Source organism: Neodiprion pinetum, chromosome 1, assembly GCF_021155775.2.
Source record: "Neodiprion pinetum isolate iyNeoPine1 chromosome 1, iyNeoPine1.2, whole genome shotgun sequence".
NCBI classification, from domain to species: Eukaryota; Metazoa; Arthropoda; class Insecta; order Hymenoptera; family Diprionidae; genus Neodiprion; species Neodiprion pinetum.
Window position 1 is genome coordinate 28769784 of NC_060232.1, and position 280811 is coordinate 29050594.

General features: G+C 37.2%; 22 protein-coding genes and 4 long non-coding RNA genes across 76 annotated transcripts; 12 read left to right on the plus strand and 14 right to left on the minus strand.

Annotated features, from left to right (window-relative positions):
• Positions 1-15898: 15898 nt before the first annotated feature.
• RpI135 (RNA polymerase I subunit Rpl135) lies at positions 15899-23243 on the plus strand. Its single transcript, XM_046637231.1, has 16 exons — positions 15899-16056; positions 16126-16458; positions 16993-17232; positions 17412-17734; positions 17941-18200; positions 18304-18546; positions 18637-18914; positions 19388-19585; positions 19693-19800; positions 19926-20102; positions 20217-20431; positions 20580-20718; positions 21018-21174; positions 21358-21611; positions 22174-22338; positions 22440-23243. The coding sequence occupies exons 1-16, from the start codon at positions 15988-15990 to the stop codon at positions 22650-22652; spliced, it is 3372 nt and encodes a 1123-aa protein (XP_046493187.1). The 5' UTR covers positions 15899-15987; the 3' UTR covers positions 22653-23243.
• Positions 22943-29856, minus strand: VhaSFD (V-type proton ATPase subunit VhaSFD). Of its 2 annotated transcripts, XM_046637238.2 has the most exons (10): positions 29659-29856; positions 29376-29457; positions 28807-28996; positions 28465-28683; positions 27530-27631; positions 26094-26299; positions 25345-25429; positions 24527-24933; positions 23714-23827; positions 22943-23571 (listed from the first exon to the last, which is right to left on the minus strand). In XM_046637238.2, exons 1-10 carry the CDS (start codon positions 29714-29716, stop codon positions 23490-23492), a joined length of 1545 nt encoding a protein of 514 aa, XP_046493194.1. In that variant the 5' UTR covers positions 29717-29856; the 3' UTR covers positions 22943-23489. The 2 variants fall into 2 exon arrangements, with proteins under 2 accessions (XP_046493194.1, XP_046493195.1); XM_046637239.2 differs by lacking the exon at positions 27530-27631 and having other exon boundaries at positions 29659-29853.
• A 240-nt stretch (positions 29857-30096) lies between these two features.
• Positions 30097-35728, plus strand: vir (VIR_N domain-containing protein). 3 transcript variants are annotated; one of them, XM_046637229.2, is made up of 6 exons: positions 30097-30500; positions 30590-30702; positions 30788-31151; positions 31509-32622; positions 32785-35148; positions 35244-35728. In XM_046637229.2, the coding sequence occupies exons 1-6, from the start codon at positions 30447-30449 to the stop codon at positions 35540-35542; spliced, it is 4308 nt and encodes a 1435-aa protein (XP_046493185.1). In that variant the 5' UTR covers positions 30097-30446; the 3' UTR covers positions 35543-35728. The 3 variants fall into 3 exon arrangements, with proteins under 3 accessions (XP_046493185.1, XP_046493184.1, XP_046493186.1); XM_046637230.2 differs by having other exon boundaries at positions 30099-30500; positions 33034-35148; XM_046637228.2 differs by having other exon boundaries at positions 31509-35148.
• On the minus strand, positions 34641-38839 carry LOC124224940 (pentatricopeptide repeat-containing protein 1, mitochondrial). Its single transcript, XM_046637232.2, has 3 exons — positions 37175-38839; positions 36469-36774; positions 34641-35998 (listed from the first exon to the last, which is right to left on the minus strand). Exons 1-3 carry the CDS (start codon positions 38669-38671, stop codon positions 35861-35863), a joined length of 1941 nt encoding a protein of 646 aa, XP_046493188.1. The 5' UTR covers positions 38672-38839; the 3' UTR covers positions 34641-35860.
• Positions 38840-39211: 372 nt separating this feature from the next.
• kl-3 (dynein heavy chain 8, axonemal kl-3) lies at positions 39212-64955 on the minus strand. The gene is made up of 67 exons (XM_046637240.2): positions 64322-64955; positions 63784-64006; positions 63507-63658; positions 63110-63308; positions 62839-63002; positions 62218-62394; positions 61729-61950; positions 61465-61566; positions 61218-61364; positions 60679-60953; positions 60235-60574; positions 59927-60153; positions 59356-59843; positions 59094-59253; positions 58732-58961; positions 58445-58572; positions 58179-58359; positions 57647-57984; positions 57348-57511; positions 56911-57165; positions 56534-56774; positions 56155-56354; positions 55886-56057; positions 55517-55662; positions 55290-55428; positions 54877-55107; positions 54443-54648; positions 54126-54346; positions 53789-53937; positions 53509-53645; positions 53136-53274; positions 52833-53053; positions 52575-52758; positions 52246-52386; positions 51764-52111; positions 51394-51583; positions 51089-51238; positions 50796-50996; positions 50534-50652; positions 50118-50454; positions 49720-49990; positions 49384-49584; positions 49047-49292; positions 48628-48946; positions 48256-48482; positions 47886-48108; positions 47489-47665; positions 47189-47356; positions 46747-46962; positions 46464-46601; positions 46042-46338; positions 45618-45773; positions 45267-45422; positions 45019-45154; positions 43672-43823; positions 43347-43600; positions 42769-43197; positions 42413-42689; positions 41975-42161; positions 41630-41891; positions 41311-41550; positions 40884-41051; positions 40467-40608; positions 40126-40315; positions 39930-40051; positions 39696-39857; positions 39212-39464 (listed from the first exon to the last, which is right to left on the minus strand). The coding sequence occupies exons 1-67, from the start codon at positions 64454-64456 to the stop codon at positions 39339-39341; spliced, it is 13821 nt and encodes a 4606-aa protein (XP_046493196.1). The 5' UTR covers positions 64457-64955; the 3' UTR covers positions 39212-39338.
• Positions 64956-65085: 130 nt separating this feature from the next.
• On the minus strand, positions 65086-82242 carry qtc (quick-to-court). 4 transcript variants are annotated; one of them, XM_046637233.2, is made up of 8 exons: positions 82117-82240; positions 73948-74377; positions 70432-70698; positions 69841-70326; positions 69355-69591; positions 69162-69257; positions 68660-68761; positions 65086-67724 (listed from the first exon to the last, which is right to left on the minus strand). In XM_046637233.2, exons 2-8 carry the CDS (start codon positions 74365-74367, stop codon positions 67515-67517), a joined length of 1818 nt encoding a protein of 605 aa, XP_046493189.1. In that variant the 5' UTR covers positions 74368-74377; positions 82117-82240; the 3' UTR covers positions 65086-67514. The 4 variants fall into 4 exon arrangements, with proteins under 4 accessions (XP_046493189.1, XP_046493191.1, XP_046493193.1 ...); XM_046637234.2 differs by lacking the exon at positions 65086-67724 and adding an exon at positions 67737-68144 and having other exon boundaries at positions 82117-82242; XM_046637235.2 differs by lacking the exon at positions 68660-68761.
• A 1039-nt stretch (positions 82243-83281) lies between these two features.
• On the minus strand, positions 83282-97029 carry LOC124224703 (clavesin-1). Of its 9 annotated transcripts, none has more exons than XM_046636831.2 (7): positions 96803-97029; positions 95889-96009; positions 89871-90066; positions 88495-88699; positions 86913-87036; positions 86058-86270; positions 83282-85942 (listed from the first exon to the last, which is right to left on the minus strand). In XM_046636831.2, the coding sequence occupies exons 3-7, from the start codon at positions 90043-90045 to the stop codon at positions 85061-85063; spliced, it is 1599 nt and encodes a 532-aa protein (XP_046492787.1). In that variant the 5' UTR covers positions 90046-90066; positions 95889-96009; positions 96803-97029; the 3' UTR covers positions 83282-85060. The 9 variants fall into 9 exon arrangements, with proteins under 9 accessions (XP_046492787.1, XP_068994167.1, XP_068994166.1 ...); XM_069138066.1 differs by lacking the exon at positions 96803-97029 and adding an exon at positions 96378-96395; XM_069138065.1 differs by lacking the exon at positions 96803-97029 and adding an exon at positions 96312-96329.
• Positions 97030-97165: 136 nt separating this feature from the next.
• LOC124224705 (androgen-induced gene 1 protein) lies at positions 97166-111651 on the plus strand. 10 transcript variants are annotated; one of them, XM_046636845.2, is made up of 8 exons: positions 97166-97363; positions 98899-99087; positions 99164-99426; positions 101263-101430; positions 109822-109959; positions 110284-110501; positions 110580-110731; positions 111490-111651. In XM_046636845.2, exons 3-8 carry the CDS (start codon positions 99403-99405, stop codon positions 111540-111542), a joined length of 753 nt encoding a protein of 250 aa, XP_046492801.1. In that variant the 5' UTR covers positions 97166-97363; positions 98899-99087; positions 99164-99402; the 3' UTR covers positions 111543-111651. The 10 variants fall into 10 exon arrangements, with proteins under 10 accessions (XP_046492801.1, XP_046492808.1, XP_046492800.1 ...); XM_046636852.2 differs by having other exon boundaries at positions 97223-97363; positions 99164-99417; XM_046636844.1 differs by lacking the exons at positions 97166-97363; positions 98899-99087; positions 99164-99426 and adding an exon at positions 100056-100133.
• Position 111652: 1 nt separating this feature from the next.
• On the minus strand, positions 111653-118971 carry smo (smoothened, frizzled class receptor). Of its 2 annotated transcripts, XM_069138063.1 has the most exons (9): positions 118831-118971; positions 118397-118748; positions 117474-117785; positions 116651-117091; positions 116343-116515; positions 115374-115714; positions 114958-115159; positions 114631-114804; positions 111653-114431 (listed from the first exon to the last, which is right to left on the minus strand). In XM_069138063.1, exons 3-9 carry the CDS (start codon positions 117783-117785, stop codon positions 113144-113146), a joined length of 2931 nt encoding a protein of 976 aa, XP_068994164.1. In that variant the 5' UTR covers positions 118397-118748; positions 118831-118971; the 3' UTR covers positions 111653-113143. The 2 variants fall into 2 exon arrangements, with proteins under 2 accessions (XP_068994164.1, XP_046492782.1); XM_046636826.2 differs by lacking the exon at positions 118831-118971 and having other exon boundaries at positions 118397-118823.
• A 301-nt stretch (positions 118972-119272) lies between these two features.
• On the plus strand, positions 119273-125953 carry LOC124224702 (dyslexia-associated protein KIAA0319-like protein). 3 transcript variants are annotated; one of them, XM_046636828.2, is made up of 16 exons: positions 119319-119411; positions 119600-119808; positions 120199-120639; positions 120727-120899; positions 120981-121355; positions 121559-121784; positions 121913-122286; positions 122366-122477; positions 122678-122826; positions 123253-123443; positions 123693-123792; positions 123879-124199; positions 124393-124494; positions 124703-124888; positions 125193-125364; positions 125479-125953. In XM_046636828.2, the coding sequence occupies exons 3-15, from the start codon at positions 120209-120211 to the stop codon at positions 125342-125344; spliced, it is 2892 nt and encodes a 963-aa protein (XP_046492784.1). In that variant the 5' UTR covers positions 119319-119411; positions 119600-119808; positions 120199-120208; the 3' UTR covers positions 125345-125364; positions 125479-125953. The 3 variants fall into 3 exon arrangements, with proteins under 3 accessions (XP_046492783.1, XP_046492784.1, XP_046492785.1); XM_046636827.2 differs by lacking the exon at positions 119600-119808 and having other exon boundaries at positions 119273-119411; XM_046636829.2 differs by lacking the exons at positions 119319-119411; positions 119600-119808 and adding an exon at positions 119449-119540.
• A 413-nt stretch (positions 125954-126366) lies between these two features.
• On the minus strand, positions 126367-130128 carry LOC124224704 (uncharacterized). Of its 3 annotated transcripts, none has more exons than XM_069138068.1 (5): positions 128738-130128; positions 128605-128652; positions 128380-128517; positions 128002-128218; positions 126367-127846 (listed from the first exon to the last, which is right to left on the minus strand). In XM_069138068.1, exons 1-5 carry the CDS (start codon positions 129055-129057, stop codon positions 127127-127129), a joined length of 1443 nt encoding a protein of 480 aa, XP_068994169.1. In that variant the 5' UTR covers positions 129058-130128; the 3' UTR covers positions 126367-127126. The 3 variants fall into 3 exon arrangements, with proteins under 3 accessions (XP_068994169.1, XP_068994170.1, XP_046492795.2); XM_069138069.1 differs by having other exon boundaries at positions 126367-127849; positions 128380-128534; XM_046636839.2 differs by having other exon boundaries at positions 126367-127849; positions 128738-128980.
• Positions 130129-136691: 6563 nt separating this feature from the next.
• Positions 136692-141802, plus strand: LOC124224710 (no mitochondrial derivative). Its single transcript, XM_046636872.1, has 6 exons — positions 136692-137023; positions 137926-138162; positions 139192-139393; positions 139512-139708; positions 139795-139970; positions 140279-141802. Exons 1-6 carry the CDS (start codon positions 136871-136873, stop codon positions 140439-140441), a joined length of 1128 nt encoding a protein of 375 aa, XP_046492828.1. The 5' UTR covers positions 136692-136870; the 3' UTR covers positions 140442-141802.
• Positions 141803-142420: 618 nt separating this feature from the next.
• On the plus strand, positions 142421-165003 carry Pten (phosphatase and tensin-like protein). 12 transcript variants are annotated; one of them, XM_046636870.2, is made up of 9 exons: positions 142421-142523; positions 144914-145049; positions 146025-146310; positions 147121-147250; positions 147366-147644; positions 147833-147978; positions 148260-148420; positions 148820-149104; positions 149866-156468. In XM_046636870.2, the coding sequence occupies exons 3-9, from the start codon at positions 146205-146207 to the stop codon at positions 150256-150258; spliced, it is 1500 nt and encodes a 499-aa protein (XP_046492826.1). In that variant the 5' UTR covers positions 142421-142523; positions 144914-145049; positions 146025-146204; the 3' UTR covers positions 150259-156468. The 12 variants fall into 12 exon arrangements, with proteins under 12 accessions (XP_046492826.1, XP_046492825.1, XP_046492824.1 ...); XM_046636868.2 differs by lacking the exon at positions 142421-142523 and adding an exon at positions 149621-149685 and having other exon boundaries at positions 143585-145049; positions 149866-150007; XM_046636865.2 differs by lacking the exon at positions 142421-142523 and adding an exon at positions 156830-165003 and having other exon boundaries at positions 143588-145049; positions 149866-150046.
• A 367-nt stretch (positions 165004-165370) lies between these two features.
• Positions 165371-167432, minus strand: Mettl14 (methyltransferase like 14). Its single transcript, XM_046636871.2, has 5 exons — positions 167233-167432; positions 166948-167124; positions 166398-166715; positions 165935-166317; positions 165371-165832 (listed from the first exon to the last, which is right to left on the minus strand). Exons 1-5 carry the CDS (start codon positions 167287-167289, stop codon positions 165595-165597), a joined length of 1173 nt encoding a protein of 390 aa, XP_046492827.1. The 5' UTR covers positions 167290-167432; the 3' UTR covers positions 165371-165594.
• A 116-nt stretch (positions 167433-167548) lies between these two features.
• On the plus strand, positions 167549-212856 carry BicC (protein bicaudal C). 5 transcript variants are annotated; one of them, XM_046636855.2, is made up of 15 exons: positions 167549-167876; positions 173870-174116; positions 179251-179294; positions 191162-191231; positions 200065-200144; positions 204469-204684; positions 204771-205010; positions 205399-205617; positions 205709-206012; positions 206210-206629; positions 206720-206821; positions 206914-207158; positions 207315-207537; positions 208442-208561; positions 208875-212856. In XM_046636855.2, the coding sequence occupies exons 2-15, from the start codon at positions 173900-173902 to the stop codon at positions 208985-208987; spliced, it is 2613 nt and encodes an 870-aa protein (XP_046492811.1). In that variant the 5' UTR covers positions 167549-167876; positions 173870-173899; the 3' UTR covers positions 208988-212856. The 5 variants fall into 5 exon arrangements, with proteins under 5 accessions (XP_046492811.1, XP_046492812.1, XP_046492810.1 ...); XM_046636856.2 differs by lacking the exon at positions 167549-167876 and adding an exon at positions 168869-168950; XM_046636854.2 differs by lacking the exon at positions 167549-167876 and adding an exon at positions 171269-171729.
• Positions 212857-215211: 2355 nt separating this feature from the next.
• Positions 215212-221902, minus strand: LOC124224812 (sperm flagellar protein 2). Its single transcript, XM_046637016.2, has 4 exons — positions 216899-221902; positions 216418-216789; positions 215674-216280; positions 215212-215577 (listed from the first exon to the last, which is right to left on the minus strand). Exons 1-3 carry the CDS (start codon positions 221900-221902, stop codon positions 216002-216004), a joined length of 5655 nt encoding a protein of 1884 aa, XP_046492972.1. The 3' UTR covers positions 215212-215577; positions 215674-216001.
• A 789-nt stretch (positions 221903-222691) lies between these two features.
• Positions 222692-224273, plus strand: LOC124219485 (nucleoside diphosphate kinase 6). 2 transcript variants are annotated; one of them, XM_046627100.2, is made up of 3 exons: positions 222692-222960; positions 223267-223570; positions 223751-224273. In XM_046627100.2, the coding sequence occupies exons 1-3, from the start codon at positions 222883-222885 to the stop codon at positions 223840-223842; spliced, it is 474 nt and encodes a 157-aa protein (XP_046483056.1). In that variant the 5' UTR covers positions 222692-222882; the 3' UTR covers positions 223843-224273. The 2 variants fall into 2 exon arrangements, with proteins under 2 accessions (XP_046483056.1, XP_046483046.1); XM_046627090.2 differs by having other exon boundaries at positions 223767-224273.
• Positions 224274-224527: 254 nt separating this feature from the next.
• On the minus strand, positions 224528-227092 carry LOC124219471 (uncharacterized). Of its 3 annotated transcripts, none has more exons than XM_046627068.2 (5): positions 226746-227089; positions 225867-226425; positions 225487-225786; positions 225123-225262; positions 224528-224999 (listed from the first exon to the last, which is right to left on the minus strand). In XM_046627068.2, the coding sequence occupies exons 1-5, from the start codon at positions 226759-226761 to the stop codon at positions 224839-224841; spliced, it is 1176 nt and encodes a 391-aa protein (XP_046483024.1). In that variant the 5' UTR covers positions 226762-227089; the 3' UTR covers positions 224528-224838. The 3 variants fall into 3 exon arrangements, with proteins under 3 accessions (XP_046483024.1, XP_046483018.1, XP_046483033.1); XM_046627062.2 differs by having other exon boundaries at positions 226728-227088; XM_046627077.2 differs by having other exon boundaries at positions 224861-224999; positions 225473-225786; positions 226728-227092.
• A 5033-nt stretch (positions 227093-232125) lies between these two features.
• Positions 232126-233497, plus strand: LOC138190709 (uncharacterized). Its single transcript, XR_011176779.1, has 2 exons — positions 232126-233017; positions 233142-233497. It is a non-coding gene; the product is annotated as an uncharacterized lncRNA (long non-coding RNA).
• Positions 233498-234885: 1388 nt separating this feature from the next.
• LOC124212745 (WD repeat domain-containing protein 83) lies at positions 234886-236670 on the minus strand. The gene is made up of 4 exons (XM_046613127.2): positions 236400-236670; positions 235913-236156; positions 235580-235806; positions 234886-235456 (listed from the first exon to the last, which is right to left on the minus strand). The coding sequence occupies exons 1-4, from the start codon at positions 236464-236466 to the stop codon at positions 235077-235079; spliced, it is 918 nt and encodes a 305-aa protein (XP_046469083.1). The 5' UTR covers positions 236467-236670; the 3' UTR covers positions 234886-235076.
• A 52-nt stretch (positions 236671-236722) lies between these two features.
• On the plus strand, positions 236723-239559 carry LOC124212750 (uncharacterized). 4 transcript variants are annotated; one of them, XR_006881740.2, is made up of 5 exons: positions 236723-237152; positions 237743-237855; positions 238034-238246; positions 238356-238530; positions 238592-239559. It is a non-coding gene; the product is annotated as an uncharacterized lncRNA (long non-coding RNA). The 4 variants fall into 4 exon arrangements; XR_006881741.2 differs by having other exon boundaries at positions 236723-236956; XR_011176777.1 differs by lacking the exon at positions 237743-237855 and having other exon boundaries at positions 236728-236956.
• Positions 239560-248236: 8677 nt separating this feature from the next.
• On the minus strand, positions 248237-250362 carry LOC124212758 (uncharacterized). Its single transcript, XR_006881743.2, has 3 exons — positions 249951-250362; positions 249548-249683; positions 248237-249322 (listed from the first exon to the last, which is right to left on the minus strand). It is a non-coding gene; the product is annotated as an uncharacterized lncRNA (long non-coding RNA).
• A 1984-nt stretch (positions 250363-252346) lies between these two features.
• On the minus strand, positions 252347-263364 carry nkd (naked cuticle). Its single transcript, XM_046613116.2, has 5 exons — positions 262540-263364; positions 255036-255223; positions 254428-254808; positions 253918-254216; positions 252347-253805 (listed from the first exon to the last, which is right to left on the minus strand). Exons 1-5 carry the CDS (start codon positions 262601-262603, stop codon positions 253193-253195), a joined length of 1545 nt encoding a protein of 514 aa, XP_046469072.1. The 5' UTR covers positions 262604-263364; the 3' UTR covers positions 252347-253192.
• Positions 263365-267942: 4578 nt separating this feature from the next.
• Positions 267943-269367, plus strand: LOC124223028 (uncharacterized). 2 transcript variants are annotated; one of them, XR_006884197.2, is made up of 2 exons: positions 267943-268017; positions 268671-269367. It is a non-coding gene; the product is annotated as an uncharacterized lncRNA (long non-coding RNA). The 2 variants fall into 2 exon arrangements; XR_006884190.1 differs by lacking the exon at positions 267943-268017 and adding an exon at positions 268024-268571.
• Positions 269368-271061: 1694 nt separating this feature from the next.
• Positions 271062-273138, plus strand: Spf45 (splicing factor 45). Its single transcript, XM_046622571.2, has 4 exons — positions 271062-271321; positions 271522-271833; positions 272107-272550; positions 272784-273138. Exons 1-4 carry the CDS (start codon positions 271205-271207, stop codon positions 273069-273071), a joined length of 1161 nt encoding a protein of 386 aa, XP_046478527.1. The 5' UTR covers positions 271062-271204; the 3' UTR covers positions 273072-273138.
• Positions 273139-273555: 417 nt separating this feature from the next.
• On the minus strand, positions 273556-275221 carry LOC124217191 (gamma-interferon-inducible lysosomal thiol reductase). Its single transcript, XM_046622583.2, has 4 exons — positions 274860-275221; positions 274409-274624; positions 274006-274326; positions 273556-273855 (listed from the first exon to the last, which is right to left on the minus strand). The coding sequence occupies exons 1-4, from the start codon at positions 274971-274973 to the stop codon at positions 273769-273771; spliced, it is 738 nt and encodes a 245-aa protein (XP_046478539.1). The 5' UTR covers positions 274974-275221; the 3' UTR covers positions 273556-273768.
• Positions 275222-280811: the final 5590 nt, after the last annotated feature.

Here is a 280811-nt window from a genome sequence, read left to right on the forward strand (position 1 = left end):
AAAAAAAGTAAGGCTAACCCCTTTGTGTTTTTGGCGAAAATTTTTGCGATTTTGAAAAGTGCTGGAATCAATTCTTTGGCGCACTATATCGACGTAATTTCGCGAGAGAAATCGATTGGGTGCAGTCCCAATACGCTGCGATCAACGCATCAAAAGTTACAGCCAAAAAACGAGAACCAGTATTTTCGACATATTTCAGCAGGTGCTTTTTCCTTCGTCATTTCTCTTCTGTTGATCCCACGCTCTTTTCGCTGCGTTTTCTGAGGTCCTTGGGGTCCAATTGGTCGGGAAAGAGTCATAAGAATCATATTCTGAGACGAAAAATTTTTTGGTCAAAAAAAAGGAAGGTTGACCCCTTTGTGTTTTCGGCGAAAATTTTTGCGATTTTGAAAAGTGCTGGAATTAATTCTTTGGCGCACTATATCGACGTAATTTCGCGAGAGAAATCGATTGGGTGCAGTCCCAATACGCTGCGATCAACGCATCAAAAGTTAAAGCCAAAAAACCAGAACCCGAATTTTCGACAATTTTCAGCAGGTGCTTTTTCGCTCGCCGTTTCTCTCCTGTTGGTCCTACGCTCTTTTCGCTGCGATTTCTGAGTTCCTGAGGGTCCGATTGGTCAGATAAGGGCCATTTAAATCGAATCTGAGACCAAAAGTTTTTTGCTCAACAAAAAAGTAAGGCTAACCCCTTTGTGTTTTTGGCGAAAATTTTTGCGATTTTGAAAAGTGCTGGAATTAATTCTTTGGCGCACTTTATCGACGTAATTTCGCGAGAGAAATCGATTGGGCGCAGTCTCAACACGCTGCGATCAACGCATCAAAAGTTACAACCAAAAAACCAAAACCTGAATTTTCGACATTTTTCAGCAGGTGCTTTTTCGCTCGCCATTTCTCTTCTGTTGGTCCTACGCTCTTTTCGCTGCGATTTCTGAGTTCCTGAGGGTCCGATTGGTCAGATAAGGGCCACTTAAATCGAATCTGAGACCAAAAGTTTTTTGCCCATAAAAAAAGTAAGGCTAACCCCTTTGTGTTTTTGGCGAAAATTTTTGCGATTTTGAAAAGTGCTGGAATCAATTCTTTGGCGCACTATATCGACGTAATTTCGCGAGAGAAATCGATTGGGTGCAGTCCCAATACGCTGCGATCAACGCATCAAAAGTTACAGCCAAAAAACCAAAACCTGAATTTTCGACATTTTTCAGCAGGTGCTTTTTCGCTCGCCATTTCTCTTCTGTTGGTCCTACGCTCTTTTCGCTGCGATTTCTGAGTTGCCGAGGGTCCGATTGGTCAGATAAGGGCCATTTAAATCGAATCTGAGACCAAAAGTTTTTTGCCCATAAAAAAAGTAAGGCTAACCCCTTTGTGTTTTTGGCGAAAATTTTTGCGATTTTGAAAAGTGCTGGAATCAATTCTTTGGCGCACTATATCGACGTAATTTCGCGAGAGAAATCGATTGGGTGCAGTCCCAATACGCTGCGATCAACGCATCAAAAGTTACAGCCAAAAAACGAGAACCAGTATTTTCGACATATTTCAGCAGGTGCTTTTTCCTTCGTCATTTCTCTTCTGTTGATCCCACGCTCTTTTCGCTGCGTTTTCTGAGTTCCTTGGGGTCCAATTGGTCGGGAAAGAGTCATAAGAATCATATTCTGAGACGAAAAATTTTTTGGTCAAAAAAAAGGAAGGTTAACCCCTTTGTGTTTTCGGCGAAAATTTTTGCGATTTTGAAAAGTGCTGGAATTAATTCTTTGGCGCACTATATCGACGTAATTTCGCGAGAGAAATCGATTGGGTGCAGTCCCAATACGCTGCGATCAACGCATCAAAAGTTAAAGCCAAAAAACCAGAACCCGAATTTTCGACAATTTTCAGCAGGTGCTTTTTCGCTCGCCGTTTCTCTCCTGTTGGTCCTACGCTCTTTTCGCTGCGATTTCTGAGTTCCTGAGGGTCCGATTGGTCAGATAAGGGCCATTTAAATCGAATCTGAGACCAAAAGTTTTTTGCTCAACAAAAAAGTAAGGCTAACCCCTTTGTGTTTTTGGCGAAAATTTTTGCGATTTTGAAAAGTGCTGGAATTAATTCTTTGGCGCACTTTATCGACGTAATTTCGCGAGAGAAATCGATTGGGCGCAGTCTCAACACGCTGCGATCAACGCATCAAAAGTTACAGCCAAAAAACGAAAACCTGTGTTTTCGACATTTTTCAGCAGGTGCTTTTTCGCTCGCCATTTCTCTCCTGTTGGTCCTACGCTCTTTTCGCTGCGATTTCTGAGTTCCTGAGGGTCCGATTGGTCAGATAAGGGCCATTTAAATCGAATCTGAGACCAAAAGTTTTTTGCCCATAAAAAAAGTAAGGCTAACCCCTTTGTGTTTTTGGCGAAAATTTTTGCGATTTCGAAAAGTGCTGGAATCAATTCTTTGGCGCACTATATCGACGTAATTTTGCGAGAGAAATCGATTGGGCGCAGTCCCAATACGCTGCGATCAACGCATCAAAAGTTACAGCCAAAAAACCAAAACCTGAATTTTCGACATTTTTCAGCAGGTGCTTTTTCCTTCGTCATTTCTCTTCTGTTGATCCCACGCTCTTTTCGCTGCGTTTTCTGAGTTCCTTGGGGTCCAATTGGTCGGGAAAGAGTCATAAGAATCAATTCTGAGACGAAAAATTTTTTGGACGAAAAAAAAGGAAGGTTAACCCCTTTGTATTTTTGGCGAAAATTTTCGCGATTTTGGAAAAAGCTGGAATCAATTCTTTGGCGCACTATATCGACGTAATTTCGCGAGAGAAATCGATTGGGTGCAGACCCAATGCGCTGCGATCAACGCATCAAAAGTTGAAGCCAAAAAACCAAAACCTGAATTTTCGACATTTTTCAGCAGGTGCTTTTTCGCTCGCCATTTCTCTTCTGTTGGTCCTACGCTCTTTTCGCTGCGATTTCTGAGTTGCCGAGGGTCCGATTGGTCAGATAAGGGCCATTTAAATCGAATCTGAGACCAAAAGTTTTTTGCCCATAAAAAAAGTAAGGCTAACCCCTTTGTGTTTTTGGCGAAAATTTTTGCGATTTTGAAAAGTGCTGGAATCAATTCTTTGGCGCACTATATCGACGTAATTTCGCGAGAGAAATCGATTGGGTGCAGTCCCAATACGCTGCGATCAACGCATCAAAAGTTACAGCCAAAAAACGAGAACCTGTATTTTCGACATTTTTCAGCAGGTGCTTTTTCCTTCGTCATTTCTCTTCTGTTGATCCCACGCTCTTTTCGCTGCGTTTTCTGAGTTCCTTGGGGTCCAATTGGTCGGGAAAGAGTCATAAGAATCAATTCTGAGACGAAAAATTTTTTGGACGAAAAAAAAGGAAGGTTAACCCCTTTGTATTTTTGGCGAAAATTTTCGCGATTTTGGAAAAAGCTGGAATCAATTCGTTCAGGCACTATTCCGACGTAATTTTGCGAGAAAAATCGATTGGGCGCAGTCCCAGTACGGTGCGATCAACGCATCGAAAGTTACAGCCAAAAAACGAAAATCTGAAATTTCGACATTTTCCAGCAAGTGCTTTTTCTTTCGTCATTTCTCGTCTGTTGATCCAACGCTCTTTTCGCTGCGTTTTCTGAGTTCCTTGGGGTCCAATTGGTCGGGAAAGAGTCATAAGAATCGTATTCTGAGACGAGAAATTTTTTGGTCAAAAAAAAGGAAGGTTAACCCCTTTGTATTTTTGGCGAAAATTTTCGCGATTTTGAAAAGTGCTGGAATCAATTCTTTGGCGCACTATATCGACGTAATTTCGCGAGAGAAATCGATTGGGTGCAGACCCAATGCGCTGCGATCAACGCATCAAAAGTTGAAGCCAAAAAACCAAAACCTGAATTTTCGACATTTTTCAGCAGGTGCTTTTTCGCTCGCCATTTCTCTTCTGTTGGTCCTACGCTCTTTTCGCTGCGATTTCTGAGTTCCTGAGGGTCCGATTGGTCAGATAAGGGCCATTTAAATCGAATCTGAGACCAAAAGTTTTTTGCCCATAAAAAAAGTAAGGCTAACCCCTTTGTGTTTTTGGCGAAAATTTTTGCGATTTTTAAAAGTGCTGGAATTAATTCTTTGGCGCACTATATCGACGTAATTTCGCGAGAGAAATCGATCGGGCGCAGTCTCAACACGCTGCGATCAACGCATCAAAAGTTACAGCCAAAAAACGAAAACCTGTGTTTTCGACATTTTTCAGCAGGTGCTTTTTCGCTCGCCATTTCTCTCCTGTTGGTCCTACGCTCTTTTCGCTGCGATTTCTGAGTTCCTGAGGGTCCGATTGGTCAGATAAGGGCCATTTAAATCGAATCTGAGACCAAAAGTTTTTTGCCCATAAAAAAAGTAAGGCTAACCCCTTTGTGTTTTTGGCGAAAATTTTTGCGATTTTGAAAAGTGCTGGAATCAATTCTTTGGCGCACTATATCGACGTAATTTTGCGAGAGAAATCGATTGGGCGCAGTCCCAATACGCTGCGATCAACGCATCAAAAGTTACAGCCAAAAAACCAAAACCTGAATTTTCGACATTTTTCAGCAGGTGCTTTTCGCTCGCCATTCCTCTTCTGTTGGTCCTACGCTCTTTTCGCTGCGATTTCTGAGTTCCTGAGGGTCCGATTGGTCAGATAAGGGCCACTTAAATCGAATCTGAGACCAAAAGTTTTTTGCCCATAAAAAAAGTAAGGCTAACCCCTTTGTGTTTTTGGCGAAAATTTTTGCGATTTTGAAAAGTGCTGGAATCAATTCTTTGGCGCACTATATCGACGTAATTTCGCGAGAGAAATCGATTGGGTGCAGTCCCAATACGCTGCGATCAACGCATCAAAAGTTACAGCCAAAAAACCAAAACCTGAATTTTCGACATTTTTCAGCAGGTGCTTTTTCGCTCGCCATTTCTCTTCTGTTGGTCCTACGCTCTTTTCGCTGCGATTTCTGAGTTGCTGAGGGTCCGATTGGTCAGATAAGGGCCATTTAAATCGAATCTGAGACCAAAAGTTTTTTGCCCATAAAAAAAGTAAGGCTAACCCCTTTGTGTTTTTGGCGAAAATTTTTGCGATTTTGAAAAGTGCTGGAATCAATTCTTTGGCGCACTATATCGACGTAATTTCGCGAGAGAAATCGATTGGGTGCAGTCCCAATACGCTGCGATCAACGCATCAAAAGTTACAGCCAAAAAACGAGAACCAGTATTTTCGACATATTTCAGCAGGTGCTTTTTCCTTCGTCATTTCTCTTCTGTTGATCCCACGCTCTTTTCGCTGCGTTTTCTGAGGTCCTTGGGGTCCAATTGGTCGGGAAAGAGTCATAAGAATCATATTCTGAGACGAAAAATTTTTTGGTCAAAAAAAAGGAAGGTTGACCCCTTTGTGTTTTCGGCGAAAATTTTTGCGATTTTGAAAAGTGCTGGAATTAATTCTTTGGCGCACTATATCGACGTAATTTCGCGAGAGAAATCGATTGGGTGCAGTCCCAATACGCTGCGATCAACGCATCAAAAGTTAAAGCCAAAAAACCAGAACCCGAATTTTCGACAATTTTCAGCAGGTGCTTTTTCGCTCGCCGTTTCTCTCCTGTTGGTCCTACGCTCTTTTCGCTGCGATTTCTGAGTTCCTGAGGGTCCGATTGGTCAGATAAGGGCCATTTAAATCGAATCTGAGACCAAAAGTTTTTTGCTCAACAAAAAAGTAAGGCTAACCCCTTTGTGTTTTTGGCGAAAATTTTTGCGATTTTGAAAAGTGCTGGAATTAATTCTTTGGCGCACTTTATCGACGTAATTTCGCGAGAGAAATCGATTGGGCGCAGTCTCAACACGCTGCGATCAACGCATCAAAAGTTACAGCCAAAAAACGAAAACCTGTGTTTTCGACATTTTTCAGCAGGTGCTTTTTCGCTCGCCATTTCTCTCCTGTTGGTCCTACGCTCTTTTCGCTGCGATTTCTGAGTTCCTGAGGGTCCGATTGGTCAGATAAGGGCCATTTAAATCGAATCTGAGACCAAAAGTTTTTTGCCCATAAAAAAAGTAAGGCTAACCCCTTTGTGTTTTTGGCGAAAATTTTTGCGATTTCGAAAAGTGCTGGAATCAATTCTTTGGCGCACTATATCGACGTAATTTTGCGAGAGAAATCGATTGGGCGCAGTCCCAATACGCTGCGATCAACGCATCAAAAGTTACAGCCAAAAAACCAAAACCTGAATTTTCGACATTTTTCAGCAGGTGCTTTTTCCTTCGTCATTTCTCTTCTGTTGATCCCACGCTCTTTTCGCTGCGTTTTCTGAGTTCCTTGGGGTCCAATTGGTCGGGAAAGAGTCATAAGAATCAATTCTGAGACGAAAAATTTTTTGGACGAAAAAAAAGGAAGGTTAACCCCTTTGTATTTTTGGCGAAAATTTTCGCGATTTTGGAAAAAGCTGGAATCAATTCTTTGGCGCACTATATCGACGTAATTTCGCGAGAGAAATCGATTGGGTGCAGACCCAATGCGCTGCGATCAACGCATCAAAAGTTGAAGCCAAAAAACCAAAACCTGAATTTTCGACATTTTTCAGCAGGTGCTTTTTCGCTCGCCATTTCTCTTCTGTTGGTCCTACGCTCTTTTCGCTGCGATTTCTGAGTTCCTGAGGGACCGATTGGTCAGATAAGGGCCATTTAAATCGAATCTGAGACCAAAAGTTTTTTGCCCATAAAAAAAGTAAGGCTAACCCCTTTGTGTTTTTGGCGAAAATTTTTGCGATTTTGAAAAGTGCTGGAATCAATTCTTTGGCGCACTATATCGACGTAATTTCGCGAGAGAAATCGATTGGGTGCAGTCCCAATACGCTGCGATCAACGCATCAAAAGTTACAGCCAAAAAACGAGAACCTGTATTTTCGACATTTTTCAGCAGGTGCTTTTTCCTTCGTCATTTCTCTTCTGTTGATCCCACGCTCTTTTCGCTGCGTTTTCTGAGTTCCTTGGGGTCCAATTGGTCGGGAAAGAGTCATAAGAATCAATTCTGAGACGAAAAATTTTTTGGACGAAAAAAAAGGAAGGTTAACCCCTTTGTATTTTTGGCGAAAATTTTCGCGATTTTGGAAAAAGCTGGAATCAATTCTTTGGCGCACTATATCGACGTAATTTCGCGAGAGAAATCGATTGGGTGCAGACCCAATGCGCTGCGATCAACGCATCAAAAGTTGAAGCCAAAAAACCAAAACCTGAATTTTCGACATTTTTCAGCAGGTGCTTTTTCGCTCGCCATTTCTCTTCTGTTGGTCCTACGCTCTTTTCGCTGCGATTTCTGAGTTCCTGAGGGTCCGATTGGTCAGATAAGGGCCATTTAAATCGAATCTGAGACCAAAAGTTTTTTGCCCATAAAAAAAGTAAGGCTAACCCCTTTGTGTTTTTGGCGAAAATTTTTGCGATTTTTAAAAGTGCTGGAATTAATTCTTTGGCGCACTATATCGACGTAATTTCGCGAGAGAAATCGATCGGGCGCAGTCTCAACACGCTGCGATCAACGCATCAAAAGTTACAGCCAAAAAACGAAAACCTGTGTTTTCGACATTTTTCAGCAGGTGCTTTTTCGCTCGCCATTTCTCTCCTGTTGGTCCTACGCTCTTTTCGCTGCGATTTCTGAGTTCCTGAGGGTCCGATTGGTCAGATAAGGGCCATTTAAATCGAATCTGAGACCAAAAGTTTTTTGCCCATAAAAAAAGTAAGGCTAACCCCTTTGTGTTTTTGGCGAAAATTTTTGCGATTTTGAAAAGTGCTGGAATCAATTCTTTGGCGCACTATATCGACGTAATTTTGCGAGAGAAATCGATTGGGCGCAGTCCCAATACGCTGCGATCAACGCATCAAAAGTTACAGCCAAAAAACCAAAACCTGAATTTTCGACATTTTTCAGCAGGTGCTTTTCGCTCGCCATTCCTCTTCTGTTGGTCCTACGCTCTTTTCGCTGCGATTTCTGAGTTCCTGAGGGTCCGATTGGTCAGATAAGGGCCACTTAAATCGAATCTGAGACCAAAAGTTTTTTGCCCATAAAAAAAGTAAGGCTAACCCCTTTGTGTTTTTGGCGAAAATTTTTGCGATTTTGAAAAGTGCTGGAATCAATTCTTTGGCGCACTATATCGACGTAATTTCGCGAGAGAAATCGATTGGGTGCAGTCCCAATACGCTGCGATCAACGCATCAAAAGTTACAGCCAAAAAACCAAAACCTGAATTTTCGACATTTTTCAGCAGGTGCTTTTTCGCTCGCCATTTCTCTTCTGTTGGTCCTACGCTCTTTTCGCTGCGATTTCTGAGTTGCTGAGGGTCCGATTGGTCAGATAAGGGCCATTTAAATCGAATCTGAGACCAAAAGTTTTTTGCCCATAAAAAAAGTAAGGCTAACCCCTTTGTGTTTTTGGCGAAAATTTTTGCGATTTTGAAAAGTGCTGGAATCAATTCTTTGGCGCACTATATCGACGTAATTTCGCGAGAGAAATCGATTGGGTGCAGTCCCAATACGCTGCGATCAACGCATCAAAAGTTACAGCCAAAAAACGAGAACCAGTATTTTCGACATATTTCAGCAGGTGCTTTTTCCTTCGTCATTTCTCTTCTGTTGATCCCACGCTCTTTTCGCTGCGTTTTCTGAGGTCCTTGGGGTCCAATTGGTCGGGAAAGAGTCATAAGAATCATATTCTGAGACGAAAAATTTTTTGGTCAAAAAAAAGGAAGGTTGACCCCTTTGTGTTTTCGGCGAAAATTTTTGCGATTTTGAAAAGTGCTGGAATTAATTCTTTGGCGCACTATATCGACGTAATTTCGCGAGAGAAATCGATTGGGTGCAGTCCCAATACGCTGCGATCAACGCATCAAAAGTTAAAGCCAAAAAACCAGAACCCGAATTTTCGACAATTTTCAGCAGGTGCTTTTTCGCTCGCCGTTTCTCTCCTGTTGGTCCTACGCTCTTTTCGCTGCGATTTCTGAGTTCCTGAGGGTCCGATTGGTCAGATAAGGGCCATTTAAATCGAATCTGAGACCAAAAGTTTTTTGCTCAACAAAAAAGTAAGGCTAACCCCTTTGTGTTTTTGGCGAAAATTTTTGCGATTTTGAAAAGTGCTGGAATTAATTCTTTGGCGCACTTTATCGACGTAATTTCGCGAGAGAAATCGATTGGGCGCAGTCTCAACACGCTGCGATCAACGCATCAAAAGTTACAGCCAAAAAACGAAAACCTGTGTTTTCGACATTTTTCAGCAGGTGCTTTTTCGCTCGCCATTTCTCTCCTGTTGGTCCTACGCTCTTTTCGCTGCGATTTCTGAGTTCCTGAGGGTCCGATTGGTCAGATAAGGGCCATTTAAATCGAATCTGAGACCAAAAGTTTTTTGCCCATAAAAAAAGTAAGGCTAACCCCTTTGTGTTTTTGGCGAAAATTTTTGCGATTTCGAAAAGTGCTGGAATCAATTCTTTGGCGCACTATATCGACGTAATTTTGCGAGAGAAATCGATTGGGCGCAGTCCCAATACGCTGCGATCAACGCATCAAAAGTTACAGCCAAAAAACCAAAACCTGAATTTTCGACATTTTTCAGCAGGTGCTTTTTCCTTCGTCATTTCTCTTCTGTTGATCCCACGCTCTTTTCGCTGCGTTTTCTGAGTTCCTTGGGGTCCAATTGGTCGGGAAAGAGTCATAAGAATCAATTCTGAGACGAAAAATTTTTTGGACGAAAAAAAAGGAAGGTTAACCCCTTTGTATTTTTGGCGAAAATTTTCGCGATTTTGGAAAAAGCTGGAATCAATTCTTTGGCGCACTATATCGACGTAATTTCGCGAGAGAAATCGATTGGGTGCAGACCCAATGCGCTGCGATCAACGCATCAAAAGTTGAAGCCAAAAAACCAAAACCTGAATTTTCGACATTTTTCAGCAGGTGCTTTTTCGCTCGCCATTTCTCTTCTGTTGGTCCTACGCTCTTTTCGCTGCGATTTCTGAGTTCCTGAGGGACCGATTGGTCAGATAAGGGCCATTTAAATCGAATCTGAGACCAAAAGTTTTTTGCCCATAAAAAAAGTAAGGCTAACCCCTTTGTGTTTTTGGCGAAAATTTTTGCGATTTTGAAAAGTGCTGGAATCAATTCTTTGGCGCACTATATCGACGTAATTTCGCGAGAGAAATCGATTGGGTGCAGTCCCAATACGCTGCGATCAACGCATCAAAAGTTACAGCCAAAAAACGAGAACCTGTATTTTCGACATTTTTCAGCAGGTGCTTTTTCCTTCGTCATTTCTCTTCTGTTGATCCCACGCTCTTTTCGCTGCGTTTTCTGAGTTCCTCGGGGTCCAATTGGTCGGGAAAGAGTCATAAGAATCAATTCTGAGACGAAAAATTTTTTGGACGAAAAAAAAGGAAGGTTAACCCCTTTGTATTTTTGGCGAAAATTTTCGCGATTTTGGAAAAAGCTGGAATCAATTCTTTGGCGCACTATATCGACGTAATTTCGCGAGAGAAATCGATTGGGTGCAGACCCAATGCGCTGCGATCAACGCATCAAAAGTTGAAGCCAAAAAACCAAAACCTGAATTTTCGACATTTTTCAGCAGGTGCTTTTTCGCTCGCCATTTCTCTTCTGTTGGTCCTACGCTCTTTTCGCTGCGATTTCTGAGTTCCTGAGGGTCCGATTGGTCAGATAAGGGCCATTTAAATCGAATCTGAGACCAAAAGTTTTTTGCCCATAAAAAAAGTAAGGCTAACCCCTTTGTGTTTTTGGCGAAAATTTTTGCGATTTTTAAAAGTGCTGGAATTAATTCTTTGGCGCACTATATCGACGTAATTTCGCGAGAGAAATCGATCGGGCGCAGTCTCAACACGCTGCGATCAACGCATCAAAAGTTACAGCCAAAAAACGAAAACCTGTGTTTTCGACATTTTTCAGCAGGTGCTTTTTCGCTCGCCATTTCTCTCCTGTTGGTCCTACGCTCTTTTCGCTGCGATTTCTGAGTTCCTGAGGGTCCGATTGGTCAGATAAGGGCCATTTAAATCGAATCTGAGACCAAAAGTTTTTTGCCCATAAAAAAAGTAAGGCTAACCCCTTTGTGTTTTTGGCGAAAATTTTTGCGATTTTGAAAAGTGCTGGAATCAATTCTTTGGCGCACTATATCGACGTAATTTTGCGAGAGAAATCGATTGGGCGCAGTCCCAATACGCTGCGATCAACGCATCAAAAGTTACAGCCAAAAAACCAAAACCTGAATTTTCGACATTTTTCAGCAGGTGCTTTTCGCTCGCCATTCCTCTTCTGTTGGTCCTACGCTCTTTTCGCTGCGATTTCTGAGTTCCTGAGGGTCCGATTGGTCAGATAAGGGCCACTTCAATCGAATCTGAGACCAAAAGTTTTTTGCCCATAAAAAAAGTAAGGCTAACCCCTTTGTGTTTTTGGCGAAAATTTTTGCGATTTTGAAAAGTGCTGGAATCAATTCTTTGGCGCACTATATCGACGTAATTTCGCGAGAGAAATCGATTGGGTGCAGTCCCAATACGCTGCGATCAACGCATCAAAAGTTACAGCCAAAAAACCAAAACCTGAATTTTCGACATTTTTCAGCAGGTGCTTTTTCGCTCGCCATTTCTCTTCTGTTGGTCCTACGCTCTTTTCGCTGCGATTTCTGAGTTGCTGAGGGTCCGATTGGTCAGATAAGGGCCATTTAAATCGAATCTGAGACCAAAAGTTTTTTGCCCATAAAAAAAGTAAGGCTAACCCCTTTGTGTTTTTGGCGAAAATTTTTGCGATTTTGAAAAGTGCTGGAATCAATTCTTTGGCGCACTATATCGACGTAATTTCGCGAGAGAAATCGATTGGGTGCAGTCCCAATACGCTGCGATCAACGCATCAAAAGTTACAGCCAAAAAACGAGAACCAGTATTTTCGACATATTTCAGCAGGTGCTTTTTCCTTCGTCATTTCTCTTCTGTTGATCCCACGCTCTTTTCGCTGCGTTTTCTGAGGTCCTTGGGGTCCAATTGGTCGGGAAAGAGTCATAAGAATCATATTCTGAGACGAAAAATTTTTTGGTCAAAAAAAAGGAAGGTTGACCCCTTTGTGTTTTCGGCGAAAATTTTTGCGATTTTGAAAAGTGCTGGAATTAATTCTTTGGCGCACTATATCGACGTAATTTCGCGAGAGAAATCGATTGGGTGCAGTCCCAATACGCTGCGATCAACGCATCAAAAGTTAAAGCCAAAAAACCAGAACCCGAATTTTCGACAATTTTCAGCAGGTGCTTTTTCGCTCGCCGTTTCTCTCCTGTTGGTCCTACGCTCTTTTCGCTGCGATTTCTGAGTTCCTGAGGGTCCGATTGGTCAGATAAGGGCCATTTAAATCGAATCTGAGACCAAAAGTTTTTTGCTCAACAAAAAAGTAAGGCTAACCCCTTTGTGTTTTTGGCGAAAATTTTTGCGATTTTGAAAAGTGCTGGAATTAATTCTTTGGCGCACTTTATCGACGTAATTTCGCGAGAGAAATCGATTGGGCGCAGTCTCAACACGCTGCGATCAACGCATCAAAAGTTACAGCCAAAAAACGAAAACCTGTGTTTTCGACATTTTTCAGCAGGTGCTTTTTCGCTCGCCATTTCTCTCCTGTTGGTCCTACGCTCTTTTCGCTGCGATTTCTGAGTTCCTGAGGGTCCGATTGGTCAGATAAGGGCCATTTAAATCGAATCTGAGACCAAAAGTTTTTTGCCCATAAAAAAAGTAAGGCTAACCCCTTTGTGTTTTTGGCGAAAATTTTTGCGATTTCGAAAAGTGCTGGAATCAATTCTTTGGCGCACTATATCGACGTAATTTTGCGAGAGAAATCGATTGGGCGCAGTCCCAATACGCTGCGATCAACGCATCAAAAGTTACAGCCAAAAAACCAAAACCTGAATTTTCGACATTTTTCAGCAGGTGCTTTTTCCTTCGTCATTTCTCTTCTGTTGATCCCACGCTCTTTTCGCTGCGTTTTCTGAGTTCCTTGGGGTCCAATTGGTCGGGAAAGAGTCATAAGAATCAATTCTGAGACGAAAAATTTTTTGGACGAAAAAAAAGGAAGGTTAACCCCTTTGTATTTTTGGCGAAAATTTTCGCGATTTTGGAAAAAGCTGGAATCAATTCTTTGGCGCACTATATCGACGTAATTTCGCGAGAGAAATCGATTGGGTGCAGACCCAATGCGCTGCGATCAACGCATCAAAAGTTGAAGCCAAAAAACCAAAACCTGAATTTTCGACATTTTTCAGCAGGTGCTTTTTCGCTCGCCATTTCTCTTCTGTTGGTCCTACGCTCTTTTCGCTGCGATTTCTGAGTTCCTGAGGGACCGATTGGTCAGATAAGGGCCATTTAAATCGAATCTGAGACCAAAAGTTTTTTGCCCATAAAAAAAGTAAGGCTAACCCCTTTGTGTTTTTGGCGAAAATTTTTGCGATTTTGAAAAGTGCTGGAATCAATTCTTTGGCGCACTATATCGACGTAATTTCGCGAGAGAAATCGATTGGGTGCAGTCCCAATACGCTGCGATCAACGCATCAAAAGTTACAGCCAAAAAACGAGAACCTGTATTTTCGACATTTTTCAGCAGGTGCTTTTTCCTTCGTCATTTCTCTTCTGTTGATCCCACGCTCTTTTCGCTGCGTTTTCTGAGTTCCTTGGGGTCCAATTGGTCGGGAAAGAGTCATAAGAATCAATTCTGAGACGAAAAATTTTTTGGACGAAAAAAAAGGAAGGTTAACCCCTTTGTATTTTTGGCGAAAATTTTCGCGATTTTGGAAAAAGCTGGAATCAATTCGTTCAGGCACTATTCCGACGTAATTTTGCGAGAAAAATCGATTGGGCGCAGTCCCAGTACGGTGCGATCAACGCATCGAAAGTTACAGCCAAAAAACGAAAATCTGAAATTTCGACATTTTCCAGCAAGTGCTTTTTCTTTCGTCATTTCTCGTCTGTTGATCCAACGCTCTTTTCGCTGCGTTTTCTGAGTTCCTTGGGGTCCAATTGGTCGGGAAAGAGTCATAAGAATCGTATTCTGAGACGAGAAATTTTTTGGTCAAAAAAAAGGAAGGTTAACCCCTTTGTATTTTTGGCGAAAATTTTCGCGATTTTGAAAAGTGCTGGAATCAATTCTTTGGCGCACTATATCGACGTAATTTCGCGAGAGAAATCGATTGGGTGCAGACCCAATGCGCTGCGATCAACGCATCAAAAGTTGAAGCCAAAAAACCAAAACCTGAATTTTCGACATTTTTCAGCAGGTGCTTTTTCGCTCGCCATTTCTCTTCTGTTGGTCCTACGCTCTTTTCGCTGCGATTTCTGAGTTCCCGAGGGTCCGATTGGTCAGTTAAGGGCCATTTAAATCGAATCTGAGACCAAAAGTTTTTTGCCCAAAAAAAAATTAAGGCTAACCCCTTTGTGTTTTTAGCGAAAATTTTTGCGATTTTGAAAAGTGCTGGAATTAATTCTTTGGCGCACTATATCGACGTAATTTCGCGAGAGAAATCGATATGGTGCAATCCCAATACGCTGTGTTCAACGCATCAAAACTTACAGCCAAACAACGAGATCCTGTGTACTAGCGGTTTCAAGCCAACGATCGTTCATTGAATCAGAACATTTTTCCCTCATAAAATGCTGACGCACAATGAATTATTAAATTAACTCATTCCAGTAAAAACAATAGAAGAACAATTTGTTCATAGCAATTCCAAACTGCCTTGAGCCAGAGATACGACTCTAGAAGAGCAGAATTCAGCATCATACCCCGACAATTTCCGAAACCACGCTTATACTCACTACTTACATCTTACGATGTAGCCAGCCACCTAAACCTGTCAGACAAGATTGTCCTGTCTCGTCAAGCGTCCCATAATAATACTATCAGGCATTAGCAGAAAATGAGCTGGAAGACAACAACTATCTCATTATGCACCATGAGATAAATTTGCCTTAGTGAAAGTTGTATACAATCACATAACGTTTATATTAATACTCAGGCTATTTCATTTGCAGTATCTCGTCTTTTTCTTGGGCCATGCGCATAGCGATTTCACATTTTGTGGGCCGTGTTGACCGGGTTGCCGTACTCTGTGGGATCAGGCGTCACATTCTTATATGATGGAGAAATCGAGGACTCCCTAGTCCCTAGTGGCCAGTAGGGATGGAAACATGAGCTGAAGAATCGATTCTCGATTCCGATTCTTTTTTCCGAGATTTCGATTCTCAGAATCGATTAATCAATTTCAAGAATCGATTCTTTTAAAGAATCGATTCTGAGTAAGATTTTTCTTTTTTTCAATTCATTCGACGAATTAGGTAGTTCAATGTTATGAACTTTTTTTAAATGTTTAATTAGAGCCGACGTACTATTTTTATAAGTTAAATTTTTATTACATTCATTGCACTTTACGTTATTCCCCTTATCAATTTTTGTAAAATAAATCCATACCGGACTAGGCGCCATTTTACATATTACAACTAATTTGCATATATCTATCTTAATATAGAAGGCGCTATCTCCATGTGAAAATAAAAAGAAAATGAACTATATATGTCAAAAAAACATACATATTTGTAAGATGATTGGTTAAAAAAAAAAAAAAGAAAAAAAAATCAAGAGGGTCAGAAAACTATGCGAGCGCACAGAGAGCGCTAAATTTAAAATATTTTCATAATGATGTATACTTTGGACCATTTTTCATTCAATATTGATGCTATAGTGTCATTACTCCGGTTTTAAAATAAATTATAGAATCGATCGCTAAGAATCGATTCTAGATCAATTCTGATAACTGGGAATCGAATCTAAAGAATCGAGTTTTTTGACCACAGAATCGATTCTCGGGTAGAATCGGAATCGATTTTACCATCCCTAGTGGCCAGTGGGACAGCGCTGTATGGTCTGACACACGTGCGTCTTCTGGCAGTGACACAATATTACTTAATTTTTCACTTGGTATTATAGTTATTGAATAACATGTTGATCGAACCACAGTTAACGAATACGAGGCTAGATTTCGGCAAGCCTCCGACGAACCAAAATCCCGTAAGTTTTTCTTGAACAGCAGTTTAACAAAATTATCATAACCTTAATCAATTTTGTTTGAAACTTCAGATTTTGCAGTCCCTGGGGGCTCCGCACATCGATTCGTTCAATTACATGCTACAAGACGGCATTTTTGAAGCTGTTGAAAATCTTATTCCAGTACACTTACTCCTTGCCAACGGTGATAAAATTATCTTAACTATTGAAGATGTCTCTATTAGTCCTCCAAGCTTACCTACCGGATCAATTGGTGTTAAGACTCACCAAATATATCCATCTGAATGTCGTCAAAGGGGATCCTCTTATAAAGGAAAACTCACCGCCAGGATAGGATGGTCTGTTAATGGCGTACCTCAGGAAACCATTCTTAAAGACTTGGGAACAATTCCCATCATGATTAAGGCAAATATCTTCCATTACTAGATGACATACTATTTTCTCTTTAGGTTGTTACAGAACTATAATGATAAATTGAAACAGAATCTGATTGTGTCTAAACTTATGGCAGATATTCTAACGCAGGACATGTTCACTTAATCAATGGCACTATTAATTTCTTACTTGAATTTTAAATTCGAACAAGGTTCATAGTATCATTAAACTATCAAGTTAGTAAATCGCGTACCAATATTGTTACTTTCAAAAATTAGATAGTGTGTTTTGTATTACCTAAATAGCGCTATACCCTTTAAGTTATAAAACTAGTAGCTAACATTATCAGCCAAATGTGCCCACGTTGATTGTGGCTGTTTAACTATGGCAGATGGGAGTACAGTTTTATAATTATGATACTTTTGTATAATTATAGGTATAAAACTGTACAGCATAATCCCATTCAAAAGAAGCTTAATCTATCTGGCTACCACAATTGGATGCTACATTTAGCTTCATTCTAAGATTACTTTATTATTTTGATTATCATTATTTCTTTGACAGTCAAATTCTTGTAATCTGCACAAAATGAGTCCGTCAGAATTAGTAGCGCATGGAGAACATGAACAAGAATGGGGTGGTTACTTCCTGGTAAAGGGTCTTGAGAGAATTATCAGAATGTTGCTGATGACTCGAAGAAATTATCCTATTGCCATCAAAAGATCGGGATGGAAAGCTCGTGGAGCTCAATTTAGTGATCTTGGCCTCCTGTTGAGAAGTGTTAGAGACGATAACACAGCCACTGTAAGCGATCTTATTCATATTTAACACGTATAACAAGGTTTTTACAATAAATGATTTTATTATAGGTTCATCTAAAATTATTGAAAAAAACATGTGTTTTAAAAATGTATACATATATATTGAACAAAATTTCACATTCAGCAATTCATTTGATGGTGTATGTTCATCTTAAATTTCAGACTAACTCGTTGCATTATGTAACAGATGGGACTGCTAAGCTCATGTTCGCACATCGTAAAATTCTGTATTATGTTCCCTTAATCTTGATGCTGAAGTGTTTAGTTGATGTCTCTGACAAATATATATTCAGTCAGTTGACTACTGGCTATGAGGACAATCTTTATTTCACAGGTTGTGTGCTTAATATGTTGAGAACTATACATGAAGAGGGCTTGCACTCTCATGAACAGTGCAAAGCATATTTGGGAAAAATGTTCAGAATAAAGTTTTACGAGGTACCACAGGAATCCCCAGACTCTGAGATTAGTGATTTTATCATAAAGTATGTTTGTCGTTACATTTTCAAACTCTTTAATCATTAACAAAAGAATAATTATTCCTTCATATGTAACAGAGTTCTCAATAATCAGCTTTGTTATTTCTTCACTTTTATGCTGTATGCTAGTCATAAAATGAGTATTGAAGTATAAGATTTCACCGACGCATGTGATTTATAATTTCGAATTTTTTTAAACACTAAAATTGCAGACACTGTGTTGCTATTCACCTGGATAATCCTATGGACAAATTTAATTTATTGGTATTCATGACTCAAAAGCTTTTTAACCTTGCTGGTCAGAAATGTGCAGTTGAAGGTGCAGATGCTGTCATGATGCAAGAGTGCCTCCTTGGTGGTCACTTATACTTACAAGTTTTGAAGGAAAAATTACAAAATTGGCTTTCAGTGCTCAAGTTATGCATTATGAAGCGTCCTAATAGCACAAGTGATAAATATAAATTAACGTTACGTATGTATTGCATATCTGTAAGATGAATCTTATGGTCATATTTTACAAACATTCATAATTTTTTCCTTTGAAAACTGACCAAATATATTACGCGTTTACACAGAGGAGATGCTGGCAGCATTAAAATTCAGTGGTACCTTTGAATCACAGATGGAAAATTTCATATCAACTGGAAATATAAAATCATCTACAGGACTGGGATTAATGCAGGATACAGGTCTCACCATAATAGCGGAGAATATTAATAGAATGCGTTACATGAGTCATTTTAGAGCCATTCACAGGGGTGCATTTTTCCAAGAAATGAGAACTACTGAAGCTAGGCAGCTGCTTCCTGATGCTTGGGGTAAATGCTCTTGATTTTGCGGAATTTCTTTGCTATTAATTTACTTCAAATTTTGGGCAGAATTGAGATCATTACTATATTCTTCTGCAGGTTTCATTTGTCCTGTCCATACGCCTGATGGTGCTCCTTGTGGTTTGCTTAACCACTTGACAATGAACTGTATTGTGACAAAACATGCAGATAAGAAGCTGCAAGCTAATATACCATCTGTGCTTCTTGACCTAGGGATGAGCCCATTAGCTACCTCCGAAAATATTAGAAATTCGTATATTGTGATGCTTGATGGAAAAGTGATTGGCAGGCTGCAAGCTAACATAATAGAAAAAGTGGTCAATAAACTTCGCATTTTGAAAATTGATGGAAATAAGGTAAACCGTTATTTCATTGTACATTTGTTCAAACAAAAAAATCTCGATTTATAATTGTTAAATTAATAGCAATTTACCATTCTTCAAAATCTACAGCTTTTTGGCAAAGTGTTTGAGATTAACTTTGAAATTTTTACTTAACACGTTGACTGTCACGTTATATTATTAAAAACTTTACTTTTTTTTTTTTTTAAACATGTTAGAATTTATCTCGTAGTTGGCTTATGTAACAGAAACCTCTTCGCGAAAGCCAACTACGAGACAACTCGTAGTAGGCGTCCTGAGCAAGTAAACAACCTATAACATATCTCGTAGTTCACAGTGAACGTGTTAAATTATTTTATACAAGATTGTTCTTTTAATCGATATAACTCATGTGTAAAAGTTATGTGTGATATTGTTAAAGATATTTATTGTCACTAATCTGTTCACATTCCGCTGTAGACTATTTAAGTATTTACGTGTACTTCTAGGTGCCTCCAACAATGGAGATTGTTGCAGTGCTGAAGAAGGATGGGCCATCCCAATATCCAGGGTTATTTTTGTTCACTGGTCCAGCTCGCATGATGAGACCTGTGATGAACTTACTTGTTAAGAAAATTGAGCTTATCGGCACGTTTGAACAGGTCTACATGAATATTTGTATCACAACCGAAGAAGCATACCCAGGGGTATTGAATAACATATGTGTATATTATTGGTGAATGGAGATTAAAACATCTCGCCATTGAAGTTTTTGCAAATTTTGTATAAGTGTAAAGATGAAATTGATTTTCAGTTAACAACTCACCAGGAACTATCAAAAACCAGTTTCCTCAGCAATTTGGCATGTCTCATTCCAATGCCGGACTGTAACCAGAGTCCCAGAAACATGTATCAGTGCCAGGTAAATATTCTTGCCTTCTTAAATTTTCACGTAAATCACACGCTTGGTTGGCCGTGTCTAATATCTTATAACTTTCATTGCAACAAATTTTGTTCACAAGACATTGCATTCGATAATTCTTATAGATGGGAAAACAGACTATGGGTACTCCATGTCACACGTGGCAACTTCAAACAGAAACGAAATTATACAGGTTACAAACACCAGCAACACCGTTATTCAGACCAGTGCATCACGATAATATCAACTTGGATGATTTTGCTATGGGAACTAATGCAATAGTAGCAGTTATATCATACACAGTACGTGTATATTGTTAGTAATTCCTCGTTTTTGACTGTGATACCAAAAATTGTAGTGCAGAACTTTGTTTATGTAATTTTGAAATGTATTGAGTTATTTTATGACAATTATAGGGCTATGACATGGAAGATGCCATGATAATAAACAAATCTGCCTATGAACGTGGTTTTGCGCATGGAATGATTTACAAATCTGAATTTATCGACTTGAAAGATCCAAAAAGCTATTTTGGCCGGGATCCCGATAATTCGAAACTTACAGATAAATTAGATCCTGATGGTTTGCCATTTTCTGGGTCCACTATTAGAGAAGGAGATCCTTATTACAGGTAACTCGATTGGAATAGTAGAAAAGTGTTTTTCCTGCATTTGGTTCATTGACATAGTATTTCTATTCAGCTTCACATTTCATAGACATACAAATAAAATGAAAAAATCAAGCCCGAATCTATTCATAATCAAAATTTTTTTTTCCAGCTACTATGACGTAGACAAATCTCGTTATATGATTGGTACATATACTGGTAAAGAATTTGTCTATATCGACAATGTAAAATTATGTGGTACTTTAAACACCAAGACTCCACGAAGAGCTTGCATCACTTTCCGTGTACCTGTAGGTATATTTCTGATTTCTAAGCAATTTAAGACCAAACCATTTAGTGACAAACTTCGCAAAGTATGTTAGCGCTGTTCTTTTAATAGATGCTTCGTTATATGATGTTAGTTCCCACTATTAAATACAACTTGACTCGGAGATGTTAATATTAGCTATTACAGTTTAAAAAACTACCTAGATGGTATCAGTATTTTTATTTTTCGAACAAGTCACCTGAAACAACTTGATGTATCTTTAGAACATGTTAATAATATTGTTATCAGTGAGTAAGTTTTTATCATGAAACGAAATTCCAGCGTAATCCAAGTGTGGGGGATAAGTTTGCTTCGCGAGCAGGGCAGAAAGGTATTTGCTCACAAAAGTGGCCTGCAGAAGATTTGCCATTTACTGAGACAGGATTAATTCCAGACATTGTATTCAACCCACATGGTTTCCCTAGCCGTATGACTATTGGTAAGGTTTCATGTTATCTATCTAATTATTTTTGGTTTGTTTAAAAATGGCTTATTTTTTCCATCAAATGATGGTTATGATCTACTTAAAATATTATGAAAATATTTAAATCCACAGAAACTAAGAACATTTTCTCAGTATGTCAGTGTATTAAACAATTTTAATGGCATTTTCTTAATCCAGCTATGATGATTGAAGTCATGGCTGGAAAGTCAGCAGCTGTGCACGGCTTTGTCCATGATGCGACACCATTCAGGTTTACAGAGGAGGATACAGCTGTAGATTACTTTGGAAAACTGTTAGAAGCTGGTGGTTATAATTATTATGGTACTGAACGAATGTACTCTGGCATCGATGGGCGAGAAATGACGGCTGACATTTTTTTTGGAGTAGTACATTACCAAAGGCTTCGGCACATGGTGTCTGACAAGTGGCAGGTTCGTATCCCAACAGTTACTCTAAAGGAATATGTCTTAGGACTATTGTATCTTCATCATTTTTCAGACAGAAAATTAACTTATTGTTATGATAAAATTTAGGCTTACTTGGTATACAATATATTATAGAAGTAAACTTTCTGTCACAATTTCAATTATATCTCAACGTCGTAGCTATGCCAAGAATGCAAGGTCTGATGAGAAACTATAAATGTTAGATGAATGAGACATAACAATTTCAATCTACATATGCTAGCTGTACTTGGTGCATATTGATCTTTTTCCAATGCTATTCACTGCAGTTAGTGTATCCCCGAACTGGATTGTAAGAAGAATGGATTAAGTTGCAAATGAGAGATAAAGTATAAGTCAGTATGGGAGTATAATCGAGTGCGAAAATATGTATGAGCAGCGATAATATATATACAACATGCAGCTTTCTCATCTTATCAGTCTTTTTATTGCGTAAAAACTATGATTTCACTCGATTTTGCTTTGAGATTATTGCGGCAGGCTCTTTAAACATATTCAGTGGGTGTCACCATTACTGTTGTTACCTTAGGTGAGAAGTACTGGACCAGTTGATGTAGTGACCCGACAACCAATAAAAGGACGTAGAAGAGGAGGTGGTGTGAGATTTGGGGAAATGGAACGAGATTCTCTCATCTCTCACGGATGCTCCTTCTTACTTCAAGATCGGCTATTTCATTGTTCTGATAAGATCACTGTAAGTGAATCACTTATTATTGTGTCAAGTATTGTCTAGTACGGCTAGTTTTCTGAAACCGCAAGATTGAAAAGTATTTTTAATATTTGTACTTATTGTAGACACTGGTGTGTCAGAAATGCGGGACTTTGCTTGGTCCTGTAACAGAGTTGGTATTGAACAAGATGGGAATGGGTGATCAAAGGACGAGGTGTCGCTTGTGCAAAGATGATGGGGCAGTAGGTGAAGTGGAAATACCCTACATATTTCGATATTTAGTCACACAATTAACTTCATGTAACATAAATATCAAACTTGCGATTAGTGAAAAGTGATGTATAAAGTGATTAATAAATTGTCAGACAATCTGCCTGTTATGACTCTATGAAAAAAAAAGTCTGTCTTTATATTCATGTTTTTGGTAATTATGTAATAAATTAAAATGCATTTATAATCATCTGGAATACCAATTAATTTTCAACAATAACAAATAATAAGGTTAAGAAAGGTCGTCATCTCAAACCATCAATTCATTTGTTAACTTAATAATTTGAAAGTCAGTACTACTTGTTCTTGGCGGTAATCGCAATTTTCAATTCATATGGCTAATAATATTTAATTCAAATTCGACTACTATTTTACAATTTATTTTTTACTGCTACTTATAAGAGTAGGTATAATTATTATATTATACAATCACCACTCATATCATAAGGCTATGATGATATAGATATTTATAATATTCATATGTACATAAGAATTTAATACTTTTTGACCCGCGATGAAACCATCTAGTATAGCTTATTATGCACAGTAAAAGTAAGAAATAACGAGTGATGTAATGCAATTACCGATTAGTAAACGACCCTTCATAGCACAAAGGGTCATTCTTCTCGTATTCAACAGAAGAAAAACTTTGATTGTGTTTATTTTTGCAAAAATTTAACAAGTTATTGCTTGAAGTCTTTGCCGCGAAAACAAGTGTGGAATGTTGCTAATAATTTAGATTGATGTTACTTAGATTGCCTGATAAATTTTGATTTATGAAAAACACAATTGTTTCGAAGATAAACAGTGAAACTATATGATTCCCAAAATGTGGACCATCATCGTTTTACAGGACGTGTCGGAAAAACTAAATAGTACAGAAGGTAAAATGGGATAGAAAGCGTTTAGGCTTTAGCAGGAACTTGAGCGCCTCCTGATCCTGGCATACCAGTTTGTTCCTTCTCCAATTGCTTGCCAAGATACTCCCTATGAAAAGAAATGGTTCTTTGAACTTACTATTTAACACTAGACAATTTTTCAAATTGTCAGTTTATGCACTTAGGTTATTCATCATGTAATCAACAAATTTAAAAATCTCAGAAATTGTGACAAAATATTGAATACACACCAATTGTGTACCATCAGCTTTTGAACTGCAAGGAGAGCTTCGTAGCGAACATTAGGATCTTCATGTCCAAGCAACTGCATTACACGTTGTTTGCCACCCAACTGTTCAATAACACTGTAAAATAAATTAGCTCATGTTAAACAGTATAATAATAAAAATTGACTAAGTTTTATATACAATTCATAACAAAAAACATTTAATCTTCATTTAAATTAACATTACAATGCAATGACTGTACATCAATATCAAGGTAGCTTCTTTAAGCGGGTTCATAACCTTTGTGCTTGAACATAGAAAGGGAACCGCGCTCAGAAATACTTGAACCTTCCCCACTAGAAACACTACGCTCCGTAGTTCACTGTAACTCGCGTTATTGCTTATACATCTGTTTATCAGTCATCAAGGTTGCTAATAAAGTATTCAAGTTTCTCTGGTTAAAAATCCGAAATATGAAGACGTAAAATGTGATAGCTTTATAGTAAAGTCTCACGGTTTCAATTATTCATTTTATATAATAATTATTATGATTCGTCATGATCTTCCATAAAAACTTATGGATTAATGATCAATGTGGAAGTTCCGTCTCCCATAAATCATTCACACAAAGACTTCAAAGTTCAAAAGAAAACCGACAACTTGACATACTATGGTTCTATTTATTTCCAGGCATTCTTAATATATTCGATAAACATCGAAATCCTTTTGAAACAGATAGCTTGTCACTCACAATTCTATAAATCATATTCAGAAAAATTTATGCTAGTCTTGCGTTTCATTGTCGAAATTTGAAGAAAGTAACGTATTTTCACTCACTGTTTTCCACGAGGATAGTGGCGCACATACTCTCCAACATCAAAACTGGCAACACTGAGAACAAGTGGGTCTTTGCTAGTCTCCAATAGATGAACCAGTATGCGTAACAGTTCATAATTTTTCTCATTAAGACGACTAGCATTTTCCCTCCAAAATTTAGCTGACTTGTGCACTGGTGACCACTCAAGACGACCAGATTTGACTTCAGTTGCATATTCGTCAAACGAACTCAAGTCTTGAACAGACGCCTGTAGTCTGTCGTTCAAATATTCAATGTCTTCGGTTATGTCTTCATCGTCAAATTTGCGTTGCTCTAGGATGGAGAGTTGCTTCAATACTTTGCACTGAACCATAGCAATGCAGTGCTCTTTTGCTACCTGGCCATCTTCAACTTTCTCAATGAGGTTCTATCAATAAAATAGTAAGTTATTAGACCTAAATCAGACACATGACAAGAGTCTTATTAAAGCTTAGAATAGATTAGTGATTGTAATTCAGTTAGAAATTCCATAAGAGAAATCGTATAACTGCCAATGAAGAAAAGACAATTTTTTACTAAACAAGGGATATGTTTCAAAGCAGGCGCCTGTATGATGTGGTAACTGCTCTTGGACAGCCCCATCCCTGAGTGTGAGTGCTCCATGTCATGAAATATTCCGTGTATAATGGAAAAAATAATGGTTAAATGTGATAATGGAGTAAGGGAAGAAATTCTTGTAAACTGGATGAAGAATAATAATGTAGACACAAGAATTTGAAACGAGACAGAAGGGGAAATTAAGATGGAATTTATAATTATGATTGTTTTTCTTACTTACCCTGAACACTGCCAGAATGATGCGAGTCACCTTTTCCTTGACAGAGTCACTGAGAATATCAGCAAGAATGGGAATAACATTGAACCTAGTAAAACGAAAGAAAAATCGTTGTATTTCATCACTGGATTGAGTATATTATCTTTGAACAACTCTAATACAGAGAAATAGAGTCAAAGAACAAGAAAATATCATTTGTTATCGACTATCATGGAAAAAGGAGGAGATAAAATGAAGTCAGGGAGAAAAGTGGTGCCTGATAAGAGGAACAATGTCAAGAAACAGGGAAGGTAAATAAAACACCTGGAAGATAAAATAAAGGCACTCACAGGGAAACGTAGAAATCAAAGGAGGGAGAAGAGTCGTAGTAGCAATAAATTGCAAAAAGAGAAAATAGGAAGAAATGAAAATGGATAGCATGTGAGGGAAAGGAGGAAGGGAGGGGAGGGAGTATAAAAAAATATAAAACAGTACTTTTGTTATACATGTAGCGAGGAGGAAAGTTTATGTTTGAGATATAATATGTGTAATGTGTATGTATCTATAAAATTGTATTTGTGTTATATCAGAAAGAAAAAGGATTATTTTTCTACATTATAAGTGAATGTGGAATATTGAATTTGTAGAGGTTCCTATTATAGAAATGAAGTATGTAGAAGGGTAAAGATAAGATATAACCCTTAATTATAAATCCATAATGGTGCACAAGGAAATAAACTACTACTATTATTGACTATGGAAAAATGTCTTACTTGTTCATCTTCTCAGCAAGAAGAGGATTGAATGTCAAAACCCACAAACAGAATATCAGTTGATATTGGACTTGAAAGTTGACCCTTCCAGACAAAACGCTCAAGAGTGTGGAAATTCCATCGACAGAAACAAAGGCGAAGCGGTATTCATCAATTCGCAACATCATTTGGAGACAACGGGCAACAGATTGAATATATTCGTTATTCTACAGGAAAAATTAAAAAATTGTTGATTACACATGGTTCATTCGACTCTAAACTACAGTTCTGTCCATCTTGTGATTTTATAGTTTCTATTGATTGAATTTAAGTTTATAATAGAAAATATTCTTGTGATATATGTCATATCTCTCCAAGTTCCTCCTAAAATGTAGCAAAAACATGTTATTATTGATATACGTATTTGATTCTAAGGAGAAATTAAATTTTTGGCAATAGATTTCTGTGAGGTAATAATATCAGATTGATACACAGTTATTCTGAATTTACTGTTATTAAAATACCTCAACCGCTGAAAAATTTGATATATCTTAGAATATAACAAGAGTCAGAATGCTTTTTAAATTCCCACTAAAAGTATGTACATGAATTTTGGCAACCAAATGAAATTTAACGTGTTGTGTCGCTATTTTATATTTTAAAGTTCGTTCATAGAATTAAATTGGCTTTCAATGATTGTTTGAAATTCTCCTGTACATTTGTATTAATACTTGGCCGACCAGTATTCGCTTAATGTTCGTATAAAGGAATATTCTACTAAATTAGAATGATTTCTACCAAAAATATCGTAGTTCGGGAAAACGCGCAATTAGAGTTCTAAATTACTTCTAATGACCTAAAATTATATTAGCTGTACGTAAATGCAAACGGGTAGTGCAAGTGTAATACGAACAAAATCGTGCAAGTGTTATTGTTGTGTATTCACCAATGATGTGCTACTTAAAGTTTAAAAACTAAGAACTTTTTTTTTCCACGGTGAAATGATGAATATCATGCAACTGAAGTTATATAAAATAAAAGTGATAAAGTGAATAATAAAATAAAATATAATTAAAAGAAAAGTACCAAAAATAGAAAATAGTACGCCAAACTTTCCATTCTAGCATCAATTACAAATAAAGAGTATAGGTATAACATGCAGTATGAAATGAAAAATATTTGAATGAATTTTTATGCAATAACAGTTGTATGCGGATTGCAAAAAAATTTGTTTCCATTTGCTACACAGAGGCCTTTTCACGTACTAAGATACTTGATAGATGTTTGATCAAATAGATTCAAAAGCGACTGTTTTAATACTATAAATCACTAAAGGATTGAGTAGAAGTATAGTTTTGAACAGTGATCAGAAAGGCCAGCCCATCCTAGATATATAATGAACTATCAGAAAAATCTAATTGCGAAGATCTGATATGATGAGTTGTTATGAAACCAACCGGGTTCTGCAATTCATGCAGTTCATTGGAATCTCCAGCCTCATTGGGTGTGATGTCCTGTACTATCTCTGCATGCAAGCTTGCCTCCTGAAGGGCTTCAAACTAAAAACCCATTCGATTTATCCTCCATCCAAGTTCTATATATTTGTGAAAAATCCCACAACCACACATGAAAAGCAACATTGATACGCCCTCCTTTGGCACTAAGTACTAAAATACTGAGCACGTCTATTAAAACTGTTAATAATTAATTTCAATAATTATGTTATATTTTTATAACAATCGATATAAAAATGAATATCGTGATAATGAAATATGAGGTGTAAATTTGATACCTGACTCAAATCAGGTTGCATGAAACTGCTAAAGATATTATTACTTTCTGTATCCTAAGCTATATGAATACGAAACTTATAACCCATCAATTGAAACAGAATTCGAGAATAATAAAATTAAAACGTATATCGAGAACTATGGTATGGTCATGACAAACTCTAAAAACACAGGTTCGTAGTATCTCCGACAATTACGTTACGCGTCACAAAAGTAATTTTATTATTCCTAAATGTTTTTGCCAGAAGCTAGTGTGTGTTAATTGTGCGAGCTAAAGCCAAGCAAGGAAGCATGCATCTAAGCAAGTAATGGCCCGACTAGACTATGTCCAATTCTACCACAGTTGAATGCATATAAGTAGTATTTTATACAACTAAAAATCCTGAAACAAACAATACATTAGTAATGGATATTTACGTGTAATTTACACATAACTTCCCTTCAAATTGAGAAACGCAACTTCGATTCACAGTAAAACTAAATTGTGAAAATACAAGACTTATCATTGGCTTCTTTAACTGATGTCATAAATATTGTCGTCATCAAACATTTGTATTTCAATTTATATTAAATCAGAGTTCATCTACCGCACCAAAACTCACGTTAAGTTTAAGTTGATCCTTTAGCCAAGTGAGGTAGAAGTGGAGATCGGTTTTTTCCATAATTTCATGGCTCCAGCAAGCTATCTTAGCGATAATACGGGATGTCATATTCATGATGAATCCATCTGGTCTATTAAGTAGATTCAAAAAAGGTCCCCAAACAGATTCTCGCTTGCGGGACGAATGTTCACGGAATATTTCAACACGATTACGATCCTCCTATATTACAAGTTTTTTAATTACAGAATCTTATACTTATAAAATAATATCTGTATAATATAAATCTGTAACGGTTTTTGCACTGGTTGCTTGATTATCAAAAGTACAGAATTATAGCCCTACCTGTAACATGTCATCGATCATAATGAGAATATACTGGATAGTTTGATCCTTAGAAACGTGACCCAGTAGATTTAGGAAAGTTTTAGCTGCTTGGCTTGGATTTTCTTTTAGTTTTGCTTCACGTGCTGCCGCATCGCTGGTATCAAAGGCAACCACAAAATCATAGTCCTCCTTTGAAATCATCTGAGACCTATTTTTTAACAGCGAGAAACAGTTATTCTCCAAGTCATGCACGTGAAGAACAAAGGTAAAGTCCTTATTTTGTTACGCTGGACCTTTTGTTCACCGAACAGTTTCAAAGACTATGTGACTTAATAAAATTAAACAGATAGCTATTAAATGTAAAAAAAGAAGTAAGCCCAAAAAGCAATAGATATATGGGCTTAAATCTATTTAATTCAATTGTCCTATACAGTAGCTTTTAAAAAAACGATGTAATTATGAATGGAAAGTTTATATCGATTCACACTCAAAAAAGCAAGATAAGCTATATGTCCGACAATCACATTTCTTGGATTATACATTTAAAATTATTTGAAACAGATGTGTAGAAAATAGATTGAACTTACTGGAGATACGATTGCCAGTTGATGCGTTGGTTCCTTATGTCCGTAGCCTGCTGCTGCAGGACACTCGTTGCGGCGAGCATGTCTGTAAATGAACGCAATAGAAACTAATTGACCAGTTTATGACAAGGCATTGAAATTTACACAATATTAGATTAGTCACCATTCTAAAAATAATGACTATATACAACAAAATACAATTGCATATCATTGCCTTAAGTGCAAGATAGATTTGTTAAAGTGGGAGGGGCACTGTTGGGTTGGAAGAGGTCTGCGTTATACGCACCGATTTTCTCGTCGGGAAGAGCGGGAATGATGTCCCTGATGGCTGATCTGTCTGCCATAACTCTTAATTTTCACTGACTACTAGGTTTTTGTCAAAAATCCGCCTTAAACAGGCGTTTTCCGCTTATTACAGAAAATATTCAGCCAAGCTCGAACTTGTACTGATCGCTCTTTTATCGGCACTCAGCTGCTGATCACAAGACTACGATAACCAGGCTAACCAACCAGATAGAAAGTCCTACGTGTCAGTAGCCGACCGCGAAAGCCGGTCGGAAAAACACGCAGATATAATCAATTAATTACAATTATAATTCTTATCTGATGGTCCACGTTCACCAGAGTTCCAGACTCCTTTTATTCAGACTGTTACCGAGTGTTCATGCGATGTTGTGTCGTGATATAGATATTTCATTTCTGCATGTTTGACACACGTTTCAAATACGATGTCACATCATGCGCAAGTGCGTGGTGGGATTCTACCTTCATATGGTAGTGTCAGCGTTCGAAAGTTATTTCAAACATTTTTACCCATAGATTTTTACATGAATGATAGTTATTTTTACGTCTTATTTATTTTCACATATTTCAAGATCACTAACTTACCCAGGCCTGTCATATTTTTTCAACCGCAACCGACCGTAAATTCCAATCGTTCCGTCAAATTATCAATTTGAAATGTCCAGTGCTCCAGTTATTGAATTTAATTATTTTTGAATCACAATCTGCAATTATATCATCGCAATTCGTACGCTATGAAACTAGCACGCGTACATTTTTAATACAGTAAAAATGGAAAACGTAGAATTATTATTTTTCGACACATTTTCGCACGATATCTCCGAGGTACGTTTTTAGAGGTTATGTGTATACTTCATAAATAATATGTGTATTTTGCCGACTAGCTAATGAGAATTTTTTTCCTTTCGTCTCAGGAACTTAACTTAGACCTTGTACAATTTCCTAAGCCCGTGTTCATTAGTGAGGTTCGGATAATACCTCTGGGTGCACGCGTTCAGGCAGACTTTCCAGGGGGCGTCCGGCTAGGGTAAGAGGATATCACTCTTAATTATTGTTTCTGGCAACTTGCTGCAAAGTGACAAAAAATTTGACGATTTTTATTTATTTTTCAGAGCAACTAATCCATCCCAGTTTGAGATAGAATTTTTTGTAAACGATTTGAGCAAACCTGGAGCTTCAACCTTCGAATCACTGGGAGGCTTGGAATACAAACAAAACATTCACATTCAACTGGAATGCGAACGCAAACAAATACCCACCGATGGACTTGTTTTACGCGGGTGGTATACAACCATTACTTTGGCGGTCTACGGTACTCTCACAAAAAGCTTAAGTAATCCCCCAGAAGTACCTACTCCAGCTGCCAACTCAACAGTATGCGTTAGCGGATCAGAAGAAACTCCAGAATGTACAGCTCAGATACCTGAACAGTCAGCTGAATGGTATTATGAAAACCCACAGCCTGCAAATTCCACGGTTCGTAGTTTGCTTCTATTATTGTCGGTTAGAAGTAAATTCCTTGGTTCCCTCATCAACTTAGAGAGACTCCAAGCAGCCCAAGACAGTGACTTTCAAGTAATAGTTTTCAGCCACCACAGAGTTTGTTTTCAAAGCAATATCTTTCATTTGATTGGGCTGGACAACACCTAATCACTTCAAATTTACAAATCAAATGCAACGTGGCTTGAGAGATTTGTCAACTAATTGGAAAGAAAACCTTTGAGTCAGGAACCCCCACTGCTCAGAAATTTGGCGTCAACTTTCTATACTAATAATACATTTTCAATTCAGTAATAACGCATAAAGTTAAATATAGTAAATTTTTGTTGCCAGGAAACCTGTGTCGCAGCCACGCCATCCCCACCTGTACAGCCAATACAAACAGTTGATCCTTCAAGGAATGTAGTTCCAGAACCTGTGGCAACTGTTCCAACAGAACAGTGGGAAGAACATCCTGGAAATGCCTTAATAAAAATGGGCAAACGGCCTTCTTCGCCTCCTACAGAATCTTTAGTTTCACTAAGTCCAGAATCAATTTCTGCAGAGGAAGAAGACGGAGATAGAGATGGAATCGAAATAGGAACTGTAGAGCCCTTTGAACCAATCCTCAGTGATGAAGATATTATGGCTGACGATGCCCCACCAAGTGTAGATTATGAATGTGACGTTACGCAAGTACTTAATCAGTATTCTCTAATACCTCCAGATCTACTGGATCTAAACAAGCCTGTGCTACCTACAGGTAAAAAGTCTGATGACGGTGCTGGCCATGATCGGCATCAGAAAATGTTATGTGCCATCACAAAATCTGTTTTAAATTTCATCAATGCTTCTGGACAAGAGAAAGAGACATTCGTCCACAATTGTGAAACAATGTGTTTAATGTTAAACAATATGGATTTGAGCAAGGATGATTTCAAGGATTTCACAAAAGTTGTTGATGCAGGACTTGACATGGATTTAGCTCGCAGCCATCCTCAACCTGCCTATAAGGTACGCCATATAAAAGTTGGCGTTCGATTAGCTGAAGCATTATGCAAAATTCCTCACGGACCAGCAGTATTGTTGGATGTAAAAGCTCCATCTCGATTACTATATCTTTGTATGCAAGAGAATGTTGCACTTCCTGTGAAATTGTCAGCACTAAGAGCGCTGGATGCAGCCTTAATAAGCCCTGAAATAGTTGCGCAATTTTCAACTCCAAATAGCAACTTGTACAAGCTTGCATTGGAAATGCTAGACGCAGCAAAGCTAGCCCGGCTAAAGTATGCTCTGAGCTCATTATTGAGGAAAATACATGTCTACGAGTTACTCGCTGAAACAACAGAACTCACAGAATCAGTTGTGTCCGAATTAACAAATGCATATATGTTTGCTCCAACACTTATGTCTCAACCAAAGCGGCAATTGCCGGCAAGTGCACGTATAGAATTTGAACGCGAGCCGGGTACGCATAGCCATTTAATAGCGTATTTCTCACATCACAAACTTATGCATCGAGTTCTTTTGGCCCTTATTTCTTCGAAATCCAATGTTTGTCTCATAAAAGCTATTCGCCACTTTCTCTTATGTCTCGCTGAAACCACTGAAGGTCTATTGTATCTTTTAGATATCCCTGAAATTACAAAAATGATTTTGAGAGCTTTACACTACGATCGTCCTGGGCTTGGTTGTCTTCTTGCTTGGCGACTTCAGGTTGTGCAGTGCTTGATTTCTCTGCAAAGTAGTGACTGGACATATTTAAAAAAATTACATTCATTCTTGGCTTATCCTGAAGGTCTGCGTGCAATAATTGCAGTTGTACCTATGGACAAATTCATAGAAATTCTGTTGCCTTACTTGTCTGATGTTACTCTAGGAGAATTTGCGGCAGAAATAATCTCAATGATTGTACGCTACTCAGATCACGTTGAGATCTTTCAAAACCGTGCTACTGATATCTTGGAAAAATCAAGGAATCACCCAGTCTTAAGAGAAGTTACATCCTATCTAACAATAGCAATGCAGCGCACTAGTTGGGATTACAGTGATGTGTCATCTTTAGTAATTGTTATCCGTAAGCATTCGAATAGAGCCCCTTCATTGCCTGGGGAATTGGTCACTGCTTGTAGAATACTTGTCTATTTAATCTTCCCATCAAAAAACGACTCTGATCCAATGGAACCATATGTTGAGCTGAAGCACTGTAATGCTTTGACACAATTATTTGCTGCTGGAGGCCTTCCTGCTCTCCTTACAGTTATGACAAATATTGCTGAATTTTACGAACAACCGTACTTACATCGAGCTGCTTTGACTGGTAGAAGAGGTTTGGCTTTGGCAGCTCTGCTCTTACCCTGTGTTAAACTAATAGGTGCTATGTTGGATCGACTAGTTAAATGTATGGGTACAGATTTCAAGGATTTGACAGCAGTAGTCCCTCTTCTTGGTGTCTATTCTTTAGTAGAAGCCATGCCAAGTACACGATTTGTCCATAATCTTTCAAATGAAATTGTTGAAACACTATTAATATTTACAAGAGCGGTTGACGCTGATGGCTCAGGAAATGTTGCTAAATCTTTATGGACACAAATGTTGGGGGAAGTATTGAAAATGGTTGCTTTGAGTCCATGCAATTTCGTGCCTGGCATAAAACTTTTGGAGCGATTGCTTCCTCCAATTTTGAACTTTAAAGAAATTGCTCCTGAAGATGTCCCACGTATGTTGGGACAAAGAAAACTTTGGTCTGCACATTTACAAGCCCAAGCCACTAACTTGACTGAAACATTACGTTTGCTCTGCAACAGCTGGAATATTGATTTGTTGACGTTATTGTCTAGCGTTTGTAAGCAGCTAAGCGACCTCGCTGCACCAACTGCTCTATTAGTTGGAAGATGCTTGCTAGATAGTGTACTGGCTGCAACTCCGTTGGAAAAAAATATACCGATATTAGTATTGCTTGGAGATCTCGTAAGACATGCTCCATTAAAAGCAACGCTACTAACTTTAACTAGCCCTGCAGCTAGAGCACAAGTTAAATCTGATCAACGCTACCCACCTGTGATTGAATTGTTATGCTCTACTTTGAAAACTACTTCAGACAATTTCGTGCAACGCGAAATCTTGGATATTCTTGTAACTCTGTGTGATTCAACTTTGAGTTTGATAGACTTGGATGCAAGTGAAACGTTTGAAAAGCGATTGACCCATTCAGTGCCTAGCAAAGAACCACTCCTTGCCATTATTACAACACTCATTGAAATTTTAGCAAATGCACCTAAATATCAACTCGATATCTTGAAGCATACATTGAATGCATTAATATCTTTAACAGCTCACAATTATGGACTTTATCATGTCAAAAGCTGTCTAGAAAGTCATCCTGCAGCATTATTTGAATTGTTGGAACATGTGTCAAATTTGGATGACGGCGACGAGAATAAAAAATGTGTCTCAGGATTAACCGTCACTTTTTTGGAGTCACTAATTTCCTGCAAATTGCCAACAAGAACTTTATTTTTACGTGTACAACAGCTGGCATCTGTAATTTCGTGGGGTAAAACCAATCATCCGTTAGAAAAATATGAAGACACGAAAGACTTAGTAGAAGCTCTGAAGAACGTTGAGCAAAAAGAAGAGAAGGAATCAATACCTGAAATGTTGGAGCCCCTACTTCCAACTCCTGAGGCATTGCTAAATCAATTTTCACAGAGATCTTTTGGCCTCATCACCCGTCCAATAAAACGATCAGAAAAGTTAATGTTTGGACCAAATCACCAGCCACTGCATGAAATTGCAGTTGATCTTTTAACTTTGGCCACTGAGCTGTTACCAGCTGATTTTAACTTACTATCTGAAACACAACGTTTGTGTACCAAGGCACCACCTAATGACACGAATCAATCTGTACAACCAAAAGCTCAAATAGACAATCAAGATAATCGAGATCCGCAAAAATCCAGCACTTCCACTGCTAAAACAAAGCAGCCATTTGGTAAGACAATTTTTGTTTTACAATATGCATCTAAAAAAAGTTATTGTTTAATAATAATTAATAATAAATGCGTGAAATTTTCTTACTTCGTTTAGTGACACCAATGCGAGGAAGAGCTCAATTTACAAATTCTATGAGAGGAGGGCCGGCAGCTGGTGGGGTTGGACGTGGTGCAGATCCGTTCCGTTCAAGACCACCCAATACTTCAAGACCACCTTCTCTCCACGTAGATGATTTTGTTGCCTTAGAGACTTGTGGAGCGCAGCCCACAGGACCTACAGGCTACAACAAAATTAGTATTCGTGGTCCATGTCCTTCTAGAGGTGTTATGATTGGGTCAGGAGGCAGAGGCAGACCGTGGTTACCTGAGACCCGGCCGCCATACCTTCGCTAATTATTTTCAGACTTGCTATTGTCATACTAGAGACATTGCAGAAAAACGTCAATCTATTTTTCTATGGCATAATGAATGCTTTGGCTGTCATATCGCCAAAATAATGATGTAATCTTGTGGATCACCGACTTGTAATATTTCGCTCATATTATCTAAATACAGTTCATCGGTAATTGTTACTTTTAACCCTAGTGCTCTATCTGACCAATTTATTTCTAAGTATTGTAAAAACAAATATGCAGTATATTCCTCTCATCTTATTCATTAGATTTGTAAGTAAATATGTACATATTATTTCCATCACATTTGTTTTACTGTTTAATGAGAAGTAAAATCGAACACTTTCTTTTTTCTATCCGATGAAGCAACCTTCATTTCCTTGAGCCATTGAGGATATACACGTTTAAAGTTCTGATATCCATACTTCAATGATTTGTTCACATTATTGTCATCATCCTGTAACATGGAATTCAAAATTGAACAAATTTCACTATGGTAAAGAATATTTTTATATAAATTGTATAAGTGCATAAGAAGTGTGAGGAATGATCAAAAGAGGGAATGAGAGATGACTCAACTCAAGTGAAAAGTAACGTCTACTTATTTGTCGCATCTGAAAATCTTAAATGATGTGAAAAAAGTTGTATTATCAAAACTAACGAATTTGTTTTTTTCAAGTTTCAGTTCTTTGCAAAGAACATGAATTTATGATGCTTAAAATAGCGAGTTGACGATTCACAAAAGCTTCATACATGTAGTAATTTTCATGGAAAAACTGCTCAAATCAATGATGTTTCAACATTTCTAATACTTATCTGCTAATTCAAATGATTTGATCATAAAAAACAATGTGTATACAATCTTTCAGTGAATTGGCAGCTAGTTTCAGCCCAAAACTTTTATCATTGTCAATCAGTAATACATACCTTAGCTCTGAACATTTTAGCTGCTTTCTTGTTGAGTAAATCTAATATCTCATATATTTTGGGACTGGGGATTATTTTCTCAGACTGCATCTTTTGCATAAGTTCTATGATCAAACTAAATTGTAGGCGTTGAGCTGCCTGCCTGAGAATAGCCCCTATAATTTGTGCATTCAACCTGTGCCCGCTTAATTCCATACCCTCAAATAATTCTCTGGCTTGTGAAGGAGTGGTGCAAGTCAACGCCAGTACGCCCCATGTCATTATATTTGGTTCAAGATTGTCCTGTTCCAGCATTGATAAGACTTTCTGTTGACACAAGATTGAAATTGAATATTGGGCTATTTTTAATGCTAAACGAAATCGCGTATTTTGATAAAACTTGATTTTCATTTTGGAAAACTATTCTTATTTGTAAACAAAAATCATATTACTTCATCCATACAGTTTTATCTAGACTGCATAGTTTATTGTTAAATGGTTCGGTTCAAAGAAAACTATGATAAAGATTGCAAAAAGCATCCTGTTCTACAAACCAACAAACATACTATTATTCAAATTAATTAAATACCTATACTTCATGCTAACTCAACATATATCTTAATTAATTTTGCTTTGTGTGGTGGAAAAAGGTGTAACACATACTTGTAGTCTCTGATCGGCTGATCAGAAACCATTAATATAGTGCATTACTTCATACGATTCTTACCAGGGCATTTTGATAGTCGAATCGGAAACTTCTTTTTCTGATCAGTAAATTGTAAAAGTCAACATCCAATTCTACTCCAGCAGATTTTGCATAATTGATGACAGTCTTCTCGGCTAACTCGCTGCCAGGAACGAGCTCCATGAGATATGTTGTAGTTTTTATGTCTGGTTTGACTTTGTCATTTTCCATTTGACTTATAAAATTTGCAATACCACCCAGTAGAAGGAAATTCATTTGAGAAGAAGAACTTTGTATATTAGCCAATGGTAGCGGATCACTTGTTTTTGAAATGGCTGATTTAGATGTGAATTTAGTTTCACTATCAGCAACTAAGTCAGTATTGTTTGAGGTATCAATAAGGGGCAATTGCTGACCAACTTGGGGTGGATGAGCCAATAAATTTGTCCTATCCGCATAGGTAATCATTGCTGCCTCATTTTTCTTAATCTCTGGAAATGCGACCAAATCTTCAGCTTTTAAGTTTCCAAGTTTGCAGTCCCTAGCTGATCTGAGTAGAAGATTGTACGTATATATATCTGGTTTTAATTTACGATGACGCACAAGATGCCAAACAATAAGAGCATGTCGAAAACCGGCTTCTTTGTCTGAAATAGAAGCTTGTAACAGAAAATTACATGTGCTGATACCAATTGTCATTTTTTTATCACACATTTCATCGACTAGTTGAAATGCTTCGAGAAGCTTTCCATGACGACCATAGGCCTTTAGCATTGCATTATAGTGCACTGGATTTATTTCAATTCCTTTTTCAATCATTATTTGCCTCAAATGAATCAATTTCTCCAAGGCCAGTTCACTATTCATGCAATTGGCACATGAATTCAGCAAGCTGACATAGGTGGCTAGAGTTGGTTTCAACTCCTGTTTTTTCATGTTATTATACAGACTGAAACATTTTTTTACATTTCCTCGCATAGCAAATGCCCGTATTAATAAATTATACATGTAATTCGTAGGCTTGTTACGGTCATCCTTCACTTGGTCCAAAACGTTCGCAGCACTATCCAAATCCCGTAAAGCGATATGCTGCTTTATCAAATCTGCATATTTTCCGGGAGTCAAAACTGAACGAGGTGGTGGTTTTGCTTCATTCTGTATGAATTCTTCCTCCTTTTTGTCACCCCTGTCCAATTCAACTTTTTCATACCTTCTATCGCCTAAGTCTCCAAAAATGTCAGCATTTTCTTGCAAATTTTCCGAAGCGAATGTTCTTGATACTACCCGGTGCAACAAAGCTTGCCCAGCTTCACTAGTGCCGGATAAATTATTCGGAGTCGTACCCGAGGTATACTTACTCAAAGATTCACCGAATCTCTTATTGGAAATGAATTGTGAATTATGAATGAACGTTTGACTGACACAAGAATAAGATTTTTTTTCCAATAGGTTAAGATTCAATTTACCGGCAAGGATGCTCAAACGTGCGTTATTGACCGTACCCGTCGAAAATGCTAGGTTCAATTTTGTGGTCAGCATTTTCTCCGGTATTAAGTGTACAGATTCATTTAGGCAAAATTTGCTATTTGTTATTACTTTACTTCATGTAATCGCATGGCTGATATAAATTCTAATTATCCGGCTATAGCTCAGATTTAACCTAACAAAATCTCTCCAAAACATACTGCTTCTCGAGCTTCCTGAGTTTTCTCGCAACTCGTAAGCGCCATCACCCTAGCCGCGATTTTGTTAACTAATTTTAATATCATGACTGATTCGCGGGAATTACAACCCGTTATGAATGTATCGATTGAAGATAAATATAGGTATGTGCAGTCAAGAATGAATGCAATAGTTTTATCCAGCTCCTCGAATCGCACATCACTTTTGTTTTCAAAAGTTAATTTTACAAAATAAGGCATAATGATGAACTCCCGAAATGATTGTCAATCCAAGCATCATCAAAGTTCTTACAAACCTTTACCAGTATCCGGTATGCTTTAGAATAGTATATGTATTGTACATATTCGCGATAGGATTTAAATTTTGTCAGAGACATTGCGGCACACCTTATTCATCGTTAAATAAACTTTTATTGCTGCACTCTCAAAAATTAGTTAGTCAATATAAGTATGTGATATAAGAGCAGTCTTACGAATCTCTTACTCATTGCAATACGCCATTAAATGCCTAAGATATCGTTGAATTATTTGACGTCACACAGCAAAGCAGTTCCTCGCATTACCCAGAAGTCTGGTGGCCTAGATGTTTGAAGCCAAAGAGGAGTAACCAATAAAATATATGTTCGCATTGGTTTCTTGTACACAGGACACTGTGAATATATGAAATATCACATGATAATTATCTTAAAAGGTCTAATATAGTTCTTCAAGGTTCATTTGTTTTCAATCAATAAAAAATATAATGACAGCCATTCAATATCTCGTTTTGATTTTCTACATTTATTAGTAGCAGGTAAATATTTAAATTGATAATGAATCATTGCTTGAGAAAAAAAGGAAAATACTTCATTGATTGATTTTCGTACTTAATATACACCCACCTGATACAATTTTGGACTTTTGTCTGGTGTATTATATAATGCAAAAATGTGTATAACTGGCATGAGTACACACAATACTTTATTTGCAGCTTCGCACAATTTGTTATTTCTTTTGTCCCATCCAGCTCCTTCCAAGTAAAGCCCATAGACATAAACTCCTTCCTGTTCATCATAATGCAAGTTGAATAATAATATGCTGCAGAATAGTAATTATTTTCATACAAAGCTACATACAAGAGGAGGAACTCGTGTTTCTTCACGGGTATGTCGTGTGACTTCGTTGTGCAAAGTGACATTATCTAAAGCCCACCCAGGATGAGCTCGGGTCACTTCTTGCTTCATTGCAGTCAAAAAACCTAGGAATTAAATTTTTAATCCAATGAAAAATACATATTTGCACATTGTAGAAATGAAAACGTGTTAAACATACCTTGTGGATTGAAAAATCCTGTCATCCAAAACTGGCAAGGCCGACCAGTGAAGATCCAAGTCGAAAATTGCTGATTTCGTTCTAGTAATTCTGTAAACCAAAATCCTATTGTAGAGGATTCCCAAGATTTGTCTTTCCACAGTTTGGGGACTCGGGCATCAAATATATTATCCAGAGCATCCCTTAGCATCTATAAAGTTTGTACATTAGTTAATTTATCACAGAATTAGAAGCAAGAATATTTTACATATTTGCCTTTAATAACCATTCTTTTCAAACATCATGTGCGAAAAACTCAGTTCAAATTTACTCAACAATGATTTAAAAAAAGAAAATCATACCTCATTCATAATTATAATACCCTCTAGAGCCAGGACTAGATCTTTTAACATTACTCGGACTAATTTAATAACTTTTTGCATGCGATCTATCTCTTGTTTCAGGAAAATATTCATGGAGGCAGTATGACCCATCATTTTTAGTCTGGAATGGAACATATTCTATTAGTTGTTTAACCATTCATATCTTTAAAACTGTACTATTTCATTGCCAGTAAGAATAAAAGATTTAATTAAAACAATGGGCAAAAGCGTTAATGTATCATTGAATTAATTATTGAATAGAACTTCGGCCTCGTTGATATTTTTAATTAAAAACTTAAGCCTGTGATATACATTTCAGAAGCAAGCAACGTTTACATATAAACTTTCAATGTAGCAACAGAAGGTAGAAGAAGTTAAATAAAAATTATAATGAACCTTTCTTTCACTTGAAACGGATCATAGTCAGGAGGTAATTTATCCAACATTTCTTTAGCCAGCTTCATCACCACAGATTCTCTAGACTCACCACCTCCACCACCAGATTCTTTGGGCTGTACCGAAGTGATGGTATCCAACACATCTTGAGTAGCACTACTCTGGTGACTAAAAAAGTGAATCGGAAAAAGTCACATTAAAAAGAGGTATGTAGTTGATGACTTATTACGTTCGTTAATCATCTGAAATCTAATTAAATAATTGAATAATAACAGCTAATATATCGTAATGTTACACATATGTATCAGGACTAGCAAGTTTATGATGCTATGATATGTGCGACTAATAAAGTAGATATTCATTCATATAATATGCCTACTATTAAAAAAATACTTTTGAATTGTGATTTAAACTAACGACAACATACGTGATATCAGCATTTGAATGTAGACCGTATGCTTGCGGTGGATCTATTGGTGCCATGGCCTCAATGGCTTTCAAATATTCAGAAACTAATTTGTACCAAAGAATTGGATAGCCTTTATGGAAAACGAATCCCTCGTTAAACATTCCTTCAAAAAACCATACCTTCGCAAACGTATTCAGAAGTCTTTTATCATAATCGTCTGTGACCCGACCACCGTATTGAACTTCCCCGATCATGTACCTGTTTTGCAATTTAAATGTAAAGTAAAAGTAATCTGTTATGCAATAAATATAACTGATGAAATAAAGTAAAAAATTACCGGACAGTAGACCAGCTTATACCACGTTTGGTATCATAATCGTTGAAATGATTGTTCATGAACATACAAGATGCTAGCCAATCGGCAGAATTAAATTCATATGGTATATTCCAACCAAGAGGTCCAAATTTCCGACGTTCTTGAACAACAGTATGTAGAAACGAGACTGCGTAAATTAACGGTATATATTGTGCAACATCACACTGATCCAACATGTCCTGACTCATGCCACTATAAGTCGCAAGGAGTCCAGCGCGAATACCTGAGAATCAATTCAATTTAAAATGGAAGTATCTTGAATCAATTCTAAATTTTAGCAAGAGTTAATTGGATCCCTATTAATACCTTCGGGTGGTTCATTAGTGAACTTAATTGACATTTGCAAGAGAGAAATAGGAAAATCATTATGTGGTTCAGTGGTAATCCATATTCGAAAGTCTGGATGCGATGATTCCATATCTGTTATAAAGTTGACTAGTTCAGCCATGTATTCCAAACCCAAGTGGCAATTTTGACACAGTGCCCAGAAGCCCTTTATTAACATTAAGACTTATGGAATATTATAACATTGCAGTTTGAAATAGTTATAGTATATAATTAAAATGAATGCCTTTCACCAATTTTTGCAAAATGTTTCTTGAGCAATGACGGAAAATTTACTAATGTATAGAATATTTGGTAGAAATTGCATATTTAGAAGTTGCAGAAGAAATATTCGAATTATCATGTGGAGAAAAGGGAAAACAAAATGATTAAGTATACGTATTCTAACAATAAACATACTTCAGTTTTTGCACTGTTCATTAATTTTCGAGCATGAACTTCTTGACCCTGTCCCATCGAAATACTCTTGCAAACTATGTCCATTTTTTTTGCAAGTTGTTCAATGCTTGGAGTAGGATCTGATCCCATGCTCAAAAAGCAAACCATTGGAGTATTTGGCCGAGATTCTGCGTGCATAATATCCCAAAGTGTAATTACTGGTTCCGCATATTTAGGTCCCAAAGAAGAAGCAATATACTTGCGGGATTGTGTTAACGTTCGATCCATACACCATGCTCTACAAATTGTATATTAGAATAACCAGTATCTTATTGGTAATACTTCAAACACGTGAGGAAAGTGCAAGGCTGAATCACCTAATCATAAGTAGACGTCGGAAGGTGTCCAATGTGTTATAGCCATCTGGAATCACTTCTTCTTCAGGTGCCTCTCTGTCAAACCAATACTTCCAAACTTTTTCAGATGCAGGAACCTGCGATACTATATATTGGAACTGTCTTAATCCTGAAAGCGCTACCAAATTCAACCATGTCATATCAGTAATCCACTTGCAGGGCTTTGGTGCTACTGCATTCAAATCAAGTGCTGCACCGCCTTTTATGAAATATTGAAATTCTTCGTAGCTGATGGCCCCCCTTTGTAAATCAATTTTCAATGTCATCAGTAAAACGAACATGTACTTATGATTTTCATAAAGCCCGCGAGCTTTATATTTACAAATTTCGAAGGTGAGATATTCTATTATAAAATTGATTCTCCTCTGGTTGATTGGACTCTTTTCTGATCTAAAAATAAATGGAATGTGGTAGAATATATGCTAAGCAGAGTAATGATTTGCGTGACCAAATAGTTCATTTTAAGACTGAAGTAGGATTTACGACAGTTGAGCATTAGAACTTCAATTTTCGAAGTTATAGACCTCAATGTATCTCACCTAGCCATGGAAATATCAAAGCGTTCTAAAAATTGAGTCAGTGCAGTTTGATACATGCAATTCACTTGAGCCATATCGCACACTAAGAAGTATAAAACACTGCCACGTGTGGCTACAGGCCTGAATTCTTCTCGGGCTGCATTTATTTTAACTTCTGTATCCCTAGCAATGTTCAGTTTTTCGTTTACTTCTGCTGCAGTTTGTTTTGTAGAATTTAATACCGACATCAATTCCACATCTTCTATGAGCGATCCCTTTTGAAAATAATGAATTAGTTTCACTTAGTTCAAACAAACTTCAAGAACGAATAAAGAGACCTATGTACCTGCACAGTTGTCAACTTTTGAAGCAAATTTTCTTCCAGCTCCTTTATCTTCCGTTTATTACTGGTCACATCTGTAATTAGCTGTGTTCGCTCGTTTTCTAGCTCCCGTTTCTCAGTTAATATAACTCTTCCTAAGAGCTGATCTTCTAATCCTAAAGTATACAACTATTTAGTTTCTACAACAGTGTTCGTAAAATTCGATCTTACACCTCGATATCGGGTTGTAAAATGCCCCTTTTCTCAACAGTGTGTGTAAAATTCGATTTGATAACTGGCCGGCGTAAAATGAAATATTCAATTCTTTGCATTTCTATACCACGATGTACTGTCAAACTGTATTAACAATATATCCTTATAATATTTACGTCACGTAATAGAAGACATAGTTTCGTCTGTTTCCATTTTCACGTAATCGAAAAATGTAATGATGTTCAAATCATTGTGCAAGTTAATGGTTGTTGATTTCATAAATTTCTTTGGTTGCTTTATCCGTCCACCTGGTAGTGAACATGGCGTAAGCTACGTTGGATGTTGTACAATGTTCATTTTTTATTTTGAATTGATTACATATCGTTTTATGATTTAATATCAGAAATCGAATAATGTGACAACCTCCGAATTTTTTCGCAAATTAATGTTTGTTTATTTAACATAATATTTGTAAAAATTATCCCATTCAAATATATGTTCGGTATTTTATATTTTTTCACATTCATATTTAATATTTATACATTTTTTTTTTTAATATGTAGATCAGTATTTTTCTTATAGGTATATGTCAACCCACCAGGGGGGATTCGCCCCCAACACCCCCAATAGGGCTTACAGCCCTGGACTCAATCAGTTGCGCCCAACCCACACCCCACCTCGAAGCATAATATTCTGATGTGATGCTGTATAATTTACTGTATACATGACCGAATTTTCTGCACACTGTTGCAAAAAATAGCGTATTAAACGCAGGCGACCGATTCACGACCTTGTGCTGATCAGCAAAGCACTTTTGTATTCTTGTAAATTGCAATCTAGATATTCATTGTGTTGATGAGATGTTACCCTACATTTATCATTCTCCGAATGATGGTTTTTAGTGTTGACTGTTTTATGTATTTTAATGAATTATGAGTAAATAGATGACACTGAAACTAGCAGGTAATAGTCAGCAGGTAATACAAGCGGAAAATTTTCAGGGCGTGACGAAACATTGCAACTTGGCAGGATTATTCAGGCAACTCTTTTGAATACATTCCTTGATAGTTTATCGTTTTCTCACTCCCTGAAAGCCTTCCAGATGTATAACCTGCTGGTTTAAGCACCACAGTAAATAAATCTGCATGTATATTATACCTTTCTGTGTGACGGTAAAGTCAATTATGGAAGTACGTGCAGAGATTTCCGGAGTGTAAGATGGATTTGGAAGCTTGGTCGTTATATAAAGTCTAAAATGATCATTAACATCTACTTCTTTGTCCCCAAGTTTCACCTATACAGAACATTGACTATTAGGAATTCGCCTGGATAAGCTATAAAAGAATTATTGAATTTAGTAAGCAATGAAAAAACATTTCTTTGAATATTTCTGAATGAAAATTTACCTTTAACGAGGAGCCAATTTTTATAAAGTTTTTTTCTAATAGATTATCTAATACTGGATCCAGCTCTTCTGATACATCTTCTATGAGTAATGGACGTCCAAGGGAGACACAATCCTCTACGTGAGTTCTGAAGTACTTCAGAGAAAGTAGTGTCACCTAATTTTTCATTTTTTATTTTTATAAATGACGGTAAATTAAATATGTAATGTATAATGACCAAATCTATCTTTCGTAGCAGCAGAGGTGATTGCTATAACATCAACATTAATGAAATAACTCAAATATCATTGTTATACAGCACTGATTCATTAAATACATGGTTTTGTCATACAAGTTTATCTTTTAGCTTACCTGTAATTCGAAGTCTTTTTCTTTATTTTTTATCCATGACTTGCCTTGTAATTGTGGATCGATCAGTAGTGGATATCTGGTAGATTTTGTAACTATTATACCGTTTTGTATAGAAAGTTCATCATTAGGTAGACCTTGAAGATTCCATTCTCCTGTCTAACAATATAAATAAGCATTATTAGGGGTTTTTAATTAAATTTTACAAGCAACGAACTTCCAAAGTCCCATACGATAAACATGTGTGATTTTGTACACTCTATATTGTATCAATACATACATGTATCTCTGCCCAGAATGTATTAGCACAAAGAATGAATTGTACGATAGCAGTGAGGATCATGATTTTTCTGTCTGTATAGCATTCAATTTACATTAAGTTAACTAATTTGAAACTGTGATATATTTGCGTTAATATTTGACAAACCGTAGCTGAATCTGTTAATGAATCTACGATGTTGATGGTCACTGAAACGGGAATCTTTCGGCTATGTAGAAACTCGAACCAGTTCTTTTGCAAAAGGATTCGAAATTCTTGGTTGAACGGGCCACAATAAGATAAAAATCCTGTTAAAACAAGAACGTCACCGACAATTCTCTCTCTTTCTGATTTAAATGTTGCTAATTGATCTGTCCACCGTATTCTTTCTCCAGATAATCCGTCAATCATAGCTGTTGCGGTATCCATTTTTGCTTGACATGCAGCAGCTTGGTCAACAACTTTCTATGTGATATGATATCAACATTATAACGCTGTTATTCGTCACAAAAAACTAGTGAAAAACTATGTTCTTCGACAATACAGTGTTTAATTACTCTGAATATAAATCGAACGCAATATTAGCTCACTTGTCTCTCACTCATAGCAAAGTCGTATTCCTTTTGCACTACTTTCAAATCTTCATCTTTGGCTTTCAAAAGTTTTTCAGCTTCCGCCAAATTTCGATTAGCTGTATCGTGCTTCCCTTGTTGTATGGCTAAATTAGCCTGTAGATAACAATGTTAGTCAGATATTATTTTCCCCAATTTAAATTTCCAGTAATTACAGTTACAGTAATACATTCTAACCATCTATTAAATATCTTAGGGTATTCATAACACTTTGCATTAATTTTATTCATGCTATACTTGCTTTCAAAGGAAGCACATCTTTGTTCACAGAATAAAATGTAACCATTGAAATAGTCCATTGAATCAATCCAGCAACATTTCCACAAGCCTGTTTAGCTGCTTCATATGTATACATATGAAAGTTTAGATAGGGTCGCATTAGATCAACAGTTTCGCCATTAATGTTATCCTTTGGGAAATTTTGCAAGTTGAATAAGAAGCGCGTATCAGCCATGACCTAGTGCAAAATAGAAATATTAGATAGCCGTACATTATGACAATATAATAGTAAACGAAGAATAACATTACAGTTTGTCTGCAAGTCGAAAGTTCTCATTGTACACTTAGATAACAATTGTCTATCGACTTTCAGCATTACTATGTGATCTATACAGCCTGTAGTCAATAGAAATCACAGGATGCCTGTGACTGCAATAATTGATTATTAATGTTTATTCCTGTACCTTTAAAGCTTCACCCCATGAAGGCAATAAAAATTGTTTCTCTGTATCTGGTTTGACTGGTTCCAAACGTTTCCCAAATAAAATCAAGACGCAGTCCATAATAAGGGTGATGAGATATGGAGGTTTTCCCAACTTTCGTACTGTAGAGATATCACTTCCTTTGATAGTCTGCAAAGTAAGTATTACATAACCAGTAGTCATTACGTAATTTGATTTAATAATTTAACAATCTTTGCTTTCAACAAAAAGTAAAGTTGTCAATCGATGGTGGGTGATAACATGAATATTATGTCAAGATACCTGCAGTGCTGATTCTGCTTCAGCGAGAGCAGGTTCAGCTGCTCTTAGTTTAACTTCTGCGTTAGCTCTTTCTTTGGCAATTATTTTCAACAGAGCCTCAGCTGCATCCTTGGAAATTTGAACTTGTGCCTTTATTGTTTCAGCCTCTCGCTTCTTCTCATCGACATGAACTAAAATCTGCAAGTAAATATCTCCATATAGACAAGTTCAGCAAATTTTTGAGAAATATAAACCCATCACAAATAACACTGCCAAACACACTGACTACATATTTCCGTATGCAATTAAAAATTTTTGAGTTCAATATAGGGTATTTCAGCAAGTGAAAAAAATGTCAATAGTACTTGGCTGCCAATTGATAGGTGGTTATCTGAAATTGCAGTTATTGCAGACCTACTTCTTCTACTTGAGCATTTGATACAGCTATTTCTGCTTGATTTTTTTCCAGCACCAAACGCAAGTCATCTACTTGTGCTGTAGCATCAACTAATTTACTGAGCCCATTACTCATGCCAAAAGCAAGTGAATTGATGTTGTCCAAGCGCTGTTTATATATTATTTTGTATCCACCAATAAATGATAAAAATGATTTTGGTGTCACGTACGATTGCCGACGGAACCTGCAATATTGGCATTTAATCTATTTAAGTTAGTTGCTTACTTATAGCTATGTACATGATGTACACGATTTTAGTTGTATTTCAAAATTCGAATATCTGAAGCAAATGCATGATGCGAAAAGTATCCAACACGAATCGTGACCAAACCTATTGTAATATTCTACACAGGTGTCAGCAACATCATCTTGCACATCACCCATTACTTGAATTATTTGCAGTTTGATTTCGGGGGTACAAATTATTTTGAAGTTGCCCAAGAAATGTTCGCTTACTGCACATAATGCATCCTTGGGCCACTTTGTGAACCAATTCATTGTGCAGCCAGATATAAGCCCGGGAAATTTCAGAGACCTGGACCTGAATTTTTCTCCCACCTAATAATAATAATAATGAGAAATTTCTTGCATAATTTAAGAAAAAATAGTAGTTATATGTTAGTCTTTAAAATTTTTGTGATCAATCAATTGAAATAAATTGCAAACAACTCCATTCATTATAATGAAATCGAAAGTCACTCACTGGTGAAAAACATAGAACCACATGCAAATTATTTCGAGCACGTGATATAAAAAAGTCGTAGAGATTATCCTGTGTCGGTGGTCTCTTTGGGTCCTCTTTTTTCATCAATGGTACTATATTGGTTAAAATTTCATCCAATTCATCTTTTGCAAATAAATTTGCTATTTCACCGACGCTGAGTACATTATTCAGGTATTCAAGGAATGCTTCATCTTTGATTTCGTTGTCAGTGAATATAAATGTCAACCCCTTAGGACCTGTGCCTGCATCCCGATATAATTTGCGCAAGTCATCCATTAAACTACCGACATTATAACTCCTGCATAAATCAATAGAAGTATTAAATGATAATGCCTTCAGGAGTTCATCACAGTGTTTGCGATATTCTGTCAATCCTTTATCATATCCAATTATTGTACCTTGTTAATGTTATTTGGAAGAAATTGAATCCAGCTATAAAGGATGAAAGACGTGTCAAACTTTGTTTCCCTGACCCTCCTACGCCAACAAGCATTGCATTCCCTCTTGGGACTCCAAGAATTCTTGATATTCTTATCAAATGCACCAGAGCATCATGAAAGAATACCATATCAAGCGTCATGCCACGGACATATTCATTGAATAGGTCCATATTTTGGTGCACTTTTGCAATGACAAATTCGTAGCTGCAGTAATTATTGTAGGAATGTGTAAAGTGGTATAATGATCAATTATGGGATAAGTCTAAATCAACTTAAGCTCCTCGTATTCATTCACCTCGGTATTTCCTCGTATATTTTAGGTGTTTCAATGATGAAATCCTCAGGTTCATCACCGGTTGGATCAGGAGCCTCTCGTAAAAAATTGACGAAGTAGGTTTCGACACCTGAATAATGTTTGTAATCTGTTCCCAACAACTTTTCTGCTGTCTTGCGCATAGTACTTTTGAACCACTCTTTATCAGGAAAATTTGTGAATCTGGAACAAAATTCCACCAATTCGACAGTGTCTGAATTATTTCTCTATCGCCTTACAATTCGATATAATTATAATTATCATGATATATTTTCATATTTCTGCTACTGATTTACATAATGACACATATGATCTTACCGATCAGATATGACACGTGTGCACTCATGATCCCATAACTTTAACATCATTTTAATAGAATCACACTCTGCTCCTTCTATGCGTAATATTCCTTCCCAGATTCGTGAAAGATCTCGCAAGTTGAAGACATAATGAAACTTGGCCGGTGTGGGTAACATTTTTATTTTAGTTTGCTGCCATAACACACGCGTCAAAGGTATCAATTTTGGGAGGAAATTCACAATAATGTGTGAAAATCTGCTCTCACAAAAATATCCCTGTCCAATGGAACCTGTAAATTTAAAATACTCTGTGTTCAAAACTTACTAGTAATAGTTTATTGTTTAAAAACAAAAATAGTCAGTAATGTTGTACCTGAAAATATTACCATATATTGTAAGCTGATTTTCTGCACTTACTAAAAATAGTATCCATAGATTTATTTGATGGCAGAGTGCAGTTAAATATACAAAACTGTCTCTTCAAGCGAGGGGGAACATCATTGCGCCCACCTCCTGGGTGAATCATAGCAGCCAGGAGCATAATATCCTGAATTATAGAAAATTCTCCAGGTTTGTCCAGAGAATAGAATCCCCCACATTCCATTAGTTGACGCACTATTTCGTTTGTGATTTGATCACCCCATTCATTTATCACCGGCATATTGATATCGTCAATAAAAATACTCATTTTTCTTCCACCAGGTGGACCATATGTGTTTCCAACTCGTTTTTCAACGTAACTTTCGAAAATACGCTAAAAGATGTTTTCACACTTCTATAACACTGATATTCCTTTGAGGGGAGAGCACTGTATGTATTCTAGATCACATTACCTGTACCATGTTGGGAGTAGATGCAGAGGAGAAATTGAAAAATTTATTCAAATGATATTCTGGGTCATGTCTTGCCATGTAGCTTTTAATCATAACCGTTTTTGCAGTCCCTTGTTCTCCTAAAAAGATGAAAGAACAATCAACATATTTTTTTTTCAGAGAGATCTATTGAAGCTGATCTCTACAATCAAGATAAAATCACAGAGACTATTATTTTGAGTGAACTCTTAGTTTGTTCAATGTAAGCAAATAAGATAATTACCAATTAGAAGTACTGCCTTCTCTTGTTTTGCTATAAGATCTATGAGGTAAGCAGTTCTAACATTATCGACGTTCGGTACGAGAATAGTGTAATAGTCCAGAACAGCATCATCAGGATATTCGAATTTCGGAACTCGACTGTTCCAATGAATCCATTTCCCTTTTTCAGATACTAAATATTCAAATATTGTCTCATCCTCCTGAAAATTGATATTAATTTCACATTGGGCAATTCGAATTTTTCAGGGCAGCTGAACATTGATGAATGTTAGTTTTAGGCTTGTCACAATAAACTTTCCATGCATTTTGGCCAATCGCACTTGGATTCGTGTAATACTAAAAACTCTTCCAATGCTGCTCTATCGTCAAGCTCAAGCACTGCACCCAAACTCCACATTACGGAGAAAAGAAATAATTTTTCAAGATGTTGTTCAGATAATGTTTCTATAAAAGAAGATTCAAATACGGTAAAACTATTTGATTCAATGTTAATAAAACTACAGGAAATGATTCTGTATGAGTGTACGAATAAATTTGAACTGTGTATTTCAACTCTGATGATTACGTGTTTTGAAGACTTGTATAGATGTAATTTTTACTTGTTGGATCCACGTCGTGGCTGAGCAATCCTTCAAGTAAATTCGTACACTGTCTGATGTAAATTGCCTCCAACAGATTCATTTTAGCATGCAGTTTGGTTTGTACAAAAGTATGTGCATCTCCATACAATTTTTGAAACAGTGGTCGTAACACTTCTATTTCATACGACTGGCGTTGTTTAAACCATCCCTAAACATTTTAAAACTCATGATATATTTAATTGACCAAATGACACCTTTATCATATCAGGTCAGTTTCAGCGAAAAATGATCTGTAATAAAACTAACAACTTTTTGCTAATCCAGCTAGTATTGTTTATCAAAAAAGCTTTACACAATTTTATTACATCTTCACATTGTTTTCATATACCTCTAAAAATGGAGTCCATTGCAAGACCGATGCACTGACAAATACCATTCCCATTCGTGAAATAGTTGCTGGTGATGCATTATCAACATTATCTGGCTCAAATACCAGCTTGCTATTTGGGGCCATTATAATACGATCACCATTAGCCAGAGTTAGTGTTTTATTATCATCCAGGACAGAGTTCAAGTTTTCAATCCAAACCGCATCGACCGGACCATCTAATACAATCCATAAGTTGTCTGTTTTTTTAATTTGTGTAGATCTCCGCCACAGGGTAGAAAATATCCCATCTGTCCAATCGTTTGTTGAAACATCTAGTCTTCCAAACATTTGGGAAGCTGTTATAGCCTACCTCACAAAATAAAAGGATTTTTTTAAAATTATATTAAAAATGATCCTTCAACCATGAAAATTAATTGATCCAAATCCAAATCAACTTCTGTATATCTAAAATACTTTTGTTATACACTGTGAATATTCACCTTGGGATTCATTCTAACTTCCTTATGTGGTGAACCTGTGTCAGTCAGTGCTCGCATTAAGGCCCACATACAACGCGTTTTCCCAGATCCAGTTGGTCCAAGAACCATCAGACCATGTCGAACGAGTGAAGTTTCATATAACTAATTGTTCAAATCGAATATTCCTTAAAGTGATATAGTTTTAGATGGCTACAATATGAATAAGTCTCGAGTGCTTGAGTGGTTGAACATTTTTGGTTGTAAGTTTGAAATATACTACTGTAGCTACAGGTTATCATGTGATTAACATTTACAAAGTTAACATTTAATACTGATAAAATAGATCTGACCTGAACAGCTTTTAAATTCCACTCCGCGTGATTCATTATGCCAAGTGCAGATGCTGCATTAGCAATTCCTTTTTGGAGGTCTTTGTATGTTTGTGTAGTTAATTTAATTCCTGGGAACATATCTTCAATCAATGACATGAACAAAGGTTCATCCTCATCAACTAGCTTCGATAGATTCATATCTCTGCAAACAATAAATTATATTTAATTCGTTCAATGATCATATAATTTTTATTTACAGTAGATTGAATTTCTGACCTTAACACTCTCATTAGAGTAGTTTCTTCTGACTCTCCAGGGTGAGCTCGTTTTTGAGCTCCAAGAGTCCGAAGACAGGACAATATATTCCGTAATCCAAAATCATAATGGACCTGCTTGCTCAGCTGTTCCTCACATAATTTATATAACGTGAAAAACTTCCGTGACAAGAGCAAATTTTCTTTAAATCCACATGCAGCAAGTTTGACACGCATTATTATCTGTAAAAATAATGTCAATTTTTTCTAATTGTTGTTGATGCGTAATTGGGACAATACTATTCTAGGAATACCAAATTTTTACTTGTCTATCTGGAACCATCATTGCAACACTTCTGAATTGTATTTTCAAATTTTCTGGCAGTTCTTGACGACCAGCATAACCAGGATTCATTGTTATGAATAATCCAAATTCATAGTCAATGCTGTAAGTCTCACCATCACTGAAAAAAATCATGCAAATGTTGTTACTGAAATAACAATGTCATACATGTATTTATGTTAATTCCAAACGTCAATTGAAAAGTCAATAACTAATGCCCTCATAAATTATGTATCTTCACCAAGGAATGTGATTCTTTTTTCACTAAGGAAAAATTCTTATTAGCAACACTGATGAAAGAAACTGTCTTGTCAATGAACTCTTTAGTAAATAAAAAGTATTCGTGATTAAATACCTAAAAAGAAATGTGGACCTCTTTTCTTTTCTACCTGTTAAAACAATAGCTATTTGTTGTGCAGCAACGGATAAAACAGGTAAATCGATCCGATTGAATTCGTCAAAGCATCCCCACGCACCCGCTTGGGCGAGACCCTAGGAAGCCGAATTATAATTTGATCATCAGGAAACAATATGAGGATATTTCAATTATTACGAAATAAATATTTCTACATGTGTTTAAAATATATGAAAGAAGAATGCTTATTTGACAATTATGATTTTCAAGACATTCATACCTTGAAAATACGACCAAGACCTCGGAAATCCATTTGATCTGAGCAGTTGAATACCACAACATATTTGCCTAAAGCTTTCCCCATGTCTTTAGTGGTCTCAGTTTTCCCAGTACCGGCTGGGCCAGCCGGAGCCCCCCCAAAGTTCATTCCTGCATAAAATTAGTATAAAAAATTTGTTACAGTATAAAACATTTGTTGCGCAATTGTAAGCTGATGGCAATCACAAAAATCCTAGCAAATTAAATATCATTAGTAAGTATTTTTATTTGTTTTCAGCTTAGATTCTGTAGTTATGTGTATAAATATAGTGAAGTTTTATTAAAAATTGTTAGCTAACCAACAGCCTGAGCAAGGGTTATATAGCATCTATCCGTCAATGGCGTAATAGCGAGTCGATCTGTACAGCCCAAAAATTCGTTTTGATATGTGAAGTCTACGTCAGTGATTCTAATTGGAACTTCTTCTGATTCCTCATCAAAGTAAAATCTAGCTTGTTTAAGCCATTCAAAGTCTTGAATATTTCGAATTCTAAGCCGACATAACTCATCAAAGATATCTCTGAAAAGTGTGACAGTTACTCACATTAATTTTACATATTTCCACCCCATTGTCAATCAATAGACAATACTGTTTATACGTTTCATTGACTCATACCTTTGATGAACATGTATAGTTATTAAAGCTTCATACTTTGCTCTTGCGTACTTAGTAAGATCTTTTATAGTTACTTCAATAAGGCCATTGAGTAGATCCAGAAACCATTGATTAGTTTTTTTCATAACGTATTTATCTCTCTTAGCTGATATCATAGCTATTTCAGCGTCTCGAGTCCATGAAACTTGAACAGCTACTAAACCGACCTGTGAATTACTGTGACTGTACCATTTTTAGACATCAACAAAAGGATACCATGCTTATTTATTATCATAAATGTAATTATTGCATTTATTAAGGTTCTTCGGATATAGTTTGTTTTCGTATCAAAAAGTTAAAAGAATTGTTAGCATTCTAAATTGCCAAATGTGTTGAATAATGTTTTATCGATAAGTGACACATAGAATGTAGCTCATCATATGTGAAGTATTTACTTGTAATACTGAATTATCGATTAATTGCAAAATTTCAATATCAGGATTATTGAGAAGCTGCAGTCCCTGTGCTATAACACTTCCTACAGATTGTTGATGCATTTTCAAAAGAGAATTTAACCAATTCTCTACTCCTCCAGTGCATGTCACTTCCTTTTCAAGAATAACTTTTTCGTTTTCTCTGGATAATATTGCAACAATCTTCTCGTATTCTTTTTCATGGAATTCTAGCTGTTTGGAACAAGTTGTGACGTTCAGTAATTACAAATACAGTTACGATTTTGGTTTACTATAATGTAAAAATCGGCAACTTAACATAAATCATTGCCAAATGAAAGTCGAATTAACAAACAAGACATATTATCTTATATTAATGGAAATAGAGTGGGAAATTGAGTACACCAAATACTAACTCTTCCAACATTATCGAAAAATCCGTCCAAATATTTTTGTATCGTATGGCAATCTGCAGCTTGGCCAAGAATTTCCAGTAAACTCGGGTCTGATATAAAGCAGAATCTTGGGAAAGTCACCCGCTTCGTTTCTAAGTACCTAAAACAGTTTATCTTGACAGTAAGTAGTCAGATCTACCAAATTTTTATACAGGAATGATTTTAGACACAGTAACAAGAACACGAACCCGCTCAAGGATTTTTGACAAGATTCTAATTGTTCTAACAGATGTGGTAAGAACTGGCCCATTGTTTCATCACCAGTACATGTCTCCACTGCATTGAGTTTCTCATGAGCACGGTACATCAATTTAACCCAAGCCTTATCGATACTCTAAAATGCAAGATGATAAACACGAATTAGGTGCTTTATCATCACAATTTCGACCAGAGTCTACTATACGCTCAACAAGTATTTCCATTAACTTCAAACTTCTTTTTAAATAATCTTTACAAGCAGTAGAGTTCGATATTAAAATGGAAATTTATCACATTTATCGTAAAATCTAAAACTATTCAGTGGTAAGATAAATATGTTTTTATTCGTTAAAACTTACACTGAATCTTTTAGCTTCAGCAGGTAACTGCTTTGATATATCTCCACCAATAAAAACAGCTTCCAGATAAGCCCATAGGTTTTGCACATTTATCCACTTTGATAATATTTCTGAGGTGTTACTCAATTTATACTGCCACAATTGGATTTCTTTTTTAAAAGGAGCATTGTAACTTGAACGTAAAAAAATCGTTTATAGTAGCTCTCAATTGTATCAATAAGCGATAAAGCAAAAATATAGTAATATAATCATTATATTGTTGCACGTACCGATTAGCCATTAACGAGCTAATAATCATCAAGCTATCTTCAAGTTGGGCTATTATTTCACCAGTCTCCGTTCCTTTTAATTGCAGCTCCCCTCGCTGCTTGAAGTTTGAAAACTGTAAGTTCACTATTGACCAATCGGCAATAACTTGTTTCAATTTGCTTTCTATGTCCTTTTCTTTAACTGCACTGATACAGATATCCTGTGATAATAAACAAATTTTTCTTAATACGTTGGCTGCTCTTTACACATAGATAATACAGCTCGCAACAAAAAACTTTGTGGTGAAAAAAAATTGAAAAGATGCCGTATTCATCAATATGATGTATAGATGAAAATACATATTATTAAAAATGGTGGGTAAATTCGTATTCAAAGTACCTCTACTTCATCTTTGTGCTTCAAAAGTGGTGCTTCCATTACGTTTGCTAATGTGAATGATTCTGATTCAACATCAAAAAAGTAGTTACATGTTTTTGACATTCTCTCCCAGTGACGGTCTTTCATTGCTTTATTTGCCATCAACTCTAATAGTGGACAAGTCTCATTGAAATCGTCAATTTTTTTCTTCAAGTCAATAAATGCAGGCCAATCCTTCATGCCTTTGGGCAATTTGCGGCATCTGAAACAATTCCAACCTATGTGAAGCAGTCTTATTCTCTAATCTGAGTAAAGTGTCTTACTAGTTGCGGCAAATAATAATAACACCCAGTAAATATTGATACTTGTATTAGCAAAGTAAAGATGAATTTACATACTTGTTCTGAAATTCAGCTAATTCGGCAATTATGATTTCGGTATCGATTTCAGCCCAAGGTATTTCAAAATAACCATCAATAGCTCGCATGACTTGTAAATACAATCCATATAGCTTTTGTAATAAATTGAATTCTTTCTTCCGTTGTAGTAAAATTGGATATTCTGTTACAGCCATTCCAAACAGAGTTTCTCCATTACTATATGTTTCATATCTTTCCCACAATTCATCGAAACGAGCTTGGAATAGTATGACGCTGTAAATAGATTTAAGTAATTGAGCATGTCCTACAAACACTATAACTCAATTTTTATACCTCACCAATCTTACAAATAAATTTTAAAAGTAGACTGTTCCGGTGCAATAGAAAACAGCAAATTGGTAACGTCAAACAAGCATAATGTTGATTAATTGATTCATATACATTTCGATCTTTACCGATCGCTAGCTTCTTTTGCTGGGATTGATTCAACCATTGGACCATTCTGTTCAAAATCTATATCAAACTCCAATACATCGTTTTTGAACACAGCAACTCCGTCAATCAGTTCTTGCTTTAGCGGTTCTTGCATTTCACAGATTGTTCCTTGTACATGCTTGGCCTACAAGTTATTCAAGAGCATTACTAAGAAGTATGTTGATTTAACATTGATTTTATATCTCTACAAAAATATAGCTAGCTAAACATAATATTTACCCATTCGCCACTTAATGTCAGTATAAAAATCAGTACTTACTGTGGATAACATATTAGTGAAATTATATCGAAGACTGTCAACCGTCTCGGACTCTTCTTTAGTTACATCTATATTAAACTTTGCTAACAGAGCATAAGTTTCTTCAATTAAAATTAGTTCCATGTCTAACGATATGAAATCATCCCGAATCTCTCCAAGACATTTCATTGCAACGCGCACATCCTCCAAATCTTTGATATTCCGAGAGAGAACTTTCTTTTTATCATTAACATACTCCGTTATTCTTTGTAATTTAGCCTTGTAAGTAGTAGACAATATCTTTCCCAAAGTTGATTTCCATGCTTTAGCTTCAACCAACAAAGCGAGCTTCAATTTATCTGTGATTTATATGCAATTACATTTTACGTTTCTCGGTTTTGAGAAATATAGTACAACAGCAACGTAATTGTCAATGCGCATACAAATCTCGCAGAGAATTTTTAACAACTCAATCTGTTGGTTTCATGCAGGTTTACAAAAAGATATTTCATGCAAAGTAAAATGAACAGGGAGTTTCTTATCAATAGCTCACCCATATTGATTTGTATAGGTCCAATAATATGGTGGTCTGGTAACTCCATTATTTCTGTACATAAGTCATCATATTCTCTCAATTTTTCCCGTATTACCTGGGTTATAGGGTCAGCATCAACAAAACTTTGAATTTGTTCCACTCTGTCTTCAGCCCAAACATATGCATAGCGCAGATAAGACTGTGACAATAAATCATATTTTCAACATAAATTTACAACGCAACAGGAGAGAGAATGTTACTCAAACTTTCAACTGGATACTCACGTTACCTTGGATAGCAATATCATCTTTTAACATGAATATTGCACCTTGTAAGCTCATTGAAATACGAATTATTTCCTTATGATCAGCTACACTTGAATGGTAATTTTTCAACAGAGATTTCGTAGAGTCTGATAATAACAGAAATAAGTAATAAAAATAAATAGTCATTCCAAAGTTTGCTCTGGGCATTATTTGTTTCCAATATTGTTGATCATAACTATTGATGAATGTTTTAGATGGAATCTCTAATGGCAACTATATTTCAAATTTCTGTGATACATGCTTACTGTCCTCTATATCAATTCCAAGTGTGTTACGTCGTCTTGGAATAGCAGAATATCGTTGACCCCACATCACTATACTTTTATGGGTTCCTATTAGGTTTGTAATGACTCTATTGAAATGGAGTTGTAATTCATCTATTGGAGGTACTATGATGACATTTGGTATTTGTAAAACGAATTGTGTTTCCATCAGCGGGACTTCACCACCTTCTATATTTTCTCGAAGCAAGACACTAGAATCACATATTTTTTCTAAATGATCACATAGCATGTCACAAACATTTTGTTGCTTATTCCTTTTACATTTAATCAAGTTTCATAGATTCAATTAAAATCTTAGATAATATATTTATAAGTTAGCGAACCTAGAACTGCCCACTCTCTTCTTTAACAGATCCAGGGAGCTTTTCGTAGTTTTAACTAACGCTTCTATCAGTTTGCAATTGAAATATGCAAATAATTCCATACAATCATTCTGTAGATGTTCAATATTAATTTTAGTACTTCTGTCAATGTGTCCGAATCCTGTAATTTATTGAACTAACATTATGACAAGACTTTCCAATAGAAGCGATATGGAAATGATATTATATGCTTATTTTTGGGATGAAGAAAGTAGCTTTATACCTGGTTCAAATGGTCCTTTAATTAATTTTGTTTGCGATCCGACTTGCTTTGTTACTTTGTCTGGGTCCATCCAATCATATTTAACATTGTCAATACTTGGATCAGTTATCATTGCCATGAATTTGTTAATAATAGTAATAACAACTTTTTCAGCCGCTGCAGACTTAATTTCTAGTTCAACTGCCATCATGTTCCGAAAAGCTAAATTATCTGATGAAAATTTTTCAGGCGATGTTGGAAAATTATACAGTTGAATGAGCTTAGTCTCTGATATAGATTCAAAGACTTCATCAATCCGTGCTTCTTTCATATCTTTGATTTCTTTAATCACAGTTTCGACTTGAGTTATAACATTTTTTATATCTGCGCACACTTGTGGAACTTTCAGTGATGCCCATGTAACGACGGACAAACAAGGTTGAAAAGCAGTTTCAAGCTTCACAAAACTTGGTTTTATCATATTCAAGAAAAGTATTGGAACTGAACGCCTGTAAATAATGGGAAAAAAAATGATTTTAAAATGACGATCGATAGCATATGTGCAGTCGTACACTTTGAATTAATGAATCACCTGAGAGCATTGTTTAGTTCAACCATCTTTTTGACAGTTTCATGAAACGAGAAAAGTTTTTCTTTACAGAATGTTATTATTTGAATAAAATCTGGTACACTCAATCCGAAATTAGACATATGTTCAGATTCTTGGATTACTTCTTTGATATAAGGATCAAAATTTAAACAGTACTTATTCGTTTTTGGGTGGCGTATAAGCAATGGTGAGGATAAAGCCAATCTGACCTATAACACACAATTTTTCTTCAGTTTCATAGGAATTTATGAAGTTACACATTGTCCCAAAAATAATTCGCTTAAACTTACAATGTCAGCACTGTCGTACCATGCTTTATGATATATCATTTCATAATGAATGAAGACACTGATCAATGCATTGTATACTTTTATGCACTTTTGCATTCTTTCATGCGTGATCACCCGAGGTCTAGTCTTATATATCCCCATTGCATTTTCGATACGTTTATACAACTGCCGAATCCAATATATTCTGCCCGATACAGGAGGGACATTCCATGGCAATGGGGGATCTAATCTATCTTCATTGTACCTATCTCGAGTTTCTTCAATTTCCCGTTGAAAAGATGTCACAAGCTCCAAGTATTTGCGATCAATTCGCAAACGCCGAAAATACAGTTTTTGGAACCTACAGATGAAAGAAATTCTTCAAATCAGTAAAATTGTTTTCAATTCCTCTAATACTTTATACAAGTAAAATATCATATACGTAAATGCTAAGGTACAACTTACCTGCCTACTAAGTGCAGAGCTTGAAAAATATTAGGAGCTTCCGATACAGTTTTAAAAAAGAATTCTCGCAATTCAATTTCTGTTTCGATAACGTTCCTTTTAAACTCATCATAGTCAGGGTCAAAATAAGATTTTCTATGATCTAATGGGTCGTATTGCTGACTTGCGATTTTCTTAAAGAAATTTGTGAACTTTTGGGCGAAAACATCGATTCCCTCAATAGTGGAACTATGTAATATAGAATATGTAAGTGTTGTTTGTAGAACATCAATCAGCTAGAAGATTAAAACAAATGATTAATAATTATAAATCACAGTTGAGTAAAATATATGTACCAATATAGTATGACTATACATGGTATATGGAACAAGGCTTGCTCGACATTTTTACTTGTACTGAATTATACCTTTCTTCAAGCAATCGCTTGTAGGCATTTGAACTATTTTTATCGGATTGTTGTATGGTTTTAGTACAATTATTTTTAGCACACTTGCATACATATACCCTAATGTCAAGGTTTTATTATTCTAGACACTGACCTTATTTAATCTTATTTTGAAGGTATTGAATTTTCCGAACACATACATTTCGGATACTTCGAATGGTTTCTCATCTGGGCATGCTTTAACTTTTTTGCGCATTTCATCATAGCAGTCATGATAACATTGGTACAAATTAATGCAGTCCTAAACATTGTTGAAATTCACACGAAAAACCAGCTAACATTTTGGTTTGCAATATATCACGTCTAATTATACATGAACAATTTTGTTCTATAATATTTACCGTGATCCTTGATATGATTGATTTTTTTTCATCATTCCATACATTGATTGTGCCATTCTCAGTCAAATAAGCTTTGCATGATAAAATCATCTGGTTGGTCATCTACAATATACCAATCATATTTTACTATTCTGATCAAGTTTCTCACGGGCAAAAGATAGTAGGTATGAAAATTAAGAATTTGCTGTTAATCACCAACTCAACTCATGTGAAAATGACTCATGAGTTTGACAATTCCCCTAGCATATTTAAAACGATGCGTACCTTCACGAAAACTGCTGTTACCATTCGCCTGGTATTGAAAAACCGTGATGTTGCGTAAATCATTCTTATGGCATACATTAGACTTGGCAAATAATCACCAATTTTAGTTGGATCCAATCGGTACAAAGGCTGGGTGAATTTTTCCAATGCATATAAATACTTGACATTGTCTTGGGATAAAATTTGTACTGTGGTAACGTGGCTGTCCAATTTTTTCCATTTCTGTGTCAATAAAGAAAGAGTTGAATATGGTACAAAGTTCTACACCTAAAAATCAACTAACATTGATGTTTAATTAGACTAGCAAAGTACACCTGACGAGGACATCATTTTTGATTTTATTTATTGGTAGAATTTGTTTTGCAAACATATCCTGTTCAGTCGAATTAGATTCAATAGTTGTAACAGATCAAAATAATTTCCTAAATTGGCTATATCCATTCTGTGCGAAAATTGTAGTTACTAAATATAAAATCGAGACAAATATACCTTGACGAGCTTAGATTTTGAGTGAATTAATAACTGAATGAACATTTGAGTATGCTGAGACTTAATGTGTTCGACAATAGAAGAAAATTGGGCCAGAATTCTTCGCCAATAGATGAGTTCTGCTGTTGGTCCGACAGTTTCAGTTTCTCTTCTTAGTTGCTGACTTTCAACTATTGCCTGTAGTAACAAACCAAATCAATTTTAAACTTGATCAACGATTATTACCACTGAATTAATTTATCATTTGTTATGTTACAGTATTAATCAAAAAAATTATCCCTCCGTGTGAACACTGGGTCTTTTGGGGAACATTCCATTTCTGAATATCAATATTTATGAACAATACTTGGAAATCTTTGAGTCTGTAACTTTTGGACAATGTAGTTGACACTTTGAAAAGAAAACCTGATTTTTTTTCCCATTTCTTGAAAGCCTAGAACACTTTAAAGAAGTGTACAGACAAAAGGTGCAAAAAAAAATTGTTCACACAGAGGGTTAACTTCGAGTACATCTAAAGTCAAATATCCGTTTCGTTTGTGGTTTTATGTCTCGCTCTCTCTCTCTATACCTCGCCGATCATATGCTAGAACAATAACGGATGTTATACATGCTTATACTCACATGTTCCATACTCGTCATCCAAGTTCTTACATTTTTCTCGACTTCAAGAACAACTTCTGCATTTTTCGTGTTGTTCATAACACTTTCTGGTGTTGATAGATATTCGTTATACAGTGTCCAATTAACGTCAAATTTTATAGCACCTTCCAAGTCGAGTTTTGTCACTGGGATTAAAATAAGCACAGTTGCCAGTGTTGAGAACATGACAAAGATAATAATAACGATAAAAAACAGGATTGCAAATTGAGGAGACAAATTGCTATGTACTAACTGGACAAAAATTCGCAGAAATCTTTAAAGTCTCCTATAAAATTCTGTTTTATTTTTTGACCAGCTTCACTCTTATTCAATTCACCCCAAAGTGTGTTCGACGATATAGCTGGCTCATTCAATCGAGATACGAGTTCAGATATACCAGCTAGTGCACTTTTAGATATAGGATCAACCTCTGCATATGCATAGTACGTTTCCTTGAAGCAAAATAAGCCACATATTAGTTAAAAAATAAAGTTTGAACTATAATAGTCCTTTCTCAACACCATCCCTGCCAATGAAAATATGATTACCTTCCCGAGAGGCTGAACCCTAGTTTTAGCCTAGTAGCTTGACCCAACGGTTGAGTCACTGGCAGTGAACGTGTTAAGCAACTTACAGGTTCGAATTCTTACTTCGAGTAATTGTTTCATTTCGAAATCAACGTTAGATCTACAACGATAGACGATGACACATTTGCCACAGAATTTATCAGTAGATCCATCTGTCACACAACAACGCAATACCTCCTGCTCTTTTGCAAGTACCGCACTCCATCGACCAGACTCTAAAAACAGTGAGCTTCAGAACTTGAATGCATATTTATTTGATGTGAAACATTTTTCAAATGCTACTGAAGTTAAAACCTATTTACACCATATTGAATATCTTATGGCACAATGAGAGTATTACCAAGGGGCGGAGGAGGCATCATTTGATAGTATATTACTATTGCTTGTCTGCCGCCTTCCACAAAGAAACTACTGAAGGTATTCACATATTCGTCTGTATCAAGAATGCCTTCCTCCAGAAGACCTGGATCTGTGTTCAAAATATATGCAACCATTTCCAAAACATGCTGGTGCGTTGTTTTCAATAGTGCTTGCCTTGCATTGCGATTTTCTTTATACTTTGCCTGTAAAACGTTACACCTTTTTAAACTCATTAAGTGCGAGATAACAAAATGCATACATATACTTTCAAATGCACATGATTGCTCATGGCTAACTCTTAGGCTTGATCTTCAAATTCTAAATTACTACTACACAAACGATTAAAATTTTCATAAAGTATATTAGTAATTTTTCATTCACAGTAATTGATATTGACTTACAATGACATTGTAATAAGTAAGAATGTAATGCAAGTTGAGTAGGATATTGATCTATTATGAATGAAGAGCTTGAAGAGAAATGTGACAATTGTACTTTGAAGATCATTGTGAACATACCAGGCGTTCCTTCATACTCTCTGTAGGCAGACCTTCCTGGGCTCCGATTCTCCTCTTGAGTAAATCAGAAATACGCCGGTCAATGGCAGGCATTGTGTAATCCCGCGATGCATAATATGCTGATATATTTGCCATTATGTCATATACTTGAATCTATGCATATGATATAAAAAAAAATTGTCCTCCGTCAACAAAATATTCACTGTTTAATAATATCAATATTTTCGATATATTCTGATAACGTTAAACATTTAGCCCATGCTTTACTGATAATCCTCAATCTTGAAATATGATAACGCAACTTCCATCATATTGACACTTTACAGGTTTCCTGACATTTTTACTGTTAAGAAACAATGTAGATCACGAAACAACAAATGATTAAAATATCAAGTTTCATCTACAACTTTAGTGATTTGTCTTTGTTCTGAAGTTTATATTACAATTTTGAACTACTATTTTAAGATTAGATCACTGGGTGGGCTCATCAAGTAGCTATTTTACACCCAATTTAATGAAATAACTAAATACTTAGGTCTGTGATATTTTAATATAAAAACATTGATCATAAAATCAGTATCAATTAAGTCAATTCATTGATTGCAGAAAAAACGTCTTTTTTATCACAGAAGGTGTACGACTTCTCGGTACTTCAAATCTAAAGAATTATGTGAATTACAAAGTAAATGAAAAGGATTTTTTCCGAAATATAAATAAGAGTAAATCATTTTCTTTGGCAATGTTCATTAATGTTTCTAAAGCAATATAGAATATACTTTTATTTATCTGCATACGTTAGAGTTTGCAAACTAGTAACATACAGTCAAAGGCTGCTTAATGATAATCTTAATTACTTAAGTAGTAATGGAGTAAAAATACTTTTCAGCAGCTGGGGATTTACAAAAGCTCTGTGCTTTCCCACACCGGGTCTCACATCTTTCAAACTAATTAGATCTACGTATTCGTGCATAAATACTTCAAATAGGAAGGATATACAAGCCTAATGTAAAAATTATCGATGGGTTCGTAATCACATGATAATGAATAAATACCTGATTAAGATCAATATTGAAGCTTATAAACTGCAATTACTGAAATTGTAGCCCCTGTTCTTTACATTCCAAGAACCATAAAAACCAACATATTGTTCGTTCCATAAAAATAAATTTTATCATTACCACGGATTGTTATTGTTAGCTAGATAGTATATATTTGACTTCAGCCTCTTCGATTTATCAGTACTGATAAAATGATTGTACCCTTCAAATAAAAAGTAAAAAAAACTTTTCCCACCAATTACTGTGAAGAAAGAATATACTTTCATTCCATTAGAGGCAACAGAATGAGCTTGCAAAATAATTACAGTATCTGTCAGTAATTGTGAGCCCATTTGCAACAAAGTTATATTTAGACAAACACAGATTTAAAGGTACAATATTTTCCTCAGTCTCCTCTTATTTCTATTCTATCTGGACGCCATACCACCAGACTTCCGATTGATTAAGATATACTTGTTTCCGCAATACAGATATAAATATACTTAATCTATTGCCATTTTAGGAATCACTGTAATCCCTGCTGGAGAAGTTTAATACGACATGAAAGATTCTGATAGAGTATTAGAGAATAAGATTCAGAAACACGACAGACTTATCACTTTGTATTATGTTTCTCCATCCTTACCGTGATATTCTTTAATACCTAATCGTGATCTATCAAGTCCTGTCGGACTTTGTAAGCAGGGATATTTCTTAAAGATTAAAGTTTATTTTGAACATGGTTTTGAAAAAATTAATGAAATAGACTCCTTGCAACTGTATGCGAAGCAGTTTTTTTTTCGTACTTCATAAGCAGGATATGAATAAGCATTACATATCATGCACAAAAATTTCAAATCTCAAAATTATACATTATATAGTAATATATTAATATAAGTGAGATTGATTCAAAGTACCGAATATTTTATCATACGATTCGAAAAGTACATAACATGCTTTTCACTATAATGTATGTGACAGCTGATTGTCAATAAAATAAAAATGCGACATTTCTTTCGATTGTAAAATTAAAACAGTTTACGGATATGTATACGGTAAATGGAATTAAAGATGTAGCTTTAAATCTCGGAACCTTACATCTAAATTTATAGTAAACAGATGCATAATATTAATACTGCTCGCTATCCAGCAGCGGCAAGGTAAAATTTGATGTCTGGTGCTGATTCCAAAGTTCAGGAACAAGGGTTCAAATGGTAATAGCATTCAAAATAAAAATAACACAAACGTTTACAGCATTCATTGCAATACTAAGATTCAAATTCAATTTCTTAGTAGCCACGTAATGATTACAAAAACAGGATTTTTCCCCACTTAAATTAGTAATAAGTTATGTCAAATTTGGAAGATATTCATTACATTTGCGTTAGTCAATTTTATGTATGTTAGTCTGACGGGAAAAAACTTCAACTTGCGGGTGCATACCCTCAAATTTTTTCTTATGGGATTTTAGAATTATCTATGAGTTGGCGTTACGAATTTACCTGAAAGTTGAAGGTTTTTTCCAAAAGGGATGGAATATCAAAATCATGAAATGAATGAATGCTTTGAGTTACAGTAGCTTTCGTTTGAAACCTTGCTCGAACATAAACCTTATTCTAACGATCCAATCACATTTTACAGAGGTAAAAGTAAAAATTTAGAAGTATGGTAACGTTTGGATCATGTTTAATACGAGGAATATTTGGGAAAGGTACCCACTTATACTCAAAAAATCATGCCACAGAAGTAGTACAAGATCCACTCGCCTCAACTGGCTCAAGTAGCCCAGTTTCACCAAATACTCTGTCTTTGTCCAGAGCGACGGGATAAGCAAGTTTATGTTTATCTCACTGATTTTTACTTTCATTTCTAATTTCAATACATAGATTAATTGATCGATTTGAAAATGAAAAATGTTCTGGAAAATTTCACTGTATACATTTCTAGACATCAGAAAAATGTTTGGTTCAAGAGTCAGCTGTAAAGAATTGACAATGTTGATTGACAAATCGTTGATAAGAAGTAAGTAATATTACTGTGAGTATACTCTATAAAGTAAATGAAGTTTTTCCGTAAACTGCAAACAACTCCAGCACCATACATCATTATTAACATTATTGACGACAATGAAGGCATAGTTTTAGAATAGGTAGTAATTATTTTCTAAGAGATCGATAAAGTTTGTCGATGTTATGCTTCTCTGCTTCAGTAAAACCTAGGATACTTTCAATAGCGTTTAGGTGACCGTTGTGGTTTTCTCTGTCCGTGAGAAAGTAGTAAACTGCTGACTTCAGGAATTGCAGTGTTATTTCAGGATCCAGAGCTCCTTGGCTGCTTCGTGATTCTATGATGCGCCGATACATTGCCTAATACAGTATTATAAAAGTGTTATTACTTTATAAAGTATAATATTGTAATCATCTTTACCCATACTAGTTATCAAAGCTTACATCTGGTACCAAAGCAAAAAAATGACAACCCATAAATACTACACTGGCTGAAAGTTACACATCAATAACAGTGTATAATTCCCATTCTTAAATTTGTGCCGTGGGTTGTAATGTACTTACGATTCGTCATTGGGCCTAGACGAAATAATTTTTGACTAAATATATTTTCCTGCTCTGTACAATCACCAAAAACTCGACCATTCATGATTACAATTAGGTAGAGAAACAAAGAACCAACTTAACAAACCTACTAAGTGCTATGAAAGCGTGCAAACTAAAATTTACCCAGGAGACCATAAGAGGCTGTTTCTTCCAAGTGCTTTCGATGCAGTAGATCTACCGAATAAGGATAAAAATGTCTACATTAACCGTGCTCAATCACATGCAATTTTTTTTTGATAAAGCTAGTATTGCAATATTTACATGTGGACACTGTAAGGTACTGTAATCTACTAAAAGGTAATTTATTCCGAGGACTAAGCGGAAAATGATTGCTTTATGTATATGAAGGATATTTTAAAAATTACTTTTTGCACATCATCGAATGAGATAGTAACTATCATTTGACTGATTACAATGTTGAAAAAGTCACTACGGTGGTAAAAGATTCGACCATTTCTATACTGAGAGATATATTTACAGCAAGTTGAGGGAGAGTTTTTATAAAAAATTGGAATAAAATTCATAATTTGACAAATAGCGCCACCTAGTCCTTGGCAGTCCTTTCGTTTGTTCATCTAACAAAATATATACATAGGTCCAAAATACTTTAATTGAAAATGAACAGAGGTTGAGAAAGATGCAACAAATTTATTCAAAATCCGTGAGGCAGTTGAGTAAGGAATACAGACCTTACGAACGCCAAGGACCCAGAGAGAAACAGCCTCCTTAGCGCTTAACAAAGTTTTGCTACTATCGGCTGAAATGTGAGGTTCAGGCGTGTAGCTTGTATCCTGTAATAAGTGGCGATTTGGCAAGGTGTTAGTAGATCGTGGCTTCAAAGTAACATACCACAATACATTCGTGTTAGATAAATGACAAAAGTGAAAGCTCCTGTGATGAATATTTGAATATTCGTACAAGTAGAGTAAAATTTATGAGGTTTTATATATTATTTTATGAATAGATTTTCAGGTGAGATTACTGCCAAAATATTCCATACTCAATACATAAAATAGTGTTAATAATCTAGCTTATTCAATTACAGTCTATCCCAACGTATCGCAAACATTCTATTAACGTTTAAATTTTTTCACACCCAATATAGTCTATCACAAGACGAAAAGAAACAGATATTTTCTCCTGAAATTTCACACGATTTTCCACAGACGATCGTACAAACGTAAATATTACCTTAATATTCTCTAATTCGGCTTTCGTTATGGTTAACTGCTGCAGTAATTCAGGTACAGATACTTTCGACGGAGTTTGATGCGCTTGCTCTAATATCTGGAAAAGGGATTAAACGAATAACACGTCATTCATTCTAATTAATCAACTTGTCGATCCAAAGATCCAAGTTCGTAATGATAAAAATTTTTCATACCTGGTCAGCATGTTCTATACGAGCTGCCTCTTGACCTTTGGCATACATTTTCAGATACATCTGTTTATTCCTTTCCTCTTGCTCATCCAGTAAAGCTTTTTGTTCCCCAAGTTCTTTTTTCACAGCCTCTAGCTCGGTCTCCAACTCACGAGTTCGTGTTTCTGCAGCATCCATACTCGGACGAACTTCACAATATCTTATATTTATTTCTGATAGCTGTGTAAGAAGACTCTCCACCTACAGTTGAATACATGATTGGTGGAGGAGATAATTTCATATCTGAGTATAATTTCCATAATGTTTGTATAAAACATAAAAAATGTCAAGTCTATCAAGTTACATAGACCATACCTGGAAACTTAGTATCATTTGCTAGTGCTAACTATCTATATATAACCGTTCCCAAGGAATTCGTGATTAGCCCAATCGGAATAAAAACATGCTATTCCTTTATAATGTCCTCTGTAATACCATTATAACACCCACCTTGTCATTGTGTTTTTGTTTGAGGGTCTGCAATTCGTCGATATGCGTGCGATGCATCTCCTCAATCCTGCTTTCGTACAAATTAACGATTCTTCGTCTTTCCTCATCGCGTTCGTTATTTTGTCTACTGTTTGAAAAGTTGGTACTAGTAGGAGGAAAGGAGGCAGAATCCTTGGAATGAACCGAACTGTCTTCAAAGTGTCCGGAATCCGCCAACGATGAAGGTAGGTCTGAGGAATTAATTTTTTCGGGACTTTCTGGGTTAGTGGGAGACTTGAGGCACCCCTCATCCGGAAGATCTTTGCAAGGTGATTCAGGAGACAGAAGATTATTCTCTCGAACAGTCAAAGCATCGCTACTGTCTGTTCTATCGTCAGGACTGTTGAGGGATGCTTTGTACAAACGCAGTTCCACAACTTCCTTAGCCAGGCGAAATATCTCTTGATCCTTTTCCTCGATTTCCTTCTTAGCATCACTCAAAAGAGTCTACAGTGTAATGAAATATTGATAATGAATGAAATAACTCGATCGTGAAAAAATATTTTAGAATAATCTTGTCTGGTTGAAAATAAACAAACGTTACTCAATTACTTGAAGCTTCCTTATCTGTCGAGCAGCACGTTGAGTCGGTGTAAGATACCGTTCCGTATCACCATTGTGATTGGAACAGTGTACCACATATTTACGGGACTTCCCAGACCAAGTCGTACCATTTAGTGCAAACAGTGCATGATCGCAGGCGCTTGCGGTGCTGCAAGCACTCCCATAGCTTTTCAGGCTATCTGCATCGCTGTCATCAGCCCCCAAGCTCGCGGCCGCGTTGCTATTTCGCGGCCGCACTGGTGTCAGTGACAAACTCTGCAATTATGCAAGAAGAGTGAAGGAAAAGAATAACTCGGATTCCATACATGCCGCAAGGATATAAGAACTGACAATTTTATGCGGGGAAAAAAAGGAAGACAAATGACAGTTAAATACAGATACTGATTTACATATAGCGCGCTGTTTTCAACTTGACGTACGAAATCCAAACGAATGCGCTTCGACATCCTATTTTTTCATGACCACTGAGTACATTAAACGTATAAAAAAGTAATTGCATTACCGCTGTACTCGAGTGTAGACGAAGCTGCTAATTGAATCAGCAGTCCCTCATACTGCGCTAGATAAAAACCATACGTAACGATACATACGTGAAAATCGCATGATTACTTCATCGTGAAACACAGTTTTGTGATGCATATTTTTTAACAGAATATACGAACCCTGTAAGAGTTTAGAAAAAATGATAAACGTAAAATGTACCTTACGTTGCTTGAGTCGATTCATTGTCAGTGACATCGTTTTCCGTTTGACAAACTGCATCGACAGAATTTAAATCCATTTAAAAGAATTAGATCGGAAAGCGTATACAGTATTAGATTGTTGAAATGTTTGCATAAAAATTCAAACATTAGATGTGTTCAACAAGTTATGCATTGTTAATGTTAAATCGAATTGCAATCAATTGGAGATAAAATTTTGATAGTAAATTACCGCCGCAGATATTTGAAATCTGAATATTCGACTAGAAGCAACAAAATCTAGGGACGAAAAATTATGGTACACAAAAATACAGATTTTTATATTTCATTTTCAATGTATATAAACTAAATACGTTTCGTTCACATATGCAGACCACTGTATAAATAATTTATTGACCTTATTAAGTTAATAATCGTCAAGTTCCAACGCGATTTCAAAAGTATTGATACAGATGGCATGAAGTATAAGATAACATTTATTTCTAATTCGAATGCAAGATTGACTATACGTCCACTTACAGAAGCACACCTCCAAGGACCCGATTTATCGTCAAAAACGTCCATGGATACATACAAGATAATTATTCGCACTTTAAGTATTAAACGTTAAAAATGAAACTGCGCAATTCTTTTGACGACGATGATTTTTAATCACGATGAAGACTGTGCCTTCTTGCATAGATGGTAGAACGGTAAACACGGTTCACTTAAAAGTGCCACGGAATATGCGCGTTTGGACGTATGTAATAACTTCATGCATACTAAATTAGTGTAACGTTAATACACCGTCAGTATGCTTATAGGTCAGTAAAGCCAAAGGGATGAAAATTGCGCCGACGCAGCAGAGATTCGTGTCGGAGGTCAGAAGTTCCCGGGCTGAGTCTCACAACCGCCAAGGAATATAGCATACGTATGTGTCTATAGGATATACGAAGCTGTCCATACTTCCAAAGTTTTTAAAACTTTTCTCAAACTTCTTTTTCCATCTTTTATACTTGGTAGTTAGTTCACTTTTATCAATTCATGTATAAATTTCAATACAACAGAGTTCAACATTTTTATGACAAATCTATACTCGTTAACTATATATATATATAACTATATATATATATATCAATCTTTATTACAGTCACGCGAATATCCCCTTTGCAGGTCCATAAATCTCGTGAAAGAGACGAGTGACACCAAAACAAGAAACATTCGTTCGTCCGAGAGCGTCTATTGAACCTTACAAGGCCGTCGTAGGATCAACAGATTGCATTGATAACTCACTGCCGTACAGATCTCTTAAGCTGTTAAAGATTCTGTTTGCACGTTTCATCATGGACGAAGAAACGGACACACCGTGAATGCGTTATAGCTTCATATTCGTTCGTTAGCTAATACAGCCATTCACGGCACTAGACTAGATGGTTTTACCAAGTGAAGCTGTTTGTGTAACACGTCTGGAGAAATTTTTAAGCATTAAAATCGTTTTCGGTTAATGCTACTTCGCTAAAAAGCTCAAGTTCATTGAGTCAAATCGATGAGGCTATCGTGTGATCAATCACATACCGTAATTACTGGGATCTCGTGTATTAGCTCGAAATTCAAACAGCTCGAATTTACATGAGGATCTAGATAGCAGTGTATCGTTTCACTGTCATCAAAATAACTCACTATTAAGTCAGCGAGTCTCGAAACGTTGTTATTGTTATACTACCTGTTAAAACGAAAGTGCCTGCTCCACGAGCTACAAGTGGCTGTCATAGCTCGATCGAGTGATTATAGCTACATAAAGATTGGTGTGTGTGTGTGTGTGTGTGTGTGTGTGTTTGTGTGTGTGTGTGTGTGTGTGTGCGTGCGTGTATGCGTGTGTGCGTGCGCGTGTGTACACGGTGTAATTTTACTCAATTTGGATCGAGCACGAACGTTTTCGGCGTAAATTTAGACCGCAATCCGCCGTTTCTTGGACAATGACTTTAATCACAAAGAGACGAAAAACGTCCGACAGATAGTTATAAAATAATAATTAAATTAATGAACAAATGATTAATGCAGAATATACCAACGGTGCTAAAAAAAAAACCTGCTACAAGCTTACTTGAAATGTGAATCCAGAAAAAAATATTCCAACTGATAACGTATTCTGTCAAGTGAATAGTTAGTCATCTACTTCATAAGCATTACACATGTATACCTTGCCAGTAAGTAATTGGGCTCCGCGTTAATTAACGCAAGTTAATTACGAACGGTCGTTAACTCTGTCGGCTGTGTATAGTACCGGTAACAATTATAACGATCGGTCAGTGGAACTTTCAAGGAAATAAACTTCACTGTATTACATTTTTCTCTCTGTGTATATTAACACAATATCAAACGTTGAACGTGCAGTTTGTTTGTCGGAGGAAAGATTCCGATTCCTCGTCTCGTTGATATCTTACAAACATCGTTGATCGTTTGTAACTGATCACACTATTCAACACCGCGTAATCTTAGCTGCAATGGTGGATACGTAAGAAGATGTAGGTGGTGTGAAAATGCATTCCCGTTTATACAACGTAAAATAAATTGCAACGTGATGTGTATTATCCAAAGAATATTTGCGACGAGAAAAATTGTCGACGGCTATTCACGGATGAGTATAAAAACGGATACATTATAGAACCTTCGAGAAAAGGTATGCGCAATAGAACCACAACGGAATGTATGTGGTACCCTTTGGTAGCGAATGTACCCTGCAATACCCGAAGTATTTGTTACAAAAAGTGTGCGTTCTCGATGGAACGCCGATGACACAACATCAATGATTAATCAGACTTACGAGAGATCGGTGCCGGGGCGAACTGACTCCATTCTCCGTGATGGCGGGGAAGAACTCCTGCGGGTGCCTGGTGTTCCCTTGGAGGTGGTGGACGGCTGAACCCACGGGGGTCCTGTGATGCTGGTGTGCCAGGGCACGTTCCCCGCGCACGCGTAAACTCCCGGCGCGTCGAAGGGGCGCCGGAGATGGCCGGGGGATGCGCGAATTTTCGCCCGAAGTCGGGGACGGCGTCTGCAAGGGCGTCGAAGACACGGCGGCGTTCGCCGGCGTCGAGGGCGACTTCACAACCACGCTGGTACCGCCCGGGGGATCCGGGACGCCGGGGGCGGAAGATTGCCCAGAATTCCGGGCCGAAGTTAAACTCAGCGACTGGAGCGAGCGTTCACTTCCGTGACGAGCCATTCTGTTGGTCCAGCTCATGCTGAATGCGCTGTGAAAAAATTAATTTTATATCGTCAACTGGAATTATTATCAGTCAAGAGGATCCATTCGTGGATTCGTGTACAGTATGATCGCACAGCGAATCAAATATAAATCATTATAGTAGAATTGTACTTCGGAACGACGATTGTTGGTTGCATTGTGGTTCGCGCAGACGATCTCGGCGGGAATTCGTGAAACGAATTAGCTAACTTTCGACGATAGATTAATTACCAAATGATTTTCAATTTCTTCACTTTGTTTTCGTCGCGTAATTGTCAGTCGGATCACAGATAATTATTACGTAATTAGGGAGGTGGGAGCGATCACCCTTTCGTGCTTCATCCCTAAGTTAACTTACAATAGCTGCTACATAGAGGCGAAGGATTATTAGAGTCAAGTGAGATTCGTTTGATTCAACTAAATTCTATAGTCAAATGAGGCAAACGGAATAACATGGCGCGAATTCCTTGCCATAACGTGAATTTTGTAACAAGAAAATGTGTGATTAGAATGACTACAAATTAGACAGAACGCACCGTAACAGTTTTGTTTCGAAAATATGAAATTTTGGCATCAAAACAAATTGAGCTTCTTTCAATACAATGTTTTGTTAAGTCAAGAGAGTTCAATGGTTGAAACAAGTATTAAAATTTGTTGTAACAAATATTTTTTACATTCACTGAACATTAGAGTTATTCAAACGCAAGAAACATATTCATCGAATAATATTATTTATAAATTTGTTGACTCAAAATTTTGCGGGATTCACACGACAATTGGCGTATAAAAACCCGAAAATTTGTTGCTGTATATGCAGCAGTATAAATTGAACATGTGTCAATAGTACTGGTTTATCTACAGTTAACATCAATTGCGATGATTCGAAACTCGACATTATGCTTTCTGCGGGTATAACAGGTCTGACGACAAATTTTTCTTACATTACCGATATGTGATTTCCTGCGCGAGTACCTGGTATTATAAGTATCTCTGAAGCTACTTCCGTAGCGAGAAAGTTCGCCACCTAGTGGTCGTTCATAGCATTAGCATACTTCCATTAGATTTATGATGAATATATTCTGTACTTGTTTGAAAGCATGTGGTGTTTCTTTTACCTCGTGTACAAGTTAGTGTAACCGATTAAACCAGTTACGCCGAACAATCTCCGGTTAGATTGATGAAGTCTGGCATTCAATTGATGTAAATATTTTGTTGGCTAGATTCATGCACTTATTTTATTCGAAGTACCTAATTTTTACAGTCAACCAATATTCGACTTGAAGGAAAAATACATAAACTTCAATTAAAATGATATTTAGTTGACTCAATTTCGGAAATACATCGAAAGGTTTACTCGAATCAATACTTCACTTGATCGCGACAAGAAAGGCTTTCGTTGAATCAAGGAATTCGCTTGACTAGATCATTTTATCAAACTAGCTAAATCGAAATCGTTGAATTATAGGCATCGTATTTGGAACAAATAAAGAATTACTAGATTGAAGTGAATGGACTCCAACAAAATCTATTTTGTTGAATCAAGAATTCCTTTCCCTCAGTCTACTGATACGCGAGAACATTCGCTAATGCTCAACGATTATACGGATGATAGAGTTTACATAGATTCTATAAGGATGGTGCATAATTGTTGATCAGCTGTACTCATTTCACTTGGAACGACGTGTTTGAACACTTTTCATACGATAACTTCTAAGCCGATAATACAACATTAATGGATACATTCTATTTTAATATATACGTGATTTTCGCAGGAGCTAAAATGATTTATGTCCAAATTACACTTTCTGAGTTCTAAATTGAAGACATGCAGCTAAAATTCGATACAATTATCAAAACCTACTGAATCTATACTGTATTTATACCAAATTTCATGTAAAACGTAGAAAAAATTTCTAAACTATAGAATCTATAAAACCTCATCTCGAGTAAAACGAGCGGAGTAAAGAATTGTGAATCATTTTTAAAATTGAAAGCTTTAAATGAAAATAAAACTATGGTGTCTTACATGCGTACAATCGTTGGATACTTGCAAAGCTCCTCGTATCAACGACAGGTATTACTGACAACTAAAATTTCTGACAAACGTCATTTTGTTTGAATCAAAAATACCAGCGTCAAATTAGTAGTCCAGTTGATGTGTACATTTGAAATTGCAATTATTCGATTGCACTATTTTCTTTTTCTAATCGTTTAGGGGGGGAGGGGGGGGGATCTAAATCCAGATTTTCTACCGGATCTTGCAGTAGCTTCGGCCGCTATTTTGAATTTAATGGGGAATTGGTATTTGTCAAATATCTTACCTAATTTCAACTTTTGACTAAAAATGGTCACATCTGAACTGGTACAAAATTTTTGGAATCCTCCAAAAGTTAGGTGCTATCAATTTTTTGTCTACGATTGATATGTTCCCAGTTGAACCATAAATTCAAGACGGCGGCTGAAGCTACTGCGGAATCTGGTCGAAATTCTGAATTCAGACTACCATGAACCCCGCTAACGATTAGAGAAAAAAAATAGTGATACCGAAAAATTGCGATTTCAGGTGTTCTTTTTTGTACATAGCGACTGGGCAAAAGGGGTTTGCTTCTACTTGTATGCAAGACCAAGTTTTGTGTAATGACCACAAGCTTTTGTTGACGTGTTGGATTGCTTTTCGGTGAGAATAAAACGTAATTATTTTATACAATCGCGCACTACGAGACACAGTAAACTACAGTACTCGGCCACTGTGGACAAGTGATTGGTTCGAGCACTTTCTATTAGATCTCGGTGCGTCTTGTATAAAACTATCACAAATATCAAATTGCGCCCGGATCGCTTCGTTGATCACGATTTGCGGTTTCGAAACGAGAATCCTGCACGACTGATTCCAAGGTTAATATTTCACGAACTTTCGAGATAGATCGAACTGAATTGTAAATATATCGCATTGCCAGTCGGGATAGAACATCAAACCCCGAAAATTCATTTATAAACAGAGTAAAAATTAACGATGGGATCAACTTTTAGCACCACACGTTTACGTTCAGTTTCGTTCAGAAATACAGATTAAATGTTGAAAGGAAGATTGAAGAAATTATATTAGAAGACGACTCAACACGAATAAGCGCACGATAAAACATGGTAAAAAAAAGTTTTAGTTTATTTTACGTAAATTGTATATTTAATTTTCGTAACCACTTGACCTGCTCGAATATACAAATTAATAATGAATGACGTTGTCCCAATTTATGTGCTTGCTAATGGCGCAACTTCGATTCAGGCAAGTTATATAGTTTCCAATGCATTTCAAATTGCGGATGTCGCGGCAAAATTATTCGACTAAAAGCTGCAGATTTACCAAGAAATGTCGACAAAAAAAAAAAAAAAAAAAATCAATCAACGCTACGCATACATTTACAGTGTACTACAAGCGTACACTGACCAAACAGCAGCCAACCGAGACCGGAGACACTGTACTGAACAGTATCAAGATGGAACAAAGGACCTGTAAAGAATTTTATAGACCGTGGGAAGAGTAGATTTTTCGAAATGTGGTAGATACATACGATACATATCCATTATCGTTTATAGCAATTTTATCTATCGCTGATATTCGTTAAACTGATGAATATGCGTCCTTTGAAATAAATTAACGATATCATGATACATACGTTAGTTTTATTCGTGTGTGTGATATTGAAGAAATTGAATTTCCATATACACAACCGATGATCGAGTTGATGTATTCGATTGCTCGCTGGAACATTTTTCATACATTATACGTTTCCTTTCGATGGGTATATTAGATTACACGTTTAATATTCATCGACCCTGTTGTGGACCAGCCGTAAGACCCGATTCACATAGAGCATGCACTTCCGGGACTGACAATGCCTTTGAATGGAACGGTCGTGCTTGCAGATGCCTTGCACGCAATTTAAATTGTGCCGAAGGAAGCGAGATGATTATTTGTGCAAACTCTCTCCCATATATAATCTTAGAACTTTTCAACGGAAACAAGCGCGCAGGTTCTTTCATCTTTACAATATACATGTTTTGAGATTCATGAACTTCGAAACGACCTATTATTCCCTTCTTCTGGTGCAGACGCTCCGGAAGAGGTCGAGGACATATTGATCGACACTCAGACACGTTCGCGAAGCCGGATTACGAGGGTGTAGCGGACAGAGTGGGAGGACGAAGATTGACCCAGGTCAGTAATTCGCCCCGGTGAATCGTTTGCGAAATACACGCAACCCGAGTTTTCATTCACCGGCCATGAGAATAATGAAATAATTACCACCGCTCGATATAATCAACCGTAAGACATTGCAAAATTACACGCTTGTGCCTATATACATAATATCATGTTTAAAATTACGCAAGTGAAACGCTTCGTAGAGTCGTATACGTACATATAAATATTATACAGTTGCAAACGCAGTCGAGCTCGGTTGATGAAAATATAAGTGCCTATTCATAGTTTCATACCGTGCGAGCAGAATTTTTACTATACTTGTGATTTACAGTAATGTTCATCAATGCATTGTGCTTCCGGCTAACTCGTTTTCGGTCCAAAACAAAATGCGAGTTCGATTCTATACGAATTATGTACCCGACAATGACTTCCAAACTTGCATTTTGTTTCGGATCGAAAACAAGTTACCCCCGAGCCCGAGGCATTAATGAACATTACTGTTCATGTGAATTGTATTGTATTGTTAAGTACAACCACATTGTTAATACGCCGTCAACATCACGAACCGTGAATATTTGACGACTATAGTGCTGGTGGTAGTTGTTATTATCGTATAAGTATAATACAGACAGAATTATGCACTCTGAATCAATGCATCATACCTGAATGTACCGGGAGTCGTAATCTTGACAAGTGATATCAATAATCCTATACTTATACTCGATTCAAGGTAAAAAAATAAAGAAGTTATCTCTATACAGTGGCTGAATCAAGCATCAATGTACGTGTAAAAAAATTATTCTTTCTTAAATCGTAAGGACGAAAGAATTACGGAGACGAGGTAGTGGTAAGATTGTTAGAATTGACTTGAACTCCGCAAATTTCTGATTGATTTGTTTATATCGGGTCGAAGAGTATATCACGAGTTTTCGAGTTTCGAATAGGACGCTATACGATCAATGAACCCATTTCGTAGTGAGAAAAAAATAAATACGAGAAAAAAAGTAAGTGGATAAAACCACTGGCTGCGGCAAAGAAGCTATAAAATCGACAGACGGAGAAGGGACCTGGAAATTGGAATAGTCATTGCGGTGTCCCTGCGGATCGGAGGTAAAAACATTCGTACCTATGATTACTTAGGGTATAAGTAGTACAACCAATACTCAGCGGCAATTCCTCGGATATTGTGAAGCGACTGGGTAAAAAAAAAAGTAAATCGACAACCTACCACTGGTCATAATAGGTTTTACAACGCTCCAGTTGACGAGCGCAGGAAATGATCATGGATAGTAAAATCTGTTCAGTTTATACGTGAACAACGAATAACAAAGATTTATTTTTGTTCGATGTATGATAGTAAACATGCAGTAACTCTCACGTTATATTTAAGTATGCCGAATTCGGTGAAAATCAATGCTGTATTGGAATTGATCGATTAAAGCAATGGAATGAACTACATTTACAACAATTGCTTTCTATACTACTGCGGGCCGTGACAAATTGCTACGTGGTTGAAATGATTCTTGCATTTATGTTGTACTGATAAGAAACCATAATAAATAAAGTCAACCTTCCCCTCACGCTGACAATTCTTAGGGACTAATCATTGAATTGAAAACCTTTTAACAATATTTTCAATCACACAATAGAAGAATAATTAAAAAGCATTTTACAGACAAGTATAAACGTTCTGATGCTGCTCGACAGAGTAAAACTAAACCTGGGACAAATAATAATAAGCGAATTACATACAACAATGTAATTGAAAACGAGAAGAGATACCTGCATATAATGTAGCTGTATACAACAAGAAAAAAGGAGAGTGAAAGCGCGGCAACTCGCCACGTTGCATACAACTGTAATATTTGAAAGTTTTAAACAGAATTGAATGCAGATTCTATCAAGGATTCTATTGTCAGGCTTATGTCTGCACCTCGAAGTATTGGCCATTTCATCGGAGACAATAAAAAAATACACTAATGCAATAATAATTGTAGTTCCGTAAGACTCTGCAGAAGATTTTAAACGTTTTCTCTACTACTGAAATGTCACCTTGAGATTCGACAATTGGTTGATAGATTATAGAGCAAGGACATTTTTTGATAAGAAACAATCGTAAACTTGCTTTAATCGAACTCCCTGATTTTTAACACATGAATATTTAAGTTACTGCATAATTGCAGTATCTTGGTGAGTTTTATGCAGATTTCGCAATTACAATAATATATGGAAACGGTTTTGATTAATCGACATGTTATTAACAAACTAAATAAATGCTTCGAATAATTATGAAGAAATTTTCGGTTTGAAATACATTTATACATCAACATTATTCTTACACACGAAATTGCGGACGTTTAAAAGTAGTATAAATAGCTTATCATGATTAGGAATTTGATTATTCGTAACGCATATAAATTGTATTTTTCTTGCGCTCGTTTGAGTAAAAGTTTCAATAGCTGTGTAGATACACGAGTTATCCAGTTCTCGTGCAGTTTGTGCGACATTGGTAATTCACGAAAGTTGTATACATATGTATACCTATACTCCACAATCACGACTCTTCAATTTTAATTCGTTTAGCTATACAGTGTTGCACGAGCGGGTAATAAAGCATAAGCGTGTATTTTTATCATATCATGTATTTTTTCCCGAAAAAAAATGTAGTGTGGGACCTTAGGCCTTGCATTACGGCCTTCTGTGAACGTGAAACTCGGAATGCATGTACGGTTACTTCTAAGTAACTGAAATAATTACTATACGACGTATTATTTTCGACGGCAACCTTCCCAGGAAACATATAGAAGTATTATATTGAGATACACTATTGATCACTAGCCGGTCTATTTCCATATATAAGAGGTCTGATGTCTATGGTAGCAGTAAAAATAATATAACAGTACTTCGAGAATCACTTTGGGTGACAAACATCAATTATAAAATCATACACTACAATGTTGTAGCTACAAAAAGAATGGATCGGTCATATCAAGCCGAGGAGTAAGAATCTATGAAGCGATTAGGAAATCGCATTGTTCATTTCATTATCAAATGCGATTTCTGCGACTACAGCGTCCGCTTCGGCCGAAAACGTGTTGGAAACATTAAGTTTATAATTAGCCTCAATCGTCGGGTAAATAAGCGGAAACTCTTTGAGCGGTCTAAGCGTATAGTAACGGAGGGAGGGGGGTCGATGGATACGGGGTATAAACAAACATATTTATCATTTTCTTACGGTGTTATAACCGCGTACCAAGAGTACAGCTACATCCATCATTTTATTATGGAAGACCACTGACGTCAACAAAAAAAAGAATTCACTTAAAATATGCAACGTAAGCATATCGTGATAAGATTTTATGCTTACGCTAGAAAATGGTGCGGTACGTTAATGTGACCGATACGAGTTACTCTAGGCTCGCGTAACGGGGACGTTTACTTACATATTAGCAAGCTAGCCGACTTGAAGCGTGTTAAAGGCCTGTCATACGTATTTTATAGAAGAAACTGGTTTGTTTACCAAACGATTATCGTCACAAACTCACCTTAACACAACAGCACGTGGACAAACAGACGCAGTTCAATTTGGAGCAGACCTAAACTCGGAAGTTGCAACACGTCAGAAATAGCAGACGTCAACTGAATCGTCGGCTGGTTTCGCGACACTGATGTCGGGTCGACTTAGGAGGGTTGGAGGGGGGGGGGGCTGAGCTTACGTTACAACGCTGACGCTAGGAGGGGTGAGCGGAATCAGCGGTGGCGGCCATTTTACGTTGCGAGTTACGTCACTATTCCTTGATAGTATGGTGGGTATAGGTTAGAAGGACAATATCATATGGGATTTTAATTGGAAAAGTGTTCGCGACGAAGCAGCAAATAATAGTTCCACCAGAATGACACTGATAAGGAACAAGGGTTCAACCTGAACAGCAACGCCATCTCATTTGTTCTCTACTTTACGGACATTTTCTATACACGGCGATAGTCGTCCTTACCCTCCTTACCTCTACCCTTCATACTGGTTAGCAGGTTACCTACATTTATGAGAATGGCCGGTTAGCATGCATTCTGCGATGCCGGCACGGTCCCATGGTATGTTGACTGATAAGGGATATCTTTAACGAGATATGTCTGAGTGAGGTCACGCTCGCGTTTTTCGTGTCCCCGATTTTGCAGCGCTTCCTGATGTGGAATGGGTTTCTGGATGTAATTTTTGACGTAACTGGATGACAACCGCACAATGGCGCATATCGATTGTCGACCCACACTCTGCGGGATGTATACTTACTCTACAAGCACCTCAAAAATTATGTCCAAAACCTGTTTCCTCTTAGAGGACGCTACTACTTTGGAGATATTTGAGATACGAGACAATACCGGATATGAGAAGCGTGAGAGTGGGCACTTCTCTAAAGAATGACAGAAGACTCGCAATCAGCATTATTGATCAATACACATTGACAGTTTCCAGTGCAAAACCGGGAACGTCAACCAGTTATCTTCAGGCTATCCTATTTATTAAATAGCAATTCCAGACACATGCTGCTTAGCTCTCGGTTTTTGCGCATAAAGGGCAAATGTAACAGTGATGAAAAATTTGATCAAGAAATAGTATAGAGATGTGAGACGTCTAAACCTGATTAGTGTGCAAAATATTATATTTTCTTTCACAAAAATACATTATTATTATAACAGCTAAACAATTTACGCATTGAAAATCCACAGTAAGAGTTAGATCCAATAGAATGTCTCTGTACCAGTAGACTATAAAAAATTTTTTTTTTTTTTTATAAGTAGTTTGCAATAAACTTATTGTAGATATGAATTAGCATTCGCACTAGAATCACAGATCTATATATCAGGTGTCGAAAAAAGTAAGCACATGTTAAGTACTATTTTAAGTGTATCCTGTACTGGAAATACAAACAATACTTCCATCACTTATTCTCAATAATCATATACCGCAGAAACGATATCGTCGTTAAAAACATGACATAATGCACAAGGTTCCCATTTATTTAGGAAATGATTCAGAAATTCGGATTAGATTAGTCGCATACCTCTTGTTCCTCGCATTTTCATGTGAAGTTACTGCACCTATATGTGAATTATCATGTTGCAAGAATACAGCTCAGGTGAATATCATGATGATAATGATATTACGGCGTTTTTTTTTTCATTCCACACTGGGTGCTCATCTCGTTAAGCCGAAACCCGTTACAAAATATAACTTCCCAAGGGGTAGGAAACTATTGTACATCAGTTCATAATTTGTCTTACTTCATCATCAAGGAAACACGTCATGACTACTTAGATACATTAAGAGATCGGAATATTTTTTAACATTTCTTCCCATATAGTCAAAATTTGAGACCGTAATAAGAAATATGAAATTAAATTACAAAATATGTGTGAAGAGTATTGCACATCAAACAACGCTGGTGATATTATTGTAGTTTGAGCAAGCCTAATCATTGCGAATAATCACATCCTGTCAGCAAGATATGTAATTTTAGAATTTGGTATTTATGTGCAAATTATATAGTGTGTGGTGAGATTGACAAAGTAGTCGCTAAATAAAAAACCAACAATCAGTCAATGTACCAACAAGAGGAGCTTGTGCAAATACTTACGGCGATAATAAACAATTACCTTGTTAATTATTTATTATATCAAAAAAGGAACGATAATAAATTCTTTGTTAACGTTTTGTCACGCAAAAACATAAACACTAAGCCACACAGGTAAATTATACCAGTAATAATGAATAATTAGTATAAAAGCAGTCATGATAGTATGATAATAATTATTGCCAGAGTAATTTCGAGCCCTGAATTTAACAGCGTAAGTCAAATCATGGTGAAATAAATATTAAAATAAATAATATGGGTATTTCTAAGTTGGTTAGAATTCAAAAATTAAATCATTTTCCCTGACATCTGTCTTTAGGTCAACTATAGCAAAACGCAGTCAACCGTGTATAAAATCGTGACATATCAAACTAGACAAATCATATGACCATATTGTTTCGAATATAAGCGAAGGATTTTTGCTGTTGACGGCAGCTGCCAATATCGTCCTCGTCTTATACGCGACCCATTTCATGTACGGGAAACTAAGAAAAATACCCTGAAATACTGTCTTAGAATTGGGGGGCATTTCATATGCGGCATCGGCTTATGCTCAGAACTATACGGTATTTCTGGGTATCGCATAACTCATTTGACTCGAAATTTCACCAGTATCCTCACAGGTACTACCATGACCCCCTAGTCGAAATGTCAGCAGAACTCGGTTATCGAGGTCGGCAGTAACACAGAGTGATAAAAGACAAATTTATATAGGAACTCTTAAATAATGATAGTTTGTGGGATTCATCGATTATCATTTCAAATAGACACCCGATTTCGTATTTCTGATGCCGCAAATTTCTTGAAGTAGAAATTTCGATAATAAAAGTGACCATGGGTATACTTCGTCACTTTAGAGCTACGTAACAAGAGTTGCTTCCTCAGATAACGTCGCACTCTTGGCACCGTCACGTACAACAATTTTATCCACATGAAGATCAAGGTCGAAACTATAACTATCCTTGCTGTTCTCACTATCTGGTCGGCTTGGCACCATCTCAAAGTCATTGCTGCTGTTTGTTTCCGAAAGAATTTCCAAGGACTCAATATCGTCTGGAAGGCCATTAGATTCGCTCCTAATACATTTTTCTATATTATGCGAAATTTCGTCCTCTGTGTTGTCACATTCCCGATATTTCTTTACTTCGACATCGACGCTGGATAATTGCTCTAGCTCGTTATCTTTTTTCCCTTCTTCGTTTATCGGCTCATCATCGATTTCGACGATCTGATCTTCGTCACGAACGACGTTTATTGGACGGTTTTGGTCACTTTCATGAGGCTCGACCCCGATTTTACTGTACTCGCTTGCCGAGTTATTTGTGGGTAATTCTTTTGCTTTAACGCTAATCACATCGTTGTTCGGGCATTCGTGCAGCTGTGCTTGAACTTGTTGCATACAATCCGTTGACGACGACTCAACTCCACTCTTTTTATCCACCCTTGCAGACTGTTTCGAACTTGAAATTTCCACCAACTCGGTGGCTGTACCTCTTGTCCTTGTCTCGTCCTTGCTATGCCCTTTTGCCTGCATAAGTTCCACCAAATCCCTAGCTCGCGACTCCCTCTCCTTTTGGGCAAGAGTTGCAGCTACTTCTGCCTCCTTCATCGCTGAATGAATAACTGGCTCAGCCCACAGTCCAGGGTTGAATGCAGGGCCTGTACCCCCCAGCTCAGCAGGCAGAATGTCAGTTGGAAGGTGTTCGTGGAGAGTGCTGAGGTTGTTTCCATGCAGATAAATCTGTAAACAAGGCATGTTATGATGGTGGCTGGAAGTCTCACTTATGTCAAAGTTCAATTTATGCATGAAACAATTATATACTATAAAATGGCTGTCCTAAACGTTTAAAATTTACCTTATTTCGCGTTTTCTCATCAAGGAACGGTTTCACAATGGCCAAAGTTGCCTGGACACAGAGTGGCGCTGAGAGGAAATGAATAGCCTTGAATCGAGCTGGAAATCTGCCCCGCAAAGCTGATATCAGATTGCGGAGAGCAGCAGCTCCTAGTGCTCCACCTTGACGCAAAGAGAATCCACCCCAATCCACTACAGCCACGAATCCGCAGTGCTGTTTGATAAAATTATTTATTACGTCTTGATGATTACATATACATACAAAACGAGAAAGCTATTTTCCGAAACAGAAATATCTCCGTTTCGATTACTCAGTTGAACAGGGCCTATAATTTCCTGATGGAACAGAAAAAAACGAAATATGTTACCTCCAAAGTTCCAACATAATGTAACGTTCAAAATCACAGTGCCCGTATATTTTATTGTTCACACTGCCTTTAATATCAGTTACGAATGCTCAAAATTGATTGAAAAAGTAAAGAAGTATTAAAAAAAAAAAAACTGATCATCGTCTCATACGGGATAAAAAGAGCGATGGGGAAAATATTTGTACAACGTTAGGTTTGATATAGCATCAATTGATATTCAGCATTTCGGTACTGAGCATGTGTGATATCAATGAAAAAATTCTCCAATAATTTATCCCTATAAATTCTTGGAATAGAAATTTTCTCGGAAATTCACGTAAATTTTTTTACAATATTGGCATTACTCTGTCGTGGTTTTCGAAAAATACTACCTGCCTTGTAAAATGATTCCAAGTACCCCGAAAATATTATATCCGTTAATTCAAACGCGCAGTAATTGTAAAAAGAGTTTCATCTGAAGCCCCTGATATAAGTAGAACTGGACTAACCTGATTCCGAGGATCTTGTATGAGAATTTCAAGGACGAGAAAGATCGCTCGCTGCACTGCAAGAGCCGGAACGGCAATGGGATCCCATTGGGAAGCAAGAATCACCAGCACACATCGTCCCTTCCTTAAATTTCATGTGTTCAAAGCTCACAAGAAAGTTACGTTAGCACACAATACCGATTGTGATTCGCGTTATCGGTAAATATTTACTTCTCATGTGCAAATATGCCCACGAGAATAGATAAAAATGTGATACAGACTGCACACATAGTACGCGGTTTCTCATCCACAATGATTATTATTATTATTATTATTACCTCACCGTGATACTCCGGCTTCAAGTACTAATAACTCAAAATTTGGAAAAATTTTGTTTCCCAGTTTATATTAAATATCGTACGGTGGACGAAAGTATGTCATATATTTCATCAGACTGAAACTAACGACCACGCGCGATACGCGACTGAGCACCACTGCTGCTCTAGCGGCAGGTCACTGCTCGTGCAGCACGAAGGCTCTCTCAAGCGCAAAATAGATATTTACAGAGGAAAGAAATTGGAATACGATTACATTTAAGAATATTGAATATATTCGTCTAACAAGGCAGTTCCATTACTGAATATTAGCAGCCATTATCCTGTGAAACTTTAGGACCTCCTATCAGACAGCAGTAAATTACTGCATCAGATCCTGACACCTCTGTGTCAATTTGCATGACTTTTTCTTGATTTTATTTGATTTTTGGTAATACTAATAAGAAAAAAAGTCGAATCATCGTTTGGATGGGGATTTGGGGGTTTTGAAAAGTCGCGAAACTTGATTTTTTCAAGCTTCCAAACCCCCGCCCAAGCATTAATTCGACTTTTACTAGTTAGTATGATCGAAAAAAAAGTCAAGTAAGTCATTTAAAATTTTTGGGAATGTGCCGGTATTTTCTACATCACTCAACAGGTCGGGTGCTGTAAAATCAAGTTTCGCGATTTTTCAACCCTCGCAAATAAACTCTCTTCCAAACGATTATCCGATTTTTTCCTGATTAGTATTAGCGTAAATTTAGTAAGATAAAAAATCATACTAGTCAACAAAGACGTGCCAGGATCTGCTGCAACAATTTGTTGCTATCTAACCAGAAAGTCCTGGAGTTTCACAGACCAATGGTTCCTAGTATTCGGTAACGGAACTGTCTTCTCAGCCGAACATTCGATATTCTCAAAAGTATTCGAATTCATATGTATTTTCTTCGAAAATATCTATTGTGTGCCTGAAAAGAGTCTTCACTGGACGACCAACGGGCCGCCGCTACAGCGGCAGTGGTGCTCAGTCGCACGTTGCGCGTGGCCGCTGGTTTCAGCCTGACATATATTTCATACTCTACCTCTTTCCTCCAACCAAATCCTGAATATTTTTCGGTGTTTTGAAATTTAATCCTCAGCGACGTATAAAATTGCAAAAAAAAATAGTGAATCGTTCACATAGAAAATACCATATTGCAAATATTCGGTATTCACCATCTGCCTGTAACAGCACTGAAATACGGTAGACATTCACTGTGTGCAGGGTAATGTTTATTTAGGTTTTATACCTGTCTCGGGCAGGAAGGACGCCAGGTATACCTGCCCGAAGAGCTCGCTGCAAGGCAGGGTCTCGGGCGGTCAAATTTCCAAAAATATCCTGTCGATGGGCTACCTGATTCTGATAAGCGACTATCAGTGCAGCAGCCTGTTCTGTTCGGTATTTTCGGGCATATAGAAATCTCGTTATGTATTCATCGGTGCATTGTTTGAGATCTGGAAAATAATACATGGAGAATTACGATACAGAAGCTAATGATTGCGTCTTGCAATTAGCCGGACTTTTCACTGTTGAAAATTTCCTCACAACTTCCAGTTGATATAACTATGAACTTAACATTGACTTGCAATACATGCGAGTTGAATTTTGTATCTGACACATTGTCCGAGTTGCAGTTTCTTGTAACAATATCGTTGTTAAACAGATGTATAAACGTAAAACGCATAATTATTCTCGAGTCTTGTAGATTGCGAGAAACTAGTGCGCATGCCTGCAAGTAAATTTCGAAACAACGAGAACACGGAGAAATTTACGATACTTCTACCTGTTGTTCACTGTACCTTCGTCATTAAGTGTGTTTATTTAGCGTAGACAAATTGCAGAGTTCAAAATGTATCGTCAATTGTACGACGTATGCATACTTCTATACAGTGTGGTTTGCGTTTTGAATTATATATAGGTGTCTAAAATTTCGTCTCAACTTTGCGATTCTTTTGGTGCAATTAATAAGGATATACAAGTTATAGTGTACGCAATGTTTACAACGATGCTAATAAAGATAAGGCCTGAGTTCAGTCACAAAGCAGAACCGCTGTTTTTTTACACCTATATATTGTATATTTATCCGTCTTATCATAAGTTCTCCCAGCATGTTAAAGCCTATGTAACCCACGGAGAGAACTGAACAACGATTATACTAATTTGAAAAAAATCCTTTACATAAAATCAAGTTTTTGGTAGAATTGTAATCCGTTAAAATTCGTAGCAAAATCCTGTTTTCAGTTCCCACAAACAAGCATATCGTACCTTTTACCTACACAAGATTGTTATTTGCCATAAGCTCATACATACGTATCACGACACGTGAGTAAATATTCCACAATACTTAACATATACCGAAACAGTGCAGTTAAATTTACTTAATATTATATAATAAGTATCCTATATGCGAAAACGGTAAGTACAGCAAAGCTTTTTTTTTATATATTTAATTTATATGATCCAGCAACACCAATGAAAGTGCAGAGTCTGTTATACGGAGTCAAAATTACACAAATATTGTGAAATAAAGAAACTTGGATGTAACGTGCCACTGGTTTGTTTCTATTCCAAAAAAGGGACGTGATGAACTGAGTTTTTTAAAATTATTTTAGGTTACGGGCTTACCGATATTTGGCGTATCTTTGAGGATTGCCCTGACCGTCTTCACGGCCAGTTTCTTATCCTTAGGGTCGAGTCGGTTGCGATCGTAGTACAGGCTGCGTGCCAGAGCGAGATTCGTGTGGACCCGAGTTGGGCTCCACATGTATTCGCAATATTCTGCCATCTCCGGAGAACCCATGAGTCTTCTAATGATTTAAAACTGTAACGAGAAAGAATAGCGCTTAGTTTTCCGTGGCATTATTGATACGTTGAACATTTAGCAATTCACGAGCAGAAAAAATTGTCATATATCTCTAATTTTCGTTACATTTTAGAGGTAGTATGATTAATCCGTGAAAAATGTATGAGAGATTTGAGACGATAAATATTTACTATCATCGACCAAATACTCGATACTTTTCATTCGAAACCGCGAATGAAATGATTATACGTGTAAGTACAAATGAAAATGTTCGTTATTGGTCGATGGACGATTATTACTCGTGTCTACACATATTATTTTTATCGTTGTAGGTATCCTTTAACCGTAGTCATCGTCGAATAAGTTCAGGCGGTTACTTGAAAATAGTACTTATAAAAATGACACATCTTCAGTAATAATGATTGCAGCATTAATAGACTATTTGGGTGCAATCATTTATTTGTCGTTTTACCGCTACGTTCGAACCGCGGTGCCTCGACCTACTCGTCGGCTTTTTGACACTGAATATACGTACCAAACTTCTCGTACTCACGTATAATATGGAAAAATTGTTATTTACTGTACCACGCGCAGCACGATCCTCGGATAGAACCCGACTAATCTTTAGAGCGGTGCGAAACGAACTGCGGAAAATTCTGCATTATGCAGTTCACAAAGTAACGGTTATTACGAAGTGTATATATATATAAATATGTATACACCTAAGTAGTCCCAACTCCGCGCGGTTGAAACAAGAGCCGCAATCCGATTGCACGCTGTTTCCCGAAGAGGAGATGAAAGAGCAGGACGGAGTATGGTGAGTACGTATAAAGCATGCAATAATTCGATGTAGACAATGCGTAGATTCGATTTGAGGATGAACAATTACACTACGCCACGATCAGTAATACAGAACCATATTCAATTATTGCAGTTAGGGTATGTGATCCACACAAGTGATTAGATTTACCGTCAAAATACTTAAATCGCAAAGTCCACAGAGACGGTACACAACAGTGTCACAATATTTTTAAATGTTAATCAGACGTGTATGCATATTGTGGTGGATGTCTGAGACAGTAGAGATATGTAATATTAGGCAAGATTTGAAAGATCACACAAAGGATTAAATCAAGAGAAAAACAGAATCACACACGAGAATATTGAGTCGTAATAAGTATTAGTAAAGCACGGATGGTAAAAAGATAGCAAAATTGATATTTCATTTCACGGTACACGCGAAGAGTCGATCAAAACTAGGTATTTGTCTAGTACATACCTGTACAGACGCAAATGAAGAGAACGAGTGGTGAATATCAACGCGGATGTTGCGAGACTGTAATTCAATTAGAACCGATTTTGTGATCAACCGGTAAAATTATCGAATCAGTATCGTATGATCCGGGCGGAGATTTGTACTCTCTATACCGATATATATCAGCATTATCTTACTGTGGACACGGGCACTCTTGCTATCGTTGCTGAATGTGTCTCGATCGTTCTCATTCACAAGTCATTAAGATAAATTTCTTTCTCGACGTCATTCAATCTGATTCCACTCAAAATTGGGTCTTTCAAGTATTTTTTTTTGCTCAGATTGGTTAAAAATTGTCCTTGTCTTGATTTCCATAAAACGTTGCAGATACGAACAAGATATCCAAACAAGATTAGTTTTTACAAGTCATAGTGTCGTTGATTATAAATCGCTGGATAGGAATAACAGAAACTTATGATTGGTTTTAATAATTGCAGCGTCATTTGCCGATGAACAGGTTCTTTTTCATTAGTGACGGACTACGCCATCATCTTAACGACATGAATCATTGGACGTTGTTTTCACACGGTATTTAAATTTCACATTTTCGAAATAAAAAGCAAACATATCCACACAAACAAAGTGTAATGCAGGCAGGAGCTAGCAGCAGGGCTCAGGGTCACATTTTTTATGCGCAGATACAAGAACGGAGTAAATTATAGGATCATTGGAAAACAATATTTTGAAGAAAAAACATGTATCATTGTCAGCTGACAGATCTGAGAGCAGACGCGTATCAAATAACACATTCGCATCGGTTAGGTGTGATAATTACGCGCATGCATAGGACATATAGTTATATGTGTACGTACTTTGGTGTAACATTACTTGTATTACAGTCTGCAGTGTATGCATGAAAAATAGCATCACACCAGCAGGCAAGTTTCGCAATCGATAGGTACTTCAATGCTGTATAAGTATACGGTAAATATAATAAAGTACAAACGTTTTATACCCACATATGCAGTTAATGAAACAAAAGCAGAACGACAACTGTAAGCTTTCAGCCATAATACCCACATACCTATACTTGCGGTATGTATCATGCTTGGTTTGTGCAAATCGCATCACACACTCATCGTACTTCCGTTTTTACAACATTGCATTTTGTCTTTCAATCATTTCTCACGGTCAGCATGCTCTTTATCCGCATAACGTCGAATCGTGGGTCCGTTTGGTTACACGTGACTATATCATTTGCACATAGTACAGGGTTTTCGCTTAATATTGGAAAAGGAATTAGTAACGGACGGAGAAGATACATGCGTGTTGCAGAGTGAAGATCCCATTATTATTATATTATATAGTATTATATTATTTTCCTTCCGATTATCTTATCCACGACTATTAATTCGAGGCTTCGATTTCCGTTCTGAGTAGAAATTAATACACGGTTTTCTATGATAGGTCTGCCTTAGACCCTATTATACACAAGTTTTTGTTGATGAGCACAAAACTTATGGTGCGTGAGGTGATCGTGAAACAATTCAGGCTTTAATATAGGACACAGACAAATATTTGCTGAGTCGTTTCACTATCTAAGTGCATTCAATGTTTAATTATACACAGCTGAAATAACGAGATAAAAATTACACCTCTTGATGGTTTAAGCTAGAGTTTACGGGCCGTTCATTTTCTGCATTCGCAGTTACGTATACCTAATATGTATACACAGGCGTGTGAGAACTTGTCATGTTTTACGATATCTTTGACTCAGATACTCGCTAAAGATGAAAGATCATTATCTAATGGTTTTGTTTCATCAACGTAGGTACACAATTATTGCATGATTGTAGCGTAAAATGTTTTTACACGACACGATTGGTGAGTAGATTTGAAACCCTGCAGCAAGACCGAGAGATTAGCTACTCACTGAGTATTCGTTTCTTTTTTCTTCTTCTCAGCCGCGTCAAAAGTGCTTTAAATTTTGTTTCTCTATTGTACGCAACTTCACGTGTAAGGCTGTTCGTATATAATACGTCTCGTTCTCCACCTGTGTGACCGATTGTATCTCGTTTTCAATTTGATCATAAAAAACGTACAAACTCAAGATTTTGACGTCCTCGATAACGATAAATTCTATGACACACATGTACGTTCCAATTAATCGTGAGACGTGATTCGTCAGATTATAAACTACAACTGTGTTTGATTCTCTTGTGTCTAGATGACCGTTTCTAGCACCTGTTCGTTTTGAAAATACGCAATATATACTATACACTAAAGATTTTGATATCCTCGATAACGATAAACTCTGTTGTATACATGTATGTTCCATTTACTCGTGAGAGATAATTTTAAGTATCAATAACCTCAATTGCGCCAATTTGTAAACGAGGGATTTTCATACGGTGAGTACGAACTTCCAGGTTTTCAAGAAACAACGTATTTCACGACGGGCTCACTTCGCAATCGTTCCGGCACTTCACTTTATCCAAGGTCTTATTTTACGTTCAGACGCAGTTATTCCGCGTGCATGAAATATCAATTTAACAATAAGTCATACGACACAAGGCTGAGGGCACGCAATAAGAAGTCAGAATTGAACCAGTCGGGAATACAATTAAATAACACCACGACTCGTGTGCGCATAGAATATAGATGCATGGAAAAGCGAACACTGTACTGCAACACTTCGCTATTCGGCTTCAATTATTATCTCAAAGTTCGACTGCCGCATGCCGTGACGAATCGGCGCTGTCGTCACAGCGGATCGCTATGAAAAATTACGAAAGAAATAAATATAATGTACCGAGGTGGCTGGCCAGCCGGACTGATGCTACCGATGTAGCTGCTACTGCTGATGCTGCCGCCGGACGTATGCAGACGTATCGGACGTATCTAAGAGGAAAAACGAGCGAGCAGCATGGTAGAACCATAGAACCGAAAATGAGTGGGAGAGAGAGAGAGAAATAGTGAACGGTAACCAAGTGCTTGCCTGAGTCATCGCGCCCACCTTGCTATTGCGAAACTACAAGCTATACCTCGAGGTATAACCTGTACTATGACCAAATGGTAATTGCCACCAAATACGCGAATTATAGGTACAACAAATTTGAGCAAGGTACATATATTCGGCATTCGAGTAAGTACGTACTCAAGAGATTTCCAGGGGCTGCTGCATGCAGGGGAGCTGGTAAGGTTTGCTATATTTACACCTTCGAACGCTTGTAAGTTTCTGGGCTTGCATACTTATTTGTCAGCCTGTGCTGGGAGTTTCGTGATTCTCTTTCATTTTTAAGGTGGTTAGTGAGCGCTTCTCAGGGGCAGACGGTGAGAGGGGCAAGACTATGCTTATACACGGGTCCTACCGACGGTTCTCAACGTCGTTCTCGACTAATAAAGTAAAAAATAAAAAAAAAAAAGTAAAGGTTTACGACAAATTACTAATGTAATACGCGTCGTTTGTCATCCATTCGCATTTCGCTAAACGAACCGCATTGAATTGGTTACAGACAATGATCTTTATAATTTACGAACATCTTCTTAACAGTAACATTTGCCATTTGGATAGTTTTTCATTGACATGCCTACATTTTTTTGTCTGTGATTTTGACGGTAAGCGGCATTTCGCCGCCATAAGCGCCCGTGTATAAGAAGTAAAACTTCAACTATTAATTATTCGGAATTTACGCAGACCATCCGTCTGAAGTTTTTCGTAGTAACGTAATTGATATCAATCAATATTGTGTAAAAACTTGAGTCCCGTGACTACATTTTAAGTTTCCTCACCAACCTCCTTAACGATTTACAACAATTACATTCGCTTTTCACGGACGATAAAATAGTGAAAGGATATTGTTTATGGATAGACGGTTCGGGGTAAAACGTAGACGACTCGTTTCACGATTCAGCGCAAGATAATATAACAAGCTCAAGTGTATATAATACAAACTGGAGAAAACGATAAATACGAAATCGACAAACAGGAAGTACTATACCTCCTTTAATGTCTACAGGTTTTCACCAGCCAATTTGCGACGAAGGATATGGTAATGAATACTCTGACATTACGTCTAATTCTTATTCACACTGACGGCCTTACGACGTGCAAGATGGGACCACCACAGATGCAAGTATAAATGAAACACAATAATTTTAACTTCCGGTTTGCTACAGCTTACCGCACACTGAGCTTTGCACGTAATCCGTGATCGATGGACCGTTTTTATCTCTAAACTTGCCACAGTTTAACATTTAGAGGACCAGCCTGGCGCTTTGAGTCAGCAGATAACTCGGAAACTCCACCGGACGCGTTGACTATTTAAATACATAAATCATACCTATAAAAAATGTCGAATTTCAGGGGAAAAATGTCGGCTCTCTAAAGGTTAACACGACGAAATACCTACGTGCGTCCATTGGAATAAATTAAGCCTAGGATCACGCCTGTTCGTATAATTGTAACTATTAATTACCAGAGCTACAGGTACATCGTCCCATCGGACGGAGTTATCACACGACGGTAAACGGACGTCGATCTTTCACGATGTGAAATAAAATTCAAACTGCAATGAAAACTTACCTCGCATTCGGCGGTGCTGTCAGACTGTCGCACCGTTGACGCGCCACGCCGCACTACGAATTCCTCGAACCGCCATGTTGTGACGTCACACCTCACACCGACACACATGACGAAGTTGCAACTGGAAGGAAGGAAGGAATATATTTGGGCAAATGGTCGATTCTTTCCGTCCCACAAATCTATACTATGTAGCGTTATAAAAATTGAAAAAGAATTAAACGCGACACTTGAAACATTATATCTCTTCAATTTGTGTTTATACGTATGTATCGAAAATAAAAGGAAATCCAGTTTTAAGGTTTTGTATGAAACAAACGAATGGTTCATTTTTTATTCTAAATTCAATCGGAACGATTCCTGTTTTTAGGCACAAGCTTTCATCGTTTTATATACCAATGTATTCAATATGAAATTCAATATTACGTATATAATTGGTCCGTGTGTATTATTGGACTTGGTTCTTCTCATATAGTGTTCGATTATTCTTACGGCTGCTTGTTTTTTGTCGGGGACAAAGAAGTGACCGTCACCAGCACGTGACTGTTGGCTGCGCAGGTTGACAATACACACAATCTCACGTATCTCGGGCTGCTAACCGACAGGCGCATAACTTGTACAACAAACACGTTGCCGTGAGGAGGTGAATTAATGAAATACTCATATTGTTGAAACATGATACAAAAGCAGCGTCATTGGTGCATCTAATCTACAAAGTTGCATCACTTTTTCACCGCATCTGTAAGCTATTAGCTGATAACCATTGATTGTGCATATCTGGCTGTAATAGCTATATGTAAGGTACCAAATATACATTGCGTATAATATTTTGGTAATTTCAGACTTACCAGGTGTATAATAACGACGTGTTGTGAATGGCACATGTTGTGCCATATGTAATTTCAGCTGTGTCTTACCTGTAACGTGTAGTGAGTATCCGAAGAGTGAGCCGATTTTCAATGTTCCGTGTCAGCAAACAGCACCGTTTATAGGGTTTCTATGCAACGAGTGAAACGCAAAAAAGCGCTGTATATATCAGCACTTTAAAATGGTTTATTCTCTTACATTCGAACACGAGGTAGGTAATCACCCGCCCAGAAGACAGAGTGAATATTGAGCACCTGCTGCTGCTGATCGATTTCCTCAACCGAAAGCCACGTGTCAGACTGCGAAAACGAGAGTAAGTTGTACCTTTACTTGTGCGTATGCGCGTTACGGTTTCCTAAACGCCATTGTGATTCACCAGAATTTATCGCTGATGCATCGATGAAATAATTGCCCATAGGTCGTGCTGTAACGTTATATAAAAATTTGCCTAATTATCTCTCCTCATTAGTACCAGCTATATGACCAGTGCGACAAATAAAAACATTAGTACCTGCTTTACACAGCTATCTCTAATACTTGTGATAAATTGATATGAGAGTAAAATCCTCAGCGCATTGGGCGTACAAGTGGAACGGATTTCGACTTTCTGTGTGAGTATTTCACCTGTACTTGTATACATACTTTAATATGCATGTCGGAAGGTTACTTACAATTAGTCATGACGGGTCTTCAGGTGTTTACGATATAAATCTTTCAATCGTTTATTTATTTTTATCTTCCACATTGTTTACATATTTTATCTTTTGACACACAACGTTTCTTTTCAAATATTCTATACCTTACATTTCTCTATTCCATTCACCATTTATTTTACAATGGTTTTATTACGAACCGACTTGTCGTCATTTGAGAGGAAAAAAAAAATGATTTCAGCGGTTTGCAATAAGAATCCATATCAAATATAATGTTGACTCACTTTCCGGTTAGCATATTAATTAATATAACCGGTTAACGTATTTAACCTGCAGGTTATATTGTAAATCTACAAGCAATTAAAAATTCTACTCCGAAATCGTTACCAAGTAACAAGTATATCTACTATTCATATAATTTTAAGATACGAATGAAAATATTTATAAGGTATTGGAGTAATGATTTTGTCAATTACAATTCGTAATGTATAACATGAGCACAAATATTGACTCGGAAATTTTTTTAAAGCTAATTATTATCTAATGCACGCAATAATCAATTTACACCACATTGATTCCATAATTTACTACAAGTAGTCGACAACTATTCGTAAATCACGTTAAATTGGTTTGGGTATTGGATATTATTGCCCCACGTTATACAACCCGATCCCTACTGACTCGTCAAAAATGAACAATATTATAATTTTTGATTTTCAACAAAACCTCACATATTTATTCTCATCTTTTTATTTCAATATTAATGTTGGAGGGACAATGATGTTCTTCGAACACGAGAATTAAGATACATTAAACTATATCTATAGGTATCCCTGCAGAAGGTTCGTTGACCGATGACGTGTTGAATTACGGTTCGTTTAAAAGTTAGCAGTTAAGCGATTGCGAAAATTCTCATTGCCAGCCAAGAATCTTCTGGCCTGTCTTCTTTACTTCGTCTATTATGAATTTGATCGTCTATCGGCACGGATGTACATACTTGAATATTTCGTTACGTTCGATTATGCATTGCAGGCCAAAAAGAGTTGATACTCATCGTTAATATTCGCGTTCATTCTTCTTGCATATAAGATAATTTATCGCAAGGCCATCTGAAATCATGTAGGTCAGCGGAGATCATATTTCAGAATTGCTTGTAACCGGAGTATATTTTTTCTTGGCCATAATAAGCGGACATGTATATTTAATATTATATATAATTATAATTTATAATAAATAATAAAATATTCGTGTCTACTTATTTTGGACAAGGAAGAACATGCTTCAGTTACGAGCAATTCCGGACTATGACCTCCTTCAGCCGCCACTCAATGTGAGGCGTGGCTCCCCTCCAATTAATCCTCCTAAATCAGCGTTACGTAATTTCTGGACAATTGCAAATCGAAACTGAAAAACTAAAATATATCTTGGCCCCTTTCTTTCGGCCGCTGCATTATTTACACCTTTACAATCGTTAAAATCGTGTAATTATTCAGCTAAACTGCGAATTGCTCTACCATCCACGGTTGTTATCTCATCGTCAGAATTCTCAAGGGCAAAGTCGTGCTGAAATTTTTCACTCGGATGTGTCGTAAGTCGCCCGCAATTTTGCGCATAATGTGAATAAAGAGACATCCACGTACATTCGGGCGTACACGAGCGTATTAGCTGATTCCGAATGTCTGGTAAGTGTAAGTTTCTAATTACCCAGCTTGGAACAATCTCGTGTAATTAGTGAGGCATGACTGGTTCGTATTTCAGGTCCTGTAATCTACGGTAGCAGTTCTTATCTGAGTGCGACGATTCCCCCTGAAATATCGTCTCGCTTTCGGCATACATATACTATAGAGAGCTCTCCGATGCATAGTTGTTTCTTGTGAGTGCCGAGGAGTATGAGGAGTAGGATATCGTCGCCGCTGTAGCCGAGTTGGCTCCAATTTCTGAGCTAGAGTTCGTTTTGGTTCGGTTGATCGCGGACTGCGTGGAAGGACGGCTTCGCTATGACGGACAGTAAGGTCAGTTCGGTACGTACACGCGGCGTTGCGTATTACAATAGCGTTACATAAAAATATGTACCCACCCGTCGGATTATATTACGTGCATAGACATATCGCGGAGAATATTTATGAACCTTATTTTTCAATGAAACTCCTTTATATTTTATCTATGCAACGTATGAAGCTGAAGCTATATAGCAGCCAAATGTATTATACTCTTTGAAAATAGAAAAATGTAGTTCAGTTTTATCCTCATAATTCTATAAAAATATTGAGGGTTCAATGTGTTGCACAAAATTTTAATTTTCCGACTTCGCTGCATTATTCAAACGAACGTTTGAAAGTTTGGCTCCTAATTCTGACTGCTAGCTTCAGCCTCCTGTGCTACGTCAGGATCGCGCAGCGGTATTTTATAGCAGTATAGAGAATTATACCTTGACACGAGTGAACTTTGCACACAGCTTTAACTTTTATATGCAGACGTCCGTTCAATAGTATTCCAGTGATAGTATATTTATACCCAATAATTATTGGTATTCGCGGAGTTTAATTTTAAAATCGGCATTGTCCTTCGGGTCTCGGTTCTTTTTTTTTTCTTTCAAGAAACCCGGGAATTTATTTGTGATAGTTGTAGAAATTTAACGAGATCGAAATTTCGTAGTGATGGCAAAATGGTGATGGTGATCTACAAGGAAAAGCAACGATCTTATAACTTTAGAATGACTTTTAATTATGTTAGTTGGCAAAATATGCGTACATTGTCTTGCTCAAGAAAGAGCTAGAACTCACGGCAAATAAAACTAACAATAAATTGGACAGTGCAAGTCAGGATGCTCAGAGAGAGAGAGAGAGAGAGAGAGAGAGAGAGAGAGAGAGAGAGAGAGAGAGAGAGAGAGATAAAGTTCGTCGAAGGGCAGGTCATTGCACCTTCTGAAACATAATATTACGTATAGTTACTAATTTCGAACAGTGAATCAATGGATAACCTAATATTTATTCCAAAGATTTCAAACATTAACTCACTTCTGTCATCTTTTATAATCCTGATTGTTCTTACCGATAATTTCATAAAATGTATTATACATACGTAAAAGGTAGAAATTTGAGAAGCCGGATTTTTTTTGCTTGTTTCCGTATATACCTTAAAAATGAAAAAATGCATAATTTCAAACTTTATTCTTCGAGTTTTTTTTTTATCTTCAACTAAAATTAGATTTATAATTTCTATATTTTACATACAGTAAGTGCGTTAAAAATATCGTACCAAGTTCTGTATATTAGATAACATTACACTTGTATCTTCACATAATCACAAGCTGTGGGGTCTGTAATTACGTTATTTCAACGTGGTACCTATACAATATTGCAGCCAGAGCTGTAACATAGTTGTTGCACAAACTTGTAGCTTGCCGCATACACGCGACACATATGTTACATGTATTACGCAATGTGAGAAGGTCATTGTAAAACCTGTATCCATTCATGTTACGTCAGATGCGTCGAAAATTTCTGTTGAATATCGCAAGTCTTTGGAAGTTTACAGATATTGAGACAGAGATGTAGGCTAATGGCATCGTTTAGTCCAAGTATTTAGACAAACAAATTTCGTTTTTCTTCAAACATTATTTTGACCAAATCTTCGTCGTATCGTATCGATCATATCATAATGACGATGGATTACACGTCCAACATTCGTCTGTTAGTTGATTAATGGAAATCCTGAGATTTGTCACATTATATCAACGTAGATTCGATTGTTTTAGAAGACTGAGGATTCGTCGTTATCATAATTATCATTGAATCAATGACTACTGGCATGATATTTTTTCATGGCTTTATAGACACGCTTTTGTATTTTCATAGTGGAAACAACGCGGGAAACAAACGTGCTATGGGCTTACCCATGCTTCGATTTTGGGAGTATACGTATTCACGATATCTTATGCGATACTGCACCTTCATTTTCCTAAGAGAAATCCAGCCCCAGAATTCGACCCTGGCCAATTGAAGTTTCTCACCTTTTGGAACTTGGTGAGTTTCAATTCCGTACATTATAACAAAAAGTTATTTTACTCTCGTAAAAGTCGTTTCAACGGCTTGTCGAATAAGTAACAGAATGAATATCACTGATGGCGTTGTCGTTCCTAAGTATAAAAAATATGGTATCGCAGAAGGCTAATTTTAAATTAGAAATGTATTTTCAACGATAAGTCTTAAGTCATAATTATTTATTGCGGTCTGTGTAATTGTGTAATCAGTTACTGAATTCCCAATACGGGCTGTTATCTGCAAAACGGGCTTCGACCACCAATTGAATAGTGCCTAGAGTTATTCGCATCTCAGGCTGTTTATTTTGCAACTGAAAATTTAGTCTATCGCCCCAAAATTATCCGAAATCTATAATAAAATGAAAAAAAAGCACGGCAGACGTTACAATGATGTGCTGTTTTTTCTGCTGTGGGTGAATTGCACATTATCAATGCTTGGAATGTTCCTCGAATTATTACGTAACTTTATGGTATCGGTTAAGCAATGAGCAGTTAAATAAGATAGATAGATTTCACCGGGGTCAAGTAGTATCTTGAATTGTTTGATTACTCGTTATCTTTCCCGTTTTCTCTCACACCGTGTGTAAACGGAATGATTTCATACGCTAATACTATATAATTAACGCTTATCCTGTCACATAGTTTTCAGTATACGTTTACTGTCACATGGGGTGTTTCGTTTCCTACTCTTATTTTGGTTATTTTAATTGCTCAGAAAATTCTGAGGAAATTCATGCATGTTCTTTGAGATGTCTAATTGAAGATCCAATAGTTTGATCACTTAATTATTCATTTGGGAGAAAACCGCGGGCCTTCTAGTTTACAAAATATACACATAACAAGAAATCACGCGAGCACGAAAGACCCTATGTGACAGGGTAAAGGTTAAAAATGGAACTAACAATTTCCATATAAATATCTAAAGAGATATATCCTTGGTTTGAGAAATAATTTATATTTATGTTTGTTCTGGTCTTTAAATAAACTTGCATATCCAGTGGATTAAAATTTTTAAATAACTCCATACAACCTTGACTCAATGCAACCTGTTACGATTTTCTATTATACCCGGGTAATAATATTGCAAACATGACAAGCTATATTGCATTTGTTGAAAGTGCAAGTTGAAAATAAAATTAATACTTTTATTCTTAATAAAAGCTGTACTTGGAATTACGTGTAAACAATAATCGTAGTAGAAGTTGCAAAGTATATATATAGTCATAGTGTTCTTTACGTGTTTCAAAAAAGTCTTCACCTACAGCAACTTTAGTCGACCTTCAATCGCATAACGTCCAATTACTCAAATTGATGTCATTCAATTCTACAATGCATGGGTGGATCAAAACTTATGACTCCAACGAATCATCATTAAACTTTGACCGAGACAACGAGATCGCAACCCTTAAAATTTGATGCGAATTACGAACAGTTTATTCATCACACAGATTTTCTGTTATTAACCGAACCGATTAATCCGTGTATATATTTTTCCATTCAAAAATTAACAACATTCCTTCCGAATGCAGCTAATAACGATAATTCTTAACAAAGTTTGAAGTGACGTAGATATATTTTACTTATGTTGGATGTTTTCTCGATCTTATCATCAATGTAGGTTCAGGGTTCTCGGTGTCAAACGAAAAGTCAAAGGATTTTGACGCTTCTGTCCCTCCTTAGAAAAGACTTTAATGTTTATTCATGTATTAGTAATCAAATATAGTACACAGAAGCCATATAACGTAGATAAAAAGAGAGAACCTACAATCAAATACTAGTGGACCTCATATAAGAGGTGAGCTTTCGCAAGAAAGACAGACGAAACAAACCGCAACAGCGATGTACATTAAGTTTTACAATTACATAGCGCTAGTAATATTTGCAAAATGGATCCTCGACCTGACGAGGAGAACTCACCAACTGTAACCCATGGGCTTGTACGAGATTTCGCAGAATGAAAGAGTAATGAAAATAAACGAACATGTATTCTAGTTTATCCGTAAACACTCGACCGTCTCCCGAGAAAATAACGATTAAAGTCACGACACTGCTTCATGAATCTGCTCGTTACGACTTTGAGTCTTTGCGCTTCGTGTTCAAGTACCGACCAATTTGCTTTTTCCATTTCTTCGTCGAGGTATGCTTAACGAATGTTCCTTCCTTATTTTATTGATGAATACAAGGGCGCTATATTGAAATGACAACTTATCATTCCAAAGCAACTGTCCGTTATTCCGAAATACGCCACAGGGTATTAGGTTTAAAAGTAATAGGAAATAACAGACTCGTGAAGCAACGTCGAAACTTTAAACATTAATTTCTCGGAAATGATCGAATGTTTACGAATAAGCCGAAACACGTGTTCATTTATTTTTATTACTCTTTCATTCTGCGAAGTCTCGTGCAGATCCGTGGATCAGGGGTGGATTGGCGGGTTCTTCTCACGAGTCCGTTGCACGTCATCATCTGAATGGTGACAATGGTTACATTAATATCCGACTTTTCGTCAAATAACAGTTGATTTCTAAAAAATAACGAAGCCGGAGGAACCCGATAAAGCCATGTAAATAGTCTGTGAGCCTTGGTAAGCTTTTAAATTCGGGGAGATGTGGATTGCATTGAATCTCGCGATGTGGAAGTTGACGTGAGGGGAAGGGGTTAGCGTGTAACGCAGCGATTTTCGTTTCCTTATTTTTTCTCCGTCTCCAAGACAGATCACCGAAAAGATATGTAAACAAAGTTCTTGTCGTTAGAAAAGTCCGTGGAAACCGGAAAAATCCAAATCCTCTTCCGTCGTAAGTCAGACCCTATGAAAAGTCAGAAACTATGCTTATCCCGTTCCCGACGTTCAATTTACGAGCTCAAAGACACTCTCCGTATCTCGCGTCTAATTTCAAGCGATTCCCAAATCAACAATGCGTCGCGAGGCTGCAGCGGAGTGCGTCAAACGCAAAGATCATGTAAATACTCCGCATACACGTGCCGCGTCCGACTCCCGTTGAAGCGCGCGTGCGTTCGCTTCGCAGCGGGTTGAGTTGTAGTTCGACTTTCCCGTTCTCTCATCCATCCAGTCTCTCTCTGTATGTGCATACATTCAGTGCGGAGCTGGCCATCGTCAGCAGTCGTGCGCCGTGCGAGTCACTTTCGTCTTGGGTAAATATTTCGAGGTTATACAACACTGCGGGACTCAGCACGGAGTCGGAAATCTAGCACACCTAGTAAATTGGTGATTTAGACTCTTACCGACCGAACCTCCGTGCGTATTTCGATATCTGTATACTACTATTCGTGACATTCCAAGTTCAAGGTATACATGCCATACGTATTATGTATATTTGGTCTCGGAAAACGATTCGAACTTCGAGTATTGATAGATTCGATCGTCGAATGAACGGTACAGTTATATTCATTTCGCATCGATATTTCGTAGTTTGAGATCATGAAACGTATTTCGAGATCTTTGGATATGTTTTGACTCGGTAGTCACGTTCACACGTGGAGATTTATAACCTTTTCGGCAGGCTGTAATTTTGCCATCGGCGACCTAAATTTCACGTATTGGAAAAGAATTCGCGGGTATATTGTAGCAGAGACACTGATTTGACATACCGTTTTGTACAGGTCGTTTCAATGGTTCCTGTAGCGGTAGGCACGATCTTGATCTTGATAATAACAATTTAATATCACTAACTTATATACCGATAGATTCATGAAGTTGAATTATTCATTGGAATCAACGTCACTTTGCCGTCATATACATATCATATGTAGATCTATTATCACGGTTCAAACTTCGAGTCTGTTATAATAAACAGTTTACGAATAAATTACGAGGTCGGGATTATAAAGTTCAAAACAATCAATCTTAAGGCAAATTTTATTGGTCTGATAACGGAGTACTTTTTAATTTACTTCACGATTTAATTAATGCTTCTCTTAATATATTTGCACATTCGGTTTTGATTGATTGTTGGTGCATCAAATCATTGCAATATAATTTATATAAATCGCCTCGATCTGTGAAGTATGATAGAGTTGATCGCCAGTTGAACGCGGGTCAAAGAAGAGAATAAAAATACAGCAACCTCCTATTTTATATCGCTGTCTTGTTTACAGTCAACTCGTGCCTCTTTACTCGTTGAAATTTTCTTGTGCACGCTCGATTCTCGCTCTGTAATTATAATCTGTTGAAAGTTCGAACCTGCACGGGTGTACAAAATTTTCGGTATTATTTCGGTGGAGGAAACAGAGACTGTGATATTTACAGGCCATTAGACGAATCTGAGATCACAAAAATGGACGCTACGGGAGTCAGGAACAAAAAGCGGGACACCCTGCTGAGAGGAATGCACGCGATTGCCTTCGCGCAATTCTCATTCGCGGTCTATTACGATCACACCTATACAGTCGTCCCTCGACATATCGCCAGGATGCATGATGCCTACGGCGGCAGATTTAAATTTCTTACATTCTGGAACGCGGTTTGTATTTTTCACAATTGAATTTTATAATATCCCTTACCCCGTTCACTTTGAAATGAACACATTAAATCAAAATGCCTTTATTTGAGTAAAGAAATGCTGTTCCGACAATTTTGAGATGTTTCGGACATGTTTCAGAAATTGAGTTTTTTTTTTCTTCGAAATGTGCGTTTTTCTCACAATGTGAGAATAATGTTACTAAATGAATAGAGTTAATCGATTTGTCAGCAAATTTGAGCCCTATTTTATATACTTCTCAATTATTTAATATGCAGTATATACACTACAGTGTACAAAAACGCAAATAGTTAACAACGTACAATCAATAAATTATGAAGCTAAAACTAGCAGCCAAACGTGCTAAACATTGTGGAAACAGAAAAATGCATTTCGGTTTTATCTTAATAATTCTACAAAAGTATTGGACGTTCAAGGCATTTGACAAAATTTTGATTTTAGGACTTCGCTACCTTATTCAAATGAACATTAGAACATTTGGCTGCTAATTTTGGCTGCTGATTCTGGCTGCTTAGTTTCAGCCTCGCAATAAATTGACTAGAGATATTCAGTTTTTATTCGTTGGTCACTTCACTTTTTTTTGTAAGAGGAAAAAAAAACTTGACGCTATTAGAAGGCTTGTTTGTTGCACATTACAGTGAAAGGTAGCCGCTTGTCTGGAAGGAACATGAATTATGTTATGGTCTAACGGAATGTTCTTTGCGTTATGTAACTACAAGTTTTGAAATTCTTCCATCCGGGATACGGCATACATATTTGAAAATATAATTAAATTATCACCTCTTAATCGGTTTGCATAGAAACTGCATGATCTAATTCTACGAACAGGTCGCACGGAAATTTGATAATAACGAGATATATAATCTACCCGAAATCAAGACTCGAATAATACACGAATCTTTGGTTGATTATATATATATTTTATGTATATTTAATGGTATATAAGTTTTGCCAGTTTTTATGTACTGCTTTTTTGCGGTCACGCTGCAGGTTTTCACTGCCTGCTAGCAGCTGATGGTGATAAAAATTACCGGCGTTCCACACCTTGCTTCGCGGTTTATTGGGAATCTGTCAACAAAATTTTGGAAACTCCCAATTTATTCCGCGCGAATAGCTGCGGGGTTATGAAGCCTGTGTACGGGTCAAGTACAAATTGGATAACGACGCAAAATCAATTACCCGTTGTTCACTGAGTTTCAGCTCTTTATAGCGTGCAGTTCGCGATTTATTATTATACTATAACTTTATTTACAAATATTTTATTTGAATCGAATTTGCCTGCTGGAAATATATCCATGCTGTAACTTATCTTTTTTATATACTATATATTAGGGTGGGCCAAAAAAATCGACTATTTTTTTTCCACTTTGTACTCCGGAAACTTGGTTGGTAGAGACCTCAAAAACAGTCTCTCCAAGTATGAGCTTTTAATTTTAATAGGAAGGTCCTTCGCCTCGCAGTTTTCTATTTTTTTCTTATGGTGAGGAAGAAAAATACATATCTCGGTATCTACTATTTACAAAAAAAAATGTATATCATATTTTCGTAGGAAATTAAATTCTCTACAAAATAGGTCTCTTACAATTTTTTTGTATACCTCACTGTTCAGAAGTTATTGAAGGTTAAAGTTTGATCATTTTAAGGTAGATGTCTTTTTTTTATGAATTTTATAACTCTTCAACAAAAAGTCATTATAATACGAGCAACTCATGTTTTCATAGGAAATTGAATTCTCTACAAAAAAAGTCTCTTACAATTTTTTTGTATACCTCACTGTTCAGAAGATATTCACCGTCAAACTTCAATACACACTATTTTTACAAATTTGTTTAAAACTGTGAATGTTTGTTAGAAACCAGGAGGCAATTATCCTTTGAATACTGCTTAATTGATATGCCACTTGGCAATGATCATAAAAGTTATAATAAACATATAAAGTTATCATAAATTCAAAGGTTTATACTATATCTGCACTATGATTTTGTCTTGCAATCGATTCAAGTTAATTTTAGGACATCGAAATTATTTGCATCGAAAACTGATATTAGCAAGTCAGGTAGGAAACAAGTACCGAGATATTAAAAACGATCTCATACAATTAGGACTTGTAATATTTAATTGTATTTTAATGACATCGGTTCTATTCTTCTAATCGGAATTGAGTGATATGGGTATAGTAATAAGAACCTACTAGTATTTGGTCTTACACGTTTCACGCTTAGGGTTTGTGAAATTGATAGTCTTTGACAGCTACAGGCAGTGATAGTAAAATCACTCGTGTTGTAATTGTGAAGGAAGAACGCGGTTTTGCAATTACTGTTTCAGTATGCAATAAAAGCGTTGCATTACCGAATACTTCTTTCACATATATTATGCACAAGTTTTATAAGTTTTCCTGAGACTTTTTCCTGACATTACACGGACACACGATAGCCAGTTTTACTTCGCGTGCATCGAATTACTTGTTTCTTACAACTCGACTATCATCATCTTACTTGTACATCATACTCGGAAAGTCCATATATACATAGATATATGTATATACATACGTGTAGACAACTTGGGCGGTGAACTGCGGTAAATTATAAAACTGATTATAAGTAATTGAAAAATTGAAGAAGTCGCCTTTTCAAGCTGTATAGGGATATACACGTTTGTGTATCACATTGATAAAAGCATGCCCGCCTCTCCAGGCGCGTGCTAAACTCGATTCAGTAAACGTAATGGGGAAGTAATCTTTCTATCACAGACCGCGCGTCATTTTATTGTAGTTGGACAATACCAGCTTATCAAATTTTGATTCGATTGATATCACGATATATATTGACAAAACGTTCATCCTGATATGTTATACTATATGATCCTAATCCGAGATATTTTGGCAAATTTGAAAACACCGAATTATACATTGCTCTTTGTAGTTAATTTCTATAACAATCATTCTCTGCGCCCATTGCAATTATTTCAATTTATATATCACATCCAGCTAAACTAGTATACTTAGTTATCCAAGTTCATATTATAGTACTAACCGCACTCTGGTAATTTAATCACGCGTTACTTGACCGCGGCAGGAAATGCACTCGGGTTTCTATTCCAGGCGGGGGCGGTTGAGAACCACATCCTAAATTACAACATTGATATATGATAACCGACATCATTTAAGATGTGCTTGATTCTTTAATTCCTGGCACTCATTATTTATAAAATACATTAATTTACTTGGAAACTTTAGATGTTCACAGGGTAAATAAATCAATATAGTTCAACTTTGTCAAACTTATTTGTTTCTTTAATTTTCTCGGGGATATTAGGTGAATAATCCGTTGTTATTCAATTGATTAAACTCTGTCGATAGAGATCCCTAATACATATATATGTTCGTTGCAAATAAAACTTCATGTTATTAGACATCTCTGTAAATAAACTGGAAGAAGTTGAAAAGCGAATCAGACCCTTCAGTCGAATCTTATCTTTGAATTGAAAAATGATTAGACATAACTAAAAATATTTGAATGTAACCTTGTCGCCGAAAAATGCATTTCAGCTAACTTTAGGCGATGCATTTTCGAAATCGATTTACAAGAAACTTTTCTGATAAAATGTAATTTGAATGTATATTCCAAGATATTTAGTACTCTGAAATATGCCCCTCTAAATATATACGTTTCATTTACAAATCTCATGGAAACCTACTGTTTATGTGCATACTGTCATAATATCGTAGGCGCGTAAGTAATACTGTACCGTATTACATACAATTTGAAGGAAGTTGTGCTCCAACTATACGTGCCATCACGGGTTGATTTTATATCAGATTACTGATAAATCTGCCGACATTCGTTAAAAAAAATAACCAAGTTTTCGATTCGCAGATTTTACAAGCCGTTTTCTTTTTCGTGTGCCTGCTAAACGATTTTGGTGGAAGCAATGAGTTGAGTCCGGCAAAACGGCCAATTTTGCGCCGTGTTAAAGACTTTATTCACGCCAGTTTTGGATTCCCAGTTGCAATGGTGAGTATAATATTCAAAGTTTTCAGCTTATTATTGAGACTAAAAATTTAAATTAACGTCATTTCCTCCTCAAGAATTTTTCTTGCTGTATACCAAATAGTTAACGTTTAATCCGAGCTTGCCATGATCAGTATATGGATAATGTTATATGTACAACTGGCCATGTGAGCTGTTTGCTGAAAGAGTATAGAGCAGCAGTTACTGGTATGAATTAGATAAATAATTTTCATGTGATGAGATTACTTTTTGCACATGTCTTGCCACAATACATGAAGTACCAAGTTGAACTTATAGGCTTTTGTTTCATTTCATGTATTTCTTCAGTTTGTCGGTGTGACTTTCTGGGCACTCATGTTCGTGGACCGTGAGCTGGTACTACCAGCTGCTGTAGATCCTTATTTTCCTTGGTGGTTAAATCATCTGATGCACACTCTAATCATGGTCACTACTGTTCTTGAAATGATTGTCGCTCCCCGTCAGTATCCTAAACGATTATCTGGTCTTGGAGGCCTACTTATATTTATGGCTTCCTACTTAGTGTGGTACGTCACAGCATAAATAATTGCATTATTTAGAGGAAAAGAGTTTTATGATGTTTTAATCATGAATTATTTCTGCAGGTTGCTTATTATTTATGCAAAGAGCGAAATCTGGGTATATCCTGTCATGGAGGTGCTGTCGTGGCCACAGCGGATTGGTTTTTTCGTTGTACTTTTCCTATTTACTGCAATTCTGTACATCTTGGGAGAGTACTTGGATCGGCTCATCTGGGGTAACGCTCTATCTCATCCCTGCAAATCTCATTTCAAGTAGCCTTCACAGGAAATGTCAGGAAACTATGCATACTCTTCAATGGCGGTGATTACACATTTGTGCTTTGAATGCACGTCTGCATGTTTAGGAACACGTTCAAAGTTGTCTAAGTTTTGATTTCAAAACTAGTACATTTTATCGATGAACATCTAATCTATGCGTTTTTGTGTTGGAAAATTGAAATTTAATTTTGCAATTCGATAAGTGCGTGTAAAGTGGTCCGAATTTACATGACCAAGGTTTGACCCTAACGCCCGCCGAATTGGTCGCCGATTTATTTCCTACTCCTACTCCACCAAATGCATATTTTCAAGGGGATGTATATTTGATGGAGTAGAAGTAACCTCACTGAAAGTCAGGTCAGGTCCAACGTCACTAACATTTTACAAAACGACTAAATCAGTTCATTTTCAGTTATCAATATATGTTTTAAACATGTATTAATCTTTTACGTTTAAATTAAATTTTGAAGAACCAAATTTATATAAGTGAATTGAATAACTTTGAATAACCTTTTCAAGTTTACTGAACCCATTGTACTTGATTGTATACTTCCAGACTTTTCCTTGGGCTGCTTGATCTAAAATGGTCGTTTTATTGCATTCAAATGAATGTTCCCGTTGCTAATATTAACATTTGTGAAAAAATAACATTTTCCCATACTCTAACTTCTCTCTACTTACAAAACTTCAGTAATTGCAATCTGATATTTTTCAGGACGGGCTAAGAAATCTGTAGGTAAGAGTGCCAAGAAGAAGAAATCAAAATGAAGGGTCAATCTGTTGGTATTATATAGTTTCATTGCTATTACCAATGCATAAATTGTTATATATTTTTGTTTAATTTTTGATCCATATCATTAAAAGATTTTTCATTGTCCTTTCCGCATTTTTCGTAACAGTCCATTTGTTATTACTGTAACATGTCATCACGTTTACGCCGTGATGTAAAATTCAGCATATAAGAATCGTTGATAATTGTTATCTAAGCAGTAACGATAAATATAGTTATTATATAGGACAGTTATTGCAGCAATCAGATCTGATCATGAAGCAATTTGTTACATTTTGTAAAAATAAATGGAGATTGTTAAATTGATGAATGAGCTATTTCATAGTACGTCGAGTTTTGTTTGATTGTGAGATCTAGTAAGAATTGTAGTACTTCGTTTACTTACTCGAAAAGGAACAAGAACGTTGTTGCCTTAAAGTATTTTAATGTTTACTAAAATGTGTTCATTAATAATGTTTACATTCATTTCTTGTGCGATAGTGCTTTAATCGTAGTACGGCTTACTTATCTGTGGTTTTACTGTAAATTACTATCCATAGAAAGTGAAAATGTACGTATTTTTTAGCTTCAAGCAATATGATTTCAGATGCATCAAAATATTGCATTGTACAATAGGAACTGTATTCATCTCGAACATTTTACACGGGCTCATTTTAGATAACACTATACTCGAGCAATTCATTGTTTCGAATTGTGAGACATTGAGTAATATAATACACAATGGGATGGGTGGTTTTTTTGCACTTTATTATTGTAAACGGAAAAAATTGAACATGACATTATGATAGTAGCCATGCTATGTATAATAAAACTTAATACTTAAAAAAGCTGATATACTGATTACCTGTACAAGAATTGGAGTCAATCTATAACACAATTAACTATCGAAAACAATATTGATCTCGGATACTTGTTCCGAACAAAGTACGATCAATATTGCTCCAACAAGTTGGAACGTTATGCACTCAGTCAGTCTTTATTTGAGAATAAAAAAAATGTTAAATATGTAAAAAGAATTTGTTTGCCTCCATATTTTGCCAACTTCTGGCATGCATCTTAAATCATACCTTAATTAAATGTCAACAAGATTATGTAAAATGGCGTACGTGGATGCTCGTAATAGATAGCTTACATGAAAGTTGAAAAAAGTAAATTAAGGGCACATCATGATACTATAAATTATGACGAAATATAAGAAGTGTTGAGTACGTACAATTAAATCATCTGATTTCAGATGAATAAATTGTGACGGTTAGTTGTATAATGTTCAGTAATCATGCTTATTGAGTATCACAATTATTTGCTTTACAAAGTTGGTCAATTTCTCGAAATACATTTCCCGACATTGAACAGAGTTAAAATATACTTATTACTTAGCTGGATTTATTTTTTATCCTAATATAATGTTATTACGTTAAAAGAGTTTTTACGATTGCAAGTATAGATCTCAACAGTACTCGGCTTTACCTGAAACATAGCTTAGATTTGTTGAACACGCGAGTACGTATGTTGACTCCACACTACCTGACACTAAACCGGCTTAAAACACATTTCAATTTTCATGTATGACTAAACAACTCTACCTGATGTCAGAAGATTTACGATTAGCTGTTTTGTTGAGTTGTGGGGAAATCTGTGTCCCTTTAGAGCTACAATTTCTACTGTTAATTATTTCATCAATACTTTGCTTTAATTCCTCCATCTCTAAAATATCAAGAGGGAGAGAAGTTTGTGTAGCCATCTCTCTGGCATTGGATTGAATGTTTGCATCATCACTTTGACGCTTTGTTAACTTCGTTTTCGAATCGTCAGATTGTATGAGTCGAGAGAGCTCCGGACAGAAAGATGTCAAACTCGATACCAGGTCACCTTTTCTGTACATATCTTTGAGCTCTACTTCCATGTCTTTTACTTTCAGTTCTTTACGTCGACCACTACTGTCATGAATATAGCTCTTTGTACTATTGTTACTTGACTTACTTTTACTTCGCTCGGGAGGTTCTTCAACAGATATCATTTTCGTATTTTCTTCAGCATGGCTATCTTCGCTCTCACTGTCCTGCTCTTCTTTATCCACATTGCAGGCTTCCACATCGATGTCTTTACGTGGATTAATACGCGAACCTTTCTCTTCACTGCTCAAGTTTTCGTCACTCTCACTTTGTCCTGGGAATAAAAACGGCAATATCATGCCTGCGTTTTTACCATCTAGCATTTTTGAATTTATGGCTTGCCCATCCAGGCCAGCACTGGCAGATCTTCTTTTCATGTTTGGCATTTGTAAGGGCGGAATGTTAGGATTCCCTCCAATAGTCAAAGCTGAAAGAATCTGGGCTCCCAGTTCGCTCTCCTGTGATGTTGTACTACCTCTTCGAAAAAGTGGTTTAACTTTTCCAGATCTTGTCTTGTTGAAATCGCGCCTCCTACGTTTTCCTCGCCTGCTACGAGAATTACCAGGTAACGTAGTGGAAGCTACTTTTCTAGTTGTCTTAAGTTCTGCTATTTGTACAGAGATTTGGGAATCCAATGAATTTCTTCGGGACTCTACAGACACACGACGAACGCTAAAACTAATTTCTGAGTCAACGGAATTCCGTCGGTTGCTCGATACAGATCCTGTTGTTACACCAACTAAAGCACCCCTTCTTGTCACCAGCTTTGGTAATGCAGCTGCCCACGTTGAACTGAAGTCTTGAGAGGCTACTGAATTTAGTTCAAAATTTAGACCAACTGGATCTTCATGTGTGTTGTGGAAGCTTATAGATAATCGTCCAGCATTTTTAAATGTATTTCTCTTTTCATAGGCTTGAGCAATTGCTTTGTACTTTTTTGGTATAATTTGTTCTTCTGCCTCACAGTTGAAAGTTCTGTAATGATGAACAGATTCGAAGTAAGTAAATCAATATTCTTACGTAATCTGTGAAAGTGCATACTGGTGAAGAATTCTCAAGAACTCTTGTCATTCATTCGAAATGAATTTACTTTATCAACCTTCAACATAAAACTTAGTATTTGCACAATATCAATTTACTTATAGCTGCCATGTCTTGGGGAATTTGTTCTCACCGTCTAAGAAATCTTTTCCAGGTATCCACAGTTGATCCCGTCCAAACCCAAGAAGACATTAAAACACCAGCAAAGAATGGCGATAATAAATGTAATTGAAGCTTGGCCGCGCTGGGTCTTGATGTCATTTTACATTCTGATACTCCTGCGGTATATTTCGTTGTAATAGTGCAGCTAAGCATAAAATTGGTATTCATTTAAAAAATTATACATTTACTATTGTCCAGTATTTTGTAGCAATATAGTGATAGTGGTCATACAAAAGTACTCTTTAAAAACAATTATTAACAAAAAATTCACAATAATTATGCATAACCAAACGCTTACATCATATAATCTCGGAAGCTTTGTTTCCATTCCCACGAGTGTTGGAATTCATGGATGTGACAATAAAATGTTACTATTACTGCCACAAAGGTAAATATCGAAAATAATCCCAATCTCACAATTGTTTCTCGAATTTTGGAGCTAGCTCGCTTAGATATTACTTCCTGACTGCTTATCTTCAGATGAATTAACGTTATCAATCCTGAAACAGGACAAACTTTTGAGAAACTGATTTTTCGAATCAATTAGAAAATTAGTTTATCCAAGTTGTAGAATCATCAATTGACAGATATACGAATCTTGCAACATACTTACTCTTTGAGTACGAGTGGAAGAAAGCATAAAAATAGAATGGTATAATTAGATTATGAATTACTGCATTGTACTGAAAACAAAATCAGTTCAAAATAATATACCTCTTGATAAGAAATATCCCCCAACAAGTAGTACAATGCAAATAGGTCCCAATAAAAACCACGCTCTCACAGCGTGATTTGCATAGCCCACAAAACATATTCCAGTAACACTGTTTCCATCTATTTCTCCCAGAGCCATAATTGTGACTGTCAATACTAGCGGAAGACACCAAGCGATGAGATGAAAATAAGCTCCTTTTTTATCAATTCTGTCCTGGATCTTTCCAAGAGCTTGAAAACTCATATGCCATGCGTACGTAAAGATAACAAACCAAACCATAGCTGCCATCAGAAAATAGTAAACGAGAACAAATACCACCACGCAGGATAAGTTCTCACCGCTGCAAAACAGATATTCGTTGTGTGATTAATTTGATTAAAATTTCTGAATCAAGTTTGCTTCATTTGCAAAATGATTTCAATATTGGTACATAAAAATAAAATTACAATCTACTCGTGACACAAATAAAGATATCAAAATGGCTTGAAGGCGATTTTTATTGCAGTAGACTTTACTTAATAAGTATTCTAGTCAGACACTCAGTTTATCATTTGTAGAACCAAATCAATGATGTGATGTGACATACACATGTATCCTATCAATTTAAAGTACTTGATTAGTTATTCAGTATAGCCTAGCAAGGAAACTGTTTCTGAACGTAAGCAATACGTGATTTCCAAGGAGAAAAACTACATGTATTTGTTACCAAGTAATATTAGTGTAGTATATTCCCTGACACGCACTCACTTAGGTATACAAACAGAAAGTATTATGAGTTTATTGTTCATATAAGGAATAAGTGGTTATAAATAAGCGCAATTATTCGCATTGCTATAGTAAAATACTGATTCAGTAGGGCATTATTTATGCATCTAGCGTACTTAAGGCCCGTTGAAAAATCAGTAAGAAACAATGCAATTAATCTTATTCTTTGCAGAAGCTCATTTTCAACTTAAATTTATATGTACCTTGGTTCACTCATTCTTAAAGTGCCATCTTTTCGGCAAACAATAACATCTCTGCTACCAGGACCGAACTGTGCCAGCCACCCTACACACGATACCATGAAACAGCTGTTGATGTAGAATATTACTAAAGCTGGGTATTTGTTAGCACTCCTCCAGTCAATCAAAAATGTGACCTAAACATAACGAACAACTTCTGATGAATTTTCATTGATCGAAAGTCACAATTCATAACTAAAGCTTGATATATACTTATAGTTCAATGCAACTATTCAAGGGGCCAAGTTCATTATCGCAATCTACTAACTTACCACGGTAAACAAATTGAACAGTAGGCAGGTTGCAGCAGCCCATGCGACAAAGGAATGGATTTGACGCTGTTCGTCCGGTGTGAAAAGTGGATCGCTGCACTGAGTGCCGCACCCTTCAATACCGTCGAAAATTGATAGTGAATTGTCTGTGTGTATAAGTGGCTTCAGGCATTTACCGGAAGTGTTGAATTTCAAATCTCTGACATCGTTTTTACACATTTTTGGAAAAAGTTCTGCATTTTCACATCTGATGAAACTTGGCCAGATTGTGTGATTAAACAATAAACGGCATGGGCCAGAGACCATTTTGCACTTCTCTTGCGAAGGCAAATCTACAATGCCATTGATGCATTTTGGCATAAAGATTGAACACAAAAATGGTTGAACTACTGCCCAGCATTTTGGAATGTGCATAAGACCACGGAATTGGTTCAAGTTCTCCTGTGAAGATGAATTCAAAATAGATAGATCCAATTAGTTAATTTGAAACCAGTTAAACGTACACAGTGAAATACATAGAGTAACAGTTAATAGAATTCAGAGTATTTTAAAGTCTTGAAATAAATCACCTATGATTCGGTTTTAAAAAAATTACATCATATAATAGAAGTAAATTAAATCTCAAGATTACCATCAATACCAAAGCTATTCTTAGCACTAATAGAACTGTTTTTCAAGTATTGCTCCCGAACAGAATCACAATAACCCGTTATAATTGGAACAGATTTTTGACAGATCAGGCACTGAGTTCAGGAGGTATTCAGTATAAATTTTCCAAAATGCATGCTTCCTTATCATTAATATACATATGTACAATAATAACCTGTATACTTCCTTCTAAGGTAGAATCAGGGATGAGGTCTAACGTAGTAGTTGAATACGTCAATCTAGTACCCATGCACAAAGTATTGTTGCTGATATCAATACACTTTGCCGCTTTTCTACAATTTGCAGACTCTGCACTTGTATATACATCCATCAAGAAACTCTGGTCTTCATGTCTGAGCCCTGACCTTCCAATCTCTATTCCATTCCAGGTTTCATTATTACCATTGGCAACAGACAAAAAGTTCCGGCTTAGTTCTGATCCAACTCCATAGAATACTGCCATTATCAAAAAGGCAAGCTGGAGCATCTAATTACAGAGAATGCTACACTTGTAGTCTTGTTTTTAATGCACGTATACAATATACATATATTCTTTCCTAGAAAGCAAGTTCAAGTAAAATAGACTAAAGTGAGACTATCATCTTGCGTTATTTTATTGATAGTAAAATAAATCTCATAATCAGTAGCCAGTTTCTCAGGTCTATTTGGAAAAACCAATCTTTTTACTACAAGCTGATCTTGTACCTATTGACGAGATGTTGCTGTATATTCATTTCAATAATGATTTTTCAAAGATATAAGTACCAATAATTCATGTGTGCAAGTTTGAGTACTGTGTTGACGATGATGTTTACAATTAAAACGCATGGATGCTTATCAGGATGCCAGGTTCTGACCATTCTAATTTAACATTTACCATTAAAAAAATGATCAGAATCTGACAACCCAAATATGTGTATACACGCGAAGGAGAAATAATATTGTTATAATAAATAATATTTTTATGGAAAATTGGACTTACTGCACACAATGCACACCACTTTATCCTCAAATACCATTAATTATAAAGCTCCAAGAGAAAGTAAAAATTTTTAATTACTTAAAAATAACCGGGATGTGTAATTAACGATCACGTACCTTGATATCGAATACTCCTTGACCAAGGTAAGTAATTATCAGCCAATCTTTCCACGACAACCTCTGACATTTGTCCGATTTGTCATCAGAGCGTCGCCGAGAAGCGTCTTTTCAGACAAAGCGATCCGCATGCAATCGTGCCCGCAACGCATTCTATAGCTGACGACGCCGGGCGGCGGGTAGTCGGGTATGCCGGACGAAGGACCACACGCACGTTGCTCCCTGCCCCCGCGACCACCCCCCGATCCGGGTACCTCGGGACCACCCACGACGTCAAGATCCTCCATTCAGTCGGCGATAAGTTGCTACCAGGAAGGAAGAGGGGAGGAGACCTAACTCTTTCCCATGGAGACTACACAATGAGCAAGAACTCAAGTAGGTGAATTGACTAAACTTATCACAGTAATCGTTTACATTAGGTTTATTTTTTGTACCGAAGTGTCATTGGTTGCAGGGATGCTCAAGCCGACTGATCGATGATCTTGCAATGTAATTCGTAGAAAGTTTCCACTACCACCCCATACCCCCTGCACTGCCTTCGGTGCATACGGAACACCAGTGTCATCTTAATTCAGGCTGCTACTTGATTACATGGAGTTCGTGCTCCTTGTGTAGTTTCCATACTCTTTCCGAAGGCAAAGCTGGGACACATCTAAACGTCTTCAGTTCATCGTAACGCATCCAAAACCGAGCCCTTGCCGTGCCCGTGAGTCGTCAGCGTCAGCGCATAAGTCTTTTACCGACATCTTGCGATAAGTTACGGAAACATCACTCTGTAAAACACCACGGAGCTAGGATTGGTTATCTCATGCACCATTTCTACGCCATGCCAGTAGCAGCCCAGTGCAGACGGCATCGCACACCTGTCAAAGCAGACGAAGTCGTGAATTTAGTCCACTGATATCAAAGAGAAGGAGGGATTGGAGAACTGTCAGATCCGATTTTTCTAATGGTTCCACTGACGTTGAATTTAGCCTTGAAGATCTGACTCATGAATGGTGAATTTGTGTTACAGGTGAGTAAGCAAAAGTTTTAAAGTTTTTAGCAACGGCTGTCAGACCGATTCTCGTCAGAGAGGGCTGAGGAAGTGCGATAAGACCCGTATGCAGATTATTTACATACTGATAAAAACTTCCCGTTAAACGTACGTGAAACACATCTGGGGATTAAAGAAATAAGAGACATTATGTTAATTACCTGCAGGCTATTCTAATGTACTGATATTAGAATAATCCATAATGTGCCATATGCTGGTGATACTAACCTAACTTCGTATTGTACAAACGGCAGACGTCAAGTGTGTTATCGAAAGCGGCTTTACCAAGTATTTTTCATACTTTGCATTCCACTTTTGCGACTCTATATTCTTTATATTCACCAGCTTATTTCTCTGTTGCGACAATGTACCGGCGGTAAGTGTCTGATAAAAGATATACCTCTTTTTTTAACTTTACACTTATGTAGTGTTTTTCTTTGGTTATACTCAAATCACACTGAATGCAGCTTGATTATCACATGAATAAATCCGTAATATGCTAGTAACACTTTGCTCATGACATAGTGTGTGCAGTAAATAGACATTGAAAATTTTGAAGTAAACATAATCTGGAAAATTGAATTTTTATCTCTCGAACGTCAACCACTCATGTGTCAATACAGAGTGTTCATTTCTCACATATTCCTACATTCATGCAATACGAAATTATTAAAATAAAACTCAAGATGACGTAATTATACTAATAACAATAACCAATAACCCAATTTGAAGAAATCTATCCTCCTTTTTTTTTCCAATTTCGCAGCTATTGAACAATGAAATCCCTAATCCACACACTGTCTCTTCTCCTGTGCCTGCAAATCACGACAAGCCAATTTTCTAAGTTTTCTAAATTTTCCAAGTTTTCACTTGGGAATTGGCAACGAATGTGTCCCGATATGTATCCATACGAATACAAAGGCTTTGCTCCAATGGGAAACTACAGTGCAGGAACGTTTACGGAGATGAGTTCATTTACAAGTATCGTCCATTGCGTGACTGAATGTTGCCATGATCTGACTTGCAACGTTATTTTGATGCACAATAATACTTGCTATCATGTATCATGTAGAAGCAATAAACTCTGTGCTCCGCTATATCGGCCTGACAAAGCTGATAGCTATATTCCACCAACTATGGTATTAATCAGACCTGTAGAAGGAGATGGCCCATGGGCAAATTGGGTCGAAGATAACGAGGATACCAGGTACGTACAATTTAGTTCGCATTTAATTTTTTTACATAATATTTCTCAGATACGACTAAATGTAATACAACTATAAATTTCATTCAGTGCTTTGCTGATGGCTGCTGCAGATCAAAATGATTATACATATAGATCCGACATTAACACCGAGTGTTCATTTGATTTGCAAGAATGTGGAGAGAATGAGGTTTGTGTAACTGGTGACAAGTCTAAAAATGGATTCTGTCAGTGTATTGATAATTACAAGAGAACATTGCAAGGTAATTATTCAAAAACCATGTTAAAATTTAACCTACTTCGTAACACCATAAATTGTAACCACATTTTTTCTAATTTTAAAGGAATTTGCAAACCAACGGATGAGCTCAATGGTCTCAGGCAGGCAGTTACCTCAGATGTCACACAGGAGTCAAGCACATCGGTGAAACCTCCATTAAAAAAACTATCAGTATCAGCTGTATCTAAGGAAGTTCAACTCCCAGAAAATGAGGCCACATTAACAGCATATACCTACCCGGCGGAACAAGGGAATGAGCATTATAATTATGTTTGGAGTTTATTAAGTCAACCGGAAGGACCACCTGGAACTATAATGGATCAAAATCGTGTCACAGTAAAGCTTAGTCATCTTTCCGAGGGCTTATATATGTTCAAAGTCGTTGTTAGCAGTCCTAATGCCTATGGAGAAGCATATGCAAATGTCAGCGTTCTACCACGTAAGTATCATAATGCTACCTTTTGCATTGATTTACCTGGCATGTCATTGATAATTTGACGAATAATCCAACTGAGTACATGATCTTGACGTGTTTTCTAATGAAACTACTGTAATGTCAAATTGCAGTATGTAGGTTTATACATTTTACTGATCAACTAATATGTATTCTCTGACTGAGTTATGAATCTTCTGCATTTGTAGCCAAACGAGTAAATCAGGCACCAATTGCTGTAATATCACCGGAATCCCAAGTAGTGAAGTTACCTAATACGGGAGCTGTGTTAGATGGATCGGCAAGTACGGACGACGACAAAGTGATTTCACATCACTGGGAGTTGCAGAAGGGTCCAATTGGTTATCAACCAGAACTTTTAGATACCCCTACACTTCAGTTGAACAATCTGATTGCAGGAAACTATACTTTCAAGTATGTATTTTTCTTAACATTATTTGTAGGGCGTTGAGAAATGTTAATTAAAATGTTGACCTTTTTTTTTTTTTGTTTCATTTTTAATTGAAAATATTTACCACAGCATTAATTTCTCTATTTTTTAGATTAACAGTTGAAGACTCTGATCATGTAACAAACTTTACAACAGCTAACATAACAGTATTAAAGGTGATTGATTATCCTCCAAGCGCAAATGCTGGCGAGGATATTATAATCTATTTACCTCAGAATACTATTACTCTGAATGGTAATTTGAGTACGGATGATAGAGGCATTGCCAGTTGGGAATGGACCAAAAGTCAATCGGACCAAAACAAAGCTGTTGATATGCAGAACACTCGAACGCCGTACTTACAATTATCGAATCTAGAGGAGGGAAGATATACCTTTGTTTTGAAGGTAATGGATGATTCGGAACAATCCTCGACGGCCGAAGTTCATGTTTTTGTAAAAGCACCAACTAACAAACCGCCTAATGGTGAGTAACAGGCAATTCTTGTGTTGTAATTGAGCTACCGTATGGCTTTTTAACACATCGTCCACATTCGAAATTTCAGCCGATGCTGGGCAAGATATAATTATTGCTTTACCAGAGACTCACACAAGACTTAATGGCAGCAAAAGTAAAGATGACGTCAAAATAACGTCCTATCTCTGGGAGCAAGTGAGGTGGGTTTACACCTAATAATTTTATTCATTTTTCAACCATATGACACAATTTCACGATTTTACCATTACAAATACTAATTTCGTATTGAGACATTGAATACTTGAGAATACTTAATATGGTACATTTTTTTTTTTTTTTACTTAGAACCATTATGTATACTACATATATTTCACCTTGACTTATATCCATTTCCAAATAGTGGGCCTAGCAAAGCAGTGATAGTTGCTACTAACGAGTCCGTTACTAATGTGACTGGATTAACTAAAGGAGAATACGTTTTTAAACTGATTATAGTTGATGATAATGGGAATAAAAATTCAGACACTGTAAAAGTTACAGTAACACAAAGTGAGTATATTATATACTAGAACCACTACTTGCACTATCTTACACTTACGTATTCTTCAATGAATCATAATATCTAAATGTGGCTACTTACGGCTTGGCCTCTCATTGAGGACTCGTACCAATGAGTGTCAAAAGAAATTTGCATTTACTAGAAAGTTAAGGTCTAGTGTAAAAATCACGAAAATAGCCACCACCCCTCTGACACACAATAATTCCTGCGGTCCTCGAAATGTCGCGGACTGCTGATAGCGCTGGTAGTCAAGTGGCTCATATAGTCAATTGGGCTCACAACTATCAGCGTCACATAATATAGGTATACGCGATGGGACACGATGGCGACATTACCTGACCATATTTTCGTAGTAGGACAGCTGTGAGTGTCAGCTCCCCGATAGTCACTTAGCATCACCCATTTAAAAATTTCAGATAAAAACGCACCACCAAAAGCTAATGCTGGTGGTGATCAAGTACTTGTAGAACCTGTGAACATAATAGTAATTAACGGATCTCAATCTAGCGATGACCTAAGGGTTGGCCAATGGTTATGGACACGAGATCCATCGAGTCTTGCAATCGGTACTGTGCTTGAGGGAAGTGATAAATCACCAATTTTAATGGTGAGTTTTGTTATTTCATTTTATGAAATACAATATGTTACACCAAATGTTTTTGTATGCTTTTATGTATTTATGTTTTTGTATGTACCATACATGGTCAGGTATCAAACAGTCCAATTCCTGTTAAAACTTCAAATTACCGAACTCAATCAGTTGATCCAAATGCGATAGTAATGCTTTTGGATTATATCTTTAATTATGCAATATTCAATACTCTTTTAATTTTCTCTACTTTCGCAATTCCCCTAGCTATCCGACGTTGTTCCTGGTAGATATGTTTTTCGTTTGAAAGTGTCCGATGATCAAGGCTTGAGCAGTGAAGATACTGTTTCAGTGATTGTAAAACCAGGTAAAGAGAATGATATCTCGAATTGTTTCCAAACATGCGTATGAGACTGATTTTCTTAATAGAACATTGTTTCTTTGATGTTGCAGATACCCGCTTACTGAATTTGGTTGAATTAACTCTAAATATTGAGGCACGACTCCTTACAAAATCGCAGAACGATTCTTTGGTAGTAAAACTACAAATGTTACTCCATGATGAAGCTAACATTGTTGTGCGCAATATAAGAGCAGAACCTCGTACCGGCAGAGCTGTTTTAGTGTTTTATGTAAATAAAGATGGAGGAAAGTCATTGATGCCTGGACCAGAAGTTGTTCAAAGATTAAAAGAAAAGTTGAGGCAAGACTCTGGCCTTCTGCAACTATCAGTAGCCAGTGTAGAAACCGCTGTTTGTCAAAACAAATGCTCAGGTACAGAAATCTTGTATTAAGAAAATGGTTGATTATAGATTAGTATTACATCAGATGATGTAATGGTCATGGAAAAGTAATTGAAAATTACATCAATACTAATATTCTAATCTTAGAATATACTTTCATTGCAACATAAGTTATATTAATTAATCTTCAGAGAATTAAGTTGAAAACGAAATTTCTAATATAGGACATGGTGTCTGCGATGAAGGAAGTAGGCAATGTCTGTGCGAAGCCTTCTGGATGCAGAATTTAATTCAAAAGTATTTTGGTAATGGTGAAGCTAATTGTGGTGAGTGAAAACACCGTTTGCGAGAATTTTGCATAACCTATTTTCATATGTTGAATAATGGTATACAATCAATGTAGAGAAGTATAATTGTTGAATTGGATGGAAAATAGAATTTATACTAAATTTATGTTACAAAGTCATTGATTATTAATATGCTCTCATATTAAGACTTTAGACATCTGTTAAATTATTTGGAAACATGTTACAGATTGGAGCATTTTATATGTTATAATAGCCCTACTTTCATTGGTTATATGCTGGGTGGGATGTATCTGGGGTTTGATATGTTTAATGCAACGATTATGCTTTGGTAAACGACGTGCCAGTCGAACTAAAAAAAAAACAGCACGTTACTCGCTTCTTCAAGGAGAACCTGAAGATGACCCAAGTACATGTAAGCAGTAGTATAAGAATCTGGACTTCATTAAGGCACGGCTAGAAATATCTTATATAGTTAATTCGTTATATAAAGTTATCCCCCAGAGTCACCTGATTGATATAAAGAAATGAGGGGGCTCTACCACTTACATATTCATGTCTGTGAATGTTCGTCAATGTCATATGTGCGGGATCGACACATTATTTCGCATCAAGATGAGGATTAAATATTACCAAGAACGTTTATCTGTTTAAGATTTTATATAATTGTAATTAGACACTATTTTAATGTCATAATTATATTTGTTACATATTTGCAGATTCGACTCACAACAAAATAACGCCATCAGATTTTGATACAGATTCTGACGATGTATTGTTTGAAAGTCGTAAAGGAAAAGTCAGTACTCATCTTAGAAATGGTAAATCCCGAAATGGATTTCTGAAAGTAGGTCCTAGAGTGAAAACATGAGATCTTAACATCTGGCAATGGTAAGTTACTTAAATTGATGAAAAACTCCATGGTTGAAAAAAAAAACATTGTCAATAATATATATGCAACTTAGCTCACATTAAACTATGTGTATGGTTTTCTGTCTGCCGTAGGCGCGGCCCAGTTGATTATTAAAATGTTAATAAATATTGATGAATTCCACCAAACAATACTAGTCAGCTATGCTATGGTAGAAGGCAATCAACGAACTCAAGCAGAGTAACGTTTTGTCAGGACTGACAGTTGAAAACGGGGTAATAATTTTGTGGTGTCCACATAATGTGGGAGACATACACGGCTCCTTTATTGTATTTTATAGACGTGATATACAAATAATATATTAATTATTATACATTTCAATTAAGAGCTTTTATTAAAATATAAAGATACGTTGAATGTTTCGAAAAGTGTGATCGATATAGAGATTTGGCACAATACATTGTGCAAAAGTATACTAGTACTGATCAGAATATGAGTTCTAATTTATGTTGTGTTAACATATTCTACCAGTTAATACTGGTATATATACATTTAAGTTACAAGGAAATGAAGAATGTATTTATACAATATAGAATATGTAAAATAGAATTGCTTGTGGAGATTGAACATGTTTCCGTATCTAAAATAGATGATGACGCCAATCTATGTACCTGCAATATAAACACATCGAAACAGAGACTGGAAATTGACGGAGGCGTAAATTTTTATCGGCAGTTGCTGTAGTAATATCTATATTTTCAATGTCATTCTAATGTCTACTCGTAGGCATCTCATCGATCTCTAAACTCATGTATCATCTTAAAATTGATTTTCTAACAAATATGCGAGTTGTACCACGGGGTATGTTTGTTTCAGATTTCGAATAATCCCATATCCATTACGAGATTTTTATATAGCATCAAATTGTAAATGCAGCTGTGGTATTAAATGGATTAGAATTTTGGTGCAGATTATTAGTGCAATCATTTTATAGATATTATACAATTTTTTTTAGTTCTGCAGAGATGAACTAAGTGGTATTTGTATACTAAAATTCTCACAGAAAGTCACATATCAGTGATATTTTTATTTTTATGGGGCACAAGTATATGGATTTTGTTATATTAGCTTTACATATCTACATTCCCGCTTTTTGTTTAAAATTGTTTATGTGTATTTTCTCTGCGATTAACGATAATTTCAAGATTGGATTGCGACATGAAATGTTTTACAATATTAGTTGATATTACTACGTATCCTTTCACCATCAAATTGTTGTCAGTGAAAATGAATATAATGACGAATTGTCATTAAAAAAAGTACCACCATATATATGTGCCAAAGGCACAATTTTGTCATTATAGGTTTATTTCGATGTTTCGTGTATAAGTAATTTTTAATAGTTAATTCAAACTTGTTTGATAGATGTTAGAATCAAGTCATTCATAGAGTAGTACTCGAGGAATTTTAAGGCAATGCACATTTTTTATTGTAGTGACGGATGTTAATACATGATTTATCAACCAAAACTGATTAATGCTCTTATTTTATTAGTTTTTCACATCATCTAACGTCAGAAAGACATATTGTTACACTACTTAGCGTTATCTATCATTTGATAGAGTTAAATTTCCAGTTTAAAATTAATTTTCGAACTACACAGGGGAAAACATACTTTTGGCAATAAAATAACTGATACAGATATATACATATGAAGTTTCATGTTTCTTGAAGCTAAAGAGAGAGAGTCAATGATAATGAGATTGTAAAAGTCAACTGATTTTATTTCTTATTTTTCTTAGGCAGCTTAGTTGCTTTAACTCGTTTAAAGTTTCCCTGAATTCGTTTAACTTTGAGCGACTTATACCTGACGTTTTCACTGAATTTCTCGGATTTTACACGTGTCTTATCACTCTTGAAATTTATTGAGATCTCTTGACTCATACCTAGAATTTTAGATTTTCTTTCACATAAGGAATCATTGTGCATTTCACACACTTGATCAACTGGTGATCCACATAACCTTGCATCAGGGTCCAGGGACATGTATTCATCTAGCTGTGAACTATCACCTTTTAAATTTGAAAGGTCTATCCTTTTATTCTCGTGTATATCGACATACCTAGTTTTCAGTTTATTTTTTATACAAACAACATCATTCATTGCAAAATCTATATCTTTGCCTATGCTTATATAATTACTGTCTGAACTTTCTGTAACAATATCAGATGTATTTGAACTTTCAGGTACAAATACCCTCTGTTTCTGTGAATCTCTGTACTTATATACATCAGTTGACAGAGTAAACGGTTTATCAGAATGTGCAGTGTGTTTATGGTGAGAATTTTCAACATTCATAATATTTTCATCTATGAATGAATTGCTATCAATGGGTTTTTGGAACTCCAATTTGAGCGGTCGATTCCTGGGGAAGTTTGTTGCCAATTCAAATACTTTTTTGTACAAAAGATGGAAATGATGATATTCTGACTGCGCTACCATCTTCTGAAAATAAAACTTTACTCAGAAAAGTTATAAAATCATGAGCAGGTCAAGAATATCACGAAAGTTATATTAACATTCTATAAATGTGAATTATTCATAATTTATGAACAGTAATAAGGAAGTATGATTGAAATTTAACAGAAATTATGTACCTTTAAAGCAACAGCAGCACAAGCAAATCCAATTGTTTCTAGCATCACACTTTTCAGAAAAGGGACAAGAATTACTGGGATAATTTTCAAGTCTGCCATGGTAACAATGTGCTTTATGAGAAGCATTGGCTCGACATTAGATTCCAGTACTACACAACATGCATCATCTCTTTCCAATAATCGTGTAACTTCGTTAACACCGATGACGATGCTGTTTCTACGGTAAAAAATGTAATTACTTATTACAGTAATTTAAGAGTTTAGATATTTTTTTGTAATTTTGTAAGTGTGCAATATTTGCTTTACATGCTAAAAGCTAAACAATGTATTTTCAAAAGTTTCCTCAAAGATTAGGTTCAGGCAATCAGTAAGGCTCACAGCATATTCTGATCTGGTAGAGGTGTGTCCAGTTTTCTTCGTGCTTCCTCCATGGCTGCTTGTCTTTCCGCCTTTTTCATCCTGCCCAAATGTGACCATGGTAGATTGAGCGGTGGTCGTCTGATGGCTGGCATGGTTCTGTCACAAAGTTGATACTAAGTGACTATTTATGAGTTTGATAATTTTTAAAACTTCTAAATCGATAGGTACGATAATTAGACTCACGTTTCCAGCAAAGTTTTTAAATCCCCAATGTCGGTTCTTAGAATTGGCCTGTTAGAATGAATAAGTCTCATTTACTTACAGGTTATAATACAAATATAGCATGATTCTAATTTCAATAATTTTTTCTATTTACCAACAAAATTCGTAAGGTTGGGCCAAGACATTTCTCAACCCTTTAACCGGAGCTTTCTTTCCGGATAATGCTTTTTTTTGTTGCTTCTTTGATAAGACCGGCGTAGTCATTATGGAAGTTGAAGAAATTTTGCACGTGTAGTACAAACAGAACTTGAAAATACGGAGGTAAAGTTTCACGTGGTTCACACCATATTTATACAGCACAGTTAGCAGCCCAAGAAATTCATTGCTGGTTACCCATCTATTCTTAAGGGGGTGCTGTAGTCGATTTCGACGTTGTGCGTATTGTGAACGTGAAATAGGGCTTAACAGCTCCATTCTATATCCGATTCTGAACAAAAACACTCCAATGCATTTTCCTTTGACGCATGAATTCTACGAATTTACTATTGCGATTTTGTAGAATCCGTGCCATTTCTTTAAGCAATTTTAATAGCAAATTCGTATAATTTCCGCCATTTCTTTATGTTTACATCAAATGAAATAGTGTTGCAGTGTTTTCCTTCAGAATTGTGTATAGAATGGGGCCGTGAAGCCCTTTTTTGCGTTAGAGATACATGGACTTTGACATTTGGGTATTTGCATGATTTTTATATTTCTTAACTTTTGATGTTTTTCGATTCTATAAATTTTTTTAGAATTTTTGAAAAAAAAATATTTTGTTTTTGTTTATAAGTATTTAAATAATTTAATAAATAAAAAAAAGGCAATATTTAAATGAATAAGTAGCTCCATCTCGCGTATGTGACGTCACAATGCTGAATTTTTTTGAAATTTTTAGCGCCAAGTTCTCCTGTAAGCACGCCGTACGTGTAATCAGCTGTTGCTCTGTGTTGTGATTGATGAAAAGAACGTCTGATAGTGCTGTTTATTATAAACTAAAGTTATTAAATTATTTAATATGTCATTAAAAACGATTTTTGTTGGTGTATAGTACCAACTTGTAAAAATACTCAAACTAATGCTTGCTTAACATTCTTAGTATAATAACATTGACGTGATCATAACCTCCACACAATTATCCGTGTGAGTTAAAAAAAAAAAAACACCACACAAAAATTGATTTCTATTTTAATTATTTTCACCGAAGTCTGACATTAATTATACAATGTATCAAACTTAAAGTTTAAAAAACTTACTTAAAATTTTTTTAGCGCTAGAAAATATTGTACATTACTCTTTGTGGATTCAAATAAACGCGCCAGTAGCAGCACAATGACGTCAAACCAATCACATTCCGTTTTATGTCACGTGACTTTTATGTGATTTAGGACCACTTTTATTTATTAAATTATTTAAATATTTATAAACAAAAACAAAATATTTTTTTTTCAAAAATTCTAAAAAAATTTATAGAATCGAAAAACATCAAAAGTTAAGAAATATAAAAATCATGCAAATACCCATTTGGGGAAATATATACGACACACCCGATCGGCTAGGGTAAGCCATTGACTTATAAAGATAGACTGAGCGCTCTTATGAGCCGCTTGAAACAAACATTTAAGGGACAGAAATATGCCGGGAATACTCCTTTCTCTCTCTGACGATATTTGTGGCGGGGATCGAGGCGGTAGAGGAGAATGAGGCTGTTCCACTTCCACTGCTCCGTTGTCTCCCACCATGACGCCGATTAAAAAGAGAGAATGGTACTCCGGTATATCTCTGTCCTTTATATGTAATTCTCAGTGCCTCTTATAGCGTTTTCCACTGGTTGCACTGAGTGCGCACTGGCTCGAACAGGGGGCACTCGTTTCATGCATGTGTCGCCCGGCATCGGGGCAAACCTTCTGAGTGAAACACGCCGTAAAACGTATAAAGGCAGACTAGATCATAATTTATCCTAAATCACAAATAATGTGACGTTACTTGACCGACTGCGCGACTGTCAGTTTTTTCAAGCAAGTGATAAAGAAGCCAATTGAACAAACGCAACGGTAATTTTTTGTTTGTAAATAAATGTCACAAATGTTAGGACGAGCATACAAGGGCAAAAAAAATTGACAATTCTACTGAAAAGATAAAAATTAATAAGTAGCAAGTCAAGTTGTCCCAATCTCCTGAAATATACCTAGTAGTTAACCTCTAAAAGCTGAAAAAATGTGTATCCATACTTCGATATCGGACATGCTGTGAATTACTATGAAATTTAAAATTTTGGGAATCTCTCCTCTATCTTTCGACTCCAGCAAGTCATCATCACTGGTAGACGAAGATGAAATTAGATCTAATAAAAGAGTTGCTGTCACAGCATCTACTTGGACTCTTTCACGATCGGCAGCCATAATTGCACTGCTTTGACACCGACTCCCGATTTCAGGGCAATATTTTACGCACTCAGTGCTAAGTTCACACACCCGAGCTGCCAGTGGAACACGCTGGAAATACAAATCTGCCGCTAGTGCACTCTCAGTTCACACTTAGTGCAAGCAGTGGAAAACGCTATTATAGGAGCGCTCAGTCTATCTTTATAAGTCTCTATAGCGTAAGCGCGATTGGATTGTGAATGCGTAAGCAACGGCGTAAACGTCCCGGGAACGGATTTGAATCGGTTCGCTAAAGACAGAACATAATAATTCTCTCGCCTTCTCTGTCGCTCTACCTATGGAGTGGGGGCAACGGGAGGGGATGAGCGGCAAGGCAAGCGCGTGCAGCTACCCCCACTCCATGGGAAGAGCGACAGAAAGGGTGGGAGAATTATTATGTTCCGTCCTTCAGATAACTCTTTTAAATCTCTTCTGAGCGTCGTGCGACATCAGTCGTTACCGAGCAATCAGAGTGAGAGCTCTCGGTAACATTTCCATATTCAGATCGCGTTGTTCAGGTTGTCCCGTTGTTCGATCAGTGTATTTCCACCGTACTCATCTGTGAATAATACACGAGGAGCAACGTATAGCCTAAAGAAAAACCAAGTTACTGAAATAAAAACATCCTACGAACGTTGAAGGTGAATTTCGTCCGAGTTTTCATTGTTGTGTAACTTCGTATTTCAGTGATATCTATATTTGCCTCTGTGCGTCGAGTGTCGATTTTTTTTTGCTTGATTTTCGGCAAATGCGCAGTTGCATTGTTAGCAAGTTTATTCAGTCGGTTCAAACAGACAGCTACAGCACAAAAAGTGAGCGTAGAATCGAGTATTATTGTGGTGCGGATTTTTGAAATATAAGAGATTAGTGAAGATCTGAAGTAGGTAAAAAGTGCGTCGCTTCAACCTGAGATGCTACAAGAACTACTACATGTAAGAGTGTGAAGCAGCCCAGATTTAAGGTAACAATACTTATTTTAATTACTGATTAACAATTCAAGGTGGTACGTATAAAGCCGAACTTTTGTTCTTGCATAAAATGCAATGCATAAATATGAAACTAGACAACAGTAATAATTAATTTGAAAACTGAAAAGTCAATTTGCTAAATTAATTCAAGTGTTCTGTTTTGTTTTTCACAGATTCCGAGTAACTTTTTCATTTCTCGGCAACGTTGGTGAGTTTGCATGTGTTAGGTTACGGGTATTTCCCTGGGATTCCTCTGTCACGTGGCGTGGCGGTAACAATTGTTACACAAATCTTCGATTTCTTAGCTGCATGGATAGGTTCATTCGCGATCGCAACGTGCTTGACTTTGTCGAATAATTTTTTTTTGGCATTTAATTTACCATAGCCTGCTTGAAGTTAGAAATTTTGCACGTTGCTAAAAGTGGAATGAGCATCGCGACAGGTAACCATCGCTTATTCGACACTCGCGAGATCGAATTGGGTTTCCTAACTGATGTAATAATCTACGTTTCAATTTACAGATGATGTCGTTTAAGTGGTGGGTTCACCTGAGGTTTGAACGAATTCAATTATTCACATTATTGTTAAATCGATGAAATTCCAAATTCTGGCATAACGTAACGTAATCAAATTGCATCTTATATTATATATCATTTTCAATCTTTTAACAGCCAACAAGTATTGATCAAGTGCTGGCTTAGTTCGCTTAGAAAAATGCTAATTGGCATACAGGATGTTTTTAATCAAATTTACAGAAGGTTAATGTACCGATAGTCTGCCGACATTTACTAAAATCATACATACAATACGAGGGTTGCCGGGATACAATCGCGATACTGTATTCTGAGTAGGCAGACTATGATACAAAAACATTTTGCTCCCAACAGGTAAACAACGAAAATGTAAGTCAGTGACCACGGCGCAAATGATGAAGAATGATGTGTGTTGGAAAAAATGGAGAATCGTTTAGATCGAATATAGGTAACCGGGTAGGTAGGTGGACGTTCTGGGATCCGTCGCGAGGTTTATGCATGTGTGTGTGAGTTTCTCTTTTACGTTGGGTGGTTCCGTTGGGAAGCAGGCGAGGGTAGGAAGGTCGCGATGAGCCGTGATGTTACTAACTTTTGTAATCCACAGCGTCAAACGATCACAGAAATTTTTTTCCCAAAGACTCCGTATTCGAGTCTCTCGACCATTTGCAAGCATTTGATATTAACGAGATTGAATTTACCATTTCTTATCACTCTTCAACCATTTTCCAATCGTTATTCAATTCAATTATTTAGTCATTACCGATCAGTATTCCATTCAATTGATCTCTGTGATCGTCTGAATGAGCAAAACGCATCTCTGGACCATCTATCGCGTTCCGTGGTACGCTAGATGGGGAGAGATGCTGAGCTCGAAGACTTCGAGTCGAAGAGGACCGCCGACCGTCACGCCACACAATAATGCATGCCCTCCTCCAACCTCACTCCCAATTTCGATTTGTAATCTGAGAAGAACAATCCACATAGCAATGTATCTAATTCAAAAAGATGCAGATGTGGATTGGGTTTCTACAGAATTTTTGGGACAAGTCTCAGATAGTACAATTTTTTTGACAGTTTAATCTGTCGCGCCTTTTTGCGCGTAGATTAATCACAACAATTGGACGCAGCTTATTGCGCGTAAATTAATAACGGGAATCAGGCACGATTTTTGCGCATCGATTTTGCAAACAGTATATAAAAGAGTTACGCACTCCCGATGTGCTGATCTTTCAGCTCATAGGTCAATTTTTTTACGAATAATAAAATTTTCAAGTTCCATGCCGCCTTTTGCGCGTGGACTTGATACTTTTCATTTATGAGAGAAAACGCGGTATTTGAATGGCGGCGCTCAACGCGCTGGTACAAAAATCTCGGTAGTGTATAGTGATAGTGGAGAATGTTGGCGTAAGTATTTATGAAATATGTCTGAAATGTACAGAAACACTCGTTTAACTGATAGTATTATTTTTTGTTTCAGGGCAACAAAACCAATTTTTTAACAAATGCACTAAAAACTAAGAATGTTCAGTCGAAAAAGATATTCACTTTAATAACTCAAAGCACAAAGAAATGTCTATTCAAAAAATTTAGAATATTTTGTATTAATCAATGCAATAAATAATCGACGTAAAGGATATTAAAGCTAATACCATGTTGGACTGGACCCTTTTTTTGCCAGTGTTATGGACTTATGTGATTGTGCTAACCATACCTTTGTCTGTTTCAGCTAATAAAACTTTGAGTCTGTTTCAGATAATCAGATTTCCTGTTTTTTTCAGCTAATCAAACTTTTTGTCTGTTTCAGCTAATAAAACTTTCTACCTCTTTCGGTTAATCAAACTTTTTATCTGTTTCAAATCAAACCTTTTGTTTGTTTCAGCTAATTAAACCTTATGTCTGTTTCAGCTAATCAAACTTTTTGTCTGTTTCAGCTAATAAAACTTTCTACCTCTTTCGGTTAATCAAACTTTTTGTCTGTTTCAGCTAATTAAACCTTATGTCTGTTTCAGCTAATCAAACTTTTTGTCTGTTTCAGCTAATAAAACGTTTTAACTTTTTAGCTCATCAAACTTTTTGACGTTTTAGCTAATCAAACTTTTTATCTGTTTCAGCTGCTAATCAAACCTTTTATCAATTTCAGCTTATCAAACCTTTTATCTCTTTCAATCCAGCTAATCGAACCTTTATCTGTTTCAGCTAATAAAACTTTCTGTCTTTTCAACTAATCAAACCTTTTGTCTTTTTCAGCTAATCAAACTTTTTGTCTGTTTCAGTTAATCAAACCATTTATCTGTTTCAGCTAATTGAATACTCTGTCCATTCAAGCTGAAGCAATTTTTTGACTGTTTCAGCTAATCAAACCTTTTATCTGTTTCAGCTAATCAAACTTTGTCTTTTTCAGCTAATCAAACTGTGTCTTTTTCAGCTAATCAAACTTTTAGTCTGTTTCATTTACTCAAATCTCTTATCGGTTTCAGCTAATTAAACCTTTTGCCTGTTTCAGTTAACCAAACTGTTTATCTGTTTCAGCTATCAAACTTTCTGTTTCATTCAACTAACGAAACCTTTTAACTGTTTCAGCTAATCAATCCTCTTGCCTGTTTCAATTAATTAATTTTTCTCTTTTTCGTTACTTATATTTTTTACCTATCTAAGCTAAATAAATGTTCGTCTGTATCGACATATGTCAGTAATTGTATTTTCATCTGTTCCAGGTAACCGAGTTTTATTGAATATACTAAAAAGTTGACGTTTAATTTTTTAGGCTTAGGTCTGGTTCAGGTCTGGTTCAGGGTCAGTCATCTTGTTTTCACCGATACATAGACTTAGCGATGTAGTTCAGAATCATCATGATCACAAAGTGTGGTAAAATTTATGCAGCTGTAGTTTCTTTTAATGGTCTTTTAGTCTTTTATTGCGATTGTTTTATTGAGTTTTTATTCTCGAGTCACTCATAGGTCTTGTTCGGTTTGTTTTCACTGTACAATTATACAGCTCTGTCGTATTTTGGTGGTTGTGCTTATTCTACTCCGATTTGTTTCCAATTCAAAGATTTCTGCATCACCTTCCGATAGGCAAATGACAACGTCTCATAGCGATTCATGTTTTAGATCTTGGTTTAGTTGTTGAATGTTTTGCGTATTCATCAGGTTCTCCATTTTAGTGATTATCTCATACCTCATAAGGAAAAAACCCCATGCGCGGACATTCGAAGTCAATAGCCGTTCGCCTGTAAGTAAAAACAACCATCTTTCATCCATTAATCAAGCAGTCATCTTTCATCGATGATAAATAGTCAGCAGGTTAATTGAACTGAAAAATTTCGAACTGCGAATATACGCGAGAGCAAATTGATTGGGAAAAACAATTTACCAGAATTAACATGTGAAAAAAAGTCATCTGTAATTTTTTTCGAAGAACGTAAGATCGATTTTTCAAGTATTCTCCGTGGAGTAGGCCTACTGGGGATACCACATTAAAAAAAAAACACACCGCGTGCTCTACCGCTCGCTATGGTGTGGAAACGAGCATAAGTGAATTCATTGTCACTCGTCAAATACTAACATATTGTAGTTTTTTAAATGACAATTTCAGTCTTGCATAAATTTAACTCACTGTCAATAAAACTCATGCTTCGATAATGTGTAACGCATGTGGAATCGTAATACTTTCGGATTTTTATTCTTTGTTCAGAGTGAATTCCACGTAAATACCTTCTTCTTTTCGATAATTTTCGTTACTTAATTAAAGTCAACAAGGTGCACATATCTTTGGCAATTTAGAGTTTGGCAATTCCAACATCTTTCTCCCCAATTGACCTTTCGCAGTCGACACAGGAAAATCATTGAATTGTAAAATTCGAAAGTTTTACTCGTTACTTATTGTGAACATCTCGACTTTTTGAAGAAGTTCGTGCTATGTCATTTGGCCATCCGGCACAGTGTTCCCAGTATTTCTTTCTTGAATTTTTTGTATTACAAGAATTCATAAATTCAAATTTAACCGCGCCTTTTATGCGCGAGCCTGATGTTTCGTGTCAGAGGGCGCCACTAAATGGAAACGACGAAAAACGCGAGCATGAACAGCGACTCCGGCTTCCTATATGTTTCTTCTTTACCTTTGCTTTACCTAAGGTCTATAAGGTTCCTTCTCACACCGTGTTCATAGCATAGATTTGCCTTAGTCTGCCATCTGCGCTGCGTTACACGGCTCACAGTTCACACGATTTGGTTAAATGTTTTAGGTTACATTCATCGAGTGCGGAATTGCATGCGTCACGTTACTAATATTTTTTGATAATATTTCAAAACTAGAACTAATTACAATGAATATGGCGGATGGAGCATTTAGTCGAAGTGAAATTGTGGGGCTCGTAGTGAGATTATCAGTCGTTACGGCTATCACCTATATCAGCATCAGATGTTTGATGAACCAACTCGATCCAACAACCAAATCAAAGAAGAAGGCGAAAAAGAAGGTTGATTATGCGTCAATTACGTCGTAATCAAATTAGGCTTCTATAATTTTTGCATCGAGAAACTTTTCATTACCATATTATATTCCAATCATGCTCAATACCGATGGTCACATCGCGCTGTAAATTTGTTTGCCGAACCACGAGGATAAGAAGCAAGAGCAATTTCAAATCCTTCTGTAGAATTGTATTTCATTCAAAAGCAATGCGTCTCGAGAGAGATGGATATTTTATGGCAAATTCATTAGAATTTATGGCTGATTCTTTTCTAATTCGTTTTGCTCTAATGGCGTCAGCTAGTAATGAGAGGGGTTATTCCCCCATTTCATTGGGATGGTCATACTACCCAAGCAACTTCAACTCCAGAAGCTAATAACAATCGTCCCATTTTTCGGCTCGATATGTAATTATTGTCTTAAAACTAGATTAATTGACATTTCTCTAAACATGATATTCCACGTCCAATCTTGATATCGCAATTTTTGTTGTAATGCAGACAACAAATGAGAGTTTATGATAATTTCGACTCAAGAAAATTTATGCATATCTTCAAGTAGAATTCCTAGTGTATAGTTTCTAGCAATTGTCTGAAAAACATTGAAAATAAACAGTTAGAGTGCTATCTCTGAAAATTTCGTATCCGGACAGCATGAGATTTTATTTATATTATAATTCCATTTGTCAACAAACATGAATTAAATTTTACACTTGAAAGAAACCGAATGGTTGTGTAAACCATTCCATTCCATGGCTGAAGAGCCCAAATTAAATACTCCTCTGACTAACAGGAAAAAGTCGAACAATTTGATTTGTTAGATGTCTCAGAATATTTATAAGAGTTGCAATTTATGATCAAGATTATCCTTTCGATTCTGCAATACATCTGTAATAAGTGTGCTTTTCAGGCTCAGGAACATCTACGTAGATTGGGAATGACAGAAAATGTTTCTTTAGCTATCGATCAGCTAACAGATTATGAGATGATGATTGCTAGTCACCTGGTGGATCCCAACGATATTACGGTATCCTGGGAAGATATAGCAGGACTAGAAAATGTGATCCAGGAACTCAGAGAAACTGTTATACTGCCAATACAGCGAAAAGACCTTTTTGCTGATTCACAACTGACCCAAGCACCGAAGGTTTGCATAATAAATGAAAATACTCCCGAGTGCCCTGGTCGTAACATGCATAGAAAAAGAACTAGAACTAGCCACTTATATTTTATCTCTCATCGGGCACACATAGATGCTTTACAGAGCAAGCCTACAAAAAATTATTGTATACAATATTATCCTATGTAAAGTCATACTGATAGAAACAAATCTATAAAAAATACAACTGCACAGGTAAACTTCATATGGGTCGACTATTTTGAAAAAAAATGTAGCATAGGGTTTATATAAAGAGCATCTGCAAATTGTATCTATCCAAGACATACAGGAGTAGGAGGATACCAAACGATTGTATCTATACAATTCCTGGTGTTGCTTTATATAAATATGATGCTGCAACATTTTGTTTTGTAAGTAGTGTTCTCTTATAGATGCGCTCTGCAAGGATATGATTTTGTGTAGGATAATATGTTGTTGGATAAATTTGTGTTGAGTAACATTGTGTACATCATTTTCTGTACGATAATCTTGAATGAATATAATGTTGTGCAGGATGATTTTTGATTACGAGGATTTTTCTGTAGGACAATTTTGTATAGAATAATTTGGTGTAAAATCGATGTGTGTAGCATCGTACATATTCCTTTCATTAGATTGTTACTGATCCTTAAAACTGTTCAGCAATGTGTTATTCAGGTTATTCCAATATTCAACCAACCTAAATGTTGTTTGATACTTGTAGTTTAACGAGACGTGGAAACTTGTAACGTTGATGTAAAAAACATTTCTAAAACGATGCTATTGATCAATTTTCGAATCAATTTTTTAAATTTATAGTTGCAAAACTAGAATGTTTTGTTTTAGTTCAGCTTTTATGGTCAACTGTTTACTGCATTTGTGACAATTCTAAACTTGCAAAACCGTAATTTTTTTTGACACCTTGTTACATTGACTTTACTAACTTGGACCTAATATTTGAACTGACCTCATATAATGATGGTGCAGTTGTTGTGTATCACAGATTGCAAATATTCAACATGTATTTTTAACTTGAAGGGTGTGCTGCTACATGGTCCACCTGGGTGTGGAAAAACTCTGATTGCAAAGGCAACTGCTAAAGAAGCTGGAACACGATTCATAAATTTAGATGTGAGCATTTTGACTGACAAGTGGTATGGAGAAAGTCAAAAGTTGGCTTCTGCTGTTTTTACATTGGCTGTAAAACTTCAGCCATGCATCATCTTCATTGATGAAATTGGTACGTGTCTTCAATAAAAAAATCAATACAATTTATGTGTGTACGTATGTGTAGTTGTTTCACAATCAATTGCGATATCACTCCCAACTGTGACTAATAAATAACATGCTCTGTGAAGATTCGTTCCTTCGAATGCGCAACACACATGATCACGAAGCTACAGCAATGATGAAAGCACAGTTTATGTCACTATGGGATGGACTTATCACAGACCCAACATGTACCGTGATTATTATGGGAGCTACAAATAGACCACAAGATCTCGACAAGGCTATTCTGAGGCGTATGCCTGCGACGTTTCACATTAGCATGCCTGTAAGTTCAGTCCTCGTTCTAACTTTCACTTTTTTCATTTGTGATGAGTATGACTAATGAGCCTGTATTGAATTGCCATTTTCAAGAATGTTGCACAACGGGCCCAAGTCCTAAAATTGATTCTCGAGAAGGAACCAATGGCGGAAGAGGTTGATATAGCCAGTTTGAGCATAATGACCGATGGCTTTTCTGGTTCAGACTTACGAGAGCTCTGCCGAAACGCATCTGTCTATCGTGTCAGAGACTTCGTTCGTCATCATGCGTAAGTACAAATTTTTTCATTGGCTAAAAAGTGGTAACTTTCAGTGATAACATGTGGTATCGAACTTTTGGTAAAAAGCGAAGTCTTTTGTCCCAAAATAAAGGATCAAAAATTATCTAATAATTGAACCATATATGTATGTAAAGTAATTTTAACCTGGTACTACATACGGTTCGTATTATCTAAAGTATTTCAAGGTAACTTTATGTTTTACGTAAATCAATATGCTTGTATAAGTATAAGCTTATATAAAAGTATTGAAAAGTGAAAATAAACCTGCTATATGTTGTGGTGTATTTCTGATTCAGACCCGCAGCCAATGCATCTGCTGGTACGAGTACGGATGATGAAGAATATCATGACGCTCTGCGCCCCATTACAATGGAAGATCTTGTGATTTCCGTGCATAAAATGAGGGACTCCAAAGTGCATACGGGGACTCTTAATGCTGTTAAACTTGATTTAGATTAGGATGAATCGTTTTTTCTTCTTAAATTCAACTACTCAAGTGTCTAGTATACTCTGATTCACCCAGTACTTCTTTTCCATTTGTTCCCTGAATACATCATGGATTAGGACTCTACACTTTATATTTCCTGTTCCAGGTGACAGCTTAGCGTACATGTAGAATAGGTTTGTATAGTAAATATCAAAGGGATATTCCTGTAAACATTGTGATATACGAAAGCTTTTTAGTTGTTGCATTTTCAACTTTCAAATACGTGAAAATTAGGATTACCACAGAGCAACTGTTTATGTTTGATTTTTGAAACAGATAGTATTTTCTGTTTTCAATTTTAAGTTCGTTTCTTCGGTGTAAACATTGACAAATAGAAAAGTTATACAAACACAAATTTTTTACTCAGATTGTGATTCTTCTAGCTGCCATTATGGGGTCATAAACCTTTATTGTTATGCGAGGCACACCTCTTGATTATCAGGATGTGCTAAATTTTAGCGCAGCTTTATGACAAAAGATGAATATGATGGATTGAGACACGGCGGAAAAGTAAAAAATGAATAATGAACAAATTGTTGTACAGTGAGTTTGATGAAAGTGTGGGAACGAATGTATCCGAAAAACTACACGGTTGAATTCCTTTCAAGATCATTGTTATCAATAGTTTACACTAAAAATATTGAGCTGAATGTCGACTCTGAATCAAAGTGGTTTTCTGATTCTTAGATTTTATTTTTTCACGTATTTTTGTTTGATCTATTTGTAATATGCGGTATATTCGGATAGCCGCGCGGAATAGTCAAACCCGAGGTTTTACTCGTGAAATCCCGTATCAAAAACCTCGACGGATATTCAAAATATTGCGATATTATGTTTTCAAACTGAGGACAATTCAAAAATATCTTGTCTGCTTGAGAAATCTATTGGTAAATGATTGAATATTTAAGTTCGGAATATTGAAATCCACAATAATATAGGAATATCCTTCTGAATCTTTCTTATTTCATGTTTTACAGAAGTATTCAAGCATTCTTTTAATGACTGTTTGGAGGTATTTTTAAGTCATTTTCGTTACACATACATACCGCAAGAATTTTTTGAGTTTACCCAATTGTGCCACTAATGGTGACTCCACAAGTTTTGTTAACAGCTGTGAGTGTTAAAGCACCATCTTCGGAGATTCCCTCTGCACATGTATAATTGTTAGCAGGAACCTAACAAGAAAAATCGGCACATTTTTTGAATTTTAGTTATTACTTGTAAATTGCAGATCTGACAGTGAAAAACACTGATTCCCATCTGAGAATACGTATAAACGAATGAAGGGCAATTTGTTTTTAATAAAGAATAGTATCCCTAGAGAAAAAAATTATATGTGCTGGAATCCTCACATTATTCTACCTTTTATGAAAAGTTGTATCTAAATTTTTCAGGTATTATTGGCTTCAAATCGATTCTTTCGTTGTCAGATTTATTACTTAGAGTCTCAACTTTCTCCTTCTCTCATTCTTTGAAGTACTTTGAACCTGAGAGTGAACAAATTAAATTTTTTTTTACCTTCGGCTTACAAGCACCTCTCGAACAAATTTCTTTTTTTATTGCAGTCGAATATTTTTATACAGTTAATCTTGTTTACTTGAGATTTAGATTGTTCATTTCTACGAACTCCTGCTGTACAACCATTATTTCGGTCATACTTGAGAAAAATTAATTCAGCACAAGTTTAATTAGTCGACAGAAGTGATAAGTTCTCAAAAAACTCCCAGCTAATCAACATTGAGTCAGCCCCTAAACTGTCCTGACATTACCTGCCAAAATGCAATTGCAACTGATTTTACAGGCTCGTCGAGCTGATTCACCTGATATATCAAGCACTAGTATGTACATTATGTGCATACGTGAGCATAGTACACTCAGTATGGTATATGCGCGTGTATTTTGAGAACTGAAAACATTGGGCTACAAAACGAATTTCATTGCTAGCGAATTGTATCTCATGATAAGTTAGTTATTGGTGCAACAAATGTCAGACAATTAAAGGCCTGTCTAAAGATAACTGTATGGCAAGAGGATATTGATAAACGGACAGATAAGTATGTTTTATCTCTATCTGCTTCTTTATAATCGCTTGTTTCTGATTAAATATTTATTACTACAGCCGTGATATTGCAGAACTGATTGTAAGACATATTTAGCAATTAAGTGCTGAACCTCAATTGTCATGTTCCATACACTTTTGATTTGTGCTGTAATTTTGGAATAACGTTTGCTCATTAGTACTCTAGTTTTACAAGGTTTCATATTAGATAATGTTGATTGTTGAGAAGAAATATCGCATACAAGAATTACCTGTAGGTATGTAATTCTACAGGCAATACATAAAATTTACGTCTGAAGTTAGGGTGGAACAAAACTCGCGATTCGAACGCTAATTGGTATACATAGTGTAATTATGCGATGAGTTTTAGGAAATTGACGAGAAATTCCTGATATATTATCATATGAATTGAATTATTGGTGCATCAATGAATGAATAGCGAATACGAAGTAGAGTTTCGAATGTAGGCAACCGTGTAACGACCTAGTAACAACTTCAAAGCGAATAGAAAATCCGCGTTGCGGATTAATTTATAAAAGTGCCGCGGCTGAAAATAGTACCGACCTGACAGCTAGGTCAAGGACATTCGTGACGATTATGTTATTTTACGGGCAAAAACAGTAGGTAGATGAATAAAAATTTGTTTTTAATCTATTTCATTCGTAGATAGTTAGAATTATCCTAAAAGATCGTTTGGTGAGTAATTTAAGGCGCATAAAAAGCACGTGGATCCGTGTCTTGAGACAAGTAGTTAGCTATTACGCCAAGCTTGATTAAAACAAGGTTCTACTGTTTGCCTGCTGGATTGATATGGGAAATAAACGGACCGTGCGATTCCTTTTGTACTTAGAAAATTAAATCGTAGAGCAATAAGGACGGTCGAGTCTTTGGATTTGAAAAAATGTCTCCGTGATATCTAAGTTGATTAAATCGACGAATAATCCGAATATATATCGAGAGAACCTCGCGATTCCATATAGCTTTGTGCGCAGTTGGGAAGATGGCGTGCATTCCGCGCACATCTCCATCTCGATGATCTCGAGCGCCGCGATCAACGGTGAGAGTTTCCGGAAATGAAACTTGCAACAGGACAAAGCCCGTGCCCTCCCTTGTAATGCTGCAGGGCTCGTGGCACTCTGAAGACCCGCGTACTACCGTCGAGAAAAAAACGCATGTCAGAAGCGGGTCGAACCAATATGATCGTGTCGACGTGAATGGGTATCGAGTAACGGTGGTTAGTGCGAAATGTATTAAGTGTGTGATCGAGTTTCAGGTCGGTCGGATTGGTCGGGTCTGACGAGAATGTGCCTGAGATGGACGCTACAAAGACGACTTCCGTTAGCTAATTGAACGCGAATTTTTTTTCCTATACATTTCTTTTTTTTTTCCACATCGCGGTGTTCTCTCAGCTCTAGCACGAGGATGACTTGGAGAGTAAACGCTTGCGTCTAACCAAAGCTCCAACGGTCGTGAAAAAGTTAACCATTATTTTCCCCCGAACTCGACGTATCAACGCGGTGCATCCGATGCATTGTTGGTGAGTGACTTGACGCAGTGAGATGTTGAGAATGGCTAGTGAGTGAGGTACATAGATACGTACATGAAAACCAAGGGCTTTAGTACAACGAGCGTTGCTGTCATCCTGGTTGTAAACGTTTTTTCTTAAATAGGGTGATACTAGCGTGGATGATGCTCTGAATATTCTCAGCCGCCTACCTAGTTCTCGAACAGAAATATTTCAACTCCCTTCTGCCTTCTGGCGTCACCGTGAAAACGACACCGTGAATCCGAGTGCTGGAATGAAAATCTCCGTGTCTCGCGTTATACGCTGTACATTCGACAAACCTTTCGGTACCAATTCATCGAAAGTTCGTTTCTTCTGTGCTGTCATTTGTGTAGGTGTGATTGTTTTTTCCAAGGTGATGGTGTCGGAAAACCTTGCCTCTTTATTATTACGAAGCCTATTTTTCCGCCTCGATGTGTTTCGTCGATTGTTGTTGGTGTTGGGTTAATAATCTGTGAATTTTCATTTGCCAATTGTGTATGTGTGTGTGAAAGGTGACAATGTTTTAATTTTTATACAATTTTTTTCGTCATTGTCCCATTTATATTTCTTCGACCAAATACACTCGTATGTATACATTCAGTTCAAAAGTCTGCACAAGCCAGTTTTACTGTTCGTCGGTTATCATGCGGCGTGCTTCAAGATCTTTAAAAGAGTTGTGTAAATCTGTGCTTCTGTAACTTGCGTATCGTGCCGATGGTGTCTTCTCGTTATGATTGAGCCCATAATAATACACAGAGGAATCATCGCACGCCCCCATTAAACGGAGGGCGCGAAGGTCCTATGCTCTGCGAATTGATGGGTATATGCTTTTCCTGCAGGAGACCCACTAGCAGCCGAATCAATAATAAAATATCTGAGCATATCTCTGCATCGGTAACACCCCTCCATGTTTGTCTGGAGGAGCAAAGAGGACCAGAACTGGGCTCCTGTGTCGTCACAGCTCGGAAGCCACAGGTATAATGTTCATCATCTCTTTTTATTTCAATTCACCCATCGATATTGGACTGATTATTTAAACATTGTCAAGTTTCGGATTAGAATCAACAATTTTCATTACAACTTTTTTTTAAGGAAGAAAACCCATATCGTTAATGTAAGTGTGTCTAAAATGCTCGGGTATCTACTAGATCTGGAAATCCCATAATAGCTGAAAAATTTATGACCTACTTTTAAATTTGTGACTTTTGAAAAAAGCCTCAATTTTCTTACAATATTCCTCAATGGCTTTTATCTTAAGCATTCCGCTCCTCCTAATTATTCTTTTATTTCAAGATCACATACGCTTGGAGATGGTTGATTTTCTCTAGTAATCATTTTTCTTTGTTATCTGAGGCAATCAAGTGTAAGATTTCTCTGTGATATCACATGACTCTTTTCAATCAAGAGAGAATATGGATCATTGTAAAATGGGAAATAAGAATTAAAATCTGATCTTTTTAAAATATGATATTCTACATAATAATTAAGATTCATTTGAAAAATATATTCATTTGAAAATGAGAATATAGCTCACCAGTAATTAAAGCGTTTATTGTAAGCAAATTTTCCACACATACATCCTCCATGGTTAATTATTTCAAAAATGTACATGTCTAAATTTCCCTGCGCCAATGTCATCAGATACCTTGACTATTTAAAAATTTATCAGTATAAAAAATTGATCAGAATTAAGGCAAAGAGTTAGATTTGCATATTGCAGAAAACAAAATGCAACTTGATATGGAGACAATGGAAAACCAGTGTTAATTAAAAGTCTTGGGGTATCCGATCTAGTGGTGAGATAGAAGTTGGATTTACTTTTCCTCATATTAATTTGTCATCATTAATGAATTTACCCACAAGCTGCATTAACAAGAAGGAATTGTGGAATTTTTTGTGACATAATGCGAAGAAATAATTCCATCTAAGTTTGAATGTTACTTTGAATAGTTTGCACAGGTTAAGGGTGTTGGGGATAGTGGTGGAGCAAGAGGACGAGGAGGAGGAGGGGGAGAAGAAGGTGGAGAAGAAGGTGGAGGTGGCGGTGGGGAAAGAGGAGAAGGAGAAGGAGGAAAAGAGGCTGACACAGAGGGCGGTAGGGAGGGTGAGCTAAGACACAACCAATTGAGCATGGCAAATACCATCAGCAATATGAAGATGACCAACCCTATCAAAGGGCTAGTCAGCAAGCGTAGGAAACGCTTTACCGAAGATGGCTTCAATCTTGATCTCACATGTATCCTTCAGCAAACTTGTGGCCTTGAAATAATTAATCAACGATAAAATGAATGCTCTTCCTTTCAAATCATGTGGTTGAAATTAAGAACAATGAACTTCTTGGTAATATTGCTGATATTCCAAATTGAGGGTTCACCCAGACCATAAAATGCTGGGAATAATTCCACTGATCCATTCTTTTTTATTGATCATGTCTAGAACAAGGAGCAATACCATGTTGTGGTATCCTTACAACTATAGTACTGCTACATATTATTTTATTAATAAAAAACGTCACCGCAGTGGTCAGCAAGTTACTATTCCATCTGTGGTTTGTATAGTACTAGTGAGCTTTGTTATCAAGACTGTGACATAAAATTTTTACATAACGTTTACACTGGTACTCATACCTATCTTTCAATCGCGTTAATTTATTTATCAATTTCGGAAATTGTTAAGAAGTTCCATTTCTCATCAAAATAAGTGGGTAGCAAATCTTTTAATCAACTTAATGGTGAATTATTGCTAGTGATTGAATTATGTTTGTAAAAATTAAATTGCAAAATTCGATTTATATTGTTAATAGGAATTGGTGTACTTTGATATTTGTATAGATTATATGAACATGATAGGTTAACATTACAATTTTTCATTTTATTTAATAATGAATAGCAATTTCATTCTTCTTACGAATTAAATACCTCCATTGACCGAGAAAGTTATGGTCAGAGTTTATTGTAGTCATATTAATTTGTAGTGAGTATAGATCATATTAATAAGTAAAAATCAACCATGACAATCCTTAACTGGTTATTGTGTACTAATGAAGATATAAAAGGTAACTTGATCGCTATGGGTTTCCCTGCTGAGAAGCTGGAAGGAGTTTACCGAAACCATATTGATGATGTTGTTAAATTCCTTGAATCCAAGCACAAAGATCACTATAAAATTTACAACCTGTAAGTTTTTTTAAATCATATTTACTAATACTCTGATTTGTCAAATATATTTTACTTTATTATACTTTGCTATTGGCATTTAATCTCAATTAATTTCTCTGTTCTATGTTTGCAGTTGCTCGGAAAGGTCATATGATGGTAAGAAGTTTAAACTAAGAGTGGCTACTTATGCATTTGATGACCATAATCCACCAATGCTATCACAAATCAGGCCATTCTGCGAAGATGTTCACACTTGGTTATCCCAGCATAGAGAAAATGTAGCAGTGGTTCACTGTAAAGCAGGAAAAGGTCGTACGGGTGTCATGGTATGCTGTTATCTTTTACATAGCAAGCAGTTCAGTACAGCTACAGATGCCCTTAATTATTATGGAATCAAGAGGACACATGATAGGTATTGACTCGAGACAGAATTTTCTTTATATAACCACTTTGTTAATGTATTGGGTAAATAGTAACTTACAGTAAGTCAATCACATTTTAGTCAATTTAATTTCAATTATAACTCGATAAAAAAACCGTCCAGCTTTAACCATCTGGGATCATATTTCCCATTAATTCTTGAATTGTTGTCAACGACAGAAAAGGAGTAACGATACCATCGCAAAGGAGGTACGTGGGTTACTATGCTTCCCTAATTCAGGAAGAGCTCCTCTACGAACCCGTTCATCTGACTCTACAGCAAATTAGATTGGATCCTGTTCCAACATTTAATGGCGGCCAGGGATGTGAGTATTATAATTTTTAAAGAAAGAAAGTAATTTATGCAGAAGCTGACACTTATACTTGTTTCATAATTGCCACCTAAAGATCAGAGTGGTATTACACTGTACATAATCTGCTTGATCGAATACCATAACATCTATCAAATACTTAGGAAATATTCAATAAAAAACAATTTTCTTCAAAGTTCAAATATGCAACTAATACTTCCATGCCTCACTAATTTATTGATCAAGGTAGGAATTTTTTGAGATGGTTAAAATGATAATATTTTGTAAAATTCTAGATCTTTTTTTCGAGATATCTGCATCTAATGAGAAGTTATTCATTTCGGATGACTACGAAGTTAGAAAAGGCATGCCTTCTCTACGCATGCCAGTCAAACCAGTCTCGCTCTGTGGGGATATTCGAATAGACTTCTTCCACAAGCCAAAAATGAAACGAAAGGTAAGTTTTATCATCTATTATAATGAATTACAATTTTTTGTTAAAATAAATAAATAATGTCTATCAAACAAAATATAGGTAGCATGATCGATTTTTTCACGTTTGTGTATTGACCAATCTATAATAAAAATTCATTCAAATTGTTTAAATCTTATACTTATATTGCATATTGATGGGATTTTTATCCTAACTATAATACTATCCTGCTTATAAAAGGGTGGATTTCCCCATTTGAAATACAGGTGTATCGTTTTGAAATTCGAGAATTGTTTTTGAATTATTTAAAGTTGATTTGGAGGGTGCGCCAGAAAAAAATACTCAACACCCTAAATAAGGACCACCAGGGTGCTTAGTTGATACTTTTAGTTGAAATTCTAACAAATCTTTAATTTCACTTAGGAGAAGATGTTTCATTTTTGGTTCAACACATTTTTTGTGCGTGAACATGTGGCTACACACTACGACAACGGAGATATACCAGTAGAGAAGAGATCCACACGAGCTTTGAGTTGTGATGGAACAGCCATGGAATTACCAATGGTTACAGCTCATACCAAGCCACGAACGGGCTCGTTGACTAGCCTTGGCCCTATGCCGCCGTCCCTAGTCTTGAACATAGACAAGGCAGGATTGGATGATGCTCATAAAGATAAGCATCACAAGCTGTATAGTGCGGATTTCAAAGTGAGTTGGTAGATTGAAATAAGAAATTCACATTTTATTATCCACACATGGTTAAATATGTTTGCATGTTCTTGACCTGTAGACCGCTGCTTGGCTAGTATACTGGCCAAACTATAATCAAATAATCTAAATGTGGATTATTTGAATATACATCAAAATCACTGGCGGTCTAAGGTTAATTTTTTCAAATATTACCTAATCTTACAAATGTGAAGCTTTGAAACAAGAATTATCAAAGTCTCAGGTATTGAGAAAAGTGGTTAATTGAGGACATATATGGTGTACACAATCGGTTATCCAAATGATCAGTGATATTTTACGTTTGAATTTTTCATTCCCTTATTATTCTTTTCAATAACAGATATTTTGGATCTCTCATAACTTAAAAATTTACTTCAACTCCAACTCGAGAAATATTATCACGTGAGAAGAATGTTAGTAATGTTTCAAAATTACTTTGTAGATTAATAATTTGAATCTGTGATTTTTATAATTATAGTCGTATATTCAATGTAGTTTGAGATGAGAGAGCTGACATCTGATAAATTGTGATCGTAACCTGGTGATTATGCGTCTAAAGAGTGAGTTATGTAAAAATTTAGACATACCAACTCCCCCAACAGATTTCATTATAGAGCATATGTGTAATTTGCAGCCTGTGACTTCGCTTCTACATTCAATTTATAATTAACTTTGAAGTTGACTTTATATTTTTGTCTGTATCTAGAATCACGTTTAATATGTATGTCGTTTCTTTTCAGGTAAGCCTTTTCATGCATCAAGTTGCTAGTAGTATTCAGCCATCGGTATCAGAAACAGTTAATAAATCAGACGGTGTACCAATAAGAGGAGGGATTGATCATTCAGAGACACCGAGCGAGTCTAGTGATGGTTCAAGCAGCGAGTGTGATACAACAGGCGATGAAGAGGGCTGGGAGTCGGGTGAGTCCTCTGCATCTCTGGTGGTCAGTCATCATCCACTCACACACAGCTCTAGCCAGACACACGCCAATACCCACCACAGGGCTAGTCTCAGGGAAACTGCAAAAAGCTTACTGTCACGTGGGGAAAAGGGTAGGAGTAGTCATAGAGAAAGTACTAATAGTGTGAAACGTTCGTCTACATTCGTGCGTTCGGCTACACTTGATATGTAGTTCATCTGTTTGTTTTTGGTACTGTTTGAACGTGGTTATTAATGAATGCTTACAAAAACGTGAAGAATTACTTCTGAATGTGTTAAGTTTCTTTCAAAACAATGGTATTTTCTAATCTATTGCGGTATCGCGTGCACTGACCTTAAGGTCTTATCATTTTACAAACCATCAGCAGCATGCCACAATTAACCAGTTTTAGATGACTTTCGATAATCTACTTCAAACATGGCTGGAAACTGATAGTTATAGATACTTTTGGGACTAGCTAGCCATACCCGGCAGGTTTCGATTTCTATTACAATTCATACTGGGGTTTCATAGTTTTATTATTGGCTTTTAGTCATGATTGGTTATTGGTGAAAAACCACAAGCTCTTAGACGGTAAAAATCTATTTATTAGTTAAAAATAATTTCTAATTTTCACAATTTCTCTATTAGTTGAATCATAGGCACCACAATGTCGTGTGCAGACGTCCTCTTATATGGACTTGAAATAAATTCAATCGCTAAATGTAATTAACGAAAGTTTTATTTTAAATATAGGTGTTCAAAAAATGAACCCATGATGAATCATATCAAAATCCATCTGCACTGTTTCGTATCACTGGATTACTTATTTGACAACAAGACATATGGTGTCATGTTGTCATAGAAGTCTTGAAGATTCCGGTCAATATTTGTCTTCCGTTACTGCTTGAAATTAGAGCAAATATTCTACCATGTAAATTTCTCGCATTGTTTTCATTAGTAGTAAAAAATATTAACGAAGTGCTGCTGGTTGCTATTAATTCATTTTGCATTTATATAGCTTCCCAGATACTTGATTCTTAGTTGAAAAAGGTTAAACACAACATATGTTATGCTTCCTTTCGAAAAATGCTTCTTGATTTTTTCTCAATATACCCTCTATGAGCTACGAACAAAGATTATCCAAATAAATTGACTGGTTAAAAATAACTTCTCAGCCCTACACAAAATCCCAGATTTATTTGCGTAATATTTTCAGGAAAATCTGATTATATCTGCAATTCTACGTTTCCACCAAAGTGATTTGTGAATAGCACACTTTATATGAGAACTACATTTGATTATTTTGTCCTTCTATTCATCTAGGTACAAATATACTTGCATAATATTTTATCAATTATAGACGTCCCACTTTATTTCCAGAGATTAAAATATCTAGAGTACTTGCAATAGCTGTCGATTAATTGATAGGATTCAGAGATTCGATTTCACTTTCACGTGATGTAACTTCACAAAAATTAAATGTTTTAACAGTGAATAAAATGTATGCAATTATTAGGAGATGTGTAAAAGAATGCGTAATAACTTACATAATAACGGTCTTGAATGTAGTATATACGTGTATAACAAACATTGGATTGCATGCGGTCTATAATGGAATTAGATTTAAGCTTCTGGTTACTTTTGGAAATTGATGAATGAACTAGGAATTGCGAATGTTGCGGGTTGTAATTAGTACCTATTGGGCTCATTTCAGCGTATTAAAACCAGTACGTTCATTTACTTGCATTGGATTTTGTTAGAATTGTGTTTTTGAATAGATCGTAAACTATTATAAAAGTTTATCACTGTATACTGTCTGTGGTATATTAATTCATTAGTAAATGTAGAGTCTTTTGGATCCTTATTTCATCTGAGATTGAAATTCACAGAGAATAGATTTCAACACAGAATATGGCTACAATAGCAAATTTTTATTCGAAGTGTCAAGTAAAAATACGTTATAGCAATACCAGGAATAGATTTGATTTGTTGCATACCCACGTACCAAAATAGTTGTATATCACCTCCCAGTAATTTTTATAAAATTCAATTTTTATCACCAAGAGTATGGTATTATCAGACCATATTGTTATATATAGTTTGTGAGCTTCGCTTTCTCAGAAAAAATTGTAGAACAGTACTATGGTCTGTTTCATCCTTGATTCAATGTTTTCCTAAAATGGTTTATTTCTGTTTCATAAGGTGCTTTGACTTGATAATAATCAGGACTGGTAGTCAGTCACTTGTCTCACTGTTAGTAACTTTTCTCACTGTTGGTAGCGATTTTTAACGGAGCCACTAGACTAGATTTTGTTTGTTAAATTTTGGAGTATTTTTAGCGAGAAAATCAGCTTCAGATTGATTTTGGGAAATAAATTGGATCAATTGGAAATGTTTCGTCTGAAAGGACAATAAATTCATAAATTAGAGTTATTGATCACGTGTCATTCATTTACTAAAAATCGTGTACAGTGATACATTTTTGTAATGCGGAAAAAAACGTGAAAAACATGGAAAACCCTTATGCAGCAACATGATTGAAAATAGGGCTATTTCTGATGAGATGAATAACACTGTGGTAGCACTTGTCGTTCAATTAATATGCAATAATTAATTCTGAACAGTCACTTTTGGGTCACTTTTTTGAGGTCAATTATCTAGTATTCACTTCACAATATAGGATCAGTCTTGTGATGAATGTTCTGTGTTTAAAATATGATGTCTTCTCAACAAACTGATATATGTTTTGAGATTAAAAAATCCCAGCAACCCTAAATGTTTTTTATGTTTACAAATTGGAGAATAGGATTACAACATGAAATATTCTAAATTGTGTAATTAATTATTTCATAAAAAGTCATTGTACAGCATTTGTGTTATTATATACAGTGAGAGAAATAATCTGAACAGGCGTAAAAGTTTTAACAATAATGATTTCAAGTCAAGTTAAATCATGCTCAATTTGTTATGGTGCACTTTTCGATTTTATTAAAGCGGTCATAAAATCGAAATCTTCACCAGGTTTCAATAGCTGAGACAACCAGAATATTGGGATTCACTGATAAATATATTAAAATAATTAATAATATCTATTAAGTATAGTTTTAATAACATCACTCATAAAAAATTTGCAGCACATCATCTGTCACTTTAACCACGCGATGGAATAGATTTTCCATATTCTTTTTGTTGAAATAAATAGTTATTGTATCATTCAAAAAAAAAGAATGTGATAGATTCGTGGCAATGTTCTCATATCTCGCGAGATAGGCTAACTCAGCAGGCCCATTCGCACGTGGGTTATAATATTTTCGTCGATATGCTCAACTTTCATGACGGCCAATGAGTTGAATTTTCGATTTATTGAAAGCAAACCATAAAACCCACAGATGAACTGTTTTTTATAAACGTAATAAAGCGACCTCACAAACATCAAATTAACAAAAAAAAAAAAACACATTGTACAGACATAACACCAATTGTCTTTCTATCTTCTACATTTTTTTGTAATGAATGTATTGAAAAGTTATATATTTTTAGCTTAGTTATACACGTAATTATTGATATGATGGTAATACATTATTAATTGAGTGTAAATGAAAGATGAGCCCTCGTGTGACCTAGTTTCAGGATAGAAATGGGAATGGATCATTAAAGTAAATGTTAGTGTCAAAAAGGAATATAATGCTTTGCAACTTTTTTCTTCAACTGTAATATTTTTTTAATTTGTATTTAAAATCCGAATGTGATCTCTCAAATGCCTCCAAAATTCTTGATATCCCATTTAGCAGAACATTGAAATTGTACAACAGCACAGACAAACGTCCCAAGCTACTCATATTTACCGATCTTGGTATATCTCTCGTGCTAAAGTCACATCCGATTACTATTTACATTAAATTGTAGTTAAAATATTTAATTTACTCTGCAACCATGGAAGTCCTTCCAGAACAGTTTGAAGGAAAAATAGTCTTCATAAGTGGGATACTTATTATGAATTTGCATCATTTGAACCGTCGGTACGAATAACGTTACAAGGCAAATATCTTGAATTATTCACATATGACTCAAAGAAAATCGCGCAAAGAGAGCAGCAAAAGAGTTTAAATATTGTCACATTGTGGTTAAGTAGGGAATAATTTTGCAGAATTTCTGCTGTTGTCCTATATTTGACAACATCGTTAAACGTTTTTTCCCTTACATATTGTATTGTGACACAACTAAACTTTTGCATGTTGTCATGATTATATAGCTGAGAGAAGTCGTAACGTTATTCAAAGATAAGTTTTAAAGCGTTGAGATGCATACCACTCAATGGCATGCTATATTAGGAATATAAAAAATACATATACCATGGCATGCGCTCATTCTAAATGTATGGATTATGCAATACCCCATTTTTTTTAAGTTTTACATTACGGTGTTATTCGAGCCGACTGTTCATCTATTAATTAATACATTTTAGAACAACATACATCCTAGCATCATCGATGACAATTATTATTTGCATATATAAATGCTGTTGGCATTTGAGTTGTATCAGTGACGAATGACGAAGCTTTTTTTTTTATATACATTTCAAAATTTTTCTTGTAATTAAAGGAATGAAAGGATATGCCATTGTGATTAATTATTTCTGGTGGGTGAAAACTGTGTGATACGCTAGTAGAGCTACAAAGCTCAGATGTATTTATGATAATTGTTACGATCGTATCCGTGAAGCTAGTATCGCCGTAGCTCAAATATGAATTTTGTATGTATGTAGACACTAGTGGATAACTATTGATGTATTGAAAACAATTGACTTGATCAGAATTTGTATAGAATAAAGTTTGTAGGCTCTTGATATTCAAATTCCTTTTATTCTTTGATTTACTTTTTGGTTACGTGGAATGAACTTTATGAGCTTTGATTATATTAATTTTCTACATGAGATAAAGCAATCTCATTATTAACATGCGAATTCGAATGGTTCGGAGGATATTTTTGCAAAATCCTTTCTCTCAATTACTCCAATTGTGATGGATTCCACATTTGTCTTGAATTGAAATGAAGCAGAATCTTAAAACACGATTGGTTTTGTTTATGAAACTAAACGTGGTACCTGATACTTCTGTTTGATATAATGGATATTAATTTTCTCTTCATGGCTTGAGACAATATCGTGTAAATAGTTCTTTTTTTTCCAACATATATACTTCTATGTGATTAAATTCACTGTTTCCCCACTAAACTATTAATTCTTTGTAATAAAAAAGCCCTATAAATGAAAATCGACGCTCCACTGTATTAATTTCATTCGCTTTTTTGTATCATTGCATGCTGATAATTTATACATTCATAAATTTCGAGATTGCCATATTGACACAATCATACAGAATCTAAGTACAATAGCGATTATATTGTATAATGATTATAATGTGATATTATTATATTGATGAACATGGTTATGATTATTATGATTATGATTGTTGTTGTTGTTGTTGTTGTTGTTGTTGTTGTGTAGTGTAGTGTAGCACAGTAGTGATGTTTAAACATATTGCTATGCTACTATTATACTTCTGTATATGATATTTTGATGATAAGATTATATATTATAATTATATAATGACACTTTTTTTCTAACATTTTCTAGTTACGTGGCTCCTTCTTGGTTAGCCATTACATCTATTTTTATTGCATAGAATGACGAAGTTATTATATTAGCATCACAATTTTACTATTTTATCTGGGATTTAACGTAAAATTTTAGTCAGTCGGATTCAAAATGCATCAGTGTTTCTGATGACAGCTTTTAAAAATAGAACATCGTTCAATATTTGAATTACAGACTGCATTATAATGTCGATTACAAAACTAGTTATTATGTACAATTTGTTATGTATAGCATAAAGTATTAATTACAGTGCGTTTGATGGCCAACAATATAGACATATAGAGACATCGTGTAAAAGTAACATCATCCAGAACTGTAGCCGCAGTAGTTGGACTGACTGATAGGAAAAGACTGCTACGACACGACAGATTCGTTCTTTTCTTTAAATAGTCAAATTGGACTCACTTCATGAGTCACTCACCAATGCATACTCTCCAGTCAGTTTAAAGATTATTTGCAACAAAGTAGCACTGCTTGTACACGTACATATAGTTTGTACAACTGAAAATATGATTTCTCATAATTCGACGAAGTGTAATGTATAACTAATGACTTTTTTTTTTAATTTGGGGCATTTGTGCCTGATCTATTTTGTACACTATAGAAATTAGTCGTAATAAAAAACTTCGTCAATTGTGGAGGTAATTTTCACCCTTTAGTCGCACCTTTTTGAGTAAAGCAGGCAAAAAAAAAAAATGATCACTCACTGTAAATGCATCCAAAACTTTTCCCTTTAAAGCGCTCTTCTCACCACACAATGGTATCGCATGCTACATGCTTGTGCATTGTATCACAAGTCGGTTTTGATTAATTATTGGTGTTTCGTAGCTGGAATTCTGTTTAAGAATATGAGTGAAAAAGTGCTGATTATTCTCCCAAGAAACATACAGAGCTTTCGAGACAATGCTCTATGCCGTTGCAACTTGTAATATCGCCGTCAGAGATAATTACAGAATAAGTTGTTTGTAAAGTTTTAAATGTATTACTTATCAAATAGGTTGGTAACGATCACTGTGTAATTTGAAATAACCAGCACTTTTTCAGTTGCGATAACATTAGATTTAATCTTTCTTGTGGTAATATGCCCAATAAATGATCAACATCTCTGTGTCTATTGGCTCCTAGTGGATTTGGATCAGCAAGTTGGACGGTATCGTCTTCTCTCCGATGGTGGAATGATAGATCTTTTGTGAGCTCTGCATCCTCACCTCTGCATTGGTCTCCAGGCCACAGTACTGTTTACAGGCATAAATATCATACCATACATTTACGTAAATAGCACGAGTAACTGATTGTCATGAATTCATACTTGTCTGTCATATGAAAGGCATTTGTAAAGTGATTGAAAGTTATGTTGTACCAGTTACTGGTGCTATACATCCATGTCGCTCTGTGGCTAAATTACGTAAACTACTATGTTCATTATTATCTCATGGAGGCATATTGTGAAAAAAGAACAAGCTGACGCGCTTTTTGCGTGTTTATCGCATGCCACAATAGATTTTTTATTGATAGGTTCACTACGTTTTTGTACAAAAAATTTTCAAACACTCTCAATTGGTGTATAGAATTATTATTCATTATCACTACATGACAAGAGATTTGTTGAAATAGATGAGCTAATCGCCATCGATTGAATCTCCAATGCCTGCAATTTATACTCTGTATTTTTGTGAGAGTAGAGTAAGCTTTGAATTAGGAGAGTATTAGAAACCTTCAAAATAGGCTGGAATATCTTAATACTTGAAATACATTACATTAAAAATCAGAATTATAGCAATCAAAACCATGTTCCATTTGTTGAATCGTTAACAAAGGCTGCATGGTTCCCAAAGAAAAACCAGATTATTAAGAATAATAATTTCAGTAGCAAGGAGTTGATGATTCTCTCCGAATTCGATACCTACTCAAGTTGCAATTCAATGGCATTACAATAAAGCAGTACAATCATTGGATCTCAGAATACAAAATATGCTTCTGATAGTGATCGACAAATTGAATATTTGCACCATTACGGAAAAATATCTTTAACAAATAGATCTTGTGGTAAACTGCAGTACCAAGTATTACCAATATTGATTATTATATTCAATAAACATTTATCATTTCAACTATTTATTGATTTACGTTTTGTAATTTTCTTTTCTGAACTCATTGAACATCGATTGAATTCATTTTCAAATCGAAATCAATCGATTCTTACAAATCCATAATTCATAACATTTGTGTATTTGAGTTGAATGCATTCGTTTTTACGTTATCAAATACTACGTACTACATGTATATCATTATTGAGATTTGGTAAACTTATTTGCGATACAAGAATTTGATTAAAAAGTGAGCAGCATTACAACAAAAAGCACATTTTTGTATAAAATGGAGTGGAATGAAAAGTACATTAAAAAGAAAATAGTATATTTTCATAAGGAATAAATAATTGTAAGTCAATAATAATCGTAGTGAGAGCATTATTCGTTTCCGCCTCTTGGCTCAGAATTGGTTAGTACGAACATTGATCTCACTTACGCCAACTTACCTTGAATTCTGAGTGTAAGAGGGATTTACAATGTAATATTTGCTTAATTCATAGAGCTAAATATTTACTGAATTTGTATATTTATTACAAGTTGAGTATTGCAAAGAAATTGTGTCCAAAGTTTTTTTTTTTGCCATTGATTAGGAATTCAGCATACACATAAGTTTATTCTATAACACTAATGAGAAATTTATCTAACGCATATAAGTATGAAAGAATTGATCCACGTCATGAATCGATATCTATTGAAATATGTATCTCATATATATTTCAATTTGAAGTAAATATTGCGTATGAGCAATCTTCAGATCAGCTGCAGCTGAAATTATATCAGTAAAACATTGTGTAGGTCAAACGCCTCAATCAAACTGGTATTGTTCGACAGCTTATTCTAGTCTGCTTGTCCCGTCACAATTCAGTTTCTTGAAATATCAAATTTCTGTAATTTATAAATGTTGACACAAAAATAGTTACAATTTTTTGGATGAAAATCAATTTTCTTCTATGTTATAAGGTCCTACTGTATGTTTGCAGTATTTTCAAAATGAATAAATTTGGACAAAATGGGACACTCAGGTTTCTAACAATTATTCAGGTGATGAATGTTAGTAATAAACTTAAATGTACGTTAAATTCAGTGTATATCTAGCTCTGTGATTAGTTTTAAAAGTTTTTAATGTAACATAGAGTATAGAGCATGCAATACCAGGTCGATATCGAGCTTAACCATCGTACCCCCTTTGGTTGCAAAATTTCTTGGCGCGTTTTGCTTTTTTATTTTTCTATACTCATTACATAGTTTGTGTCATGGTGTATCTTGTGATGTTTGTCATTCACTGTTTAATCACGACTCTATTGAACTATGAGATCTTTTAACATCATTCTTTTATACGATTTATAAGTTTGTACAAATTTAATACAACTGTCAAAACTTGACCAATTTACCAATTAGGATTACAGGTTTTCATTAAATAGGATAAACTAATGATTATCAATGTTTTGATACCCGGCAGTCACCCCCAATCTATTGATTGATCAAATAATGTGAAAATTACTGAAAATTAATGCTCTTAAAATTTATCCTGTAAATCATGTATTTAAATGAGTACGATTTGCACTTCTGTTATTTCTAAATCTACTAAAGATTCATGCAAGTGCATTAACACTCGATTTAATTTTTGTTCTTCAGTTCGAAATTCCGTGTGTAAGGGAATTGATTCTCAGTTAGTTTTGTGTTATGAATTTCGTTCATTTATAACCATTGTGTAATTTACTGTCATTTTATCAATTGGTACTTTTCTTGGCACAGGTATGAATTTTTTTCAGTGGAGCGGTCCTATTTGAACAAAAATGATTGCGTATGCGATGAAACTATACCAATTGTTGAAAAAATGATAAATTTATTTATCCAAATTTGACTAGACCAATCTTCACGCTCTTTGTTACAGTAAAGATTACATATGTGTCTCGATTGCATGAAGAACTGCCTAGTCAATTCAAATAGTTATTACTCACAGATGAAAATCATTGTTCATCCAATTTCTATTATTCAAGTACCTAAATGTTGATAGAATTTAACAGTTCTTATAAAATTATGAATTGATATGCATTAGTTATTGAGAAATAAATGTTACTATGCAGTTTATACCAGAATGTTCAAGCAGATTCTTTCCCTACATTTTGCACTGTGTATGTAAAAGTTGAGACCTACAAATCAATATTTGCCTAGAAACATAAGAAATTACTAAGATTAGGGATTTCACAAACATGTATTTACCGTCAGTGTTTTGCAAGATTTCAATACAACCATTTTACTCCGTGAACGCGGTCTCAAATCAGCCTTATTCCAAATTGTTGTCAATTTGCCATTTCTTACTGTGACATATGATTCAAGGCTGCAACTTCTGCTATGCCTCATAATTGCTATGCCTCATAATAATTATCGTGTTTACCAAATGATAAGTTTTGAAAAAAATCGAAAATTTCTAAGTGACTAAATTATGTGTCATTTATTGGCAAGTCACATTACGCAATATTGTACAATATTAGTGAGTGGTGAAACTTTTTAATCCGAGTTGCGTTTTTATCAGAGAAAATCTGGTGGCGATTGTTAATTCAAACTTTTTAGTGTGGCTATGTTATTCAGTGTGCCTAGGAATAGAGTAAATGATTATTTATTACGAGATGCAAATGGAAAAAACGTTGAATCTTAAATTTATACTATTAGTAATCAATTTCTTTGTTTCTGATCTTAGGAGCGTATATATATCCTCGTCCGAACTAAAATGGATTTATTAAAATGTTTTTTTCATATAACGATCCAATATTATTAGCTCAAATTAATGATATTAAGCATAAAAACGTTCAATTGAATCAATATGGCACGGTGTACTGCGATTAAAGCATTTTTACAACTGAGAGTAATGCATGATCCAACTGAATATTGAGTTAATATGATCGTTTCGTTAACTTTGCGGTGCAGTTCCATTGAAAGCTAATACCGGAAGAACCGCAGAGAAACATATAATCGTCTGATCCTAAAAAGTATATTTTACATTATTACTAGATGCTTCGACCTACAAATTTTTGGCTACTGTAACATAATGATTTGAATTGAAATTTTTTATGATCTGAATCTAATTTCGGAACTCAAAGTAAAATTGCTTCATAAGACAATAATTAATAACTTCCCGCACCAATCTTTCATTTTAAATTTATTTTTCGTACCCGACTAAATAAATCTAATTATCTATCGAAATGAGGAAGATTTTTAGAATATAGCCTATCCTTCGTATTCTACTCTAATATTTTCATGCTCACTGGAAAACAAAATTGTTTAAAGGGTCATGCTTTTGTAAGTGATACCTACTAAAATAATACCGCATGAGTGTTCTGGTCTTATTCGAGTTCTCTTACTTTTTATTTTATCATTAATCAAAAAGAACATTTCTGTTGCTTCTGAATGCTTATACTTTGTGTTGGGTTTTGTTTTTCCGTCATAATATTCCATGCATTTTTATCATGTTATTACAGCTTTGTTTACTTCATTATCATGCCTTGAGAATGTCATGTTTGAAAATTACTCTTCATACATTTTCTTCCTCAGCTTTAAAAAGTTATTTTGTGTAAATACCAATTGAATAATTTCGTGTAACATCCATAAGTATTATAATAATACTTGTAATCACAATTCAGTTTATCAGACTCATCTGCATTTCAAATAACTTGTGTGAATTACTCTTGAATAAAATGGTAATGTTCCGATAAAGTCATCCCCATACTTACTGTAAATAAAATTTCGAAAAGAGAATATTATGCCATCTTAAGTACAAAGTATTCGGTGTTATTGGTAGAAAGTAACAACACATGTAAGAACACCATGGAAAAAATTGAATCGTGACTGACGTTGGGTTTGCATTCCAGGGGAGTCGACGTACTTGTGACTGAGACATGACTGATGGCGGGTCAATCAGAGCTTACTCTTCACGTACGGTTGTTCAACCCCAGACTGCAATGCACCAATTGCTTGACTACCAATCAATCAATCAATCCACAGATCAACCATCGCATCTTGCCTGACACCCGTTACGCATGCATGTTCTCCTACTTACCGGTACAAGCCCACACTGCATTATTACATTCATTATTTTTATACTATAGAAAATCATTTTAATTAATACCTACATGTCGGACTTATGTGCGTTTATTTCTGATTCTAATTTTTAATTTCATTTCACGCAAGGGTAGAAATAACAGCAAAGGATATGCTATAAATTTAATAATTGCACAAGTATTTGTATAGTTTTCTTGTTTCGATATTGTTCTATACCTCAGCATTTGAGTCGAAAACAAATGCGAATCGAAGTGTTGCGAAATTCCCATTAACGAAGTATACAATCATATTTCGTACAAAAGATTTGTTTCATAGCAAGTTTTCGACTTTAGTTTTTTTCTTAGAATTATTATGACTATGTACTTCCTACATGAAATTGATGGAAAATAATTCTTAATTGGCAGCACGACTTTAATTCCGGTGACCATAAACATCATCATTCCATATTCTATCATAAACTACAAATTATGTACTAATCCTATACATAAAGCCTTCCAGTTATGAGAAAGCAAATGTCGCGGTTAAACTACAAATTAAGATAAGACTTTACATCGAGTTCTACTTTTAGAAGATCTGTGTAGTTGGAATTGAGATATAAAGTTTTTTACGTTAGAGTTCTTCAGCAAAAGATTGACTGTCAAGTCACTAGGCATCAATACATGATCTTTTGGTTTCTGGATACTAAATGAGGAAAGTGTATCTCTTTATGTCTTGTGGCACATTATTGACAGCAAACTAGGGATATCGCTTTCCGAGTTATAAACAACTAGTGGCTCCTAAGAGCGATATTATTTATTTATTTATAAAAATAAAGGCACAAATCGTCGAAGTGATCTATAATACTTAGGTTACTGCTTCATAAGTTACATAATGTCGTAATAATATGTAACAGCCTTTAGGAAACTTGTTGCTAGAAGTTCAAAGATCACGTCAAAAATGTTACAAAATTTCACTTCGTGATTAATAGTTTTTCACATTATTAAAAAGTAATAGGTATTGGATTCAAGTTTAAAAAATATTTGAAGCCATATTTGTCACGTTCTCGAATTTAAAATTTACCCATTCTATTCTTATATCCGATTTTGATAGGAATCGTTTATATTCGGTACGGGAACTATTTTCACATAAACAAATGTTGTTCTTCATAGGCTCTTATTAGACTGCTCACAATTACGACGATTTTAATGAATTTTATTGTATCTGATTAGGATAAACATTCATGGCCATGTGATATGTTTCCAGTGGCGCAATGCAAATATGAAATGATCATGCTTTAAAGTGTTATTGTTAACAGTTGATTATCGTCTGTGCAAGGGTGTTATAGTAAAATTAGGTGTTACTTTCTTGCAATGTTTAGGCTTGACAGATTTTATTTTTTGCCAAGTCGAGTCATGAATGACGGCTACATAATTACAGCTCCCCCAGTTCAGTCCTTACATGTAATAAACAAGTAGCACAAAATCGTCACGTCGATTAATTACGTGACATCGAGTTATAAATTTCTTTCATTCAAGCTGCAATTGCGCAATTGTGTGTATTTAGAAAAATTCAATTAGCATATACAATTAATTTAAGTTAAAGTAAGCTAAGTTACAATTGTATCTTTTTGAAGACATCTCTTAGAATTCTATTATACACTGTACAGCATAGTTATATAAACTCGTCGTATATTTTTATACCAATCTTGATTTTTGCGCAGGTTTTTCTATGAATCCTTCACGTTTTGTTAGTAGAATGGACCATTTTATAAAATATACCTGCAGTGAAATATGCACAATTGCGCTGCTTTTTCATAATATGATACGTGAAACAGTGTGCTTCGAATTGATATTTGATTACATAATTTTTCATTTTTTTTTAAATAATGACGTCTCTTTTATTGTGTCAACCGATAGATTAATAATTAAATCTAGTATATTTAGTGTTTAATATACTTTTTACTCACTGATGAAGTAAGCCAAAATGTTGCTGAAATTGTTTACGCGAACGAATGCCACTTGGGATAAGTTTTGCCTTACTTCACAACTATGTTACAACAAATTATCGAGGTTTGGTTCGCAGAATTGTTCTGTAATTTTACTGAAACATGAAAACGTTACCTCATCGAATAGAAAATACCTGAACTCAGTTATAACATTAATAATTAATTCGACCTATGATAATAATTTGTTGCACTCGATTTGTTTAAAAAATTGTCTCAATGTAATTTAGCTACGTTAAATACTGAAGAATTATGTGTTATTGTGAATTTACTCATTAGTGGAATTTATCAGACGAATTGCAGGAGTTCAGAACTTTGACAGAATCAAGATACATAGTCTCAAAATACCGATCATCTCTATTGCATTGAAAGTAATTCGTGATACATATTGTCAGATTCTTCCCAAAGTACTCGTTTGTAAATCCATATTAATAACAGATGAGAGCTGTGAATCAAGTATTTATACTTATTATGAATTACCTATTTTCATATTACCGTATTGTTCAATTCAACCTATAGAGTACAAACAAGTTGACTTGATCTCACATAGACTAAAAAATAAAAATTTCTTCTTCCCCGAAGGAATACAAATATGTAGTTTGTTTTTCTTAATCTATAAATTATTTCTGTGTAAGCAGAATATTCGAGGCCAATATTGGCTGTATTGCCAACACAGCTACACATAGATAATTCTAGGAAGGTGCAATACCATCCAGACTATCATATGTGTTTAAACGCTGTTAGACACATAATATAATTTTTTTCTGTGTTCAGAAAATAACTTATTCATTTTCCCTTCGTAGATTAACACATTAGTGGTAATGTTCCTGCAATGGTGTAGAGAGCAGTCGATGCACATTTGCAGAACATACTTGAATAACATACAAGTTTAGTGTGAAGGTGCACGATACCGGTGGAAGTATTAGGAAAAGCATATTTATACATATGTTTGCCGGTTATATCTCGTAAACATAACTTGGAGATGAGTTTTTGTTCAGCATCGAGCTATCGGTGGTTTACGTCATTGGAATCTATTTTATTCTTCTGTGTTCATCCTTATGTTTCTATTGGCGTCTTGCATCTCTAGCGTTATATTTATGATCTAACATGAGAGAATTTTATATTTTAATTTTTAACTCCGCATTTAAATAAACGAATTTGATCAATAATTTTCAGACTTATGATTTCAAGAAAATACTTTATTCTTTTTAGTTCGTAATCAATACAGCAATTTTGGAATGGTAAAAGATGTAGGCTTTTAACCATGCATTTTCTCCAGTCATTTTATTAGTATTATGACCAGTCGATGACAATGACAAATTCTTAAGAACATGAAGTAACGACAGTGTTTTGCTGAGTCCAAGCAGACAGAGCAAAGTACAGCTATTGCAACAGCCGGATATTGAATTCACGATGATTAATACCGTTAACTTGATACATATTTTTAGATATTTCAAACCCTGTTAAACAGAATTTGGTTGTGTAATGCAATTATACCTACTTACTAAAGAACAAAAAAAAAACAATTATCCAATATGAGAGGTTCAAATTCACTTTATTGATTCAGAAACGTACAGTATGCATTTGTAAACAACTAACAAAAAAGAATACTATTGAGCAGCATCACTATCAGTTGATGTAGCATGTTGTCATAAATAGGTTGATTGATAAAAAATTGTTCTTTTGTATTCGGCATGAGATATTTTTGTGCGTTCAAGTCGATAATCGTTAAAAACTTGTAATCTATTACGAATTACAGATTATCTGCCTCTCCCCCGACCTCGATTGAAACCACCCCTCCCTCTGCCAGAGACTTTTCCTTTCGGTGGTGGAGATTTGGGTCTGAGTGCTTCTATTCTTTCGGTACATCCAGTTGTGATCTGGCTAGTTGCAAAATAGCTAGTGTACAGATCAGTGTTAAAATTCGTATTAGTCAATTCTGGTCCCACTGTAAGCCAGCCTGGCCTGATCGTACTGTCACGCCCAAATAAATGCAATCTGTTAAAGAAATAGTAGGGAAGATATAATAATCTCATTTGCTAGCAACAAGAAGTGAGATTTGGGTTTAACGAAGATCTTTGGAAATTGCATGGTACTTACCGTCTTCTGCCTAGGCAGAAATGTTCAATAATGTGGAAAATTTCAACAGGTTTCTCGATAGATCCGTACTCAGGTTCCTCAGATATAATCAGATCAATATCTACGTTTGCATGAATAAAATCACCATCTGTAGATCTTCGTACAGTCCCTTTAATTCCCATTAAGCAATGCTCTTTTGTTCTCTGCAAAACTGCTTTAGTATCTAAATTTTTACTGTGTCCAGGATTATTTATATTCGTACGTATCCAACAAATGTCTTCACATCTTCTGAAGCCCCACTTTCTCAAACAAAATCTACCCATGTCTAATCCATCGCTACTACCACACCAGAGGAATACAAAACTACGACTTGCCGCTACTTCGCCTATGTCGAGCTCCATGATCTGGAAAAAAATTATTATGACTCTTAGTTAAAGGTGCGTTGACCAGGTTTACTAAAAATTCATTACCGACCATGCCTAACCTGATCCCAATTCCAAAGTTGTACATTTGTGGCTCCACATGTCCTTTGATATTCTTCAAGAGGTGGCTCAATGAGAATAACGTCAAATTTACAATTTAGTTCTTTCAGATTGTAAGCAAGGAGATCGGTTTTCAGGTACATGGGGGGAGTTGCAGTGTCTGAAATTAGGTCATCCTTAAGTTTAATAAGCTCTCGCAACTTTGGATATTCTTCAAATCGATCCGCCAATCCTACATCTCGTATAAAATTCTGAGGGCGTTGTCCAGTGTCGATAAAGTGTTGGCAGTAGTCATTGTGGGGATTTGAGGATTGTGTTCCCTGATTGAAGAAAAGGGTATCATTTGGTATGAATGTGAATCCAAGTTACAACTGATTTTACACCTAATACAAAAGTTATGCAAGAGTGGGTGAAATATAGTTTACTACAAATTTCTGAGCGTTTTCCTAAAAGTACACAAAGAGGGTTGCTTTTTTTTTTTTTTTTTGTTTAAACATTATTCAATTACTAACACTGGAAAAAAAAAACTGATAGTATTAAGAGGTTGCATACTTTAAGAAACGTAGAAGAATCTTTATAGACTATTTCGTTGGTTGACACTGTGTCATCCTTCTGTTCTCTAAGGTCGTCATCCGACTTGACAGATGACATTTTTTCACGTTTCCTTTGTGCATCATTGATGTCTGTACCCAAAACTTGTCTAAGCTCATCCACGCTCGAAACCCCAAGCTGAAAATAACATAAATATTACAAATTATAACGTGTTTACATCAGACATAACCTCAAAATCAGAAACACGATTTTAGACTGACTGATCAGCGAGAAGTGTGTCCTCACCGTTTGAGCCAATAATTTCTTTCGCTTTTTAGAGCGCTCTCGAAGTGTCTGCAACATTATAAACTCCTTGTTATTTTAAATATTGTCTAAAGTAAAACTGACCAGAGGCACGAAATTGTCGACATGTAGCAGGTGGCCGAAAATACACCCATACGTAAGCTGACAAGCACTCTGTTGTGCTGCCAAGTGGCGGAGCCTACCGGAGAGCGGAACTAGATTAATTTCCAAGAATGCATGACATATATTGGATCTCAGAACTGCATCGGGGGGTTCAGTAAATTCAGTTTCATATATAGTTTGATGCGGGGTGCAGCGATCCGTTGTCCGTAGTTCGCTCCTTCGTCTGCTCTTTACATTCGGAACTGTCAACCTCCGAATGAATTGCGTAATTTATCAAACGCCGCGGTGAATCGTGAGAATGCAATTACTTCCGGTGCAATTCAAACTCGCGAGTGTAATAATAAATAAAGCGCTAGTCGCAAATTCATTATGTGTTTAGGCGAGTAGAGTGAAAAAATAACATTAAGTCTTGTTGTGACGGGCGCTTATTAATTCGTCGGACCTCGACACATGTGATGTAAAATGAATGAATACGTTTTACGGGACGAAATGCTGCGCGGCTATGTCGTACCTCTTCAAAAACGGTAAGCCGCTCTTTTATAATAAGCATGGTTGCAGGAAAAGTAGTTAATTGTAAGTGCATCATAATTGGCGTCCTCTAGTATTTCTTTCAGGGCGGAAGATGACTGTCATAAACAGTAATGTGATGTGCGATATAAGTATGTATGTATGCATTTCAAACTGTTATTTCCATAATTGCGGAAATATCATTTTCGAAGTGGATTTAGTTTATACTGTTCGTCCTTATACTTTGACTGTCTAAATTAGTGGTATAAATGTAATGACTGCGAAGTTTCTTATATATTCCCATACATTTTCAAATAAATCGCAATTTTTTGATATTTATGTATATAACGTATACTGCTTGTCATCTGAAATTGAATCATTCGATATTTTCTCCTTAAAATTCACCGCTACCGAACGCCCGCACGCTCAAGGTCGTCGCGCCTAGTGCGCTTCCACGTTGTAAAGTGTAGGGCAAAGGGATTTCGCCTCTTAATTAGCTTTATTGCATTCGTCCATTTCATTTCACTTGCGTTTCTTACTTATGAGTCTTATAATCGCATATTCGCGCGCTCGATATGGTGGCATGGAGGTCCCCATGGTTCGATCGGCAGGTTTGGAGAAGGCCGCAGGGGTCTGAAACTGACCGCGACGGGTCTAATAAAGCTTAGTCCTTACATTCCCAGACGGTGTCAATTTGGACAATAAGGACAATTGTAAAATTATTTGAAAGTAACGGAACCCAGACAGAAAGCGTCTGGATTTGGGACCTTCCGGGAAAGGCCTGAGTTGCCTTCCCTTGCACCGGTGTGGAGAAGGGTGGCCTACGGTCAGGACTTGGAAAGCATTCGACTCAGGCCAGACGGTATAAAGATATCGGAGTGGACGGTTCTTGCGAACGGAGAGATATCAAGTCTGGTGATTTCTCAGTGTTGTCATTCTAGTGTTGTGAATTTGCAAATTCTGTCAACTGGTTTCGTGGAGGTCCCGGTTATTCCGACGCCGCACCTGCCGCGACTTGTTCCAAGACGTTTACATTCCTCTCCAATTGACGTACATTGCTACGACATCCCGAGGGCTGTCCCATCCTGTAGGTAAGAGAGCTCTCTTAATTGTTTTAGCTAAGCGAATGATCATTCTCATTGTGACATTTTAACATAAGTTGGAAATTAAGCCTCCGGCTTGCAGTGGTTTGTGCGTCATTTCACGTACTTGGATTTTACTTGATTTGTTGAACAAGTTCACTATCTTTCATTGGCTTGCTCGGGCTTTTCCCCTCTACTCCGTGAGGGTTTTTATGCCTCGGCAAGTTGTTGTCCGTTGCTAGTTTGCCAGCGCAACTGCCGTGTTTTTATTTAAAAGACCCGGTTACTCATTCCAACCCGAATTCTTCCTTGTGTAGTATAAGAATAATTCACAAGGTATATGGTAGAAGAGGTAAATACCGACTGGAACACCATCCTGGTACCGAAAGCGTAATTACTCATGAGCATGAAGTTAGTAACGTTACTGCGAAGAAGAAATCTGACGGCTTCGTTCGATTTCATTCCACGATGGCTTATTTTGTGTTGAAATGACCCTTCTCTACAATTCCACGAACGTGCTTGAGACACTTTGGCTTGTCATGTTGGTATAGGTCGATATTCAATTTCATAAGATTGCACTGATACTGGTTTTGATGGACAAAAAAAAAAAAAAAACAACGAACAACATTGAATTTACTTTTGACAAAACAAGAAGCGTTTCAGCGAATCTGTGAAATGTATAAGTTTTTCTACGAAAATAAGCCCAGACGTGGAGCGAAATCAAACGAAGCTATTAGATGTTTAACTAACCTAATCTGATTTGAAATGAACAATTGATGTCTAACGACAATTTGTTTTTCTTGAATTGCTTAACGAACATCACTATATCCTACAAATATATAGAAATTTGGTGAATTCTCAATGTTTGACTATCTTGTAATCAAGTCAACTATTACAGAGGTATTGAATTTCGCTTCACCGGCAATTTCCTTAAACGGTATAAAGATATTTTTCGTAATTCGTGTACGAAAAATTGAGGAATATTTCCAGGTTCTTTTGTGCCTACGAATATAATTCGGGTGGCCGGCCGGAAACCGGAAACGTAAAAAGTGTTGTTACGCCGCGCGGTAGGTTGTATATCGGTTGATAGATAACGAGTGTATTGAATTGTTAAACGTCGTATCGTTGATCAAAGGTGAGAAATGAATCACCTTGCTTCTCACCGCTGTCACATAACTGAAATATCCTTTCACATAGAGAGGCGTAAAAATTGACTCAAAGTCATTGAACATCATTGCGACTCCTGGTGTGGAATCACATGCGGATAGCGCTGAAGAAACGAAAAGCAAGCGTTGGAAATCATATGGAAATCGATGCAAGTCTTGCGATGAAGGCGAAGCGGTTTCATTTCATTAACATTCTTATACTTGCTGATTTTTATCTCATAAATGTGCTTTCCTTAAGTTTCATTGATTTCCAATGAGCTCCCAACGACTAGGTGATTTTCGGTAATTTCTTGTGATTCCATTTGAACTGATTCAATGCGCAAATCGCTAAAAATCGTCCAGAAAGCTCAGAAATAATTGGAAACGAGGGGTAACATTGGAAATCGATGTATACAGTAAGTCTCGGGGTAGACGTCAAACTGTTTCCATTCATTAAAATTTTACTGATTTCCGTCTTTATGATACTGTACCATCCGTTTATTGTCATGGTTTACCGTTAAGTGATTTCCAATGGTTTCCCAGCGTTATATGTGTAAACATAACGGTAATGACCAGTGATTTGTCGTAGCTCTATTGAAAATTGTCTAGAGCGCTCGTAAGTCATTGAAAATAAAAGGCAAATTAGCGGTAGAAGCAATAGGAAATAGTCACTACTTGAGATCGTAAACCACTTTACACGAAGCGATTTATAAGAAATCGTTGAAAATTTGCCTTTAGTTTTCAACCAGAAATCGTTTGATATCACCTTAAGTTGTTTAAAATTATACCTGAAATCGGTTGGAATCGCATGAAGTCGAGTGAAATTGTTAGGAATCACGTGAAATCATTGAAACGTATACCAATCGCTAATCGTTACCGGATCTCTAAGCGAAATTGCCCTCAGGGTAAAAGTCGATAGAAATCACTCTCAATCAATGTTAACCCATGGTAATCATTGATTTGTTTTCCAAGTAAACGGCCTCTCGTTTAAAGGTTGAACAACGATAAGAGCCAGAATCGCCGGCAAGAGGAACCACGTTGCGCGACGCGAGTCATTCGATCCGGCGTTCGCCGCCCACCTCTCCCCTCTCCTCCCCGCCCCTCCTCTCCTCTCCTCTCCTCTCTCCTATCCAGCGGCAATTCCGTCGAGCCTAGGTCCGTCGATTTAACTTCCAAGACGCGCGAAGAGTCGGAGAACGACAGTCGGGTTGAAAGCGTCGCGAGTATCGGTGTCACGGCTCTCCCACAGCGTTCAATATTCGTTCGAATTTAGCGAATAACGCGCGGGACGGCGCAGAAAAAAAACTGCGTAAGAGAAAAAAAGGAGGGAGGTCGGAGATCGGGTGATGCTGAGGTGACACCTCGGGACCCGCAGGGCTGCATCGCCGTTCGCCGCGGGGAACTGATTGCCTAACTGCCTGCCTTCTTTCTTTCTTGCTTTCTTACTTGCTCTTTCTTTATTTTTAATTACATTCGATTCGTTTATTCGCCTCTTCTCCCGCGATTCGGTTGACGGTTGTGCCGACGACTCACGTGCAAAGTCGAGTGTCAGTGCCGCGGATTCGGACGACTGCATGCCTCGCGCATCGTCCCTGAAACTGCAAGAAGAGCGACGACCCTATCTCATTGTCAACTAAAAAAAGGTTATTCAAATTTCTGACATTTCCTTTACCCCTCGTTATTTACATCTCGTTCACGATTAAATCGTATACCGTTAATTCTTGATGATATATACTCCTGCAGCGAACGGGTGAAGACATCGAAACTGGTACTAACGTTGTTGTAACTTATTTTTTCGCTATACAATAACTTGGTTCAATTATACGCGGTCTTATTTTCTCATGTCTTCTCGTTGAGATTCGATAAACTTGGTGTATGGAAATTGTCGCATGATGTGCATATTGTATAGCTTCTTTTTTCTTTTCTTTTTTTTTTTTTTCACAACCCCGATATCTGCAGATTATATCTGATGAAGTTTCTCGATTGTTTGAACATGAGAACGGTTCTCATCTATATGATTATCATCATTATTAGCTAATTTTGTTATTCGCGGAGCGGCACGCTATACGTTGTGTTCGAAAGTCAAAATTTAATCCGATTAACCGCAGTCGAATAGGGAATTATGGTCAACAGGTAAATTTCTCTTGTCTATTCCTCCCCGAGAGTGTCCTTGGCGATCGTAATCATCGATCGTATCGATATGTTTACGTAATACGTGGTTTAAAATTACCTCGATGCACTTGGAAAACTTTGTATTTCATCTATTCCGTCCCCCCCCTCCCTCCTCTTCGCCCCCAATCCCAATCCGACAATCGATTATAAGAATTTAAACGCGCACGCTTCTTATATTATCCAAACGGCTCGTCAAATATTATTTTTACCGATAACTGCAGTCGTCTAGCAGTAATCTAGATCCACGTTACGTTCGAGGGGAATTCTTTAGGTTAAAATTTCTTCCTGTGGGTTAAAATCACGCACAATTAACGATCCCAGGACACCCGATGGTGTGAGAGTTGTTGGCAGATGTTGTGCCAAAAATAACATGTCCTAAATATAATCGTACGTGTTTCGCGATCAACTTCTTCTCGATAATCACGCCGTAACCACCTGCGTGCATGTTAAATCAGCCATGCTCATGTAACTGCATTTATACATTATATACACATAAATACAAATTGTTTTTGCAAATGATCGTCGCGCGAAAATCTTTCTATAAGACGTATAACTGTGTACAGAGATTCAAACTACAGAAGAACATATCTGGAAGTAAACGTAATATAACAAATAGCCGCTTATATTCATATTTAACGTGTTTATCGTTGAATTAACGAACCCTTTCAATCGTATTGTTACAACATTCTATGAACGTATAACTATATTACAATATGCGTTCGGTGTTAATGTTGGAGTGATTTTTTGTTCTTTTTTTTCATCTTGTACCTATTTTCTTTTCCTATTTTTTCCCCGCTCTTCGATCCCTCTTGTTTTGTTTAGCAAGAATCGTATCGGCCGTGACTTCCACTCTCGTGCCTCTCTCGCGAATCTTACATCTATTCCTACAATAAACAGGTATACGTGTAATACGTGTGTACACGTAGCATAGCGGCAGACTCGACTCTCATTGTCGTAGAAAAACGTGGGAACGAATCTTGCAGCTAGTCATCGAACGACCTCTGTTATTAAAGTTTCGTTAGGTCGTACCTTTACTCTTCGAAATTTTTTCCCAACACCTCGTGATGAGAAAAAAAAGAGAATAAAAATCGTGTTTACCACTTTTTCCAACCGTGAACAAGTCGATAAAGCTTGACATTTTTTACTTTTATCCAAAACTGCACCACGCGTCTTATATTTTTGATTGTGTATCAATTTCGTTACAAATCGTTTAGACTTATTTAAAACATCTGAGTTTCCTTCCGAATTCCTAAATTCTCAAATTCGTGAAATATAATAATTGCAAATCGTATTTTGAATAACAGTTACCTGGAATTTTCCAAAATTTAATAAAAATAAAAACTTTTTCTTCCTAATCGTATATTGACGGATTCTTGAAATGCCACGCGGCTCTTCGTTTTCACTGTTTCAAAATTTTATATCGTCATCTTTTCAATGATTTCTTCGAAACGTCGCAAATTTTTACGTGGCATTTTAAATTAACTCGATGGGTGAAATTCGTCGTGCCCTCAGAAGGAACTCTGAAATCTCAAACAATCGCGGCCAGCTCGTATGTTAAAAATTAAAATGTGCAAATCAAGGGTTCGAAGTTTAAAAACGTGGTCAATACAGGTCAACGAAGGGATTTCATCGAGTGGAAAGATGAGGCCGGAGGAATTGGTGAGAGGTTCACGGGCAGCGGAGACAATGTCGGAAACATCGGAAGGCACGGGGACGACCAGCGTTTCCGGCAAGTCGGGATTCGACAGCCGCGAGGAATTGAGGGACCTTGTCGCGGTCCTGGGTATCCTTGATCCCGATGATCTTCATCAGGAGAGGTTTCGGGTTGATCGTCGGAAGCTGGAACACATGCTTCTGGGTGAGTAATCGAGTCATTATCGAGTTATGAACAATAATTGCCGCGGTTACATTGCGGGTGCTTTGCCTCGTATTGAAATATTTAATCAGAGACGATAATTTATTTATTGGATTTTTGGCTAAATGCAAAGATTCGTCTCAATTGTCAGTCCAAAGAAAACGGGGGCACGGTATCGTCGATACGTTTTTCTCGTTGTTGTTATTTTTTAATCGGCCGACATTAATAGAAAATTCTTTCTAATTATCTGGCGTTGTACGTATATTTCCATACGTTAATGCATGCGTTTTGAAAATATGCGTATATACGTCCCAGATTTTTATTTCAATATAGCCATGAAGAAGATAAAGCAGTTATGCAACAACAAAAGATAGCTGGTATCGCTATTTTTATATATATTCGGTTAGCATGTGTATAATCTAATCACGTACCTAAACCATTCTAATCTTGTACACCGTGTGAGATATTTTTATCAAAGTCAAGTTAATTGACTATGTATAACCACGGTGATAATCGACTTCCTACTGAATTCAAAACAATTAATTCAGACGACTCGTTATTAGGTATTTTTTGTATCGTGATGGAAATTTCCGATAACTTTGAAAGTTCAAAACAGGTTGCCGTATTTCCATACGTATGAGTAAATTCGCCAATCTTCTCTTTCGTTACTTTGTGCCATAAGCACACTTTTAATCTGCACCTGTGTTTACTTACAATCTGAGTGTAATCTGACACTCGATTGATTAGTGAGACCCCTTGCAGTAATTACGAGACCTCTGTGAAGTTGGCATCTTATTTTGGAAAAATTGTGGTTTTTTTTTTTTAAGTTCTGGAATTTCATAGAGTACTAGAGTTTTTGATCATTTTCAAAAATAGTTCCGGTCAATAAGGGTTGAAAAAATCAGTTTCAAAAAGTGGAGTGCTCACTTCACGGGGCAACTCATTTTTGGAAAAATGTGTTTTAGGAGAGTTCTGGATAGTATTAGAATAGTTCTACAGGTCTATGCCCATATGAGAAATAGTTCTGATTGTTTACCACTATGAAAATTAAAAAAATATTCTAGCACCTCATTATTTAAAAACTGAAATTTTTTCCCAGGTCTAAGAAGATTTCAAAGAGTTCTAGATTTCCTGATAACTGACATTTTTTTTATTTTGCTTCGTTAGCGAAGTTCTAATGTGAGCTCTGGGTAGACAGTCGAGAGTTCTGACGATCATTCAAATAACTTTTTGCCGATTCAATCAGAATTTAAAGAGTTCTCGAGCTATTTCGTTTAAGTTACAGACGAGAGGCTAAGTCCCGCGGTCGAAAGGTTTTTGAAAGCTACAGAAATTCTGATCAGAGTTCTGGATAATCCAGTGAGAGTTGTAACGATAATTCAAATGAATTTTTTCGATGCGATCGAAAACGAGAAGGTTTACAATCTTTTAGAACTGTTTCATTTTTCAATCAAATCGAGAAGAGTTGTTTAAATGATCATCAGAACTTTTGCTCAGCTACCTAGAAATCTGAAAAAACTTGGTGTCAAAGTTTTTAACTTTCCAAAATCCTGTAGAAATTTCACGGTTTTTATTGAATCGAATATTTTGTTCAAGATCTCAATAACGAAACAAAAAAAAAAAAATAAAAAAAATTCAATTAGCGGAAACTCTAGAACTCTTTTAAATCTTCGTGGAACTCGAAAAAAAAAATTGCGGTTTTTAAATAATGGGGTGCTAGCAATTTGTTCTTTATTTTATATTTTCATAGCTGTACCAGAACTATTTCTTACATGGGCGTAGAACTGTAGAACTATTCGAGTACTATTCAGAACTATTTTTCCGAAAATGAGGTGCTCCGTGAAGTTGGCACCTCATTATTTGAAACTGATTTTCTGAATCCTTATTGGCCGGAACTATTTTTGAAAATCATCAGGAACTCTGGAACTCTGAGAAGATTTCAGAAATTTCTGAGGAAAATCATTATTTTCAAAATGGGGTGACAGCTTCACAGAGGTAATAGAATATGTGATTTATATGTATCTAGTAAAATTTACGTACGTAGATTCATTGCGGTAGCACATTCAAAGGCAGACGGCAATGTTACGATGAAATTAAAGTCAAGTGTCAAACATGTCGTAATTATTGAATACCTGCTATTCGAAACCGTTTTGTATCTACTCGGAGAAAAAGATGTAATATTATTTTCTAGCCCGCGGAGAGGTTTTCGGATAATTCTTTTACATCACGCAAGCTGCAATCTATAAATTATTCTAACGTCTTTTCAAAGACCTTTGAAACTCGATAGGAATATTTTTGAATTACGTCACCTCGTGAAGCGAATCTATCGCGTATAAAGTTCTCGGATAAACTCGCGTGTACGAGAATCGGTCAAATTTCAGATTTCGTTGGGTGGGGATGAAAGTTTAGGAAGATCGAAAGAATAGAACGGTCAAAAGTACGGAAAGCTGCTTCACGGCATTCAAAAATATAAGAAAATCCAAATATTCTACATATTGCTGTCCCCGTGTACTTTATTTATCTACATTTTATGTATTTTCTGTCGTCCAATTTTCTACGTTTTAAGAGGGTGACCACGTCGATTTCAATATTCGCGTATATATCGCCAAATATCGAATTCCACGTATCTCAAACGCGGAAAAGGTTTCAACTATTCCATTCTATACACAATTCTGAACAAAAACACTCCAACACATTTTCATTTAACACATAAGTAGGTTAATGGCATGAAATCTACGAATTTACTATTGCGATGTCGTAGAATCTGTGCCATTTCTTTATTTCTGCGTCAAATGAAAATATGTATTTTTTTTTTTTATAATTATGTAACAAATGGGGCTGTTTAACCCTTTTTAGATTTTCAGATACGTGAACTTCGATATTTGGAGATATATACCTGAACGTCGAAATCAGCCAGGGTACCCCCTTAAAATTCTACGATACAGAATTTCGTGCTTCTGCCAATTCGACACTACGACTATATTTTATTCACTTTAATCTCACTACATTTTTCCACCGTTTGATTTCATTTTTTAATTCCTGCGGCAAAATATTGCAAAATTTGTTTTTCAAAGTATACGTCGAATCTGCATGCAGACAAATAGGATCATATAAGCTCTGAAAAGCCAAGTTTCTTGGGGAATAATTACCGTACTTGTCTACAACTTTTCTATTCTTCGAAATTGACTCACTAACAAAATAAAGTGTCCAAGAACAGTCGATCTACGATCAAATGAACAGAATGAATCTTTGCCGTTTCGTCTGCAGAGAAATCTGCTCTATATTACAGTTTTTGTCCAAATCTCCAATCTCTTTTTTCGACAATTGAGGAGCAATTGGAGAAGGAATTTCGCATGTTTAATTCGGTTTTTATGTGAGAAATCACGTGTCGTCAGATATGTGTAATAGCCGAACACGTGAGCAGATGACAGGGGAACTTTGTGTACATAGTCTTTGCCGTGAAATCTGTCACAGACCGTCATGGATCTTACGTACATTATACATCTCGGAGCTAGGTTGAACAACACGGTCTTCTTCGACCGTGGACTAACTGTTGTTGAAATTCTAGCTTCTAAGAATTGTGTTTTGATAACCGGTTGAGCAGACCGATTTCCGTACATATACATATTGTAATATATATCGTGCCTGACCAAATCTGCGAAAACAAACACATTTACGTATAACAATCGAAAACCGTTGAACCGTCGAATTCAAATCCGTTGTATGATTGATAAATTTTTCTCCCGTTAGACAATTACGGCAAATTTTATCACTGTGGGTAATTAAACTGCACGCCTTGCTAAAATGAGGCAAGAAATGTTGATCGAAACATTTAAACTAATAAATTAGTCAGAGTTCAACTGCATTTATCTTCTTACCCGCAATAATTACTAAAACTCGCGTTGCATTATTTTCACAAAAATTTTTCAAGACCAAACTAACCGGACTTCAGAATGCGTACTTACTTGATAATAAGTTGTAAAATAAAATTGTTGAAGGTTGCCTCGAAGCGATAAGAATTATTTTTAGACCACAGGCGTTACGTTGAATAACAGACGCTTGGTAGCTAATCCAAACATACGCACAGTGTTGAAAAAAAATCATGAGTTATGCGAGCCCGTCGTGCAGCTTGTCGTATATCTATGTATATTATGCGTTTAGACGTTTCTCTTGTATTTTTACTCGATTGATTGTGAAATTTCGCGGTTTCTTTCTTCATTTTTTATTCACCTCGTTTTACCTAGACGTCGTTAATATTCGCGCATAGCTCGAAGCCTTTTTCTTTCTTTCTTCGTTTTGTTAACAAAAGCAAATTCACCTGCGGTAATCGAAAGTAGTAATTACGATGTACCGCTATGCTGGTATATATTGCAACATTACGTGAATTATTACAGAGTAATGTTCCAAAATCACAGGCCAAACGAGTTGCACAAACTTTTATATCAACTTTCACGCTGCTAAAATATGCTTAGAAAAAATATTTCCTCATATGTTTCTCATACCGCACGTTTCAACCTGCGTTTGAACTTCTGTCGCTCTTTTGCGTTTTGTTATTTTATTTCACTTTTTTCTTTCAAACGAATTATATTTAAAAACTTGGAAATAATTTTTAATTCCAATCAAAGTGACTTGGAATTTGTGTTATCAATTATTGTGGCTATAGTCGTGTGAAACGGAGAGAAAAATGTTGATGAAATCGATTGGCAAACCATTCTAAGCATGCATGATAAATATCTAGCGGTGAATTTAGTTTCCAAATATCAAGCAGGATCTCCGAGTTTCTTGCCCACACTGTCATTTCGTATTCCTGTAATATAAACTTCAACTCTCCGAGAGTCCCGCTATAAGGCTGCTTCTCTTAGTTTAAAAATAACCGTATTCAATGATTTTAGGAAACTGTTAAAAGAGAACGCTTGATCACGCAGCAGAAAAAAAATTTTCCTATGTATAACATATCCGTACATCTTATATATGTAGAATTTCGCGTGGTATTTTTCCTGTGTGGCTTTTGACCTTACCGAAACGTTCTGCAATCAAGATTTGTATATACAGTGTACGAAGAGAATATTTACAATGAAGTTATGGGAATCTAAGTGACCATGTGTTATTTTGATTTTTTTTTTTTTTTTGTTTTCAGGTGACAATGAAGCACCGGAACCAGCTGACACTTTTTTTCACAAGGTGAGTCAAATTTGTTGAAAATTTCTCACCTGATGACGATGAAAAGAAAAGAATACACAAAATTGAAACACAACGTGTATAGATTACGTAATGTTCGTTTATTTATATGGATTTATTCGAGGGCGATAAGCGATCACCGATTGCGGAATACAGTAAATATCAAGTACGCGTTGATGACCAATATTGCAAATTTTATGTTCTACGAATCTGTTTACATTTACGACTATACTTTCACATTCTGTTACACTATGAACTTTGCATACATATCAAATTACATATTCATATTTCCCTGAAGCGAACAGGGTACCTAAGTCACGTGACACTTTAAGGAAATTGCCATTGTGTTACATGCACCTAAATCCGAATGACAAATGCAGACCTCTACTAGAAACATTGATCCAGGATAATATAATTTTTTCTTTATATGAGCTTAAGTGGGTTGTAAACTTTAAATACTCATTGGAGGTCGTACGGTACTTCTACCTTTACCGACCGAGTAAACTCACCCCATTTCTTTCTATATTCAGTAAACAACGGAACGGAAAGGTTTCAAATTTCGACGATGAATCGCTCTTTGTTAGCGGCATTTAGGGTAGTTACTCATTTAGTAAGAATTCAGTAAGATAGAAAGAAAAAGGTTAAGTTTGTTAGGTCGGTACAGGTAGAACTACTAAATTACCTTACTAACTAAATTACCTTAATGCTAATTTAGTGTTATTGCGATGATTCATGCTGAAGTAAATCGTTCTTTTACGATTTTGGAACTGCCTGAATTTCGGTAAACCGTAATTAAAAGAACACACTCGTATTTCGAAAACTTAGTTCCATCAAAATTATTGTAAAATTAAGAAAATGGTGATTGTTTCCCCAACGTTTAGTTACGACAACATTACTAACTTCAACCTCGTTATTTGCTGTGGTTTTTTTTCTTTCAATTTTTTCCGAGATTAATTATAGAAATGCATAATACCAATGACTTAAACATCGTTCGCATAATTTCAAGTAGATTTTCAATGCGGTGAAATTTTCACGCAATCCAGCTTTCTACATCGCAGCAAATTGTTAGGTTCGCAATTGTTGCATTGTGCACATGTTTATATTTTAAAGGATGACGCGGGAAATTCAACAACGACGAAGGTAATACCGCGATTGTATATTTGCCGAGAATAAAACGTCATATTAATTCTGAGAATACCATGTGGCCTCGATTAGGGAAGCGTAATAATTAATTCCCAACGAAACCGCAACTTCCTCATAATAGGTAGCGGGGTGATACAAGTTTCCCCATCCACTTTCTTGTTCGAGAACTCGTGAAATTTTATTACCGCTGGAAGAAAAATAAATATTGAAGAGGAAATTGACCAGAAAAAATTGTGTTACCAACGAAAACTCAAAAGTTCTACTAACCTTTGAAATGTTAATTAACAACAATAATTGTAAATTATTGACAATACAATTAATCATGGGTATCAATTCTCTCTCCATGTATCTCGTGTGAGAATTAGCTTTGTTCGAAAGATGTTTAATCGAACGAATTGAAATTGAATAGAAACACGGGAGAGTGGCAGGATAATTAATAAATATTACAATTTTGATAATTATTGCTAGACGCGTATGTGTATAATAAGTATTGCGTACAGGACACGATTTCTATACGTGTGATGTAAATGCACTGTTTACGCACATGACACGATGCAGATGTGCTTTGCGTAATTACGTCATCGGTGGCCAACTAAGACAGTGGCGTAGAAATGTTGGGGCATTACCATGTAATCGGTGTTGAATACTTAATCACGGCATGACTTGGCATCAAGTGGCTTAAACCGACTCGCAGATAATATGACAACTGAGAGTTTCGGTAAGATATAATATTCAAGGGGAATTGACTGCTACCTTATCATCGTTACTCGACTATCGTATTGTACTCGTTGTCAGTGTTTGTATGACTCAAACATACAGTCAGGGACAAAAATGTGGCGAAACAAACGTCGGAAAAGTGCAACCGTGGCTAATTTTATTGTTAGTTTAAAAAAAAAGTCCCTGTGATAAGGACGAAAATTTTTAAAACACTGAACTTTAATTGTTGACATCTTGTCATTAACACTGTCAGAGAAATGTTAATTCTTGAGCAAAAAACTTGGATAATTTTTTAAATTTTGATTAATAACATTGGATTTTATTCGAATTCTCTACAAATACAAATGAAACTTATCATCAGTCGGCAAAAATTAAAAAAACGATATGGATTTTTTGGTGAAGAAATTGTAGAACATGCGTTTTTCTCTAACCTTTTTTAACGTAATGAGGTGTTTATAGTTAAAATTCAGTGTTTTAGCACTTGTTTTAGAATAGTCTCACAATCAGTGACATTGCTTACATCTTTACCTTACCACGAGTTTGTTTCAATCATTTTTGGACCTGACTGTACATCCAATATGTTCCGAAATTTCGGTGCGAAACTATGTCGGTCCAATATTGAAGTCCAACTTGAGATTATTCAATTTTTCATGTTCGAATTCGAACTGTAACATGTTGCGAAGAAGAATGCTTCGCGATTTCGATTCGGATCCTGCGGATAGTTCGGCGACTTTTTTATGCCGTACTGCTTGGAATTTGATCGCTTACCGAACCGCATTATGAGATCGAGTTTTTGACGTAACCGAGTATAATATAATGTTACCAATTAAAACGAAAAATTTTCAATGTCTTATATACGCAGGCATCTGTGATGTATGTATTTGTGCGTATATTTGAGACGTCGATAACTGATTGTACCCATGATTTGAAACGTGTGGAGATTGATGTGTGCATCGCTTCTAATTCTGCATAACGTCGATTGATGAACGTTGAAGAAAAAAATGAGAAAGAACGAGAGTCGGCACAGAATTAAGCGTTTCCTTTTGCACGACAATTTGAAATTCATAATCGTGTAGAGAGTGATCGCATTTGAGTTTTTGTGGCAGATGATTTAACTCATACTCGTTTTTCACCGCTCACTTGCGACTCCGCGATATAAAAGTATAGTCAGATATGTGCCTGCATAAACCACCAGAATATCGGAAGCTGACGTTGCTATTTTACTTGCCTACTAATGGCTCCTCAAATCTTTTTTCGCCACTAAAAGTAATAATTAGGTCAGTCGTACGGATAACACAGGTCCGCAAAAAAATATTTTATTTCAGCTGCATGGCATGTTGATGGTAAATATTATGTTTTCGATTTTGCTGAATCTAAAAATTACTTCCGTTTTCCTCCATCGTGTACGATATTTTTTCAAAATACAAGGTGTTTGCCTAAAAAAAAACCACAAAAACAATCAAAAAAAAAAACACCATTTCATTACAACGAACTAAACAATATTTCTTGTAAAACTAAACAAGCACTTTCTTCATGAAATGTATTTAACATTCCGTGTTCATTCTTTTTCTCTATTAAACATTCACTTCTTCTCTTTGATATTTCTCCGAACACGCTTCCGCTTTTTATTTTCTGTTTCCCTGTTTCTATTTATTCTCGCGTTTCACTCTAATGCATATTAAATGAGTTCAAGAAAAAACCTGGCGTGATCAATTTTTTTTTAGTATTTCACCCGGTTTCAGTGAACAAAAATCTAAAAGAAACAGTATGAAAAAAACCTGTGCAGTTTTTTGGTTCCATACCTGTGTAATGGTATGAATTTTCAATCGGGTTTTGGTGAAAATTCATAATGAAAATATTATAGATGAATATCTTTACGATTTAACCTCTTTCTTAGTTCTGCTTCGTCTTCGTTTTTCTTTCTTTTCTTTTCCTTGCTAAGGAAACCGTTTCCTTGCCGAATATTGAAGTAGGAGAGAAAACAAAAAAAGAAAAGGACGAAATTTTCGAAAATAGGATAATAATTATGGTTTAGACGTACGGGGAAAAATCGAATGCACTTGCGATATCTTTACGTCCTTAATATATATATATATATATTTATATTAATATATGATGTCAGCAAATGACGTCACGTTACGAGACATTGCGGCTCGTTCGACTCGTTTTCCGCAGAATGAAATGCCTCTTTATCATTTTAAATTCGGAAGCGTTAACGGCTGTCCACCTTTCGCCGATCGACGTTTGTCACTATTTCAAGTGGAACGAAAAGTAAAAATGAGTGAACGAATGAATGAATGATTGAAAAAAAATAAACATTTATCGCCGTATTATCTTCAGGTCGTTCAATTCGGATTCAATATTTGCAGTCGAAAAATTAATCGTTTCTGGATCTTAAATATATTATACATGTATATACATATACGTATAACTTTATTACCTATCGTATATTAAACGGAACAAATCTTACCTGATACATCTGTTGACGGTATACGTATATTTACAGTATAGGATGGATATTTAGTTATTTTCTATAATTAAGCTTAGGTGTTTTTTTCTACACATTTACATTAGTTCATCGTCACACGCGAGTGAATTTTAAGTACCTTGCAAATAGCCGATCGTTGGCGGCAGCTGGTTTAAGGTGCGATGCGTACCTCTGACCTGTCGATCCCAAATATGGAAAAAATTCCGAATTCCAATTTCTAGACGGCTAGGCTTTACGCGAGGCAGTGAATTTCGTGAAAAGTATATGCATAGACATGCGTATATACAAGTATAATAGATTTCGAAATTAATTAACACGTTATTTTTACTTTCCGACTACAAGTTATTAACTTACAACATAATTAATACGTCTATAGGTATTATAACATTATACATATATTTACAAATTGGCGATACTCACGCTGTGACGTAATATCAGGCTAACCAATACTTATCGGTTTTACGAAAAGAAAAAAAAAACAGACAACGGAGCTGCTAATACCTATACACGTGGACTTTATCCATGCATAGGTGAATAATTAATTAATCATACGACGAGAAATAACTATATACCGTGTGTAGTTATACTTGGTAAATTTCCGTCAAATTTGCCGTGCGCAAAAGACGATGCCTGGCAACGCGCGCGGCTCTATCGTACTGTATACATATACATACCGCGTGTGTTATGTATACATATATACGTTGACGTGTTTTACCTACATGTTTATCCTGTAATACACTCGGATCAGGTTGTACGAGAGTTCTGTACATATACAGCTGCAACGTGAGCGATGACCACTGAGCTAAAAATAATCGATGCATTAATTAGTCGGGTCCAAAAAAATAATCGAACACGACTCGATTGAATCGACAAAAATTAATCGATTAATCGCTTGTTTCATATTTTTTTGAACCGATACATTTGAAACCAAAATTTCTTAAATTTCAGTATGTAGGCTTAATAAAGGAAAAGTTTTTTTGATAATTTGTAGTTTCATTCAACATGTTTCTCAATTTCAGATAAAAATATTCATTTATCTTTCGCTTATTATATCAAACAGGTAATCAGTAAGTCAGGAAATGATAGTAATTGATATTGCGATCGCATTGATATTTGATTTCGTCGTTCATTGGAATAGAAAACAAAAACCGATTGCGAGGAAAAACGATCGAGTCGGCGATTAATCGTGTTTGAAAATTAATTGATCATATTGACATGATCGGGAGAAAATAATTGATTATTTTGTAATACGATCTTGCACATAACGTAGACGCTCATTTTTTCCCAGACACTTTCTTTCAATCCAAACAAACTTTTCAGGGGTTGCCATGTTGGAAAATTGCAATTCAATTTTTACAGAAACATCCCGATACACGTGTTACGTAGATTCCTATCATTACAGCATGAACATTTTTCACGTTGTTTAATCATTCGTGAGCTTAGTTTTTTTTTTAAAACAAATAATCGAGTTCGTATAGTGATTTCCTTTTTTTTAATTCTCTCCTTTTTCGTTTTTTTTATTGTTCTCTTCTCGAACATATTAATATGACCTAAGTTGGTTATACACGATGCGGGGTCCTTGTGACGTCAAACTGTAGTACATATTTCGCATTCAAATCGCCGCGTGTTCATCAACGTCCGAAAAATCAAATAAAGAAACGAGCTTTCATTTGATATATGGATGTTGATCTATCGTATACAATATACAATTAAAAAAAAGTGATTGAATAATTTACTAAAGCATTATTGTATATATATGTAATATACTAGGGTGTTGCGAAACAAAAAAAAAACTAAGATTCTCTCCAAAGATGAGCGTTCTACGTTGCGTCTAAAGTGGCGTTCAACTTTAGAGAGAATCTTTCAATCGTCTCAAAAAAAAAAAAAATTTTCAGAAGTTGCCACGATTGAAATTCGCAGATTATTTCTGCGTGCAACACCTTAATATATGTAAATTTTATAAAATGGCACGAGTTCGAGTTTCTTTGTTTACCCCGGAAGACCCGTGCTATGGGTATACTTGCAATAACAGTAAATATTATTGCAATTGCAATACAGCAAATGCCGATGCGTTTGCAATGTCAGGCTTTATTTTCTTTTTTTTGTTTTTTTTTTTTTTTTCTATTGAAAGAAAAAGAAAAATTTCCTTTCACTTTTTTTTCCACCGATTCTTTCCTTCTTCTTGTTTTTAAAGTAATTTTCAACATTCGGATCGTCAATCGTCGTACGACCGCCCACGCGACTTGCATTTGGAAGGATATTTTTAAAAAGAGCCTCACAAGCTGTAATATTATATATACCATTTTGTAATGTATACTCTGTTCTCCTTGGTGCAACGTTTGTTCTGCCTGTGCTTTGGGTACACATTGTGTCTGTATATAGGTTATGTAGGCAATGTTTTTTTTTTTCCCTTAAGAATGCAACACAATTGTTATCATTTAGAGACTTGCAGAGGCTCGCTCTCTTTTTGTTGCAAATAATATATGCGTTAATCAGTCAAATTTTTAACAATATACTATACCTACTTGCAGATTGTGTCGGTAACGTGACGATCGTTAATGCGAGAAGCCAATTTACAGTACAGATAATTTGCGAATAAAAAATAATTAATATTTACCACTTACAGAGACGCGTATTTTGACCGAATAACAATCTTGGCTTATATTTATTTACTATATATTTTCATCTTGAAACCGCTTGTTAAAATTTGCAGCCTGGGCTTTGCTTGCATTGTAAAAATTCCACAACGCGATATCACATCGCAAAAATAAATGACCTTTTGTAATGTGCAGTGGCAAGTAAAGTTTCGACGCGAGGACTTTTGACAAGTGAATTTTAATCGAGTAGCCTGTAAATTTGTTATGTGTAAAATGGAAAATTTTAAGTGAAAGAATCGACACCACTTATGTGTAGGAATTTCATCTTATCGTACAGAACTTTGAACCGTCGTCTCTTTGTAACCGTCACTTTTCGCTTCACTTGACTGCTGCACGTTTCTTACTTGGTGAAAGAATTGAAAACAATTTTGTAAAACGATTATCTTATTCAGTTCATCGAATTGTGCGGATTTTTTATTTATCTTTTTGTCATTTCGTCTTCGTACTTATCGTTCGCCAATTTCTTTCTTCCTCATTTAATCGTAAGTCTGCTAGAAATTTATTTGTACCAATTTAACGGAACTTTGAATACACCGTCGCATATTGATTGATATCGATAAACGGTATTCGCAGCGTATTTGCAAAGCTTTCGATCAGAACGTATTTTCTATAAAAAAATTTTCACGAACTTGTCTGTTACGTCAGGTACCTGAATTTAGAAACGAACCGTTATAACGCTGACGTTATATACAGGCATAGAAGGTACAAAACCCTCTCGCGGGTTTTGTCACGATTATGATTGGGAATAAAGAAATTTCGGCGTGTGCGATTTATTCACGACATGTACTTTTGTTCCTATTTCTTTTATTACACACCATCGCGACGCCAAAAAATGTCACTGATTTATTACGCGCTGGTAAAAACTTGTATCCTGTATCTGTAACGTGAGGAGCGAATGGCAAGAAACCGGAAATATCCCACACACTGGACTAAACCATTCTTATCGCATTATACAGGTACATCAAGCACTGTTTAACCGGATATCGTTACATATAATATGTATATTACTACAAGCAAATTCCATATAGATTAGGTCAGGTACGTTTTTAAGTCGTTGACGTATGAATTTAATTATATCATTCGCTGCGAGCGTTGATTATAACTCGCCTGAAGTTTATCAAATTTTGCATGGCCGATGTGACTCTGTTACGATTTTAATTGACGATTTTATGGCTCCTGAACGCGTGAATTTTGCGTTCGATACGTTATCTTGAAAAGTAGAGTGACCGATAAGACGGTACTTACTAAGCGACAGACAAAATGGATGGAAAACCTTGTTACATCGTGTATTTTATAACGGCAAGCCTCAGGTCGTAATGAAAAACTTGCCAAATTTCTTCATTTTTCCAGAGCCAAGTCAGCATTTCGATGATTAAATCTTTCGTTGAATCGAATGACATTTCTTCGAATAAAAAAACATTCCTTTCGCCATATTTTATTGACGTTTTTAAGGAAGATTGAATTCAATTGCATAAGAAAATTAATCCGACTTTATCGTTATCGATGCATTGGGAAGAAGATACGCTGCAGCTGCAGAGAATAGGGCGAATTTTTGTATTTTCCGTCGACTCATCAAAGTGGCTGCGAATAATGTAATATCATCGAAGCGATTTTCATCTCCTTTTAATTTCATTGACCAATACATCTACAGTCTAAACGAAGTTAGAAGACGTGTCTGCTCTTTTTAAATTCTATGACGTGTACCTTTATTTCCGACGAGTCGTTGGTTCTCCATTACTCGACACCGTGCTTCATGGAAAATTGTCGTTATCGCTGAAGTGCGCCGCGTTTTCGTCTATCCGAAAAACTTTTACAGTTCGTCACGTCATCATTTATAAAGCAACAGAGTCTCTATCGAACGCCTTATCCGCCCGTTTTATCGGGATGGCAGTCCGTTGAGGTTATTGGCTAAATTATTCCCTGGCCATGACCATTTGGAAAACAGGTACTTTGCAGCTATAGATAGTAGATAGGAAATCAGGAAAGAGTCAGGGAATCTTTCGATCGGTCAGGGAAAATGAACGGTGCTCCGACTGAGCTGAATAAAACTAAGCTTCTTCTACGAAAAATCAAAATTCGATTAAATTGGAAGCTAGAAATTTGAAATCTCGTTCGAGAGACATTTTTTCAAATTACATAAACGAAGCATTTCTTCGATCAGAGCTGTGCATCCGTAGAGATATTGTAAATAGAGTGGGCAAGATGCAGGGGTTTAACATATGTGGAAAGGATGTCCTAGTCTCTATAAAAGATATTCTATCTACGCAACAAGCACGTTTGTACATGGATCTGAATGGTGTGTGCAAACTTTTATGTAACAAAATAACTTTAGAAAAATATTTCTGTGCTCAAGCTCGAATGTCAATAAATTACTTTTCGTCGTCATTAAATAAATTGTGATCATATTTTTGAATACCCATCGATTCGTAACTTCATTAATTAGTTAATCTTATTGGCACTGTTACTTGGCGTCTTAGTCAGAGAAAGAATTTGAATTTGGTCAGGGAAAAACCGGGAATTTTTTTCCTGTCTTTAGTGACCACCATTGCACTGTTGTAATTCTATATCGATCCATAAGGGGAAATCGTCGCAGTCGACCGAATTGATTTCAATATCCTTCCGAGGCCTTAAGGATCAATAGATGTATACATTTATCGGGGACACGTGATTTCATATACCGATTCTGGGTAATTTCATTTCCAGCTAACATTCTCATCATGCAATTATTGCGGGAACTTTTTCTTCGCTGTCTTAACGGGAATGAAATCAGATATCAAGCCGCGTGAAAATAGTTACAAATTTTTTCTACCTATAGCAGACAAGATTGACAAATAAACTAGGAATTTTTAGCACGGTTTTTTCAATTTATCCTTAATTTCGCAAAGTGTCACAATCCTCGAGTTCTTATATAATTCATTGAAATATGTTTCACATCTAAACACACGTCTGTATGCAATAATCGTAAAAAAAAGTTTGCCGTATTGACTTTTTAGATTCGTTCAGTATTAGTACGAGGAATTGAAAATGAATTCGAAGGGAGCTTACGGAAATTGGTTGGCCAAATATCGATAGTTTTTATTAAATTTATGACGAACCAGTTTTACGTTGAGTATCCATAAAGTTGTATTGCTAAAAATTTTACAAAAATACAAAAATAGAACGTTCTGAACTGTATACATAAATACACCGTAATTGGAAAAGTACACGATACTAAAATACGTATTTTCATATGATTCAGTGTCACCGTACCCAGAAATGACATTGAAAAAAAGCAACAGAATCTCAGAACGCACATGTATATTTGTGCCTCATGTGCATAAAAATGAATGATGAAAACTTTACCGAATTTCGGTATAATTTTTTATTTATTTTCTTTCATTTTCTCATCCTCGTTCGTCAAACTTTTCACCATTCTCATACCTTGTACTTCCATGGTAACCCGGAAAGACCGTTAATATACCTATCGCAGGCAATATTAAATTCCTAGATCACGGTGCACGTCGATCCCCTTCGGATGATTATATCGTGTCATTTGTACCTGCAATGCAACAGTGCACCGTGTTCCTCCTTCGGACGACCCGGTTAAAAGGAAGAGGGCGGCAGAGAGGGAGAGGGAGAGAGGGAGAGAGAGAGAGAGAGAGAGGGGGGGGGGGGAGGCGGCTCGCTCAGCTGAGTAGGTATAAAATAAGTATAGTTGGTGGGGAACACGTAGCCTCGGAGAAACTCTCTCAACCCGTTACATTATCTTGAGTATTAGTCAGTCGTGTGCGAAGTGCTCGAGGCGAGTTGTCAGCTCCACCCGCTTCGCTGCCTATCCGTTTCCTGTGCTGCAATTGCACGTTTTCCCTAATTTGATCTGTATATATATAAATATATATATATATATATATATATGTATATAAACTTTGTTGCATATGTTTATCGCGTTTGAGTATAAGTGAAGAAATTGTGACCTGTGATAGCTGGTACATTATAGGTGTATAAACTTAAAAGTTTACAGCTGTCCGGGTGCAGCAAGCCGACAAAGTTTCGAGTAGTGCGTGTTGTGTTTTTCATTATAAGTGTTTGAATATAGCGTTGGTGGAGGGGGAAATTAATTTTTTTATCGAACGTTGTTGTTTTTTTGTTGGATATCTTCTCTCTCTCTTTTTTTTTTTTTTTTTTTTTTTTTTTTTATCTTCTTTGGTGATATTTTTCGACGGGTGGAAATTTTTTTTACATTTATGGAAACGTTGCGCTGATCGTTTATGATCGGCGATGCAGTGCGCGAGGTTTAAGAAGTTTGGAAACGTTTTGTGCGTGCATTTTTTTTTATCCTGCAGAGGTGTTGGAAAAAGTGTGCTTCATTTTTAGACCCGTGTAATTGAAATTTTTTTATTATTCTTGCGTGACTTGTTCGCGAGAAACACAAATTGTGTCAGAGTTAGCTCTGTACGCTTTGATTGCAAAAAATAATTAACATCACGTCGTTGTGCTTTCTAAAGTGACATCAGCGGCTTTTGACGCTCACGATAATTAGTGTTGGCCAATTTTTCATCAGGAAAAGAATAGCCGAGTTGAAAAACTTGTCGGTTGAAACGCTGGATTCTTACCTCATTCGTAATATCGAGAGGATAAATTTATCGTTGTATAATTTCAACTAGCGTACAAATTTACTGTAACACTTACGCCGGATCCCAACGGGATTAATCGTTCGAACTTCGCATCGAAGGGGAAAATTTGGCAAAGATTTCATCGATTACCGACCATGACCGTGGTAATGATCGTTATAACAATTCGTAGTATATGAATCAGCGTATCTTCCCGTTTTTCACGTATCTTCGTACGATTGATAACGTTGGAATTTTATCGTCTTCTTTTTCCAGGTTATGGAAGAAACGAATACGTTCATCACATGGCCTTCGCGACTGAAGATCGGTGCCAAGTCAAAGAAAGGTGAGTGTTTCTCTTATGAATCCCATTGCGAATGTACATACTTGCGATTAGTCATTGGTATATACCTATATGTAGTAGAACTCATTGATTTATCGTGACAATTGTCTAAAAGATTGAGTTATCTGTACAAAATAACTTCAGAGATGACCTGTACCAGTTAGCTATTCGGTGCGCCATTGAGTTGTGTATAAATCAAAGGAGTTGCGCAATTTCCTTTGGGAAAATTTCCACTCGACATACCTAGCGTCAACGCTGTAGAAACCCACACCAATCAAGTCGTTGAATCTGTCGAATGGCACGCGTTGGTGGACAACGACAACCAGGGAAATTTCCATTACTTAATCGTTGTAATTTATGTACGAAATTAGGATGAACCCTTCTATCGATCGTAATTCTCAAAAATGTTTTTTCTCAGTTCCTTTTTTTTCCTTTCAACCGAAGTTCGTACCATCCAAGTTACGCCCTTTAACATAAACATAAATGATACTTACATGCGCTGGGAAATAATTGAGGGTTAACGGTAGAAAAATCGAAAATTTTGTGGAATCACGTACGTTTTACCTGAAATAGCGCAAGTCCGCTGAATCATCAGCCAAACTTTTGAATATAAGAAAAATAAAATTACTTAAGAATGATTTCGTATGCCACGAAACGCTGATGCACAAAATCAAGATGGCCGTCGTTGATGCGCTTCGAAGTTTCCTTCGTCTCTACGATTATTCCCATCAATGAAAATTTATTGGAAGTTGTTCGAATGCGGAATACAGGATGGCAAGAACAGTTTGTTTATACTTGGAGCCTCGTGAAAAAGTTTATAAACGCTGAGAATTCGTTACGCCTATTTACCGTGGTACCGTCTTACATCTGCGTAGAAAGTATAAAATATACGCAGAAGAGCGTTGCGACAGGAACAATCTTACCACACTTGGTCCGTTGCTAACACTAGGTTACTCTAACCGTTGCAACCGCGACGACTCGAAAGAAGAATATCCAGGGGAGAAGGGAAGAGGCTCGTGGAAACTTTTCGGTGACTCGCCTCGTGCCTTCCTCTTTGCTGACAATCAGAGACACCGGTACTATTCCCTGAGCACTGAGGCCGTATCAGCTGGCCGAGGTCTTTCGTGCAAACACACGCACAACTTGCTGCTTACGATAATGCATTCGAGATAGAGTGGAAATTTACGTGACGCGTGTAGCTTTGGTAGAGATGACTATTATGATCGCCAGAAGAGGCAATCGCTCGGATTATCATCCGTTCTGTGTCTTCATTTATCGCCAATTTAGCTCCTCATTTTCACTACGTGTATTATATGTATATATACGTGTGTATATATATATATAACATATATATATAAAAACACACACGCACACACACATGTGTACGTACCCATGCACACATCACGCTCTCTTCCTCTCTCTTTGACCTCTCGCTTCGCAAGTCTACTTGGATAATCTTTCGACCTGGCCATGCGAAACGGTTTCTCGATACGAGATTGTACATCGCGTAGAATCAGCGGTTCTTTTTCGGAACAGCAGGAAATCAATATGCGAAGAAGTTGGCGGCAGTCTTGTGTCCGATATCGCAATTCGTCAAAGTTGGCTCGGGCTTTGAGGAAGGTGCAAACAATCGATGCCTTGAATTGAGATATTCGTAAATTTAGGAAGTTGCAGTTGGATAAAAGTTGATACATTTTATCAATTTTATTACGAAATAGTCGTACATCACAAAATTTGTCAAATCGTTCTATTCCTGAACTACGTCGATCTTATTAAAATACAAAAATATGAAGTACCGGAATTATAATCGAAAGATTAGATATCAATGCTTGCTGCTTAGAGCTTGTGAAATTGTTTGAAATCTGATGTAGATCCGTTCGATTATATTCTACGATGACTCATTTTATTCAGAAGGTTATTTTCCATAAAATAATTTTTTTTTCTTCATTTACAATATCGGGGTAGTTTTTTCAAATAAAAGATATGACGATTAAAAGAACGTGTTTTAGTTGTTATTGGTAGAAAATTGTTTGCTATTTAAATTCACTCGTCGCGGAATGAAATCGAACGAATCTGCTGGAATTTTAATGATTTTTCAAGCAATTTGAAACGACACATGGATACATAAGCTTTTCTTTACAACTCCAGTATTTTCCATTTTCGTATTCGAAATGGAATCTTCGAGCAGTGATCTTTATCGCTATTTTTCAACCAACCAACACTTCCGTGTCGGCTAGCGGTTACGCTTGTTGAACAGTAATATGCCTACATTCGCTGAAATGACAATTATATGAGCATATCTAACTTTTACGTCGAAGCTCGTTACCCGAAGACGATAATATGCACACTTGATGTACAACTTGTAGACCCGATGCCACTCGCAACTATCAGCTGATGTCGTTTTCGAAAAATCGATTATTCAACGGACTATTCGAACTATAAAATACTTGTTTAAAAATATTTTGTTATATCAAATGTTAATTATAGTATATTTTTCTACTCGAGAGAAATAATCGTTAATATATGTATAACGTCATACTTTCGTCGGTGCGAAAGGCGCGCGTATTTTTAACGCAAGTTTTAAAATTTTTTGTACCTATACCGCTAATATATAATACAGGCCAAAGTGTTGTGTGGATGCACTCCTATCCGCGTATACGTATCCGCAAGAGTTTAAATACTCGAACCTATCCTATTCGAGGCGGGTGTTAACTTTCGCCCTCAACATTATCGAATCTCGCAGCGTTTCTGACTCTTGAAATAGATAATTCGTTTGGTATTTGGGACAGTGGTTTCAGTCGGTTTACAGCTTTGACAGCAGTTTCTCTGTTCTCTGCAACCATCCTGAAACGTGCACCGAAAAGACGAGGTATTATTACATTGACAGATATGTTCTTGAACAAAGTTCCGTCGACTTTCATTCCGTTCATCGTATATGTATATATATATGCTGCAAATAAACCATGTCATATAACATATGTAAAAGACGATTACATATATATGTATATATATATATGAGAATGCTACGGATATTTCATTCATTTCCGAAGAATATTTCGTATAACGCCCTGTTTATTATGTGGAAGAAAAAATAATCATTTCCCGGTTTTTCTGCTGTTGCAAGTGCAGTTTGAAAGTAGAAATTCTCGACAAAGAAAACACGGTGTATAGGTTACACTTACACCCAACTATGAGTGTTGTTTCATGATACGTATTACGTCGCGTCACAGCAGAATTTCTTTCTTTTTTTTTTTTTTTTTTATCTTCTTTCGTTCGGCCAGTAATAATAATAACTTCTGTCTTTTCATACCATCCGGAGAAGATGTCGTGTTCGATAAAATATAAATATTTTGCGGGAATTGTGTAATTTGTTATTACTGTGTTATATACATCACGTTTTAAGTTGAGACAGGTATGATGTATGTATGTGGTTTTTATATGATCTAAAATATTGAATGAAAAATATTGTCGCACTCTGAAATTTATATGACCTTTATTCAAGCCTTTATAAATGTCACCTTGTCCGTTATACTCGAAACTTATCGTGTTGTACGATTACAAGCTTGTATCAAGAAAAATGTGAATTTGAAAAATTTGCCGTTGATTCGTAAAAGTTACAAGTATACGCAACCGGTGTTACACGAGTAATTATAATAAACAGGTTTATTACGATCTAAAAAAAGAACGACGTAAAATAAATGTAATATGGGTCATTCCATGTCAAATCGACCAATGGTTGTACTCGACCCCTTTTTGTTTTGGATGAAATTTGGTCAGAAGTTTTCATTCATCGTATAAAGAAGTTCTGCCAAAGAGAAAACAACAAACTGCCTGAATTCTAGAAGTACGGCCACCATAGAGATAACAGAGACCGTGAAACTACTCAAATGTTTCCTCGTTGGGCAAATGAAAGATTAAATTTTTCCTCGCGAGCAAGATCCCGAAAATATTTTTATCTCATATTCATTTTCCATCCTCGCGCATCGCACCTCCGTAAGATTGTTGAACGTGGAATGTCAACGGCCATGCACTCGTGCACCGCTTGCACCGTGACTTATCCCGTTTTATAGGTCATCGTTCTATCGCACTCTCGATGCGACGATCCGGGACGACGACCTGCCACATTATAGGTCTAGCTATATGCGACGTGTAATACGATTCGGTCGGTGCACTTCCTCGGCATTGGCTTGCATATTTACTTATACTTTCTTTACCATTTATAACAATACACGCATTACGCAGCGCACGATACGCTTTATTTCGAAATTTCACGCCACCGTATTTATTCCCCAATATAGCGCTCTGGCTGTATTATTGTATGCTTGTGTAACCCCATGGAACGATCCTCTTTGCGCGCAACCGCCGTATCAGTACGTGTGTGTAATGTGGAAATAATACCGTGTGTAATACGCAATGAATGCGGTGATCGGTATAATTATTAGGACCGTAATAATGCGTGTAATTTAACGTCCGAAACAGCGAATATAGCGATAAACTTTTATAAATATAATAATTACGGTACGCGTACACCTGTGTGTTGTAATTTCTGGACATATCGAACGTCGGTTTATAAGATTACCGAATTATCATCGTTTGTTGTCACGCTGCTATTCTTATAATTTATGTACAGGCTAACTGTATTTCTAAATTTTTTTTTATCACATAATTAATATATGGAGCGAACGACGTTTTTACGTATGCAGAGATGGTCGATACATTTTCACCCCACGGTTTACGCATGTCATAACTATTTTCGTCGGCAATAATCGTTGAATAATAATTATCAGCAACGCAACTTTCTTTTTGCAAATTTAGCATTTTATAACGGGATATTGTGAGGTACGTGACGCGGAATGTAATTTCATTGACAGGTCAAAAATAAAATTGCTGTTAAAGAAGTAATATGTGATTCGTGATCGATGTTATATCGAATATCTATCGTTTTGGCGATGCTGCCGAATAAGAAATAAGAGCTGAATCACCCGATAGGCTGCACATGCGTGGGAAATTGAATTTTCGAAAATAGTTCGTACAATTAATAATATATTAATACGGAAGTTGCGTGTTGTGACTTTATTCGAAGTCGGGTTTTAAAAACACGCCACATACCTGTGCTAAGTATATGCAATTACGAAATTGCCATGGTTGCATGGTTTTTTTCTCATGCATGAATTTAAATTCATTCAGTTATCCTTTTTCTTTGCAACCGTTGTGTAATTTTTGAATATAAGTGATTTAAATGAGATACCGAAGTTTGTTTAGTTGTTATTTGCAATAAATATTTGAGAAAATAGGTAATTTTTCTTAAAATCCGAAATATAGCTCTGGCTTCTGCAAAAGCATACTTTATCCTATAAAACTGTATTTTCTTTCATCAGTTTAGTTACTACGTGGAAAAAAGAATCAAATTTTGATATCTAGAATCTAGACTCAAAATTCGAGTTGACATTACAAAATAGCGATTTAGATACAAAATAGGTAATACCGTTGAGAGATTCAGCAGCCAGTTTTTGCGCAATTTTACGCAGTCGAAATTTGAACTTTGAATGTATTATTCCTATGAATTACGCTTCATTTGCTTCTGGAAAATAACGTAAATAACAAAATACAATAGCTAATATTAATTTTCTGACTTTACATCAGCATTCGAGTTTTTCCATATCTGTAATATTTAACGGATAATCGATTAGCGTTACGGACTTATATAAATATACTGTGGAATATGTTTAACGAAGCGAGAATCGATAATATCCAATGATGGGCTTTTAGTTGGCACATAAATGTACAGATTCACAGGATTATATTATATCTGTATGGAACATCACAACGTCTAACCGTCGATAGAATTAATCAGTCAAACAACTGTCGAGTGTCGCAGTAGTATCAAAATTCATATGAATTTCATGCTCACTGGGATAGTTTAAAAATATAATCGCCGTCGATGTGCAGCACGTTATATACAGTTCGATGGAATAATTCGATTGTCACGCAATGACACGTACCCGACATTCTATTGACTCAACTCAAATCATTGCTATTATAATTCATTGTTACGTGACCTAAAAAATACTAATTTAATGGCCGGTTGCAGCTGATATATAGCGTGTATACATTGCAAATTTATATAGTTTGAATCGATAACGATTTAGTTAAGCTAATAAAATTCTATTCTCTTCGGTATAAACGTGCTGATCGGTATACTTTATATACTGCTATGATATTCGACAAATCACTGAAATTCATAAGTTGAACTGTTTCGCAAAAATCATAAGGTTTTATAGAAAAAAGGAAGTTATTGCAATCACACCGAAAATGAAATGATGAATTTTCACTGGATCTAAGCGTTTCGAGATCTAGAGAATCTCCTCAGATCATTTTCGGATTGACGCCTGTGTGTGTGTATTTATGTATGTATGTGATGAATTTTTTTGTCGGAATATATCTCGAGAATGAGTTGCCGGATTTCAATGATTTTTATTTCAATCGACGCGGCTTTTTCAATCGTAGAACTGATTAGATTTTGGCGTTGATCGGTTCAGAATGTTTTCAATTAATTAAATATCAAAATTCAAAAAAAAAACAAAATAAAGATGATATCCTGAGGATGGATGGATTTAAATGAAAATTGGTACCGCACGGTCTCTTGGCTTGTCAATCACGAATCTAAACTGAGATTTGCAAAATTTAAATTTGGCGTACTCAAGCGGCTTGAAAGAAAATTAAATACATTTAGATTTTGTTGGAAAATTAGTACTCGAACGTTTGTTAGGTGAATGATTACGAAGTTGAGGTTAGATTTGCGAAACCCAAAGTGGCGAACGGTGGAAGAAAAATCTAAAAATATTTGGACGTTGGTACAAATTAGCAGGCGGAGAGTTTTTGGGTCACCGATGACGAATCCAAGGTCAGACTTCGAAAATCTGTAATGGTGGATCCATTAGAGTGGTTAAAAATAAAAAAAATTGTCATATTTTCATGTAATATGGCACGTGAGGGCTTTTAAATCGTTGATCACGAATCGGAAATTGTAGTTGAAAATTTGAATTGGATATTAATTTTTTTTTTTCTGTGAACTTGGAACCTCCGGTGCACGAATGGAAAGTTCGAGGGCTGGCTCGTGGCCAGCCCAAAGCCGCTTGTTTTTTTTTTTCTCTCTTACTTTCAACTTTCGATTATTGAGCACAAGTAACGCGAATCCTCGGAACGATAATCACCACAGGCTCTGCATTGCAGATGTGAGATTCGTTCATGAATTCAAAGAATAATGTGTTCGGCATGGCGCGTATATTACGTAAACGATGATGCTGCAGAATTTGCACGCGAATATCTAATATATCCAACGAATTCGTACAACGTAATTCTGAGAATCTTTTCAGGAAGATCATACGGCTCTTTTTGCAGACCATGTTGAATCCTTCATACTGTTTGACTGCAGGAAACTTGTTGTATATTATTGAGAAAAATTTCATTCGCTACAGTTACTGGGAAATTTTAGTAATCTGTGAATCGTTACACAATAGCGGTTACAATATTTTTTGGATTACAGAAAAACATCCAACAAGAATAACTATTTATTATATACCGATGTTATATAGCAAACTTTTAATTAAATACTGAATTTTCTTATTATTGTGAGATTAAATCTGTCCATTTAGTTCGTTGTATTTCTTCAGTTAAATAAAGCATAAACGTCGATCGATCATTGCACCAACATTAAATTATCCCAATAGTTATGCAAGAAAATTTAGTGTGAGGTGATGATAAAAAAAAAAAGAATGGCATAAATATGTACCAGATTTTCTGATTGCAGTCACAAAACTCACTTTCATTTTGCACGTAGCTGCGGAATTAGTTGTTTCGTTGATGGTAAAAAATGCAAATAGTTTTAGGATTATATAATAATAACCACAAGTAAAAATTTCTTTCGGTAATATAAAAAATGCAACATGCCATAAATTATGTAGTAACGAATATCGGTGATAAGTTAATATTGGCACTATATTTACGACTTGCTGAGGAAAAAAAAAAAAAAAAAAACGTTTCAACGCAGCTGAGCTAATTTAATTATAGAAAACATCCAAAAATGTTATTCCATAAGGTTTATTAAACTTGTCCGCGACAGTTGGCTGTGTTTGCCGATTGTCACAGTTTTCTAACCAATGTCTGCGGTGGCCTGATTTACCCAATTGGTCTCGTCCCGTGCTAATCGATCCGTAATAAGCAAATGCAAAAAGAAAATAATAACAACACTGTAGAACAAACGTGAAAAATATTATTCACAGTAGGTGAATATATTTAAATACCGTATACTATGTTCAAAGACCATTTATTCGAGGGAGGGGGAAAACTTGTCCACGGTCGTTTTTTCGACACTAATATGTCCCAGGGAATTGCTAATTGTATGTTCAGTGTACGATGTTCAAAATCGTTGAAAAATACCCTGTATATAGATAAATATATAGGTATACCTATGTGCGTGTGAATACGCATAACGCGTGTGAATGTAATTATTGAAATATACCTATGATTACGAAATGATTGACTGACAGCGGACGATTTTGATATCCGTGTAAAATAGAGAATAGTCTCCCCCCATCCCCCCCGTCCTTCCTTGTAATTCATGTTTACGATCACGGATGAAAGATTGAGAAATTTTCCTCTTGTCCGCGTGTTTTTAGATCACACTGAATCTCGATTCGTTGTACGTAAAATGTAAACCATTGAAATTTATCGATTTGCTTCAAATCTAGCGAGTTTTAATTCCCACGCCGTAGGTATTTACATACTGCATTATTATGTATTCTGGCAACGTATTTATAAATTAATGATCTTCCAGATCCACACATAAAGGTTGCCGGTCGACAGGATGACGTAAAAGCAGCCAAAGAGAAGATTATGCAAGTACTGGACACCCGGGTGAGTTTGATATGTCATTTAGATATAGATTTCTGATGATGAATTCACTCCCAATTATTTCATAAATGTGCCGACTAATTGTAAAATCGTGAATTTACCGCAAATTATTGCGATCTGTATATTGTTCAGGTTTACGATTTTTAGTTAGCAAAACTCTACGTTGAGGGGTAAAAAAAAACTACTTATTCGCTTAACCGGAATCGTTTATAATAATTGTCTCCTTAACCGCTAAACGATATAATTACCGGATTCAAACGTTAATCTGTTAAAATGATCAATACTGGTATATAGTTGTTACCGGTGGATATATTTACAAAGGTTTCATGAAATCAATAATTATCAAGTTACTAGACAATTATCACTTATAGGGACGATTTATTAGCAATTGATATATAGTTGGGTTAACGAAATTATGATTATTTGTTTGTTCCACCAAGACGGTCCAGCCTTTTTATTTAACGTTAACTTAATAAGTTTGCTTCACATACGGTGAAGATGTAGCATTCCATCAAGAGTTATCGCAAAGTGACGGCAAGATTTACATACCTATCGCGTAAAAGTTAAATTTAGCACAATCGTTAAATTTAGAATTTATGCACGCAACGACTATCCACTCCTACATATATATACCGTCTTTAAGATCTCGTTTACCAGACGCGGCACAAGTTGCCCAATTCCCAAACTTTAAATTCTGGCGAAAAATTTTCGACGACGCAACCGAAGGGTGCAGATCTTTATACAGTGAGTAGATCGAGTTTGTAATGACTTAATTTTAGGAGAAAAATAATGTCGATTTATAGAAATCGAAGAATGATAAAAGCAGCTCGATATTCCGTTCATCCAAAATGCAAAACAAACAAACGGTGCAATTATTTATACAGACGCGAATGGCTGCAGCACCTACAGGCTGTCACATATGTGCTGCCGACTATTGAAACGTGTCATACTAATACATAATGTGTAAGGTATAAGGTATATTTTTATATTTTGTACGATCGCATAATATATATGTCTCTGAGATTTCTATAATGTGAGGGGGGTGATTTCAAGCCATTTGATCTTTCGACTTGTCGGTTTGGTCTATTAGGTATAATTTGAATACTCGTCGATCATTATCATTTGCATAATGCATTCATTTATACTCGAGGGTCGGTACTCAAATATTCTAGAGAATATTTTCTCTCAGCCATCGGTTGACGTTGCGATGAATGTACATATCGTACTTACATGCGCCGCCGTATGCAATGTAATAACTTTTCATTACCCGGTGTGTGAATTTGCTAATTGGAGAGTATAAGTCGAGGGATTTTACTGACAATCGGTGTGAGATTACCGTTCGACGGAGGAAAAACGATCGTCGTATATACGCGGAGTTTTCGTAATCTTATACGTTGTAATTACCATTCTCCGACAATTAACAAAGTAAGACGACCACATTTTACCTACTCGCAATCGGACGTGTACGGCAAGTGTCTGTTGGTATTATATACGGCTAGTTATTTCTCTAGGAGAGGGTGTGCTATAGGTGATATTTGGTTGTTTCAATGCCGGAGAAAAATAATGTGACACCCCTGCAGGGCTCTGTTCCCGATCATATCCGGTATTCGATGAACGGAATAATAGTACGTACGTATGTACGTAGGCACGTATTACGAGATACAACAGACACTGTAACGAATATGTAGACTAGTTTTAATTATAAAATAACGCAATCTCAGCTTCAACGGCGTAAAGCTTCCACTGCATGTAACGAGTACATGCGTATACGTAATCTACATAATAATTCAGATGCATCTAAGTTACGTATCGTATACAAGCTGCTCCAAATTGAACTCAACATTATTGTTGATTAGAATACGCGCTTATCGGTTTTCTTTCGCGTATGTGAAACTTTTAAACCGGTGGTGGTGACACAGTTGTCAAGCTGTCTTACCGATTCAATTTACTGATCGGTATTCGTTGTCAGTGTGCGTACGACTGATAAAGTATTTGTTTTCTGTCGGGAAAATTGACGTTTACGTCTTACGTAATGACGATTAAACGAAAATTAGCACTACATTTCGGTCGTGCTGAACACATGATATATTAATTTTTTTTTTTTTTTTTTTTTTCGTCGCCAATTTTCCTGCCCATCGAGATGACGCGCAAGACCCCGTATCAGCGTATTATTGTAAATACGTTTTGATAAATCAAGGAACCTGATATTTGTTTCGCGTATTATAGGCTCGCGAGAAGCGGCCAGTGTGACGTGGGCGGCAGACTCATTGGCGCCAGAATATCTGTGTGTGTGTTTGCCTGCGTGAGTGTGTGTGTGTGTGTGTGTGCAAAGCTGTGCCCAAGGCAGACCGTCGTGTAACATCTCGGCAACACTTGTCATCGTTTCTTTGCGGTGCGGAGAAGGCTTATAGCTACTCGTATCTAGCTAGCTAGCGATAATGGGAGCAGAGGGGACTTCGCAACGTCTCCAAATGTTCCACAGATTCCTGTACGTTTCCGTTTCGTATATATATAATATATACGCTTTCGTTCCTCGGATTTATTATTACAATGTCAACCGCATCCACGTTTGTTGCTTATTTCTTAGTAAAAACGGTCCAACAGATTATTTTTCGATTTATAATATTTGATTTTTTATTAATTTCCTCCGTCCTGTTTTTATTTACCCACTTTTACTCTTATTTTTGGAAAATTTTATTCAACGATGGATAATTTCCCCGCGCTTGTGGTTGACGTAGGTAAACGATCGGCAATTTTATACAATGTCAATGAAACAGTTATTATCATACGATTGAAGATAATTATTGATTGGAACGGTGACGGTTTTATCTTTTAAATTATTGTTATGATTAAACTTATTTTTTCGTTATCGTCAGGCATGAAAAAATTACGAAAGCAAATCTGTGCTATATGTATATGTACAGTTATATATAAGACAGTGATTACAATTTATCAAAGCGTATCATTTAGTGTGGCAAGTTGTTTTTTTTTTTTTGATGTTTTTTTTGTTGTTGTTGGATCTTTTTTTTTTTAATTCGATTTCGTTTATCACGTCTTTATTTAAGTTTGTTTCTTTTGTTTCTTATTGTTTCATCTTTTGTTTCAATGCCTCCCTTATTGCGCGGGTAAACTCTGTCGTATTAAACGAGTTACGTAACGCGCGTACACTTATCTTTACATTATGCACGTTTATGCGTAAGAGCAGATGAGAATTTTTATGCCCAATCAAAGGCGTGAAAGAGAGGATTTAGCGACCTTGCTATTTCACAAGCAAGGTTTTTGCTGTGATCACGTTACTGCAGCTCAACGATTCCCCCTCGTCAATCTTTACACGTTCCAAAAACAATAAAACAATCGTACCATCGTCATAGGGACAGAGTTTTCTTAAGCGTCAAGTCTCGTTTGAATCGTTCTGAATTATTGTTTTCAATTTAACATTCTTGACGCGTAAAAATTGTAATCCTAAGTATTTGCTGAAAAATTCTTATTATTGTAACGGTTTGTCCGAAACAACGACTAAGCAATCGACTCCAACGATCAAAACACACCATATACTCTATAAAAATTACGTAACTGAGTATATTTATATGTTGTATGTACATAACGGCAATAATAAAGGGTCAACAATCTTTCGGTTGATCGTGTTTGACGTCAAACGATGTAGCGAACAGTGCTATTATTCAGGTCAAAGTCGACTATTGCGAATATTATTTACCCTGGAGTTGTGAAAGTTCGCACACTGCGCAATAAATTTATGTGGAAACAAACTGTCCTAGATGATGTTTTCTCTTACTACTAGTGCCTGTGTCAATAAAGTTTATTAATCAATATTGCACATCTCTTGCTTTATTATGTAGGTATCTTCACGATGATTGACTTTCAGTTCTTTGCATCTCCGTGTCATTTGCTTTCATTCTTCCCATTGATTTCATCGTTTTTTCAACCATCGAACTTCCGCGTCATTTCTCCTCGTCGACTAATCGCTGTTGCAATTGCCGTATGCCATAGATCAAATAGGATATTCCACGAAAACGTTCGCTACTCTAGCTTCAGACGTTTTTCAAGTGTAACATTGTCATTGATCTCTGTATAAAATTTGAAAACCCGGTGCAATATCGTCAACGATATGCAACGAAATCAACGTCACACGGTCTTTCAATGCGATTATCGTCTTACCGATTAGTCTAACAATAAGTGTACATTTACATCGTTGCCGCACGTTTTACGATCGGCATATATGTGGTAGAAAATTTGCCGAACTGTCCCATCGACTGACGAATTACTTCGATTATAAGTTTATTCTCATGTGTTATTTTGTTTCTTTTAGCAAAGCAACCGTGTGACCATGAAGTTAGACGTAAGCTACACCGATCACTCCCATATCATCGGCAAAGGTGGACTGACCATAAAACGAGTTATGGAGGAAACTGGCTGCCACATTCACTTCCCCGATAGCAATCGCAGCAACGCTCAGGAGAAGAGTAACCAGGTTTCTATCGCCGGGGAAATGGGTGGAGTGGAAAGGGCACGTGCCAGAGTTCGCGTAAGTTGCAACATCGTGTGAAAATCGTCGACGATACTGGTTTAATTTTTACTTGATGAAGATAAATATACGTTTTACCATTTCAGAATCTTACGCCGTTGATATTTTCTTTCGAACTTCCGATAATGGGAGCCATGCAAGCACTGCCTGATGCCACATCGCCCTACGTTATAAAAATTCAGGAACAGTACAACGTTCAAGTGATGTTTAGAACGCGGCCTAAACTCCACGCTACTCTCGTTGTGGTAAAGGGATGCGAGTGGGAAGTGTCCCTAGTCAAGGAGGCGACGCTTTTGCTTATCCGTCACATGTGCGAAAATTTGGCCGTGAGTATAATATGTGCAATGTTTCGAGTTTGGACTAGTTTCCTTATTAGCATCACTCGTACTGTAATTAGACAGCTAGCTTCAAGTCGCTAATGTCAACTCATTTTGCGCGCGACGAACTTCAGACTATAATCTTATGCCGTGTCGAATCTTTAGAGTAAAACCAGTTCATGGACGTGTATTGCAAATATAATTTGCACGCATGCAGCATACCCGGTGTGCAAGCAGCGTGACGTAACGATTTTTCGTTGCTTATTGAGCGAAATGTAGAGCTGTAATCGACGGAAGAAAAAAAAAAATAAAAAAGACTTGTTTGCCCGTATGAACAGCACGGCTCACTCAAGTTTAACGAGGTCAATGGTTGAAATTTGCCAAATGTCAATTGCAGAATCAAATCCAAGTTCAGATGTCGGTTGAGATATCTCCCCAGCATCACACCATCGTACTGGGTAAACAAAGCTGTAATTTAAAGATGATCATGCAACGGACAGGCACGCAGATTATGTTTCCCGATGCTGGAGATCCTAATATTCCTAGTTTGAAAAAGAGCAACGTAACAATTACTGGTGGAATTCACAACGTTTATCTTGCCCGTCAGCAGCTGGTGGTGAGTGGAGAATTTGTGGAAAGATGAAGTTGTGTGCGGTCAAATATCATCCGACACTAATTACGAGGTTTTTTTTTCCCATTTTTTTCAGGGTTCCCTACCTCTAGTCTTGATGTTTGATTTACCTGAAGATTCGATGAGCTCCGTTGATTCCGACAATATCTCTCAGTTGATGCAATCACTCGACGTATTCATCAATGTTCGTCACAAACCAAAGCAGAGTACGCTCTCTGTCATCATTAAAGGAATTGAGAGAAACGCGAGCAACATATACGAAGCTAGAAAACAATTACTTGGGCTAAACGAGCCCAGGATTCACGCGGAAATACCTGCTACTTATCACATCCCAAATGCTAGCAACGTATATCAAGGGAACGCAGCTCTCGGCGGTGCTGGTAAGTTTATACTTTGTTCATTCTTTATAATAATTTAAATTTCTATTCTATCGTAGCAGGGCTATGATTCTCAATACTTACCACTGTGATTCAAAGAGTGAAAGAAATAGTAATCATATTTTAATCGGTCGACAAATTCCCGAATCATGTTTTTACGCTACTCTACTCACTGTGTTCACAATCGAATTTCATCGCAGGTTCGAGCAGCATCAATGCTTTAACGGACTTCTCCAACCTGTTGACAATCAACACAGGAAACGGTTCCCACCCAATGTCACCCTTACCACATTCTCCAAATCCTATGGGTCTTTCCCCGCATTGGGGACTTCCACAGCTCGCCCCAATGTTCTCAACATTACCATCCCATCATCATCATCATCACACGTCGTTTCCGTATCCCAACTTCAATCACCTCTTGGCCCAACACCACTTGATGCACTCGGGAGCCAACAATCTTGGACCCCATCACCATAATATGACCAGTGCCGCTAATTCGATGAACCATGGAATTCACAACCTTGGAAACAGCATGGGAAATGGGCTGGGGACATCGATGAATAGTAGTGGTTACCACACTCTGAACAATTCATCTCTTGTCGATCACAAAGATGGCAGTGGTGAGTGAACACGAAATTTTACTCACGTTACTAATCCTGTTTTGCTTTGATCTAGGACGATATCAAAAACGTTGTAAAAAACTGTTTCAGCCTGTTCGTCGCTTAGCAGTTTGGCCAGTTCACTGTCCAGTCCAGCAATTAGCCCGCGTAACGCTTCGCCAGTTAATCCCCCAGAGACTAGTACGAATATAGGTAAATGAAATGAAAACAAAAAATGATTACTATTTCCGCGTGTGGCGTATATGGAATTTGCTCGAACACTTTGTCATACATTTTATTTTCAGACTTATCTAGTATGCTCTCCGATCTTCCGGATCGTCGAGCACCCGGTTGCGAGAAGAAGACGCTAGAAATGGTGGCACACAGCAACCTGACACCGTTTGACTATGAACAGAAAAAGTTAATGGCCGTTCAGGCAATTCAAACAAAGCCTTCTCCAACGGATTACAGAGTACCTACTTCCGCGTGGGCTGGTTATGGGCTAAGCCAAACAGTTTCGACAATGCAGAGTGACAAAGAAGAGAAGACTGTAAGTAAACGCCACTGGAACGGATTGTATATCAGTCATTTATAGTGTTATTAAACATCTCATAGAAGTACGAACATTTTTCACAACACTATGTCCTGAACGTGTCGAATTTAATCCACACACTTTTAATATAACGTGTTACTCCAATTGGTTTAGGACTCTACATTTAGTCCGGCCGATCTTTGGAAAGAACCTACAACTCCAATTTACAACACCCTGATGGATTTTGGTCTCCCTGGAAGCACCGGAAAAGATCGTATTGGAATGTCATCCAATTACATGGATCACACACCTACGTCACAAATAAACAAAATAGTTTCGCAGCGCTACACAGACCTCGGTGTGATGCTGGCCAGCGTTGGGTTGGAAAAATACATACGTAAGTCTTGAATAACTGTTCTTAATTCGCTCATTCTGTTCTACTGTCTCATGTCTTTTTGATACAGGCGAGAGTAGTCTATGTTTGACTGTTAGTTGAGATGATTTAAAATATATAACAGGATGTCGGAATTGCAGTAATTTCCACTAACGTTTGACAAATTACTTTGTGCTACTTGGTCGTTGGTCTGAATTGCCAAGATGCCAAATGCCAGATGTCATATTCTTTCAATTACTAATTGTGATCATTGCAAACATCTAAATTCACCTTATTCATAAATTACTAAGAAGAAAGTCAAAGAAAGAGTATGTACTTGAACTAACAAAGTCTTCAATTTTCGCTGTAATTAACTTTCTACTCGATCGTTACAATAGATAGCGCAAGAGTTAAAAAAAAATTATCTAATTTAGCTATCAGTCCAAACTATTCTCGCCTGCATTCTATACTACGAAAAAATCTAAACTGCATCTGAAAAATTAATGACAGCATTGACGTAAATGGCGTAATGCTTAATGCTTAATGCTTTTGCTTTTTGCATGCATATAATAAACAGTGGGTGCTTGAAGTTTTTCGTCTTTGGTAGATGATCAAGATTTGAAACGATTCAATTTCTCTCTTTTGCATTCGCATCTTTTCGAATTTATTCTACATTTTTTTTCTACCAATTTTAGTAAAAAACTAGGGTTGACATTATCGAGACTACTGGCAGCTCGAACAGAATTAACAACATTCTGTTCGTTCTTTATGTATTTCTACAAGGACATTCTTTCTTGATTCTATTTTTCTCTGCTATTTCCTTCTGTTGACTCATTTCAATGTTGAATTGAAAATGCAGTCAGCTGCGATGGCGCTACGTAGTAGGTATAAGTTTTCAAATCGGCACGGTGGTGTTTATGCTCGACAGGCTTGTTCACGTCTCACGAGGTGGATATGGCGACATTTCCATCTCTGACCGAAAAGGATCTATGCGAAATTGGAATAACTGCTTGGGGTGCCCGGCGCAAAATAATGCTTCTAATATCTGGTGCGTAAGTGGGTTTTGGCCACACATGCTTATTTATCTTTTCTATAGACTTTCCGCTGCTTCGTCATTGTAAATGTAACGTTGTCGCGTCGAGGATGCCGTACGGAAAGTAGTCCTGCAGTCAAAAAATTTAAATCAAATGGAATGCCATTTTTTCTTCTTTTCACTTCCTACTTTAACAAAAAATCGATAGATATATGATCATTGGGTAACCGTAAGACCTTCTCTGCGATTTACCTTGTGCCTCATTAACGTTGTGTGCGGGAAAACAGAGTCTGTATACCTGCCCTCTTTGGGACACTCAATTTTACAGAAATGAACAAGCGCTCTAGCCCATTTTCCGGCAGCGCAGCGCCAGGTGCGGAACGCAAGACATCAGCCGCTGGCTCAGCGTCGGCAAGCAAGTGTGGCCTGGACAATTGGTAATAAAAACTTTAAGTCGTGCTACCGAGACTCACCCGGGCCGTGAAGAACCCACGACCCGAAAAGAACTGCTGTCAACGGAGTCCATTTAACCCGAATTATATAAACATATACCTGCGAGAAATGTAACGGATTAGGAATAATTTAACGGCAACACGGAGTTGGCATTTTTCATTTGCCAACCGGTCATGAGAATATAAGAAGACGGTAATCGAACAAATACAAAGTAAAGGTACGATGCAAGACAAATATGATGCAAGACAAATAACAACAACAACATAAGGCAAAAGACAAAAGTAAATAAAAATATTTAAAACGTTCAGAAAAATTATAAAAAAAGTCTATAAAAAATAATAATAATTCGTTAAGAGTATAAGCCGTTTAACTTAAAGTAAGCAAATGTTCGGGACAATATAATAGGGAAGTGCCGTTTGACATTTAAAAAAAAAAAAAAATAAAAAAAAAAATAAAAAAAAAAAAATCATGCATGTTAGTTTTGTACTTGGAAGAGAATAGGGTAATGATTATTTTTGTAACCGAGAATCGTTGATAATCCTTTTTTTTTGCAATTTTTTTTTCACACACATTCGTCACTCGTACTCTACCAAGTGCGTTACATAGGTTAAGGAAATAATCGTTACTATTTTCATTTTTTTTTTTTTGTAATTTTTTTTTTCTTCCTTCCAAAATGATGCTCAACTGTTCCACGATAAGGTATGGTAGTTAGAATTGAAAATAACTCGCGAGTGCATGATTTGCTAGACGTTCTTTACTTTTCATTTTCTTTTTTTTTTCCTCTTTAGTTAATCAATCGTTATCGATTATAGGTTTATAAATTATAGCAATGTCTTTATGTCGTGTGTTTGGCTGTGTGTTTATGTGTATCAGCTGTCGGAGAAACAGACTGCGTTCAAACAAGTACTACGTTTCTTAATTATGCAAAATTACAGTAGTTTAGGGAGGCTTTAGACTTGAAGATGGGCGCGGGGGTCCCGTTGGCAACTACATTTAGCGCCGTTCGAAACTTAGCGGAAAATGTTTAATTCAGACTAAGCTCGAGAATCACTATACACCACGTAGGAACGTTTCAGCGATTGAAAATCATGAATAATATCGTGCGAAGGAAATCGGTCATCATGTGGCGGTTTATTTTTTTTTTCTAAAAAATTGGCTATTACTCGAAACTCACTGCAACGACAACCCAGAATGACAATAATCGTGTATAAGCTTTAGCCAGTTTTTCGTTCTTTCGGAAATACTTTTAGTTTTGGTATACGAGAAATATGTTTACTCTTTTGTGGATGTTGTGGTGAAACATATTTATTTGACTGTATACAGAAGCGCTGACGTTTTTTGCCAGTATAAAATATTTGTTACTATTGTGTAATAATGATTTTCCCTCTATTCCATCATTTTTGCAATGTCCCCATTGCAAATATATTTGAAAAAAGTACAATTTTTTTTGTAGACACAGAAACTGTTTCTTAGAAATTATTTCTATTTGTTATGATATGATGCATTTAGTGCCCTTTTTACGTATACTTGGAATATCATGATATGATAAAAAATGAAAGGGAAGCTAAGACTGAACACTTGCACTGACTGGAGTATAAATTCAAATATCACTGTGAAATTAATCATTCGTCTTCGTATGTAATAATATGAATTTTTTTTTTTTAGCGAATTTTATTTTCCATCCATATTTTTTTTCCTCGGTTTTGTTTTTTGCGATAGACTTTGATTGACTATTTATGGATACAAATAATGCGTGCAAGCAGTAGCGGTAATAGTCAACAGCCGAATTGAGAACGAAATAAATTCGTCTTAGGTTCACAAGTTGAATATAACTTTGTTTTCTTCAAGATTTACGCTGGCGTGGGTCAAAATTCATAAAATTATATTTTGTACATTTATATAAGGTACATATCGCATGTTTGTTGGCCCTTACTGGAAAGTGTACTTCGTGCATGATTTTTCCCCGCATGATCTTCAACGAGGTTGTATTTTATCTGTTGTTTTCTCGAGTTTTATAAAGTAACAAAGTATTTATTAATTGAAGAAGGTCGCTAAATGTACGCCGCTCAACGGACGCAAATTATATTTAAGAAATATTAGATAAAGGAGATAAGTATGAAGTGAAATGAGTCGTAAACGTATATATGTTGCTCGAAGGTGCGGACTATGTTTTATTAATATGGTGGCAGCACATTTTTAACGAAAATCCACTATATAGATGATGAACAATAACGGTTAATACAAATACATTATATTGCATCGCGCTTAATATTGCAGCTGCGGTGACAGCCTAATTTGGAAAGAAATTATAATTTTACGAACCTCGGATGTGTGAAAAAATGAAAAAGCTAGTAGTCGTTAAAAATCATTTTACGAAAGTAAGGTATTCCATTTGTAACTTATAAATTATTCTAATTTTTAAAGTATTTTTTTTTCTTTTTTTTTCGTCAACCAAAGAATGCGTTAGGTAATGAGCTCAGCTCACGTACGCGCCACTTGCAGTGACTTGCAGTGACTTGCAGTGTGTATACGGTATTACGAGCCAAGAAGTCAGCTTTTTTTTTTTTTTTTTTTTCTTACCGATCTGTTTCCATTCGCGCATTACTGCCGTAGCATATCGTTCGTATACTTTGATTACACTTCAACACAATCTCGAAATAGGGCGAATTTGTGAAGAACCGACATAATGGGGGGAAAAAAGAAAAAACTGGCATCTTGGTTCTGACGATGCAGAACCACCAGCTGGCCTTAAGGGGGTGCCCCTGGTCGATTTCGGCCTTGAACTATATATCTCAAAATATCTAAGTCCGCGTATCTTAAACGCCGAAAAGGGTATACAGAATTCTGAACGAAAACAATGCAATCCATTTTCATTTGAGGCAGTAATAAAAATGTATTGGAGTGTTTTTGTTCATAATTACGTGCAGGGAGAAGGCTGTCAATCCCTTTTTCACCTTTCACATACGTGGACTTGGATATTTAGAGATATACACGTCAAGGTCGAAATCGACTTGGGCATCGCTTTAAAAAAATCGGGAAGGCATTTTTGCACGAGCTTCTGAATGCCTAGCGATCGATTTTACCGCTGAGAGTTGTTGACTAAACTTGAGAAGTTTTAAGCGTAAATTATTACTATTATTCAGAAATATATAATAAGTAATTAAAAATGTGCCTGTGTGATCGTCTATATTATTATTATTATTATTATTATTATTATTATTATTATTATTATTATTATTATTATTGTTATGTTGTTATTATTATTATTATTAATATAAATATTATTATTATTATTACTACTACTACTTTACTATTGTCATGGATTTTTTTTTCATTTTGTTGATAGTTTGATGTAGTGAAAATAACATAGAATTATATACTTACAATTCACTTCTACATTTAATTAATGCGAATCGGTGATGTAATTTGTGCCGGTTTCTGATGCGATTCCTACGCGTTGCTATGCGTCTACCTATACATGCCATTATATCAATAATAATAACGATAAATATTTTGTATTGGTGAAACGAATTCCATTGCAAGTATCCAATTCGATAGATTTTCTTGTTGTTTGTAATGAAAGCGATAAGCGTTGAAACTTTTTACGATAATATTCAACATAGGGAGAGATAAACGAAAAAATTTATGTCGCAAATTTTACGGTAGACGCTCGCTGTTAGCTGCGGGGGGATGAAGCTACGGCGTATTGCATCGCATGTCCGTGATCAGATACCAAAGCAGTTTGGATATGACTGATTCAACGACTGAAATGTTCCTATATAATTGTTTAATATTTAGTTAGATTAATGATTGCTGAAGAATAAAGTATACACCTAATGACGTGTAATATATTTAAACTAATCTCCTTTACATCGGTTATATAGTCCAGCGTCCATCGTACCTGCGGGGCGATTAATTGAGATTACGCAATATACGAAGGAAAATATGCAACATCTTCAACTTTTTATACATTAATTTTTTTCGCTCAACTCCCTTACCTTAGTTTGTCATCCTTTCAAACCGATTCAAATATTTATTATATATATACACACACGTGTCTATACATATTATATACACACACACTCACACATACCTTATACGTATAGAGATTAGTATTTTTTGACATCTTTTTTTGCATGTGGCAAATATCATGACACGTAACAATATAAGTACCTCTGAAAGTCTATTCGTTCAAATAATGTTACGATCGGTATACATTCACTAGTAAACTTACTATTCCATACATATTGCCATTACGGTCACGATATATTCTTCGAAATTAAATACAGAAAGATGGACTTGATGCTAACGTAATATCCTTCAGTTTTCGTTGCAAAATAAAATCTTTGACTTGACCGCAGATGAGAGGTTGTTTTTTTTTCTTTCTTATTTTGAATACATGAATATGTAAATATTTACACTTAAATCTTACAGAATTATCATTCTGTATTAATTTTTATATGGTACACAATTACTGAAGCGGCGTGAAATCGTTATCCTTGCGTCTACCGTTATTTTCCGATTCCCAAATTTCAATTTCAATCGCGAGATTCTATTCTCAACTAACCGTAGCCAGTAGCAGACCTCGACAATCAAGATTGCCAGATGTTAATTGTAATATGTACCAGTAGTACGAATTGTAAAGCATCAAAACCAGTAGCTCTTGGTGTAACGGTGCGTCAAATGTGCAGATTGACTCCATTAGACGTCGCGTTGCTACAAAACACTGCCAGCTTGACCGCACGTGCGTATTACGAGCACGATGCCATCTTAGAACAAACTTATTTCCTGTACAATTAATGTAAAATTATATATTCGATGGATGTTTTCACTGTGAAATTACTTAATAATATAGTGCGATTCTTATACTACAAAGTTGATATGTCTCAACCGTAATTTGATAAGAAATTGTAGGGAAATATACAGTGGTTTCACAGTTGAAATGTGTTTCTCGAAATTAACCACAATTTGTAAATGATTTATCTTCACCTACAAAATTTCGCACAACTGATAATACGTTTTCACGACATGTATATATATATATATATGTATATATGCGTGTGTATAAATATGTATACATATATGTATATATATACATGTGTTTTTTTTTATGTACATGTATCCTTGATATTGTTGCAAAAACTTGGTTTTATTGCATATTTTCTACGCACGCGATATAATCATTACAGAAATGAAGAGAGAAAAACAACAACAAAATAATTAATATATCATAACTAATCGTGTAATTTGTTAGCTTTGATTAGTATATTCGTGACAATCCCGGCGTTATCTTATGTATATTATTCGTTTAGTATTAAACGAAGCCAACAGGGCTTGATATAATAATAAATTATTACCTGTCGGAGTTCTTAAAAATGACAAAGGGAAAGTGAATAATTAAAAATACTTACTTTTCGAACGGTAACGGCTGGTTAAAATGTTGGTCAATATAGATATTTGTTGATATCTTGAAAAACGAAAAGACTCGAATAAATAATACTATTTGATTTGTTCCTAGTATTTCATAATTGCAAAGACTGCAAGAGATATCAAGTTTCCTGCAACATCTTTTCAAATTGTTTTCTACTGTAGCAAAGTCGATGCAGCAGTGGCGACGCATTTGATAATATGTAAAAATTGTCATATACAAATTAGGGGCGATATTTCTTTTCACCTGCGTGCAGCTATACGAGTCTTTAATAATTAAAGAGAAAAATCAGTGAAAAATCGCAATGAATCTTGATAGCTCAAAGTTTGATGGAACGTTGAACCTATCGAGATTCGTTGGAATTCTCTGGTTTTTTATAATATAAGTATTGTGTAAATGTTGCCAACAACTGCCCGCCGTACTTACGGAGTTAGGATCACTATATTATTATTGTTATCTCAATTACAAATTTTACACGCCCTGTTTGCTTGTGTCTGAAAATTGTATTATAATAATCAACATTCCAACAAGTAATGCGTTGAATAAATCAAATTGTAACAAGGTAGGTGGCTAATATTAATTATTTAAATATAACATCTCTGTGTTATGTAATTAAAAAATCAATGATAATGATGATAATCAAGGGACGTGCCCGCCCATCTCGCAGGTGCAGCAACTTATTAATTATTAATATTATTCGATAATATAAATCTACGATGCGAAAAATATATTTTATAGTAAAGCAGCATGATATTTTTATATGATATAATGTTATATTCTGATAAAAAAGAAAACGCATATTATACATATATATATTCTATATTGATTTATATTGCTATGAAGAAAACTTATATTGATTCCCAGAATAAAGCATGTGATTGTTGTATTAAAATGAATGAGAAATTTTGTATTGCAATTTTTAATAAAAAAAATAGCCAGTCTGCGTATTACTTAAATTCCGTTTGATTCACAGACATTCGTTCACTCCTCAGAAAATGGAATACCTTATAACAGTGCTAATTGCTGTTACGACGATAAATGTCGAGATTGTCTCCGTTGAGTATCTTACGGCAAAAAGAAAAACGTAAATTTTTTCTACCCAAGGAATCTACCGAACCCGGTTTGTGGTTGCGAAATAGATCTGTAGATACTGAACAGAAAAAGAAATGAAATTTTGTTGCATCATCTTATAGTACATAGGTTAAAATATTTTAAATATGTAAAATGATAGTGTACAATAAATTACCTAGCTAGTCGTAAAACGTACTGTTTATTCATTTGTAAAGGTGTTTTAACACACTCATTTCTGCACACGATTCATTGATATATCGAATTATTATTTTAGAAGGCTGCACGCCACCCAGAACTAACATCATTATGGCTACAATTATTCTTGATAGAGCTGATTTTTACAAGTCCACCGATGATTCCAGGTTCTTATCATTCATCACGAATCACAAATCCGTTAATAAATACATTTACAGGTATCATGACGCAAGTCATGACTTGTATAGTCACGTCACGTTTACTAAAGGTAAGTGGTGCACTTTGTTAATTATTTTTAACATCTCCAGTCAGCAGTTGGTCGTCTGTTTGAGATTATATTTCTTGTTCAACAGATCACGAAGGATGTTGCCAATATTTTTCATCGTGAACGTACTGGTAGAGCTTAGCAGGTTTGTGATAAACCCATGGTTCACCAGTCGGTGAGAAAGAACGTAGTCCTGCTCATTCCTGATTTCTGTATCTAAGAGATCGGCGTAGACTTTGTCCAGGCAATCACGTAGGCACGAAGTGGTGCCTAGGATGTCAGGTTGCCGTGCATGCCAAGGTAAGGTAGCTAAAAGTACTGCCTGTAAATGAAAATGAAGCATACGTTATTACGACGCTTCGTTGATCTTCTGTAGCTATATACTGCGTAATCTTCGGTTACAGTTACAGACCCATTAAATTATTGACGATGAACATTAATTTTCGTTTTATCTTGTACCTGACAAGCTTCCCGAGGTATCCAATGAATAACGACGGGCTTGCCGATGATGCCCAAGGATTCCTTGCTGTATCCTTCGGCCAAAATGGTCGATCTTGAAATTTCCTGATCGGATACGTACTCATCAGATGCTTTGCTACCAGGCGGAGGAAAAGGATAAGGGGTCGAGAGTACTACATTAGGTGGTAACAGTCTGGAATTGCCAGGTGATACTGAATTCGTATACTCGATACTAGTATTCCGCTTTTGCTGAGAGGCGGTTGATTCGATTCTGTCACTGTGGTCGTCTAGGTTGTCAACCTCTGAGATCGTGATACCTTCTGTTAGCTCCAGCGTGTTTTTCAAGACATCGCTTATAACGTTTGACACGTTCTGAAAGAGTGTTACGTCATCAGAATAGGTCGACCCGACCGGGTTACACGGTTCGGATAAATTCAATCAATTCGTCACCCGCACCGAACAATCCAAGTGCTGAACTAACCTTTTCGGCGGCTTCCCATTGATCATTTCTCATGGCCATTTCTTCGGCAGCGAGGCGTTGCTGCTCTAATAATTCGGCAACGAACTCCTCGCCCTCTTTTTCGGATACACAAATTTTATCACCGAGAACTAGCGTCAGTGCCTTGCCGAAACCTTCTCTTGGGTCGTAATCTTTGCAGAACGCCAGAAGAAACGCGGTGTAATTCACGTTCGTGCATCCCGACACAAACATCTCGCATAATAATTCCTTCGCAAGCATTAGCCGCACGGTTTCCTGCGGAGTAATATTACGGGAGCTTGCCGGAAATGTACTATCAACAGTGGAGTCGTTGCTGTATAGTGACCTTTTCGACTCAGACGGTGTTTTTGGTAAGATTAATCCGCAGGTCTTTTCGATCTTAGCGTATTCTCGTTCCTCTTCGTACATTTCCTCTTCGTTACGTTGATAATCCTCATGGAGGAGATTTTTGCAGGCCGGATCTTTCAGGTCACAATTTGTGAACCAGTATTTGATGGAATGAAATTGATCCCTGGTTACCATCTCAGACAGGGTTGGGTCCATGGCTATAAACTGCAACCTCATATCTAGGATATCTTCATCGCTGGGCATCGATATGTCCATAACATAGATAATGAATTCCCTCCAATCGACGTACTCCGTATCTCCAAATATCTCTGTGACCAAGTATGGGACATCGCAGGGACGCAGTTGTGACCACAATGAAGGTAGATGGGATATTACACCTTCGTCTTCGCCGCAGGCGACAATGTCCTCGAGGATATAAGTGAAAAAACGTTGCGGAAGACTGCCGTGGGGTGCCACATACCGGAATATATCCATCAGGCGACCAAGTTGTCCCATACGAAATTGTGAGGGTAATTTTGCTTCACGTATTGGCTCAGGAGGAGGAGTTGGTTCATCCGGATACATCAGAACGCTTGATCTGACAATGAAGCGGTCCTCGTCCAACAGTAACTCTTCTTGAATTGGTATTTCTTCTTCGATTGCCAAACTAAATACTGATGCCATTTCGTTTACGCTCTTGATCTCTCTGTTGTAGCGATCGTTGGTGGCAGTCATTACGTTGGAAAAACATCGCTGCATAGTTTCATAGAGAAAACTGATGTCTGATAGAGCAGCGTTCTCTAACAATTTTAGTCTAAGGAGTATTCTATTTATTTCAAATTGCAAGGCAGATCGCCATTCACAATACAAATCAGGTCCTCGCTTGAGAAGTTCAGCCATTAGTTCAGCATCAACTGTGGGTAGTAATTGATTTTTGGCCATCTGGATTCTACCTTTAGCGTCAGGGGTAAAGGACGTTTGTTCTTTCTTTAAACTTTCTAACAACGATAGCGCCTGAGAATCAACGACATTTCGTGCGTACATGATATTTGCATGCACCGCTTGGTAGCAGATAATTTCTCCGGTAAGGTGAGGTGTTTCCTCAGCAGAAATTAGCAATTCAGCAATCTGTTTTTTGATACGAGTACAGTCGATGATAGGTGCTTTGTGTGGAATTTGACTAGCAACATTTTTGCCAGTTTTCGATGACGCTGTTTCCTTTGCTGCAGGTTTTTTGGCTTTTACAAGCGATACAGTTGACGAAGAAATCATCAATTCGTTTGAAATTATTTCCAGTCTTTGAAGAGGAAGTTTCGCTAAACGATTCTCGGAGATGGGTCGTTGTAGCATAGAAGTGTAATAATCCTGAAGAAGTTGTACAGTATCGATGTATCTATCTACTTCAGCTTCAATCATGCATATGTAGAGATTAGCCAAGACGACCATTTCCTCAGCTGTCCAATCCAATCTGATTATTCGTTGCCTTTCTTCCTCAGCCTGTTTTCGTCGTTCGTCGCAAATTTCCCAAAGTGCTTTCTGAAAATCGGCTACTCTACAATGCAACTCACACTTGACATCCAAGTCATCGCGCATGTCCATCGCAATATCATTATAACTCGTATGAAACTTGTGTAACAAATCTTGCTTGGAATCAGGCCGTTGAATGAAGTCTGTCATGTGTTTAGTCACATAGTTTCGGTAGGGCACAATGTGTGAGTACTGCACTCTTTTTATAAAGAATATTTCTTTAAGATCCTCAATATAAACAGTTTCCATATTTTCCCATAGGTTTGCTAAGGCCTCCAACAGCAACGGAGCTTGAGGAAACTTGATCCATTCCCAACCATCTTCCCCGGGTTTTGATGGGGTCGGTTCGACAGTTACTGTACTAATAGTGTTGTTCAAATAGTTTGCACCTTCACCTTCATAATCACTTTCTCCTCCCCAGTCATCGTTCACCGGTTCAGGACAGGGTACGAACTGTTTGACTATCGGAGTTTTGCTCAAGGGTGGGTTTGCCTCTTCATCTTCTAACGAATCCAAAGCTTCGCCGAACAGTTCAATAGATGGAACTCGTGGAATTGACATGTCTCCAATAGCGAGTCTACATAATCTCTTCAGCGTGAATAGATCGAAGGATGTGTAATAAACTGCATAAGCAATGCCTTGAGTAGTATAAAAGGCATCCAATGGTGTTGTGTCTTCCGAAAGTATCTCAAAAATGTCTTCCTCGCGTATGTGCATATTTTTAGGTTTTGGTAATGCTCGAATATAAGCCGTCATGTAAGAACTCAATGATTCCCTGCGTACGTTCGGTATTGGATTGTAGACAAGTCTAGATTCTCTGCAAGAACGAGAGAACTCGCCCAAGTTCTCATCTTCGTACGTTATCCTTGAAGGTACCTGGTTCAGTTCATCAATATCACCGTCAAGATCATCGGATATTTTTTTATCCTGAGGTATTTTAATACCTGTGAGAGCCGTCTCAAGTTGTGCCATCTGATCAAAAGTGTTGGGATAATCTATCAAAACCCATCCTTCTATGTCGTTCAGACTCTTCATGTATTCGATAAGGATTTTCGTGTTCAATTCATTGGACAATGGCTGGCCCAGAGTGAGAAATTGATAAACCCATTTGCCAATGTATGCAGAATTCGAAAGATCCGGAGACATATCTTCATTTGGAATAACGCGAGGCGTCTGCGTTTGCTTATCAACAATGCGTGTAGTCATTTCCGTTGTTTTTGAAGGTCCCATAGGTGTTGCCTTCTTCTTAAGAGTAGTGTTTTTGTTCCCGCGTGAAGTTGGGTTATTTAGTGCAGTTTTCGACGATACTTCGTTCTTAGACGTTATGGCACTCAGATCAATGCAAGAGAAATCCTTCATTTCGTCTTTGAAGCATCGTAGGCAGTAATTTATTGCATCCTCCATGAAAATGAGTTTAATACCTCGGTGATTCAGCAATGACTGTATTGTTGGATAGACAGATGTGTCCAATACGCCGAGAAGGATGCAAGCTGAGGATACCTTGGGCACTGAAGCAGGCTCTGGCTTTGACTCTGGGGGATACACGGAATCTAAGAGACGATGGACGATGTAGCCAAGTACAATAATCCCAAGCCTGAGTATTTCCTCGGTTTCCAAATCAATATCTGGCATAAATTCGTCCCAAGGTGCGCTTACGTTCAAATAATTGTCGAAATCAGCGTCATTGAGAACCTCTTGACGCTCAATTTCTGCTCTGAAAATATCTTCTACTTCATCTTCAGGGTTTTCCTCACAGAGATATTCGATATTCTCAATTGATGAAAAAATTGGTTGACTCTTGATAAACAAGGCTTTCCATTCTCCCCAAATCTTGGCCGGAATAAAGTTATCGTTGCTTTCCCGATAAATGGCTGCCTGCACAGCGATGTCAATGAGATCGTTCAAGACATCATTACAAATAAGGTAATTCCTTTCGTAACAATTTTGTATTTTTCGTTCGTGAATTCTTCTATGTAATTCACACAGTCTCGAACACTCAGCCTCAATATCCTGACCTTCTCTGACGGCAACTTCATGTTCCCTAGCAAGTTCTATATTGTGTTCGGTCCTCATTCTTTCCTCCATCAATTTATTAACAATTCCTCTGTTCTTTGCGATCCTTTGCTTTTGATCTCGAATTTCGCAGAGTTTGGTCATCATTTGTTTTTCGTACTGTGACTGGGAGAACAATTTCTTGGCGACGGCTAGATCAAATTCAGTCTCTTGGTTGGCCACTTGTTTTTCCCACAATTTCGCCGTCAAAGATTTTTCCATTTGATTTTTACATCTATAGCTCTGCGATGCTCGCCGCGTTCGATCTTTCATACATTTTACATACGTCTTAGCAGCCTCCGGATCAGCCGGTGCTGGCTCCATTGCTTCACCAAGTTTTTTCTCGTTGCAAAGCTCATGATATGTATATTTTTCTGGACTGCGTACCTTGTGCTGGCAACTAAAGTTGTGCAACTCCTGTATTTCCTGCTCCGGAAATGGTCGTATATAATCCATATGAACCTCACTTTCTTTTTCCATGATGTTCTCTGTTAGTATTTTTTCGGTGGAGCGTACTTGTTGTTGCTTTGATACGCATAATTTTCGGGCAAGTATGCACCTATTTAAGATTGCCTGGAATTTGTCGCGGTGCCAAGCGATTACGCTTGCATTACTTACAAGCTGGCCAGCAAGTGGATTTTCCGAGCATACTGGAGGCGGTGACTTATCTGGGACTGTGCTAACATCAAACTTTGACGACTGTGGAATGAACTTTTCTCTTTCTTTTTGTTGGGTAATAAAGTGAAGCTTGTCTTTACCCTCCAAACTGACGAAAATCTTGTAGAAAAGTCGTGTCGCTGTAGTACCCTGTCCGTTGGATATCTCCTCGATGGTATCATCGTCGCAATCTACCCCGATAAACTTAAGCCACACGCGAAGAAGTTTCAGATTAACCCTTGCTAAGGCTGGGTCCTCCGTGCTATGTATCGTGCTGATCTGGGCGTTGTCAATTATGTCGTAACTGTGAAGAAGCTGAGCTAGAAGAGTACCGTCTCTGGTAATTAAACCAAAAACGTCTGGATGTAGATCGATCATTATTCCTAGCCTATTTTGAAACCATGTTTTTAAAACTTCACTCATTTTCAACACTGCGCGGTAAGTTACGAATTCAGTATTTACATTCGCGGTCGCAGAAAATTTTGTTACTGTTGTGAGACGACCAATAAATAACTTTTTGAATAACTATAAGTGCTGTGGTGATATTAATTCATTGAAGTGAAACTGTATTTGATTACATCGATTTTGTAGACAATTTCAAGCCGTACTGGGTGTATTTTCCTTCTATATAGTTGACATCTTCAGTACATGAGAGATGCTATGTTTCATGAGGATTCAAATGGCTAATGCTAAAAGTATGAACATCAATGCTCTGCGACTAGTCTTATGATATTTTTTACTATTTTGATTGAATGAAATATCGGACTTGAAAATTTTAGCAACAAACTGACTCAAAAAAGGTTGATATAAAAATAGTATAAGTATTTGAGATGTCTCTTCTGAACAATTGGTTGGTGAGTTGATCCTACCATTTCTATCCATCCGAATATGCCAATAGTAGGTATGCATGCTCTGGACCCGTGCGCGTTTGGTTGCCAGAGTTTACTGCGTCAGGCGCAAGAAATTTACAATATTCTCTGGTATCATACATAAAACTTTTATCGTTCATTTTTAATAAGTGTTTTGAAATTTTCAATGCATATGGAACATTGATATTCAACTCAACAGTAGAGTAAATACTAGTACAATGGGCAATTCCTTCGTTGGCTGTTCCTTTGCCAGTACCACGCCAATACAATATATCCTAGTCCGGTTTCACTATCGTTGCGCCAACCGCGGTCAAAATCGAAGTTTTGATCGGAGCCTGCGCTTTGCGGCATGGCGCGGATCTTGAGCGGCTTGTCAGCTGTTGGCTGTGGCAATTGTGTACCATTGTGTATGGTAGACGTCAAGGTGCTTAGCTTTGCCAAAAATGATTGGGCAATGAAAAATTCGAATATCTTGACAGTAGTGCAGTAAGACTTAACGTCATCTAAACTTTCGGGTGAATAAAAAATGCTGAGATGAAATCAAAACAACCTCTCCAACTTACACTAGCAATACTAAAGCCGCATGTAGTTAAATCTCCGTTTGTTCTTCAGGTAAATTACTATCTAATTTCAAATGCAAAAACGTCTGGTGTGAGAGATCAATTATTTATATCAATATTGCGATCATATTGAGTAAGCCTCACCTCAGAATGCATTGAATGTCATCATCCGTCGTGCACCTCCGCAAAGAACCTAACGTAACCTCAGTGAAAATAAATAAAAAAAGTCATCAGATACCTTGGTGACAAAATTAAACCGAGTGTGCCTCAAATGTCAAAAGCATGGCTGTAAAAAAATGCGAACTACTAGTGTTGAGATCGGCACGTGTGTTGTATGAAAAATTCTTTCAACTTCCAGAAAATTCGTGACTTGATAATTGATGAGGGTTTCAAAGTTGTCAGATCTCGTAGAACGATAATAACACCAATGGAGGCAGAATCGTTTTATGCAGATCACAAGGAGAAATTTTTCTATAACAGATTGATGACCTTTATGTGCAGCGGTCCTTCAGACATCCATATTCTGACAGCTCATGATGGGATAGCTAAATGGAGAACATTGATGGGTCCAACAAAAGTATATCAAGCCCAATTTCATGCACCTCATACTATCAGAGGGATGTATGGACTGTCAGATACAAGAAATGCAACTCATGGATCAGGTAATAGCATGAGAGAACTTTTATGCTTTGTACATAAGCAAAATAAATTCAAGAATTTCTGAATCCTTATACTTTCCAAGATTGAGCGTCTTATGAATTAACTTCAAAGTACATTTCTAAGATTATTAGTGTACTAGTCCGCAAGTAATTCAAATAGCCCTGTGTAAAATTCATTGATAGTGGCCTCATGTTTCAGACTCCCCAGAATCATCAAAACGAGAAATAGCCATATTTTTCAAAGAATTCAACATAGAACACTGGTTCAAAAATGAAGAGATTTTTTACAATTCAGGAAATTTAAAATTTGATCCATCTTTATTCATTCATACCATTGACAGAACTAGGAAAATAAACGAGAGTGACCAAGATACAACAATGATTTGAAGTTTAAAATTAGCAGACAAACGCCTTAAACTTTTCTCAAAAGAGATAATAGAGGCCCGTTTCATGATCCATAGTTCTATAGAAGTATCAGGGGTTCGATGTATTTGAAAAAAATTTCATTGTTGGGCTTCATTATCTTATTTCTGTAGAAAGTATCATGTTTGTCTGGTTGTTTCAGCTTTCTGTTCAACCGTTAATGCACAATTCACCAATGATATATTTACCATGATGTATTGTATATAAGAATCAAGCATACCTTCTAATAGTTGATTATGTAGATTATAAATAAAGGTAAAGCAGCAATGAAGTAGGTTGTGAATTTGGTAGTCATATTATTTATCCTTTCGAAGCTACTTGTTATCGTTGCACTTACCTCCCATGTACCTAAATCTATACTTCATGAATCAAGAATGGCACTAAAAATTAAAGATTTTACTATATTCAATGTAGGAATACACATTGATGTTAATATTGAATGGGTATCGATTCCTGTTCTATGTTACACTGATCAGATCACTGGAAATTTACAAAACACAGTCATGCAGTAGAAAGAAAAACATATGTTTCTTAAAAGAATAATTCATTGTATTTTTCTTTTGTACTTGAAATCTTGATGTTTAGTATTAGATCACCCTAATTTAAAACAGACTAGTTAATTTACATGCGTCAAAGAAATATTTACAAATTATTTCCTGGATTAAATATTTTTGTTCAAAACAATTCAATCTGCTAGATGCCTACAATATTTCTTGAATTATTTAAACGAAATACAAATCCTTCCATACTATAAGTCAGACATATTATACAATATACACAAGTTCTGCAACGCATGATAATGTGTACCAAATTGATAAATGCACCACAAATCACATGTGATAAAAACTTCAAGCGTTAATTTTGACATAGACTTTTGGTCTCGAAAATACTTTTATACCCTCTTCTATTTTATTGAGCTGTTTCTCGATTTCCATTTTTCGTTTCTGGGATCTCAGAGTGTCAGTTTTTATTGGCATCATATTTAATTCCTTAACAAATTCTTGATAGTCTGCAAATAATATGTTAGTATGTTGTAAATAACATGTTAGTATTTCATCGTTCGAAATGATGTAATCTTTTTATAATTATTCTAACCACAGTTAATAAACAGCAAGTAGCAGCAGGTACTCACTTTTTTTCAACATACGGAGGGTCTCCTGGCGTTCACTGTCAGGCAGCGGGACGTGGCCATCTGGACAGTCAGGATCTGGTGCCTCTTCTTTCGCCTTTTGTTCTTTTTGCAGCTGTGCCTCTTTCCGTTCTCGAAGATATCTGTAAGTAGAAAATGTCCATTCAAGACAAGATTATGAACTATCACGATTAAAAATCAAAACCGAAACAAAAAAAATAAACTTAAAATTAATTCTAGAGTATGGAAGATTAGTTAAAATTTTCAACCTATCCAAAACTCAAGCAAGACAAAAAAAAAAGTAACGAGTCTACTTGCAGATAACGAGTAAAAGTAATGAAGAGAGAAGTTACTTTTAACATCATACTTGGGAACAACACCCTTTCGATAATGAGTGGGAGGTACGCCATTGTTAAGCTGTGTAGCCATTTTGGTAGCAATTGATGTTTGCTGTTTGTTCAATTTAACAAAATCCGTTCCTTCCTCACGGGACGAATCTAAGTGCAGATCAGGTGATTTGGGTGAAGGAGATGATGGTGTTGAACTAACATCCCCACGATCCGAGGGAGAGTTAGCACCTTCACGTGGTGTTTTATTATTTTGTAGTGCTACCTCCATTGTTTTGCACATAGCCAAATCCAGTCTAGGACTCCGTCGGGTAGAATACCTAAATAAAAATTATTGTTCAGAAACAAAGTTGCAAAAAGTAATTGCAATATCTTTCAAGCAGGCCATGAACACTAGTACCTAATTGTACCCTCGGCATACAAATTGCTCATGTGTTTAGCATCCAAAGTTTGAATTCCCTGGCTTCTATATTTTACTTCAGTGTTACTATTGCAACAATGCCCACAGTTTAGGTTTGGGTCTGAAGGAGCCTTAGTCATGTTGCTTTGCAGCTTTTTATTCAAAACTGCTTCACGAGTTTTTCTCTTGAGTATAGGACTCTTTGCATTACTATGCAGTACCATGAATCCCTTCTGAACTCCTGCTGTGGTTTTACTTTGCAAAGTTGGGGCACTATTTTTGGAATGAGGTTGAGCCTGCGACTTGGATTTTTCAGGACCATCCAATTTCTGTTTAGCAGTTGATGTGCATGTTTTATCAGAAAAGTCCTCATCTTTAGCTTCACGAAGACTGGAGTTCACCCGCGATGCTATGTTCTGATATCGATTAGACGCTTTTTGTTGCCTTCGAATTTGTAATTTTTGTAATTCCTCAACTTCCTTGTGATTGTGAAAATAATGCTCCATTCGCCGGAGATTTTTCACATTTTCATGTATGAAGTTTTTTCGCCTGTTTACTTCTGCATTTACAAAATTACACAAGTGCTATCAATTTCAAAGAATAATGAATGTAACAATACTTTTCAACATATATATTGTGCTGAATATTGCCATTGATCAACTAGGTCATCGTAAAGTGTGATTTTAATAGTATGTAACCTGACTTAGGTATGGGTGATAACTGCATAACTGACGATAAACTTCAACGTATTCGAAATTATTCAGGAAACAATATTAAGTAGGTAGAATCTTAAAATAACAGAAGATAATTTGTAAACAGCTTTCCTTAACAATATCAACTAGAAAAGCTGTCTGGACTTACTGGGTTCGGGAAACACACCTTTCAATGTCGCCATTTTCAACGTAAAATCTATAACAATTGTTTTGTATGCGGAAATATCGTTGATAAATCCCGGTGGAATCTATAGGTAAACAATTAGACACCGAATCGACTCGAAATTATTATATGAAACCTGAAGTGACTAATTTTATTCTAATGTTCGCACCAGGTATAATAACATACTTAATCGATATAAATTTAATTTATCTGCCGAAAGCAATGAAATCAAACTTATCACTTCAATTTTGCGCACATTCCCGTTTTCAAACAAACAATTTTGTTTACAAAGCAAATCATGGCCACTCTGACATTTCTGCTGACATTTTCAGTTGCTACGAATGTTCATAGTGCTGAAATCTAGAAGCTGCCAAACATTACCGACATCGTAGTCGATAAGTCAGCTCGTGTTATAGATGGCGTGGAAATGATAACTGCCACGCAAAGAACCAGCAACCTCCATACCGTTGACCGAGGATATAGGTATAAAGACTGATAATCTTGTGTTATTTTGCGTAAGAGTTTGCCGGGTTTGAGGGAATTAGCAGTTTCATATATCATCAATCAAGCAACTGACCACACCGGTAAAAGAAGTTCTTCATAACTAAGAACTATCGCGTACAAAACGTTGGTAACATATAGTCGTCATAGTGAAATTGAAAAGCTGAGAAAATCCCGTTCAAGAAATATCCGCAATTGGTTGGAGAATTCATACTTCGCCTCATGTCGCATGTTACGGCAATGCTCTAAACATTTGATCGCGTTATGCGTAGCTTACGCGGTGTTTTCACCCAGCCGCTAAGATCATAGAGATATATAAAACAAAGCGTAAGCAACGGTGTAAGCGTCCCGTGAACGGATTTGAATCGGTTCTCTAAACGACAGCAGATAATAATTCTAAACAGCAAGGCAGGCGCGTGCAGCTATCCCCACTCCATGTGAAGCGCGACAGCGTGAGGGGGGGGGGGGGGGCGAATTATTATGTTCCGTTCTTCAGAAAACTGATTTAGATTTCTTCCGAGCGCCGTGCAGCATCAGTCGTTTCCGAGCAATCGAAGCGAAATCACGTGCTCTCAGTATTGGTTCAAGATTCAGACCGCGTTGTTCAGGTGGTGTCACGTTGTTCGATCAGTGTATTTCCACCATACTCATCTGTGAATAATATACGAGGAGCAGCGTGTAACCTGAAGAAAAACCGAGTTACTGAAATAAAAACATCCTGCGAAAGTTGAAAGTGAATTTCGTGTCCGAGTTTTCATTGTTTAGTGTAACTTCAGATTACAGTGATGTCTACTTTTGTATTTATGCGTGGAGTATCAATTTTTTTTTTTGGCTGATTTTCGGTAAATGCGCAATCGCATTGTTAGTAAGTTTGTTCGGTCAGTTCAAATGGACAGCTACGACAAAAAAAGTGAGTGTAGTATCGAGTGTTAGTGTTATTGCGGTGCGGATTTTGTGGATTATAAGAGATTAGTGAAGATCTAAATTGTGTAAAACGTGCGTCGCTTCACTAATAACCCTGAGATGCTACAAGAACTACTACATCTAAAAGCGTGGAGCAGCCCAGAGTCGAGGTAACAATACTTATTTTAGTTTTGGTCTTGCATAAAATGCAATGCAAAAATATGAAACTAGATAACAGTAATAATTAATTTGAAAACTGAAAAGCCAATTTGCTAAATTAATTCAAGTGTTCTATTTTGTTTTTCAGAGATTTAAGCAGAGACTTCCGAGTAACTTTTTCATTTCTCGGCAACGTTGGTGAGGTTGCATGTGTTAGGTTACGGGTATTTCCCTGGGATTCCTCTGTCACGTGGCGTGGCGGTAGCAATTGTTACACAAATCTGCGATTTCTTAGCTTCATGGATAGGCTCATTCGCAATGGCAACGTGCTTGACTTTGTCGAATAATTTTTTTTTGGCATTTAATTTACCATAGCCTGCTTGAAGTTAGAAATTTTGCACGTTGCTAAAAGTGGAATGAGCATCGCGACAGGTAACCATCGCTTATTCGACACTCGCGAGGTCGGATTGCATTTCGTAACTGATGTAAAAATCTACACTTGAATTTACCGATGTCGTTTAAGTGGTGGGTTCACCTGAGGTTTGAACGAATTCAATTATTTACATTATTGTTAAATCGATAATATTCCAAATTCTGGCATAACGTAACGTAATCAAATTGCATCTTATATTATATATCATTTTCAATCTTTTAACAGCCAACAAGTATTGATCAAGTGCTGGCTCAGTTCGCTTAGAAAAATGCTAATTGGTATACAGGATGTTTTTAATCAATTTTACAAAAGGTTAATGTACCGATAGTCTGCTAGTATTTAATAAAATAATACATACAATACGAGGGTTGGCGGCATACAACCGCGATACTGTATTCTCAGTAGGCAGACTACGATACAAAAACATTTTGCTCCCAACAGGTAAACAACGAAAGTGTAAGTCAGTGACCACGGCGCAAATGATGAAGAATGATGTGTGTTGGAAAAAATGGAGAATCGTTTAGATCGAATATAGGTAACCGGGTAGGTAGGTGGACGTTTTGGGACCCGTCGCGGGGTTTATGCATGTGTGTGTGAGAGTCTCTCTTTTCCGTTGGGTGGTTCCGTTGGGAAGCAGGCGAGGGTAGGAAGGTCGCGATGAGCCGTGATGTTACTAACTTTTGTAATCCACAGCGTCAAACGATCACAGAAATTCTTTTTCCAAAAGACTCCGTATTCGAGTCTCTCGACCATTTGTAAGCATTTGAATATTAACGAGAATTAATTTACTATTTCTTGTCACTCGGCAATTATTTCTCAATCGTTATTCAGTTCAATTATTTAGTCATTACCGATCATTATTCCGTTCAATTGAACTCTGTGATCGTCTGAATGGGCAAAACGCATCTCTGGACTATCTATCGCGTTCCGTGGTACGCTAGATGGGGAGAGATGCTGAGCTCGAAGACTTCGCGTCGAAGAGGACCGCCGACCGTCACGCCACACAATAATGCATGCCCTCCAACCTCCCTCCCGATATCGCTTTGTATTCTGAGAACAACAATCCGCATAGCAATGTATCTAATTTAAAAAGATGCAGATGTGGATTGGGTTTCTAGAGAATTTTCAGGACAAGTTCCCGATAATACAACTTTTTTAATAGTTTAATCTGTCGCGGCCTTATTGCGCGCAGATTAATCACGAGAATTGTACGCAGCTTTTTGCGTGTAAATTAATAACCGGTATCGGACACGTTTTTTTGCGCGTCCATTTGTCAAGTAGCATATAAAAAAAGTTACGCACACTCTATGTGCTGATCTTTCAGCTCTTCGGTCAATTTTTTGACGAATAATCAAGTTGTCTAGTTCCATGCCGCCTTTTGCGCGTGGACTTGATACTTTTCAGTTATGAGAGAAAGTGCGGCATTAGAAAACCTGCGCTCAACGCGCAGGAAAAAAAATCTCGATAGTGTATACTGATAATGGAGAATATTGTTGTAAGCATTTATGAAACATGTCTGAAATGTACAGAAATACTTGTTTAACTGATCGCATTATTTTCTGTTTCACAGAAACAAAACTAATTTTTTAACAAATGCACTGAGAACTTTAGAATGTTCAGTCGAAAAAGATATTCACTTTAATAACCAAAGCAGAAAAAGATGTTTCAAAAAATTTAGAATGTGTTTTTTTCATCAATACAAATAATAATTTAAGCAACGAATATTAAAGCGAATATCATCTTGGACTCGACCCATTTTTTGCCAGTGTTATGGACTTATGTGATTGTGCTAACCATACCTTCGTCTGTTTCAGCTAATAAAACTTTTAGTCTGTTTCAGATAATCAGATTTTCTGTTTTTTTCAGCTAATCAAACTTTTTGTTTGTTTCAGCTAATAAAACTTTCTACCTCTTTCGGTTAATCAAACTTTTTGTCTGTTTCAAATCAAACCTTTTGTTTGTTTCAGCTAATTAAACCTTATGTCTGTTTCAGCTAATCAAACTTTTTGTCTGTTTCAGCTAATAAAACTTTCTACCTCTTTCGGTTAATCAAACTTTTTGTCTGTTTCAGCTAATTAAACCTTATGTCTGTTTCAGCTAATCAAACTTTTTGTCTGTTTCAGCTAATAAAACTTTCTACCTCTTTCGCTTAATCAAACTTTTTGTCTGTTTCAGCTAATCAAACGTTTTAACTTTTTAGCTCATCAAACTTTTTGACGTTTTAGCTAATCAAACTTTTTATCTGTTTCAGCTGCTAATCAAACCTTTTATCAATTTCAGCTTATCAAACCTTTTATCTGTTTCAGCTGCTAATCAAACCTTTTATCAATTTCAGCTTATCAAACCTTTTATCTGTTTCAGCTGCTAATCAAACCTTTTATCAATTTCAGCTTATCAAACCTTTTATCTCTTTCAACTAATCAAACTTTTTGACTGTTGCAGCTAATCAAATCTTCTGTCCGTTTCAATTGATTTGTCCCTTTGTTCGTTACTTATATTTCTTACTCATCTAAGCTAATTATATTTTTGTCTGTATCGACATATGTCACTAATTGTATTTTCATCTGTTCCAGGTAACTGAGTTTTATTGACCATACTGAAAAATCAACGTTTCAATTTTCAGGCTTAGGTCTGGTTCAGGGTCAGTCATCTTGTTTTCTCCGATAGACAGATTTAGCGATGTAGTTCAGAATCATCATGGCCACAAAGTGTGTTAAAATTTGTTCAGCTGTAGTTTTTTTAAATGATTTAACAGTCTTTTATTGCTATCGTTTTAGTGTCAGCGTTTTTTCTCGAATCGCTCACAGGTCATGTTCGGTTTGTATTTCACTGTAGAATTAGGTATACAGCTATGTCGTATTTTAGGGATTGTGCTTATTCTACTCAGATTTGTTTCCATTTCTTCAAAGATTTCTGCATCGTCTTCCAGCAGGTAAATGCCAACGTCTTAGAGCGATTCGTGATTTCGATCTTGGTCTAGTGAATTGTTTTACGTATTTATCAGGTTCTCCATTTTAGTGATTATATCATACCTCATAAGAAAAAAACCGTGCACGAACATCCAAAGTCAATCACAGTTCACCTATAAGATAAAAACAATGGTCCTTCATCAACAATTGAAACAACCATCTTTCATCCATAATTAAAACAGTCATTTTTCATCAATAACTAGTCGGCGGGTTATATGAACTGAAAAATTACTAACAAACTGCGAATATACGGGAATACAAATTGATTGGGTAAAACAATTTACTATATAATTAACATGTGAAAAAAAGTCATCTGTAATTTTTTTCGAAGAACGTAAAATCGATCTTGCCATTATTCTCCGTGGAGTAGGCCTACTGGGGATACCACGTGAAAAAAAACGCGCCAGTCGCTCTACCGCTTGCGGTGGTGTGGAAACGAGCATAAGTGAACTTATTTTCACTAGACAAATACTAACATATTGTAGTTTTTCAAAAGACGATTTTATTTTTTCGTAAATGTAACTCATTGTCAATAAAACTCATGCTTCGATAATGTGTAACGCATGTGGAATCGTAATACATTCGGATTTTTCTAGTTTAGTCGGAGTGAATTCCACGTAAATACATTTTCCTTTTTGATAAATTTCGTTTCTTAATTAAAGTCAACAAAGTGCATATACCTTTGGGAATTTAGAATTAGGCAATTCCATCTTTCTCCCCCGCTTGACCTTTCGCAGTCGAAACAAGTTGTTACAATAAAACACGATATTTGCATAACAAATGAGCACGTCTCCCGTGAAATCCGATAAAGAACAAAAAAACGAAGCTCATTCAGAACCGGTTACTAAAAATGACGAAAGAACGATGTTTAAATTTTGTACATTCGAGATACGGGTAATCCGTCTAAAAGGCCCATTTGCATTATACATACAAAATGGAATACAGTCAGAACTTAACTCCCATCTTCGCTTTTGAATCTATATTGTAGAAATTAGTTTAAAAATGTTTATTACAAATTTATATACTCGCATGATTTCTAGATTACTTAACTGAATCTACTGTTGAATACTTCTTTCAAAAAATCACTACATTCACACACATAAAAAGAAAGGCAACAAATATGATAACTTGCATTTTATAATATTATTAATTGATTTTAGACTCAATTAAAAACCACAAGAGAAATGTTTTGTCGCAGTATACATATAAATTTATTACTTTCGACAGAAAGGAAGTGATCCGTTAATAACGGAAATCACAAATCAGTTGGAATATAAGATGACTATTTGAGTTGGAAAAATTTTCAACGGGTGATTATTGAATTATTGTTACTTACAAAAGAATTGCGAATAAAATGGTGTGTACAAAACGTCGTACTACGTAAGATAATACATAACACGCGTATGCTATGAATATTTTTCTTATACCCCGCAGATACTTGCCAAGGAAGCTGTGAATGACGGACTTCCAGAGAATACATACGTAAAACGCAAGAAAATGATGCACGAATAACAATGTTTTACGCATAAGTTGGCTGCCTCGCCACGAATTCCAACGACCAGTACAGGCATTGTTGCATGGCGATCTTCGCAGGAAGAGTATCGCTTGGAATTTAACGGACCTATGCATATTTCCCCAAAAGGGACAATCAGCCCACCACTGGAACCGGATGCTGTTCCAATAACTCATCAACGATGCATATTTCTTAGATGATTACAAAGTAATTACATGAATTTTCAACCAGTTCCTTGTAATTTTAACATGTGTAATAAAATTCATTAACGTTTCAACGATGTCTTCTCTTCACTTCGTGAAATTCATCTTCTACTTAAGTCTGCAAAATTTGTAAATTCTGTTGGCGGAAATCTATAGAAATACTTCGATAGATCAGAATCTTGTCTCAGAAAAGACCAGTGGTTTTTTGGAAGCAGGAACACTCTTGAAGCTTCCGAGAGGTCTTAGAACCTTTCATCTGTATTTTTGTTGACAGACATATCGTAGATAATTGATGAGAATTTGATTATAAAGAATCCGGAAAATCTACCTTTGGTGATATCAGTCGTCAGTTTTCGATATCCTATACATAGTATTATTATTAGGGGTTACTGGAAAAGTGCTAAAATTCCGTATAAAATAGTGTCGACTTTGTCGGGAATACATATTCTGAAACTCAAAATTCCTAACAATCAATACCAGCACTGCCATAAATGTATAATATATAATAGTACTTTTTATGTAGAAAGGCTTAGATTTTCCGCTGTAAATAAACTGCTTTTTTTAAAAATCACGGAAATCTAACGTCAGTTAAGAAATTATTTTTATACGTCAGCTGCATCTTCTTTTGGAATGAAGATATGAGCGTTGACTGAAGATACATATTATTATATTCAGTTAACGGTGCGAGTTAAGTATTAAACATATGTACAGAAATTATATAAGGTACAATTTCTTGAGATGAGATCAATTCAAATAACCCTTTCTGCAGTAATTGGACGCCAAGGAGACTAAGAACGGAGTTCAAGACCTCGTGAAAGGCTACAACTGGGAAGATACAAATCTTTCTGCACACGCACGTTTATGTGGGGTATTAGGAAGTCAATTCGACCATTATTCGAAATCATAAAAGCTTTCGTAAATAATCCAAACTGGTTATATAAACTTTTTTTAGGAAGCGAAAAATCATTTGTCTCAAAAGTGATTTGTACGAGCCCACCTGGACTAATTAAACCCGCAGGAACTCAGAAAACGCATCAAAAAGAGCGTAGGACCAAGAGTAGAAAAATGAATCCCACCAATTGCGATTTTGCCCTAGTTTGAATAATCGGGAAACTTCAGAAAACAGGAACTGATGAAATAACAATAGATTCCCAAGAGGTAATGAATATTACGCATACTTTTTCTATGAAGTAACTGATTTATGTGTTTGTATTAACTCAAATACCTAAAAACAGACTAGAATACAGGAATACAAAGTTCACCCGCAACAGTCGTACGTGTACAGAGTTACAAAAACGATTATCCTAGCTGTTTCAGTCAAGACAAGCTTGAATAATGACAGATGAATCAAGCTCGTATAGACGACGCTCCAATGTACCAACATGAATATTGCACAGATCAGAATTTTTAGCAAAAGCAAAAATTAAGTAGTTTTGCATGCATGGCCGTAGGTACTTATCACTTAAAAAAAGGAGGTACAGTGAAACTTCTCGTAACGAACACCTCGGAATAACGGATTCTTCTTTACAACGTAAAATCTAAAAATCTCCAGCAGTAGAATTAACAGGTAAAGATATTTTCAGTGCCAAAGGTGTCTGCTATTGGGAAGTTTCACTGCAGTATTTTATTTGCGCAGACAAGTCGACAAGTTTATTAATATTTTGAATCATTTTCGTCCGTATCCCACATCAGTATCGTACCACCACTGGCTGCTAAAATACAGTTTCTCTGTGGATGTATGCAAATCGAAACAACGGGATGTATCTTTTCTGATAGATTGTTGTCTGACAATTTCTGCACCACTTTTTGCGTTACCAAGTCCCAAATCCATAATTTTCCATCTCCAGAACCAGATAAAATGTGTGTATCTTTGCAATCGACACTCGATTCCAAGCACAAATCATCTGCTGCATGCCCTGTGAATTCCCCAAGTAACTCTCCGGTATCTTTATCCATTAAGCGTATCACTCCGTCCCCACAGCTGATTACTATGCACTGACCATCTCTGGTAAAACTTGCGCATGTTGCTGCCTCTAAAAATGTAATCAAAATAAAACGAGAATGAAAATTTTCCATAATGAGATGCGATATTGTGAACGTTATAAATATTTAGCATATTTTTGACGAAAGAATGATGTATCCTGACACTTTTATACCTCCTACGTAATCAACCAGCAGTTCACCAATACGTATGTCATATCTGCGTATTCTACTGTCATAAGAAGCTGCCAAGATTTCATGATCTGTAACTCTGATGCTCGAAACTGTGTCCTTCGCTTCTCGAAGGGTTTGCACAGGATCCTGACTTCGAGAGCGAATATCCCAACACATAACTGAGTTATCATGAGATCCAGAGATTGCCATGGTTGATTCCTCATTAAACCTGTATGAAAATTATGCCTCAGAAAGTTCATGGACCTTTTGAAACAGCTGAAAAATTATTCCAATTTGAAAGCGCAGTACGACATGGCAGTCGAAGCAATGATCACCTTACAGTAGTTACTGGCCCTGCATGTCCTCTGAGTCTTCGAACAGGGTTGCCAGTGGCAACATCCCAAACAATTACAGATTTATCCATTCCGCACGAAACAACTTGACTACTGTCGCATGATGCACAAGCGTCGAGTACTTCGTTGGCGTGACCGCCATATGTTTTGAGAGCTACGCTTCTGTACGGATTCCAGAGTTTCACTTTTTTGTCTGACCCGCAGGTAAGACAATAGGAGCCATCAACTACAAAATAAATAAATTGAATAATTAGATCAAGCTAGAACAAAGGTACTTCGTTTTAGATATATTGGAAGCATACAATTTCAATACAAAGAAAAACAATAAGTTTTCTTACAATGCATTTTGACCAGCATAAACATGCGTTGAGATAAATGTTTGAACGAAAGTGAGAAAATTATTGTTCACATTGTCTCATCACATAAAACGTTAATATTCTAGCATAATGTTGCGAGGTTATGATCTTACCATTAAACCGCACAGCTCGTACAGCTCCCTGTTTGCATTCTATACTGTTAATAAATTTCAATTCCATGTTTGCATTATGAAACGACTCAACAAATTACTTTAAACATCACAAAGTACTTTCAAGCGACGATAATATCATCACAATTTCTATCAGACAAGGCCACGAGAGATGGTGTATTTAGAAATTATTGCAAATAAACCAATATCCTACAGTGGAATTAGCTTTTCTAGATTTAACAAACTGGTTATATGAAATATTTCCCAGGTAGCATTTCATGCGCCGTCAGATCATGCAAGACCCTGATCGGCAGCGCCATGCGGCAGAATAATGCATGATTGCTGTATGGCGACGCAAAACCAGGCAAAACAAGCGAGCAAACAGCAAAGCTGTATGGGACTGTCAAACAGAGCTTGCTGCAGCATTCATGCGACGTCTGCCGCAATTATGTTCTTCGTACTTCGCAAGCTTCGTGCACGTACGCACAGGATGCTTATACCCTATATATTACATACAATAATAGCGGGAACCGGGGAACTTGGGCTTCCCAGTAAAACGTGTAAATATATAGTCGACGATATTTTATCAGCCGTAAGGCATACACGTGCTGGAAGGGAAACAAAAAGAAATACATTACCTCATTTCACAGCATAAGTGTTTCAAATTATCTTTCAAAATTAATGCACATATGGAGACCTGCATGTCGTGTCCAAATGTTGTCATATAATACAATATTACCTATATCAGCTCACTTTGTAAGCTAAATTTTTGGCCATTGCTATTACTTTTACGTACGAAAGTGATATTTCGGCTAATTTAAAGTCACGTAATTCTCAGAGATTTGTATTTGTTGCCTCTATTATAACGATATGCAATATTATTAATAATTTCTGTAGCTTTTCTATATACATGCCTGAATCATGATTAGGCTGAAACTAAACCTCTTTAGTCAACTCACATAGGCAACGGTGTAATCGTTTGAATGACTGTAGAATGGCGAGGCATGCCGATGCTAATCCTTATTTACGTTGCAATATCGTCAATAATGATAGTTCTGAGGAAATATCTTTGAATAATGGAAACGTAGCATCTATTTTATCAAATGACAGTCCTCCTTACGAACCGCAAAGTTCAGTTACGTGGAATAACTTAGCTCACGAGGCGAAAGATAATTCTTCCGAATATGGGTGTTCAAATTCAGATGCTATCTGTGAAGATGATAGTAACAGTCAGTCTATGGGTGAAGAAGGCAGTACTCGATTAAAAAATTGCTTTCGAACACAGTTAGCTGATTGTTTTATTGAGAATAACATCGACAATGTTCAGGTGAACTCAATACTTACAGTTCTCAGATCACATTGCTGTTTGGCTTCTCGTCCAGAAGATGTAAGAATATTGATTGGGACTTGCAATCGTCGCGTTGAATTGATTGATGTTGAACGCGGAAAATATTGGCATGTAAGTTTTGTTGCTGGAATTTTAAAAGAACTTTTCAAACACACATATGCCATACCTAATATCTTAGAAATTGATGTTAGTACTGATGGAGCTGCTGGTGCAAAAGACGGTTCAACTCAGTATTGGCCTATCCAGTTCTGAATAATAAATATTCCTGATAGCTCTATACTTATCGCAGGTGTCTATTATGGGAAGGGTAAGCCGAAAGATCCGAACAATTTCTTTAAAATGTTCACAAATGAAGTCCAAGAGGTTTTCGCCAGCGGTGGTATCCACTTCAGGAATCATTTAGTAAAAATAAAGTTCAGATGCTTCATAGCTGATGCTCCGGATAGATTCCTTGGAGGTATTCCAAGAGTTTGAAGAAGATCCTGAAAGACAACGATCTCTAGTAAGCATTATAGTTTTATCATATCACCCGATACTGTATTTTTTCTCGGGTGGTAACTAATTTCAGTGACGTTTATTGCAAGTTTAAAAACGAGTGATATGGATTTCAGAGACACTATCTTATTAACGTTGGTGGTGTCACAGCTAGAGATGCTCTTAACCAATTTCTGAAGGAAGCCATGACGGATAGCCTGACACAAAAATTCTCTTGGACTGGAAAGTCTGTTTCAGATAAAGAGAATCTCCGACCGTTATTTAATACCTGTATCGGAAAGGTATTTTTTGGTATGTATGACTAAGATTATTGTTATTGACTAATAATACGTTTCGATGATTGTTTACGCAGTTGCCTTACGTGAGTGTCGAACAATACCACAGCCACATGATAGTACAGAATTTGCGAGACTGATGCAAGAGGCAATTCGGGGCACACAAAAAAGATTACGGGATGCAAAACGACGTGCCAATCGCTCTGTCCATGTGGAGGGTTGCAGACAAAAATATATGGCTGAAATGGCTCACCGTTACGAGGTTGAACACTCAGGACAATGACACTGCGGAATAAGAGACCCACAATTTGCCTATTAAAGATCCTACGTGTATTCAAACATACGTACCTATGTACTTTGTTTGACTAAGAAATATTTTAGTACGTATAGCTGTGATGTCAGTTTTTATGTTTATGCTCAAGCATAGTATTTATAATTGGTACTGCAGCTGTGATATCCACAAGTGACATGTAACTATATGTTTTCCAATGAAACATTATACCTATATCAACAAATGCGGCGGGTTTGTACTAACATAGCTATAAAATAGCTAACATTTGGATACTGTAGACGCTTTTGGTATCTGGTATAAATTTTAGTGTTCTGACATTTATATGAAGTATTAATTTTTATTTTTTGATTTCAAATACTTCATTATTATCTACTATTCTACTCATTTGATATCAGTTTATCAATACTATTATAAACTGTAGTTGATAATTTTAAGCTACAACGTATAAAAGATATTTATATTAATAACTGTACCATGGTAGAAGAGACCTTCTCTTCTAGTCTTGTTGTAGACATAGATTTGAAAGTCAGTGTTTTTCTTGTTCATTTTTGCTCGCCAATAACTGTCACACGTTTATAACTAATTATCTTTAAGTAAAAGTAAAAAATATGCAAACTTATATTATACCTATATATGTATATGGATGTAATATATCATATATTTTACTATAGCCGCATATTAATAATATAAAATATAAATATTATTATAATTATATAGTATAACGATTATAGTCGACGAATGACCTGCCATGTTCTGTGATTTTGAACATTGTATTTTGAATAAATGAGAAAATCTTACGATATATAGTTTTCTTTTTTTTTTATTTGCCAATGAGAACCTGTGCCTTCTGCTCTTCGTGAATACCGGCAAACCCTTCGAGAATCATGAATGATCTGCAGCCAGCTTCTGTCGAAAGCACACATGCGCACGTCTCCTACAACTGCGGAAACAGGCAGATAATGGTCTGCCGCCAGAGCCATGCACGCGCCACGTGACGACCATAGCGTGAACTTGCGACAGAATGCTACCTGGGTTGCGGCATTGCGTTTGTAACGTGTACTCGGAACGTATCTGGTTTTTCAGCTGACTGCGAGGAACTTTGATAATGGCACGAAACGTCCGGTATTACAAAAATATCATGGAAGGAGTGGTATCAAGATATGAAACCCTAGCTCGAGTTTATCGTCGAATACCTCCTGAGATGTTTCAACGGTAGAGTTGAGGACTTGCTGCAGAACAACAGAGAATTACCGATTGCGCCATGATGCTGGCTGCATTCACCTTGGTAATAGCACAGTCTACAGGGTAGGGGTGGAGTAGGGTAGGGTAAGGTTGGGTAGCGTAGGACGAACAGGAGAGAAACGGTGAGCGAAAAAGCACTTTTCAAAATCGCAGAAATTTTCGCCAAGAACACAAATGGTTAGCCTTACTTTTTTTTTGGGCAAAAAACTTTAGGTCTCAGATTCAATTTAAATGACCCTTATCTGACCAATTGGACCCTCAGGAACTCAGAAATCGCAGCGAAAAGAGCGTAGGACCAACAGGAGAGAAATGGCGAGCGAAAAAGCACCTGCTAAAAAATGTCGAAAATTCGGGTTCTGGTTTTTTGGCTGTAACTTTTGATGCGTTGATCGCAGCGTATTAAGACTGCGCCCAAACGATTTCTCTCGCAAGATTACGTCGATGTAGTGCGCCAAAGAATTGATTCCAGCACTTTTCAAAATCGCGAAAATTTTCGCCAAAAACACAAAGGGGTTAGCCTTACTTTTTTTTTGGGCAAAAAACTTTTGGTCTCGGATTCGATTCAAATGACCCTCATCCGACCAATTAAACCCTCAGGAACTCAGAAATCGCAGCGAAAAGAGCGTAGGACCAACAGGAGAGAAATAGCGAGCGAAAACGCACCTGCTGAAAAATGTCGTAAATTCGGGTTCTGGTTTTTTGGCTGTAACTTTCGATGCGTTGATCGCAGCGTATTGAGCCTGCGCCCAATCGATTTCTCTCGCGAAATTACGTCGATACAGTGCGCCAAAGAATTGATTCCAGCACTTTTCAAAATCGCGAAAATTTTCGCCAAAAACACAAAGGGGTTAGCCTTACTTTTTTTTTGGGCAAAAAACTTTTGATCTCGGATTCGATTTAAACGACCCTTATCCGACGTATCGGACCCTCAGGAACTCAGAAATCGCAGCGAAAAGAGCGTAGGACCAACAGGAGAGAAATGGCGAGCGAAAACGCACCTGCTGAAAAATGTCGAAAATTCAGGTTCTGGTTTTTTTGCTGTAACTTCTGATGCGTTGATCGCAGCGTATTGGGACTGCGCCCAATCGATTTCTCTCGCGAAATTACGTCGATATAGAGCGCCAAAGAATTGATTCCAGCACTTTTCAAAATCGCGAAAATTTTCGCCAAAAACACAAAGGGGTTAGCCTTTCTTTTTTTTTGGGCAAAAAACTTTTGGTCTCGGATTCGATTCAAATGACCCTCATCCGACCAATTGGACACTCAGGAACTCAGAAATCGCAGCGAAAAGAGCGTAGGACCAACAGGAGAGAAATAGCGAGCGAAAACGCACCTGCTGAAAAATGTCGTAAATTCGGGTTCTGGTTTTTTGGCTGTAACTTTCGATGCGTTGATCGCAGCGTATTGAGCCTGCGCCCAATCGATTTCTCTCGCGAAATTACGTCGATATAGTGCGCCAGAGAATTGATTCCAGCACTTTTCAAAATCGCGAAAATTTTCGCCAAAAACACAAAGGGGTTAGCCTTACTTTTTTTTTGGGCAAAAAACTTTTGGTCTCAGATTCGATTCAAATGACCCTCATCCGACCAATTGGACCCTCAGGAACTCAGAAATCGCAGCGAAAAGAGCGTTGGACCAACAGGAGAGAAATGGCAAGCGAAAACGCACCAGCTAAAATATGTCGAAAATTCAGGTTCTGGTTTTTTTGCTGTAACTTCTGATGCGTTGATCGCAGCGCATTGGGCCTGCGCCCAATCGATTTCTCTCGCAAAATTACGTCGATATAGTGCGCCAAAGAATTGATTCCAGCACTTTTCAAAATCGCGAAAATTTTCGCCAAAAACACAAAGGGGTTAGCCTTACTTTTTTTTTGGGCAAAAAACTTTTAATCTCAGATTCGATTTAAATGACCCTTATCTGACCAATTGGACCCTTAGGAACTCAGAAATCGCAGCGAAAAGAGCAAAGGACCAACAGGAGAGAAATGGCGAGCGAAAAAGCACCTGCTGAAAAATGTCAAAAATTCGGGTTCTGGTTTTTTGACTGTAACTTTTGATGCGTTGATCGCAGCGTATTAAGACTGCGCCCAAACGATTTCTCTCGCAAAATTACGTCGATGTAGTGCGCCAAAGAATTGATTCCAGCACTTTTCAAAATCGCGAAAATTTTCGCCAAAAACACAAAGGGGTTAGCCTTACTTTTTTTTTGGGCAAAAAACTTTTGATCTCGGATTCGATTTAAACGACCCTTATCCGACCTATCGGACCCTCAGGAACTCAGAAATCGCAGCGAAAAGAGCGTAGGACCAACAGGAGAGAAATGGCGAGCGAAAACGCACCTGCTGAAAAATGTCGAAAATTCGGGTTCCGGTTTTTTGGCTGTAACTTTTGATGCGCTGATCGCAGCGTCTTGTGACTGCGCCCAATCGATTCCTCTCGCAAAATTACGTCGATATAGAGCGCCAAAGAATTGATTCCAGCACTTTTCAAAATCGCGAAAATTTTCGCCAAAAACACAAAGGGGTTAGCCTTACTTTTTTTTTGGGCAAAAAACTTTTGGTCTCGGATTCGATTCTAATGACCCTCATCCGACCAATTGGACCCTCAGGAACTCAGAAATCGCAGCGAAAAGAGCGTAGGACCAACAGGAGAGAAATAGCGAGCGAAAACGCACCTGCTGAAAAATGTCGTAAATTCGGGTTCTGGTTTTTTGGCTGTAACTTTTGATGCGTTGATCGCAGCGTATTAAGACTGCGCCCAAACGATTTCTCTCGCAAAATTACGTCGATGTAGTGCGCCAAAGAATTGATTCCAGCACTTTTCAAAATCGCGAAAATTTTCGCCAAAAACACAAAGGGGTTAGCCTTACTTTTTTTTTGGGCAAAAAACTTTTGGTCTCGGATTCGATTCAAATGACCCTCATCCGACCAATTGGACCCTCAGGAACTCAGAAATCGCAGCGAAAAGAGCGTAGGACCAACAGGAGAGAAATAGCGAGCGAAAACGCACCTGCTGCAAAATGTCGTAAATTCGGGTTCTGGTTTTTTGGCTGTAACTTTCGATGCGTTGATCGCAGCGTATTGAGCCTGCGCCCAATCGATTTCTCTCGCGAAATTACGTCGATATAGTGCGCCAAAGAATTGATTCCAGCACTTTTCAAAATCGCGAAAATTTTCGCCAAAAACACAAAGGGGTTAGCCTTACTTTTTTTTTGGGCAAAAAACTTTTGGTCTCAGATTCGATTCAAATGACCCTCATCCGACCAATAGGACCCTCAGGAACTCAGAAATCGCAGCGAAAAGAGCGTAGGACCAACAGGAGAGAAATGGCAAGCGAAAACGCACCTGCTGAAAAATGTCAAAAATTCGGGTTCTGGTTTTTTGGCTGTAACTTTTGATGCGTTGATCGCAGCGTATTAGGACTGCGCCCAAACGATTTCTCTCGCAAAATTACGTCGATGTAGTGCGCCAAAGAATTGATTTCAGCACTTTTCAAAATCGCGAAAATTTTCGCCAAAAACATAAAGGGGTTAGCCTTACTTTTTTTTTGGGCAAAAAACTTTTGATCTCGGATTCGATTTAAACGACCCTTATCCGACCTATCGGACCCTCAGGAACTCAGAAATCGCAGCGAAAAGAGCGTAGGACCAACAGGAGAGAAATGGCGAGCGAAAACGCACCTGCTGAAAAATGTCGAAAATTCGGGTTATGGTTTTTTGGCTGTAACTTTTGATGCGTTGATCGCAGCGTCTTGGGACTGCGCCCAATCGATTCCTCTCGCAAAATTACGTCGATATAGAGCGCCAAAGAATTGATTCCAGCACTTTTCAAAATCGCGAAAATTTTCGCCAAAAACACAAAGGGGTTAGCCTTACTTTTTTTTTGGGCAAAAAACTTTTGGTCTCGGATTCGATTCAAATGACCCTCATCCGACCAATTGGACCCTCAGGAACTCAGAAATCGCAGCGAAAAGAGCGTAGGACCAACAGGAGAGAAATAGCGAGCGAAAACGCACCTGCTGAAAAATGTCGAAAATTCAGGTTCTGGTTTTTTTGCTGTAACTTCTGATGCGTTGATCGCAGCGCATTGGGCCTGCGCCCAATCGATTTCTCTCGCAAAATCACGTCGATATAGTGCGCCAAAGAATTGATTCCAGCACTTTTCAAAATCGCGAAAATTTTCGCCAAAAACACAAAGGGGTTAGCCTTACTTTTTTTTTGGGCAAAAAACTTTTAATCTCAGATTCGATTTAAATGACCCTTATCTGACCAATTGGACCCTTGGGAACTCAGAAATCGCAGCGAAAAGAGCAAAGGACCAACAGGAAAGAAATGGCGAGCGAAAAAGCACCTGCTGAAAAATGTCGAAAATTCGGGTTCCGGTTTTTTGGCTGTAACTTTTGATGCGTTGATCGCAGCGTCTTGGGACTGCGCCCAATCGATTCCTCTCGCAATATTACGTCGATATAGAGCGCCAAAGAATTGATTCCAGCACTTTTCAAAATCGCGAAAATTTTCGCCAAAAACACAAAGGGGTTAGCCTTACTTTTTTTTTGGGCAAAAAACTTTTGGTCTCGGATTCGATTCTAATGACCCTCATCCGACCAATTGGACCCTCAGGAACTCAGAAATCGCAGCGAAAAGAGCGTAGGACCAACAGGAGAGAAATAGCGAGCGAAAACGCACCTGCTGAAAAATGTCGTAAATTCGGGTTCGGGTTTTTTGGCTGTAACTTTCGATGCGTTGATCGCAGCGTATTGAGCCTGCGCCCAATTGATTTCTCTCGCGAAATTACGTCGATATAGTGCGCCAAAGAATTGATTCCAGCACTTTTCAAAATCGCGAAAATTTTCGCCAAAAACACAAAGGGGTTAGCCTTACTTTTTTTTTGGGCAAAAAACTTTTGGTCTCAGATTCGATTCAAATGACCCTCATCCGACCAATTGGACCCTCAGGAACTCAGAAATCGCAGCGAAAAGAGCGTAGGACCAACAGGAGAGAAATGGCAAGCGAAAACGCACCTGCTGAAAAATGTCGAAAATTCAGGTTCTGGTTTTTTTGCTGTAACTTCTGATGCGTTGATCGCAGCGCATTGGGCCTGCGCCCAATCGATTTCTCTCGCAAAATTACGTCGATATAGTGCGCCAAAGAATTGATTCCAGCACTTTTCAAAATCGCGAAAATTTTCGCCAAAAACACAAAGGGGTTAGCCTTACTTTTTTTTTGGGCGAAAAACTTTTAATCTCAGATTCGATTTAAATGACCCTTATCTGACCAATTGGACCCTTAGGAACTCAGAAATCGCAGCGAAAAGAGCAAAGGACCAACAGGAAAGAAATGGCGAGCAAAAAAGCACCTGCTGAAAAATGTCAAAAATTCGGGTTCTGGTTTTTTGGCTGTAACTTTTGATGCGTTGATCGCAGCGTATTAAGACTGCGCCCAAACGATTTCTCTCGCAAAATTACGTCGATATAGAGCGCCAAAGAATTGATTCCAGCACTTTTCAAAATCGCGAAAATTTTCGCCAAAAACACAAAGGGGTTAGCCTTACTTTTTTTTTGGGCAAAAAACTTTTGGTCTCGGATTCGATTCAAATGACCCTCATCCGACCAACTGGACCCTCAGGAACTCAGAAATCGCAGCGAAAAGAGCGTAGGAACAACAGGAGAGAAATAGCGAGCGAAAACGCACCTGCTGAAAAATGTCGTAAATTCGGGTTCTGGTTTTTTGGCTGTAACTTTCGATGCGTTGATCGCAGCGTATTGAGCCTGCGCCCAATCGATTTCTCTCGCGAAATTACGTCGATATAGTGCGCCAAAGAATTGATTCCAGCACTTTTCAAAATCGCGAAAATTTTCGCCAAAAACACAAAGGGGTTAGCCTTACTTTTTTTTTGGGCAAAAAACTTTTGGTCTCAGATTCGATTCAAATGACCCTCATCCGACCAATTGGACCCTCAGGAACTCAGAAATCGCAGCGAAAAGAGCGTAGGACCAACAGGAGAGAAATGGCAAGCGAAAACGCACCTGCTGAAAAATGTCGAAAATTCAGGTTCTGGTTTTTTAGCTGTAACTTCTGATGCGTTGATCGCAGCGCATTGGGCGTGCGCCCAATCGATTTCTCTCGCAAAATTACGTCGATATAGTGCGCCAAAGAATTGATTCCAGCACTTTTCAAAATCGCGAAAATTCTCGCCAAAAACACAAAGGGGTTAGCCTTACTTTTTTTTTGGGCAAAAAACTTTTGGTCTCAGATTCGATTTAAATGACCCTTATCTGACCAATTGGACCCTCAGGAACTCAGAAATCGCAGCGAAAAGAGCGTAGGACCAACAGAAGACAAATGGCGAGCGAAAACGCACCTGCTGAAAAATGTCGAAAATTCAGGTTCTGGTTTTTTAGCTGTAACTTCTGATGCGTTGATCGCAGCGCATTGGGCGTGCGCCCAATCGATTTCTCTCGCAAAATTACGTCGATATAGTGCGCCAAAGAATTGATTCCAGCACTTTTCAAAATCGCGAAAATTCTCGCCAAAAACACAAAGGGGTTAGCCTTACTTTTTTTTGGGGCAAAAAACTTTTGGTCTCAGATTCGATTTAAATGACCCTTATCTGACCAATTGGACCCTCAGGAACTCAGAAATCGCAGCGAAAAGAGCGTAGGACCAACAGAAGACAAATGGCGAGCGAAAACGCACCTGCTGAAAAATGTCGAAAATTCGGGTTCTGGTTTTTTGGCTGTAACTATTGATGCGTTGATCGCAGCGTATTGGGACTGCGCCCAATCGATTCCTCTCGCAAAATTACGTCGATATAGAGCGCCATAGAATTGATTCTAGCACTTTTCAAAATCGCGAAAATTTTCGCCAAAAACACAAAGGGGTTAGCCTTACTTTTTTTTTGGGCAAAAAACTTTTGGTCTCGGATTCGATTCAAACGACCCTTATCTGACCTATCGGACCCTCAGGAACCCAGAAGTCGCAGCGAAAAGAGCGTAGGACCAACAGGAGAGAAATGGCGAGCGAAAACGCACCTGCTGAAAAATGTCGAAAATTTGGGTTCTGGTTTTTTGGCTGTAACTTTTGATGCGTTGATCGCAGCGTCTTGGGACTGCGCCCAATCGATTCGTCTCGCAAAGTTACGTCGATATAGAGCGCCAAAGAATTGATTCCAGCACTTTTCAAAATCGCGAAAATTTTCGCCAAAAACGCAAAGGGGTTAGCCTTACTTTTTTTTTGGGCAAAAAACTTTTGGTCTCAGATTCGATTCAAATGACCCTCATCCGACCAATTGGACCCTCAGAAACTCAGAAATCGCAGCGAAAAGAGCGTAGGACCAACAGGAGAGAAATGGCGAGCGAAAACGCACCTGCTGAAAAATGTCGAAAATTCGGGTTCTGGTTTTTTGGCTGAAACTTTTGATGCGTTGATCGCAGCGTCTTGGGACTGCGCCCAATCGATTCCTCTCGCAAAATCACGTCGATATAGAGCGCCAAAGAATTGATTCTAGCACTTTTCAAAATCGCGAAAATTTTCGCCAAAAACACAAAGGGGTTAGCCTTACTTTTTTTTTGGGCAAAAAACTTTTGGTCTCAGATTCGATTTAAACGACCCTTATCCGACCTATCGGACCCTCAGGAACTCAGAAATCGCAGCGAAAAGAGCGTAGGACCAACAGGAGAGAAATGGCGAGCGAAAACGCACCTGCTGAAAAATGTCGAAAATTCGGGTTCTGGTTTTTTGGCTGTAACTTTTGATGCGTTGATCGCAGCGTCTTGGGACTGCGCCCAATCGATTCCTCTTGCAAAATTACGTCGATATAGAGCGCCAAAGAATTGATTCTAGCACTTTTCAAAATCGCGAAAATTTTCGCCAAAAATGCAAAGCGGGGCAAAAAATTAAGAATATAAAGACAGCTGCCCTAATGTGCTTCGATGTGACAACCAAAAATTGCGCTGTGAGATGTTCCGACGGTAGAGTTGCGTACTTATTGCAGAACATCAGAGGATTTCTGATTTCGACACGATGCTGGCTGCATTAAACTTTAGAGTAACACAGTCTTCTCAATTGTTAGCCCAAACCAGTACTTGGCCTGTGTGTACTCACCGACTTGTCGGTGATACAAGAAATTAATAATGAGAATAAATATCTTTCAAAATTCGTAGTAAAACATTTATTTTATTAAAGTATAGGTACCCGAGAGAAGAATGTATACATAGATCATGAATACAAATAGATCAGATGTAATAATGATGCAGAGACCAAAAAGTATAAATGTATATGCGGTCCATGTACGACATTGATGTATATGATTCATTCATGATTAATACGTGATGCATACTATAAATTTTTTAAATTTCTAGGAAACATACTAGATTATCTACTATCATCGGCTTTAATGTGACAATAAAAGAATTGTTCGTTTCGATATGGGATTCAATTCGACACGCAGTCTTTATATTCCATAACAATAATAATCAGAATTAGGAGTAGGAATGGGAGTGGGATCAGGAGTAGGAGTAGGAATAGAAGTAGGATCTGGAGTAGGTTCAAGAGTGAAAGTAGGAATAGGAGTAGGATCAGGAGTAGGAGTAGGAGTAAGATCAGGAGTAGGAGTGAGATTGAAGTAGAAGTAAGAGTAGTAGTAGAAATAGGAGTATAGGAGGAGGGTAGGGGCGGGAAGGCTAGGGGAGTGTAGGATAGGGTAGGGTAAGGTAGAGTAGGGGGTAGAGTAGGATATGGTATGGTATGGTAGGGTAGGGTAGGGTAGAGTAGGGTAGGGTAGGGTAGGGTAGGGTAGGGTAGGGTAGGGTAGGGTAGGGTAGGGTAGGGTAGGGTAGGGTAGGGTAGGGTAGGGTACTACTCGTACTCCTACTCCTACTCCTACTCCTACTCCTACTCCTACTCCTACTCCTGATCCTACTCCCACTCCTGAATCTACTCCTATTCCTACTCCTGATCCCACTCTTATTCCTACTCCTAATCCTGAACCTACTCCTGATCCTACTCCTATTCCTACTTCCACTCCTGATCCTACTGCTATCCCTACTTATACTCCGGATCCTACTCCTCTTCCTACTTCTACTCCTGATCCTACTCCTATTCCTACTCCTAGTCGATTCAATACTTTAGTATGTTATACTCATAGTGCACACATCCTCGTCCTCCTCGTCCATCTTGTTCTCCTCGTCTTCCCCGTCCTCCTCCTCGTCCACCTCCGACCATCTCCAACCACCGCCAACCCCCTCCAACAACCACCGATAACCACCTCGAGTTATACCTGCAATAGTAATAAATATTTTCAGTGTAAGAACACATCAAAAATATTGTGTAAGGATTAATATAATTAATTAATTAATATGGAATCAATTTTATTAGCGCATTTGAAGCTACTGAATATGTGCTTGCGCGAAAAATGAATTGAAATAATTTATTGTATCGAGTTCGAAAAATTTTCGAATATAATTATAATTGCCATTAAATATTATAAAAATGTTATACTCACTGTGCAGAAATCCTCGTTCTCCTCGTCGTCCTCGTCTTCCTCCTCCTCATCCACCTCGATCACCCGCAACCACCCTTTACCACCTCTGACCACCTCCAACGACCACCGCTGACCACCTCGGGTTATACCCCGAATTCTAATAAATATTTTCAGTGAAAATTAGAACACATCGAAAATATTGTGTAAGGATTAATATAATTTTGTATTGACACATTTTATCAAGAAGATTATGAGAAAATCATAAAATATTATACAAATTTTACTAGCGTATTGATAGCTACTGAATTTGGGCTTGCGCGAAAAATGAATTGAAATAATTTGTTGTAAACATGACAAGTTAAAAAAATTTTAGATAAAATATAATTACAATTGCCATGAAATGTTATAAAAATGTTATACTCACCGTGCACAAATCCTCTTCCTCCTCGCCCACCTTGTTCTCCTCGTCTTCCTCGTCCTCCTCCTTCCTTCCAGAGTTTCACCAGATAGTGGACCTGGAGTGCAGAAACTACGAAGCGCTTGTCCCTGAAGTCGAGTTTCACTAGCTAGTGGACCTGGAGTGCAGAAACTACGGAGCGCTTGTCCCTGAAGTCGAGTTTCACTAGGTAGTGGACCTGGAGCGCAGAAACTACGGAGCGCTTATCCTGGAAATCGAGTTTCACCAGGTAGCGGACCTGGAGTGCAGAAACTACGCGGCGCTTGTCCTGGAACTCGAGTTGGACCAGGAAGCGGACCCGGAGCGCAGGATTCAGGAGGTAGAGAACCCGGTACTCGAAATCTGCGGAGCGCGATTCTTATACGTGCGCTCTACTGCGCGGTTGTTTCCAGACTGAGGAATTCGGTTGGCCGATTTTAGGTCGGTGACGTCAAGAGAAAAAAAAATTTGGGTGACGTCACTTTCTGAATATCCGATTATCCGAACAATCAAACTTTGGTGTCGAACTTTAATACTATGTATGATATATGATGCCAGATGTGTTACATGATATATGATGTATAATGACTTTAGTCTTTACATTTCAGACAAGATATACGCACTTTATCTTTCCTGCCGATTCCAGACTCAAGCAGCTAGGCCCTTCGATGGTCAGCTGTTGACTTAAAATATATTCTTCAGTCAACGGGTCAGCTAATAACGCTGCCGTTCTGCGACAGTTGGATGATAAAAATTTTTGCCCGTACCTTTCAAATGTGTGTTAAAATATACTCGAATTTTTAAGAAGCTTCGTTCTATCTTTCCCTATCAAAAAAAAAAAAATATCGCCGACAATCACCTTTTTAGGTCTCTAAATCAGGACACTACGTTAAATACTGTCTCATATACGGAGCATCCATTTCATCTAGATCAAAATTAGCGCATCCGTGATGTATTACAGTTACGGTGAATTTTTTTCCATACGAACACTTTCCGAAAAACAATTCTGCTTCTCTACCCAACGTAGATACTTCACTTGCGACTAGCTAAAACAGCGTTCCGATTCTATGCCTACGAAAATTCAAAATCGAGAGAGCAAATGAAAAGTTGTAGGAATAATTATAAATATTAATGATTAACTTAGTTCTTGACCTCTGTGTGTTGAATGGGGATTAATTCTTGGATATGAAGGTCATAATAATAACGTAGGAAAACTTATTGACGTTACGGCCCAAGGTGAGGGCCCTCGTCAAGACGAAATGTATAATTGGATCTGTTCAATCAATACACCAAATAAAATTAAAATAATGACGAAATTGAATTGAATATGAACATTAATGTTATAGAATACAGGGAGGAGCAGGGGAACGAAGAGGACGAAGTTTTTCGGAGGAGGTCGGAGGTGGTTGGAGGTGTTCTGAAGTGGTAGAAGGTGGTAGGCGCTGGTAGGAGATGTTAGGGGGTGATTGGAGGGGGTAGTAGGTGTTTGGCGGTGGTTGAAGTGATCGGCGGTGGTCGAGGAGGACGAGAACGACGGGGCGGTGGGGTGAAGGAGGACGGGGACTAGGTGGCCGAAGAGGACGAAGGTGGTTGGACGTGCTCGGAGGTAGTTGGGGGTGGTTGGCTATGGACGCGGTGGTCGTTGGACGCAGTTGCGCGTCTTCTCACGGGGATGATCGAGCTGATCGACGTTTCTAAGTCGCAGTTGTCTTACGTACTCACTTTGAACCCTTTAAACCGACTCAATCTCAAGCTTCCGTATCGACACTACTTTGGCTGCTTCGAATGTCGGTGCGCACTTGTTAGGTATAGTTGATAGAGCAAAACCCTCCTACGCTCCCAGGCCCACCTCCCTTGCCAGCCGAAAACTGGTCGCAAAAATTTACCCAGGGGTATTCGTCTTTATATTCTTCAGTCAACGCCAGTCAACGCTTCGATTGACTCGGGTTCAACGATAACTAAGCGTTCTAAATCCACACATAAATGATATTTATTCCTTATCAGAAATTGCAGAAACGCGTTCTTTAAATATATTTGACATGCAAAGGTTATGCGTACAGAACTTGGGGTGTTGAATGAAGTTAGAAAATCCAAATGCCCGTATTTAGGATAGAATTTGAAAAGTAGCCGATCGGCTTCGAACTCGTCCTCATATAGGAGTATTTACATTTTCGCCACCACAATTGACCATAAAGTTTAAACGCAGTTACGTATGGGAATGAAAAATTTGTCAACATATGAATGAATTTTCGTCAATTTAGACAGTATTTGGGGATTCGTTTCATTCTTGCATGAATTTCGAGATAGTGATACAAAAATTTGTTAAACAAACTTCAATAATTATTGAGAATGACAAATTATGTAGTTTTATATAAAAAATGTATTTTTAATAAATATTGATACAAAAAACAGGACACAAAATATCTACAGTGGTTACAAAGTTCAATACAAAATTACATGCCTTGGTGTTATAAAAAAATCCAAGGACAAATTTATAACATCTTTTATTACTATTATTAATTGATATTAAATGCTATCATTATCGTTATCCAATATAATAGAATTATAATACTCTGCGATGAGATTGATAGAAAAATATTGTCACGATTCCATTGCTTAGCATCTACTTGCTGCTTTTACGTATTGTATATCGCATACGCAAGAGTCAATCTGGATAGTACATAAATCAATTAATTGAATAGTTCAAACTTAGTTATAGACCAGTTTCAAACTCTCAATTATACTTGTTGAACGAACGAATGAAAATAAAGCATACATGTACAATGATCGCATGGTATAAATAATATTCTATCACGTAAACTAGCCTAAAAACGAGCTGGAAAACTCAATTACATACGTTTCCAACAAGATTATAACTGGTTATATCTGACCCATACTTACAGTTTCATTGTTCAATTTCGTAAGCATTTTTTATGTAGGTTTCTGTTGTAACTGCTTAGTTGATTCTAATTTTTAAATAATTAGGTAACCAGTAACTGGTATATAACTTATGTCAAATCGACGATAATAAAACCAAATTTCTTTTTCTTCATGTCCGTAGTTTATTACATTTTCTTTTTTCTCTTTCCAAAAACCAGTTGAATATCTTATTCAACACGCCATGTACACAGATTATCCTATTTATTCCGTATACAAATCTAATATTCGAATTACATACCTGTAACTCACAATAAGTCAGCTCTAACAATCCTTCCGATGATAATCGAGGGTTATACAAGTGCCTCGGTATGATAGTGATGATAGTGATGATGAATATGTTCATGAACATGTCTCCGACCAGCAGCTGCAGCAGCACCTTGAGAAAACTCACGTTCTAGCCAACGAACAACCTGGGCCATGGCTCTCGCCTGATCCTGCTCTCGTGTGGCATGTTTCAATTGATGTTTTTTACCCGGTTTTCCACTATTCGGCGGATGAATATGAGCTTCGTTTCGCTGATTATTCGTATGCAGATTATTACAATGATTATTAGTATGATTCTGGTTATTAGTATTATTAGGATTGGTCGAGTTTACATTATTCGGGGTGGCTGAAGTGGTCAGATTTTGCGAAACTGTATGCACTTGTCCATAACTTTCGGCTGGATGTGGTGGGGTACATGTCTGAGGGCTGTGGTGTATACGCGGCTTCCTCCCATTCCCCCTAGGCTTTGCTGGAACGTCGGGCAAGGAATTTGGATGATGAGGTTGCTCCCGAACTGGCTTGTGATAGGTCGGTTGACGAGGTGTTTGCAGCGGTCTACATCTCTGGATGTAAGGACTCGAGGGTTCCGTATATGGACTTCGAAGTGGAATGCGTGCTTGCTCGTTTTGGTGTCGTTTCCTAGAAATTTTTTTAAAGTAACCAATCATATATATTGAGAAATTTATTATAACGAACGACACATTTTATAATTCGTTTCCAAAAAATGCTTGGCTTTTATTTCGAGACGCACCTAGATGCGTGAAAACTGAGATTGTTTTTCTCCATGTTTGCTTGAATAATTTCGAGCAGCTGCTGTCTTTGCATAGCACCACTACGCTTTCTGGGCTGATTTGAAACCAGAGGTGTGAGAGGTGTTAACAACGGTGATGCGTCGCTATCTTCGCTAACATCACCTTCTGAACTGTTTGAGTAAGGTGAAGGCAAGTGAGGTACTGGCCCAACTCTTCTTCTAAGTTCTTCTTGCTTCGATTGACTTGCTGGTAAATTTCGAGCGTCATCTTCCGTTGGACTATCCGCTCCATGCTCTGACTGAAAATTGTATTTAACATAGAAAAACGCAGTTGTAGCACATTCTTGCTGCTGACAATATTTCAGAGATATCAAGTATTACTGTTACGGCAGTTCAATTAAATTCAGTGAATAAGTATGAGTGTTTGTTCCATCTTTCCTCTTACTCAAACTTAGAGTTTAAATATTCGATGTATAAAGTTCCCAATATTATAATAACAGCAAAGTTTACCTGACATCGATGACGTTGTACTCTTCTCCTCCTGGGAACTCTGCGAGACGCATGTTTCGCATGACCGCAGGAAGTAACATGTTTAACATGGCAACAAGGTGCTGGGGCAGGTAAGCTTTGAGGAAGGTTGGCCGTTTTTACAGGTGTTACATGTGCTTGACCAGTTCTCTGATCCGGTGATACAGTCAGTTTTACTTTAATTGTTTTACTACCACATGGTGGGACTTGAATTGAAGCACCCAGAGTGTCGTAAATAGTTGTAACCAGTCCGGCAATATCATCTTTGGTGATCTTGCCATGACCATCAAAGTCGTACAAGGTGAAGGAAAACTCCTGCCTTCGTCTATCGCCCTCTGCTACAGAAACATCGCACTCGAACTCCTGAAACAATCGTAAAAAATGGTGTGTTTTGGATTAATGAACTTTCATTGAACGAATTCAATTCTTTCCCCAGTATACATAACGCCTACGGTATAGACTCTTAGAATGGTCGACACCGAACCTTAAAATTCTCTACGTTTCTCAGTTAGGGATAGAAATCTGGGTGCAGAGGAATTTTGATAATCATCCGGCTTAAATTTAGTCCAGCCGACATAATTCTTTCTCACCTCAAAGCTAAGCTGTCGCGTTGCATGGGAATTCGTCTGATCTTCATTGACGGTTGGCGGTGTTGGAGTCGTAGGAGATTCCGGCGGCGTAAGCAAGGGCAGCGGTGGAGGTGGAGAGCTGCTGCACGGCGCCGCGACGCCCGCCAGCAACTCTTCGGCGTCGCTCCCTTCGGGACCTCCGCCAACAACTGTAATTCCAAAGTAAAATAGGCTGTTGAAGAACGGCAAGTTTTGATGCATTATAGGTATTCTACATATTTAATTACAGAAGCGTGTGCGTGCGGGATAGCGATTTGATTAATTGTTGATCCTTCATTGACCTTCAAATTATGAGTTATTGTACCGAATGAAGAATTAATTTGCGCGGCATAATTCCTTTTAGCGCTCGATAGAATTACCTCATTAATTTTCATTCGTTTCACGCAGTTTTACGACCGGACGTTCGTCGTTCTTCGATTCGCTATACGTACACAATTGATACGCATACGTTCGAACGTAAATATTTACACATACGCTGATCGACCGCACAGAACTCAGTTAACGATAATTGGTATATTATTTCGAATTATATTTAGAGTGCCAATACACTGAAAGGAGGATTAATCTTCAAAAACCGTGTAACTGACCTTGTTAGCACTTGTGGTGAAATATCAAAGTTCTTACGTTGTAACCTCGGTTCGTTCGGAGGCCGTTAATTACGACTTAATATTATCTTTCGATAAAAACTACCACCACGTGTGATAAGTGCGAAGACTTTAGAAAAGCATTGAATTATACTTCATCCTGACGTTAGACCGCATCTTACCTACGGTACCAATTTAATACGGAATGATCCAGCAAATTTTTTATCCATTTTGTCCGACTTCGTTGTTATACGCAATAGTTTTGATTCTCAAAACGTATAAAGAGAATGTCTATACATAATAGTAAAATAAATAAATTATACACACGTTATCGCTAGTGACTCGAACCCCGAATGCGTGTGTCTGCTTTCTAGATTTATTTGCTAGTATCAAGCGCTACCTCAGAACATTTGAAAATATCAACACAAAGTTGAGTTATAGATATGAAATTTTCATCTCATATATTCAAGCGAATGAAGCAAGCAGATCTGTGTAGTTAAACGTCTTCCCGCATTTCAGTATATATAGTTACTTTCGATGTAGCGAATGTATTTTCGACATATAATATATTACAAGCCCGTTCCCAAAAATGCAAGCTCCGACATCCAGCTATGCAGACATCATTTGTCTGCGCAGCTCTTTCAACGTTTGTTGCTTTTCTATTACGCTTTGCTTTTGCTTTATTCCGAGCTCTTCCGCTATTATACGAAATGGGCGATATTTCATAAGCCTCGCCAAAATGTCATCCTTTCATCTCGGCAAAATCAGAATTCCAGCACACAACCAACCCTGCCCCCCTTCCTTCGCCACTCGTTTCCCAATCCTCTGTTACGACCAACGCAGAAAGGAAGTGAAAATAAAGGAAAGAGCATTTGAAAAAATCGAGTAAAAAACACCAGATTGATCAGCATGAGAGCCTCCGAACGACTGTATTGATTCGTACAGGTCTACCAAAATTTTACTCACGCGCATGTTGAAACGCGTGACCAGCTTCGTCGTTTGCATTACAAACACTATTTGATTGTTATCACCCAGTTACTGTAAAATTTCCTCTTCTGCGAGAAGGATGTTTCATTTAAATCCGGACGTATTATCAACTTGTACATCGCAACTGCACTGTTATTTTTCAAAAGACGCAATCACAATCCATGCAACAGTCAATTGTCGATAAATACAGTCGTTAATCGTAATCGAATAGAAAAGTTTTCGATAATTTTCGTGCTTTTCCTTCGGTAAAATAATTTTCTACATTGTAGCTAGATCAGAGACTGTCTCTCCCTGTGCGTGTATCGTTGACCATTTTGGTCAAGCCTACAGGTCGTGATTCCGTGTTTTGTGACTTCAATAAAACTCCGACAGTTGGACCTCTTTCTTTTTATCGTCTCAAAACCTAAAGTAGATAGACGAACATCTTAGGGCAAGTTTAGTAGTTTTAGATTGTAAAACGAAAGAACGACCGAACAGCGGCGGCGGCGGCGGCCTAGGTATTTTCCTAGAAGCAAAAGCATCTACGGGCTGTGTGTCGGTTGGCGGCGGCCCTCTTGGTTCTCTAGCCGCTATTATTGTTGGCTTCCAGGAAGAGAGGCCCAGCCGAACGCCTCGTTCGTTCGCCGCTCTCTCCCTCGTCGTTTTACCCCTCCCTCCCTCCCTCTCTCTCTCTCTCACGCTCTCTTTCTCAATCTCCTGCGTTTTCTCGTTCGTTCCTTTCTAGAACTTCAACTACCCGTCTCGCTTCGGATGCATTTTTCTCTAGCCTACCCCAACTACCAAACATAACCACCCTTCGGGCGGGTGTAACAGCTTGCAGGGCCGTACTTTAGTCGATCGTGAATAAAACTCAACGCCACATTGAATTTCTGTATACTACAATAACACGATGATTTTTCAAATCTTCAAAATAACCTCGCAACTAGAAATACATATACATATGTACTTAGATTTGCTCATATTAGATCAGCTTGCGGGCGAAAAGTTTTCCCAAGATCTACAATTAACAAGAACATTATTTATGATGTATCCAAAAACAAGTCAACACAAATCACGTGGGAAGCAAGAAAACTTTTGATATCAGAGCTGTAATATCGTTTTCAACATTTGCGGAAATCTTACAAATATTTCAGATTCGGACACAGAACACGACGTACCCCGTAGCAAATATCCAACACCATGTACTTGATTGCGATACGGATAATCGATCGAAACCCCGAGATATTTTTGAACCGTCAATCTCGCCACCTGCTAAACGCATAACAATAATCATTGTTCAACAAACGAGTAATCCCTAGATTAATGCAAGATAACGAATGTACACTAAATTGCTACAATAAATCTACAATACACACGCATACAGAACATACATACGTGCATCTACATGCCGCCGACCGCATATACCGGAACGTATATAGATTACAGACTCGAGAGTTTTATCAATTCATAGCCGTAGAACACTTTAATTTTTGTTCCCAACGTATACACGCACTTCGAATACAATTTTTATAGTACCGTCAGTGAATATAAGAGTCATTCACGTAATTCAGAACGATACAAGATTCAAGTGGATGGGAAAACGCACGACCAAACTATCGACTACGGAGATGCGCGATAGTATATGTAGTATAATCGCATAAAATATAAACTACGTGCCCTAATCGATATAAACGCGGTAAATTAGTTTTTCAAGTGATAATGAGTACGTATTACGTATGTATATATATATAGGTATATGCATACCGAGCACGTGTCCATGACTATATTATGTGTATACACGTGGAGCGTATAACGGCCGTTGGGCGTGTGAATTTGACTGACAGTGAATCCGGCATCGGAGTTGAAAGACGGTGACGAATGATACTCCCGGGTGGGAAACGTGTTTTCGAGATATTTCTTAATCGCCGAAGCGAGATGTTACGTGTGTGGGTATACGGATATGGGTATAGATGGGTTAGGTACGGATCGTTCGTTCCTTCGTTTAACGCGACTATGATGCAGGGCACACGTAGTAACGGTGTAAAGGATAATAAAATAGCGTAGGCGTCATCATCGGGGGATCAGCGGTGTGGCCGACGAGTGGTGAGCGTAATTCCTGTACACTAGAGTCGACTTTGACCGGACGTGAACCGAATTTTCGAGAGGCGGTCATCGGCGCGGTCAGGAGGAAGCGAAAGGGAGGAAGAACACGATCCGACGACCCCGGGTCGTCGTTGAAGCCCCTCTGGATGGAGCAGCAGGAAACTATCGTATCGAGAGAAACGTAATCTTAATTGAGTAGTGCGCGCTCAACGGTAGTAAAGAGCAAGAGCGAGCGAGAGAGAGAGAGAGAGAGAGAGAGAGAGAGAGAGAGAGAGAGAGAGAGAGAGAGAGAGAGAGAGAGAGAGAGAGAGAGAGAGAGAGAGAGAGAGAGAGAGAGAAGGAGAACAAGAGAGGGAGATTCTGGACCCCGATCTTCATTCGGTAATTGAATGATAGTCGCTTCAATATGGGTACATACTATGACTAGATTTTTAAACAGGCTATATGCGCGGGCAACAGGCAGCTCTGCACTCAACGTCTGAAAACGTGTGTAGAAAGATACAGACAACTGCACGTACAGTTTTTGAAATACGAGGAAATATAGGGAAAGAACCGCGGGCCGGAGGGGCGGCGGGAGGATGAAGAGAGGGGGGAGAGGAGAAGGAAGGGACGTCGGAAAAAGGGAGAGTAATTTTGCTCGGGGCTGCGGGGCAAGATGGGGGTTGATTTTCGTGCCGCCTGAGACCACCCTTCGCGCTGCTTCGCTTCTATGGGGAACCGAAACGAATGCGGCGTCGAAGGGGCCAAGGCCACGAAGGCCACGAGGCAGTGTGTTTGTCGGCCCATTTTCAAACGCTCGACCGTATATAGTACCCTGGCCCTGCAGCAGCAGACGTATTTTCAAATCAATGCAGACGCCCGTCTCTTTCTCTCTCTCTCTCTCTCTCTCTCTCTCTCTCTCTCTCTCTCTCGTTATTTCTTTCTCCCTCTCTCCCGTTTGGTCGGCTCGCTGAGCTGCTCTCAGCAGCAGCGGCAGTGAAAGAAACGGGCTCATATCGACGATGAGGAGACGGCATTGGTATTTTTGGATACAAACTTTCGACTCGATGTATTTTCGAGAAGGGTTGTTGGTATTGTTGTACTGCAGTGTAGAGTGCACGTGTTATACGTACATGTACGTGATGTGTGGGTGTGTGTACATTATTATAAAAGTTAGGTGCCGACGAAACACGCGAATTCGATCTTATTCAATGTGCGGGTGGTGTTACAAGAGATGTATCGATGTAGGTCGGTTTCTCTGATCCTGCAGTTAATAACAGTTTTAACACAGATAAACATTCAGTGGCGGCGTTACGACCGGTTGGAAGTTGAACCAATAAACACACCGGATGTCTATTAATGACATCCTTGTTTTCGTACAGCTGATTACAAGACGGTGATTTACATTATTTGATACGAGAAACACGCTGCAAGTCGTAGGCCAAATTTTAAACGTACGACGACCGGAGCCGGCGAAGAATTCGAATGTAGCGAAAAGAAGATGAGATAAAAATAAAAACAAGAAAATAGAGAACGTAAAAATATGCGGAGTTCAACGAACACGAGGAGGGCAATGATATGCGCATGGTAGAGTGAGGAGTAGATAACAACTGAAAACTCTTTTCGGCCAGGACCGGTAGATGGGTTATAACGCACACGTAACGCGACCGTCGGTCGGCAGGGAGGGAAAGAAAGAAAGAAGAGAAAATAGAAGGAGAGAAAAAAGAAAAAAGAAAACGAAACGCGAGGGATTGAAAGAGACAAACGAAGGCATATTACTGTCCGTCCCTTTGAGCATTGCCGACGCCGAGTGGCGTCGCGTTTTCGCCTTGAAACTATTTCTAAAATGTGTGCCGACAAAAGCGATATGGGTAGGGGGTACGCGAACCTTTTCTTCGAGATAGTTGCTTTGATCTGCGGCCGCGGTTAACGGTTTTTAACAGACTCCCGAACGAATCTTACCGCACGGTTTAGGCATTACCGTACACAACACCCATAAGCATCGTACGGCAATGACGATTTTTAATTGACTTTACCGCCGGTGTGAATCGACGTTAATGCGGACCCGGCAAAGCAACAAGCCTCGCCTTTCATCTCTCGCCTCTCTCTTTCTCTTTCACTCCTCACGACATTTAAATTGCCGACAATGGAGTATACTTCCAACTGTCTCGCGACTGCGGGCTCGGCTCGTCAATGTGGCGGTGGTCGGCATATGTAATAAATACACGTGTGCCCGGGAGTTACCGACGCAATTATACTTAACTAGAATGCAGCCGTGGAGTTGCGTGAAAACGCATGCGTAACTAATGCGTACGTGAATGCGTAAATCTCGAGGCGTGTAGCCCTCCGTTCCTCTTTGCTGCATGAATTATTAAAAATGTTAACCCACGGTTTAATCGCATTAAGAAAGTGCAAACGGAATATGCATCACGTGCTGTACACGCTTACGAGCAATTACCATCGTCATATATAATCGAGTTAAAGTACCAACTAAAATTGTTTTCACTCGACTTTGCAGCAGCAGCAGCGGCAGGAGGAGGTAGGAGGAGTAGTAGTAGTAAACTTGAATTTCGGAGAGAGGGAAAGGATAAACGAGATACCGAGATTTCCGCTCTTGGCCGCGTGGGTAGGTAGGTAGATGGATGTGAAAAAATGAACGCGACGTGTACCTACAAAAATGTTATCATCACGTATTCGTATAATGAGGCCGCATAATTACTCCCGATATAGAACGGCGGTCCAAGTGGCACCTACATCCATCCGTCCGTCCATCCATCCATCCATCCACTCCATAAATGTTCCTGAGTCCCCGGTGCATCACGCTGCTTGTGTTGCTGATGCTTCTGCTGCCGCCGCCTTTGAGCGCGCCGAGTTCTTTGAGTAATGTAGAGCGCTTAAAATCTTGCTTAATTATGTTTGAGAGGGTTTCACCGTTTCACGTACGTAGGTATGCGTAATGTAAATACCTACCGAAGCTCAAATATGAATATCTTTTATTTAGTCACGTTTATGCATGTACACTCTCGTCTCGATAGGACTGGCGTGCCTCTTATATTCTTTCCGATGATTCTAACACGATTATTATCTACGTTATACAATTACGCAACGTCGCACGTATGTAACGTTCATTAATGCCTTGAGCTACCGGCTAACTTGCTTTCGGTCCGAAACAAAATGCGAATTCGATTCTTTCCGAATTACGTGACAATGACTCGCTATCTCTCAAATCGGCTGCACCACCAGTTATTGTCACGTAATTTGTGTAGAATTGAACTCGCATTTTGTTTCGGACCGAAAACAAGTTGGAAAACAAGCTGCTCGGCATCATTACCTCGAGACAAGAATTACTCAAGTCTTGGTTGCTGCGGTTTAATTAACCGCCTCCTAGATGTCTAGAGTTACATATGCTAGACGCTTGGGCATGTATACGTATGTACATGACTTAAAAAAGAGACGCAGAGATTCCGTACCGCGTTTGCCGCGTACCTTTAACCGATGCGGCACATACACCGCGTACGACTCGCGACAAGACGAACAATTTCAAAGAAAGGGAGATAAACGAATAATAAGACAGCGCTCGTTCTCGACCGACAAGAAAATCTCTCCCTAATCTCGCTTGAGCCTCTCCGCACACGATTTGTTCAAACAAGAAAAATCCCCCAGGGCCCCGTTACCAACATTTGAGAGCTCTAGGCTTTGATCTGATGACACGCACACGCACTCGCCCATACGCGCGCGGTTACGAACCGAGGCATTTCATAGAGGTGGTTTTTAGAGAATCTCTGCATCGTAATAGAAAATATGGGAAGAGCCGAGAGGCTCGGGAATATTACCAGAAAAGGGCTTGTAGCCAGCGAGGAACCTTGCACGACACCACTTGACCAATCCAGTAGCCATAGGGCCCTCATGCGTAAGGACGCACACACTGTCAAACTGTTGGGCCTCCGTCTCACGCACTTTAACTCAACTTTTCTTGTAAATTCTTCTTCTTCTTCGTCGCTGTTTTTTTCCCTTCTCGATCTCTTATTATTATTATTACACCGCTACTGTTTATAGCGTTTATACTCGTTGTATATTATTTCACCGTGGATGCAGGGGGGGCCGGCAGGGTATCGGCGTTACACTTAACTCGAAAACTTCAAAGAAGAAAAAACCCACGAGTAGTATTATAATACACTGCGCAGCGGTCAGGAAGCAAACACCTTGTGCACCATCATCTCGCGTTAATATACACGCTTGTTACGTGGGTAGTAGAGGTGGTGGTATGTTTATAGTAAACAACGAAAGACCAGCTTTTCTCCCTGCTCTGCAAGCTCACAGACCTCTCTCTACTTCTCTGTATCACTGAATAATAAGGTACACGTATGTACATATGTATATACATATGCATTTACATGTTTTAGGGACGAGCCAGTTATTTATTAGGTCACTAAAGTCTCATGTGTGTGTTACGAATATTATCCTGCTAATTAAGTGCCTCCGTGCAGGCAAGTATTTATTGTCTTTAATACTATCGTATACAATACGTAGGTACGTAGCAGTACGTATAAAATAATTGTTTGTAAAGGAACTTTTTAGTGCCCGCTCGAATTCCAAACGCAAAAGAAAACTAAATCAGTTTTTGGAAGACACGACGCGCGCCCCCGTGCGACTACATCTACGAGCGTAGTTTGACTACGCGGCGATTGCCCCCTTGCCTAAACCGCAGGCTCCGTTCTCCCCTCCATACCCTCGGATTATACAAGGTGTACACTCACACACTATGCGCGAACGCTTTTCGCGCAGCGCATCTGTGACGTAGACAGTCTACGCGGGTTGCCGTTACCAGGCGTAAACGCTACCGAATATCAAACAGAGAATCTCACACTATTACAAACCCGTTGAATTTCAATTTTCCTTCTTACCACCGTATATATCAATTTTCTATTTACTTGACGTGATTTCCTCGGTACAATATTTTCGGGACTCATTTCCTCCGTTCAGCTTTTCGAATTAAACTTTATCTACATACATACGACGTATAAAATTAATGAAGAAGACTTATGCAAGCCGGCTAGTTATCTAATCCGAATGTTTGAGCTGAATACGAGAACGGTGAAGTTTCGTATTTCAGCGCCTGACGACAGGCAGCCCGACCGGCAGTGCGATGCTGGTAGGCGTGACGTCAGAGGAGGCGAATTGTGAGCTCACCTTGTATACTTCCACCCTTGTCCCCACCCTGAGGTTGTTCTGCCTCACGTTCTCTCACCCTCTCCTTCTCGTTCTCTTTCATTCTGCTTCGCTAGCTCCTTCTCTCTTTCTCATTCTCGACTGTACGGCTCCTCGCAAACGTCGGAGGTTGCAGCCACACGTCGCCCGCTCCGAATGCAGCCTCATGTAACGCGCACATGGGTTAAGGAGGAGGCATTGCCTCCGCCGCACACGCTGCAATAAAGTAACACGAAATCATTGCTGTTTCGGCTGCATCGGCGAGGTTGAAAATCAATCGGAGGCGGGGGCGGAATGACATTTATTGGCCACGGTGGGCTATATGGTGCAAACGATTCGCACGTTCTTTGTTTACCTTGTGTACGTACGAATTGCACATGTGCATATGGTGCATGACATGGACAGTTTGTATGCCTATATAATGTATACGCAATGCGAATGAGCCTCTTCGGCCTCGTCACGTGCACCACGAATGCTGGATTTCATTCAGTTTTTTCATACAATAGCGTATAAAGTGTGCGTGGCATATGAGATGAGTTAATTCAAACCGTAACTTACATACGTAAAATTTTAATATGCGAATCGCGAAGGAGACTCAATTTTTAGATAATCTGTGGTCAAATTTATGTAATGAGCATCGAACTTCGCGGTTAAAAATAAAGAAGTTCTACGACCGACCTTGATCGATTTTCGATGGGAATGCGGCAAGGCCGTAAAAATATTCAAACATCTATAACATATGTATCTACGCGAAGCAACCTGGACGTCTAGTTGACCCTACCGGGCAAATACAAAGTGACAAAATTTTAAGAAACAATGTAAGAATGACCGAAATACTTAGTCATTGACCCAAATAAAAAAAAAAGCGTGACACCGATATTCGATCTTTTTTCTTCTCGCGTTGACTCCGGCGACAAAATTTGCATGCGTGAGACGCGGTTATGCGCTTGCCATTTATTTAAATTTTGTATAATGTAGGCGTCGTATAATAAACCACGGTGGGCCATCCAGAGAGAGAGAGAGAAAGAGAGAGGTGGCAGCGCGCAAGGACGGAACTTCGTGATTTTATTTTTGAGGTAATTTTTTTTCCCTGAACCATATACGTGCATGAGATGTTTTATGCATAACGTAGTCTATTTTATGTTTATTCTATTTCCTTTTTTTCTTTCCTTCTATTACCTTTCTTTTCTTTTAACACGTACCTAACGGGTGGCCTTGAAGAATGAAACCGGGAAACAAGATCGGACGATTACAATAAAGTTTTTGTTGCCGCACGTAAAAAAGAGAAAAGGATAAAAACAGAGCAACGAAAAATAGATGAAACATTCGTATAACCACCTGCAGCATCCCAATCTTCGGAAGGGCTGGATTTCCAACGAAATATACGAGTGGGTATCATTATTACTATATATTGGTCCAGAAATCCGACTGGAATGAAAAAAGCATTTACTCGGCTTTCGTGGCCTGGTAGTTTACTTTTCCATCTATCTTGTCTCATTTGTTTTCTTTTTTTTCTCTTCTCTTTCGAGTTTCTTATTCCTACACAAACAGATTAGAATTGAAATCGACTATGAGGATCGAGGAAAGATCGTGCAACCGATAGCAGACAAGACCGCTGTTAATATACGGCGAAAGAATCTGAGGAAAAGAAGGTAAGTTCCGGGGTCTCTTTTCAAATTGTTGTATAGTTCAGTGGTGTTACGGTTGTGTTTTGTATTTCGTAGATATAATAATCCGGAAGACGAGGAGCGCATAGAGTGGTATGTACACAAAGTGCGGAAACAATAAAATAGGGCACTTCGCAGCATAGCGGGTATCCCGAGTGAGTAGGGACTCTTTTTGGAGACTGTACCACCACGCTATTATCTCCTAGCGGTGTTTCAGAAGATCCATAGGCGTATTCCAAGAGCAATTGCTGGGGAAAATTAACGAAAGAGAATTATTAGACGGGCGTAACACTCCAGAAGCACGTTATACGTACAGTACTTCGTGTAAATGCTCGGTACAGTGAAAATTGCAAGTGTATACGACATTAGGGGCTGTATGGATACTCAAATTAGTTGAGTGCCAATGTTCGATTACCGAAAGTGCCGCTATATATACTTCTCATGACTAATCTACAGCTGTGAACCGAAGCGTGCGCTAATCTACAAGGAGCAGCAAAGATATCTAACGAGGTTTGAAGATAATGTTGCACTTTCTTTCTTCCGGGAATTGACTGTCATTTTCTTAGAGCACAGTGCTGGTGGTTACAGGCATAAGCTTGAAAAGCTCATCAACGTTTGGCATTCGTATCTGTAAACAGTTTTCTATGGAGTAGTCAATCGACTTCCTACGCCAATGCAGTGGTAAGTGCCCCCCGGCTTCCCCCAGCTTTACCCACCGTGTCTTGCCTTGCCTCGGCTTGCCATGCCAAGCCAAGCCATCCGCAGCCGTAGCTCGGCTAGTCGTTTCTTTTCTTTATTCCTTTGTCGGAAAGTCAGCGGCGAGCCTCGATTTTGAGAGAAGAAGAGAGGAGGAGACGGCGATGTGGTGAGGCGGGGCCCGGGGGGAGAAAGAGAGAAAGAGCGAGGGTGAGCGAGAGTGGGAGAGGAAGAGGAACGAGGAAGACAAGGAAAGAGTAGGTAGAAAAAAAGGAATGAAAAGCAAGAGAGGAAGAGAGAAGGAGAGAGGAAAAAAAGGAGAAAGAGAGAAGCTGAGAAGAGTGAGAGAGCCTCGGAAAGACGCGGCGAAGGGCAGGAGGGACCGTGGAGAAAAGAGAATAATATGGTTGGATTAAAAACTCGGTACAGGCTCCCCTCTGAATATCGGTTGGTAATAATAGTACCGAACCCAGGGTCCCAAAAAATCGGGGATCTTTCTCCCCGAACCACGCAACTATAATGCGGCGTTGTGGCCAAGCTGAAACGCGGGAAGATATGCGTATAAATAAGCCCCGGGGTTGAACCGCGCGTTATTCCCGCGTAAACAGGCGTTACACGGTCAAAGTGTAAAAATTTGCAGGGGGAATTAATCGAGCCACATACCAATATAGCATAACTGTATAAATTGCAACGTTGGTAGATTCTGTCCGAAGCTACTGAAACGAAAGCTGCGCGCTGCGCCTGAGCGTTTGATTTTACTACGAGGAGACCTCCAATTAGCCACGATCGTGTAACCGCGCTTCGGCTTTATATTCCCAGCTCACGGATTAGCCGTGACGGTTCGGAGCCGACGCACGGTATGCGACATTAGTTCAGGTAGGCGAGCTGAATGTATCCAGCGAAGTTGAAGGTGTAAGACTTCCCGTAGCTGGCTAACGCGGAGTGTTTATCGCGGTGCGGGCCGTCAACGGGCCGAGGAAGAAGGTACGGGTACGCGGATGTATGGGACGACAGCTGGCTGTTGCTTACCCGGATCCCCATTACGAGAGGCCTCGAGGATTGGAATCGAGTTCCGAGAGCAGCGGATCGAGCCTCCGCCTTACGATCAGCGCTGCAGTGTCGAGCGACGCGGGCGCTTTTTAATAACCGGGATCATCGCCGCGGCGCGGCCGCGAGTATTTCTCGCAAGATAATACGCACACCCGTGCCTTTAATACAACCGTACTAATTAAATCGATAAAGACAAGCGGTATCTATCGCGGTTACGATTCGCCACAGATGGAAGGAACGCAGGGCTCGATGAGGATCGGTCCAGGTAGACCGGCAACACGCTTTTACCGCTCTCTAGCTGCAGCTTCGCCCTCGGTTTTGCTCGTCTCTCGATCCGGCCCGGCTCGGCTCGGCGCAGCGCGGGGTTCCTCGGTTAGGGATAGAATCTGGGAGGGGGGAGGGAAGGGAGGCGGGTAAGGTCGGCGCGTTTGATCTCCGCCGCGGGCGCCGACAAAGCGTCCGTCCTTTCGTCCGTCGGTCGGTCGGTCCGTCCGTCCGTCCGTCCATGCGTCCGTCGCTCCGCTCGGCTCCGCGCGCCTCACCCGGTGGGCAGGAGAGAGTCGGCGGCGTCGGCGTCGGCGTCGGCACTCGGGCGGGACGCTGGCAGTCGTGGCCCCCCGTCACTGCGTCATGCCCGCTTCAGCGCGCGGACCTCCTCGGGTACCCGATGCCAGTTGCCACTCCCTGCCGGTGCGCACAGAGTTAACTTTGCTATTAATAAATAACTTTGAGGCCCGTACACACATGGCTACGCAACCCACTACTTTCAGAAGCTGAAAGTTCGAACTTTGCATTTATCAAGCTGCACGCCGCCGCTGCCACTTATTTTTCGCTCCCGATTCACCCCTTCCAGAGACTCATTTACTTACAGACGAGACTTCCGCTTCGTTGCCGGAAAACTACTCGCTAAACTCGTACACTTGCGCGAATACCGTTACACATGCATATGCATACCATACGTGCTCGGGGATAGAGTCGCGCGATAGTTTTATTCGCGAGTTATACCTGTTTACGTGTATATGCACGCACTGCAGGGCATATAAGGATTTACAACACTTCCTTGAAGAAATATTACGACGGGCAGATATATTCATTCGCCTTATACTGTTCGAAGAAATACGGACGTTGCAGGAGGACCACTGGCGTTGAATCGCGTTACGTCAGCGGTCCCATCGGGTTTTGGTTTTGTCTGAAACGGATGGACGAGGCCTTCGCATAGTGCGGACGTTTCATTTCGTGGAACGGTATCTCGTTACGTAAATCGTAGAAGCGAAACTTGAGTACCTGAATTGTTCGCAGCCGGCGAGCCTCGATACTTCAATCATTATGTTTATTGTTTGCAGTTATATCCTTTGACACGAGCGCACTCGTTCATTCATCGATTCGTTCGCCCCTTCTCTTACTCCCCCAACCGCAACTTCCACAGGGACCAGGCATCACTGACACTTCCCGGTGCCATAGCGCGTGTGCAGCTCAGGATCCATACACACGGATCGCATAATGCGATAACAGCAAAAACTTGGAACGGCCGAACGAATTGCATGTGCGTGGAACAGCTGTAGCTACACGAGCGTGGCAGCGTTTGGGAACTTGTGTCCAAACGAAAACTATTTTCGCCGAAGGATCTTACGACGTCTCATTGTCGGTCGAGTATTATTGAATGAATACTGTGTCCACAACTGTACATCATAAAGTGAATTTGTTGTAATGGTATGGATATAGATATATGTATATAGCTATGTCGGTATATCTTACAGGTATATATGCGGACAATGGTAGACGTTCTCGATAACGCAACAATATGGCTATGATAAGTGATAATCCTACGACGTATTTGTACGACGATAAATCAGAGTAAACATACGACCTTGAACGTGGAAGTACCTACATTGCCCACGATTCTCTTCTGGTTGCTATCAGTCATTCCTTCCACTATCGGAAGAATGAAATGGCAAAGGAAAATAAATGATCTTCTGCATAATCTGCAATCATGTGTATTATATGTTGCTGAGTAATAAAATTATGGTCTTAAAAATGCAATGAATTGATGGTTCAAGAATTTTTTAAGGCTTTCTTTATTTTGTATTTTCTTCCTCCCTTTTAAAAATCAGATTGTCTCCAGGAAAATCTCATCGTCAATTTACAGACAGTAGGCGAGGTTTAGTTTGATTTAAATAAAAGTTTAATTTTCACTTCGCATGATCTGGAGTTATTGAGTGGCTGTACACATTGGTGACTGTTTCAGAGTCACGTACGCGTGCAACCCGTTGGCAATTTGAAATACAGGTTTTAGCTGGCTCTTAGTTCTATGATAAGTTAATGAGATGGTTGACCCATGTTCCAACGACTAGTCGTCGTAGTTTTTCTCGTTAAAAATGCTTTCATTGGTTTTAATATGTTACGACAGTTTTATAACCGTAATCAGCTATAGGGCTTGCGTATAAAAACGACCCCCCATTAAGAAGGGGAGATCAAAGTTAGAATATAATTATATCGATGTCCAAGTATCTTCCCATGCATGTATGAACGTAGTTATTACAGGACAAGAGTAACGTAAGTGGGAGAGTAAATTCCTGTGGTTTAATCAAAACACTAGAGATCTGTACGTTACTTATTTCAGACTGGCTAGAAAAAGGCACTTGTTCAATTAGATTTTAATACATTTAATGCATTCAGCGAGTATCGCATAGCGCGTTGGTTTCACTTTTCCAAATTGAACGTTAAAAATTTGGGGTGATCATTATCAACATTACGACTACAAAATTACCTGGAATTCTGTACAAGCAATTGCAGCGTAGCGTCATCCGGCGGATGATATTCACACGAAGGTACCCCAGACCACAGAGTTGATAGAGAAAGCCTACTCTAGCGTTTTGTGTGGCCTCCATTTTTAAGCGTCATCCGACACAAACTAGGTTTTTGAAACTACATTTCGACGTAGTTGCATGTTACCGACTCGTATTCTACTATACTTGCCATCACGCAAGCGGTAGATGTAAAGAGCCTCTTTGCTCGGAAGCTTCGGAACCTTCGGAAGCAAGTCTTGATCGGCCGGAAGCGCCATGCGAACTTCGCGCAACGCGACCGAATTTGTTGAATTTCCGGAGCAAGTTGCGTCAGGCGCACGATCCAAGAAAGACTTACATCGTGGTCAGGCGTGAATATGAATTCTCTGACAACTTTTCGCCGAATACGATGTGTCTAAAAATAAACGATAAATGAGAAAGAAATGGCAAACCTTGTCTTTTCTCACTGTACGAACTTTGGATTGAAACTAATAAGATAATGTTAACGATAACGCATCTGTACATAATTTGATTTGTAAGCAGTGGTGCTCGTATATGTAGATGTTGTAATTTTTGCGGAGCGATAGTTACTTTTTGGAACGATTTTATGAATATATTGGTTAAAGAAGTACCTAACTTTATCAAAGGAATGAATCGTTATTGCTACTCAGTCCTTCGAGGTCGATGTATTAGTAGATGATAGATAAGATTTTACACTAAATTATGAGCTTACAAAGATTGTATATTATTTCTTCCTGCTGCAGAAATATTAAGTGATAATGTTTGCGATTTGTTCAGTTTCGTTACCACTACTGTGACACTCTGCTATGGTAAATATGCCCTGCCTTATCCACTGCTCAGATGATGCTAAATACGGCAGAGTCGGTCATCAGTATATGTGGCGCCCTGTATTTACCGACTTGCTTTATCTGGTAAGGGCTGGTAAAGGCATAGATATGCACGATTCCATTCAGTTATATTCAATGGTTGTTCTTGCAAGAACTGTGAATCGTGCTACAGACTAGTGCAGACTGAATGATTGGAGGTTATATTTGACATGTCAACAACATCCACGTTGAAATAGTACAAAAATGTCATTGTACGATGATTTTGATAAGCACCGAACAACAGAAAAAGTCGCAGGGTGGTCATCGGGTATTAAACTATTACAGTCCCAGCTGCAATTAAAAAAAGCGGCAACTACACAGGTAATATTTCACTTAACCGCTACTTTGTAAGTACATTCAATAATTCAAAACGTTTTACCGTTATCGAAAACTTTCGAAAATTTCGTTTCAAAAAAACATTTCAGTTTCAAGATTTATTTATTCCGTGCCGGGAATATGAAAATAAAACATTCGCATTTATTTCTAAATTGAAGACTAATATCAAGAACAATTTTTTATAGCCAAAAAGAGAACAGTTCAGAAAAGCTGCGGCAGTTTTGGCACCTGTGATTGACTTGAAATCAAAGGTTAACCGCGATGGCGAGAAAGACGAAGATTCACAAACAGGAAATTCTCTTACCCTTAGTGGTACAAATAATGTCGGAGTCGGAGGCGAGTTTGATTGGAACGTAGTAAATGAATATGACCCAATGTGGCCAAACGAGTACGAAAAAGTCGTCAAGGAATTACGTGATATTCGGGACAGAGAACACGACCAGGAAAATGAATTACGCAAACGCAGACGCGACACTACCAGATTTGAAGATCCACAGGTATGGGAATCGAGTTTTTCAATTTTCATTGTTTTACTGGTATCGCTAAGTCGTTGGATTTTTGTTTCAAATAAGCAATATTGTGGCTGGCAATTTTATATGTCAAAGTTAGGAAGCTCTTTTTTCTCTATTGTCGTCTTAACTGAATACTAGTTTAGATCATGAAGAATATCCAACATATTTAAGCAGTTTGTGTACAGATTGTTCCAAGCCATTGAATGTAACAACAATCATGCTTTCTTCAATATACATAATTAAATGATCCCAATTTAGACTTCCCCTGGCAGCAACACAATGGTCGCACCAGAAAGAGACGAGGAAAGAACACCAACTTCGAGAGGAGTGGGCGGTGGCGCAGCTATAGCACCTCCCCCATCCCTTCAAGAGGCACCAGATCTAGCACCTCCTCCACCTCCAGCACGACCTCAGGCATCGAATCTTGGCTACGGTGCTTCCTCCGTAGCTGCAAAGATCATGGCAAAATATGGCTTCAAAGAAGGCCAGGGTCTTGGTAAAAAGGAACAGGGAATGTCTGTTGCTTTACAAGTAGAAAAAACCAGCAAACGTGGTGGTAGGATAGTTGGCGAAAGAGAACAATTGATGCCTCCTCCACCACCCATGGTACCTTCGCCACCACTACCTGTCGCCCCTGTTCCACAACCTGTGGTTCCTCAGGAGGAGCCAAGCATTACAGAGATTATGAAATCACCAAGCAAGGTTATTATAGTAGTGCCATGCGTAGAAGTCTGCGCAAAATTATTTGCCTTTAGTACAGGTCTATTTTGTTTCTCTTTAGTTAAATGACATGATCTTAAACAGGCATACGAATCTCAAACCTTGTTCAACTGGCTGTGAAATTTCAATTTCACCATGCCCGTTTTGCTTTTTACGTTTCCCACTAAGTCTGGGTATATGAGTATCATCAGTCATGTGAATTTTTTTTTCAAAAGGTGGTGCTCTTACGAAATATGGTTGGACCAGGTGAGGTGGATGAAGATCTTGAGCCAGAAGTCAAGGACGAGTGTAACACAAAGTATGGGGATGTATCGCGTGTTATGATTCACGAGGTGATGGACGTCCCGGCTGAAGAGGCAGTGCGTATATTTGTAGAGTTTAAGAGGATAGAAAGTGCGATCAAAGCTGTAGTAGACTTAAACGGTCGCTTCTTTGGCGGAAGACAAGTTAGAGCTGGATTTTATTCCTGTGAAAAATTGGACACCTTGCAATTGATGGACTAAACTTGAAGTACATGAATTTTTTTTAAATGTGCGCCGTTGGTGAATAATAAAATACTGTCAATTAAAATTGAGTTGAATCATTTTCATCGTAATTGCTACCTGTTTGTTCGGCTGATGATTATTGCACTGCATTTAACAGTAGGTTTTAGCAATCGTGGTTTCTTATCGTAGACTTCCAATTTTGGTTGTTTGGATTGATAGGCAATTGTAATTTTGAATCATACGAAATACACGAATATTTCGATTTGAGTTTCTACTTATCTATTATGTTAAATTCATACAGGGTAATTTCATCACGAAATATACAGACGTTCATGATTTTCTCTACATTCGAAGGCCGTGAGATTGATTAGTGAGTAAAAATACCCTAAACATGATGTGTATATGGGCATTTTCATTACTACAGATTTCTTTAATGGGGTGATGATCATTGTATTTAGTTTTGGAATGCAAATCCAAATTATAAAATGCAGTTGATCAGAAGTTAGTTAGTTCAAACATATTGTAACGCTTTTATTCTTCATACATAATCGCAGTTAATAATTGTTTGTAAAATAATGTATTTGATATACTTCCCTGTAACTGGGGTAATTCAAGCACAGATTTCGTTGGTGAGCGTCGTGATATGTAGGAACAGATCGTTTGAAATATAGAATTATGCTGTTACAGCCATAGCTTCGATAACATCAATGAGATGCTATGCACAACCTAGAGGTGGACTATTCAGTCGTGAACACACTTCTTTAAGTAGATTTTTTAGAATGGCTGCCTGATTACTCGAGTCCTTGAAAAAAAATATACAAGATGGATGACAGATAAAGGATGATCAGGAAATTGTACTGACACCGATATCAACAAAGATTATGCATGAAATTTAATAATTCTTAGATTGCATAATCTTAGATAAAAACTATTTCTAAGATACTTATCTTACCTTGTCGAGCGTAATAGTGGGTATGAATACAACTTTGGGAGACAAGTCATCTGTCATTTCCCCAAACTTGGCCAATAGCTCTTTCCCTTTTGTCCCCTTATAACATTTCTCTATAGGTGTGACATCTAGGTTAACCTTGGCAGCACATTGATGCATAACTCGTTCAGGTTGCATGTTGTCTTGGATCATGCAAGAAATATAATCGAGCTGTATTAACTGATCATTGACTAGATCAATAACACAGGCATGTATGATATTTGCCTCACACTCGAGTGGCCCATGTTGGCACGTAAATTCGTACCCAGTGGGAGTTTCGACTGTCTGAAAGAGGAAAGAATTAAAACTTGAATAATCAAAAGATTGAATTCTAACATATGGGGATAAGCAGAATAGCCCGACTTACCTTGGCTTTGCCATATGGTATGAGTTCTACCTGCAGGTTCTCCTTTATCTTTTGAAATGTTGGCAATAGCTGTTTGACTACAAAAAATTTTGAATCTGGACAAAGGGCTTCATAATACACGGAGACCAGCACCTTCTGTACATCCGTCTTTGGCGGCTCGGCTATATCTATTCCTTCGACTAGCTCTTGGGCCGCCAGTGATTTTGCTGCAGAAGACTTAATGCGTGTTCAAGCAGGTTTAAGCAAAACAAAATCTTTAACTATGATTTCAAGATTCACTAAAATCAACAAGAGGTAAAAAACCTCATCTGAGAAAGTTGGCTGGTGGTGGTTTAACCATTTAACTATGTTCAATACTAAAATTGGGGCTCGAATTGCCAAGCGTTGCTTTGCATGAACCCTAGTTTATGCTCGGTTCGAATAGGTAAGGTTATGTTCCAGTAGTGCTTACCTGGGAAGGATCATCGCTGAATTGGAGAGACGGCCAATATTTGGCTGACTGGTACAAAACGAGAGCAGTGCAAAGTAATATTATTAGACGGTATCGAAAGCTTCCGAGTCCCATTTTAAATAATAATAAAAGAATCACTTTCTACTGCGATAGACAAAGCGGTCACATACGCAAACTTGGAATGACGGGATTGTTTATTTAATTAATTTTACACAGAGATAAAGTTAGCTTCTCATATTTAATACGGCTGAGCTTGTATTAGTTAATCTTGCGTCGCATGTTTAATCGAAACCTTATGGTTTCGCAAACTCATTGCGTACGCAAGGGTTTATTTCGAAACCAATATGGCGGCGTCGATTCTAAAGAAGATTAATTCGATATCTACCGATAATCGATATCACCCTTGTTGATGCAATCTAATAGTACGATTGGCGTGATAATATATCATATATTTAATTCACCAATACAAACACTCGCTCCATACTTTGATTAACTCAGTTTTGTATCAAGTTTGAGTCTGCTTGAATGCCTATTGAAATGAAATGAAAATTACCCAAGTATGACCGTTATCTATTTGCGCAGGAAATATTATCTTAGTAATTATATGCTAATCACTTGTTTCTATTAGACTATTGCATATTGTTTTCCTCCGTAATTCACGACCAAACATGTAACGAAATTAGGAAATGTGAAAAATATAAAAAATTATAAATTCATAGCTAAATTCTACTGCAATTTTAAATATCCGTTTCGGTCGTTTGCTTCTCGCATAATCATTACAAGACAATGGCACCTAAGGAAGACAAAAATCAGGATAAGAATAAAAAAGACGTAGATAAAGGCAAAAAGAAAACGGGGAAAGGAAAAGACAAAGATGTTAAAAGAAAAAGATGCGGGCCGTAAGTGCGCGCCCATCTACCTTTTACTAAGGAATTAAGTCGTTGAAACGTTGAAATATGGATACAAAATTTTAAACTAAATTTTCCTTAACTCCGATCTTATCGGCGTTATTTTTCCTCTTTCTCAGACCAATGTCTACCGGTACGGTTATGGCACAGAGAGTTTTACCACCAACGGTTTGTTGTCCACCCGCCGGATGCGCACCCAGAGGTTGTCTCTCAGGTCCAGGTTGCGGAAGATGTTAAATTTATTTGACAAGAATGATTCATGGCACGATTTGGCTTCGTGTCAATTATGCACCTGAACTGGGTGAAAGAATCTGCTACAAATATGAAAGATTAAATATTGTAAAATTAAATAAAACTTGTAACCACAATTCAATCCTGCACGTTCTTGCTTAAGAATCATTGGTAGTCCGCGGTTTCTTATTTAAACATTCATGCTTCCATATTAATTACATATTATGCACATCGTGATATTACACCGCCTGTATTTTTATTCCTTGATTATATAAGGTACTTAATCCCGACAAGCAGATACTCAAAAATATGACGTAGACAATGGTATCTCCGTAGAATCATGTTGATCTGTAAATTTTGATTGATAACGACGGAATTCTGACGGAGTGCAACGGCTCTGTTATTCACAGAATGGTTAAGTTCCTGTAATAGCAAAACAGACAATCATTAGAATGTGAGTAAGATAATCCCATTACAGGTAACATTTTCCACCTTCAAAACTCTGACATGATTTTACGAGTCTCATACCAAACCTTACACAGGACTTAAGGCGAAAAATGTGCTAATTTCTCAAGATAATTGGTTAAACATATTTCAAATGCACCGTATAAGCAGTGCAATAAGTTTCTTATCGAAGCAACTTATATAAGGAACAAGTCTATACACAATCGTGTAAAATGCATTTATACTAGTCAGTCTCAGCAAATTATAACTTATAACGCATTGTTCGTGCTTCAGTGCAAAAAGTACGAGCTCAGAATATCCCCTTGAAACTTGTACGAGATGCAGATTCGCTTTTGCGAAAGCTGTATTGCATTATCTACTAACTGCACTGTCATGCTGACCTACGAGAATAGGGTAAAACGGCGGGGGACTGGAGAGAACCGGAGGGGTTGGCAAAGCGGTCCTTGCCTCGTATCTAAGGCCACCAAAGTTGGCGTTAGTTGTAATTTTCGGTATAAGTTTGCGTGGGGTTCCAAACTTTGAAGGGCATTGAATCCAAGGGGAATACTGCCGCCATACGGTGCATGGGGAGCACGGCGAGTATGGGGTGCACGGCATGCATGTCGAGCTGTCGGTCGAATAGCGTCATAATATTGAGTAACTTCGAGAACTGCAGTTGAATTTATTTACTATTATTTATTTATTCTGCAAGTAGAAATGGAGAAGTAGACTCATTCATATATTACCACTTGTCATTACCCAGGCATTGGTATGGCATGTTGACGGAAAATTTTTAGAAACTTAATTAACGCGTATAATTTTGGTCTGATTTTGAAAGCAAAATCGATAGCCGTATGTCAAAAACAAAGAAATGTTTTCACGTGCTCAACGTTGCATTGCATACGTTTGCTGTTGTTTTCAGATAAAAATCATTCGCCCATCCGAATACGTCATTTCACCATCGATCAAAACATTTCGGCATGCACAATTAAATCAAAATTCCAGTAATTTATACAAAAAAATCGCCACAATTAATAATCGAAAACAGTACAAAAGTGAAGAAATTCATCACGGGGTTAAAGTTAACTCACAATGCGGCCGTGCACGTACGAATTTTCGAGAGGACGTGGAACGGGCGTTGCTGAAGCTATCGGCAACTGGGGTTTTTCCAACAGTGTTTCTAGCCCTGGTCAAGAGCTTCGTCGCTTGCAATGTCTTTTCGCAAAAATGGACAGCCTGTGAGATTTCCAAAAAATCACCTTTCTCAAAGGTCTAAAAACTTGCACATACGTCTATAATCAATTTTATTGCAGTCGTTCCACAAAGAAACCGATGTGCGTACGTTACGATTGTAGGAACGACCCGGAAGCTTGGGAAGTAAAACCTAGTCCTCACGAGTGCAAGCCGGCTTGGACTTTTCCTGAAAAACGACCCCTGATAGTTTACAATTCATGTGCCGATATCATTGTCGTATCGAATCTCGTTGACGTTGGGAGTGATTTGAGCTATCCGATACCCGGCCGCAGCTACATGGCACAAGGAGTGAGCATTCCATGAGTTTTGCCAGATATTCTACTCTTCCAACCGATGGTCCAACTGATTCCAATTAACCGTTTGAACTTTAAATTTTAATTCCACAGTCTAACAAATGGTACAAAAGAGGTCCGGACTGTTGTCCTCAGCCGAGTTGCCTCGCCCCACAGTGTCCAAGGCCCTGCTGCAACTGATGACTCATTCGATCCTGGATATCGATCCATTTTCTCCTACTTTGATCTCAAATTTGTACAAAACTGGTCAACAGAACGTGTTGGTCTATGATTGCTGATTCGATATCTTCCACCAACTATCAATTTCTGCCTAAACAACAGTAAACGAAGATTAGATTGCTTGTCAGTAATATGTACATTATACATATATTGTAGTATTTGTATAATCCGAATGTACACCGTGTGAACTGCAACGTTGAAACGACAAAATACATTGACGTGCTAAGTGATTTTCGTTACTTATTCATTGGCGGTTCTCCCTGAATAATAGTGAGCAGAAAAATGTCAACTGAATTGAGCCTCATTCACGCCTCACTATATGGTATTGCAGAATTTTGATCAATTGTTCGAAAAACAATTCAGGTTTGGTAACCTTATTAACAATATGGTTGCCATGTAATATATATGAAAAAAATTTACGTCAACCAACAGATCGTGATCCAAAATCTTTCCTTACAATTCGATTTCCAAATTAAAAGTTAAAAATTATCATTTTGGCAATTCATTCGTTTTTACGTAAACTTTGAAACTAAAGAAAATATAAGACTGAATAATGCCGCCGAAAAAGGCAAACAAGGATAAAGATGACAAAGGCAAAGATAGTAAGAAAAACGATAAGGGTGGGGAGAAGAAAAAGCCCAAGGGACTTCCCAAGGGCGCAGGAATGGGCGGCACTATTGGACTGCAGGAGAAACCGATCAAAATTTGCCCGTAAATATTGTCAACGAAATTATTTCGACGCGAAGGTTATCTTCTGCGAACACTGCATTACTATATTCTTCTTTTATCAGATCTGACTGTATTTTTTATGATTTCAGCACAAACGTAAACAAGTGTGAACCCCCCTGCCCGCCTCCCCAATGTTGCCCTAAAAGTACCTGTTACCCACCACCAGGATGCCCGCCTTGCTAATATGCACATAAGCTTCCTTCATCTCTGACCTTGTAATTTATAATAATCTACAAATAAAAATATGATTAATGCATAATCTTGGTTGTTTTATTAATGATTCTATTGCTGCTGATATCCTAATCTTTTTACATAATTCTTGAGTATCTAGACCGAAGCGCCCCCGATCAGTAAATATTGGCTTGAATAAGGATTCTCATGATAGAAACGAAAAGATGAATAGAGCGATACAGTCTATTGTTTCCGAGGCCAAAATTTAGGTTAAACGATTAACAAAAGACTATGTTCAGATGAAGCTGTAAAAAATTCAATTTCGGCCAAACATTACGAAATTTCAAACAATATTTTCGGCACAGCCTTTTAGAAACATAACAAAAATTTTTAACCTGACAAGATGGTGAAGGATGACAAGAAAAATGAAAAAGGGCGGAAAAAAGCCGACAAGGGTGGCAAAGGCCGTGCTCAGAACCCGTGCAGTAAGGGTGGCGTATTTATGGGTGGCACTATAGGAATAACGCCCAAACCAGACAGAAACCATTTACAGTACGTATAAATCACCCCACGATTTGTTGATTAAAGATTACAAAATTCCCTCGTATAAATTTCGATGATTTAAAGTCACCTGACCACCCAGCATACATCCCGGTATCTATGATTAGCATCACTCTTGCAAAGCGAAATACAGATAATGACTTGTGATGTATAATAATGCTTCAATTCTGTTTTTGGTATTACAGTAACGTGGTTGTATCGCGCGATGGAACTCCAGGTCAATCTTATGATTGTCGACCATCCGGTCCTCCTGCTGGAACTGTTCCAGTCATCATTTGCCCTCCGAACAATTATCCACCGCCAAGTTGCCCGAGGCAGCCAAGACGAAGATGCTGTTGAATAGAACATTTCACCTGAGCTATCTTGATTTTTCGAATACTGAAAGTTCATATAAATAAACTGAGAAATGCATTACAGTCTGACGTGTCTCTTTTACAAAAATTTCTTATTCTCATGTTATATTTTTATATTATATTCGCCGCTACTCATTCAATTTAGCTGATCAATGAGGCTTGGATTCGTATCGGTTGTTTCGATAACTAATAGGAAAAGTTTATCGATCGCCACGACGTGACTGACAAAATGTCACACCAAAATCGCAGCCAAAAAAAAGGCCCATAAAATGTTAACTGAACTGAACCATTTGAAATATATTTTCGTTGCGGCCGATTACGTCAAGCTGATGAATAACATGTGATATAAAAATATTTGACAAGAAAGAAGCAAAATGGGAAGGAGCCGGTGTTGTAGAAAAGTGAAAACTCAATGTGTCCATAATCGCGGTATTTTTTCCAGCATCAGAGCTTTCTTTACCAGAATAAAAAAGTGCCCAAGGTACTTATTACAATTATAGTAAGGTTTTAAAATACAGCACTAGATGGTTTTCTATTCAAATCGCGGTCGAAGTTATTATCAATTAGCTGTAAAGCCCTCGCTCGCTAAAGCTCGCTCGAGATCGGATGCCTAGTGTAGCTGGTTTTTGTGCTCGTTGTCAGTGTTTTATCAGAGATACTTCACGCCCTCCCTGCTCACTACACTGCGCAGGAACTACGGAGCGCTCGTCCTGGAAGTCAAAATTCACCAGGTAAACAACCTAGAGCGCAGGAACCACAGAAAATTACTCGTAAAGGTCAAAAGTTACC

What these genes read in the sequence shown, in the direction of transcription:
- RpI135 (XM_046637231.1), top strand. Translation starts at nt 15,988, where the DNA reads ATGTTGATCGAACCACAGTTAACGAATACGAGGCTAGATTTCGGCAAG. An exon ending in ATTAGTGATTTTATCATAAA is followed by an intron (nt 17,735 to 17,940) that starts GTATGTTTGTCG and finishes CTAAAATTGCAG; the next exon opens with ACACTGTGTTGCTATTCACC. An exon ending in TAGCAGTTATATCATACACA is followed by an intron (nt 20,103 to 20,216) that starts GTACGTGTATAT and finishes TGACAATTATAG; the next exon opens with GGCTATGACATGGAAGATGC.
- VhaSFD (XM_046637238.2), bottom strand. Translation starts at nt 29,716, where the DNA reads ATGGCAGACAGATCAGCCATCAGGGACATCATTCCCGCTCTTCCCGAC. An exon ending in AGGATCAACTTAAACTTAAC is followed by an intron (nt 27,632 to 28,464) that starts GTGAGTTTTGGT and finishes ATGGGTTTTTAG; the next exon opens with TTTGAAGCCCTTCAGGAGGC. An exon ending in AAGCTGATGGTACACAATTG is followed by an intron (nt 23,572 to 23,713) that starts GTGTGTATTCAA and finishes TTCTTTTCATAG; the next exon opens with GGAGTATCTTGGCAAGCAAT.
- vir (XM_046637228.2), top strand. Translation starts at nt 30,447, where the DNA reads ATGGAAAACGTAGAATTATTATTTTTCGACACATTTTCGCACGATATC. An exon ending in TTTCGCACGATATCTCCGAG is followed by an intron (nt 30,501 to 30,589) that starts GTACGTTTTTAG and finishes CTTTCGTCTCAG; the next exon opens with GAACTTAACTTAGACCTTGT. An exon ending in CACAGCCTGCAAATTCCACG is followed by an intron (nt 31,152 to 31,508) that starts GTTCGTAGTTTG and finishes TTTTGTTGCCAG; the next exon opens with GAAACCTGTGTCGCAGCCAC.
- LOC124224940 (XM_046637232.2), bottom strand. Translation starts at nt 38,671, where the DNA reads ATGCTGACCACAAAATTGAACCTAGCATTTTCGACGGGTACGGTCAAT. An exon ending in TCGACTATCAAAATGCCCTG is followed by an intron (nt 36,775 to 37,174) that starts GTAAGAATCGTA and finishes TTGTGTCAACAG; the next exon opens with AAAGTCTTATCAATGCTGGA. An exon ending in CTAAAATGTTCAGAGCTAAG is followed by an intron (nt 35,999 to 36,468) that starts GTATGTATTACT and finishes TCCATGTTACAG; the next exon opens with GATGATGACAATAATGTGAA.
- kl-3 (XM_046637240.2), bottom strand. Translation starts at nt 64,456, where the DNA reads ATGGCAAATATATCAGCATATTATGCATCGCGGGATTACACAATGCCT. An exon ending in GGATGACGAGTATGGAACAT is followed by an intron (nt 62,395 to 62,838) that starts GTGAGTATAAGC and finishes TTGTTACTACAG; the next exon opens with GCAATAGTTGAAAGTCAGCA. An exon ending in AAACACGAGTTCCTCCTCTT is followed by an intron (nt 39,858 to 39,929) that starts GTATGTAGCTTT and finishes TATGATGAACAG; the next exon opens with GAAGGAGTTTATGTCTATGG.
- qtc (XM_046637233.2), bottom strand. Translation starts at nt 74,367, where the DNA reads ATGAGCTGGACCAACAGAATGGCTCGTCACGGAAGTGAACGCTCGCTC. An exon ending in CGCCCCGGCACCGATCTCTC is followed by an intron (nt 70,699 to 73,947) that starts GTAAGTCTGATT and finishes GCATAATTGCAG; the next exon opens with AGTTTGTCACTGACACCAGT. An exon ending in CCGAATTAGAGAATATTAAG is followed by an intron (nt 68,762 to 69,161) that starts GTAATATTTACG and finishes CACTTATTACAG; the next exon opens with GATACAAGCTACACGCCTGA.
- LOC124224703 (XM_046636831.2), bottom strand. Translation starts at nt 90,045, where the DNA reads ATGGGTTCTCCGGAGATGGCAGAATATTGCGAATACATGTGGAGCCCA. An exon ending in CAAAGATACGCCAAATATCG is followed by an intron (nt 88,700 to 89,870) that starts GTAAGCCCGTAA and finishes ATTATTTTCCAG; the next exon opens with ATCTCAAACAATGCACCGAT. An exon ending in TACAAGATCCTCGGAATCAG is followed by an intron (nt 86,271 to 86,912) that starts GTTAGTCCAGTT and finishes TTTATCAAACAG; the next exon opens with CACTGCGGATTCGTGGCTGT.
- LOC124224705 (XM_046636842.1), top strand. Translation starts at nt 104,530, where the DNA reads ATGTGCATACATTCAGTGCGGAGCTGGCCATCGTCAGCAGTCGTGCGC. An exon ending in TTGGATTCCCAGTTGCAATG is followed by an intron (nt 109,960 to 110,283) that starts GTGAGTATAATA and finishes GTATTTCTTCAG; the next exon opens with TTTGTCGGTGTGACTTTCTG. An exon ending in CTTGGATCGGCTCATCTGGG is followed by an intron (nt 110,732 to 111,489) that starts GTAACGCTCTAT and finishes GATATTTTTCAG; the next exon opens with GACGGGCTAAGAAATCTGTA.
- smo (XM_069138063.1), bottom strand. Translation starts at nt 117,785, where the DNA reads ATGCTCCAGCTTGCCTTTTTGATAATGGCAGTATTCTATGGAGTTGGA. An exon ending in TTAAGAATGAGTGAACCAAG is followed by an intron (nt 115,715 to 116,342) that starts GTACATATAAAT and finishes TCTGTTTTGCAG; the next exon opens with CGGTGAGAACTTATCCTGCG. An exon ending in AGCTTCCGAGATTATATGAT is followed by an intron (nt 114,805 to 114,957) that starts GTAAGCGTTTGG and finishes TTTTATGCTTAG; the next exon opens with CTGCACTATTACAACGAAAT.
- LOC124224702 (XM_046636827.2), top strand. Translation starts at nt 120,209, where the DNA reads ATGAAATCCCTAATCCACACACTGTCTCTTCTCCTGTGCCTGCAAATC. An exon ending in GCAGGAAACTATACTTTCAA is followed by an intron (nt 121,785 to 121,912) that starts GTATGTATTTTT and finishes TCTATTTTTTAG; the next exon opens with ATTAACAGTTGAAGACTCTG. An exon ending in TATCTCTGGGAGCAAGTGAG is followed by an intron (nt 122,478 to 122,677) that starts GTGGGTTTACAC and finishes ATTTCCAAATAG; the next exon opens with TGGGCCTAGCAAAGCAGTGA.
- LOC124224704 (XM_069138068.1), bottom strand. Translation starts at nt 129,057, where the DNA reads ATGGAGCTGTTAAGCCCTATTTCACGTTCACAATACGCACAACGTCGA. An exon ending in CAACCTTACGAATTTTGTTG is followed by an intron (nt 128,653 to 128,737) that starts GTAAATAGAAAA and finishes TCATTCTAACAG; the next exon opens with GCCAATTCTAAGAACCGACA. An exon ending in CTACCAGATCAGAATATGCT is followed by an intron (nt 128,219 to 128,379) that starts GTGAGCCTTACT and finishes TTTTTACCGTAG; the next exon opens with AAACAGCATCGTCATCGGTG.
- LOC124224710 (XM_046636872.1), top strand. Translation starts at nt 136,871, where the DNA reads ATGAATATGGCGGATGGAGCATTTAGTCGAAGTGAAATTGTGGGGCTC. An exon ending in CATCTTCATTGATGAAATTG is followed by an intron (nt 139,394 to 139,511) that starts GTACGTGTCTTC and finishes TGCTCTGTGAAG; the next exon opens with ATTCGTTCCTTCGAATGCGC. An exon ending in GACTTCGTTCGTCATCATGC is followed by an intron (nt 139,971 to 140,278) that starts GTAAGTACAAAT and finishes TTTCTGATTCAG; the next exon opens with ACCCGCAGCCAATGCATCTG.
- Pten (XM_069138100.1), top strand. Translation starts at nt 144,876, where the DNA reads ATGCTCTGCGAATTGATGGGTATATGCTTTTCCTGCAGGAGACCCACT. An exon ending in CTTCAATCTTGATCTCACAT is followed by an intron (nt 146,311 to 147,120) that starts GTATCCTTCAGC and finishes GTACTAATGAAG; the next exon opens with ATATAAAAGGTAACTTGATC. An exon ending in ATTTAATGGCGGCCAGGGAT is followed by an intron (nt 147,979 to 148,259) that starts GTGAGTATTATA and finishes GTAAAATTCTAG; the next exon opens with ATCTTTTTTTCGAGATATCT.
- Mettl14 (XM_046636871.2), bottom strand. Translation starts at nt 167,289, where the DNA reads ATGTTGCAGACACTTCGAGAGCGCTCTAAAAAGCGAAAGAAATTATTG. An exon ending in AGAAATTATTGGCTCAAACG is followed by an intron (nt 167,125 to 167,232) that starts GTGAGGACACAC and finishes TGTTATTTTCAG; the next exon opens with CTTGGGGTTTCGAGCGTGGA. An exon ending in ATTCTTCTACGTTTCTTAAA is followed by an intron (nt 166,716 to 166,947) that starts GTATGCAACCTC and finishes TTCTTCAATCAG; the next exon opens with GGAACACAATCCTCAAATCC.
- BicC (XM_046636855.2), top strand. Translation starts at nt 173,900, where the DNA reads ATGAGGCCGGAGGAATTGGTGAGAGGTTCACGGGCAGCGGAGACAATG. An exon ending in GCTGGAACACATGCTTCTGG is followed by an intron (nt 174,117 to 179,250) that starts GTGAGTAATCGA and finishes TTTTGTTTTCAG; the next exon opens with GTGACAATGAAGCACCGGAA. An exon ending in CTGACACTTTTTTTCACAAG is followed by an intron (nt 179,295 to 191,161) that starts GTGAGTCAAATT and finishes TTCTTTTTCCAG; the next exon opens with GTTATGGAAGAAACGAATAC.
- LOC124224812 (XM_046637016.2), bottom strand. Translation starts at nt 221,902, where the DNA reads ATGAGTGAAGTTTTAAAAACATGGTTTCAAAATAGGCTAGGAATAATG. An exon ending in AATGGGAAGCCGCCGAAAAG is followed by an intron (nt 216,790 to 216,898) that starts GTTAGTTCAGCA and finishes ACACTCTTTCAG; the next exon opens with AACGTGTCAAACGTTATAAG. An exon ending in TACCTCGGGAAGCTTGTCAG is followed by an intron (nt 216,281 to 216,417) that starts GTACAAGATAAA and finishes TTTCATTTACAG; the next exon opens with GCAGTACTTTTAGCTACCTT.
- LOC124219485 (XM_046627090.2), top strand. Translation starts at nt 222,883, where the DNA reads ATGAAATCAAAACAACCTCTCCAACTTACACTAGCAATACTAAAGCCG. An exon ending in AATCTCCGTTTGTTCTTCAG is followed by an intron (nt 222,961 to 223,266) that starts GTAAATTACTAT and finishes TTCAACTTCCAG; the next exon opens with AAAATTCGTGACTTGATAAT. An exon ending in AAATGCAACTCATGGATCAG is followed by an intron (nt 223,571 to 223,766) that starts GTAATAGCATGA and finishes CTCATGTTTCAG; the next exon opens with ACTCCCCAGAATCATCAAAA.
- LOC124219471 (XM_046627062.2), bottom strand. Translation starts at nt 226,761, where the DNA reads ATGGCGACATTGAAAGGTGTGTTTCCCGAACCCA. An exon ending in AGGTGTGTTTCCCGAACCCA is followed by an intron (nt 226,426 to 226,727) that starts GTAAGTCCAGAC and finishes TTGTAAATGCAG; the next exon opens with AAGTAAACAGGCGAAAAAAC. An exon ending in TATGCCGAGGGTACAATTAG is followed by an intron (nt 225,787 to 225,866) that starts GTACTAGTGTTC and finishes ATTTTTATTTAG; the next exon opens with GTATTCTACCCGACGGAGTC.
- LOC124212745 (XM_046613127.2), bottom strand. Translation starts at nt 236,466, where the DNA reads ATGGAATTGAAATTTATTAACAGTATAGAATGCAAACAGGGAGCTGTA. An exon ending in ACGAGCTGTGCGGTTTAATG is followed by an intron (nt 236,157 to 236,399) that starts GTAAGATCATAA and finishes TTTATTTTGTAG; the next exon opens with TTGATGGCTCCTATTGTCTT. An exon ending in GCTGGTTGATTACGTAGGAG is followed by an intron (nt 235,457 to 235,579) that starts GTATAAAAGTGT and finishes TTACATTTTTAG; the next exon opens with AGGCAGCAACATGCGCAAGT.
- nkd (XM_046613116.2), bottom strand. Translation starts at nt 262,603, where the DNA reads ATGGCTACTGGATTGGTCAAGTGGTGTCGTGCAAGGTTCCTCGCTGGC. An exon ending in TGGCTACAAGCCCTTTTCTG is followed by an intron (nt 255,224 to 262,539) that starts GTAATATTCCCG and finishes TTGGAATTACAG; the next exon opens with TTGTTGGCGGAGGTCCCGAA. An exon ending in TACAACGTCATCGATGTCAG is followed by an intron (nt 254,217 to 254,427) that starts GTAAACTTTGCT and finishes TACAATTTTCAG; the next exon opens with TCAGAGCATGGAGCGGATAG.
- Spf45 (XM_046622571.2), top strand. Translation starts at nt 271,205, where the DNA reads ATGTCATTGTACGATGATTTTGATAAGCACCGAACAACAGAAAAAGTC. An exon ending in AAAAAGCGGCAACTACACAG is followed by an intron (nt 271,322 to 271,521) that starts GTAATATTTCAC and finishes AATTTTTTATAG; the next exon opens with CCAAAAAGAGAACAGTTCAG. An exon ending in TTATGAAATCACCAAGCAAG is followed by an intron (nt 272,551 to 272,783) that starts GTTATTATAGTA and finishes TTTTTTCAAAAG; the next exon opens with GTGGTGCTCTTACGAAATAT.
- LOC124217191 (XM_046622583.2), bottom strand. Translation starts at nt 274,973, where the DNA reads ATGGGACTCGGAAGCTTTCGATACCGTCTAATAATATTACTTTGCACT. An exon ending in TCAGCGATGATCCTTCCCAG is followed by an intron (nt 274,625 to 274,859) that starts GTAAGCACTACT and finishes ACACGCATTAAG; the next exon opens with TCTTCTGCAGCAAAATCACT. An exon ending in CCACTATTACGCTCGACAAG is followed by an intron (nt 273,856 to 274,005) that starts GTAAGATAAGTA and finishes TTTTTTTTCAAG; the next exon opens with GACTCGAGTAATCAGGCAGC.